At 39.3% G+C, this 250,780-nt stretch overlaps 2 protein-coding genes and 1 pseudogene across 2 annotated transcripts; 2 read left to right on the forward strand and 1 right to left on the reverse strand.

Annotated features, from left to right (window-relative positions):
• The first annotated feature begins 29,445 nt into the window (after nucleotides 1-29,445).
• PLEKHG4B (pleckstrin homology and RhoGEF domain containing G4B) lies at nucleotides 29,446-219,583 on the forward strand. Its single transcript, XM_020985684.2, is given in 26 exon segments — nucleotides 29,446-29,767; nucleotides 94,093-94,290; nucleotides 116,912-118,067; nucleotides 118,070-118,282; nucleotides 136,060-136,134; nucleotides 136,137-136,265; nucleotides 136,536-136,659; nucleotides 142,665-142,758; nucleotides 160,806-160,892; nucleotides 162,769-162,888; nucleotides 164,732-164,830; nucleotides 168,909-169,051; nucleotides 169,812-169,950; nucleotides 171,484-171,600; nucleotides 173,863-174,027; nucleotides 175,520-176,397; nucleotides 183,274-183,526; nucleotides 195,121-195,210; nucleotides 195,340-195,564; nucleotides 198,691-198,861; nucleotides 201,747-201,927; nucleotides 202,879-202,995; nucleotides 203,970-204,239; nucleotides 205,025-205,242; nucleotides 209,159-209,218; nucleotides 216,510-219,583. Coding segments are annotated over 25 exon segments (5,361 nt in total). The 5' UTR covers nucleotides 29,446-29,710; the 3' UTR covers nucleotides 209,201-209,218; nucleotides 216,510-219,583.
• Nucleotides 219,584-222,943: 3,360 nt separating this feature from the next.
• LRRC14B (leucine rich repeat containing 14B) lies at nucleotides 222,944-237,374 on the forward strand. The gene is made up of 2 exons (XM_020985682.2): nucleotides 222,944-224,532; nucleotides 234,977-237,374. The coding sequence occupies exons 1-2, from the start codon at nucleotides 223,628-223,630 to the stop codon at nucleotides 235,620-235,622; spliced, it is 1,551 nt and encodes a 516-aa protein (XP_020841341.1). The 5' UTR covers nucleotides 222,944-223,627; the 3' UTR covers nucleotides 235,623-237,374.
• LOC110207925 (short transmembrane mitochondrial protein 1 pseudogene) lies at nucleotides 224,526-225,205 on the reverse strand (annotated as a pseudogene).
• Nucleotides 237,375-250,780: the final 13,406 nt, after the last annotated feature.

A 250,780-nucleotide genomic window follows, 5' to 3' on the forward strand; every position in this document is an offset into this window, starting at 1 on the left:
ATGGGCATCCAGAGTTGGAAGGGATATTAGAGCTCATCTAGTCCAAACCACTTATTCTTAAAATTGAGGAAACTGAGGCCTGGAGACTTTTCCAGGATCACTCAGATAGCAAATGATAGAGCTGACATTTGAACTGAGGTCATTATTTTCCAGATCTACTGCTTCCTGCTTTAAATCCAGTCATTGCCGGCTCTACCACACTATGCTGCCGATTCACCATAAAAGCTGGTTTCAGGACATTGAACTTGCACCAATTGTACCCGAGTGTAGCAAGTCCTTAATTTTGTTCAGGCCTCAAAGAAACTTCACGACCGGCTTTAAACAAGAAATAAAGAGGAGACTGGTTCTCTCTTAAAGGAAAGCTTAAAGATTCAGATAGCTGACATCTTGACCATGGTCCCTTCCCCTGGTTAGTCCTCATGGTTTCCTGAGGCTGGGAAAATAGGAGCTGCCCAGCCTGTCCCCCACATATGCACACCCAGATGGATCCCACACAGTCAGATGTCGGAGTGGTTGTTTTTTTGATTCAATTCTTGTTTTCTTCATTTTCTCTTTGGCTCCGTGCCTTTCATTTTCATTCCCATTCAGCTGCTTCATATTAAATTCTGCTTTCTGTGCTCAAGACATTTCCCAAGATGGTCTCTGATTAAAACTTAATAAAAGTTAAAACAGAAGCACATTCAGAATAGAATCATGGAGGTGGAAGGGCCTTAGAGATGGTCTAGTTCACTGCCCTCATTTTGCAGATGAGAAAATTGAGGCCCAGTGAAGGGAAATAGCTTGCTAAAGGGATGACACAGACAGCTCGTTAGTGTCAGAGCCTGGATCTCAAACCCAGGCCTCTTGATTTCAAGGTTAGGGCTCTTTCTACTAAAGCAAATGCCCCCATTCTTTAAGGAAGTTAATGCGTTCATCTTTGGAGTTCTGCACCAGGAGCTAGCCTAATTAATTGGTGATTGAGTGAGTTCAAACTAGCCCATTCTACCAGCTGGCCCTAGGTACCAGAACAAGCGCCACCTTACTATCCAATCTATCCAGGCCATTTTGCCATCTGCTTACCACCATGGGCAAACCCTCTTGGTCAGCAGCCTCTGCTCCACCACTCCTTTCTACCATTTGTTCTGGAAATAATAATATCACTTCTGGAAAGGGCACGTCAGCTGATTGTTCTATACACCAAGTCATCTTCTCTGTGACTCTTCAGGCCAAAATTCCCTTCCCTTGTAACAGCTACCCAAAATGTTTTATCTTTCCTTATTAAAATGTAAGCTCCTTGAGGGCAAGGCCTCTCTTTTTAATATTTGTATCTTCAGCACTTTGCAGAATGTATGGCATATGATAAGCACTTAATATGCTTTATTTTTTACTTTCTAATATAAATTTATTTATTTTTAGTTTTCAATATTCACTTCCACAAGTTTTTGAGTTCCAAATTTCTCACCCCTCCCCCCACCCCAAGATGGCATGCATTCTGAATACCCCTTCCCCTGGTCTGCCTTCTCTTCTATCTCTCCCCCTCCCTTCTCTTATCCCCTTCCCCTTCTATTTTCCTGTACAGCAGGATAGACTTCTGTATGCCATTTCCTGTATTTCTTATTTCCCAGTTGCATGTGAAAACATTTTTTTAAAACATGTATTTTTAAAACTTTGAGTTCCAAATTTTCTCCCTTCCTCCCTCCCCACCCACCCTCATTGAAAAGGCAAGCAATCAATATAGGTTGTACATGTGCAGTTATGCAAAACACTTCCTTAGTAGACATGTTGTGAAAAACTAACTCTATTTCCCTTAATCCTATCCTGCCCTCCCATTTTCTATTCTTTCTTTTGACCCTGTCCCTCCTCAGAAGTATTTGCTTCTGATTACCCTTTCCCAATCTGCCCTCCTCTCTATCACCCCCTGCTCTCTTGTCCCCTTCTCCCCCTATTTTCCTGTAGGGTAAGACAGATTTCCATACCCAATTGAATGTGTATGTTATTCCCTCCTTAAGCCAAATCCTATGAGAATAAGATTCCTCATTCCCTCTCACCTTCCCCTGTTTCCCTCCACTGTGAGACTTTTCTTTTCTTTTTTTTTTGTGTGTGTGAGATAATTTACCCCATTCTACCTCTCCCTTTTCTTCTCCGAGTATCATCCTCTCATCTTAATTTTATTCTCCAGATATGACCCCTTAATCTTCAACTCACCCTGTGCCTTCTATCTATCTATCTATCTATCTATCTATCTATCTATCTATCTATCTATATATATATATATACATACATATTTTTTCCTTCAACTACCCTAATACTGACAAAGGTCTCATGAGTTACAAATATCATCTTTCCATGCAGGAATGTAAACAGTTCAATCTTAATAAGTCTCTTATGATTTCTCTTTCCTGTTTACCTCTTCATGTTCCACTGGAGTCCTGTATTTGAAAGTCAAATTTTCTGTTTAGCTCTGGTCTTTTCATCAGGAATGCTTGAAAGTCCTCTATTTCACTGAATGACCATTTTTTCCCCTGAAGGATTATACTCAGTTTTGCTGGGTAGGTGATTCTTGGTTGTAATCCTATCTCCTTTGCCCTCAGGAATATTATATTCCATGCCCTGCGTCCTTTAATGTAGAAGCTGCTAAATCTTGTGTTATCCTGATTGTGTTTCCACAGTACTTGAATTGTTTCCTTCTGGCAGCTTGTAATATTTTCTCCTTGACCTGGGAACTCTGGAATTTGGCTACAATATTCCTAGGAGTTTTCCTTTGGGGATCTCTTTCAGGAGGAGATCTGTGGATTCTTTCAATTTCTATTTTGCCCTCTGGTTCTAATATATCAGGGCAGTTTTCCTTGATAATTTCTTGAAAGATGATGTCTAGGCTCTTTTTTTGATCATGGCTTTCAGATAGTCCAATAATTTTTAAATTCTCTCTCCTGGATCTATTTTCCAGGTCAGTTGTTTTTCCAATGAGATATTTCACATTGTTTTCTAATTTTTCATTCTTTTGGATTTGTTTTACAGTGTCTTGATTTCTCATAAAGTCACTAGCTTCCAATTGCTCTATTCTAATTTTTAAGGAAGTATTTTCTTCAGTAATCTTTTGGACTTCCTTTTCCATTTGGCCAATTTTTCTTTTTAGGGCATTTTCTCCTCATTGGCTTTTTGGACCTCTTTTGCCATTTGGGTTAGGCTATTTTTTAAGGTGTTATTTTCTTCAGTATTTTTTTGGGTCTCCTTTAGCAAGCTGTTGACTTGTTTTTCATGATTTTCTTGCATCACTCTCATTTCTCTTCCCAGTTTTTCCTCTACTTCCCTTACTTGCTTCTCAAAATCCCTTTTGAGCTCTTCCAAGGCCTGGGACTGATTCATATTTTTCTTGGAGGCTTTGGATGTAGGAGCTTTGACTTTGTTGTCTTCTTCTGGTTGTATATTTTGATCTTCTTTTTCACCAAAGTAAGATAATATAGTCTGACTCTTTTTGTGCTGCTTGCTCATGATCCCAGCCAATTACTTGAGTTTTAAACTCTTTGTTAAGGTAAGAGTCTGCTTACAATGTGGAGAGTGTACTGTCCCAAGCTTCAGGGGTTTGTGTAGCTGTTTTCAGAGATACTTGTAGGGACCTGTAAATTTTCAGTTCTTCCAAGGTGGTATGATAAGGGGCGAGGTGTTTACTCCTTTCCTTGCCTGTGAGCGCAAGTATTCCTTTCTGTCCCCTAACTGTGAGGAGGGGTTCCTCTCCACAGCCACTCCAAGCTCCACCACACCGGCGCTCCTCCTCACCCCAGCACCGCCGCCCAGAACTGTGACCCAGATCCACACACGGGCAAAGCAAGAGATTCCTGCCTCAGCACTGGCAAAGAAATCCCTGCCGTCCCACTCTGATCAGCCACTGGATTCCCCCTCAGTCTGTGGGCTGGAAGCTGGGGAAGTAGCTGCCCCCGGCCCCCGGGCCACACTCTTGGGGAATGGAGCTGAAACCCCGCCTTCCTCTCTGAGCACCACAGAAACAGACTTTTCCCACTGACCTTCTAAGTTGTCTTTGGCATTCGTGGATTGAGGAGTCAGGAAACCTCCACAGCTGCCCGCGATTCAGTCCTCTGAGGCCTGCTCCATGTTTGCTGCGGCCTGCGCGCCCATGCTGCGCTGCGCTCCCAGCCCCGGTGCGACACACCTTTCTGATCAATCATCCAGGTTGTCTTGGGCTGGAAATTTGTTTCACTCTGTCTTTTTGTGGGTTCTGCTGCTTCAGAATTTGTTTAGAGCCATTTTTTATGAGTATTTGGAGGGGTTTGGGGGAGAGCTCAAGCAAGTCACTGCTTTCACTCTGCCATCTTGGCTCCGCTTAGTATGCTTTTTAAAATGAATTAATTCATTCAACTAAAGGAATGGCAATTAAATTCAAGATGAATTCCACTGTTATTCATTGGGTACTTGTTATTTACCCAGCATTGTAGAAATGCTAAGTCAGCATATATTGTTTTCTGATATCAAATTTACACTCTTGTTTTGGAGATAAGATTTACACAAAAAAGCAAGTAGTGACAAAGTATAATCAATAACCAAGAGCTGAACAAAAAAATCAAATGCCAAAACAAATTCTATGGGCAACCAGGAGTGGGGGAAGAGGACATTGTTGGCCAGAGTATTCATTGGTCTTTTTTCAAGTTTCATCTTCCTTGGTGTCCCTGTAGTCCTTGAATTGTGACTTTTCTGTCCTCCTGGTTACTCTTTTCTCCTTTGACTTCTACAACACTTCACCATCCTGTCTTTCTTTCCACACCTTTCACCATTACTTTTGTCTCTTTCCCAGTTTCTTCCTACTTCCTAAATATTAGTGTACCACAAGGTACTATCCTTGGCACTCTGTTCTTTCTTGACATTCTCTCCTTTGGAGATCACATCCATTTCCATAACCTCACATCTATGAAATGTCTTCCATATTTACATCTATACGTCCATCTTCTTTCTCAAAGTCTACTTCTGACTACTTGCTAAACATTTTCTTCCATCTACTCCCTCAAAGCCTGGCATTTGATATGACATCAAGCTGACTCTGGATTTTTGAAGGTGATCTGGTAAAATTTAAGCTCTGAGAAATCCCCTCAGGACAGCAAAGCTTCAAATATGTCTCTAGTAATGGATTCTTGTCTGAAGTGCAGTGTAAGAGGTTCATCATGAGAAGTTCCCCACCAGTAGACAGATTTTCTGGGAACAGCGTTCACAAAACCATCCACTAAGATAGAGAAGCTGTGATCTATACTGATGAAAGTATTGAAGCCAACCTTCTACTATCCCAAATTTTTCTGTCACCTTTCTATTTTACCTATACCTGAAAGTACTGATGTAAACCCTCTATCATCCCAAAATCATTATGTCTGAAGCCAGACTCATCCCCCCTCCCTGCCCCAATCTCATCTCTCTCTAATGCCTCCATTTCTGTTAGTGAAACCACAATTATTCCAGGCATCTAAGCTCAAGAACTCAATCATCTCTCAGGCCCCTCCCCCACCTTACTCCTAATATTCCTTCAGTCACTTACTTAGTTCTGTCATTTCTTCTTCTTGTTCTTCTTGTTCTTTCTTGTTCTTCTTCTTCTTCCAATATCTTTAGCCCAGGGGTTCTTAACCTTTTTCATGTGTGTCCTTTGGCAGACTGGTGAAGCCTATGGCTCCTTTCCTGGAATAAAAATTTAAATGCACAAAATAAAATATGTAGTATTACAAAGGAAATCAATTATGTTGCTATTATAGCTATTAAATATATTTTTAAAAACATTAATGGACTTCAGGTTAAAAACACCTGCTTTAGACCCTGTCCCACTATATTCCCACTAATATCACCTCTTATTAAGGCCCTAGTTAATTCACATATAACCTATGACCAAAGCCTCCCTAACTGGTTTTTTTCTCCCTCAATCTACCCTGCAGAACACTGCCAGACTGATTTTAAGTCATTGCTATTATCATCTCACTGTCCTAAAACACAAAAACCCTATCAATACCCCTTTCTCACCGAATACTGTTCTGAGTTCTTAGTCTAGTATTCAAGGTTCTTTACAATCTGACTTCACAACTCATGTTTCCAGCCTTACTACACCTTACAAGGAATTGAGGATCCATTTGACACCATGATCTAACTTAGTAGCATGGAAAAATGAAGAAGGAGCAACTTGCACACTGGGGTAGACTACTCAAACTTTGCTCTAGTCTGAGGAAAGAAAATTAAACAAACTTTTCTCAAAGCCAGTATAAAAACTCCTGACATTCAAAGAAAACATCAATTAATCCATCTTCCTGTACTTCAAGGGACAGTTGCAGGAAAATATAAACTGCAGCATCTGAGGTTGTTCCCACCTCCTTTCCAAGATGCCACATACCTCACCTCATGAGAAATCAAAACACACACACACACACACACACACAGCACTGTATCACTACCAAATTTTGAATCCTGTAAGAGTGTAGAAGTTTCCACAACAGTATCTGAGGTACAAAAATGTGATCCAGGCATAAAATGTGGGATCTCCCTAAATAGATTTTTCTCTTTGCAGAACAGACCTTCTGCTCACTGCCTCGAGGCCTTTGTCAGTCTGGCAGCTTTTATATCTTCCCTCCCTCATAACAACCTTCTTTAAGGGACTAACTTGCATCTTACTTTTTTCCTCTTGACTAGCCCATTCTGAGATCATTGAAGCTTTCCTTCCTACTGAAAGGCCCTCTCCTTCCCATGTGACATATATAGTCTGAAACTCATAATACAATGAATTCTCACTGTTCATTATCTCCAAAACCACATGTGATCTAATCAATTAGAACTCAGCCTAATTTTCTTTTTTAAAGTGCATTTCAAAGTGTTTTGTTCCGTGTTTTCATTTCTATCTTTCTAACCCAGTTTCTGGTGAATGGTGCCTTGAACATAGTAGGAAGTTAATGAATGTTTGTTGAATAGAACTGTATAAAAGAACGTAGCCGCTTTGAGGCAGTTTGTGAATTTAAGATTGCTAAGAGTAAAAAGCTTTATAAAAGTGAACAAGCCTTGTGTGAAGAATGAATTATGTCTCCTCAAGCTAAATAAGGTAGTAACTTATTGGAAGAGGAAAGGACTAAAAAAAGTGACGTGGCAGGTTGTCTATCTTCCGTGCATTCTGAGTGATTAGCGTAGTACCTGGCATATAGTAAATGCTTAGCAAATGTTTATTGATGATGAGGTTGTGACTGGGGAAAACTAGTGAGTTGTTGAGTCATTTCAGTCATGTCTGACTCTTCCTGACCCCATTTGGGGTTTTCTTGGCAAAGATACTGAAGTGGTTTGCTGTTTTCTTCTCCAGCTCATTTTACAGATGAAGAAATGAGGCTAAGGGTACATAACTTGCCCAGAGTCATATGGCTACCAAGTATCTGAGGCAGGATTTGAACTCATGAGGAAGATGAGCCTTCCTGATTCCAAGCTATTGTGATATCAATATCACAGCTAGCAAGTAATTAGCAGAACTGAGATTCGAACCCAGGTCCTTTGGCTCCAGACCTAACATTCTTTCCCCCTTACTGCTCTGTCTCTTTAGCTCTGCATCAGACCTGAAATATCTAATTTTCCATGTTAGATGAGAAAGGAGAGGCTCAGATTGAAGTTATAGCCCAAAGCTATAAAAGAAGCTAGGGACTATTTAAATTCAATTAAAGCCTGGAAACTGTGAGTAAAACGGGAAGTTTTAGTACCAAAGAAAGTAGGTGAGAGGACCAAAATTTGCTGTTTTGTGTCACAAAAGAAATAAAATGGAAATGTCTAGGCATCAAAATTAAGAGACAAGAAAGGAAGCAACGTGACTTTAAAGTTACTAAAAAACTTCAAATACAACATCTGTTAAATGTTGTCTCTGTTTTTCTATTTTAAGTTCTATTTTAAATATGCCATCCAAATTCCACATTGGTTCTTGGATTTCCTTTCAGGGTTGAGGCTCTAAGCAACAAGGTATAAAGCAAGTCGATTTCCCCACAAAACACAACATCAAAGAGACTGAGTGAGAAATGTGTAAGTGGGCCTAGGAAACTGGAACTTCATGAAGGGAACTTATCAGACACAATTCCCCTTTAAAGAATCCATAGTTGATGTGAAATTTGTTTTCCTCTGGAAGACAAAAAGGAATCTATTTTGAAAGCACATATTATATTAGCATATAGATAGTATCCATCAATTAGTAAATATTTATCAAGTGCTTATTATGTGCCAGGCACTGTGCTAAGTGGATGTTTATCCCATTCCTTGGATTTGGAATCTTTTAGACGGTTGCAATTTATTGTGTTCTGCCCAGCCATGAAAACCACCTTGAGCTGCCATGTTATACCAGTCAAATAGTAAGAGATAGCTAACTATATATGATAAAATTCAATACTGGTAGATATGGAGGGAAACAACTATGGCACCATATTGGTAAAGTGCAACCTTTTTGGAAAGTAATCTGCCGGTATGGAATGAATCATCAAACTAATCATGCCTGATAGGTGCATAGCCCCTGATAGGGGCTGCAGTCTACTCCAGTAGAAGGAGCACAGATGCTCCAGATCCATCATCGCATCCAAGAAGCTTTACCCAGGATCACCAAAGCTTAGAGACAAAGAAACTTCAGAAGCTATCTTCTCCATCCCATTCCTGAGCAAGACTGGTATATCCTCCCCACCACCACCACCAACAAGAAGTAGTCACTAGACAAAGAAACTTCAGAAGCTATCATCTTCTCCATCCCATTCCTGAGCAAGACTGGTATATCCTCCCCACCACCACCACCACCAAGAAGTAGTCACTCAGCCTTCTTTTCAAGACCTTTAGTGAGGGAGAAGCCACTATCTTCTGGTACGGCCCATTCCTATTTTGAATAGCTCTGATTATTATGAATCTTTTACTTCTCTTGAGCCTACATTTGCCCCTCTGTAACTTCCACCCATTACTTTGAAAATACCACTGTGAACTTCCTTAAAAATGGGAGGGGAAGACTGTTTTTTTGGTCTTGTGGTCATCCAATTCATATCAATTCAACAAACATTTGTTAAGCACTTGCAATGTGAAAAGTTTTGTACTAAGTACTGGAGGTACAAAGACAGAAGGAGAATAATCTCTGCTTTCCTGGAAATTTATTAGGCTAAATATGAAGTCTAAAAGAATGTAAAAGGGATATTTATTTCTTGAACCATTAGACTATTTTACTATGATGATTGGTTGTTTTTTTGTTTTTGTTTTTATCTGGACCTTTTGTAGGATCATAAATTGACCTTAGAAGCCACCTGTTCTTCCTTATTTTACAGATGAGGAAACTGAGGCCCCAAAAAGTTGTGACTTCCTCAAGGTCATACAGGTAGTGATAAAAGTAAATTTGAACCCAGATCCTCTGACTGCAGAACCAGTGCTCTTTCCACTATTATCTTACCACCTTTCACTGATTTTATTACTTCTGCTGATATAGATTGATGATCATCTATAACTTAGTTTTAAAGAATATCCTGCAGCACAGTGGGATATAAGAGATATATCCCTGGTCTCAGAGCTAGTATGTGTCAGAGGCAGGACTCACATCTGGCTCCCTCTGACACCTGGCTACTACACTACAGGGTGGCATAAAGAAAACATCGCCTCAAATTGACACAATTAAAGCTTTACCAATGAAAATAGAGTGAGCTAACCCCAAATACAGACGTAGAGAAGCTTGGTTAGCTAGTTAACTACTTATGTAACCATTAAATCTTCCTCTTCTTCCAACTCAATATAATTTATGACAAAAATTTCTGATACAACGTGCCAAAATGAAGACATGTATTATGGTCCCTGTGGCTCCATTAAAATCATTGAAGTTAAAATTACAAAAGTAAACAGTACAACTGATTGATGCATTTTTAAAACTTGGTTTTTTTTCATTTTTTTTAGACAATTGGGGTTAAGTGACTTGCCCAGGGTCACACAGCTAGTAAGTGTCAAGTGATTGGTCTGAGACTGGATTTGAACTCAGGTCCTCCTGACTTCAGGGCTGGTGCTCTATCCACTGTGCCACCTAGCTGCCCTGATGCATTTTTTTTTAAAGCTGATTTATGAACATTGGTATTTTGTCTGCTATAGAAAATGTGGGTTGGTGAATATTCTAATTCTGAGTGAAAAATAGCACTTGGAATATTTCTAGCTCATCTTTTCTTATAGAGGTTGGGGCAGAAGCATAAGTTAGGAAGAGAGAAAGAAAGAAAGAAGAGTTTGAATAAGCTAAACTAGGGCTGAAGCCTGGTGAGTCTCATATATGAGTGGCACTGACAGGTTGACATGAATAATATAATTAATGGATGTCTTAAAGTGCAGAAAAATATTTTGTTTTTCCTTCAACTCATCACCTCTCAGCTGGACTATTATAATAGCTTTCTAAATGGTGTTCCTGGCTCAAGTCTTTGACCTCTATAATCCATTTTCCAATCAGCTCCCAAAGTGATTTTCCTGAAGTGAAGGTTTGATTGACCATGTCATCTAACCACCCTTACTCAGGAAACCAGAGCCTCTCTGTTACCTCCAGGATAAAAATCACAAATCCCTCTATTGATGTTTAAAGCTCTTCATGACCTAGCCCCGTCTTATCTTACCAGTCTTCTTATACCCCAGTCCCTGTGCACTCTGCAATCCAGTGACAGCAGTTTACTTGCTGTTTTTCACACATCACACCCCATCTCCTATCTCTATGCATTTCCCCACACCTGAAGTGCTTTCCTTCTTAATAAATGATTATTTATTTATTGTTGCCATTTTTTTTGTTAAGAACTGGTTTAAGTTGTCTACTTTGTCCTTTGTAGTTAATCCTGCCCTGCCCATCTCCAAATGGTTGAATATTACAGGAGGAAAACTGAGAGAAAATTTAGTCTTCAATGAAAACAAAATTTTAAAAAGTTTCATAGAAATCCTAAGCACTAGAAATGAGATGTCTTCCACATGAGAATGGTTCCTACTTCTTTTATATATTCCCATTTTCTTCACCCATCACAAGGTCCCATAATCCTTAGGAAGGAGAGATAACTTCTCTTTTGGTCCAAGAAGTCAGAAGAAACAAGCTCTTGGTAAGGGAAGAGAGAAGGTGTCATGGGAGTCAGCAGGCAGGCACATTCTTTTCGATGTTGAATGTACAGTTATCCCTTCTGCATGATGACCTTCCCCATCATGGTTTTGATGTATCTAGGGTCGGCATAATAAATTAAAGGGGAACTTTGGGGGAGTTTTGTGGAAGCTGCAGGTGACACACGAAGGCCAGCAGATGACTCAGAGCCTATGACCAAATACTTAACCCAAATTTTACAATAAGGTACTGTAAACACTCCATAAAAGAAAAAAGCCAGACCTTCTCTGATACGAAGGGAGGGCCAAAAAATTTTATGTGTATTTTCCAGATCGAGGGGGAATTGTGCCTCTAAGCCTTGTGATGTGGAAGTGATAACTTTACTTCCTAGAGTTGCATCACCTTTCTTTCAGGGTTCATCCTATCTGTCGAGGCCCCCAACCATCCTCTACCATCCATCAGTTCTTAAAGTATGGTCTAAGGACCCCTAGGAGTTCCTAAGACACTTTCAGGGGGCTCAACTGTCAAAACTTTTCATAATAATACTAAGGCATTATTTGTCTATTAAAATATGCCTCCCTTTTCCAGCTATATTTCTGCTTGAGATTGTATTTGCTTTATATACATCAACAAAATCACAATAGTTTGAATGCAGAAGCAGATATGAGAACCCAGCTGTGTTCTATTAAGCCAGACATGAAAGAGATTCGCAAAAATATGTAAAACAAGGACTCTTCTCACTAATTTTTTTGTTTTGGGAAATATAGCTATTTTTCATAAAATATGTTATATTAATATGTAATGGGTTTCTTATTGTTTTTAAATAAACAAATAAATGGATTTTTAAAAATTGTCAGTTTGAATTTCTAATATGGTGAATATTAATAGATATGACCCACATAAACAAAAGCTCTTTGGGGTCCCAGTCATTTTTAAGATGAGACCAAAAACTTGAAGATCCATTGCTGTGCTATCCCAAATTTACCACTCCCCAACTCCTAAGGGACAGAACAATTATATAGTCTTTAGTTCTAGGCAGTATCTGTGCTGGGTCCCTTTCTCCTTCCCTACTCAAATAAACTAGGCTGGACTTGTGTCCTCCTTGTCTTAGTACCCTGAGTCTAGAATAAGCTGAGAACAAACCACCATGAAGTAGCCTGACCCTTCCTTCTTCCTTTCTGAGACCTATTGTGGCTCCTCTGTCTCTTCAGAATCAAATACACCATTGTATCAAAGGCAACCACTAACCCAAAGAATGACAAAAGGCATTCCATCCCTTTATAAATTTTTCTGTCCTTTTTCCAAATGGTTCCTTCACCAGCCTCTACCTTCCAATCATGTAATGCACTTACCTAGAAGGAAGAGGAGAGAAGACGGTTGTTCCTCACACCTACCCCAGGATTCCACTCTCTTTCCTCCCAACCTTTTCCTCTCTTTCAACATCATTCACACTTTTTCTATATCTAAAGGGGCCCCTTACCTCTCCTTTGTACACCTTCCTCCTTTTTAGGATCTTTCATCAGATCTCATGGCATTTATATTCTAACTTATGTTATGTATGTGACTTTTGCTCCCTAAACTAGGTAATAATAGTCCAGAAGGGCATTTATTTTTATATGTTCTCCAATACCTAGCCCAGACCATTACACACATTACACACAAAAGGTATTCAATAAATGTTTCTTATAAAAAGAATGTAGATTTAAAGCTGAAAGGAACCTTAGAGTAGCCTCAAGGAGCCTCATTTTATAGATAAGGAAACTGAGGCACAGAATGGTTAAGTAACTTGACCAGAATCATACAGCTAGTAAGTGTCTGAAGCAGGATTTGAACTCACTTCTTGATTGCAAGTCCAACACTCTATTCACTACACTACAGATCTAGTTGTCTGAACAATATCTGAATACTGAATGAATAAATGACTGAATAAAAATAACTTAAGCTTTTATAGCATTTTAAGATTTGCAGAGTGTTTTCTTCACAACAATCCTATGAGGTATCCTTGATGATTCCTAAGATATCCTCCTGAGAAAACTGAAGATGAATGGATTAGAATAATATCCTCTTAGAGTGGAAAGGAACTGCAGGTGTCATCTACTATTTCCCCTTAAATCTTCTCTACAAAATCCCCAGCAAGTAATTATCCAGCTTCTGCTTCAATGATGGGGAGCTCACTACCTATCAACACAGCCCTTTTTACCTTTGTATAGCTTTAATGATTAGGCAATTTGTCCTGATATTGAACTAAAATCTACCTCACTGTAGCTTTCACCCTCTGGTCCTCATTCTGCCCTCTGAGGTCCATTAGAATATGTCTATATAATATCTCTGTATCTATCTCTCCATCTTATCTACCTACCTACCTATTTTATCTTATCTTGTCTATCAATTATCTATCTACTTATCTATCTATCTTATACAATTTGCCTTCCAGATGATAACCTTGCAGATATTTGAAGACAGCGATCTCCTTTCCTACTTCTTCAGGTTAGACTGTAGGGCCAATGCTCCAGAAGCAGATGGCTCCACACTCACTACCATGAATGAAGAGGCAGGGAGAATACCCAGGACAATAGGTTTCTAGATCTAGAATAAGGAGACATCTTAAAAAGTCTTCTTGTTCAACCCTGTCATTTTACAGATGAGACATTAAGAGGTCCACAGAGGTGAAGGGCTTTACCCAAAGTTACACAAGTGTGAAACCAGATATTCTGATTTATTAGATTGTGAGCTCCTTGAGGGCAGGGGCTAGGTTTGGTTTTGGGGGGTATTTTTTGCCTCTTTTTGCACAGTGCCTGGCACATAGTAAGCACTTAATAAATGTTTATTGACTATTATTGACTAAAGCACTTAGCATAGTACCTGGTAGATAGTTGGCAGTTAATAAATGCTTATTGAATACATGTATGTGTATATATTCACATATTGCTTATTGACTATTATTGACTAAAGCCCTTAGAACAGTGCACATAGTAGACACTTAATAAACATTTATTAATTGACTGATTCCAGACTCCCCTCCACCATGCAGCCCTTTCCAGCACCAGCTCAATGTCCCTTAATATGGTAGACTGGTACAGAAGGAAGCTGTCTTTTCCTTCTGCCTCACAGCTCACTGGCTCTGAACTAGCAGCTGATGTGGTATGACTCACTGCTTCCAGAAGAGGGCAGCATACACAACCATACATCCCTGACTATTGCTGAGGTGAGGTAACATGGCCTGATCTTACTTCTGAAAATTAAAGAAGCTATGAATCCCACACTGATTTTTATACTAAAAATAACAAGCAAATAAGTTAAAGAGAAAGAGTGTTAGGACTTTGGGATTTCTATTCTAAAGATTATAAAACAACACTTGAAGAAACTAAGCTTTCATCATATGAAATCAAAGTTAGTAGATTCATGGAACATTAGGTTTGGAAGGAACCTTAGGGGTGATCTAAGTTCAGCTCCTTTGTTTTAGCAGTGAGAAAACTGAGGTGCTAATACGAACATCACAAAGTGGTATTAATATAAGGTCGTGTCCCTTTTCTATGGGGACATTCTATTTGCCAAAGGAGGCAGAAAAAGGACATTCTTATGAAAAAATAAACAGCTTAGGACAGTTCTGAGGACCTGAGGAAAGACCAGTGCTTTGATAAATAAACTGAGAGGGTCTGTTTGCAAGTAGCTCAAAGTCACAATTAATGACTGAAAGTAGGGATGGCTTCAAGGCCCTATTATCTGTAAGTTCATTTACATATGACTGTTCCAAGATTTTGAAATATATTATTAAGAGACTGTATTTCAAAGAACTTTTGGAGAGCTATGGGGAAATGGTTTTATTGTTTGTATGCCTCATAGGAATGCAGAGTTGAGGGTTTTTGCCCTACGTTAAACATGGTGCCTAGCACATAGTAGGTGTTTTTAATAGATGTTTGTTGACTTATTGGGTCGTGATAGATCACTACTCACAAAGAAGCATTGATTTGAGGATTAGAAGATAATAGACAAAGAGATGAGAAGATAAGGAGATGGAAGGGGAAGACATAGCTGATAGTAGAAACTGCCCCTAACTCCTTGAAAAAAAGTAGAGTCAGAAGATGGGAATAGTTGCTTGAGGAAGAGTTGATTGAGAGAGCTAGTTAGAGTCCCATAGGCTCTGTAGCTGCTGGAGGCTGATTGGAGGAAAGTAGAATCTCAGGCTGGCTTATTGCCCTCTATATTGCCATCTATAGTCTGAAAGAGAAAGAACTCTTAGGGACTCATGTCTTCTACTGCCTTCTGTGTCTCAAAAGGGATAAGAGCAAGTAATGGTGAGAGGGGTGCTGAATGAAGAAGAGACATTATTTTGCTGAGAGCTGATTGGAGAAAACAGAATTCACAGCTATTTAAAAAGATGTTTGGGGAAAGACTAGATGTTGTTCTATTGCAATTTACAGCTTTAGAAAGGGGCAGCCCCTCAGGGGTTTGCCTTAGTCTTTACTGCCCTCTGACTTAATAAGGGAAAATGCATCATAGCCCACAAAGAACAGACCTGATTAGCTTGGCAGCTTCTATGATAGAGGGAACACCAGTTCACCAAAAGAATATGATCTTATAGCACTTACTATATTCTCACTTGTTGTATCTATTTGTGTAGGACACTTGTTCTTTGAACTAGGTAATAAGTTCTTTGAGGGAATGGACTCTTGGTCATTTATTTTCATATATCATCTAATTCCTAGTTCCGGCCATTACACATAATAAGTGTTTACTATGCGTTTGTTGAATACATTATAGGGACACAGATTTAAAGCATCTTTACTAATAGAGCTGAACACTGTTTCAGTGGCCCAAGAGTAACAGAGGAGTACCTCCTTCTTCTAGCAGGAGTTTGGAGGGATTCAGAAGAACGGGTGACACTGTTTAAATTGCTCTCTAAGAGAGATCAGTAACATCTGTTCCAGAGTCATGAGTTACCCTGGGCATATGAGTTGCCTTACTCATGTGCTTCCTAGGTAGGTTTTCAAAAGTGTATACCTGCTATCCCCACATGAACATTATGTGTATCATTGGGCAAATGTGACCCAGGTTTATGGATGACCCTTTATGTTTTGATTATGCCTGCTTTTGCCTTATATTAAGTAAATATTATAATTATTCCTACTTTTGTTCTCTCATTAAGTAAATGTTTTTATGTTTAAGAGCAAATGGTATTATTGTGATTGATTTTGTATACAGGAGAAGCACATCAGTGGGGGATCAGGAGCTATAATATACCAGGGTTACCTCTAGGAGTCTGAGAGAGAAGGTAGTGGCCATATGGCCACCCCTCCAGGGACACAGTATAACCCATCAGCATAGATGCAGGTGCAGGGTGATCAAGTCAACCAAAGCTGAGGGATAGGGAGACACTGGTGAGGGTTAGGGTTGGTGTGATACCTAAACTACACTGTGAGGCTGGTTGCGTCACTAGTATTAACTTTACTTCATTCAGAGAAGACAGGTAGCTTGTTAAAGTGAAAGGTTCCATGTAAGCATAGTTTGTATATGATAACCATAATGTGGGATGAAGAACTATGTTTTAGTGCTATTTTAATGACAGCTTTAGAACAGGCATATAAGCAGTCAGAAGGGCATTAGCTGTAGTGGAAGATTACTTGTAATCCCAGTTTTAAAAACAAGTTATTCATACCAAATGACTAAACTATGAAAACAACCTGGATGACATTTAGTATGGACAAAGGTAAGGTAGTATTCTTAGTGGCCTATATGACCAGTGTTCTGTACTATGTACTCCTTTCTAGGGGTGGAAGTTGGCTGTAAATTCATCTGGTATTAATCAGATAAGCTGTGATAGACTGGGATCTGACCCTAGCTCTGTAGCAATACAAACCACAACTCTAGACTACCAAATACACCTGTGAACATCTGTGGGTGGTGGGGGTGGAGAGGTGGAGACCCAGGTCTGAACAGCGTGAATGTCACAGTTGCCCAAAGCCTTTTGGCCTGAGGCAATCTGTTTTTAGCACACTGACTCTCCTTGAGCCAGCCACTCTGGCCCCTTGTGATTTCTTGAACATGACACTATAGCTCCTGTCTCCCCATCTCTGGGCCTTTGCACCGGCTCAGAATGGGCCTAGTGCCTCCCATGCCTAGAATGCTCTCTCTCCCATCCACCTTAGAATCCTTGGTTTCCTTCAAGATTCTGCTCAAATGTCACCTGCTTCTAGAGACCTTTCCTGCCACCCCAGATGCCAGTCCCTTCCTCTCTCAGGCTACCTTCCATTTATTCTATTTGTGTCTTGCTTATATCTGCTTATTCACATATTTTTGTCCCTCATTAGAATGTGAGTTTCTCAGAGGCCAAGGACTATTTTTGCCTTTCTCGGTATCATCCAGTGCTTAGCACAGTGTTTGCCATATAGTAAACATATACTAGTACTATATCTGATGGATTGATCAGATGTAATAGCCACTTTAGTCCAAGATACACTAGCCCTCCTCCCCTTATCTGCTTCCCATAAATGTGTCTCTTACAGTACTGGTGCAATCGGCTGCCAGTTGGTTCAGCTGTCCTGTTGCTCTGGCACTGCAGGAAGCATCTCAGAAGAATCTCCTGGGTACATTGTGAAATGCTCTGTATGTTCTTTGCGGCTTCTCTGCACTCCCAGTGGCCCTTTCTCACTGACATCTGAGAAGGAAACCCAAATTCACAGATAGGATATGGAAAAAAGACTAGCTGTAGCCCTAGTTACATACTCTCATCGGTAGTGAGCTGGCCAGTAAGATACGAGGTAGAGGGCATAGACAATGTGATTTCACAAGAACTGTGATTTCACTAATGCTCTCCCCTCTTTTCCTAAAGAGGGATGTGGAGATCTTGGGGGTGCGGTGGGGGAACAAATCATGATTACAGACTCAAATGGGGTGAAAATAAGATGAAATTTAAAATTCAAATTTAAATTACTATTAATCTTACTAATCTGAACCTCACTGTTTCAGAAATATTAATTACTCTGGACTAAAGTTTGCCTTTGTTCAGCATATGATTAAAAACTACTTGACAGTGTATGTGCATTTGTAGGAGGCAAGTTTAACCCATATTTAGAAAAAAAATTGATACAAACAGCCATTAGCCTAATTTAAAATAAGTCTTATCTCTTTATTTCATTGGATCTCCAAGGACCTCAACTTGCTGATATTTTCTTAGCTTAATGTACTTTGCAACTAACAAAAGTATACTTCTTTCAAAGAAAAATCATATTCAGACTTTCCACTAATTCTGGGAGTCCGTTCAATTCAATTTAATAAATGTTTATTAAATGCCTAATATGTGCAAGGAGTTGGGGATACAGAGATACAGAACCCTATCTCAAGGGATTTATGGGGTGGGGAAAAAGGAGCAAACATAAGATGAAGGGGAATGGGACAGGCATCAAGAAAAGGTCCAGGCAAAGTCCTGATAAAAGAATGGAGGAGATCGCTTTTGAATGAAGATGAGAGGAGGGAATGTTTCAAGGAAGCCCTCTAAGCAGGAGGTGGCGCCTGAGTTTAGCCTTGAAGGGAGGTATTTAAATAAGATGGCATTAAGGCATCCATTCCAGATTGGGGAATGGAATGAGAATAATCTGGAGAAGAAAAGACTGATAAGAATGGAGAAGAGAACCCAGTCTAAAGCGTCTGTAAGATAACATCTGTAAAGGAAACAAGAAAAGAAGGGAGAAGTAGGTTGGAGGAAGATTACAAAAGGCCTTGAATGCTGGGATCAAGAATTTCTACTTTTTTCAGAACATAAGCAGCCACTGACATTTACTGAGTAAAGCAATGTCATAATCAACGAGCTGCATTAGTAAAGAGCCTACGGGAGGCTGCAGGGTGGGAGCAAGTGATCATAAGACTAAGGTCTAAATTTATCTTAGTCATTAACTATCTGTGGGGCCTTCAACAAGTCTCAGTTTTCTCATCTGTAAAATAGGACAATAATGGCTCCCTCTGCCTGCCAGACAGGGCTGTTGTAAGGATGAAATGAAATACTATTTAAAAAGGTGCTTTGGAAAGGCTAAAGCTATATACAAATGTAAAGTATTGTTATTGATGATTATAATAATTTCTACCAGCCTTCCCCATAATTAGTGCAATTTGACTGCATGGCTACCAGTCCAGGCTATGAAAATGAAGTGCAAGCAGAAAGGGGAGGGTGTCCTGTTTGTTAGCCAGGAGAAAGCATTTATCCGGACTTTCTTCAGAAAAAAAAAAAAGAAAGATGTTTTGAAAGAGATGCCAATTTGTCTTTGTGTCTCCTGAATGTATGCCATGTAATTATCTTTCTGTGGTTTCTGCCTGAGTTTGGCATCATTCTCTTTTTTAATTTTCTTTTTTGTAGTCTTTTATTTATTCTTTTTCTTTTCCCATCCTAAATAAAAGCCTCCAAACCTTGCCCCACCCCCACCCACAATTCATAATAATAAAGTCTACAAGAAGTATTATCAGGCACCAGAAAACCGTGAGGACCCAGAAGTATGACACTAAGGAAGGGCTGAAATCTACCCTCTATCCCCAGTGAGTGGGAGGATACTGTACCATGGATATGGTGCTGGTTGGTGAACACTTGCTAAAGAATCTACTTTGTCTGAAATGTATTCTCCAAGCAAATTCTGCATTCTTCCTTTTCATCTTTGTATTCCCAAATACCTAGCACAAAGTGCCTGGCATGTAGTAGACCCTAAGTAAATGCTTGTTGATCAATTGTATAAAATAACTAATTTATAGAACAACTCTTTTATAATACTGTGAGAGAACATTTGGCATGCCATGCCATGTTATATTGGGCTTTTATTGTACATAGTTGTCCCATGGAGTGGAGGAAGAGGTTGATTGAGGCATAATTTGACCCAGAGAACATCCCAAACTGTGTTATGATGAGGTTTATTTTAATCATGATAAAAATTCAAATTTATGTAGTATTTTTCAGTTACAAAGCATGATGCCTTGGAAAGAATACTGGATTCAAAGAGGAATGTGGGTTTAAGTCCTATCAATGTGACCTTGTCATATAATGTCTCCTGGCTTCAGTTTCCTTACCTGTAAAATGGAGGGAATATAGTAAGTGACTTCTGGGGTCTCTTCTAACTCTCAATCTATGATCTTATCATCATTACAAGAGTACTGTGAGGCAGGTGATACTGCTATCCCTATTTTACAGAGGAAGGAACTGAGGCACAGAGCAGTTACATGATTCGCCTAAAGTCACAGAGCTAACAGTTACAAGTTTTTATTGCCATTAGAAATCGTGCTGCGCAAATACCAGTGATTGAGCTGGGCTGTCTTCCCTTCATCAGGAAACACTTATTTTTCTAAGTGCAGAGGAAAGGGGGCTCTTCTACCCTTCTTGCTAAGATCCACAAGTGTATCTGTCTCCCCCAAGCCTGTTGGGTGCTATCCCCTCTCTGCTCTGTGATCCATTTAAACCATCCAAACCCAGGGTGTGCCAGCATCAAAGGCCCATTGCAGAAACCCCAGAAGAGTACCTTGAGCCCCTGACACATACACTGATTCAAGGAGGCATAACTCTCTGAAGGGCTGCTCTCTTGAGGTTTATACCTGAAGGTTATTTAAATCGTCTATAATGGAAAGAGCCCTGGCTTTGGTGACCCTTGGGTTTGAATCCTGACTTTGCTTCTTACTGCCCCTCTGACCTTGGGCAAATCACTTCCTCTTTCTAAATCTCAGTACAAAAGCAGGGAGTTGGACATGAAGGTTCCTTCCAGCTGAAAATCCCCCAGGACTGATAAATAACCCTTGGACCAGAAAAGTTGGCTCATTATCAGGTCTCTGGATGATTATAAAACTCTCTTTCCCTCATGCTTGGAAGCAACTTATTTATATATTTACTTCCTGGGTTTATAAAAACACTTTTCCTCCTTTATCTCTGGGCTAGAGTTATTATTTGATGTTTTTACTTTGGAATCATGTCCTCCCTCCCTATAATTTGCACTTCTCAGCAGATTGTTCATATGAAGAGAACACCTATAATTAGAAATGTGACAGTGAACTGCTTTGTCAGTGTGGTGGCCCAGCTCTCCTTGGGAGAACAATTTTTTCTGATTCAAGAAGGAAATAACAGAGGCAGAGATAAAAAGATTTTCTTTTTCAAAATTCAGGTGTTTCTGTTATCGGGGTTGTTTCTCATCTCCAAGGACCAATTAGAATTTACAAAGTCCAAAGTTGTTATTTTTAGGGAAATAGTTGTTTCCCTTTTCATTTTGAAAGTTGGTCATTTGAGTTATAGTTATTAAATGGCAAATAAGTTTAAGAAAATTATATGCATGTGATTTCTAAACTGAAAAACCTAGTTATTAATATAATATAGATGACTACCAGCTTCTAAGCCTGTGAACACTGGCTCACCTCCTAGAGAGAAGCTCAGATATAGTCTTCTGGAAGATTTCATGGTGCAGCTATGGTCAGGCCTCAGAGTAGGCTTTAAGATGTGCATCTGGTTCAACATTAAGAAATTAAGTTTGGGAGAAGGTGCTCAGTGCAGAGAAAACTGTACAATGGCTCATAAAAGCCATTCAGTAGAGCCTTCTTATAAATGAAGCCTTTGGAGTGCATTAAGGGCTAAATCCCATTGGATAGTTTAAGATAGACCTGTTTTGTGTTGAACTGTGCCTTCTAGAAAGTAGTGGCAGATAAAAATTGAGGGGATACCCGTCAGTTGGGGAATGGATAAACAAGTTATGGTATATGATTGTGATGGAATACTATTGTGCTATAAGAAATGATGAGCTGGTTGATTTTAGAAAAACGTGGAAAGACTTAAATGAAATAATGAAGAGTGAAATGAGTAGAAACAAGAGAACACTGTTTATAGTAACAGCAATATTGTTTGAAGAATAACTGTGGATGATTAAGTTGTTCTGAGTATTATAAATACTCAAATCAACTACAAAGGACTTATGAAGAAAGATGTTATCCATCTCCAGAGAAAGCTCTGATAAATAGAAGTATGCTTAGTATGGTTTTACATATTATATGTAATGTCTTATATATATACATATATATATACATATATATGAACTATATATATACATATATATGAACTGTATATATATATATATAGTTCATATATATGTATATATATATATACATATATATATACATATATATATACATATATATATACATATATATGAACTATATATATATACATATATATGAACTATATATATACATATATATGAACTATATATATATATATATATATATATACACACACATATGTGTGTGTGTATCTGTGTCAGATGGTGGCCTTCTCTAGTACAGAGTGGGGAGGGAAGGAGGGAAATTGGAATTAAAAATGTAATAAAAATAAATAAATTAAATTAAAAAAAGAAAATACTGTCAGAGCAAGGATTTAATGCAGTACAGTAGCCCATTAAAAAATGCTCTCTGAAGGCTGATGAATTAAAATCCTCTCTTTTTTGTCCCCAAGTAGCTTTCATTTTCATTTTTCTTCAGGACTGAGCCTGGTATCTGCCAACCATAATGAACTTGCATGTATCCTGATTTTTCAATGAGCTCCCCTTTCACCAGCTTCCTTTTCCTGTGACTGATCAGGGCTATGTGTTCCAGGGCCTTTGACTCCACTCTTTTTCTATCCCTTCTTATCTTCTGGAAAGCAGAATTCAACCCACATGTGGGTCATTGATGCCTCCACACTGCAGAATCTTCCTGAGGAGTTTGGATTCTTCCTCTTTTCCTAGTGATCTGTTCACCAGGAGCAGGCCCCACTCACTGCCAAGTTTAGTGCAGGAGATAAAAGTGAGCAAATTCAACAGGCTGACACCACCACTCTCAAAACCTTTACAGGGAAACAAATCCAGTGACATAATATTTCCTGATGCCCAATGCCTACTTAACAGGCTCAGTAAGAGGATCACTAAATCAGTGAAGAAAAAGTACAAGTTTTAGAGATTTTTGACAAGTTGCCGCCAGTGACAAATACTCAGTGGTCCTTAAGCCTCATACTAAGAAAGATTTTTAAAATAATTTTTGTTTATTATTTTCTTTAAGCTTTGAGTCTAGTTCTATCAATAAACTGAGTCTGCTTTAAGAGGGCTGGTCTGTCCAAGCAGGCAGGCCGTTTAGTGATGAATTGTTTGGTGACTGGCAGTATATTTTAAAAAAAAAAAGGAAATTAAAAAGTGACCCTTAGTCCTGTGTAAACCCCTTCCACTTCTGCAGTGATAGAGAAGAGCAGCAGAGAAGGAGGCAGAGGGTGCTAAGAATTGTATAGTTTTTAGCCCATTTAATTTAGCTCTTGGTACTCTAACTATGAGAGCCATCTCAAGTGACCAATGAGTGGATACCCTGGAGAAACTGAACTGTTTCAATCTGGATCAATAAAGTCTCAAAATAAATGATATGAAAGAAGCAAATTGTCACTAACAGTTCAAGGGTTTGCTTTGAAGAGGCAAATAAATAAATTTAGCAGAGTTGGATTTATTGTGTACTAAAAGGCAACAAGAAACACCATTTCATGCATATCCGGTCTTCTTATATTGTGCTCCTGGTAAGTACTGGGGGTGGGGATTGGGGTGGAAAGGAAGACTGCCATGAAAATAATTATAGCTTAAGCACCAATAGCTGTTGCATAGGATTAGGAAGTAGAGAAACTTGATGACCTTGATGAAAAAAAAAACCAAATTAAATCAACATATATTTTGATACTTGGTGACATCAGCACAAAGGTGCAAATATGTCACAAAAGGATGTCATCCATGAAAATATGCATACATGATGTAAAAAAGATGTCATACATGGGAAAATATGAATCAGGAAGAGGTAATTAGAAAGACCGAAGACTTATAGACGAAACAGAAGCCCTGTGGCTCCATATCATGAATGCTTTCTTCTTTGAGGAAAGAACTGGTGAGTGCTGAATAACATGACACACACAAAAAAAGAAATCAATTCTATTTTAACATATAGAGAACAGATTGTTACCAATATAGGTTTATTCCTGAACCAGCTATCTTCACACCACCAACTTGTTAGAGCAAGAGTCAAAATTAGTACAATGACCCTATCTTTCAGGTTGGCTCATTGGGAACAACAGGAATAAAAATATCGGCCCCAAGTTCTTTATTCTTGCCCCATCTCAGACACAGAGAAAGATCTTTATTCCTTAAAGATATCATAAAAGGGAAAATTTTATCAGTTAACTATTCTCCCTTCCTTCAGGGAGAAATCTTCACTCAGAATCATAAATTCAGAGTTGGAAAAGATACCAGATAACATTTAACCCAAATCCTAATCTGTTGAGATCATGAATCACCCTAGCTTCTGACTGAAGATTTCCAATGATGAGGAAGTCACTATGACTTGAGCCTTGCCTTCAACTTTTGGAGAACTCTACATTATAAGGAAGTTTTCCCTTATGTTGAGCCCAAATCTGCTCCCCTAGAACTTTTACCTATTGGTCCTGGTTTTGTCCCGTACGGCCACAAAGGGTAAGTTTGATACCTGTTCCACATCACAATTCTTTAAATAGTTAAAGACTCTTATCATGTTTTCACAAGTCTTCTCTTTTCCATAGGCTAAACTTCCTCAAATCCTTAAACCCATCCTCCTCACATTGCATAGTTTCAAGTTCCCTCACCCCTTGGTAACCCTCCTCTGTTTATAAAATGTAAACATCTAAAGCTGGACATCATATTCCCAATGAGGTTTAACTGGGGCAGAGTAACAACAAAATTAAAATTATTTTCAATAATTAGGACTGAGAATAAATATAGGGAATGGAGTTGATTTTTTTTTCTAGGAGCCCAAATTCTATCTTCGATGAGGAAATTTGAGGTGCTTAGACAACACATAATAAAAGTGACCCACTTTTGGATCTTGTTATAGAGTCCCTTCATCACACAGCTATATGTGACTGTTTGCCACAGTTCCTATGATGATAACCTAGGGAAATTTCCCTCTAAGACTAGGAATGTTTTGAACATTCCTCCTTCCCAAAGGAACTAATTTAATCTTTAGAGTAGAAACCCAGAGCCAACATGACCCAAAGGTTAACAAAGAAATTCCCTTTCTAATCTTGGAGTAGGGCTAGAGTTACTGACCAGTCAGTATTGTGAGAATGACACCTTACTGTCAAGGGTCTATTCTGAGCTGTAAACATCTGTTTTCTACAAAACCCTAAAAACGTGGTTTGCAAGATAACCCGTAATAAACATTGAATACAGTACATCTCTGAAAAAAAATCAAAGGACAATTGTTCATATTTATATCAAACAAGCAAGGAAAGAAATTTTACTCTGCTGCTGTCTTTCTGGGGTATATCTTGAATTCTTTAGAATCCACTAATCTCTTGGGATTTTAAAGAACATCATAAAAGTACATGGAAGGAGCTTTTAAGTGGGCCACATATTTTAAAGAAGTTAACAGACTTACAGAAGATTGAGAGCAATGCAAGAGGCCTGATGCCTTGTTATATATTTGCTGTTAGCTCCTGGAACTGAAGTGCCAGGGCATCTGATATTGAGTAGGAAGACCTGGGTTCAAAACCTGATGTGGATATATACAGTCTGAGTGACCCTTGGCAATTCACTTAATTTCTCAGGGCTTAGGGTCATTCTCTAAGAATCTAAGTTGCAGAGAGGGGCTGGCCTATATTAGTAGACAAAATTCTTCATCAGGAACACCATGTACCAATGAAATCACACAGCCAGTTCCTACCCCCATCTCTAGATAGAAACACCTGGTGACAGTCTGACATAGTAGGTGGTAGTGAGAGTTCCCAAGAAAAGACTTTCTTCTCTCAAAATCTCTCAAAAAAAGTTAAAATCTTTGTTAAGGGAAGAATAGAACTGAGAAATCTATAGATGTTTTACGTCATTTCTATAGCATCTGGCCCCCTATAGTAAAGGCAGACCCCTGCATTGATTGTATAGCTGGAATCATATCGTTTTTAATTCTTTCTTCCAAGGATGCTATCACCAATTACTTAGCTCCCCCATTCTGCTCACTGCTACTAACACTAGAGGTGGGGGTCTATGATCATTGTGTTCCAACAACAGTCTGTGAGCCAAGGCTCATCACAGAGTAGTGACATGCCAGTGGACCACACAAGAACACTCCTCTTCCAGGACCACCCACCCCTGAAAGCAGATGATGGAAACCCAACCTCCTGGGGGTGCGGACAAAACAACCTTGTCCTAAACCAGAGACTACTGTCCCCTGACCTTGGACAGGGCAAACAAAATTCAGTGCGTTAACTCCAGATTTTATGCTTTTTCTTCTCTGGAGTCATATACTAAATCAAGAGAGTTTGATAGAGCAGCTATTACAGATTATGCAGGACACTTAATAGTTCTATTTAACTGAATTCAATAAATATTATTAAGTACCAGTTAGACTCAAGGCACTATGCTAGGCACTAGGCATTAAATGACAAAAAAAAAAAAAACAACAACCAAAACCAAAAAAAAAAAACCCCACCAAACCCCAGAGTCTTCCATGCAGGGAGAGGGGCAGAAAAATGAGACATAGTCTCTGCTGTTGAGGAGCCAAAAGTTTAGTTTAGGAGCAAAACAAATTTACTGACACAAGATTGTATACGCTTTATGACAGATGAGTGACATATAATGTTAAGTGCCACCAGGGTTCAGAGGAGGAGAACACTATGGATAAGGTGGTCCTGGAGAATATTTTATGGAGGAAATGGACTTGAACTGAGGGTAATTATTCAGACTCCAATTACTGTTATGAGGTTAGCCAAACAAACACATGGCAACAACCAGAATTGTGTGTGTTTACTTTTCATTATCCACATCTGATCTGCATTCGTGAGTTTCCAATCCAAATCTGCACCTGCAGGCTACATACATTTATGTTTTCATACTCATATCCATAATATTGAGGGCAGAAACCACAGTGGAGGGAAAGGGGCAGCCACCACCCTGTGTGAGAGGGAGGGCAGCATTGTCATGGAACTGGGAAGTTTTAGAAAGCAAAGAAGGTATGAGGAAGATAGGACAAGGATATACAGGTATACTTAAGCAGGGTTCATGTGTGGATATATGATTTCAGTAGCAGGTAGAGAAAAAGAACTCATCTCTGCCCAATCCCCATATATACGTGATTTTATGCAAAATTTGTGATCTACCACTGTTGTTTTTTAAAAAAAAAATATTATTGATATGTTTTGCTTTTACGTCACCTGTATTTTCCATTACATGCTTCCCCATATTCCCCCTCAGAAAGTTATCCTTTATAGTAAAGTATAAAGAAGGGGACAGAGGGAAGGTCTGAAAAAAAATAAACAAAAAAATCTGAGAATAGTATCCCACCCCCATTCTTCTCATATACATTCTTCTTTTAAATTACCAAGGCTTCAAAATGTGTGTGCTAAATTAATGTTACCCATAATTATGTAGGTTACAGAGAAGGAGGAGCCAAAACTCATGTTTCTTTGATCCAATGAGATGGGTGGCCTACTGGAAACAGCTCTGGGCTGGAAGATAGGACACCTGGATCCTAAACCCAGTTCTGCCATGAATTATGACCTCGGGCAAGCCATTTAACTACTCTGAGCTCTTGTGTCTGTTGCAAGGATGAAATACAACAGCACACATGTGTAGAAAACAGCTTTGTGTTTTTTCAAAGGGAAAAGTTCAATGTAAACTTTATTGCCTAAACCAAGGCAAACTATTTTCTCATGTCTCCACTTCCCAGTGAAGGAAGGGAGATGGTACAAATTTTCTATAATGTACAGAAAGGAGATGTTAGGCATTTCAGAGAGACAAGAAAATGGAATCAGTGAACCCATTTTGACTCAAAACTAGAACAATTATACTGAGTAGGGGCAGCCAGGTGGTGCAATAGATAAGCACCAGGCCTAGAGTCAGGAAGACCTGAGTTCAAATCTGTTCTTTGTCACTCTGGGCAAGTCACTTAATCTTATTTGTCTCAGTGTCCTCATCTCTAAAGTGAGCTGGAGAAGGAAATGGCAAATTGTTGTGAAGAAGAGTCAGGGGGAAGCAAAGTGGCGCAGTGGGGAGGACCTGAGTTCAAATCTGGTCTTGGACACTTGATAAGATACTAGCTATATGACCCTGGACAAGTCATTTAATCTCAATTGCCTTGCAAAAAAAAAAGAAGAAGAAGAAGGAGAAGAGTTGGACATGACTGAAAATCTACTGAACAATAAAAATCAGGCTAATTGCAAACCTTCATGTATTAAGTATAAAGACTATGGTTGAGCTACCTGGAGCTTAATGGGATAAAGAAGAAAAAAAAGCAAATTTCAGTCTTACTTTTCATTTAAAAAAAAATCCCTGCAACTATAGTATCTCTTCCATTCATTCCTCTTTCTCCATTTACACAGCCTAGTTCAGGCCATCAATCAACTCTTACCTGAGAGAAGCATAACAGTTTCCTAGTTGGTCATTCTGCCTCCAGTTTCTTCACTCTAAATCCTTTACCTACTTTCTAGGGTAATATTTATAAAGTGTTGGTCCAATCACAGGCATCCCCTCCCCTCTGAACCTTCAGTTGCTCTCGTTACTGCTTGGTATGCCCATGCCACTCATCTCTTCTGAGCTCAGTACATCTAACCAAGGAGGCTCTTAATGTTTGTTGAAATGAATTTCCATTATTGAGGAAGATTGTTTTGGAAGACTCGGGCTGTCTTGGGAGGCCATGGGTTGTCTCTGATTGGAGGTCATCCAGAAAAAGTTGAGTGATCATTTTGGAGTATGTTGTAGCAAGATCCTAGGGTTATAGTTTTAGAGCTGTCAGGGGCCTCAGAGGGCATCTGATTTAACCCTCTTATTTTACAGTTGAAGAAGAATGAGATTCTTATCCAGGCACGGGATGGTTTGATTAGATGGTCTGTAGGGTCTTTTTTGACTGAAATTATTAAATTCTGATTCTTATGGGGCTTTTCTCCCTTTTTGTGTAAGAGCCCTCTTTCAAATCTAAATAGAGAGGGGGAAATCCTGTTGATGCTCTTCTGCTATACCTTTCACTCTAAATTTCAAATCTCCTTAAACTACAGGTGCTACTCAATTCTAAGAAATCCATATTCAACTGTAGTTGTTCGGTTACCAAAGGCATCATTCCTCTTTGTCTGCTGGATCCCTATAATCAGCATATCAGGGCTATTGCAAATCTACTAATGTGTTAAGCCAACTTTTGGAGTAATTGTCCTTTGATATGGAAACGGGACTGTAATTTTATCTTGGAAAGAACTTTGCTGTATTTTTATTTCCCCCCAATCCAGTGTAAAGAGAGGGATGAAGAACCCTTGGCTCCCTGAGGGGCAGTGAGAATAGCTTTGTTTGGTGGAGGAGCGGGAAGCTCTCAGTTCTGTGCTGATGGAGGAAGTTACATCAGCCTGCATAATTAAGCAGTTTGAGAACCTCCAGCCCGTGAGGCTCTGGAGGTGGGAGCTCGGGTTTTCTCACGGTCTAACAAGTGGCGACTGCCTAAGTGCAGCCTGGGATTCTTTCCCTAAGAAAGGTAGCACGGGACAGACCGCAGGCTAAAGCCGAGAGCTATGAGGGCAGCAGGGAGGTGTCAGATGAAATTTTTCAGGGTACCGGGGACTTCTGCACAGTGTGGGCTCTCTTGACAAAGTGGATTTTATGGAAACATTTTTTACATTGAGATTGGAACAAAGGCAGTACCAACATGAATCCCAGAGCCCCTGCTCCCAAGACCCGAGGTGATAACTATTTGAGCATAAAGGTATGTTGGGATTACAGAAAGTGCCACATTCCTGGGGAAGTTTCCGATGCAGATGGAGAGACAACTCTAGTTACCTTTTCCCTCTGTTGGTTCGTGGGAGGAGGAAGCCTTGGCATTTTGATAACTTTTTTGGTTTGATTCTTTGACATCAAACCGGTTTAGAAAATTCAAGCCCGGCAGCTCATAAATATTTAAAAGAAAAAGAACTCAAAAGCGTTGCCTTTCAAGGGAGATTCAGACCCTCAGGTCTGAGTGGGGTATGGGGGACAAAGGGGGCATTTAAGAACATTTTGCCTGTACTGTATTTCAGGTTTCCCAAGCCGGGGATGGTAGTGAGCCCTACTGAGTCTTTAGCCCAAAGCATGTAAAATGAACCCCGTGAACTGCATCGGGCTGGAGAAGAAAAGGAATTTGTCGCCTTAAAAATACCGGGGTTGGGCTTTGATGTAGGAATGTCTGTTGGCTTAAATAATGGGCATTGCTTAGTAAAACGAGGCGATCTTTCCAGCTTTGGATAAACGTGACAGACGCTGTTTTGTATTTCTTCATATGAATTGCAAAAATGAGTTGATCTGGTCTTTGCCTTTTCCTGTGAAAGCTAAATTAAAGACTGCTTTTCCGGTAGTTAATTACACTTCTGTTGCTCAAAAACAGGTTCACACATAGTTAGTCGGTTGCTTCAGGTGCCTAATTAAGAATTAAAGTGTATAATTAAAAAATTAAATGAAGCATGAGTGAAACTTTGTGCATGGTTTTTTTTTTGGATTTTGAAACATTTGCATTAAATGAGGAGAGTGGGGGGGGAAATGTTGTTTATACTAAATGATGACCCTGCTCAGGGGACATAAATATCCCCTACTTCAAGTAAGATTTTAGGGCATATATAAGGAAGTTGAGGTTTTGGATTACAGTGGGATTTGCTTTAGTATAAGATAAAATAGTAGAATGTCCTTGGAGATCACCTAATCCAACCCCATCATTTTACACATGAGGAAACAGCCCCCCCTGAAAAGGAAGGGACGACTTACCTAAGGGTTACCAAGCTAAGTAGGTACAGAGCTGGACCTAGAACTCAAAGCTCCTCAGTACTGACCTATGGCTCTTTCCAAGAAACTGCTTTGCCTCTCTAGGAAAACATTTTCTTCACAGTGGCATGCATTCAAAATTTTATAAGGCATTTAATAATAACAGATTTCTGTCTGTAATGGGGTTTTTATTCCCTGCATTGGCAGCATGGTTAATGTCCACCCTTACAAAGTTGTGATTTGTTTAAAGGGAACCACCAGGGTTACTAACTTCCTTTGTCTGCTAGGAAAACACCAACATATTTAGAATATGTTGTAGGGTAAATTATCACACCCGTAAAATTGGCATTTGCTTTATATAAGCAAATGCTGAATGGTTAGGACCTAAGCATAGTTATGGAGTGGGAAACAGCAGAGACCAGTGACTTTATCTTCTATCAAGTTTCTTATGAGAAGTATAGCATTTGGTTAGTTTAGTATGCCTCCCTTTCCATCATTTAGCACCTCTTTTGATAACAAATTGAAAGTGGACCTCAAAGACCATCCCAGTCTCCCTTCTGAGTCTCCTCTTTTTCCCTTCTCTCACCCCTCCCAAAGGAGGGATCAGTGAAGTTAAGTGACTTGTCCTAGGTCTCTGTCTCTGTGTCTCCCTCCCTCCCTTTTTCACACACACACACACACACACACACACACACACACACACACTCACACTCACACTCACACATAACACACAGAGTAAGCATCAGAGATAGAACTTAAATAAGGGCCTTCAACTCTAGAGCCTGTGCTCTTTCCCCTGTAACAATCAAACGAGATAAAGTTTGTAAAACTTTTAGTACATTGCCTGGCACATAGTAGGTGCTTAATAAGTGCTTCTTCCCTTACAATGGGTGTAGGGACAACTTCTGATGCTGCAGTGGTTTTAGCCCAATGTTACCTTATGCCATACATGTTAAACTAAATTTGGGACCGGCAGATGAATTAATATTCATATGGTTTTTGGTACTCTGAAATGAATACTTGGTTACTTGAATAGAATACAGAAAAATTAAGGCTGAGGAAATTATTTTTCAGCCCTGAATGCAACTTTAAGCTTAATTAGGAAATGACCACAGGACAAAATAATTAAATGTAATAATAGATTTGATTCTTACCTAGCCCTAAATTCATAGACCTTACAGCATGTTATGTTCATTTTCTTAGTAACCTACACGTGTGTATATAAAAACAAAGTCTTATTACTCCCATTTAAGAAAAAAAAAAAGAATGAGCATAGAGATATGAGCTGCTTCATAAAAACTGCAGCAAATTATTGGTGGCTCTAATTAGTTACTAAGACACTGGCCCACACAAGATGTTTTGCCATTTGCTAATGCTGTCGACAATGAGGTTGATGATGACAAGGATGATGCTAAATTATTCAAGACTTTCATTCTTCTGCTCAGCTCACTCAATCCATAGCCATTCTCTGGAGAAAGGGTAGTTTCCCCTGCCTCAATTAGGTGCAAAGCAGAGAGGAAAAGAAGAGGAAGAGCTTATAGTCTGGTGCAGGGGAGAAGATAGTCATGCAAATAACAATTGGACAAAAAAAAAGCCTTATAAATACTATAATAAAGGCATAAATTAAGTGGAAAGAGAGCTTAAACACTGAGCAAAGGGGATCACAGAAGGCTTCATGAAAGAGGTGATATTTGAACTGAGTCTTGAAGAATGAGTAAAATTTCAACAGGTAGACATATAGGGAGAGGGCGGCTCAAGTGGAGAGAATAGTAAAAACAAAAATGCGAGATTTTGTTGTTTTTACCCTAAAGTTTGATGCACATGTAAAATATACTGAGAGACAATATGCGAACTCATATAGCACTTTTAGAGATTACAAGATGATCTCTGAAAACCCTATCCTTTTGACACCAATATTCTAGCTGTTGTTGTTCAGTCATTTTCAGTTTTGTCCAACTCTTCATGACTCCCTTTTGGGGTTTTCTTGGCAAATATACTGGAGTGGTTTGCCATTTCCTTTCTCCAGCTTATTGTACAGATGAGGAAACTGAGGCAAACAGGTTTAAGTGACTTGTCCAGGGTCACAGAGCTAGCAATTGTCTGAGGTTAGATTTGATCTGAGGTCTTCCTGACTCCAGGGCCTGGTGTTCTATCCACTGAGCCACCTAGCCATCCTAATATTCTTGCTATATTACTTATAAGTTAAGGGACACCAAAATCTCCAAAGTAAAAAATTACAGGTGACCTAGTAAGAATAGAAACATGTGGTCACTGTCAAAATAGGCAACAGCATGTGACCAATAATGACCTTCACCTAAGATGTAGCATAAAATACATTTTCTGAGATATGTATGATCAGAAAAGGAGGTGAAAAGGTCATATGGCAAATTCAAGGGATATTAGATGGATGGCTCAAATATTGCTGGCATCCAGGGAATGTTAAAAGAGAAAAGCAAGACTTTCATTATATTGGGTGGTCCCCATATGGAAGATTTACACGCAACCATGTACAAGAGTCACACAGAATGAAAAGGTGTGGATAAATTGCAATTTGTACTGTTAGAGGGAGTACCCACATTGATAAGATCATAGATTCAGTGAAGAGTTAACTTAGTGTTTGTAGAAGTTTAAAATAAGGCTGGAAAAATAGATTAGAAACATATGCAAAGAGTCTTGGATTCCAGGTTGAGAAGTCTGGGCTTAATGCAATAGAAAATGGGTAGCTAGTAAAGGTTCTTAAGTAGAAGAACATGAATAGAGATATACTACAGGAAGATAATCCGTCAGCAGTATGAAGGATAGGCCAGAGAAGAGAGTGACTGGCTTAGGCTAGGGCACTTTGAGATTCCCAAGCAGAGAATGAGGGCTGCATGGGGGTTGTGGGAAGACAGCCAGGGCATACATTTGAGATCCCAGCGCAATGCCAGAAATGCCAGAAACTCCAGATTGAGCTTGAGTGAGACTACTAGAAAAGAAAGGAGGCATATTCACCAGGAAGAAGGGTGTAACATGCTCTTTTCCCATAACCCCCTCCCTAGTTCCATCCTTAATAGTCAAGACTTGAGATCCAGAACTGGAAAATACACCCCTCCTTAGGACAGGGTGAAGAATATGGTGCACAGTAACATATAGGGAACATGAAAATAGGCCTATGTGAGTAGCCTCAGTGGGAATTTTTCTAGTCGTCCTGAAGCTGGCTGAAATGAGTATGCAGACAATTTGAGCTTAGCATGAAAGGGATTATTTCAATGTCTTCCTATTCTCTGAATTTGCTCCTGAAACATTTGGAGGGAGGGGTTTTATTGGATTTGTGAGCAGGAGATTTAGGCTTTATTTACTCAGTTTCTGGGAGTATCGTTTGCTTTTCGGGCCTGCCTCATGCCCACTGTATTGAGGAATTTCAGCTGGCATTGACTACTGAGGGTCTAGTGGTTGAGAGGACAAGAGGTCCAAACCTTAATCAATCCATATTGATCATAGCATAAAGATTATGCTTGTGAAATGGATAGAGAAATTAGATATAACATCTGAAGTAGGCAGTAGCTTTACAACAGTAAAGATAACTGTAAACTATTTTCTCTTAGTTCTTTAGTTCGGAGCCCGATGCCACATTGGCATCATATGACATGTCCCATTCTCCCAAAGAACACATTGGTCCTCCTGAATCCATTTTCTACCCCTTCATCTACTAGGATATCATTGAACAAAACTCTACCTTATAGTAAAAATGAATGACAACATTTGGCTTATTATTCTTCTGACACTGGCTGTCATCGTAAGATGTAGATTGGTAATTTCAGCCTCAAAGGGCCTCTTGTTTCCTCTTTGGTCTTTAATTAGGATGTCTTGCCATCAGGTGAATGGGGGTGCCTCAGCCTCATAGTCCACAGAGCTGCACTTGTCGCCTATCTGTTTAGTTTCTCCACTGCTTAGGTTGGTTCTTGCCTTAGCACTGTTTCATCTGACATTGAAGTTCTTCCTCCTTGGTTTCTGCTCTTCTATCTAGGGACAAGCTGTGCTCCTCCTGTAGATACTTGTACTGGTTTGTCTCTAATCTTAAACGCCTCCCTCTTAAGGTCCCTCTCAGCAGCAGATGATGGCTGCATCAATTTGAACTCTTTAAACTCTCTCACTATACTAAGTGTCTTTAGTCAACACTTGGATTAGTGAAAGATTGGAACCAAGAGTTGATTGGAGGAACTGAGTTTGAGATAGGAGAGTTGAAACTCAAATAACAAAGGTTTCAATGCCAACACAAAAATCTAGGAATGCAAACAGCAAGTGAACTGCAAGGATGGAGAGAAGCAATGGGAAGACTAGCTGTTCAGATCACAAGGCCATAACCGAGGCTCCAGTGATCATTCTTGGCCTAACTGCATTGAAAGGTCCTGGAAAGAAATGGACTGTCTCTTGAAGGCTGGCCTTGGAAAGCTAAACTTGGGAGGTGAAAGTAATGGCCAAACAATACTGATGCTTGCCACCATAACCAATGACAGCTTTTGACAGTATTTAAAGATTTTCTGCTATAGCTGTGTGGCATAGTGGATAGAGAGCAGGGCTTAGAGTCAGTCAGGAGGACTCATCTGCCTGAGTTCAGATCCAGCCTCAGGCACGTACTAGTGGTGTGACTCCTGGGCAAGTCACTTAACTCTTTTTGCCTCATTTCTTTATCTGTAAAATGGGATGGAGAAGGAAATGACAAACAACTCCAGTGTCTTGGCTAAGAAAATCCCAAAGAGGGTCATAAAGAGTCAAACATGACTGACATCGAGATCAGGATCCTAGATTTAGATCTGGAAGGGACCTTATAGGTTATCCAGTCCAACCCCCTCATTTTACGAATTAGGAAACTGAGACCCTAGAGAAATGAAATGACTTGTCCAAGCTCATACATGTAAAAAGTAGCTGCTTTAATTGTGCTCATTGTGTCTAGAGGTCCATAATCATAGGTATGGTTCAGAATCTCAATAATCATATAGAACATATGACTCCAAATTATTCCAAATGCTCCTGGGCTTTTGATGATCTTCATAATCTCTGAGACTAGAAATTTCCCAAATGGCCAGAGGTAAACTCTGAAACTAGCTTCCAGTTCCCTTACTATGTCATCAGTCACATTTTAAGTGAAATAAGCATGTCTTCATGCTGCTTTGCTCCATTGGCGATGATGGATGACTCAGATATAAGAGTAACAATTCTGATGTGACTGGCCAATCATACTAACTCTACTTCTCTGACCCATTGCTTAGTACAGTGTCCAGAACATACTAAATGCTTAATAAATGTGTCTTGACTGACTAACTACTTTGTATGGCTCTTTTCTTTGCTATTTTCAAAACTGAATGTAATTTGTTACAGGCAGTCAGGGAATTAACTTGGTTCATAGGAGCTACAGGACCTAATAAGAAGGCAACTGAGTGCTGGCTCCCCGGGCAACCTCTTCTGAGCTGAGAAGTGGTGCTGACAGCTGAGGTGCTGCAGAGCTTGGGGGAGCCAAATTAATTTGTATGGATTGATAGAGGAGTGCAGGGAATGCAGGAGAAGCAAAATATCAGGGATGATGGGCAGGTAAACCAGAGTGAATTACCAAAGTTTGAGTCAATGCAATGAATGCCAAGAAGGGAAAAGGAAGTGGGTGTGAGAAAACAGGACAGGTAAAGAAGAAAACTGGGAGCTACCTAGATGGAAACTGTAGGATCCTCTCTACCAAGAGAAGCTGTTGAATGTCAAAATTGAATGACTTTGGAACTCCTTTCGATTGGAGGCGTGGTGGTGGGCAGAGCTGCTCTGTAATCATTGTTGAGTCATTTCAGTCATGTCCAACTCTTTGTGACCCCACTTGGGATTTTCTTGGCAGAGATGCTGGGATGGTTTGCCAGTTCCTTCTCTAGTCCATTTTACAGATGAAGAACTGAGGCAAACAGGCTTGTTATTTGCCTAGCGTCACACAGCTAATAAGTGTCTGAGGCTAGATTTGAACTCCTGAAGATGAGTCTTCCTGATTCTAAACCCAGTGCTCTATCCACTCCACCAACTAGCTGCCCCTCTATAACCACCACAATATATTAAAGGACCCACAACACTTGGAACCTATACGTTGACACCCAACGCTATGTTTAAAGTATTTAGGATATTGTACAAGTGTCCAATACAATTCTAAGAAAAGACCGTTTTCCTGAGGGTATTTCATCCACAGGTCATTAATGTGAGGAAGTGGGCAGAGATGACAAGCCTGGTCTGATAAATGTATGATTTGTAATGTTCTTAGGAAAGAGAGAATTGCTTCCACTACTAAGCTCTAAACTGGAGAATATGTTAATCATTCCCCTTCTACAAATGACTTTGACAGAAAAGGCACCCAGAAATGTAAGCTGGAGGGAAGGCTGAGAGGTGTCAAGTTTGAAACTAGTAAAAGAGTGAGTTATGAGCTCTGGGGGAAAGAGCCACCGGGGAGGCTCGTGGAATTTGTATGATTGCAACTATTGAGGACCACGGGGGGGGGGGGGGGTGTAGGATGGCCTTAATGCCAATTTCAAAGCAAAGTAGAGAAACTAAGTTTCATTTCAAGTAAGGGAAGAGCCTGCCCTGAATATGGTGATTGAAGAGGCTTCTGGTCACAATGACATAGGTTCTTGGCTATACAGTACTCATGTGAACCTGGAATTAGAAATGGGTCTGGAGATTAAACTGAAAATGTGAAATCAGGAGGCTGTCTGTCCTATGTAATCTCTGAGGTTTCTGTCATCACTAAATATACGATCTTGTTGTCTCTATGTGTTTATACAATTGATGATTCTATGTTTTACTTTTCCTCCAAGAAAATCTTTTTAACTACAGTTTTCTCTTGGTTGAATTTAGAGAAGGAAGGTTCTGTGACCATGAGATTCAGGGACAAGTCCATGTTCTAGCACAGGGCAGGCAGTATGCTGGTAGCAATAGGAAAAGAAGGAAGAAACACCCATGGGAAAGGAGTTTGGACTTCCAGTAGGAGCTATTTCATATGTCCTGGGGGCGTTTCATCACAGTATCATACAACTATGCCAAGATTTTAGGATTGCAGTGAACCTCTTGAGCAGCCGTTTAGCTGTTTAGTAGCCATCAGAGTTGAGGTTTTCTGTCTCTCTCTGTCTCTGTCTCTCTCATCAACTCACAAAATACAGTCTACCTGATATGTTCCTGCATTCCTCCTCTGCCTGACAAAGAGCAATGATTCTCTTTCTTTTATCTCCTTCCAGCACTTAGCAAAGAGCCTGGCATATAGTGAGTGGTTAATAAATGTTTATAGCAGATTGACTGCTTAAAGGCCCATTACAATTCATGGAGCATGCTGATTAGGATATATTTTTTGTTGGCTAATCCTGCAGGCAGAGCAGGGCAGCAGATCAAGAGCCAGTCTGAAAGCTGGGAGGGCCTGGGTTCAAGTCCTGTCTCTTGTCACCTACTGTCTGGGTTACCCTGGGCAAGTCACTTCAACTCTCAGTGCCAGTCTCTAAGAACCCAAAGTTGCAGAAAAGATGGCAAGTTTCCTTACCCCGGAGTTATCTATACTTCTTTTATCACAATCCCTACCAGCCTTGCCTTTCATCCTAATGGAACATGACAAAGTTCCTGCCAGCAATTCTACTGCTACTACTACTAATAATAATAATTAGGATTTATATAGCACTTACTATGTGTGAGGCACTTTACAATTATTGTTTCATTTGATCCTCACAGCAACCCTGGGAGCTTGCTGCTACTATTATTATCCCCATTTTACAGATGAGGAAGCTGAGGCAGAGAGAGACAAAGTGACTTGACCAGGGTCACACAGCTGGTAAATATCTAAGGCCTGATTTGAACCCAGGTCTTCCTGACTCCGGGCCTGGTACTCAATCCACTGCACCATCTAGTTGCCTAATGGGGAGTAGGGACATACCATGGCTATTGCTATAATCAGAATTAATAGGATCATATATCTAGAGTGGGAAATCTAGCCTAATAATTTTATAGATGAGGAAACTGAGGACCAGGGAGGTTGAGAAACTTGCCTCAGGTCTCACTGGTAATAAGCATTAGAAGCAGGATATGAATTCAGGTCCCCTGACTTCAAAACCAATGTTCTTTCTACTGGCAATGATAGTGGTAGCGTCTTTGTATTCCTATGTAATTTCTCAAGTTAGGTTTCATGCCTCTCCATATATCAGCATGTATTTTATAGGGTCCAGGAGCTTTATTGATTGCCATTCTGATTACAGTGGTGCCTTTTAAATGACGGTCTTTTCTTCCCATATCAGTGACTTCTTTATTTTTCAATAAATCAATATTTATTGTTTGCTGAGTATATAAATATATTGAATAATGTTTATTGAGTATAGCATTTACTAGGCTTATAAGACTTTATGCCTTGTGGTAGAAAATTTACTTACATGATCATGTATGACTTTTTTCTGAGATTCCTTCTGTATACATAACAAGGGTAGAAATATCTTTTCTTTAGAACAATAATGAAACTATAGGTCTATGTAAGCTCTTCAGTTTATTGTAGGACAATTTAATTTTTTAGCTTTTGAAAATTTTTTTTCTTTGAGACCTTGGGGGTACCCTTGGAATGAAGGAAGGCCTCAGGGATTTATGATCTCTCCCCAAAGTAATCTTTTCTAGGTTCAGGAGAGCCATAAAGGTCTGTGGACTTCAGGGGACATCCAAAAACCTGGAACTGTTCCATTGTGACTAGCTCTTCAGTGAGAAGTAGCTGGAGAGTCTGTGTCCCCCAGGGGTTACAAAAATGTCAACCCACATGCCATCCTTCCATTCTGCTTCTATAGCAAAACAGAAAACAAGATTAAATTGTTTTTATTTGTATTGGCTAAAAGAGACTTCCTTCTGAAAGCATGGCCTTTGGGTCATTATTTTATGTGCTCTTTTAAAGGTATAATAAAATTATTTTACTGTTGAAAAAAAGCATTCTATTGTTTAAGGATTCTGATGAATTCTGACTAGTTTGTTTTCCTTAAGGGATTGCCTGTAGTTCTGGAGTATCTCATAGGATTTATATGACATCTGCTTTGTGCCATGCCTTTTCACAAATACCTACACCACAGAGGACAGCAGTGTCAGGGCTGGGTACAAAGTGTGCCATTTAATAAATCACAATTTGTTAATTGATTGGTAAAATTTAGGGAATGCTTTTTTTTTTTTTGGCAAAGCAATTGGGGTAAAGTGACTTGCCCAGAGTCACATAGCTAATTAGTATTATATGTCTGAAGTTGGATTTGAACTCAGGTCCTTCTGACTCCAGGGCTGGTATTCTATCCACTGCGCCACCTACCCACCCCTTTTTCTTTTTTTCTAGATCTGCTCTGTCTCCCAGATATTCTGAAAAACTTCCTGACACTAATAGGTAGTTCTGAGAACATGTTTATTGACAATAATACCTTAGAATTTACATTTGTCAAATTCTGTGCATTACAATGGGCTTTGTTGCTATCAAAATAGGATAAAATTGAGATAAATAACATGACTTCAGTTTACTGATGGCCAGACATGAAGAAAAGTGCCTTATGAGGTTTTGAGTGTGGATAACTGGGGAGCTATCAGGAAAGAACAGGGAGGGAACTTGCCTTGGGATTTCACTGATATAGGGAATCTTTGCCAGTGCATGTTTGCACCTTCTCTGCAGCTTACAGTCTGAGAGTTGCCTAGCACCCTGAGAAATTCAATGACTCTCCCAGGGTCACACAGCCAGTATCTGTCAGCGGTGGGACATGAGGAAGTAAATAGTAGGAGCAAGATTTAGGGATTGAGGGGCAGCTAGGTGACACAGTGGATAGAGCACCAGCCCTCGGGTCAGGAGGACCTTCAAATCTGACTTCAGACACTTTACCCTTACTAGCTGTGTGACCCTGGGCAAGTCACTTAACTCCAATGCCAAGCCCCCCCAAAAATGGATTTAGGGATTAAGGGGAAAAAGGGTTGGACAAGATTGGTTTTGGATATGTGTTTTATACCCAGATTTCCTGATTAGAATAGGAATTTCCAGGAGGAAACATCATCTTCATGGATTTTGTCTTCCCTAGAGTCTTGCTATTCCTTCCCATGGTGCAGCTGGGTGGCAGAATGGATAGCGCATTGCTCCTTGAGTCACGAAGATTCATGAGTTCAAATTTGTCCTCAGACACTTATTAGCTGGCAAGTGACTTAACCCCATTTGCCTCAGTTTCCTCATCTGTGAAACAAGCTGAAGAAGGAAATGCAAACCCCTCCAGTACCTGTGCCAAGAAAACCCCAAATGGGATCATAAAGAGTCAAACCCAACTTAAAAACAACTAAACAACAACATTCTCACCATAGAGGAAGAAGCAGCAGCCAGATTCCCAGAGGAGCTACTGCATAGGTAGAAAAAGAAGCATCTTTTGGGACTGCAGGAGTTCCTTCATGACTTGGTTAGGTTTCTGATAGAAGTCAGGGCTGTGAGCTTCCGAACCCCAAGCAACCAAAGTAGCCATAGCCCTTCTAACACCAAAACAGCAGCAGCTTGCAGAGGGCTTGCAAAAATCACAGACAGACTAGACCTGGAATCACCTTCCGTGTTTAGAAGCCTTATAGGTGAGCAAAAATCTGGAGTGGAGTTCAGTCTAACTGGGGTTAGAGTAAGGAAGGGACCACCCACAAATCAAGAGTGTCAAACCTTTTTATGTCTGCTGAAAAAACTGCTGTTGCTTTAATGCAGAGGTTCTTGTCTTGCGGTCTATGTACCTTTAAAATCTCATTCCTCTCTCTCTCTCTCTCTCTCTCTCTCTCTCTCTCTCTCTCTCTCTCTCTCTCTCTCTCTCTCTCTCTCTCACTTTCTGTCTTTCTCTTTCTATCTCTGTCTCTCTGTCTCTGTCTCTCTCTATGTGTGTGTGTGTGTATGTGTTTGTGTGTGTAGATAGGTAGATAGGTAGATAACTATTTCAACATAATTAGTTTCCTTTATAACCCCAAATATTTCATTTTATGCATTGAGAAATAGTATTCTAAAAAGATGTCCCTAAGTTTCACTGGACTGCCAAATGGGTCCTTGGTTCAGAACCTTTGCTGTGATATCACAACGTGGTTTCTATTCCAATATTTCTCTACATTTTCATCACCCAAGTTTGAACTTATATCTATTGTTTTGTCTTGGAATAAAGTGATGAATAGTTTGCCACAATTTATTTCCAAACTATCAACTCCCATTATTTATCAGTATACCAGAGTAAAAGAATATGAGATTTCTGTTATAACCACATTGGCTTTTTAAAAAAGTATTTGCAAATTTACAGGGGACAGGGAAGGTTTAGAAAGGTAACAGTAGGCCACTAAAAACAACCTCATCTGTTAAGTATTTAAATTCTTCACTGGGGATGAGGACAGGGGAAATGTATACATACACACACAAACATATATATATGTAATTTACATCATCATGGTTAACCTTTGTATTGTTCATAGCATAATGAAACAGTGCCTAGCATCACCAGGTGTTTCCTTTAAAACTAAAATCTGGCTGAACTGATTTTTTCCCTTGGCACCTTATTCTCATTTGTCCTTCTCTGCCTTTATTCCCAGGATGACATGTTTTACCGTTCCCTACAATTGTACACATTTGCTTTGCTGCTTGGTTTCGAACTGTATCATTAAAATGAGGACAGATGAGTGGATAAAAGAAGCTTCTGGTAAACCTCAAAGGAACTGGGGTTTTAGTTTAGTTAATCAGAGACTATAAAGACTTAATTGAAACTTGAGAAATATTTCTCTTTCCCAAACTTTTCTGCACTCATTAGCAATGTTTTCGCTTCAATGCAGTTTGTTCATGTACATATCTAGAACTCCACATGTGCCTCTTTCTGCCTGTGGTCACATCACTTAACAAGGTGGTATCTGAGAGCCAGTTCAGTGTCCCACTAAGACAATGTTGGCCTTGAAGTCAGGTTCAAATCCTGCCTTAGACACTCGATGGCTATGTGACCCTGGACACATCATTTAATCTCACTGAGCCTCAGTTTCCTCACTTCTAAAATGAAGGGGGTTAGACTTAATGACCATCTCTAATATGTGATCCTGTGACCCTCTGTGTTTGAACCTTTGAAGGGACCGTTTTCTTACAAAGAAGGGGGAAGGCCTTAGTCTAAAACTTCAGCCAAGTAGTGGTATAAATAGGCATTCAGCCCTGATGCCTTCTTCACCCAAATATCTGTAACACTTGCTTCTGTAACACCATAAAAATGACAGCATTTTTCAGACACTTAAAAGGACACATGCACATGTCATACCCACAGAGCAAGCATCCTTTTGAACAGAGGGATGCCACAGTGAGTTACAGAAGACAGAGTCAGGAGGAGCGAACCCAGAACCTTAGAGGACCATTCTAACTATGTTTTGGTTGTTTCACATACACCTTTCAACTCCTTCTCTTACAATTTACTGTACTTCATAAGAGTACCACTAGCCTAGTTAATACCACCAAAGTCAATCCATAAATAGCCCGTAGTTAATTATCACTTTTGTAGTGTGAGATCAATACCTGGCACTTCCTGGAATCCAGGCCTATGTGTTTTAACATCTCAGCATTCTTGGAGTCTAAGGCTTTTCCCCCTGTCTGCTGGTGACGATGAACTTCACAATAATAATAAATAGCATTTCAATACACCTGCTCTTGCCAGGTACTATGCTAGGTGCTTTACAAATATTATCTCATTTGACCCTCACAGCAACCCTGGCAGGAATCATTATGTTCATTTTACATTTGAGGAAACTGAAGCATACAGAGGTTAAGTCTCTTGTACAAGGTGATATAGCTAGCAAGTGTCTGAAGTAGGGTTGAAATTCAGGTCTTCCTGACTGCAGGCCCCATTCTTTATCCATTGCACCGCTTCAGTTTCCCCATCTGTAAAACTAAGTAAAAATCCAATGAGTTAACAACAGAGATAGCTAGTAATCCCTAATCTAACATGCCACCTTCTCCACCACCACACTTTGGCAGCAGGGATGCATAGGCTGACCCAAGGGCTTGCAGCCAAACTTGACTCTATGGCCCTCTCACCCCGAGCTCTGTTCTGTGCTGCAGCAGACTTCATCTAAGACCTGAGAAGCAAAAGGAATTTTGGCAGACGTGTGTGTGTGTGTGTGTGTGTGTGTGTGTGTATGTGTGTGTGTAAATTGTGAATTTTGCCCATCTGGGAAAAAGCTGAGAAAGTTTAGAGATCCAGCCCCCAAGGAAACTACCTCTATAGATGAGGAAGTCAGAAAGTGAGCAATAAGAGGAAATTGAGGGGAAAAGACTCAAATTACCAAAGATGTCAAGAGGGAAAAAAACCTCAAAAACTTTGAACACAGATAAACTAACAGGGAAAATATTAATAAACGAAAGGTAACATAGCTTCCAGATTAGGTACAGGAATTCAGGCATTTATGTATAAATATTGCAAGGATACATGAGTGAGTATTGTTAATACCCAGATGCATGCTTTTTTCTTTTATAAACAAATATGTTTTATCTTTTAAAACATAGGTCATACCCAATATCATTATTGGTTTTGTGAAAACATAATATGAGAAGAAGCAATGTTACACGAGGTATTAAAGATATAATAATGTTTTAAATGATCAGCTAAAAAGGCTACAGCAATGTGTTACAGTAAGGTACTAGGGTTTGTTTACAATATCTAAATAAATTTATTGTGGAATGGTGATGGTCAGTACAACCTTATCAGTGTGATATCCACATGGTGTTTGGGAGTGTTCTATGCTTCAAGTAAGGGTTATACTAGATACTCTCTTTGGTGCCATACAATTTTATAGTTCCAATACTGTCTTAGTTTATTGTACTTAGCTATTTTATTTTATTTGTTTATTTATTTGTTTGTTTGGGTTTTTTTGGCTAGGCAATGGGGTTAAATGACTTGCCCAGGGTCACACAGCTAGTAAGTGTTATCTGTCTGAGGCTGGATTTGAACTCAGGTCCTCCTGAATCCAGGGCCGGTGCTCTATCCACTGCACCACCTAGCTGCCCCTTGTACTTATCTATTTTAAAAGAGATTTAGATTTTTATTTAAAAAAAAAAGAAAAGAAAAATGTGCTCATTTCATTTTTAAATGAAAACGTATGCTTTGTCCAGTGATCATCTTCTACACTGCCACTCTGGGACCCTGGGCTTCTCTCTGGTGAGCATTCACCACATGTAACCTGGGTCAAGATCCACTTTCCCATTCCCCAGACATCTTCATGCCACGTCAGTGAGCATGCATCCCCCTCCCATCTTACCACTGCTTTCCTACTGTACTCTAGCTGAGAACAGAAATCTCCTGCAACATCCCTACCTAGTCACCACTCTCCTGTGGTATGTGTTGTCTTCCCCTCTGTAAGCTTCCTGAGGGCAGAGAATGTCTTGCTTGCTTGCATTTGTATTTGCAGGGCTTAGCACCATGTAGCACATAGTAAAAACAGAATAAGCGCTGTTCCTTTTGGACCACGGACCACATAATTGCTGCCCCCTCACCTGCATTCCCTTTGTGCCAGGTAATCCTAGTTTTGCAGGCAAAGTATTCAAGATGAACTAACCACCTCAAGAGTGATGGATGCCATAACTGAAATATCATAAAGTGACATCACCATTCTTTCCTTGAAGATCTTCCAGAAAAGAAGTTTTATAGTGATTATCATTCTATCAGAAAGTTTTTATTAAGTGCCTACTTTGCATGAAATAGGTCTAAAACCTGTGAATCATAGGCTCTTAGTGTTGGAATGGGGACTTGGGAGCCATCTGGTCTAACCCATATCATTTTTCAAAACTCTTGTGTGAAATAAATATTGGAGGCTTAGAAGTTGAACTGTGCCAAAAATACCTCATGCTGACCCAGCCTTACCCCCTCAAAACAGACTCATTTACCACAGGAAAGGGTTTTCCTTTTGCCTCACATGTCACCTATTCCTACAGTAGATAAAGAATAAAAAAGGAGAAGCCCCACTGCTTAGGATTTATAATGCAGTGTTATCAGGTGACAGAAAGAAAGCAGAAAACCACAATTTCTCTTGGATTTCTGTCTTAGTCAGTGAGGAGACTGGTCTTCTCGCTGGAAGGGCTAAACAGTATAAAGAGGGAATTGCTACCCAGGATAGGTAGGTAAATATTAGGAAAGCCCTCACATACTTAATGCAATTTCAAATCTCCAGGCCAAAATGAGTTACACCTCAGGGCACTGAAGACCATTGCCAACAATTTTTGAATCATGAGAAAAGAATTTCCTGCTTTCAGAAAAATTAGAAGAGGGATCCAGAAGTGAAAGCATGATAAGCTTAACGTTGATCATAAAATTATAGAACAGACTAGTAAGTAGTTTTGGAGAACCATCTACTTCTAAAGAGTAAGAGTATGCTTATTAATGGAAGCCAACATAGACTCATTAAAAATATCAACTCAAACTAATAAGTCCCTTTTTTGTTGTGAGGTTGATGGACTGACAGAAGATCACAGACATACTGCATCTTGATTTTTCAGAATATTTGACAATCTGATATAATATATGTATGTATGCTTTGTGATGCCATCAGTGGGGAAATGCTCTTGCTTTACCTTCTCATGGGATTTTTGTTCTTGACTTTACATAAATTCATCATTAAGAATCCAACTAATGCATTAGAGGTTCTTTCTCTGGTTCTTTTAGTGTAACAAAACAATACCTGGGCTACTCAGATATTGTCTCTCATCTTTGCTACATGACCAGGCCACATGTTTTTGTGGAAATAAATGTCCTTGTTGATCTCTTGTTCTACCTCTCATGAAAACGTCATTGTTGGTAAAGTTACAGCCTATGTATACCCATCATGATTATTTCCATTGTCCTATGGGGCACAAGCAAGTCTATTTCCTCTGAGATCACTTTGTTCCATAATTTGTAGTCATAGAGCATCAATGTGAGTGTGTAGGTATTAGAGGGATGGTGTTTGCAGTGATAAGCAGCTCAGGGTCATCAAAAAACACTGTCCAGTTCCCCAAATGCTATATAATCTGGTCTTTTCTTGTATTCAACATTTGCTCATCATTCTGCTTTAGTGCCTATCTAAGTACATTTTGTTGTCATTCAGCCATATTCAACTCTTTATGACGCTGTGGACCATAGCATGCCAATTCTGTCCATGGAGTTTTCTTGGCAAAAATACTGGAGTGATTTATCATTTCCTTCCCCATTAGATGAAGGCACACAGAGGTTAAGTGACTTGCCCCAGGTTATGTAGCTATTAAGTGTCTGAGGCTGGATTTGAACTCAGGTCTTCCTGACTGCTAGCCCAGTGCTGCTATCCACTGAGCCACTTAGCTGCTTCCAATTTAAATACAAACATATATCTACACACACACACACACACACACACACACACACACACACACCCAAAATTTGAGAAACAAGGGTATCTTATATTCTCCATACCTCTCATCTGAATGACCGGGAGTTTATAATGTACTATTGAAAGTCATTTACAGAGAGCCTGGCTATTTTTTAAAATTGTTTTTCATCAAGAATACACTTGTCTGAGCATAGAATATTATAAAGATTTAATGGTAGGAGTTCTTAACCTTTTTTATGTCATGGACCCTTTTGGTAATCTGATTGACCCTATGAATGCTTCTCAGAATATTTCTTTTAAATTCAAAAAATAAGGTATGTATGATTAAAAAGGAAACCAACTACATTGAAATACAGTTATCAAAACATCAAATGTGTCCACATACCTCAGGTGAAGAGCCCTTGCTTTATATGAGATACTAGACATGGCTTGATATTTGCAGATTCTTTTCACCTTTTTTTATATAATAGCACCATTTATGACTTTTCTATTCTTTTGGAATCTTCTCTTTGAGATTTTGAAAATCAATCCCTTAGCACCTTTAAAATATATTGCCCCAAGTATGGATTATTTTTCTATATGTATTTGTTCATATCTAGGCATTTTCCCAAATTCATCTTACATATCCATTCCTCATCATCTCTTGAACCTGAATCACTAGCTACCTGCTGGACAGCTCCACTGGTGTATCTGACTCAAAATGTCTAAAACAAAACCCAGGAGTTATTTCCCTAAATCCACTCCTCCTTCAGCTTCCCTACTTCTATCCAGCATATTAACATAATTCCAATCTTCCAGATTCTCAACCTAAGAGCCATCCTCGTTTTCTCCCTCTCTCCCACCTCTGTGTTAATTATGCCTCCACATCTCTCACAACTATCTTCTTTCTACTTACACAGTCACCACTTTCATTCAGGCCCTCCTCCTAATTGGTTTCCATGCCTATAGCCTCTTCCTTCTTTAATTCATCCTCCACACAGAGGCTGAAATGCTATTCCCTTAGCCCAGGTTTGACCATATTATTCCCCCATTCAAGAAATTTCAAGAGGTCTCAACTGTCTTTCAGATGAAATGCAAACTTGTCTGTTCAAAAGGTAAGATTTTCACAAGCTGTTCCCTCTTGTCTTTCTAAACTGACTGCATTACTCCCCTACATGTGATATTTCATCTCCTACTACTATCCTTTGTACATATGTCCCCATACCTAGAATGCTCTCCCTCCTCTCCCCTACCTCTTGGAATCAATTCAAAGTTGATAACCCACTATGAAATGCCTTTCCTAACCCTCACATTGTTAGCACAAATCCCTTCCCCCACTTCTCTGAAAAATTTCATTGGACTTATTTCTCTGTGTACATGCTGTATCTCCCCAGTGGAATGTGAACATCTTGAGAGCAGGAACTATATCATTTTTCCCCTTCATATCTCCATCACCTAACCTAGTATTATTATAGGTGGTTAATCAGTGCTTGTTGAATTAAAGTCAATTGCCACTTCCTCATATAGTGCATTGGATTTGATGGTGGTAGAAGTCAACGTGGTAATTTTACTATAGCTGCTGATGAGAAGAGATCACCATAATGATAATGAAAAATCTGTTCTGTTTTTGCATCTGTTTGTTGTCCTGGTATCATCAATATCTTTTTTCAGGATGCTAAACCTTATTTACCAACACAATTTTTTCCATCTTTTCCTGGGCCACCTGGCATTGAAGCCATCAAATTAATCAAGGTGTAATGTTAACTTCATTTGTAGGATCATGTTAAATTCTTCATAGAGTTTCTCTATTCCTTGATTCTTTGGAACAAATATTGGATTAGATAAACTGCAATTATTTTCATAGTCGTCTATTTGCTTTTACTTATGAGCACTAAAAAGTGAAATTACCAACTTCTATGACATGATTTTTCTTACTGTCTTTGGGCACACAATGAAACCAATTCTTCCATTCCCTTTTCTGAGGTGAGCCTATGAGTCATTCTTCTACCTGGCCACAATGTATTTGCTTTTTGGTTTTATTTATAGTGAGAACAAAAACATGGATATGATAGAGTCACTTAATTCAACAAACATTTATTTGGCTCCTACCAGTTTAACTCTGCCAGGCTCTGGGATTACAAAAGCAAAAAAAAAAAAAATGGAACAGTTCCTGCCTTCAGGGCACTTCTATAATCCTAGGAGAATATAATCTGTACAGTGATAAAGACACACAAAGTATATACATAGCAAGTAAAAGACAGTTTCAAGGATGAAGGTAAAACACCAATAACAAGGGAATCAGGGAAATTAAATCAATACTTTTAGGTGGTCTAAAAATAGTTCTTAGGACTGAAGACCATTTTTATTGTCTATTTTATGCACCAAATGGATTAACCCAAAAATCTAATCAGCTAGCCTCTACAGTTCTAATTATGAGCCTGCTCTGAATTTAGCTAGGCTACTTTTAAGGCAGGAGACATTCTGTAGCTAGACTTCTATGAAAAGATTTTCCAGCTTTGTCAGACCTCCAGGAGTTTGTGCCCTTCTAATCAATCTAGCCTTCACAAACTTCCAGGTCATTTTCATACTATAACGAAGCTTCATTTGTACAGGAAGATGAAATTTAAAAGAATTCAACGTAAAGTCTTAGATTTAAGTTTAAAAAATAAATTGGACAAGTTCAACATCACATAGTTCAACATAGTCAGCAGTTTGTAAAAAATGATGTGGTGGTTTTAATGGACCGCAAGCTAATGAGCCAACACTGTGATGCAACTACTAAAAAATAAAAGCCAATGCCATCTTAGGCTGTATTAATAGACTATAACATCTAGATGGTGGGAAGTTATGCTTCCAGTGTACTTGTGCATCGATCTGATCACTTTTGGAGAATTGCATTCAATTCTAGGTGCCCAATTTTTTTAAAGTATATAGATAAACTAGAATTTATTTAGGAGAAGGTGATAAGGATGGCAAAATAGCTAGATAACTGACTCCATATGAACTTCATATGAAGTGTTCTTCCAACATCAGTTAAAAGAACTTGTTGATTTTTGCCTGGGAAGATAGAAAGCTTAGAGGAGCTGTGATAGATGTCTGCAAGTATTTAAAGAATTGTTAAGGAGATCAGAGAATAATTTGTTTGACCAGGATAAAGAATGGTTGGAATTTATAGGGAGGTTTATTCCAGCTCAATATAAGGAAGAACTTTGTAACAGTTCTATTTGTTTTACCGTGGGACAGGCTTCATTATTGAGCTGTGAGCTCCCTCTCATTAGTAGTTTTTAGAGAGAGGCTGGATGAAAATCTGACAGGCATATTGTAGAAATGATTTCTATGTTGGGTGGTAAATTATATAGTATAACCTGTCTGTCAGCTTGGCTAGTGTATCAGAATTTAAAAGAGTTTTAGCATCATCTTTAAGCTTGAAGACTTCCTTATATCCTCCCCTTCCAGAACATTTAAAAAAAAAACATTAAATAAGACTAATCCCAGTATTCATCCCCAGGTGACCTCATTGTTTATACCTTTTCAACCAATGAGAAGTACTCATTTGTCCCTACCTTCTATTTCCTGTCTCTAGGCCAGTTCCTTGTCTGTATAAACTATTACTCCTAATCCCATGGTGATGCAATATTTTAAAAATCGGGCATGGTAGAGTACCTTGTTAATCCTCAAAGTCTAAATAAATGACATACATAGGTTCTATCTTGTTCAAATATTTATCTGTAAACATAAATATTACTAATTATCAACTAAGCACCCAATACAATGGTATTTTCTAATTGTTATCTTTCTTCACCTGTCTGAGCATTTGAGGAAGCTGACTGTTCTGTCTTCTTCTTTTGTTTCTGAGTTTTGGTGACACTGCTCTAACTTGTTTCTTCTCCTAAATGTCTGACCTAACTGTGGTTGTACCTCAAGTCTCTGTCCTAGGCCCTTTTTATCTCTCTCTTTCTATTCTCTCCCTTGGTGACCTCACGAGATAACATGGGTTCAGTCATTACCTGTACACAGATGACATCCAGATTTCTATATCTAGCTCTGGTTGAGCTCTTGAGTTCCAGTGCAGAACCACTAACTGTCTATTTGATTTTTTAAACTGGATGTCCCATAGTCATCTCAAGTTCTACATTTCCTGAACAGAGCTCATTATCTTTCCCTCCCAAACATAGCCATCTTCTAAACTTTCCTATTTCTGTTCAGGGTACAACCATTCTTCTAGTCACCCAGGTTTACAGCCTCAGTGTCATCCTCATCTCCTCATAGTTTCTCACTGCACATAACCAATAATTTGCCATCTTGTCAATTCTACTCTCACAATACTCTCCTGTCAGTCTCCATCTCCTCAATAGCATGGCCATCATCCTAGAAAGTCTAGTTCAGGTCTTCATAATCTATCACTAATAGCTCCTAATTGGTCCCCTTGCCTTGCATCTCTTCTTTCCAAAGCTCCATCCTCATAGCTGCCAAAGTGATAGATCTAAAACACAGATCTGATCGTGCCTCTCCCAAACATAACCTTCAAAGGCTCCCTATTGTCTCTAGGATCAAATGCAAACTCCTTTCTTTGACATTTAAAGGCCTTCATAGCCTGGTTCTAATTTACCTTCCCAGTCTTGTTATGAGTTATTCTGATTCACTCACTCTACAGTCCAGCCAAAATGGCCTTCTTCCAGTTCCTCACCCATGACATTCCATCTCTCACTTCCATGCCCTTACACAACCTGGGTTAAATTGGCAATGTGCCGGTCCTCTGTTGATTTAACCTCATTGGCTCAACTTAGATACGACAGTGCACAAAATAAATCATTGCACCTTTTTTTTCTTGCTTATGACAACAGGCAGAGCTCGAGGTGAATTCTTCTCAAAACATTAGTCCACCCAGGGTGTACTGCTGGAGTCAGCTTGAGCTGGCTCATGAGAGCCGATTGCCAAATTTTCAGTGTGAGCATTTATGCCTCAGCAATTGACAATTGCTACAAATCAGGGCTTGATTAATTGTTTTGTTGGTTATCTAGACTTAGGAAAGTGATGGAGAAAATGTTAACTATGCAATGTTATCAAAACACATTTCTCCATGCAGATGCAACTTGGGAAACACTAACCACATAGCTCCAATTGAACTCCCATTTATGTTTATTGTGGATACAAAATAATTTTGATGTATTTATATATACATTATGTACTATTTTTATGTATTTTATTTCCTTAATATGTTGGAAATTCATTCAACAAATATTTTATTAAGTGACCACTGTATGCAAAGCACTGTTCAAGGTAATGAGGAAAATGCAAAGTTCAGATAAGATAAGGCACCTGCCCTCATGGAGCTTACACTCTGGTAGAGGTTAAGACACAAATACAGATATCATGTAATATAACGTACTAAATGCATGAGAAAGTTATGAACCAAAGTGATGTGTAGTGTCCATGTAGGATGTTCTCTTTAAAACTGAGAGTTAGGAAAATCTTTGTAGAAGAGGTGGCATTTAAATTGGGCTTTTAAAGGATGGGTACAGCATATGAAAAAAGGGAGAAATGACGTTTCAGGCACGTGGACCAAGGTGTTTCCCATGGGTAACGAATAGTCCAATTTAGCAGAAGGATAGAATGCATGGAGGGGTATAATATGAAATAGGACTGAAAATTAGGGTGGCAGCATTTTATAGAAAGTTTTGAATGACAAGCAAAGTAGTTAAACTGTTACTTTCTATACATTAAAGAGGTACCAAATACTTCTGCATAGAGGAGTAACATGACCAGGTCTGTATATAATTGAAATAATTCTAGTAATTCTATGTTGGTTTTCTTTCTTTTTTTCCAACTTAGGGAGATGGGAAGAAAGAGGGATTAAAAATCAGGGAGACAAAAAAAAAGAAATAAAAAGAAAAGAGGGTTATTGAAACATGTTTTAGTGTGTAAAAGAGAACAGAAGTAGGGCCAAAAAGAATCAGACAAGCAGGTCAGCTTTGAGAGTTACATGTTTAACTGATCATATATTTAAAAAGAAAAATCATCTGTACATAAAAGACTCAGTTTCATTTACAACCCTCTTTTTCTATTCTATTATATATATAGAAATTTTGTTTAATATTAAGTTCAAAATTAAAATTATTCTTATTGTCTGATATGTCACATATCAGACAATAAGAATATTACACGCACACACATCAGACAATAGGAAAGTTGTATTGCAAGGGGTAGACAATGGAAATTAGAAGACCTGTTAGGAGGCTATTACAACATTGAAAGAAGGTTGTAATGAAGGTCAGTAATAGGGTGGCACCACTGGGAATAATGATGAGACTGATGATATAAGAGATGTTGCAGAGTGAGAAACATAAGGGAGAATTGAAGATAACTCCAAAGTTTGAAACATGAGACACATAGCGAATGTCATAGGAAGAAATAGTAGAGGCAGAAGGAGAAGATAATGGAATTAGTTTGGGATGTGTTGATGTTGAGGTATAAGTGAAATATCCATATGAAAATGTTATAGACTGAGTTTAAAAGAGACATCAGGCTAGAGATATTGAGTTGGGAATGGTCTGCATAGAGATGCTGGCTGAAGTTGTAGGATTTGATGTGACTGAATAAATAAACCAGAAGAGACAAAGTGAGTTGAATGTCACACAGCAAATTGCAAACAAAGCCAAGACATCAATCTGATTCTCCTTGAATCCTAGTGTAGTGTGTGGCTGTGACATGTTGGAGCCAGCTCTAACCTGCTTGAGAGGCAAGTATTCACTTTCAGTTTGAACAGTATTTGGCAATTTCTAAAAACCAGGGCTTGATTAGTTTTGTTAATTATCTAGACTTTTTGTTGTGGTTGTTGTTGAGTTGTTTCAGTCGTGTCCGACTCTGTGACCCCATTGGGGGTTTTCTTGGGGAAGATACTGGAGTGGTTTGCCATTTCCTTCTCTAGCTCATTTTATACGTTAGGAAACTGAGGCAAACAGGGTTATATGACTTGTCCAGTGTCACATCGCTAGCAAGTTTAAGTGTCTAAGGTTGGATTTGAACTCAGGAAGCTAAATCTTTCTGAGTCCAGGTTGGATACTCTACTGTTCCACTTATCTGCCCTTGTCTAGATCTAAGAAATTGTCAATAATGCAGATTTAACTTGAAGTGTTTATACAGACATTCTCCCCCTGGAGAGCCTGTGGTTAAACATCGACCAGTGCACCCTGTAATGCTCTATCAACATTGCTTGAGCTTAGCAGGAGGGCAATAGAAGGTTCAGTGAATAAAGTCACCCACCAGGTTGGAAGCCTGGTGACTATAAGCTAATTAATAATAATGATAATAACAACAATAATGGGCATTTATAAACACTTTAAGATTTTCAAAGTACTTTATCTCCATTCTATTACAATATCTTGGTTTGTGGTATGGTAGATAGGGCACTGTTTCTACAGAGACCTTGGGTTCAAAACTCTGCCTCTCACGCTTGCTACTTGTGTGACACAGAACAGGTCACTTCATCTCTTTGGCCTCAGTTTCCAAATTGGTAAAATGAGGGGTTGGACTAGATGGTCTATTACAGTCCTTTTGAACTAATCCTATGAACTGCATAGCATTGCTTCTCAAGGAAAAACGACAGTGAGGAAGAAAACTAGGAAACAGGGCAAAGGGGTTTGTGCTCCACAAAACCCAAAACAGGAGAAGGGTACCTGTGTCCCTGTTCTCATTGACAAAGGGGAACATGAAGTTTGAGGAAGCACAGCCAACTTATAAACTCAGAACAGTGTCATTCTATGATAGGCAAAATAATAAGATGAATGGATCTCAAAATCCTGTCTTTGCTCATGTGAGGCTAAGATCCCATGCTAAAATCCCACTTTTAAAAGGGATTTTAAAAATTATGGTAGAAATCATCATTGATATTGAACAGCACTTTCAAGTTTGCAAGGTCCTTTACATTTATTTTCCTGTTTGGATAATTACATATGAGATAACATGCTAGAGTTATTTTTATCCCCAATTTGTAGATGTGGAAACTGAGGCTGAAAGAAATTAAATATTTTGCTTGCGATCACACAGAGTCACATAGTAAGTGTCTAAGGTGTGATTCTGGCCAAAATCCTCCTGGTTCTAAGTCTAGTGCCACATCCACTGAGTAGTGGACATAACTCTCTCTGTCTGTCTGTCAAAAACAAAAGCTGGCATTTAAGTATCACTTTAAGGTTTACAGATGTTTTACATATATCACCATCTAAACATCACAACACTCTGGTGAGGTAGATGTTACTTTTGTCCTCATTTTTTTGAATAAAGAAATTGAAGTTGCGAGAGTTCGTGTGACTTGCCCAGCATAACACAGCTTGTAAATGTCTTAATCAGAATACTAGGAGAACTTTTCCCAGGTTCAAAAGTCTAGCAATTTCTCCACTCTACTGGGCAACTTTTGTTTAGACAGGAAATGAGCTTTCTTGTTTTCTTTAAAGGTTTTATTTATGCCTCTTATTTTTTACATCAATGTCACTTCCTAATACCCTCTCCTGCCACTGTAATTTTCTACAATATAGGAAATAGTCCAGCAAAACAAATCAGCACTGTCTGCAACCAATAGCATAAACAACAATCCCACTCTTCAGTCTATCACCTTTCTACCTTGAGGAGGAAAGTGTATCTTCTCATCATCAATTCTCTAGAATCAAAAGAATCAAAAACTTTTCATCACTAATTGTTGATTGCCAATGGATGATCGGTATTTCTAAAGATCAACTTGGCTTTAAATTTTTTATTAGAAAATAACAGAAAAAAATGTGGATAGGTAAAATTTTACTATATGAATGGAAAATTTAGTGGTAAAAGCAAAAGACTAAACACATGCCAAAAATTCTACCCCAGTGAAAAATGGTGTAAAAGGATGGTTGTCATTACCAATCAAGTGGTTTATAAAAATATATTTCTATACATTAAAGCCAAAGTTGATTGATTTTTTAAATGCTGTTTTGGCAGGAATAAGATGCCCTGGGACTCTCATTCCATTCAATATTCACCAGTAATAGTAATAGGAAAAGGAAAAAAAAATTCCCTTACACAAAAATGCAGTCTGGAAAAGTAATATATTTAAGACATCAGGCATAATATTATATACACAGTGATATCCCTGCTTGGTTTCAGGCTTAACTTCTGCTGATATATCATTTAGTATCCAAAACTTCTTGGGGAAAACAACTCATAATATTAGTCATTAACTGTCTGATTCAACCTGAAAGATTAACTTTGAATTATGTGGTTCTTTAAAAAAAATCTAATATGCCATATGCAGTCTCAAAAAAGTTTTCCTTTGTTTTCTATTAGATAATGTTTTTTTCTCATTATTAACATCAGATCAATAAAGGATTGTTGAGTATCAGCCACATATAAAAGCAGTGTGTGTATACATTAGGCACCATGAAGGTATGACCACTAGTAAATATTTTCCTTGGAATGCTACAATGGTATGCCTATTTCTAAAAAAAGTTAGAGAACATATTTTTCACCAGTAATTCAAAAACATAGTTATGGTTGCACTTAGCTTTTATCAGTTATTGTGCACATAGGGATAAATTCAAAATGAAAACAAAGAAAATTCATTTTAAAATTATATTGAGTGTCTCTGCTCTCATTTATAAATGAGTTACTAGTTAGAGAAATTAAAGCATCCAAAAATACTAGAAAGGAGTAATTGTTATACTATTGGGAAACATCCACTGGGAAGGGAGCTACAAGCCAGGTGTGTCGTTTGAAGACAGGATACCAGACAGACATTGGCAAGGTGGTTTAACTCATACAAAAGACATTTTTGTTCATCTTTAAAGTTAGTTTGTTTTGGCTAGATTTAAGTGAGTGAAATTGGAAAGAGAAAGAGAATGAACGAAAACAAAATACTTTGATGGACCAGAAGGAAACAAGGTTGTTTCCCCACCTTCAACTTAGAATATTAGAAAGGATTATTTTAAAGCCCTGAAGGAGTACTAAAAACATATGCTTAGGGAACATATTTCTTTCCAATCCGAGTACTTTCTAGGCATCATTTTTTAAAAATCACCCATTTGTCCACACTTTTGTTTTATAGATGTGAAATATAGGCCCACAGACATACATGACCTGCTCAAATTAATTCATTCATTAAGGTTGCCTGGAATCTCTTAGATCTCAGTCCTGTGAACCCTCATGCAATTGAGCTAATCCTTAAGACAGAATTTAATTTGAATAGTCAATAATTATCATCCTTGGAGAAGGTTAAAAAAAGTTTTTGTTTGTTTTTTTGATTAAATTGATCCTGGAGAAGCCTGAAGAGACCCTCTTTGGATTGGGAAAATATTGACTACAGTTCTTTATGTAGTATTTGTTAATTCACAAGATAATAGATGTAGACCAAAAAGGTACCTTAAAGGTCTTTCAGTCCAACATTCTTATTTTATAGGTGAAAAAACAGGCCAAGAGAGGCTGAGTGACTTTCTCAGGGTTAGTAGTGTCAGTGGTGAAATTTGAACCTAGGTCTTCTATCCTGCTTACTGATTGATATTCATCACAGTATTAGTTTCACAATCAGCCTTATCTATTTGATGTCCCAAAAGTTTTAGTGCAGTTTTAAGCTTTCATAATGTCAGAAGTATAAAAATGCTACACTTATTCAAAATGATTTAAAAGTTTATTTAAATTTCTTTTATCCTTATTAGTCTTGTAAATTTTGAATAAATTATTTTTGTTTTAAATTTTAACAAATAGGTCACCCCATCATTTTGGATTGTGAGTGCCCAGTTTCTTGATGACATTTTCTCAGGCCATTGATGGGGAGAGGAGGGCCCTCTTGCTTGGCCAACCTGGTCACCTAATCTATTACCATCAGAATTTTTCTTGTTGAGTCATATCCAACCTGTCATGTGTGTATCAAAATCTGAATCTTTGGATAATATTAAGGCTAGTATTACCAATTAATCCTTTCAGTCACTGGGTGGCAACTGAAGAAAGCTTTTATAGAATTTGAAAATCAACTATAGTGATGTATAACACAAGAAGGTGGTTTATGCTGAATTTTAATAAGAAACATCAACATTTTTCATATATAGGTAATTAACCTTTCAAATGTTACTTTTTATAATCTTGTGGCATTTATACTTCTGAAGTTATTGAAGCTTAAAGTTGCACTAAGACTTTTAGGACAGGCTATATAGTGTAAATAACCAAAAAAAAAACTGGTTTGTTTTTTAAGTGACAAAGAATTTTGCAATCTCTGAGACTGTTAATTATTTCTTTTCCTCAAAGAAGGTTCCGTGAGCAAGGTTAGCAGTAATTTTCTCATTTTACAAATGAGGAAACATGCTATAGGAACAGAATAGTAAAGTGAAAAGTAGATTTAGAGTTCAAAGGACCAGAACCTGGCTTGGACACTGACCATTATATTTGTGTGCCTTTGGGCAGTCACTACCATACTCCATGCTTCCATTCCTTCATCTGTAAAGTGAGAAGGTTGGACTGTGATCTCTAAGAATCCTTTCCAGTTCTAAATGCTGGGATCCTATGAAAGTTCAGGGCTCTTGTCCAGTGCCCTAGTTAGTGACAGAGCTGAAGCTGAGGCTACTATTTGCTCGCTCTACCAGGGTTTTCAGTGTTTTACCTTCCAAAGTAAGTAGACCTCCAGGTCAGATGTCCTGTGTAGACTGTGGAATGAGAACCTTCCCCTCCCACCCCCACCCCCCAACCAGGTGGAGGCTTTTAGCAAACAATGGCCCTGGCAATAAATTCCAATTTCCCTTCTTCATGAACAGGCAACCTTTCTTGAGCTCCTATTTCACACCTGTTCATCTCTTCTTAATGCCTTGGTATACTCATTTGTCAGCTTCTGCATGAGGACTGCATGTGCACAGTGAATCAGGAAGAAAGCAGGACAGGTCCTTACACCGTGACTCCAGAGCTGAGTGTCTCTGTTGTACTTCCAAAATCTGTCGTGTCACTATCATCATTGCTGTTGCTTTTCCAGTCATGTCTGATTTGCTGTGACCCCATTTGGGGTTTTCTTGGCAGAGACACTGGAGTGGTTTGCTATTTCCTTCTCCAGCCCATTTTGTCAGATGAGGAAACTGAGGCAAACAGGGTTTAAGTGACTTGCACAGGGTCACACAGCTGGTGTCTGAGGCTAGATTTGAACTCATGAAGGTGAATCTTTCTGGTTCCAAGCCCAGTGTTCTATTCCTACCTAGCTGCCCCTAAAATCTCTCATACATATTTCCGTTTCTCTCCACTTGCAAGGCTGCCTCCCTAGTTCAGGCCCTCATCACCTTTTGTCTGGACTAATGCAAAAGAAGAGTATTGTTCTTTCACTTCTCTAATCCATCCTCCACCAGCTCCCAAAATAATATTTGGGGTTTTTTTTTGCTTAGGCAGTTGGGGTTAAGTGACTTGCCCAGAGTCACACAGCTAGTAAGTGTCAAGTATCTGAGGCCCGATTTGAACTCAGGTCCTCCTGACACCAAGGCTGGAGCTCTATCCACTCCAAAATGATATTCTTAAGGCACAAATCTGACCCAGAAACAAACAGAGTTCAGTGATTTGCCCAAGGTCACACAGCTAGTTAAGTGTCTAAGACCAGATTTAACTCAGGTCTTCCTGACTCCAGGCTTGGCACTCTATCTACTGAGCCACCTAGCTGCCTCTCTCGCACCATAGTAGGAGCTTAAAAAATGATTGTTGAATGAATGAATTGATAGGATACAGGCAGGACCCCTTGTAGCTGTGTGACTTTATTTATATATCTGTAGTATGTGCGTATCTGGTAGTCTTATGCCTTAGGTTGTGCTGTGAGTTGTCCCAGGAATTAGGAAAGGTCTGGGCAAGGATGACAGTATGTAACAAGGACACTGAAAGTTGCATCTTTGATAACATTTTCTGAGCCTTTCTCTCTGGGGAAAAATGTCAGAAGTCTTCAAGAAACCCTTGTGTCAACTATCCCCTTCTAACACCCCCCCAACTAATAATTCCAAATTCATCAGTGCTATAAATGTCCATCTCCTAAGTAACCTCATCATGGGAGCCTAATGGGTGGGAAGAAAAAGACATGCTTCTGACCAGCTAATGTTTAAAAAAATAAAAAACCTGAGGCTGATGACCATCATATAGATTGTGAATCAAGCAGTAAACACCCGCACCAACACCAAGACTAGCAGAATAGCTGTCCCTCCACTGCCCCTGCTGGATCACCTTTTTTAACTCTCTTTCATGACTGCCTCAAAGTATGTGTGGGTGTGGGGGAGGGGAAGGGGGAGAAAAGCAGAAGAGAGGGAAGGTGGATAAGAAGATTGAGAAAAAGAACAGATTCAAAAGGTAGCTACTCTAAATACCCTCAGAACTAAATTCTTTGATAAAATGTTCAGATATTTAGAGGTCACCAGGGATTTTCTTGAAAAGAATTATCCATGATATAACTTTACATACTTCTAATTGCTACTGCCATCTTTTACCTCAATTCTCATCTAGCCTTTAACTACTGAATGGGTGTTGCCTCATACAAACGGGGACCTGGGAAAGACCTTAGCTTGAAAAGGCCACGGTCTCTCACTGCTTTCTGGGCCATTGCCAGTCCTATTGAGCTGTGTTTTGCTGCTGGACTCCGATGACTCTGGAGGAGATAGTGAGGCTGATGATTTTGCACAGCCCTGCCTCACTTAAATCCAATTCCCTTGATAGTTAAGACATCACCCTCCTCATGTCATTGGTCCTCTTTGAGAACGAAGGACAAACAACAACAACAAATTACTACTAGGAAATTAATGAAGAGATAGTGAAGGCAAATGGACAAACTCCCTTGTGTGGTAGTCCTGAAAGTCTGAGTTTTCTGGATTTTGTGTTTCTGGCAATTGCATTTCTGTACCTCTTCTGACCCCCTCTTCTTGTATAATACTCTCAGTCCCTTCTCTGGAGAACTTCCCCTCCCTTGCATGCCTTTGTGCCCATGCACAAACACACAGACACACACACACACACACACACACACACAGACATACACATACATATGTATCAGAAATCATCCATCCTGAAAACTTCCATCTCCCATGTAATCTTTTTGATTGACACCTCCCTGCCTGTGATATCAGGGGTTAGAAATAAATCAAATGTTCCTAAGAAAGACCCCTCCCTCCCTATAAAATATCTGACCCTCTTCCACATTAGTGTTGTGTGGGACAGCCCCGGTGACCTACACCAAAGCATTGGCATGACCAAGAACATGATACACCTAGGAAGCCAAGGTGGGAGTGCTTCTTGTTAGGTCACTCATTGGTCCCCTTCCTCCTCCTGCTCAAGCCGAAGATCCTCACAACAATGCCTCTGCAGCCTGGATGCTTCCCAAGAGTTCTGTTTGTATCCTTGACTCTGTGAGTGACCACCACCCTGGTTCTACTCTTTGCCCACCGTCTTTCCCCTTTCCTTTTCTCGTCCTCACTCTCGATCCCCAGTTTCTAAAATTAGCCATCTTCCCTTGTTTGAAGTCAAATTTGGCTTGAATATAAGGCCGATTGCAATTTGGAAGTTTTGGCTGGCTTTTCTCTCAAAATCTCCCCCAAAGCAGCTATAATGGACTGGGACACCTGCATAACATTTTTTTTATCATCAGCCCAAATTATTTCCAGATTCTCAGAAAAACAAATAACTCTCCAACTTATTCTTAATTAAATGTCTAATATTTATTCTAGAGAGTTGATTCATTTTAGCTAGATCAACTTTAGGAGTGTTTAATACTCTTTCTGAACATTTTGTAATACATTGGGGGACCGCTTGATAATCATTTAATAAGACATTTTAATTTAAGGAAGGCAGGACTCATAAAAGACCACTAGATTGGTCATCAGAAGACCATCAGAAGATCATTGTATGACCTTGGGTAAGTCCCTTAACCTCTCAAGGCTTGTTTGCTTACCTATAAAATGAGGAGGTCGGTCTAGATGATCTCCAAGAGCCTTGTTGGCAGTATAATTCTACCACTATAATTAGAAGCATATACTTACCATCCAAGGTGATTATAGGGGTTTATAGTTGTATCTTTGCTTCTCTGACAGCACTTTGACCATATCTGTGATTTATTTTGTGCTGAGCCCTTGGTTTGGAACACCACCCTCAATTATAACATTGCTCCTATGGGAAAATCCATTCTGTATCATGCCAGTCTACTTTAAAGTGCGGTTTCCAGCAGCGCCCTGAGGCAAAAAAGTTGAGGACTGGTTATATTTGGATGGAAGAACAGTGTGCTTGGGAGACCAAAATGAGCAAGCCGTCCTGAACAAAGAGAAGTTCTCTCATAAAAAGTCATGGCATCAGTCTGATGGTCACCAGGGATATAAATGCTAGAGAATGGTAAGGTGGGAATACCTTTACATTGCATTGCCCCAGACAAACTTGCTTCACAATAAACATGATAAATGCATTTTAACCAAAGTAAGGTCTTTTGCTGTTGATCAGTCATTTCAGTGACATCCGACTTCACAACCCCTTGTGGAGCTTTCTTGGCAGAAATGCTGAAGGGGTTTGCCATTTCCTTCTCCAGCTCATTTTACAGATTAGGAAACTGAGACAAACAGAGTTAAGTGACTTACCCAGCATCACGCAACTAATAAGTATTTGAAGCTGGTTTTGAACTCACAAAGATGAGTTTTCCTGACTTCAGGCCCAGCACTCTATACACTGTACTACCTAGCTTCCCACAACAAAGGTCTAAGCCCCTCTGAAAACATCATTCACATGTAATACATTGTTCATATGGAAGCAACTAGCTTGGGTTGGGATAGACAGTGGAAGAAAGGTTCTCTTTAGCCTTCCATTTTCCAAGAGCTCCTATGTATAGCCAAACTCAGAGCTCTTCTTCCAAGATGTACCAGCTGAACTGTCAAAAGTCTGTTTTTCCTATTCCAACTTTTAATCAGTTCTTCAAAGGTAGTTCATTAAACATCTGCTCATACCACTAAATTAGCCTGTGATAAAGAGTATATGCAGAAAGAACTTAAGTTAATAAAAAAAGAAATTCCAACAGTGGAATGTAAGCCATCTGGAAAGTCCATGCTTCTAGGTGGATTTCAGTCTAATGAAGACTAAATCACAGAAACAATGAATTTGGGGGAGGGAGGGAAGAAAGGTGAAAAAAAAAAGCAATACAAGCTCATTTCTAATTCTTCCCTTCACCCTTATAAAAACTTGAGAAAGAAGCTGGCCTGGCAGTAGTCCAAAGCTGAGCAGCTTCAGTTTAATTATCAAAGTGAAAAGTCCCAGCATGCTGAAATTGGCAGCTGCCCGGGAGTGAGGTTGGAACTGTTCAGATCTGTTAACGGATTTATCATTGGCAAAGTACCCCCAACACTCTCTAATCCACTGTCATCTAAACACTGACTCAAAAGTGAGTGAATGCTGGCGGTTTGAGTGCTTTATGTCTATCTGATAAGCAATGCGTACATTAAGAAAATGCCCCAAAAGAGTTTCAGTTTAAAATACTTTGCTTTTGTCTAACCCTCCTTCACATTGTGGCATTTTACAAACTGCTTTACATACTTTCGCCCATTTAATCCTCACCATAGATATGTGAAATAGGCAGGATAAGCATTATTATCTCCATTTTATAAGGACCCTGGGGCTCAGCAACGTGGTTGTTATTTGATGCTTTGATGGATGGAATAACAACCACCTCTCTTAGCCTCAGGGTTCACATCTGTAAAATGGGGATAGTAATATTTATACTGCCTATCTCACATGGTTATTACAAGGATCAAGCGAGATTATTTTTTTGCTAGCAATTCATACTTGTATCATTCTTCAAGATTAACAAATAATATAATAAGATAATAAGATGATAACCCTTGGAAGGCAAAAGGTCATAGCTAGTAAATGGCAGATCAGGCTAGAAAATCCTAGATCTAGGATTGGAAGGCCCCTTAAACATTATCGAGGCCATTTTACAGATGAGGAAATTGAGGTCCAGTGAGATTAAGTAACTTGTCCATGGGGTCACATGGGTTTTTAGAAAGTAGCAGGAACGGTTTTTGAACTCAAGTCTTGAGACTCCAAATTCCATGTTCTTTTTGTGGGAAGTGGAAAGTGATATCTCACTGAACATGGCATCTCTCTGAGCACAGACTGTTAAAGTTCTCTTATACCGACGTCCACCTAACTTGCCTCTCTGTCTTAAGGTTGGTCGTTGCTGCGCCCCAGCGAGGAAGGCTTTGTGAGTTATGAATAGGTGTGTCACTTTGACTTAGGGTGTTTCAAAGGTATCCTCAGTCTCTTAGGGAGGATTGGCTCCCTTTTGGAGCCATCCTGAGTGGCACCTGGTTTTCCAGAGGCCTCCAAGAGCTCAATGAGTTTAGGGGCCCAAAGGGATCCTTATCAAAGAAGGAAGAGTCACTCCAAATTAAGTCATTCTGAACCCTCCTGGGGTTGTGGCCTCCTCAAGGACCTTCTAAATATCTGCTCCAACCCAGGATAGAACCAGCATTCCTGTAACTCCCTTTAAGGCTTTTGTAAATAACCCAGGCTCTGGGGAATTCCCAGCCAGGCACCTAATGACCAGTTCAATTCCACATTTCTTAAGCACATACCATTGCATGGTGTTGTGCTTGGGTGCTAAAGAAGATGCCAAGTCAAGATGAAATAATCCATTCCTTTATGGAGTTTACAGTCTAGTAGACCAAAATGTTTCCAAGAAACCTGACACTTGAAACATGCCCGAATTCCATGCTGCCCATGATTATCACAGAGAAGTAACTCATTTCTGGATGACACCATAATCTTCCCTCTGGTTCTACTTCCTGCTTTCAAATCGTTTACACGGTTTAATGTGCAAACTGCAACTACTTGTAATCATTCCAGTAACTAATTACTAATTAATCAGTAGCCAGTGATTCTTTCTTTATCTGTAAGGATCACTCATTACTCTTCTTAAAGCATGAAATAAGTCTAGTAATGTGACTGGTGGAGCATGGGGAGTTCAGCAGGGATAGAGCAGGTTCACTGAAGGGTAGGTCAGGGTAGATAAACAGTGTTTGTCCTACATGCCCAAGCACATACATGCTTGCTCCCAAACACAGAGGCAGTCCGAACCAGGTCCCAGTGGCTCACAGGGAACGGTCTCTGTTGATGTCTCCACCCAGAGCTAGGTGAGAAGTGTACGTGTGTTAACTAAACGTTAGTAAATGAAATCTCACTTTAAACTGATGCAGGACAGCTTAACACTAAAAGGAAAGCTGAAGGGAAGCCTCTCATGAGTGAAAGAGCCTTTTGTGAAATGACCTCCAAGGTTCTGTAAGTATGATTTTATATTGTAATATGCATTGTGTATACATTAACTTGGTTTAAAGCAGGCCACACCTATATTTAGGCTGCATAAGCAGAGTTATCCAAACAGTGGAGAACCAAAGCTCCCTTTGATGGTAGAAACCTCATCCTTTAGGAAAAAGGGGGGGGGAAGGGGGGGGAATTAAATGGTGGCATCAATGGGGCAGCTGCTATGCAGTCCTTAAGGTTATCCATTGAGTATCCTTCCAGATCCCCTTGCTTACTAATGGAACCAGTGGGTTTCAATGCTGTTGTGAGTTTGGGTATTTTTTTTTCCTAGCTGCTTACTTGAGCCTCTTATCTTTTATTTATTTATTTTTTTGAGTAAATTCCTTCTGAAAAACCTTCTCCAAGAGGCCCACATCCATTATCCCAATTTCACCTGCACTCAACAACAGCCTTTTGAAATGGTCCCATTGTGTACTTACTCTGATGTGATTAACCTGATTAAAAAGCAGAAAGGAAACTGATCCTCTATCATTTTCCCTGAATGCAAATCATTCATCAGCTTCCTGTCTGGCATTGTTATGTCTGCAGATTTTCTATACATACTCCTGATGCCCTCTTTTTTGTTAGGTCAACTTTAGCAACATTTCCAATCCCATTTATCTACTCATTTATTCAATCATTCAACAAATATTTTTTGGAGTGCCTGCTATGATTAGGTTCAGCGAGGGGTAGCTAGGTGATGCCATAGTGCATGGAGCACCCCATTTGGAGTCAGGAAGACTCATCTTCTAGAGTTCAAATTTGGCCTCAGACACTTACTACCGGTGTGACTCTGGGCAAATCATTTAACCTTGTTGGCCTCTATTTCCTCATCTGTAAAATGAGCTGGAGAAGGAAATAGCAAACCACTCCAGTATCTTTGCCAAGACCCAAATGGGGTCACAAAGAGTCAAACGTGACTGAACAGCAAATAGCTAAGCTTGTCCTAGTTTGCAGCTCTCTTGTTCATCTTAAGTTGTATTCCAGGGTATGAAAAAAAAATGTGATGCATGGAGAGTCTTCTTTCTGAAATAAAAATGAATCTTTCTAGGTCTACTTTCTCTTCTCTGTCAGGAGATTAAAGTCATGCAGGCTGGAGCATGGGAAATGAGCATGGTGCTGCAATTGGCTCACCTTCCAAAGCAGAGTTCACTGCATCAACTCTTCCTTGGAGGAAAGAGGAATAGCTCTTTTCCCATAGTTTCTACTTCTTAACCACTGCAGGTCATGTCCATTTGACAAAGATGGTTTAATCTTACTGTATGCCTGCTAGAAGCTGGCCTTACTATTCCTGTTATAGGACCCACTCTCACCCACTTGGCCAAAATTTTGAGGAATACTTTCCTTAGAGATAAGGGTGAGAAGGTCTTGCTACAATGCTGAGGCCTCTTGACTCCTGATTCTTGATTGGAGACAAGAATTGGATCTTATCAGATCAATTCCTTGGATACAAATTAGACTTTTTCAGAAACTAATTAACTCCTTTTGACTGACAGGGGATTGGAAAGTCTCTGAAGGGACAGCTTGACTTAGAAAGTTAAGGCTTAAAAAAAAAAAATCACACACATAGTGATTTACTATTTACTATTCTCCTAGGAGTAAAACCCCATTAATGAGACATTTAAATGTAACCTTGTTTGTTTGGTTTTTTTAAATCAAATGTCCTTTTTTATGGCGTACCTAATCATCGTCAAACACAAATTTCAATATAGGGAGAACATCAGGAAAGAAAACATGTAAGAAACTGATGAGCTTTAGTTATGTACAGTTTGTTTTTAAGACATATTTATGTAATTGTATATGTACATATGTAATATACATATACATAATTTAACAAGGTAGTAACAAACTATTGTCCTTATTTGGGTCCACTTCCATATTTTTATTTGCTTCTTTGTGTATTTAAAAATTTTTTTGATGCCCTGGGTTTTGGGGGTTTTTTGGGGTTTTTTTGCATTATCAGTACCAATGACCTTACCTCCCCTCCTCCCTGCCAATAAAAGTCCTCCCTAACAAAATCCAGCAAAAAAAAAAATCAACACATTGATTATGTCTGAGAATGCTTATCTCATTCTGCACCTGTAGGCTACTTTTTTTGGAAGAAATTCTTCTATAAGGCAATTTCTGCTTTTGGTTATTTCTCAAAGGATTCCCTAAAACCTTATTTTCTTTATTAAAAAAAACCCTTTGAAAATGTTTACTGATCTTTTGATTTAATACGACCTTTATTTCTGAATATATCCTCTCCCCAGCAAGCCATCCTTTGTAATAAGGAGATATGTATGTGTGTGTGTGTGTGTGTGTGTGTGTGTGTGTACATATATATATGTAAAATATCTCTGTGTGTGTATGCATATATGCATAGAGTTCTAATTCCAGGGAGGGAGGTGCCTTTTCTCATCTCTTCTTCGGGAAAAATTTGGTCATTATAATTACACAACATTCAGTGTTGTGGATTTTGTTGTTTGCTTTTCCATTTTCTTTGTTGCAGTCATTGCAAAAGGATAGTGTTTTCCTAGTTCTGTTTTCTTGACTCCACGTCGCCTCATGTAAGTCTTTCCATGCTTCTCTGAATTCTTTGTTCATTGTTTTTGGCACCATGATAATATTCCATTACATTCATATACCACGATTTGTTTAGGTATTCCCCATTCCTGAGGCATTTACTTTTTGTTTCCAGTTCTTTTGCTACTACAAAAAATACAGAGTCTTCTTTCTGAAATAAAAATGAATCTTTCTAGGTCAACTTTCTCTTTTCTGTCAGGAGATTAAAGTCATGCAGGCTGGAGCATGGGAAATGAGCATTGTGCTGCAATTGGCTCACCTTCCAAAGCAGAGTTCACTGCATCACTCTCCTTGAGATCGCATTAGAATCTCTATATGGATTTTTAGTCACGCCAGGCAGTAGGAAGGCTGCTGGCATGTGATTGATGGTTTGGAATTGGAAAACAAATTTGGTTAGCACTAGAGGGAAGAGTCAGTTCTGAGGAAGCCCCTGAGAGTGTGGAAGTTGAGGGGGGGCAGGGTACAGTGGTCCTATGTTTGGTCTTGAGTTTCCTGCCTTGGAATGGTCAAAGGTGGAAATGGGGAGGAAAGAATTCATATGGGTTTGTGTTTATTGGGAGTACGCCTAGCTTTGCAACTGAGGAAGCAGCATGGTGTAATGGAAAAAATGTTGGATTGGGAATCAAGTGAATCCTGCATTTGAATTTTGCTTCTAGCATTTACTTGCTTTGCGTCTAAAAGAAAGTCTCTTAACCTCATTCATTTCTATAGTGGGAATAATAATACCATAGAACTACCATAGTGTTTCTGTGAGGTCCAAATGAGATAATGTGTGTGTGTGATTCTTAGCAAACCTTCAAATGCTACATAAATGCCAATTTTTTATAATGTAATTATAGCACATACTACCACAGGGAACAAGTGGGAATCAAACCCACTTGGATCTTGTCTAGCCCTACCTGTCCAAATTATACTAGCTGAACTTGCTCCTGGTTTCCCTCACTATGGCAGGATGTCAATAATGGCTAGCATCTGGAGATGCCAAGAATAATTATCTTTGTTGTCGGTTGTTTGGGGGTTTTTTGTATCTTTGAAAGTTTGTTTTTGAATGAGTGAATAGAAAAGCATTTATTTAGTACTTTTTGCCAGGCACTGTGCAAAGCTTTGGAAGTATAAAGACATAAGCAAGATAGCCCCTGCCCTGAAGGAATTTACATTATAATAGGGACCTGAGAGTACAGTACAGAGAAAGAAGTTTTATTCTGAACAGTCATAGGCATGGTGAGTGCAACTGCTGAGCAGTAAGTGATGGGAATTTTTGTTTTAAAAGTAATGGCAGTGTTGATTTGATAAATGTGCCCAAGAGTAGGAGAAGGAAAATGTGTATGGAGGGAGAGGGAGGAGTTTAGTGTGTGGTAGCATGGCAGATGGCAGTACTGCCCTGGGTAGATTGCTGGATGGGATGTGAAGCATGGTCTGGACTGGGGCCAACTAAAGATAGTAGTTCCCACTCAGGTACTAATAAAGACGTCTCATCTCCAAGTCAGGAGTTCCAAAGTTTTACAGACTAACTGCCCAATTATGGGGTCAGGATTTCTAGAGATGCAGTTAGATTGCTTAAGATATATTTTTGTAAGCAAAATTTTTATATATGTGTGTGTGTGTGTGTGTGTGTATATATATTTCATCTTCAATCCATATACCCTTAAGCATCTGTCTTCAATGGTGTACCCATTTCAAGCAAACAATAAAAAGTGAAATGGAAGAAAACAGCCATTATAAAGTCTTTCTTTACCCTTAAGTAGAAAGTTGGGGGTTTTTTTTCCCTCTTCCAGATAGTATCAGGTTAATAATCTGTTGTCAGCAATTCCAGTAGTGTACTTTCAACCTCTTTACTATCTCAGTAGCCTCATTTCTGGTTTGAAAGGAATCTTGAAATTTCTAGTTGTTGTTTATTCCAAAGAAGCTGTTTGGCCGCTTTTGTGTCTTTCTTCCTAGAAACCACCAGTCTGGCAGTAGAAACACATACATTCTTTGAGAAAGTAGAATGAATTTTAGTTTTGCAAAGGGATGAAGAAAGAGAATTCAGCAAGGAAAATCATGAGGAAGAGAAAGAGGGTATCATAAATGATGGAAATATTTCTGCTTTCACTAAATAAGAGATCCCCTATTATGATAAATGTTATTCTTGTTGCCTGCTTCTGGGCATTTTCACAGGCTGTCTCTCACGCTTGGAACTTGTGTCTGTCTCCTGGCTTCCCTGGCTTCTTTCAAATCTCAGCTAAAGTCCCACCTTCTGCATGAAACCTTCCCCAGTCTTTCTTTATCTTAATGCCTTCCTCCTGAGATTATCATAAATTTGTCCTGTATATATTTTGCATATACATAGGTATTTGCTATTATCTCCCCCATTAGACTGTGAGCTCCTTGAGAACAGGGAGTAGGTTTTATTTTGTTTTGTTCGCTTTCTTTTGTGTACCCAGCTCTTAGCACAGTGCCTGGCCCATAACAGGAACATAATAAATGCTTCATGACTTGACTCAATGTGTTTTTGCAAGTTTAATGGGAACTTTTCTGGTAAGTTCAATAAGGAAATACACATTGCCTCATTTTATCTATATATTTATTAAAAATGAGAATCTAATTATGTTGAAATATCACAGGATCATTCATCCAGTCCCATCCTTTCTTCAAATCTAACATCTTCATGAATTTAACAAAAGGAAGGAAGATCTAGGACAACTTCACCTTGGGTAATAAGGTGTTTTTGTTGGAAGAGATTTCTAAAATCTTGGTTTTTACCATTAAATCCTTACAAAACCTGAAGAGGACTTGAGATGCTTTGTTCTACACATTAAAGAATAAAAATTCCATGTTACCCTTCTTCATTTCAGTTGGGAATTTAGGAGTGAATAGAGTGCCAGGCTTAGAGTCAGGAAGACCAATCTTCATGAGTTCACATCTGGCCACAGACGCTTACTAGCTGTGAGACCCTGTTCCCTTAGTTTTCTCATCTGTAAAATGGGCCAGAGAAGGAAATAGCAAACCAATCCATCATCTTTGCCGAGAAAACCCCCAATGGGGTCACAAAGAGCTGAATATGAATGAAAACAACTGAACAACAAAAACAATCTTAGAGGAATATATTGAGGATCTACTAGATATGAGGCACTAGATATGAGAATGTGGAAAGGGAAGATAAAATGGTGAGTAATGCACTTCTGCCTTCTAAGACTTTCTAGTCTAAAAAAGGAGCTTACATTGTTTGTTAGAGCTTGAAGGGATCTTAGGAATCATTTCCTCCAACCTCCCATTTTACAGAGGAGGAAACAGTCTTTGGGTTGAAACTTTATTCGTTGTTTAGATCTTGTTTTTAGTAAAGGCTTTTGCCCAGAAAAGTTTGAGGGAAATTATATGAGGTCTTCACAAAGTCCTTATGAACTTTTAAACTTTAATACTTATAGATGTGTTGTAGGTTGTAGGTGTGACAGCCACAAACTTTAAATAGTACCTTAGTGTCATTTTATTACAGTTTAGGTCAGCTCCATTAAACAATTTTGTATAGTTGATTTTCTTTTCAGATCTTGTGACAAATAACAACAGCTTCTACTTACAGTTTTTTTTTATCAGCCCTGTAATGTAAGATAGTGGAGTTTAGAAATTTAAAAAAAAATTTAAACTTCACCAGGCTTTTTTGAATACCTTTTATTGTGTCCACAATATAGTGTAGTAACCAAGGCACATACTCCATATTATATATGGAGATACAACATTCTAGAAGCATATAGTTGGCTCTAAGACTGAGCAGAAAGTGAAGCTCTGGAGAAAGAGAGAGAAAGGGGGTGGGGCAGACAAGCAGAGACGAACAGAGAAACAGAGTTTGGGGTGGGGGGAGGTACTGAGAAGAGATTTTGTAAACTGCAGCCTTTTCATTGCCATGTGGATGTTTGCATTTGGGAGGGCAGACGACAAAAAGCAAAGTGTCCATTGATATCATCAGTACAGTTGCAAGATGATTTTGCTTCTACCATGGAGCAGAGCAAACAGTGGGCAGTGTACTGGAATGTGTGGATTTTTTCAAGCGTGCCTATTCGGAATGTTTGGCAGGCACCGAACACCTCCTGTGGGTTGTAGGAGTCAGACATAATGGGTTTCATTATCAACAGTCAGCCAGCCACAGTGCAAGATTATGCTCTTGACTTGCTTGTCACTCAAATACAAGTTGTCAGTCCAGGGAGTCATGACCACTGTAAGGCTCATCAATATTAAACTTTCATCATAGCCATTGGGTTTAGGTCAGATTCAGTGCCTCATTGGCAATACTTCAAAAGATCCATGATTTCATTAGTATGTGTACTTCCTCTGCTGGCATAGATTACAGTACTTCCATACCACAATATGAAGAATTTGGACTCCATAAGTTTCTGTGGCCAAAAAGCACCACCCCAACCCCCCCCCCAAAAAAATCTCCTATTGGCTTCTTCTGGTTATGGACCTCCCCAAACTTAGCAACTACTAGACTACGGGTTCTTAACCTGGGGTACATGAATTTATTTTTTAAAAATATTTTAATAACTGTATTTCAGCAAAATTGTTTTCTTTTGTAATGCTATATATTTTATTTTATGTATTTAAGCACATCGTTCTGAGAAGAGGACCACAAATGTCACCAGGCTGCCAAAGAGGTTCATGATACATGTGCATGTGTGCAGACACACTTGGTTAAAAGCTCCTGTACTACTCTGCAAGCTTTTTGAAAGCTTCTGTTTCTTAGCTCAACTTTTAAATTCACCCTCTTCTTTCCCATTCAGAGCATATCAAGGTATTCTGTGTACCCTAGGTATTTAATAAATGTTTGTTGAATTGAATTGAATTGAATTAGCTGGGCTGATCCTTGGATGTTAGACACACAGCATGCTACTGGACCCATGAACCAAGCTTTGTAACTTAAACGGACTTGTCTAGAGTTCTACACCTGTAGACCTTGTAGAGCCCAAAGTCACTTGAAGGTTATTACAAGAAAGAGCAGGGGGGCAGCTAGGTGGCACAGTGGATAGAGCACCGGCCCTGGATTTAGGAGGACCTGAGTTCAGACACATAACACTTACCAGCTGTGTGATCCTGGGCAAGTCACTTAACTCCATTGCCTAACCCCCCCCCAAAAAAAGAAGAAAGAGCAGGACTGTAATAATAGATCATATTTATATAGCACTTTATGGTTTATAAAGTGCTTTCCCCACAACAGCCTTAGAAGGTAAGTCAAGTCAGTATTTTACAGATGAGGAAAATGAGACTTAGAAGGGTAAAGAGATTTGTCTAGGCACAGGTTCCCCACCCCCAAAAGGTCACACAGCTAGTATGTTGCAGAGTAAGGGGTGAACCTGTATCTTCTGACTCCAAGTCCCATATATTTTCAAAAATTACTAACCTGGTGAGTTCTTAGTTTGCATTGCCTGAAAGATTAAAGAGATTTTTTTATTTGTTAAATTTGTTGGCAGTGCAGTTTAAAAACTCAAAGCATTCAAAGAAACTTCAATTTTTAAAATTTGCGTTGATATCTTTTGTTTCCTTTCACCTCCCTTTTCTTCTCCCCCAGCCCCGCTCCCCCCAGCCATCCCTAGTAGCAGATCACCCTCTAATACCTGTCTTTTTTTTCTTTTAAAAAGCATTATTCACCCATAGAGTCAGCTACAGGGTGTAGTGGATAAGAGAGCTGTCCTGGAGTGAGTTCAGCTCTTACTAGCTATACACCACTGGGCAAATCAGTTTACCTCTGTGTGCCTCAGTTTCCTCAACTGTAGACTGAACATTAATAGCACCTACATCATAGGCTTGTTGTGAAGATCAAATGAGGTAATGATAAGATGAGATAATATTTGTAAAGCCCTTAGCTTAGTGTCTGGCACGTAGTAGGTGCCTAATGAATGCTTGATCCCTTCTTGCTTGTCAAAAGGAGGGAAGTGCGTTTCATAGGTAACCTCTGGCATCTAGATAGTCATTGCATTTTATGTGAGTCAAGTTGCCTTTTAGAGGTATTGTTGCTGAAGTCATTGTAGTCATTTTGTGTATTGCCCTAGTTGCACTTTCTCTTCTGGGCATCACTTCATATAAGTCTTCCCATGTTTTTCTGAAATATTTATTTTCAAAGGTTTTTTTTAGGACATGGTAATACTCAATTTCATATATGTATATACACACACATATACATACATACATACATATATACATATATACGTATATATGCATATATACACACACACATACGCATATACACACACGTGTGTGTGTGTGTGTGTGTGTGTATATGTATATGTATATGTATGTATGTATATATATATATGGTTTTTTGCTAGCCAGTGGCTTTCTAAGGGCATAGAATTCCTAAAAGAATTAGAGACAGTGATCCCTAGCCTTTGTTTCTACTATGACATTTAGGAGAATAAAGTGGAGTATCCCAAGGACTTAATGAATTCACACTTTTTTTCTGGGTTATTAATCACAACATGTTTGGTTTCAACTAAGTGAGGCTAACATGTTACTGTTTAAACAGCTGTAGGACAATCAGGAGGAGTAAACCTTAAGCTTGGATATATAAATAATCTTTTAAAAACATTGGGGGGGGGGAATAATTTGCTGTTTAGCTCATTTGAGCTCAGTGTCTGGTTACAGTTCAGACTTTATATTCCTATTCTGACCCCAGGCAGAATTGAAAGAATAATATTAATTTTGGAAATATTGAGTCTGATGAATAAGTCAAGGACTAGATCTGCACCCTTGGAAGAGGCACCTCCACTGATGAGACCTTAGATACATTCGAGTATCAAAGCAAAGTGGTATTGATTGAGGAGTAAATCATATAGGTAATTTTGGTGAGATTTTCTACTTGAAGGATCTTGCTTAGTAATTCTAAGGCAAACCTATTAATTTTGAGTGTTAATTGAGTAATTCATCCTATCATTTTTTTTGTTTGTTTTTGTTATCGGGTTTCTCAGGCAGGTCATCCATCCCCATAAAGGTAAAGAATGAAACCTTGAAAAGACAGCTAGAAACCTCTTTGTGCTCACACTCTGGGCTAACTACCTGAAAAACCTAATTTGCTTACACTGTGGTAGCCAAGAGTCTAAAACACACAAAAGGCTCGCCCATGCTAAGTATAAGGAACTAGTATAGACAAGTAGACAAATAGAGCCCAACTAGGCAGACAGGTTTCTGAACTACTTTAGGGGAGGAAAAAAAGAAAGAGAGAAAGAAGAAAAGTAGATTCTAAGTTCTATGCAAACAGGATGGCAAAGATGGCTATCAGTAAGTGAAAGAATGCCAGTACTGTCTGACATTCAGGGTCCATCAGTGTCCCCCAGGAACAAATACTACTGTTTATAGCACCTGAGAGGATATAGCCTAGTTAATAGCCCTATGATAAACCCCCTGGAGAGAATGGGATTTCACACCCACCCCTTTTGATTGCCTGGCTAAGATGCTTTTAATTGAAAAAGGAACAGCCTTGGGAAAGAAATGAGAAAGGTTTTTCATATCCATTTGCTTGGAGGGTCTGGAATCTGAGGTCTCTAACTAGCAGCCAAGGGACCCCAGAAAGCTCTGGAAAACTGCACAGATGGCTACATCTGCTGCCATTATTAAAGTTTTGATTCTGTGGTAACAGGCCAAAGCAGACATCAGGTGTCTGTTGCTCTGTGACTTCTGCCACTGCTTAGCAGTCTCAACTTGTCACCTTCCAGGTCTTCCAGGTTCAAATGTTCATCTATCCCTGAGGAGGTCTCCTCTACTACTGGACCTCTCCCTTATTGTTTTTTGTCTTGAGTTATCAAAAAAGGAAAAATGACAACTCTAGACCATTTTAAAAATGCTTTCTTAATGTTGCTGGACTTTTTATATCACTGTCACCTCCCAATAAGCTCCCCCTTACAATATAACCTTCCTTCCCCTTATGACAAAGTGTAGTTTAACAGAACAAATCAATATGTTGACCACATTTCACAGTGTCTGCTTCATTGGGCATCTGTAGCCTGCCACCTTTCTATCAAGAGGGAGGAGCTATGCTTCATCTTCAGCCCTCCAAGGGCAAGTAGTCATTGTTGTTATTTAGTCATTTTTTTCTCTTGTATTCAACTCTTTGTGATCCCATTTGGGGTTTTCCTGGCAGAGATACTGGAGTGCTTTGTCATTTCCTTCTCTTACTCATTTTACAGATGAGGAACCTGAAGCAAACAGTGTTAAGTGACTTACCCGGGGTCACACAGCTACTACTGACACTACTAAGTGTCTGAGGTTTGAACTCAGGAAAACGAGTCTTTCTGACTCCAGGATCAACACTCTATCCACTGCGCTACCTAGCTAATTTTTTAGTGATTTTTCCTTTATACCATGGTGGTCAGTGTGTATACTATTCTCTTAGTTCTGATTCACTCTTCTTTGGATTTCGTACAAATCATCATAAGTTTCTCTGAATAATTGTTTCATACGTCACAATTTGTTTGGCCATTTTCCAATTAGTCAATTTGTTTTTACTTTTTCACTCAGTACTGCCGGGTTCAGGGGATGAACAAGTTAGCCACTTTCTTATTTTGGTTGAACTCAAAGGTTTATTGGTCGCCACCTAGACAGTGTCAATCTACTTTTAAAAAATATTCATATCAATTTCCAGTGATTCCACTCACATAGAATCCTCCCTTGTAACAAGGAAGCGTAGTTAAGCAAAACAAATGAATGTGTTGACCTTATCTACTAATGTATGTGTCATTCTGTGTCTTTATCCCATTCCCTCCATGTCACACTGCATCATCAGCCTCCTGAAATCGTGATTGGGTGATGTGTTTATCAAAATTCCAAAGTCTTTCAATATTGCTTTCCTTTACGTTATCAGTTAGTCTCCTTTGTCAAGTGTGTACCTCGACTGTCATTCTTTGACTGAAGTTTATCATACATAACAAAGATATTCTGTCCCTTGGCGTTATACTTCAGCTTAGCTCTCAGAGTAGAAGAGTCAAGAACTCCCTTTGAAGAATCCAACTACTTCCTAGTCCTTGACATCTTATTTTAAACTAATTAGTCAATAAGCATTTATTAATTACTTATCGTGTGCAAAGCACTGTGCAAAGCCCTGGGAATACAAAGACAGAAATGAAACTGTCTTGTCTTTAAAAAGCTTTTGTTCTATCTGGTGAGACAGCAAGCATGTACAAAATACTGTGTATAAAAAGTAATTAGGAGGGAATTTGGTGGGGCAGAGATTAGGGAGTGTGGGAAGCATTCTGGGTGATTTGGTAATGTTAAAGTGTTAGATAATTGTCATAGTGTTTTAGAAAATATGGCTGATATAAGTGACAAATGCAAACAGAAGCTCCATGTTAAGAAATAGATTGATAGAGTAGGAAAAGAACTAGTAGTAGACTTAGAAGTACTGGGTTTGAGTCTCTGCTCTAAATATGTGACTGTGGATAAGTTAATTGATTTATTTGAGCCATCATTTCCTCATCTGTAAAATGGGTTATAATAACATACTATGTATCCTATAGACTTCTTATAAAGAAAGTATAATACAAATGTGATATATCATCATCATCATCATCATTACATCATTCTGGCAGTGCCCCTTTTCCTTTTGTTACTACTTTTATCCCTGGTGCCATGCTTATTACATGGTTATGAAAAAGTATTATGTATTGTATTACATGTATTATATTGTATTATGTAAATATTGTATGTATGTATTGTATTATGTAAACACTTTAGAACTCTTACAACAACACAATCATAGGATTTAGAGCCAAAAGAAACCTTAAAAACCATTAGTCTAACCCTCTAATTTTACAAATAAAGGAACTAAGAGTCAAATTATTTATCTAGAGTCACACAGGTCAGGCAGGATTCAAACTTGAACCCTCTGACTCCAGACCAGGTCCCTCTTGTCCCTACTCATTCAACAGCACTTGTATAACATTACCTTTAACTCTTGCAAGTTCTCCATGTTTGCCCGTCAAGATTCTTTGCCACACGGATAAGTGCCCTCTGAGGATGCTCTTCATTTTGCATGAGAATCACACTGATGTTTCAGCCTGTGCAAGTTTTTGATAAAAGAAAACCATTTAGAGACTACGTTAAAAGATCTTGAGGCATTATGTTGTGGGGGTTTTGACACAACACAGTCTTTTTTTATCTTTCAATGTGGGGAAAACCTCAGTAGAGTAGATTTTAGCTCTGCCTCTGTCACTAATTAGTTAATGAACCATTTGTTAATGCTCTGGGCTCCATTGGGTCATAGAATTTATTTTATTTTTACATTCAATTTTATTTTATTTTCAGTTTCAAATAATTGTCTCCCTCCTCCGTACCCCCCACCCATTGAGAAGGTAAGGTAAGAAAAACAAAATCCAATATAGATAACGCGCAGTCATGTAAAACAAATTCCTGCATGAGCCATGTCAAAAAACAAAGAGAAAGAAAGACAAGAAAATATGCTTCAATATACAGTCTACCTCCATCAACTCTCCGTCTGGAGGTGGATAGCATCATTCATCATGAGTTCTTTGGAATCTTGGTTGGTCACTCTGTTGACCAGAATTCTTAAGTTTTTGAAAGTTGATGATCTTTAAAATATTGTTATTATTATAGAAAGTGTTCTCCTGGTTTTGTTCATTTCACTTTGTATCAGTTCATACAAGTCTTCCCAGGTTTTTCAGAAACCATTTCCTTTAACATTTCTTAGAGCACAATAGTATTCAATCACATTTATATACCATAACTTGTTCAACCACCCCCCAATTGATGTGTTCCTTCAGTTTCCAATTTTTTGCCACCACAGAAAGAGCTGCTATCTATAGTTTTGCACATATGGGTCCTTTTCCTTTTACTTTGGTCTCTTTAAGGTATAGACCTAGTAGCAGTATCACTGGGTCAAAGGGTATGTACAGTTTAATAGCTTTTTGGGTATAGTTCCAAATTGCTTTCCACAATAGTTGGGCCACTTTACAGCTCCACCAACAGTACATTAGTGTACCTGTTTTCCAACAGCCCCTCCAGCATTTGTCATTTTCCTTTTTTGTTAACTTCGCCAATCTGATGGGTATGAGGTGGTAGGGGCATAGAATTAAGAGCTGAAAGTGATCACAGTGTTCAATGGATCCAGCTCCCTGTTTTTTTCTTTTTCTTTTCTCTTCCCTTCTTCTCTCTCTCTCTCTCTCTCTCTCTCTCTCTCTCTCTCTCTCTCTCTCTCTCCGTCTCTTTCTTAGATTGGGTCTCCCTATATCCCTAAGCTGGAAGTGCAGTGGACCTGATCCTGCTACTGATTAATGCAGGACGTTTAGCCAACTCACTTTCTGCCCTCGGCTCATTTGCCCTTCCTTAGGCAACCTGGTAGACTCCCCCTCCACCCACCCTAAGTATCTCACCATATTATGCCAAACTTAGTATGGACATCTGATTGGCTTAAAACGCTGCAAGCAAGAACCCCAAACTAAATGCTCTGCTAGCCTCAACCTCCCTGGTAACAGGGATTGCAAATGTGTTCCACCATATTAGTCAAACCCCTTATTTCACAGATGCAGAAACTAAAGCCCAGAGAGATTAAATGATTTGTCCAATTTCACACAGATAAATTAATAGAAGGACCAGAAATGGAACTCAGGCCATAGGATTCTAAATCCAATTACTTTTCTCCCCCCTGGGTTATATATACTGTTTAACAGTTTATTCAGCTACAAAATGAGGAATTTGGATTAGATCATTTTAAGGTTCTTTCCTACTCTAAAATTCTATGAATTTGTGACTCTCTGATTCTCTCTCCTTGTTATGTTGCTTTTTCAGGATAATGATGGCTCTTAAGGCTCATCAAGGGTTCTACCTGGAGCTCCATACTAAGGCAGTACACTTATCAAAAAGATGTTCTAGGATATAAAGTTAATTTGGCTGTTTAAAACTAAAAAAAAAATCCTTCCCATTTCTGTCCCACAAGACTCAGGCTACGTTATTATGATTTCCTCAACCATGATGAAGTGTGATTGATAATGAGATTGAAAGAACGGTCAAGGATGACTCTGAGTTTGTGTACCCAGGTGATAGGGAAAATGGTCATATCTATAGAAAAACAAAGGTAGGAAAAAGGGTAGGATTTTGGGGAAAGATAATGAATTTTCTTTTAGAAATATTGAGTTAATTGATCAAAGGAAACAGGGATGTTTACCATGGAGAAGAGAACATCATGTTAGATGAAATGATGGTCATGTTCAAGTATCTGAAGGGCTATCAACTGAACAAAGGACTCATTCTACTTAATGCCAGAATGGGGGAGGGGGGAGTGGAAGTTGTGAAGGGACAAATTTAGGCATGGAAAGAGAGAAAAAACAAGCTTTTTTAGATTTAGAGCCATCCCAAAGGGACAGGCTCAAGAAACAGTGAGCTCCTCTCATGGCAAGTCTTGGAACCAAAGCTGAGTAATGACTTGTTCGGGATGTTGACAAGAGGATTCTTGATTCTTGTTCGGGGATGGTTTTACTAGATGGTTCCCTGGGATCCCTTTGAGCTCTAAACTTATGTGATTCTATGAAGGGATTGGAATTTTTCCAGCCTGATTTTTCACTGGTCAGTGCTGCCCATCTGCAAAAGCTATTATCTTTTTTTTTTCTTTTTGGTGAGGCAATCAGGGTTAAGTAACTTCCCCAGGGCTGCAGAGCTAGTAAGTGTCAAGTAAGTATCAGGTGTCTGAGGACAGATTTGAACTCAGTTCCTCCTGACTCCAGGCCAGAGCTCCATCCACTGTGCCATCTAGCTGCCCCCTAAAATCTGATCTTTTTTTTCAAGGCAGTGGGGTGAAGTGACTTGCTCAGGGTCACACAGCTAGTAAGTATCAAGTGTCTGAGGCCAGATCTGAGCTTAGGTCTCCCTGAATCCAGGGCTGGTGTTCTATCTACTGCACCATCCAGCTGCCCCCAAAAGCTGTTATCTTTAGTATTTAGGAAGTCCCTTGCTAGTCTTAGAAACCAGAGGAATACCAGTCAAGTCAACAATATTTCTCCCCACCCTCTCACCCCAATAGAAATAGTTTGAGTGATGCCACACAAGGGAGAGCAAGTGTTTTCTACTTACCTCCTTATATTTAATGCCTTCTGTTATTTTTCCTCAACTAACCTTATGAAACCCCTCAAACCCTGGAAGAGATCTAACATGTCAGCTGCTTTGCGGAGGGCAGGGTTGGGGAGGAACATGTTAAATCAAACAGGAAATTAAGTGAACTACACATCAGGCATGGAATTTATTTAAAAAAAATTCCCTTGTTCAAATTGCATTCCTGAATGTAAGCCAAAAATCAATCCCCTCTTGGTAGAATGGAGTGAGTACCAGATTTGGAGTCCAAAGATCTGTGTTCAAAAGTGCAGCTTTGCTTAGGCACATTCCTCTCTGAGTCAAAGTTTCCTCACTGGTGAAATGAGAAGATGGAGTTAAATAACCTCTAAGGTGACTCAATAGATGCTTTAAAGAATTACTTTTCCAGACTTTTAGCTTTTGTTCCATTTCCATTTTGAAAAGTAACTCAACTTAACAAATTTAATCATGAGGGATTTCTTTTATCTATATATCCAAAGTAATTGCTGCACTGAACTTACACTTTCAGTGGGTGGATTTATGGAGTATAAATGTGATAAGGAACAAGAAGTCATTAAGTTAAGTGTTCTTTAAACCATTTATCAGCCCATTTTTCCAGCTTATGTTTAGTAGATAACTGTACTTGTAGGCAACATTAGCAGTCTGGTAAACACCAAAAAGTTCTGAATTCTCAACCACATGTGTGTGTGTGTGTGTGTGTGTGTGTGTGTGTGCGTGTGTGTGTGTGTGTGCGTGTGTGTGCTTGCGCACTGAAAGAAATATCCTGAGATATATGAGGACTCAGTATTCTTTATGTCAAGAAGACCACTGACATAGTTCTTTGTATTCTACCATTCTTCTTCTCTGATGCGTGCTTTGAGTTGTATGCTAGGAATTGGTAAATAGTGGAATTAAATCATAAATATAGCTGGCATAAATTAGAACACTAGGAAGGGCTTATCACAAGAAACATTTAATCTGTTGCCTTAAATTTATATCTTCTCTGACTCTTTCTTAACCCTAAAATGGGAACGGAAGTAATTAATTTTTAAAAGTTTCTTTATCCAAAAATATCTTTTAGTCCACAATTTTAACTGCTTCCTCAGCTCTTACCATTTTTGCCCATACTACCTTCCTCCCTACTTCCCTCCCTCCTTCCTTTTACCATTGACTTCCTTAGCCTTTAAACTCAGAGGAACAGTCTGTGGGATAGTAGGGTTGTTGCTGTTACCCCACCTGTAGCTGTAGCCATGATTCCCGAAGCTTTTTATTTGAGCACCAACTGTGTGCTTAAACCATCCTCCATGACATGCTCTAATGTCTCATCTATCCAACTTTATCAGGCAATGAATTGTTACTTATAAGTGAATTTTCCAGACAAATGAAGATTACTCCTCAAAGTACTAACGCTTTTTTCTTTGAATGTTAAATTTGCAATGCAATGGTAATTGTTAGCATTTACATAGTGCTTTAAGGTTTACAAATATCATCTCATTTGATCCTCACAACAACTTGGGAAGTAGGTGCTATTATTATCCCCATTTTACAGATAAGGAAACGGAAGCAAGTAGAAATTAAGTGACTTGTCTGGGGTCCCACAGCTAGGAAGTGTCTGAGGCCAGAGTTGAACTCTGACTTTCCTGATTCCAGGTTCAGTGTTCTCTCCACTGAGCCAACTCTTCCTTGTCTTTTTAAATAGATTTTTTTGTTTGTTTATTTCAGCTAGACCTGTGATCTTATCATGGTGGGGAATTTCCAGAATGGAAACTAGAAAGCTGGAAAACTCTTTTATGTTGTGTAATCTTCAAAGAATTGCACTGGATACTAAGAGGATAAGTGATTTGCCCAATTTACAGAGCTTATGTCTGTTAAAAGCAGGACTTGAACCAGGTCTTCCAATCCAGCTTTCCATCCATTCACCATGCTCCCTCTCATTGAATGTTTTATTCTCCATGGGAATGAATCATGAGTGAGAAGTCCCTTTTTGTCCATCCTTCAGCAAGACATCTGTCTGTATCAGGTCCCAGCCCCAACACCCAGAAATCACACTAGAAGTCGGAGATTACCTCCCATTTACATTGCATACATCTCATATGTACATGGTTTGCATTTGAACGGGAGCTCCTTGAAGATCTTACCTAGGCCTTTCTTTGATCTTCAATGCTTAGTACAGTACATATTACATATTAAGCACTTAATAAACATCCATTGACTGCTTCTTAGACTGTGTGATAGGCAGGTTACATGTTAAAATATATTTTATTTCATTCAATTCATTCATTATATATATTTCATTTCTGCAATCATTATCTGCAGTATCTCCCAAATATAGTAGACAACATTGTACAGTACAGAGTACTGCCTCTGGAGTCAAAAGATCTGAATTCAAATCCCATTTCTTATGTTTGCTCCAAGCCACATTACCTCACTAGGACTAAATTTCCACATCTGTAAAATGAGAGGGTAGGTCTAGATGGCTTCTGAGGTCCCTTCTAGATCTCTAATCGTATGATATCTTCCTCTTCCAATTTGTTATTCTTATCATCTATGGGCTGGTAAAACCAAAACACCAAATTTGCTCAAATTATGTGCAAAACAGGAGTGAAAATTTCTAAGTGAGTGCCTGTCTTATAAAGTGCATGAGTATTAGTGTGTAGAGGTTTGGTAAGGCAGTAGGAGAAAGATTATTAAAGGGCCTCAAAAGCTGAGTTAAAGAGTTAGGATTTGATTCGATAGGCAATAGAGAGCCATTACAAATTCTTTAACAAGGGAGTTATATGAGATGTATTGTCCGAAAAAATTAGCTGGTGGGGTGGATCAGTGGTTCTGATGGATTAGATGGGGAGATAGAGAGGAAAATAGAGTCAGGGAGTATAGTGAGATAGTGCCAAGCCAGGTGCGAGGTTATGAGGGCTTAAACAACAAAGTGGGAACATAGAAAAATGGAAGGATATAGGAGATCCCCACTTTCATCTAGTCCTGTCTCTTCGCCCACCTCCACACCATATGAAAGGTACTCTCAGTTTGGAGAAATAGCAAATCAATGAAAGGTGTCAGAGGTTATACACCTAATCACAATAGCAGGAATAATAATACTGAATATTTATTTAGCATTTTAAGGTTTGCAAAACATTTTACATATATACACATACATACACATATTTTAGTTAATCTTCACACAACCAACCCTATGAGTTAGGTACTGTTATTATTCTCATTTGAGAGGATAAGAAAACTGAGGCTCATAGAATTGATAGTGTTAAGAGTCAGGATTCAGACCCAAATTCTTCCAAGTCCAATGCTCTTTCAACTACACCATGATGGTAGGAAGCATCACATTTCTCCATGCCCACTCTTTTCATTGCTGTTAGCAATAACCACCCTATCTTTACCCTCTTGTGGGAGTGTGAAGAGGCATTAGAATCACCAGGCAGTTTTCTGCCATTCTCCCACACCCCAGAATGGCAGCATGGAGCCTTAAGTTCTGGAATAATCTACTGAGTTAGGATAGTAGGATTCATTCCATGGAAACATGCCCACACAGCTGCCTGAAGACACAATGGATGTGACGGTGAAGGTCATGTTAGCAACAACTATTCTAATAGCCCTTTAGAAATCTGTCCCCCAACAAAATCTTACTATTCTAGGCAAATTTTTTTGGTGTAATCTGCTATTCCCATGGTAGCATTGACTCAGAAGTTCCATTACCACAGCTGTATGTAAAAGCAACTTATTTTAATACTGGTCTGATCCATGACAAAAGTCATGGGAGCAGATTCAAATGAAGGTTGTTGGGTATTCAGCATGGCCACCCACAAATACAGGCTGCACTCCTGTAAGGGGAACCCTTTGAAGGGGGAAAAAATAGGACTACATGAAAACACAAATAGAAGAACTCTGTTTTCAAGAAGACTTATAATTTAGATCTAATTAGCTTTGTGACATTGGGTTATTCAATTAATCTGTCTGGGTTTAGTTTCTCCTCTGTAAAATAAGGAGCTTGATATAAATTATATCTCTGAACCCTTCCAGCTCTGAAATTCTATGATAAATCTTTGCCCAAGATGAGTGACCATTTTCTTATCTATCTATTGTCTGTCTATCTGTCTGTCTGTCCGTCCGTCCATCCATCCATCCATCCATCCATCCATCCATCCATCCATCCATCTATCTATCTATCATCTATCTATCTATCTATCTATCTATCTATCTATCTATCTATCTATCTATCTATCTATCTATCATCTATTTACATACACATTTTGCTTAAAGCAAGGTGGATTTGCACTTTGGCCTGTTAAACCTTTGAATCTATTGACAGAACCAGGCATTAAAGAGGTGCCCATGGTTCCTCTGAACAATACTTTGCCTCTGACTACACATGTATAACCTGTATCAAGTTGCTTGCCTTCTCAATGAGGGTGGGTGGGGAGGGAGGAAGGGAGAAAATTTTGAACCCAAAATTTTAAAAACAAATGTTAAAAATTGTTTTCACATGCAACTGGGAAATAAGATATACAAGAAATGGGGTATAGAAATCTATCCTGCCCTACAGGAAAATTGAAGGGGAAGGGGATAAGAGAAGGGGGGCAGAGATAGAAGGGAGGGCAGATTAGGAGAAGGGGTACTCAGAATGCATGCCATCTTGGGGTGGGAGGAGGGACAAGATGGGGAGAAAATTTGGAATTCAAAATCTTGTGGATGTGAATGTTGAAAACTAAAAATAAATAAATTAAAACAGTACTTTGCCTCCATCATAGAGGTTCTCCTTACCCAGAAGCAAGAGATACTTTAAAGGTCAACAGGAGAGGTGGTCCCAGGCAAGGCACTAATGGTACCCTCGTCTATGGACCTAGGATCATGAAGTTAGACATGCAAGGTATAGTAGAGGTTGTCTGCTAAACCCTTGATTTCAAGAGAATAGTAATAGTGCTGGGTTAATAGTGCAGAAGTACAACTGACTTGACCCACTCCTGTGCCCTTGGCACAAGAAGAAGAGGAGAAAGCCAGGTCTTCCTGGAACAATCATAGGATTTAGAGTCTGAAGAGACCTTAGAAAGCATCTAATCCAGGGTAATTAACATGGCCTTCTTGCACTGGTCTTTAAAAAAATTTTTTTGACCACTTTATTTCAAAATAACTGGGTTGAAGGGATTTTTTTGTATTTTGGTACTTTATTTTATGCATTTAAAAACATTATTTTGAGAAGAGGTCCATAAGCTTCTTTAGACTGCTAAAGGGGGTCCATGATACCAAAAAAAAATGTTAATAATCCATGATTCAAGTTCAACCCCCTCATTTTCCAGATAAGGAAACTAAGGTCCCAGGAAATGTGATGGCCCTAAACTTAAGCTGCTGATAAGTAAGTGGAGAAGTGGATAGAGCACCAGGCCTGGAGTCAGGAAGACTCATCTTCCTGAGTTCAAATCCGGCCTCAGATACTTAGTAGCTGTGTGACCCTGGGCAAGTCACTTAACCCTGTTTGCCTCAGTTGGGGCAGCTAGGTGGTGTAGTGGGTAGGGTGCTTGAGCCTGCAGTAAGGAAGACTCACTGTGTGACCTTGGGCAAGATAGTTAACCCTGTTTGCCTCAGATTCCTCATCTGTAAAATGAGCAGGAGAAGGAAATGGCAAACTACTCCAGTTTCTTTGCCAAGAAAACCCCAAATGGGGTCACAAAGAGTCAGACACGACTAAAACAATTGAACAATAACAAAGTAGGAACAGATAGGGCTCAAACCCAGGTCCTCTAACTATAAACTGAATGTTTTTTCCTACACCATACTGCTTTCCTTGTACCATGGTGCTCTGATGTTTTCTGCCAGATTCCTGAGAGGCTTGTTTCCCTCTTCTTTTGCCTTTCTCAGCTTCCCAGTCTTCTCCCTCTGGCTGGTCTGGTTCACCAGTCTTCCTTCAAAGCAGGCTGGCTCAGGGTGGGCACCAGATGTTCTGAGAAGGAAATCAAATCATGGTTCTGTTTTCTACTTCATCTATGACAGACTAAATTGAGATTGAGCCTGTTTAAAAGCAATTATCCTTGTCAGAAGGACAGAGTATTAATTTTCTCTAGGAGACAGCTTCAACAAACATTCCCAGAAACTTCCAGGCAAACAGAGGCATAAACAAGTCACAGCTGCTGGTGGAAGTCAATACGATACAGTCTGCCTAGCTCATTGGAAAGTTCCTCTCCCCTTCACAAAACCCACATGCCCAGGAAAACCAAGTCATAGGAGAAAGTGTGGTGAGAAATCTTGGTCACCTGTGCAGAGGAATATATGTTTTCAGGTCACTTGGAAGACTCAGAATGTCATCCATTCAGAAAACATTGTGTGCAGAGCACTGTGCTAGACACTGGGAGAGATGAAAAGTTTAGATAAAATTCAGTTCTTGTCATCATCATCACCATCATCATCATCATCATCATCATCATCATCATCATCATCATCAACTGACATCAATTGTGCTTCAAAGTTTGTGCAGTGATTTACACACATACCAACCTCTATTCAGCAGCTGAGCTGATTTTTCTAAAGCTCAGACCTGACAGTGCTACCTTCCTACTGGTTTCTTGAGTTGGAGGTTGAGACTTAAGTGATTTTTCCACTGAACACACAGCTAGCAAGTGTTGTGGAATTTAGTGTAGCGAGAGGATTTTTTGTTGTTCAGTCATTTTCAGTCATGTCTGATTCTTTGTGACCCCTTTTGGGGTTTTCTTGGCAAAGATATTAGAGTGGTTTGCCGTTTTCTTCTCTAGCTCATTTTACAGATGAGGAAACTGAGGCAAGCAGAGTTAATTGACTTCCACAAGGTCACACAGCTAGTAAGTATCTGAGGCCAGATTTGAACCCAGGTCTTCCTGATTCCAGGCCTGGCACTCTATCTACTGCGTCACCTTAGCTACCTTGTAATAGGAGGCTAAGCCACAATAAATAAATCCTACTTCTTATTGCCCCTAGAACAAATACAAGCTCCACTATTTAAGCTCATCACAACTTAGATTCAACCCCCTTTTCCAGACTTATTGTTAATTACTCCACTTTATACACGCTGTTATCCATCTAAATTGACTTTCCTGATGTCCCTCCCGCATGATATTCCATCTCTTATCTCTGTGTCTTTGTACAACCTGTCCCCTCCTGCCTGGAATGCTATAATCCCCGCCTCTGGCTCTTCAACTTCCTAGCTTCCTTCAGAGGATCACTTAAACACCACCTTCTATGGGAGGTATTTCCTGATTGCTGTAAAAACTAGAGCTTTCATCGCCTCCCCCCAAAAAAAAGTTTCCTGGTGTTTATTTTGTATTTACATACTCACATGAATATAAATATATATACACATGCATATACATATACATGTACATATACATATACATATACATATACATATACATACACATATATATGAGTGGAGATGTGTTTATATACATAATTATGTACGTGAGTATAGATATCTAGATAGTCTCCCCACAAAAAAGTGTAAGCTCCTTGAGGACAGGGTTTGTTTCATTTTTGTCTTTATATTCTCAACACCTCACACAGTGCCTGGCACATAGTAGGTGCTTCATAAATGCCTTCTGACTAATATGTTGCTTCATTTGACATATTTCCCATTTCTTCAAGCACAACAACAATGTCATCTGATTCTCTCAATAACCCTCTAAGGGAGAAATAGGACATAGCGCTAGCTTGGAATCAGAGGACTTAGTTTCAGATCCCACCTGTGATATTTCATGTGTGACCTTGGGCAAGAAGGGAAATAAAGTGGGTCTCTCAATTTCTTCAGCTGTAAAATAAGGCCATTGAAATTAGATGGCCTCGGAGGTCCCTTCCAGTTCTAATCAATGTTACTATGACCCACGAGTTATTTGTATCTCTATTTTATAGGAGAAGTGCTGAGGTTCAGGAATTAAGTGATGTTTCCCACTGCACACATGACTAGTAAATGTCATGGAACTCAGTGTCATAGAGGGATAAGGCACAAAACCAGATAATTATAATGCATAGTATCATACAAGTGCATTAGAGAATTGCAAAAGAGTGTCCTTCATGAGGTCTGAGAGGAAGGCCCTCATCTAATAATGATGCCTCACATTTATATTGGTGCACGTTTGATGTCTACTATTTCACTTGATCCTCACAATGACCTTGTGAAGTTGGCAGGCAAGCATTACAACAGCTGTTTGATAGAAGCAAAAGTGGAGACATAGATTGATTTATTTAAGTTCTAGTCCCTCTGGAAAGATCACTGGATGAGTCCTAGCATCAGCTCATCATAATAGAATGGTTTATTTTTAAAGCCAGACCCAGGAAAGCCATCTTCTAGAAGCCCAGACCAAGAAGGTCTCTTATTCTAAAAAAGTATATAAGAATAAGTCTGCAACCCAAGATTAAGTTAAGCAATGATTGATAAATATGACTACTACCTTCACACTAATGTGAGGCAGCTAAGTGGCACAGTGAACAGAGTTCAAGGCTTGGAGTCAGGAAGACCTGAGTTCAAATTTGACCTCAGATACTTACTAGCTGTGTGACCTAGGTAAGACACTTAACCTTTGTTTGCCTCAGTTTCCTCACCAGTAAAATGAAGATAAGAGCATTTACCTCACAGGGTGGCTGTAAAAATAAAATGACATAATATTTTAAAGCACTTTGCAAACTTTAAAGCATTATATGTTTTAGATATTATTAGTGTTTACTTAAGTATTCATTTTTAAATCTTGCTTTCAATTTTACCTTTCTGTATGTCTTCTAGATAGCAATCAACTAAATATAACAGCATGGATATATTTTTATAAGCAAATTATATTTTCATGTTCATAAACTTATCCTTTTCGTTCCCGAGATGGTTTAACCATTTGTCCAGTGCCACACAAATTGAAGGAATGATGCTTGGGAAAGAAAGCCAACTTTTAGAAGATACTGCTCACAAAGCTGTCCTTTTAAGTGAAGGAAAAATTTGCATCATCTGTGTCATCCTTCTATCTACTGAGCTAGATCATAGATCGGGGGCAACTAGGTGGCACAGTGGATAGAGTGCCAAGCCTGGAGTCAGGAAGACTTGAGTTCAAATGCGTTCTCAAACACTTATGAGTTGTGTGACCCTGGGCAAGTCACTTAACCCTGCTTGCCTCAGTTTCCTCATCTGTAAAATAAGCTGGAGAAAGAGATGGCAAACAACTCCAGTATCTTCGTCAAGAAAAGCCTGAATGGGGTCATGAAAAGTCAGACGTGATTGAAATGACTAAACAACAACAACAATAAAGATCACTGAGTCCCCCTATAAGGCAACCTAGCTCTAGTTGGACAGACAGAGTGGTTAGTCTAGAAAGGAAGTAAAATCATGGACATTTTCTAATTCGTTCATGGCAGACAAATTTGTGAAGTAATAGGCAGGAGTTCAATGAAGTAGATCAGAATATGGTTGTGTAGACAACTCACCTGCTGTTGCCCCTGCTTAGGAGCTTAAAAAATTTCTTCACCAAGACTTACATGAACTGATGCTGAATGAAGTGAGCAGAACCAGGAAGACATTGTACACAGTAACAGCAACATCGTGTGATGATCAACTATGATTGACTTAGCTCTTCTCAGTAATACAATGTCCAAGACAACTCCAAAAGACTCATGATGGAAAAATGTCCATATCCAGAGAAAGAGCTATGGAATCTGAATGCAGATCAAAGCATACCATTTTCACTTTTGGGGGTTTTTTTGTGGCTTTCCCTTTTTGTTCTGTTTCGTCTTTCACAATATAACTAATGTGGAAATTGTTTACATGATTACACATGTATAACCTATATCAGATAGCTTGCCATCTTGGGGAAAAGGATGAGAGGGGGGAGAAAAATTTGAAACTCAAAATCTTAAAAAAAAAATGAATGTTGAAAACTATCTTTACATGTAATTGGAAAAAACAAAATATTATTTACCAAAAAAAAAAAATCTTCACCTTATCAAGTTTACTATCTCTGCTTTTACCTGAATAACCTTCTCCTATTTTCACTACCCTTACCATTATTCTGTCCTTGATTTCTCAAGTTAGCTTGCTCCCCTCCAAACACTTTCCCCTCCACTTCATATATTTTCTGATGCCTACAAAAGGTATGCCTTACTTTAGGACAAATAGAAATGGGGACCACTAATAATGAGATAAGACTCCTGGCTGTCACATATTGACTTGGTTTTAAAATATAATATTATCTGTGTATGACTGTATTTTTATTTATTGTCTTAAATATTTCCCAATTACAATTTAATTGGTTCAGCCTGCACTCAGGAGTGTTTCATTCAGTGTTTGATACACCTGTTCTTGAAACAATAGATATGCTCTTAAAAGCCTGTGGTTGCATTAAATTTTAGTAGATTGAATTACTTGAATGCACTAGCACTCACTGTTGAAAGGAAATAGGAAGTCTAATGTTTTGCAAAGCCAAGAATACCTTGGAAAATGCATGATAAGTCTTTATTTACATTTTTTCTAAGGCAAGATTTTCATATATTTGGACTTTTAGAAATCTGGCAGCACATGAGCTGTAATTATGCTTGATTTGGACGATTAGATATTTGTGGAAAGGTAATTAATTCACAGAGCCTTCACCTTTGACATTAAGGGAGGCTCTGTGGGTGCAATATAAAACTCTGACTCTAGATTTCACTCAGAGAAATCATGGATGGGACTCTTTGACATACTGAAGTGCAGGCTGGTGGGGTGGGGTGTGGTGTGGTTCTTTTTTGTTCCAAGGCACACAGAGGCATATTCTTATGAATATTGGCAGGAGCATCGCCATATTGCACTGCTCTAGGTCTGGGCCATGGGACGATGTTATTGGCAAAACAATGTTATGATCACATGCATGGCTGGTTGTTCCAATAATAAAGTGCCTTGTTCAATATCCAACACAGGCTTGTCTGACATTGAGTCCCTGATGTTCCAGAATCATGCAAAAACAAGGCTGTAGCAGAGAATGAAAGCCCTAATCTCACAGAAGAGAGCACAAAGGTCTCTGGATTCTTAGAATTCTGTTTTTCTTAACCTTTTGGAAGACTGAATCCAAAGCTAGTAGAGAATTACTCCTTGCCCATTTCATTGAGATTTGATGTTTTCATTTTCTCATACAACTGTGCACTTACCTAGAGACCTTGGGACACTTCATATAAATTGCCTATATCAATTATAATAGCATTCCCCAAATAAAAATGACCACTCTTACCTGCTGTCATCTCTGTTAGGTCAATATTCCTTCATTGCCATACTCCTCTGGGGTTTTTTCCCAATATTTCTTTCTTTCTTTTTCCTTGTTTCCAATTCTTAGTTTTAATACTAAAGCTTAACACTAAAAGTTTGAAAAATGATATTGATGGAAACATTATAAGTGGATAGTTCCTTAGAATTCCGGTTCTTTTGTGTTTATTAAATTGTATTCAAGTAACAAACCTTAATTTTATTTCTTCCTCTCCTTTCCCCCATTGAAAAAAAGAAAAGGAAAAGCAAAATCCTCATGCCAAACATGCATAGTCAAGCTAAATTAATTCTGAACAGATTGCTCAGTCTTTATAGACCTGGTATTACTGGGGTTAATGAGAGAGATGGGAAGATCTGTTTCTTTAGGAACATTCTGTAGTCCAAATGAGCAGCTAGAATGAGTCTGCTCGTGTTTTATGGAGAATAGGGGACCCTGATCTAGTATTTGAAATAAGTATTCATCCATTTTTGAGCTTTTCTGAGATCCTCTTTATTCCCCTGCAATTCTGCTATATCTCTCTTCTAAGGTCATCCTATCTCTGTACTGGTTTCTGTCTGAGCCAAAGGGCTCTTCCTTATATTTCGGGCTGGAAGTTGGGCTAGTCATCTAGTGAGCAGTGAATTTTTATTTCATACACAACCCCTCTTTACTTTTCCTAAAAAAAATTTCTTTACAAAAATTCATATGGGGAACACTTGTTTTTAAATTTTGATTTCTCGTTTTTGATCCTCTGGATTTTTTTAAACAGTGCTTTCTAGTCTTTCATTTCTTTTCCAACAAAAACATATCTTGTGGTATTTCCTCAGGAAATGTCTACTCTAAAAATAGCACTTTTAAAATCATATTGTAATTTTGGGAGAGCAGCATTCCCTCATTACAGGAAAAAAAACCCTACTACAACAAATTGCTATGAAAAGAATTATGTGACCTTAATGAGCTATGCCACCTGTCTACTTCAACAATAATGTTATTTTTGAGAGGGGAAAAAATCAGTCCCCACTACAACTGAAATCTATCTGCTATCCATAAAATTGTTCTCCCTGCTCTACCTAAGAGCTAGGTTACTCTTCTTCAGCAGCATTAAGAAAATGAATCCTTAAATCCTAGGAACTTTCTCCAAAAGACTTTAGAGATTATCTAATCTAACCTAATTTTGGAGAAGAATAAACTGAGAGAAATATAGTAATTTGTGGGTAGAGAGGTGATGCAATGGTTTAGGGCTGAAGTCAGGAAGACTCATCTTCCTGAGTTCAAATCCAGCCTCAGACAACTTACTAGTTGTGTGACCTTGGGCAAGTCACTTAACCCTGTTTGCCTCAGTTTCCTCATTTGTAAAATGAGCTGGATAAGGAAATGGCAAATCACTCCAGTATCTCTGCCAAGAAAATCCCAAAATGGGGTCATGAAGAGCTAGCTCATGACTGAAAAACAACTGAACAACAACAAAATACAGTAACTTACCAGAAATCACACAGCTTGTTAGTAACAGAAGCAGGGCTGAATTCCAGCACTCCTAATTCTGACCCTTTCCACTATGCCACACTGCTTCTCCTATAAGCATTTGAAATTCTCCATCTCAGAGAGTAAGAGTCCTGCTATGATACACTTTGGGTGACTGACAACTTGTTTTGAGTATAACAGACAGAGCAGTGAATCTCAGAAGCATAAAACCCTTGAATGTGGTTCAGTATTGTTAAGATTTGTCTACAGGGTAAAAGCCTAACATTACTCAGGTAGCCTGGAGGGCAGACTCCTCCAATAGCACCATCATTAAGGGGTTCCTTGTGTCTTGTTGAAAGTTATATATTTGAATGTCTCTGACAACTGTATTTTTTTTCCACAGGACTCTGAATCCCTTGACACCTACATTCAGAACACACTCTCTGCACTGTATCCTCCCTTTGAAGCAACAGCTGCCACTGTCCTGTGGCAGCTTTTCACTATTGTTGAAAAACTGTATGGAGGAGATGGTCTGCGTTGCCTGATTGATTTCCTTGTTCCTGCCAAGAGGATCTTACAGTGCATTCAGCAAGAAACCTGCGTAAGTCTACCTCCTTTGGCCAAAATAGAGGCTTTCTATGTTCCTGACTGGGAGAGAAGAGATAAGACAGAATAGAATCTCTTAACTGGAGAATTTTTGAGCCAAGCAAAGCGAGTTTTGGATAAGGGAGTAGTGCAAATGCTAGGCATCCGATCGATGATTGTGACAATGGACGGTTTCTAACCTTTTAAACTGGGCCAGAAATAAGAGTTGACACATAATGCTTAAACATTTGCTGCTTCCTAAATGTTGCTAAGGAAAACCATAGAGGATGTAAAAAAAAGAGAACTGTCTCCAAAGATACATCCCTAGGCAGACAAGAAGAGAACCAGCTCTCAAAGCCATGTCCTACATCTAGGACAGAGTCATTTCTGCACCGGGGTGCTAACCCTGGGGTCATTTGTTTATTGCTGGTAAAGACCTTTAGAAAAAATTTATAGAGTGCAGAATTGATGGACTGTTGAGCAATCTAAGCTTAAGGCATCCCTAGCTCAATTAAGGATGGAAGGCCTATTTTTCTTGAGTAAGTAATCCGATCTCATCAATCCAGGATTTAAATCTGGCTTGGCCTTATGGGCATCTAATATGCTGCTTCAGAAGACCTTGATCTTCCTTCTCTCTTGTTCCATCCCCAGCTTACTTCCTTGTTCCTTTTTTGCATCACAACTCTTTCCTCTGTCAACACATCTCATTGAGTTCAGGGATCAAGTCAACAAGCATTTATTAAGCTTCATGCATATTAGACAGATTAGGCCTGACTGACAGCTGCTAGATCCAGTGACATGTCACATACCAGTCTCAGTCTACCTGCTAGCTCTAATCAATTTCCTAAACCCTGATTAGTGAACTATACCTTATACCCCTCTCCAACACCACCCCTCTCAACCCCATAAGGCAAGTATTTACACAGAGCTCCTGACAAGTCAATTAATCCACATTTATTAAGGGCCTACAATGTGCCAAACACTATGTTAAGTTCTAGGTGTCACAGCACAAAGAACACTGGTTCTAGCATCAGAGAACCTGGGGTCCACTTCTGTCTCTGCCACTTACTAATTGTGTGACATCATTCTCTTTGAGCCTCCATTTCCTCAACTGTAAAATGAGGGGATTAGAAAAGATGGCCTCTGAGGGCCCTATTAGCTGTTGATCTTTGGTCCTGTTTACAATTCCATGAACATGTTACACATACATAGAAAGTTATAATCCCATATAATTTTCACTAATAATAATGGAAGGGTCATTTCATTACAGTATTTTTAATAAAGTATGGTGATGTCCAGAGAGATAGCCACTAAGCAGAGATTAAAAAGGCCCATATAGCAGTCAACAATCTGCTCAGTTCTGTCCTCCAGGTTCAGCAAGCAATAGCATAGTGACTGGAGTCACTGAGGGAGCAGAACTCTCCCTTTGCATGCCTCCAGGTTTTCCAAGGTAACCAAGGTCATATCTATACATGGCCATCCGTGTCATAAACTGGGTGGTGTAAAGCCTAGAGAGTTGTGCAGATGGCACTTCTAAGCCAGGAGCAGTTCTGGACCACCTCAACCCCAAACAGAACTTTGGAGATGGAACCTGAAAGTGGAAGAAGGGAAGGTTCAGGGGAAAAGAGAGGTGATTCCCTCAGTGGAACAAGAGTCCCTGCATTGGCTCTCAGAACCAGAAGAGAACTCAGAGGTTGTCATGGCATCCCTGACAAGTGGTCATGTACTCTCTACTCCATTGATAGGGGAACTCACTACTTCTCCAAGTGGCCCATTTCTTTTGAGGACAGGTGTCATCATTAAGGAATATTTTTTCTTCCCCTTAAGCTTAAATCTGTCTCTTTATAGGTCCACCTTTTGCTCTAATTTCTGTTCTTGGAGTCCTAGAAAACCATCTTCTAATTGGGAGTCTTTCAAACACTTGAAAGCTTCTGTCTTCTTCCCTTTTCTTCCACAGATGAAACATTCCCATTTTCTTCAATAGACCTTTCTTCACTGTGGAGGGGTGTTCAGCCCTTTCACTCTTCTCTAGACACAATCCAAGGTGTTAATGTCCTTTCTAAGAGAAAGCACCTAGACTTCAGCACGGTACTCAGGGCAGAGCAGGGTACAGGGTGGATACTGCTTCTCTTGTTCTGGACACTGCACATGCTCAGACCGCTTTAGGTTTTTGGAGGGGGCTCCCTTCAATCATGCAAGCAATTAACAGCAATCAGTAAGCTTTACAATGTTCCAGGTGCTGCGTTAAGCACTGGGGATACAAAGAAAAAGAAAAAAAATGGTCCCTGCCCTCAAGGAGCTTATTTTTTTAATAAGGAGACAACATATACACAAATAGATACATAGAAGATGTTAAGTGTGTGTGTTAAGTAATTTTTCAGTCATGTCCAACTATTTTTTTTATATTTTGCTAGGCAATGGAGTTAAGTGACTTGCCCAGAGTCACGCAGCTAGTGAGTGTTAAGTGTCTGAGGTCAGATATGAACTCAGGTCCTCCTGACTCCAGGGCTGGTGCTCTATCCACTGCGCCACCTAGCTGTCCCTATGTCCAACTCTTTGTGACCCCATTTGGGGTTTTCTTGACAAAGATACTGGAGTAGTTTGCCATTTCCTTCTCCAGCTCATTTTACAGATGAGGAAACTGAGGCAAACAGGGTTAAGTGATATTTACAAGATCACACAACTACTAAGTATCTGAGGCCAGATTTGAACTCAGGAATATGAGTCTTCCTGACTCCAGGCTGGCACTCTATACACTGTACCACCTAGCTGCCCATACATAGAAGACGGATTCAGAGTAAATGGGAGATAATCTGAAAGGAAAAGGAAGTAGCAGCTGTGGGAAATGGGAAAGGCCTCCTGCAGGATGGGCAGCAGCTGAGACTTGAAGGAAGCCAGGGATTCCAACAGTCAGAAATTAGGAGGGAGAGCATCCCAAGATGGGTAACAGCCACTGCAAAGGCATGAAGGCTGGAGATGGAACATTGTGTGAGAGGAATAACAAGTAGGATTGTATTACTGTACCATTGAGTCTGTGAAGAGGAACAAAGTATAAGATTGGAAAGCTGGAAAGCTGGCAGGTTACGAAGAACTCTAAGTGCCAAACAGAATAGCTTATTTTTTTATCCTATAGGTAAGAAGGAGTCATTAGTTTATTCTGAGGGTGTGGGGTTGACTTGGTCAGCCTTACACTTGAATTGGTAGCTGTATTGAAGATAAATTGGGGTGGAGAGATACTTGAGACGGGTAATCTGATGAGAAGGCTTTTGCAATAATTCAGGCAAGAGACAGTGAAGGCTTGAACTAGTATGGTGCCTGTGGGAGTCTAGAGAAGGGGTCATATGTGATAGATGATGTAGAGAAAGAAATGGCAAGATTTGGCAACTGACTGGATATAGGTGGGGCATGAGTAAGAGTGAAGAACTCAAGATGTCAGTCAGGTTGTGAATCTGAGTGGCTAAGAAAATGGTGGTGCCTTTGACAATAATAGAGAAGTTGAAAAGAGGGAAGATTTGGGAGGAGAGATAATGAGTTTTGTTTTGGACATATTGAGTTTAAGATGCCTATGGGGACATCCAATAAGTAATTCACTTTGCATGACCATAGCTCAGGAGAGAGATTAGGGCTGATGACAAAGATGTAGAAATCATTTTCATAAAAATGATATTTTAACCCAAGGGAGTTGATTGTGTCATCAAGCAAGAAATGATAAGAGGGAAAAGAGAAGAGGGCACAGAACAGAGGCTTGGTGGACCACCACAGTTAATGGACATGATATAGATGTAAGATTTGACAAAGAAAATGGAGAAAGAGCATTCAGAAGAGGAAAACCAAGAGAGGGTGAAGTCATGAAAACCCAAAGAGGAGAAGGAGGTGGAGGAGGAGGGAGTATGCAGTAGAAGGTGGCTGGCAGTGCCCAGTGACCCAGAGAAGTCAAGAAAGATGAGGACTAAGAAAAGAACATTGTATGTGACAATTTTTAAGCAAACATTGGTAAGTTTGATGTGAGGAGTTTCCACAGAGTGATTAGGTTGAAAACTAGATTGCAAAGGGCTTCCACGAATAAGAGAGGAAGTAGAAGTACTGAATGTAGATGGCTAAACAACATTGTTAATTCATATTGAGTTTGCCATCCACTCACAACACCAATTCTTTTACTATCCTAGGATTTGAACTTGTTGAGGGCAGCTAGGGATGATTTCTTACTATTCCCTCACTTTATCTTGGGTTTCATCTCTCTGTTAAGCATCTTTATTATTTCCTTCCCAATCCTAAGTTCTATTTGACTTCGAAAACAAAAAGAAAATAGCTGAATTGTGTCACCAGCCATTCATTGTTCCATTCATGAAGTCAATTTGCTTCTTGTTATACTTTGATTATAGGTTATTTTTGAGATAGTGATAACTGTTCTGGCTTTCTTTGATCTTCTTGTCTCAACCCTTCTCCCTTCTCCCCCTCCCCGGTATAGCTTCAAAAGCCATTTTTGCTATCCTTAACAATCATTGCCAGCCTCAGCTTGTTCTGAGCCTTAGCATTCCTGACACTATTATTACAGCGCAGATCGTGAAAAAGTAGCTACTTATTCCTGTGCTATTCACCTGTGCTCATCTTATCCACTGCCATGGTCACATATCCAATCTCAGCACAGTCAAGGAAAAACAATCACGGAGGCATAGAATATGAGAATGGGATGTAACTGTGGATATCATCTAGTCTGTGAGATTTGTCAAATGAGAAAACCGTAACCCAAAGAAGTACAGTTAGTACATAGAAATGTTGCGTGCCAGGTCAAGAATAGTGAGGTACAGTGCATTTGGAATAATTGTCTTAATTCTGCTACCTCTGTCTCCTTCCTCCTTTTCATGCTCCTTTTCTCTTTCCTGACCCAGACTTTGCTTCTAAACACACTTCCATGGCCTCTTAAATATGAGGCATCTCAGTTGGGTCTGCCCTGGTTAAGAGTCATGATGAGCTCCCTACACAAACTCGGATTCTCCCTGATTCCTCTGGTGGACTCCTTTTTGGAACTAAGGAAGAAGGAAGTGAATCATTCCCTGCCCTAATCATCACATAGCCGGTTTATTGGAGCAAGTCCCGTGTATACAAGTCTTACTTAATAGATTTCTTATGTGTTTAGCTTGCTTCTTGTAACCTTTTTTTTTTTTATTACAGGGTATTTCAAGGTAGAGATAAAGCTGTACAGTAGCTAAGCTATGTGTTTATTGGCATAGAGTAGTGGGAAGGTTATGCATAGTTCTTAAACAATGTTTTTATTACATATCAGCCTGTCTTGTTGCTACATTTGTATTTAATTATGTAGTTTTATTAGCATTGAGCTACTTTTACTTATTAAACTTTTTTCACAATCAGTATTTAATGAGTTAGATAGAAGGAAATCAACTTTGGCCTAGTTTTATCCTTTATAGAAAATTGGTCATCCTACCCAGAGAAATTTTCCTTATTTTTAGGGTTTTTTTTTATATCTAAAAAAATCAATCAGAGGTCAGAGAAGGGACCGAGATAAAGGATAAAGGGAGAGAGAAAGTGAAGAACATATCACATTTTCCCATGAAGGTTTAAAACTATCCTCTTATGGGCTTTGTTTAAAAAGAACTCGTGGATGTAACTTGATGGATATAAAAAGGACTCATGGATATATGCTGTAGGTGAATGAGGGCTGGACTTGGGGACTAAAAAGACCTGATTTTGAATCCTGTCTTTGACACCTATTACTTATATGATATGAGGAAATCACTAAATCTTTGCAGCTCACTTTCCTCACACATAAAATGGGGATGGTAACAATACCTTTAGTATGTAACTCACAGGGTTATTGGGAGAATCAAATGAGATAATATATGCAAAGCATTATGTAAACTAAATCACTATATCAATGTGAGCTGTAATTGTTTTTCATTATTTTATCAGGGAGGGCTTGTTTAAGAGGAGTAGCACCCTAAGGGAGAGGGACTTGGGGATGGTAAAGGAAATGAGCACACTAATCAACGGCTCCTTAATGAAGAAGGGGTTCAGGCTCCATAGGTGAAAGAGCTAGACTTGCTTACTTCAATGGTCTCTTTCAGCTCTTGAATTCTATGATTCTATGAATATTTTCTAGTTTCTTAATTCATACTGAACATTGGACATTAGACAACTACTATTGTTAATATTGAATTAACCCATTGGTTTAATAGTCCATGGATAGACAAGAATTATAATACACATTGTAAACGAAACAAATGTTGTTTTGTAGACTTCTTAGGAGAGCTACTTCAATAAATAGAAAAGATAAATAAACTTAAGGTAAATTTAAATTAAATTTTAAATATGTTTAAATTGCATTTAAATTTTAACAATATATAAATAAAAGAGTGATTTGAAATTAGGTATTGTGTTTGAATAGGTGCTTCCCAAGTATCTAAAGATATTGGAGGTAGAATGTGAAAGCTTTCTTCTCTTAAATATTTAAATATTGCACTTCTTGCCTGGTATTTGCTAATTAATTGCACTTTCTTTCATGAAAGAGCTTGCTAAAGAAAGGTGAACCATGGTTGAGACCTTAGTCAACTGATTACAAATTTTGAATTACAGAAGTTCACATTTGGGAGGTTTTAGTGTTTGTTCCTCAAGCACTATATTATGTAAATTAGTCCATAGCACTGATTTACAGTCTGATTGATATTCAGGCCCAACATAAGTCTTTTTTGTTATCTAAATTCACCTGATCCCCTCTGTGCTGACAGACAAAAATACATGAGACAGAAGAAGGTGACAGGGGGTTATCATGACCTCATGAGAGCTTGGTGAAACCAATGTTTATCTTCAACTTGCTAAATATTATCATTAGTTTAAGGGAGGCTGCTTTGCTGAGCCTGAGATACATGAAAGTACAGTATTGTTTGCTGAGTAATGTCTGGCATCTCTTCCTCCAACCCAGGAATGTATTAATGGCTTCAACTTGAATTTTCCTATTCTAAAAAGCTATGGGCAGACAATGGCTTTCATCTAAATGCTCTAAATGACTGACTTTTTTTTCCTGCCTACTTCTGATTCTCAAAGATGAAATTTCTCTAATATCTACCTAGAGACGTGACTCTTCATTCACAACTCTTGGACTCTCACTGTTGCACTGTTCTATTTTTTTTTAAACTATGTAAAACACTGGATTAGTGATTGTGATGGTAAGTTCCTAAAACTCTACCTGCCCTAAATTTCTCTGGAAAGCCCTTACCACAGTGCCCCACACCTTTCTTGGATGGATAGATGAATAGATGGATGGATGGATGGATGGATGGATGGATGGATGGATGGATGGATGGATGGATGATGAGTAAGACACACCCTCTGAAGGGTCTAGAAATGCTTGACCATTTATAGATGTTGATTGTCCTGGACATATTCTTTAAAATGAAACAAAATGGAACACCAAAAAGTGAGGCATAATATGAATATTTTATTTAGCCACCCTTCTAGCTTTTTTCTCCCTGTACAAATGCACCGATTATGGAGGTAAAAAGCTGCTGTGTGTGTAACCTAATGATTAATGTTATTATTATTAGCTATTATTAGACCTCAGTACAGCTGGACTGTGGTTGTCCCTATGAAATCTATAGCTCTTTTTTAAAGATTAAATCTAAGTTCAGAACCATGTGTTTTTGAGAAGTTAAGAAGATGGCAACATTCCCTGTCTTTTCCTGGGGGTCTCCCAAGTTATGCTTCTTTTTAGAATGTTGACATAGTTGCTGTGATTAATTTATTGTCACTTAAAACAATGTTTCACAACCCTGGGGATGTTTGCATCTGTTTAGCAGTCTTTTGAAATTGAGATTCCTCTTCCCTTGTTAGTCTCCTACTAAATCTGGACATCACATTTTAGAAGAACAGTTGAGTGATGCATTTAAACACCAAAACTCTTCCCAGCTCTTTTGAATAAGACAACTTTTCTTAAAAAAGAAAGAAAAAACCAACATAACCTTCTGTTGAAACCCACTGTGTAAATAAGCTTAGGATAGCATTGGAAAAAACATTCAAAGCCAAGGACAGGAAGAGAAAGAGGAAGATTTACCCACATTTGCACTTTACAAACTGGAATTTTCTCAGGACTGGAACTATTCAGAAAATGACTTAAAGATTTATAGTAGTTGCTCTTTCTAATTTAGAATCCCCCTAGGGGGTGGAGATTGAATGGGGGAGGATAATCAAAGGATGTATTTTCAAGAAGTTTGGGATTTTTTCCCCCTGAAACATAGAATCCTGTTCTAACTAGGAAGGACTGTATTTCTTACCTGTTACTGGCCTTGTATTTCGAAAAATTCTACTTACAAGCTATGTATTGTGAATTAATAATAATAACTCACAATTATATAGTGTTTTAAGGTTTCCAAAGTACTTTACAAATATCTCATTTTATACTCACAACAACCCTGGCTGCTATTATTATCCTCATTTTACAATTCAGGAAACTGAGGCAGACAGAAGGTAAGTGGCTTACCCAGGGTCACACAATAAGTATTTGAGGTTGGATTTGAATTCAAGTCTTCCTGACTCCAGGCCCAGTGCTCTATCTACTGTGCCACTTAGTTCCTTGGTAATGTAAGCAACAAGAATTTCAGTCATCATACCACCCTCCTAGTCTTTCAACTCAAATGTTTATTGAACCCCTACTTTGTGTGTATGTATATATGTATATATGTACATATATATATGTGTGTGTGTGTGCATATATATGTGTGTATATATACATATATATGTGAATATGTATGTGTATTACGTTATACACACCCCCACACTCAGAGAGGTATGGAGTGTAGTGATGGTTCAGAGGAGCAAGAAATCATAAGGGAGATGAGGGTTTCATTGACAGGTAGTGGCATCTGAAACGGGTCCAGAAAGGTAGGAAGGATTTTGAGATAAAGTAAGAGGACATGTTACAGGAAGAGAGAATAGCCTAACCAGAAACAGAGAAGGAGAAAAGTCTGGGTGTGTTCAAGGGAGAAAGTTCAGCTTGACTGGAGCTCTGTGGAAGGCAAGGCCAGAAAGACTGGATAAGGAACCCATAGTGGTTGAAGGCCAAATTGGGCACTTTGTACATCATTCTTTAGGAAATCATTGAAGGCTTCTGAGCCAGAGAGTAACATGGTTAGAGCTCTAGATGAAGCAGAGGGAGCAGAGACCAGAGTCAGGCCACCTATTAGGAGATTAATGCAATCATCAGAGCTCTGGATTTGGGGTCAGAGGATCTGAGATTGAATTCTCTACTGCTTATTATCTACATGACCTTAGGCAACCAACGTCATTCCTCTAGTCTCAGTTTCCTCTTCTATAAAAAGAGAGGGTGGGAATAAGTTCTTTCTCACTCTAAAGCTATGAGAATTTGAGGGCTTTAACAGTGACAGTGGGGACACATCTGAGAAAGGACACATCTGAGTTAGGGAAAGGGACACATCTGAGAAAGATGGCATGGTCAGACTCGACAAGACTTGTCAACCAGTTGAATATCAGAAAAAAGAAAGGGAAGAATCAAAACAAAACAAAACAAAATTTCAAGACTAGGTGACTGGGAGCTTAGCCGTGGTACCAGTAGAACTAGGGTACTTCAGAAGAGCTATTTACTCTTGGGTTGCTGATTTATTTAAATTTATTCATTATAAATTTTTTTTATATTTTATGCATGAATACATATTTATAATAAATTATACATTAAATATTTATTAAATGTATTTAAGTTAGATTAAAGAGGGAGTTAGGCACTTTGAAAAACAAAATTAATGCTTGGAAAATATATCCTTATGATACTTTTGGGAATCTTCACTGCTCAATGTGTTAAACTTTTAGTACTCCTGATTCATTTACCACCACCATAGAAAACAGTCTTGTGGTGTTTTGGGGTAAATAACGATTACCTTGGCTACATGTTCAATAACCTTTTCTAGCGATAATGATAGAAACTAATCTTTACATATTATTTTTAAATTTGCAAAGCACTTTACTTAAATTATCTCATTTGGTCCTAGGAACTATTATTACCACCAATTTACAGATGAGGAAACTGAGGCTGAATGAGTTCAAGTGATTTAGCAAGGGTCACACATCTGAGAACTGTCTGAGGCACGATTCAAACCCCCAGGTCATCCTGACTCCAAGTCTAGCACAATATCTTACCATACTGGTCCGCCTCAAATTTATGCGCATTTATTGTCTCTCGCTCTCACTTTCCCTCCCCCATAGAACAATAACAAATACAAATAAAAGCCTTATGATAAATATGCATATCCAAATTCCCACATTGGCCATATCTAACAATGCATGTCTCATTCTGCATTTTAATACCATCATTTCCCTGGCAGCAGGCAGATGGTACACTTCCTCTTTTCCTCTGGCATTGTGATTTATCATTGTATTTATTGATCAGAGTTCTAAAGTCTTTTAAAGTTATTTTCCTTTATTAAGCTGTTTCCACTGTAAGAATTGTTCTCCTGGTTCTGCTCACTTCACTCTATATCACTCCATGCAGGTCTTCACAGTTATTTCACCAGAAAACAAACACACTTTAAAAAATAAACACGCTGTTTTTCTTGTGACTTGCATTTTATTCTAGCCCAGGAATGATGTGGAATATTTATATGGCTTCCAGTGGGGCACCTCCTCACCCTACCCCCCAGATCCCTTGAAAACCACTGATTCAGAAAGATAATTCAAGTCTTCTAAGTGGGTTTGACTTTTCTCTATCACTCGTAGAGGTTTAGAGGAGTAGGAGTCTCAAGACTTGGGTTTAAATTTTGGCCCTACTGCTTACTAGCTTTGTGAATTTGCTCTTACAAAAAATGGATGACATTTCTTGCTCTCTTTCCCTCCCTTACAGTGTTCTTATGAGGATTTACTGAGAAAATGAGCATGAAATCACTTTGACAGTAGCAAAGCTCTGTACAAATTGTGAGCTCTCATTTTTTATTAGCATCCCTAAATTGTATACTGCTTATTTCCAGCTATTAGAATCAACTCTCTTGGAGCACAATGAGTTACAGACACATCCTTTTGGTGAGCTAAAACTGAACAGTCCGCCCTTAATTTTATCATTGTCACATACGCTGTTTATGTGGCCAGATTCAGAGATAGTATTAAATTTTGGATAGTTTGACATATTTTATATCTGAGAATATGATATTATCATGGACATTTTAGCATGAACGTTTCCATTGTCTGATTACAAATCTGTAATCCAGAGTAGAAAACTGAAGCAGCCCAAAAATCAAGTTATAAAAGTTGTCAGATCCAGGAATTTGATTTGCATTTGCTGGAGTGAGGGTAGGGTAGGAGGAGTCTACTGAAGGCTCTGTGTTCTCTAATTCCTTTCTTGTGAAGACCCAAAAGCTTTGTATTATTTTAAGTCTATTAATTATAACAATGTTTTATCTTCCAAGATGACACTCTTAGTGATTGGACTGTTCTGTCAAGTTGACGCAACTGTCCTCTTCCTTCAAAATGGTTCAGAGAAATAAAAATGTTCATTTCTTTCCCATTTTCTGCCCTCTGGCTTCAGATAAGACCCAAATCTTGTCTCTCTAAATTAACTGTTTGCATTATACGTATGTATTTGAAGAAAAAATAAATCGTCTATTTACCAGATGTGGCTTTCACATCAGTGCCCTTGGCCTGGTTCTGTTCAGCTCTTTTATCAATGACTTGACTGAAGATACAGCTGACATTCATATCTGATTTGTGGGTGACCTCATATTACAGAAGCCTGAGTCTGGGAGAGTCTAACACACTGAATGACAGAATCAAAATAGGAAAATATCTGAATTGGCTAGACTAGTGGGCTAAAGCAATGATTGATTGAACTTAATAGGGATAATGACAAGAGTTTGCATTTGTACAGCTCTCATCATAGAATCAGTGATTTAGAGCTTGAAGGGACCTTAGAGTTCATCTAGTCCCATTTTCATTTTGCAATTAAGGTGAGGTTTTAGCCTGCATTAATAGAAATAAAAGGGCTCCAAATCACTCATAATAAGAGAAATGCACATCAAAACAACCCTGACACCCTGCAAATTGGCAAAAATATAAAAAAAAATGGCAACAGTCAATGTTGGAGAGATTGTGGGAAGATAGGCACACCAATACATTGTTGCTGGAGCTATGAAGTAGCACAACCATTTTGGAAAACAATTTGGAATTATGCAAGTGAAGTGACTAAAATGTCCATAACCTTTGAACCAGAAACTCCATTACTGGGCTTATACCCCATGGAAGCTATGAATAAGAAAAAAAATCCCCACATACGCCAAAATATTTATAGCAGCACTTTTTGTGATAGCCAAGAATTAGAAACAAAGTACCACCTATTCCCACCAATTAGGGAATAGCTAAGCAAATTACATGAAATAATGAAATATTACTGTGACGTAAGAAATTATGTATGTGATGAACACAGAGAATTGTAGAAAGATCTATAGGAACTGATGCAGAGTGAAGTAAGCAGAGGCAAGGAAAAAATACACACAATAATTACAACAACGTAATTGGAAACAACAGCTACGTTACAAAAAGTCACAAGTAGATGAGCAAAATTATAAAAATCAAGTGGGACTCAAATGAAGAGATAGGAGAAAACACCCCCAATCTACTGCTTAGTGAAGGTGGGAGGTCCACAAGTGTTATATACTGCACATGTTGTCAGATTTTTTCAATGCAGTTGCATTGACTTGTTTTTTCCTCTTAAAAATATTATTCGTTCTGTGGGACAGCTCTCTGAGTAGGACAGAGGGAGAGATACATGGGATACTATGGTGATGTAAGAAACAGAAAGTGTCAATAAAAACTTTTAAAAAATGATAATGGAAATAGCACTGGACCTGGAGTCAGGAAGATCTGAGTTCAAATCTAGCCTTAGATACTTACTAGCTATGTCACCTTGGGCAAGTCACTTAACCTGTCTGCCTCAGTTCCCTCGTCTCTGAAATGGAGAGAATAATAGTAGTTAGGTAGTATCATGAGGATAAAATGAGATAATATTTGTAAAGAGTTTGTAAACCCCAAATTGCTATATAAACACTATCTATTATAATAATTATAGTGTCCAGAGTGAAAGAGGTGATAGTCCTGCTTTACTTTGCTGTAGGCCAGGGGTTCCTGACTTTTTTGTGTGCCATGGATTGCTTTGGCAGTCTGGTAAAGCCCATGACTCTCTTCTCAGAATGATGTTTCTAAATATGTGCATCAGAATTTACAAAGAAAGCCAATTATATTGAAATACAGTTACAAAAATATTTAAAAACCAAATTCGTGGCCACTAGATTAAAAACCCCTGTCCTAATCTGCCCATTCCTGTCACACTCTGTTCAGTGCTGGGACATGCATCTTAAAAGACATTGTCAGAGAGGGGGAAGTAGAGGGAGGTAGATACAGAATTTGGAATTCAAAAAAAAATTTAAATGAATGTTAAAAAATTGTCTTTATGTTTATTTGGGGAAAATATATTTTTAAGAGACATTGACAATTTTTAGGGGCATCCAGAGGAGAGTGCCCAGGGTATTGAGAGGACTAGAAACCATTCCAAACAAGGATCAGCTGGAGATAATTAGTCCAGAGAAGAGAGAACTACAGGAAACTTGATCATTGTCAATTATTTGAGTGGCCGAGTAGTTGACATGTCTAACCCTGCTTAGCCCTAGACTCCTCCAAACAATTTTCCACCTCCCTGCCAGTGGACTCTCCACTCTTGGGACTTTCTCCTCCTCCTCTGATGGGTCAGCTGCTCCCAAGAACTTCTATTTGAGAAACCACTCATGCCAGCCAGCCATGTCAACCTCTAACTTGCCTCCACCTCCAACTCTCCGTCTCCATTTTAGCTCCCTTTTATGTCTTGTCTTCACTCATTAGAATGTAAGCTCCTTTAGGGCAGGAACTGTCTTTCTTTTTGCTTGTATTTGTATTCCCAGTGCTTTGTTCTTACGGGGTCTGGCATGTACTAATCCCTTGATAAATTCTTTATCTAGCTCAGGGGTGGGGAACCTGCAGCCTTGAGGACGCATGTGGCTCTCTAGGTCCTCAAGTGTGGCCCTTTGAGTGAATCCTTTGAATCTTTCCCCATCTCTGCTCTATCTGGTTGTCACGTGGAAGAGGGATTAGATTTGTTTTGTGTAGCAGAAGTAGGAACCATAGGTAAGAAAGTTATAGGGAAGCTAATTTCAACTCAGCATAAGGAAAAACCGTTAGAACTGTCTGAAAAAGGAATGACTGTCTCTGGAGGTAATGAGTTCCTTGTCTCTGTACTCCTTCCTCAAGAGGCTTGATGACTACCTGTCATGTCAAAAATATTGTAAAGAGGTTTCTTATATCAGACTTGGTCTACATGAGAGGATCTCTGAAATGTCTTCCAACTCCTTGATGATGAACCATTTCAGTGCTTCAAAATTATTTAAAACACATGGTGATTAAAAGTAATTTGATTTGGTTTTTTTAAATTTATTTGTAAGGGTAGGTATTGTAATGGCAAAAGTACCTTTTTAGGTTTTTTTTCAGTTGTCTTGCTTTTCTGGTTACTACCATTTGAATGAAGAATGAGGGGGCACAATTGGGTAATAAACAAAACCACTTAGGATGCATTTTGTACCTGCCTCCTTGAGGGCAAAAGCTATTTTACTTTTGTTTTTGTGTCTCCTTGGCATGTAGTCGGTACTTTAAAATGGTTGTTGATTGATAGGCAACACATAAACAGTGCTGCTTGCTTGGATCACATCCATTTCTTTGTATGTCTTCTCAATAGTAACAGTGAAAGCTGTCTAGATTATTATTAAATACCTTTCTGTGCAAATATTGGATATGTGAAGATATCTGACAAATCATGGGTTCCATATGGCTCTGCTCACCCAATTTTCCCTTTCTGTCCTCCTGCCCCAAACTTCCATATCTTTACAAAGCCTCATATGACACCAGGAGGAAGATCTCCAAAGCTCTAGCCCATAGTTTCCCACAGCTCTAACAAGGAAACGTAATACTTGGCTGACTAAGAAATCACTGCCTCTCTTCCCAAGAAGCTTAGTTTAGAGCTCTCCAGAACCTGCTTGCACAGTGCTCCAGGACCTCTATGAAGTACAAAAGCTAAATTCCTTTTGCCCTGAAATTCTCTTTGACCAACCTAGTGCTAAAGAAATGGACCATGGCCTTGGCTTCTTGGCCTTATCTGAAAGCTCCATTTTTAAAAGTCCACAAGATTAAAAAAAAAATAGGTTGCCCAAAGGTCTGGAAGAGGAAGAGGGCACAGGTTCAAATCCTGCTTCTTAGGCTTACTACCTAGGTAGCCTTGGGCAAGTCACCTGGGAAAGAGTTTCCACATTTGTAAAATGAGGGGTTTGGACTAGACAGAAAAAGTCCCTTCCAGTGCTAGACCTATGATCTATGATCCTACAAGTTCACAACTAAGCTTGAGTCTAATGATTGGAAAAGGGACTAGCACACTCACATGTAAATGCTTCTTGTAAAGTCTTCCTCGAGACAAGCCAGCTCTAGATGATGTTCATGTTTAAACCTAAATTGTTGTGAATTTTGAAGTAAAATTAAGACTGGGGACCTGTGGTAGGAGGGGACTTCGATGATCATATGATTGTACTCTTCTGTTCTAATTATAGCCTCATTCCCCATCCACCTATGTAAGCTTTGAGGGGGAGGAGAGAGGGAAGCAGCTGGATCCCAAATTTGCAAGAGTGCCACTTGCCTAAGAGGTTAAGAGGGCTCAGATCAAACTGAGACAGAACTTTGGGGAAGCAAACTTTCTTGGTTACCAAGAGGAAGTTTGTAAAAAAGCCATGGAGCTGACCATGATAAAAAGAAGGAATAACTTTGTTTCCCTCTGATGCCCTCAAGTCCTTCTCTGTCTGTCTGCCTACCTGCCTCCATTGCATATATTTGGCTCTTTCAGTGACTTGAAAAAACTGGTCTCTTGACAACTTTTTAATTCAGGCTTGGTTAACTGGCTTTTTTCAGCCTCATTATTCTCATTCTTTGGTTCCCTGATAACACACTATTGTTGGGCTTTTTTTTTTTTAATTAAAAGGAAACCTGGAACCAAAGACCAGAAAGTGGTTTTTCTGGGAGTTAAAATGCCCCCTGCTTAATGGCCCATGGGGAAGAAGTACAGAAGCAAGGTAAAAATTGTTATTTGTCAGCTGTCAAGATACACATCACTTGTGTTTTATAGTAAATCCATGGCAGATTTTATTTTCCTTTTCAGTTTATGTCAGTAAAGCTTAACCAACCACATCTGTTTTCTGGAAAAGGTGTTTCATAGGAGCAAATCATAGGCTAAGGTCCAGTGTGTGGTAATGAAGGCTGGGCTTTAGAGTCTAGAAGAAGTCGCACCTCTGACATGTACTGCCAGGGAGACTCTGGGCAAGTTCCTTGACCTCTGAGTCCCCGAAAAATTTCCCATGACGGTCAGCCATAGTTGAGTTGTCAATAAGTCTACATTGGTAATAGAAGAGTAAAGAGAAAAGGAGAAATAAAAAAGATGCACTATAATTACAAGGTCATAGGTTTGGATAATAACCACCCCTCCTGGACCCCCCCCCCAAATGGTATCTGGAGTTGAAAGAAAACTTTGAGATAATTTGGGGCCAAATTCTTTTACAGATGAGGAGACTGAGGTCCAGAAAGGTTAAGTCTGCCCATGCTCCCACAGCTGGTACATAACATCTGGGATTCTAACCCATGTCTCCCAATCCTAAATTCAGAGCTATTTCCACTATAATATGTATTTATCCTATTTGCACTTTCCAAGCAGTAGAATGCTCTTAATAACACAGAGTCAGAGAAGAAGACCAATTTATGCATTACAGACCAAGTGATTTCATGTTTTTACTGTGTAGCTTTATCTTTCAAGATCCATTGTATATGAAAATCTGTGGGGAAAAAAACACCAGGGATTTACTGTATTTCTCATAAATGTTAAGGAGACATCATTGTTGAGTACATTCATTTTTTGCATAAAGGCATGGCCATAATTTGGATGAAATGGACCATAATTTGCATAATAACATGGTAAAAGAATGTGAAGTCTTTTTGGAATGGAATGCTGGCCACTCCTCCTTAGGAGGCACTTTCCTTTTTAGCTAACAGCAACTCTGTATTGTTGTAATCAATGGACTATGTGGTAGAAATAGGATTGTATTTTGAGAGGGGTTAGTGGGAATGGGAAAGCTGGTATGTCATTTTCAAGGGACAAGAATTCCTACCAATAGGGGCAGCTAGGTGGCGCAGTGGATAGAGCACTGGACCTGAAGTCAGAAGGACTGAGTTCAAATGTGGCCTCAGATAAATAACACTTACTAGCTGTGTGACCCTGGGCAAGTCACTTAATCCCAACTGCCTCACCTAAAAAAAAAAAAAAGAAAAAGAAAAAAAGAATTCCTACAATAGAGGAACACCTGGCCTTATTCTCCTTGTTACCTATAAGTGGATAAAAGTTTGTCACAGAAGAGAATCCAGGGGAATAAATAACCTTCTAGAAAACTTATATTCTAACTGAAACAGAGCAAGGCAAAAGAAAGCATGAAAAAGGAGGAAATTGACCCAGTTTAATGACTATGCTGATTGGCTAAATGTTACCTAATATTAAGCACTCTCTACCCACGTTCTCCACACCTAGCTTAATTTCATTTTGTTTAGTAAGTGCCTTTATTGATAAGGTGACAAGGAAGAAAAAGCAAGTTTTGAGAAATCTCATTTCGAGTCATTTATTTTGATGAACATTTAAATGTTGGCACCTTCCATGCTTGGAAAATTGGTAGGATTACTAAGAAAGGATACAGTCACTGAATAACTTAAGTAAATATAACATATTAAAGACAAGGCAACCATATATCTGCATGGATAAACCCAGGTGAAAAATATATTGAAGAAACAGCCAGGTGGTGCAGGGGATTACAGTGCCACCCTGGAGTCAGGAAGACTCATCTTCCTGAGTTCAAATCTGGCCTCAGATACTTATTAGTTGTGTGATCTTGTAAAAGTCACTTAACCCTGTTTGCCTCAGTTTCGTCATCTGTATAATGAGCTGGAAAAAGAACTGGCAAACCATTCCAGGGTCTTTGCCAAGAAAAACCCAAATGGGGTCACAAAGAGAAGGACACAGCTGAAAAATGACTGAACAACAAAATGCTATCCAGAAAGGGAAACTGCAAGGCTATATTAAAATGGAAACATTGTGGTTGGGGGAACTTGTTTTTATCATATATGGGGAACTTATTTAGAAACAAAAAAGCAAAGGCTACCAGTATCTTCCTACCTGCTAAATCTGATAGCTTTTTTTCTGTATTTTCATTCTCCTTGACCCTTCTACAGCATTCAACATCTCCTTTTAGGTATTTTCTTCTCCCTCAGCTTCTGGAGCAGTTCTCTTCTGGCTCTTCTCTAACCTATATGACAACTCCTCTGTTTCTTTTGCTGGGTCATTCTTATCCTCATCCCCTCCACATGTAGCTGTTCCCTAAGCCTCTGTCCAGAGCCTTCTCTTCTCCCTCAGTACTTTTTCACTTGGTATTCTCACTTGATCTCATGGATCCAGTTATCACTTATACAATGATGATTCAGATCTTTATACTCAACCCTGATCTATTCCCAGAATTCTACTCTTCCGTCACCATCTGATTGTTGGATATTTCTACCTCTATATCTCCATGGGCAAAGAGTCTTTCATTTTTTTGCATTCCAAATTCCAGCAGAGTTGTTTGTATCCTTAGCAAATGTTTTTGTAATTCAATTTTTAAAAAAAATGAGGACTTCCCTAGATAGGATAAAAATACAAATAGATCCTTATGAAAACATTACTAGAACCACTTAATTTTTTTACAGAAACCTTGAAAGGAGAGCTGTGATAAAATCTGTGTTGGTAGAAGATACAGAGTTCTTCCAGGGAGCAAAATAGGGGTAAACTGCAGGAGACTTAGAATAGTGACATTCAGACACCTTCACTGATGCAAAACTTACTATCTTATGAGGAACTCCTTCCGTTGTGGGCAGCTCTAATTGTTAGAAAGGTTTTCCTTATGGGAGCCAAAATTTGCCCTTCTATAATTTCCAACCATCGCTCCTAGGACTTGACTTAGGAGACAAGTAAAACCAGTAGAATCCCTCTTTCATATGATAGCCATTATCAGTTTGAAGACTGCATGTCCCTCTATTGCAGGGCAAACATTCTGCCTACCTTTACCTGACCTTCATATTGCTTGGTTCTCAATAAAACAGATAAATCATTAGCTAGTCTGATTAAAAAATTAACAGAGGAAAACCAAATTATCAGTATCAAAAATAATAATAGTACCACCTCCAAAGTTGTTTTGAGGATTAACTGAAATAACATATATTTATGTTATCGTTATTATGTATATACGTTGTAAATTGCATACTTGCAAACCTTAAAGTGCTATGTAAATGCTAGCTATTAAAAATGAAAAAGAAGTCACAACAAATTAATAAGAAATAAAGAGAAACACTAGCAACTATTTTGCCCAACTATATGCCAACACAATTGACAATATAAATAAAATGGATGAATATCTGCAAAAATATAAAATACCCAGATTAACAGGATAAGAAATTAAAATTTTAATAACCCAATCTCATAATGCTTGATTTTTGAGTGACCTCTTTAACTTTATCTCCTTCCTTTAGACATGCTCTAGCTTGTCAGTTTCTGTTTTGAAGTGTGCCTCTTAGAACTGAATACAGCATTCCAAATATGGTCCAAACTAGGACAAAAATATAGTAGAGTTAGATATACCTTCCTCTTCCTCTGGACGTTGATTTAGCCTAAATTTAATTTAGTTCTTTTGGCAATTGTATTACATTGCTGACTTGCTGAAATCCACTAAAACTCCCATGAGATCAAATCATAGGATTCAGAGCTAGAAGAATACTTGCAGGTCTTTTTCACATGAACTGTTGCTTAGCCACATCTTTCTCATTCTGTCCCCATGCAATAATAATTTTCAAACCTACATAGAAGCACTTAAATTTATTCTCCAAAAGTCCTAATTTTAGATTCAGCCCATCATTCTGCCTATTGATATTTTGGATTCTGGTTGCTATAATTAATGTAGTAATTATACCCTACCTCTGTTGTATCATTTACAAGAGCAGCTAGGTTAGGGTTAGAGCACTGGTCTTGAAATCAGGAAGACCTGAGTTCAAATTCCACTTTGCTTTTTATCCCTGGATGAATCATAGCTGTTTTTGGCCTCAGTTTCCTCATCTATAAAATAGAGATAACAATAGCATCTACCCCAGATGTGTTTGTGAGGATCGAATGAGATAATATACATGCAGTGCTTTGGAAACTTAAAAGTTTGGTAGCTTCCCCAAGTCATTGATAAAAATAGAAGAGGGAAATGATGGATCTTAAGGGTACTCCACTAGAAACCTCTCTTGAGATTCACATTGATCCATTAAAGATCTAATAATTTAACCAATTCAACAACAACCCTGAGAGGTAGACACTATAGCTATTATTATCCCAATTTTACATATGAGGAAACTGAGATGTAATACTTTGTATCTTTTAGATCATAGGATTTACAGCTGGAAGAAACTTTATAGGTAATCTGATCAATTGAAAACCCTTATTTTATAGATGAGGAAACTAAGACACAGAGAAGGCAAAAAGATTTGGCCATGGTCACATAGGGTAGTAAAGTAATGGAAGCAGATTTTGAACTCAGGTTCTCTGATTCCAAATCACTTGCTTTTTCTCCTCATGACCTAGATAATTTCTTAGAACAATTGAGTGTAAAGACAACTTGTACACTATAATAGGGAACGTGAGACAGAAAGTATTTAGTTCCTGGCAGGTAGACCTAGCATTCTAATCAAATTCCTGGCTCTTTCAGAAGGTGTAAAGTAATGCATCTCAGACAAACACATCTTTGTGCACTCTTTCTTCCACATCTCTCTTTTCAGACAAATCTCCAAATGATGTTGTCTTCCTGGGCACTTCACCTCTGTATTCAATACCTTATTCTGGACCCCACTTGACAATGTAGGGAATTCAAAGTGAATAGACTCTGGTCCCAAAGGAATTTGACACTGAAAGAAGAGGCAGCTGGTAACAGGAACTAAGACCGGGCACAACAGTCACGTGTTAGATGTCAAGTATGTGAAAGGAAATCAGAGGAAGGGAGAAATATTATCCTCTCCATTTAAGAAAAAAGTCCCAATTCCTTTTTTGCTGCTTCTTTTCGATCTGCCATTCCAAGTCTTTCCTATGCTCCCTACCCTTGCTAGAGTTTGCTACAAGTTGACTTTGGAGCAAATCTTCCTAGAAAGCAAAACCTTCCAATGGCAGTGGGTGAAAACATATAATTTGTGAAGTTTGTATTGTTTCTTTAAGTGACTGTAATTCTCAATAAATTATCGGGCTTGATTCATCCCCCCTGAATTCGGACAGAACAAACTCATATAGGGTGGTGAGTTTATGCTGAGGAGGAGGAGGAAAGAAAACACCATCCTGCCACTGTACATGGGCAGAATCATATCTAGCAATTTTGGCTCCTGGAGTAAGTGGGAGAGTGGGCAAATACTAATAGTCTGTTTCTGGGAGAATCACTGGGAGGGGGAAGAGAAGTGCCAGACAGTGGAGGAGATCACCTGGTGTGTGCCTGCCAGAAAGAGTGAGAAAGAAGTAGAATTCCATGTCATAGAGGTATTGTGTTTGTTTGTTTTTTGTTTCGTCCTTCTCTAGTTTGAGTATTAGGGCCATCTTTGTCTTATAAAAGGAATTTGGCAGAATGCTCTTTCTCAGTTTTTGTGAAACAATTTATATAGCTTAAGTATTAACTGTTCTATAAAGATTTATGGGATTTCTAACTTATTTTAGATATTAGTAAGGTTGCTATTGAAAGGTTTCAAGTTCTCTTAATTTTGGTACCCTAGAACAAATCCCTTATTGCCACAACCTAGTTGTGGTTATGCATGTGGCCATTTGCCCCATATACATTCAGGGCCCTGTGGTTCACAAAGAGTAGAACACAACTAAATAACAATGAAAAATTTAGTAAGCTGGTTGAAAAACCCAGTTCTTCTGTGCAGCATGACAGAGTGTTTAGAGAACTGGCATTGGAGTCAGGAAGACATGGGTTCAAGTGCTGCCTCTGATACTTAGGATCTTAGATTTAGGGCTCGAAGGGACGTTAGAGGCCATTGAGCTTAATCCCCTCATTTTACTTACAGATAAGGATACTGAAGCACAAAGAAATGAAGTGACTTGCCCATGGTAACACAGCCAATAAGTATCTGAGGTAGGATTCCTACCTTTAAGCCCAGCACTCTATTCCCTTTGCCACACGGTGACACTTGGTACCCCAGTTGCCTGAGACTATAAATAAAGAGCAGTTGCAAGTCTTTGGTGTTAGCAGGAATTTCCTTCCTAGGAATTCCCACTACTCAGGAAATCACAAATCCAAGCAAAAAACTAAACATGCCAGTTCTACAAGGGTACACATGCTCACTAGTTAATATTACTGTCTCTTGGAGGGAAGTAGAATTTCATAAGAATCATACTGACCTCACAAGACAATGGACAGGGTTTCCTGTCTGGAGGGGGGCCTTTGTTTTCACTGATGTTTTTCTCTCTTCTTGGCTTGCAGGCAAGGTACACAGGCCTCATTTTCTACCATGAAGGCTGGCCCCTGTGTATCCATGAGAAGGTGGTGGTACAGCTAGCATCGCTCCACAAAGTACGGCTCAAGCCAGGAGATTTCTATCTGCAAGTTGTTGCAGGGGGGAAGCAATCTGCCAAACTCGTTCTGAAATGCCTCGCCCAACATGGACAAGGAATGGAAGAAGTCACCGTACCTGAAACCATGTATGGATGCATCTTCACGGCAGAATTTTTGGAAAACGTGAACTGCGAGAGGGCCAGCTTCCCCTTGCAAAGCTGCTTGCTGACCACAGGCACAGTGGTCTATCGCACCCCATGGAGCAACATTATGAACCCCATCTTTGTCCCTACATCTGAAACCATCCTTCATAATTATCCTGGCAGCCCAGTGCTAAACCGATTGAGTCGCCATAATCTGGATTCCCGGTCACCCGCACGCACCATGGAGAGCGACCATTCTCGAGGCAGCTCTACTTCCAATGATACTGGCTGCACAGTCATGGAGGCCTCACCGTCCTGCAGCCGGGGAAGCTCAGGGAGTGACCTGTCTAGTCCTCTCCATTCCCCTGAATGTAGAACTGAATTAGAAAGCCCCAGAACCCCTACTGGAGATTGTGAAGGAGAGTACGTCAACCTCGCAGTGTTTGCCCATGAGTGTCCTAGCTTAGAGAGAGGCCTTTCAGAACCCCCCGAGACGTGTGAGGGGACAGACAGAGCACTCCGTGTCGAGGGATTATCCGACACAGTGGAGGAGAAGAAGATTGGCCTGAGAAATATTACTTTCAGCACCGACTCGAGCAGTCCTTGTGCTAGGCGGCGGCAGCTAAGGGATTCTACCTATTTTGAGACCAGACGTCTATTTCGAAAATCATACATGGAAGCCTTACAAAACCCAATGCACCTTGGCTCTAGCTCAGAGGAGTCAATAACAGAGGAGACCTCAGACCAGATCATTCATTCACCCAAAATGAATGATGAGCAAACAGCAGATGTCAGGGCTGCTGCTAAACCAACTCAGAAGGAAAGTTATCTTTCTGAGAGACTTCTCCCTAAGGAAGAATTAAGAGGAAGCATGAGTCCTAAGTCCTGTTCCCAGCCATCAGAAAAGCAGCTTGGACCTATCGGATCTTCTTTAGTATCTGGAAAAGGGCTAGTCCCAGGAGGTCTCAATCCTTGGATCGATCCCACAAAAGTTTCCCAGATAAAGGCCATGATCCCCGTCGGGCCTCAGATGATTCATCAAATGTAAATCCTAAAAAGCTCTTAAATGGACAAGCTTTAAATCCTGAAAAACTGGACCCTAACAACCACTTCTGCATCACTGCTAAAAGTCCCAAATGCACCAAAGAGGATGAAGGTAATGGGGGGGGGGAGATTAATTTACAGTTAACTTTTTTAATCAAAGGTCTTTACATTAGTTGAGCCCAAAGGAATGAGAGGGCCTCAAGCAATATTGTTTGCCAGTAGTCACAGGCACAGAATTTTCTCAAACAATCTGCTATCATGGGTAAAATTAGAGGAATTGGATTTTATTCTTTTCTCCTCCCTCAGGTGACTGTAGAATATGTATTTATTGCTAGGATACTCAAGTTAATTCAGGAAATAGACAATGGATTTAGTCCTTAGTGTCTCCATATAATCACTCACGTCCTGTTTCCTGCCCTCAAGAGTTTTTGGAACCTTGGATGCCTAGGGCACAAATCCCTTAGCATCCAAGTCTGGCCAGTGACTTTATTCTAATATTGGGTGGAATTTACTTCTGAAGCAAAAGCTCTTTTTATAAGGCTTTCCTGCTTCTTGTTTGTTATGAAGAAAGGGCCATCGTGATCACTGAATATCAGAGATTCTTACCCTTTTTTATGTCTTGGACATATAAAGTGCATAGGATTGCAATTATATTTAAATACAGTTAGCAAAATATTTTTTTAAATAAGTTCATAGACTCCATCACGTTAAGAATCCCTGCAATATTCTTTTTAAAAAAATCCCCATAATTCCCCCCATGGACATATCAAGGTAATTTAACTCTTTCTAAATGGAAAATGATCACAGAAGAGCTCTGAGAAGAGAATTTCCAATTCTGCATGATTTTAATATCTGCCAGGCTAGTGATATTCTCCTGTGCCATTATCATTAAGTCAGTGGTAGAAAAGGATAACCGCTATAAATCAGGACTACATATACAAGCCTGTTAGAACCTGTTAAGAGGTAGCTTTGATAAATGAAATTATAGATTTGACTTACTTGCCTTGGGTGTGTAAGGGTTGACCTAAATGGTTGACTATGCCAATAAATCCATTACTTAAGGGTTTAATCCTTTTACCTCAGGCTGCTGTTACTCTTCAAGAAGTTTATTTACAATTGGTAGAACTACAGAACATTGGAGCTGGAAGGATGTCTGATCTCATTTAACCCAGACCTCTTATATTACACCTGAATAGACCCTGAATTCTGTAGAGATAAAGTGGCTTGCCTAGAACCTTAGAGCTAGTTAATGGCCTTTAATACTAGAATCTAGGTCTCCTGGACCCCAGTCCCCAGCTCTTTCAGTCAAACAACACATGCTGCAGTTTGACCAAGACAACTCTCTTGGGAATGGTTCCAGCCTCTTTCTGGTACCCAACATTCAAAATCAGCCCTAGGCAGTGCCATGATGTTGGATGCTTTCATGCTGTGTTTTTATTCTTCCATTAAAAAAAGGAAAAATAAATAGCTGAGTTATTCTGGTGCCCATAAGTTGGTTGAGGTAGACAACTTTTTAGTTACTTTTCCACTCAGGATGATCTAAGTAGGGCTGCTTAGACAGGCATGGCACTGTTCTTTTTTCAGCTTACTTTGACAAATCCCTGCTCTCATCAATGAGAGCACTTCCTCTACTGGTGCAGATCACAGCTCATCCCTAATTTCTCTTTTTGTTCAGTTATTTCCTATGTCTTCCTTTCTATCTAGTGGAACTTCTCATTAACCTGGAAGTCTTTCTTTTGGCCTTTGAGCTTTTCATTTACTAGAGTAGCCCTTGGGCCACCCCCCTCTTTGTTTCGCTTATGCATTTCTTTCGTGATGCCTTTTATGTCCCTTCTTGTTCGCAAATCATCTTGGGTAATATTCTACAATTTTTTTACACCCACCATACAAATATCTGTTGTCTTTTGAGTCATTTACAACATTAATCCTTAGTAGTATTTCATGGTGCATAACCATTTGGCATTGTTAGGGTATAGGGGTAGTGAATATAGGTCTTGAAAATAGGAAAGCCTAGGTTGAAGTCTCACCTTTAACACCTACTAGAGGTGTGATTTTGGCCAAGACACTTGACTTCTCATTACTCCCAGGCAATGTGGCTCAGTGAGTACAGGCCTGGAATTAGGAAGACTGTGTGGTCTTGAGGCTTGATTTAATGTTGTTTCCGAGGGAAACTAGGAAAACCTCAGGCAACTTCCTGGCTTCTTGTGCCATCTTGGCTCCACCCCCCCAGGAATTCTGATTTTCTTATTCCTTCTCTTCTTTAGTTCTGGGACTAGTTCATTGTCCCTTCCATTGCTGAAGATAAATGGAACTCATTGGGTAACTCAATGGCCGACAATCCAATTTCAGGTCAAAATTTGGCAACGTGCTTCCTGCATTCATTTGATTTTTCATGTATGTATTGCTAGACCAATTTCTGTAGAGGTTAAGGGGTTTGCTCAAGACCACACAGTCAGTAGTAATTAGGCTTGGATTAGAAACCAGCTCTCCATATTCCAAGGCCCATACCCTTTCCGCTTTATCATGCTGCCTCTCCAACTAGTCCACTCTTATAATTTGGGATATTCTACCATCAGTATTATATGAATCTCATTTATCCTGTAGTAGAAATAGAGAATGGCATCACAGAAAGAGCATTGGTCTTACAAAAACTGGTATGATTCCTGCCTTCGTCACTGACTCTTCATCCAAATTTGAGGGCAGCTAGGTGGCGCACTGGCCCTGGAGTCAGGAGGACCTGAGTTCAAATCTAGCCTCAGACACTTCACACTTACTAGCTGGGTGACCCTGGGCAAGTCACTTAACTCCGTTGCCTAGCAAAAAACAAACAAACAAACCAAATTTGAACCAGTACCATCACTCCACTGAACCTCAGTTTCCTCACCTGTAAAACAGGGACAAAGACAATATTTGCAATACCTACCTCACCGGGTTTTTTTTTTTAACCAAATGAAAAATTAATTTAAAGCACTTTACAAACTATAGTAATATATATGTATGTATAAATGTGTGTATGTATAAGTGTGTATATGTATAATGGATAGTGAGCAGGACTTGAAGTTAGAAAGCCCTGGGTGCAAGTCTCATCTCTAACTAGAGGTGTAATTTTGATCAAAATGCTTGACTACTCATTGCCCTCAGGCAATGTTTTAAGACTGTCAGTTGCCAAGAATGTAATAGTCTGCATTGGCAAAGGAAGTTCCTCACTGGGAACTCACTATGACCATGTGATTACAAGCTCAGTACAATAAAGAAAAAAAGTATCATCGGAAAATTATTATCATTATCATTATTATTATTGTGGTTATTATCTGTGATGACCAGTTGCACTGAGCTCTTAACCAATAATACCATTGTAAATTGCTTGCCCAGGGCTACATGTAAGTCTATGATGAAAGATAGGGTTTATTTTTGGATTTAGGCATTATACAGATATCCTTATTATTCATTTATATCTATACAAACTATTTCTTGAAATTATTCTTCAGATCTGCTGGTGATGTAAATCAGTAGATCCATTAGCCAACGCATTGAGTGTCACTAGAATGTTCAATGTATGGCAGGATATCTCAGCCATTTCATAAGCTTAATCAATTGACCAGTTCAGAGTTTGACCCATGCTGGCTTGGAATGGTTGTATTGGACAACACTATTATCACGAGAAAAGAACATGAAGCTCAAATGGCTCTTATAGTTGCCTCAACATTTCAAATATGCTGTAGCTCTATTAGAAAAGCTGTCAATTGCTTCATGTATATCATGATGCCAAGAGCACTTAATTAACTGAGTAATATACTTTTATCTGGGTCATCACATAACACAAATTTTTATCAGTAGTTGATGTTGGCAAGCCTATTTTGGTCATCCTGATTTTAAATTTGATGCTTTTCTTGTACCCATGGGAAATATTTAATACTTTTCCTAATGGGGCTCCAGACTATTCTAGCTCATCCTCACTTTCTTTATGTGAAGCAGTGTGGTATAGTGGAAAGCATGCTGACGATGAACTCAAAGCTCATTAATTCCAGATTCATAGCCCCATTTCAGCCACTCACCAGCTGTATGACCTTGGAACAGTCACTTGACCTCCGTAGTTCTCCTCATCTGTAAAATGGGGCTGATAGCTGAACAACCAAACTCACAGGTTGTGCTGGGAATCAAACACGGTAATGGAAACTATAATTGTTGTTCAGTTGTTTCAGTCATGTCCAACTCTTTGTGACCTCATTTGGGGTTTTCTTGGCAGAGGTACTGGAGTGAGTTGCCATTTCCTTCTCCAGCTCATTTTACAGATGAGGAAACTGAGGCAAACAGGGTTAAGTCACTTGCCCAAGGTCACATAGCTAGTAAGTGTCTGAGGCCAGGTTTAAACTCAGGAAGAGGAGTCTTCCTGACTCTAGGCCAAGCACTCTATCCACTGAGCCACCTAGCTGCCCCTAGTTTACATGTAAACTATAAAGTACTGTACAAATATAAGCTGCTATCATCATTTCCTCCATCAAAGTTGTACTCTGATGGTTTATCATGGTGTGGCAGTACTACTGGAGCTCAAGGACTAGGCTAGCAGAGGGCTCTTACCTTCCAAAAATCCTTCCAAGCTAGAATATAGGCCCAAGAATGGCATATATATATATATATATATATATATATATATATATATATATATATATATATATATATATATATATATATGTGTGTGTGTGTGTGTGTGTACAGATACATATATGTACATGTATATATACATATATGTAAAATCTGATACTGGTCTAACCAGATTCAGAGAGACTTATTGACAGAAATTTGACCACTGGTGAGAACAATTTCAGCCATAGCTGAAACCCATGAGATTTGACCACCAGAGTTCTGACTACCAGTGAGGAAAATTTCAGCCTCAGCCATATAGCAACTCATAAAACCTATGGGGTGGGGGAGAGGAGAAGAATGTGTGTGTGTGTGTGTTCTGGAAGGAGGTTGATAATTATAGTGTTGCAAAAAGAAGAAAGTGTACCAATATTCACATAGTTGTGGATCCTAAATGCATTGTTTGTAGACTACAGATAAATAACACATCTCTGTTCCCCTTTCCTCCATTTCTAATCTGAAATACGTAATATTGTGTCCTTTGGATGCTGAATTAGAAGATGTCCCTTTCCTCATAACTTTCCATTTGCAGCATGCAGTTAGACAGGCCAGTAAAGTGATCCCTGATGCTGGATTTCCTCGTTGCATCCAGGTAATAGAATATGTTTGAAAAAATGTGACTTTCTAAAAAACTCAGATCCTAATATGCAAGCCATATCATGCTTAGGGGCATAGGCTGTTATCTGATGGAGTTTTATGGTCAGATGTTATCCCAGAGGTGTGGTTCTAGAGGACCAGGTCAAGAATGTTGTTCAGCCCCTAATTTCATTAATGCTACTAAGTCATGCTCAGATCCGATTCATTTATTCAGAAAACAAGGATCAGGTGACTTGTATATGCAAGGCATAATTGGACTCTGGCTCTGGTTGCTTGCTTTAGATGATGTTGTCATTCCCAACGTTCACATCAGTGCTTTCTTAAGAGAAGAAGCCTTGTTCCAATCTGCCACTATCTATCCCTGTAATTACCATCATCTTTCCATTGCTATGAAAACATAAATCCATTAGCACAGTGCCTGGACCCTGGTAGATGCTTAAGAAATGCTTGTTGACTGGCCAAATTAAGGCATGTTTGGATTGCTAAAAATAAAAAAAGTTGTTTTAAAAATCTTGTTGTGGGGCAGCTAGGTGGTGCAGTAGGTAGAGCTCTGGTGTTGGAGTCAGGAGGACCTGAGTTCAAATCCAGCCTCAGACACATGACACTTACTAGCTGTGTGACCCTAGGCAAGTCACTTAACCCCAATTGCCTCACCAAAAAAAAAGAAAAAATCTTGTTGTTTATAAAAGACCCAGTTTCAAATCCTACCACTGATTCTTAGTTCCCATGTGACCTTCACCAAATCATTTCACTTCCCTGGGCCTCAATTTCCTTGTCTTTAAAATGAAGGGGCAGGCCAGCCCAGAGGGGCTTTGAGCCCCCACCACCACCCTTAGCTCTAGGTCTGTGATCCTGTGCTTCCAGGTGTCACTAAAAAATAGGGGAGCTGGTTCTGTAACAAACATATCAGTGGTAGGATTTGAAACTGGGTCTTTTATAAACAACAAGATTTTTTTTTTTGGTGAGGCAATTGGGGTTAAGTGACTTGCCTAGGGTTACAAAGCTAGTAAGTTCTAAGTTTTTGAGGCTGGATTTGAACTCAGGTCCTCCTGACTCCAACACCAGAACTCTACCTACTGCACCACCTAGCTGCCCCACAACAAGATTTTTAAAACAACTTTTTTTATTTTTAGCAATCCAAACATGCCTTAATTTGGCCAGTCAACAAGTATTTCTTAAGCATCTACCAGGGTCCAGGCACTGTGCTAATGGATTTATGTTTTCATAGCAATGGAAAGATGATGGTGATTACAGGGATAGATAGTGGCAGATTAGAACAAGGCTTCTTCTCTTAAGAAAGCACTGATGTGAACGTTGGGAATGATACTTTGCTTCTCAATATATTAATAATAAGGGGCAGCTAGGTGGTGCAGTAGATAGAGCTCTGGCCTTGGAGTCAGGAGAATCTGAGTTCAAATCCAGTCTCAGACACATGACACTAGCTGTGTGACCCTGGGAAAGTCACTTAACCCCGATTACCTCACCAAAAAGCAGTATATATAAAAAAGCTTTTTACATACCTTGTCTCATTTGAATCTCACAACAACCCTATGAGGTATAACAGTGCAACTTATCCCCCTTTTACAGATAAAGCATTTGATATTCAGGGAGTTTAAGTGACTGTCACAATCCCACAGTAAGTTTCAGAGAGGGGATTTGAACCCTGGTATTCCTGCTTCTAGTCTAGTGCTCTATCCATTATGCCATACTTACCTTTAGCTCTTTTATAACTATCAGATCATGCAGTCAATTCATTGAACTTATAGTCTACTAAAAACCCTGGATCTTCCATCAGAGCCGTTGCCTAGTCATAGGTCCCACCCACCCACTCATGTTGTGCTTGTGAAGATGATTTTTTGAATCCACTTGTTGTATTTGGTATTCATCCCTGTTAAATTTTCTTTTATTTCATCATGCCCGTAGCTCTAGCCCATCAAGTTCTTTTGAGGATCCTAATTCTGTTATCTAACATATCAACTATCCCTTCTAGCTTTGGGTCAGCTGGAAGTTTGGTGACCATTGATTGGACAAATGTGATAATGCATGTGAAAGTATTTTAAAAACCACTACCTAAATGAAAGGTATTGTGGATCAAGCTGGGCAATGATACCATTGTTAGTCAAAAACGAGGAGTGCCTAGACAGAAATGAGATTTTCTTGTATGGCTCAAACTGGCTTTAAACATAATTGCAAAGGAATCTTACTTAGCATGTAAGTATGCTGCAAATGATGTGTGTCTGGTTAAATTCCCTCTTCAACAGAATGTTAGCATAATTTGAAGTGAAAACTGATTTGAAGCATTGTAATGCATTAATGGGCATTAAACAGATCCAGGTACACCTGAAGATATTAGAGAAATCCTAAAGTGCTTTCAAGCTTATAATTGACTACTGTTGAAATCCTGGATATATTTTTTTGTTTTTTAGTTGCAGAATGATCATCAAAAAAAACCAAACAACCTTTCCATATGTATGTGAGTACCAAGTACAGATGTAATGTAAGATTCACACCTCATCCTTTTCTCTTCATACCAGTCAACTCACTTGTGATGAATTGCTTCCCCAAGAAGCTCAGTAAATTCACAATTCTCATGAGAGAAATAAGCAATTGAATGAAATTTATATTCACAAGTCAATTTGATTATGTGTGAGAAGGTGTATCTGTTCAGGTTGTCAACACCAGGTCATGTCTGTTTGCCAAGCAGGACGGGTCAAGACCTGGAGTCTAGATTTGTAGATTTGTACCTACAGAGTCAAAGCCAGGGGTCAGTCAGCAGCGGAGAAGGGCCAGGTACTGAGAGCGGATATGTCCAGCGTCCAAGGATACCAGCAGAGGAAGGGAAGAGAGACAGCAAGCAGAGTTTGAGAAACCAGGCCAAGGGCAATGTCACGAGCTCAAAAACCAAACTAGTGGGCAAACAGGGAACCCAAGTCTGATCTAGGCAGCAGGCAGATTTAGGACAGGCAGAAAGAAGTAGACAAGCAGATGTCCCATGTAAACTAGGAAACCCTCAGTGATGTTGTAAGTGATCCAAAGGCAGTGTTTAGCCTTGTACTGATATTCCCTGATAGGCATGGGTGGATAAAACAGTAAGAGCAGGTATGCACAGGAACCTAGGGGAGGCAGAAACCCAGATGGTCAGAGCAGCTATCCCAGCCAAACAAAACTGCTTAAAGCAGAGAGGCTGATGGCCATGGGGAACTGTTTTGGGGTTTTTTTTTTTGGTCCTTCTTTTGGAGTTGATTGTTATCAACTATGGGGTCATCCATAAAGAGCCTAAACTGAGGCCGGAGGAATACCTGTACTCTCCTGCTGTGGGCATGGACTGACTCAAGAAGGTCCCACAAAAACACAAAATCTCAACGATTTCTCCTGGAACCCTACTGTACGGCAAGAGACAAGGTCAGAAAAGTCCAGACTGAAAACAGTCTGTGGTTCTCAGGAGTGCTTCTCGGGCAAACACAGGGAGGGCCTCACAGCTGGTTTCCTGGGTTGAAAAGCTTTGTTTTCAATCAAGTTGAGTCAGTGTTCATTTGTGGTCTGACTCAGAGACAGCTTTTGAGCTCTTTTGATCCTTAAACCAATAATGCGTTGCTTTGTTTTTGTGTGGTATGAAGAATGCTGTGTGTTTGCTGTCCTCTTGGCACTTTCACGAAAACAAGAGGTCATGAGACTATCCCAGGGAGTCTCTTTTTTATTACTGTAAATAAGGCATTAATTGATGGCTCCGGCCCCTGGCACTGTCTCTCAGAGCCACAATTGTTGATTTCTTCATGTTAAAGGACTATGAACATGAAAAGCCTTACCTGAGTTCCCATGGGCACCAGTCACGGGACAGAGGTGAGCACCATCAATCTAAAACTGGATTGCAGCTCCTGTTTTCTGCGATGCCAGCCAATCATCCAGCCCTTACCCCATCTATACCATCATTGTCAGGGTCTGGGAGGAAGCAGGACTGAACAAAGCAGAGAGGACAGGGCTAGGCATTGGTCTAGCCAAAAGAATTTGGCAGACAGTATAGGTGTAAAAGTCATGGTTTCAGGGCCGGAAAATCAATTAGCAAAGGGAAGGGTACTGAAACCTAGGAAATGGAGCCAAGTCCCAGGTCTAGGGAAACCATATCAGTAAAAAAGAGCAGCACATCCTAAAGTCAACATGTCCAAAGAAAACTCATTTTCTTACACACACACTCCCACTCAACTCCCACTATTATGGAACCACCATCCATTAACTCCAGTTTGCAATCTTGGAGTCATCCTCAACTCTTCACTCTCCTCGTTTCACATAGCCATTTGCCAAACCTTATCAAGCCTACCTCCACAACATGTCTGGCATCTGCTCTCCTCTCACCTGGCTACCTCCCACCTCAATCAAGTCTCTCACCACCTCTCACCTGAGTGATTGGAAGAGCCTCCTAACTGGTCTCTATGCCTGAAATCTCTCCTTTCTCCAGCCAAACCTTCACACAGCTGCCAAGGTGATATTCCTGTATCTGATGAAACCATAAAACCTTGAAATATTGAAATCAAATGTTTTCATTCTAGACTTGATCTTTTGTTCAACAGATAATGGATGCCACTGGCCATTCCAGAGGGAATGATTTCTAGCAGGCAGGTGTAGTGCCCCTCTCATCCAGTTAGCTGCCAAACTTTATCAAGTCTACCTCCCCAATATTTCCTGTATCCTTCCCCTTCTCCCTCCTGACTACCCCCCTAGTTCAGGCCATTATCACTTCTCATCTACACTATTACAATGTCCCCCTACTTGGACCCTTTGCATCCACCATTCTAGACTCATCTCCAGTCCATCCTACACACAGCTGCCAGATTGATATTCCCAAAGCCTAAATCTGAATATATATATCACTACCTTGTTTAGGAACCTCCAGTGGTCGACTCCAGCATCTAAGATCAAATACAAACTCCTTTATTGGCTTTTTAAGCTCTTGACAGACCAGCTCCAGGCTCTCTTTTCTCTCCAGATATACTCTTATAGCCTAAGCAGACTAACCCATTTGTTGTTTCTTTATGTGACCTCTCACCTTCCATCTCTCATCTCCCATCTCCTTTGCACAGAGCATCCCTTATTCCTGGAATGCCCTCACTCCTTCCCTTCACTTCATAGACTCCCTAGCCTCCTTCAAAGCTAAACTCAAGTGCTACCTGCAACAAGATTTCCCCATTGCTAGTGCCCTCTCCCTTAAAATTACTTTGTATATAATTTGCGTTTGATTTTCTATGCATCTATTATTCCCTTCCCCCATTAGAATATAAATTCCTGAAGGGAAGGGACAGTTTGTTTTTCTTCACTTTGTATCCCAAGAAACTTGAATAGCTCCTAACACATGGTAGGCATTTAATAAATGCTATTTGAATGTTGAATGAATTGTGAATTCATGAATCCATGGTAAAGGCCATGGTTCTATTAAACTCTTGAGTTTAAATCCTCAAAATAAATTCTGTGTTTCAATCATCAGTTATAATGAGAATCATGCAAAAGCTGGAGTTTTGATATTATAAGCCAGATTTTCCTCATTGTAGAAGTTCTTTATAGTAGATAGTAGTGGACTGGATCATATGGCCATAGCTCTGGAGCTGCAAAGGACCTCAGAAGCCATGTAGGCCAAACCCTCATTTTATGGATAACCTTTTCTCAATCTTTTTTGTCCTTGACCTCTCTGCAGCCTCTGACGTTATTGTTCACCCTGTCATCCGTGATATTCTCTTCTCTCTAGGTTTTCAGGACACCACTCTCTCCTGGTTCTCCTCCTCCTCCCTATCTCACTACTCCTTCTTAGCTTTCTTTGCTGGATCCTCCTCCAGATTATGCCCTGTAACCATAGGTGTCCCTCAGGGCTCTGTCCTAAGCCTTCTTTTTGTCTCCCTCTATGCCACTTCATTGGTGATCTCATCAGGTCCCTTGGAATTATTTCCATGTCTATCCTGATGATTGTCAGATCTACCTACCCTGTCCTAACCTCTCTTCTGACCTCTACTCTCCCATCTCCAACTGCCTTCCAAACATCTTAAGCTAAATATCCAGTAGACATCTTAAACTCAACATGTCCAAAATCAAACTCATCTTTCCTCCTAAGCACCTTCCCCACCGTCTTCCCGATTACTTCAGGGGGCAACACCATCCTCCTATCAGGCTCTCTCACCTGGGAGTCATCCTGGATTCATCACTATCTCTCACCCGCCATATACAAGCTTTTGCCAAGACGTATAGATTTCACTTTTGAAATAGCTGTCAAATATGCCCCATTCTCTCCTCTAACGCTCCCACCATTCTAGTACAGGACCTCATCACCTTATGCCTGGATTACTGCAATACCCTGTTTGTGGGTCTGCCTGCCTCAAGTCTCTCCCATTCCACCAGTGATGCAGATAGCATTCAACACTTTCAGTCTTAGAGAGGTGCTTGGGGTACTGAGAGGTCATGTAACTTGCCCGAGGATCGTGTGATTAGTGTGCGTCAGAAAAAGGATTTGAATCTAGATCTTCCTGACTTCAAGGTGGGCCTTTTAACCACTCAGACATTTTTAAAAATATATAATATTCCATCATATCATCTTACTCTGCCTTATTTAGTTATTCTTTAACTACTGGAAATATAACAGACCTGCTTTTTCTATAACAATGGCAGTCGATGTTGCGTAGTGGACAGAGAGCTGGCCTTGGAGTCAGGAGGTCTTGGGTGGGGGGGTCGAGCCTCACCTTTTATACAAACTGGCTGTGTGACCAAGAATATGAATGAGGGAGTTAGGAAGAAAGCTAAAGCACTGAAACAATTAGACTGGCGTGAAAAGCAACACAGAATAAATCCTTTTTTGTTTTATGTGTTGTTTCTTTTTTTTCCTTTTTTCCTTTTTAGGCAATTGGGGTTAAGTGACTTGCCCAGGGAATATTTGTTGTTTCTTTTCTGAAGATTGAAGACCTAGGGCTAGAAGGAACCTATAGGAATAGTTTGGGAGGCAGAGGATCTGGGTTTGAATCCTACCTCTGACTTTTAATAACTATGTGACCTTGGGCAAGTCACATAAACCTCTTTGACCTCCACTGGAAGGAGTTTTCACTTCAGGATTGCATGAAATCACAGATATAAAGCAAATATATAGATATAGACAGATAGATGGATGTCTATATCTATATCTAGGTATATGCACAGATACATAAATATATATACACACACATATATATATACAGATAAATACACACACATATATGTATATATATAATCCTATATAACATATCTGATTATATTACCATATCTGATTCTTCAATCACTGGAAATATAACAAAGCTACTATTTCAAGATGATAAAGTGGGTTCTTAAAAGTATTAAAGACACAGTGGATAGAGCTCCAGCCCTGGAGTCAGGAAGACCTGAGTTCAAATCCAGCCTCAAATGCTAGTTACTTACTAGTGGTATCACCCTGGGCAAGTCACTTAACCCCAATTGCCTCACCAAAAAAAGCAAAAAAAAAAAGTATTAAAGACAAGTCTTAAGCAGTAGCTTACTTAGCAATCTAAAATATAATTTAGTCCAACCCTGCTATTATCCTCAGACTTTGATGAGAATTTTCCTTTTTAGGGCAGCTAGGTAGCACAGTGGATAAAGCACCGGCCCTGAAGGCAGGAGGACCTGAGTTCAAATCTGGCCTCAGACCAAACACTTGACACTTACTAGCTGTGTGACCCTAGGCAAGTCACTTGACCCCAATTGCCTAACAACAAACAAACAAACAAACAAGAATTTTCCTTTTTAATTCACCCTTATCTAGGCACAAATCCCACCTGGACCTTGTCAGTCTCCTGGGGTTTCACTTGGCTACTTCCTTCTGTTGTCTAAAAGTTATGCGATTACAGGAGATAGAGTCAGTCTGTTTTAGGCTCTTTGCTGTTGTTTGTTCATGTCCAACTCTTCATGAGCCCATGGAACTTATCGTCCATGGGCTTTCTGTAGTTGTCTGTCATTTCCTTCTATAGTTGATTAAGGCAAATAGAGGTCAATTGACTTGCCCAAGGTTATATGGCTAGTGGTGTCTGAGGCTGGACTTGAACTCAGGTCTTCTTGACTCTAGGTCTAGTGCTGTATCCATTGAGCCACCTAGCTGCCTCTTTTAGGCTATTAGGTCCAATTAAAGATATCCCTTGGCATGGCAGAAGCAAAAAGGAGCCACACAATAAAAATATAAATTCCCTCAAAACAGATCCTCTCCAATCAGAAGAAAGCAGTTTCCATTTTACTTTTGAAGAGTTTAACATCCCCTCTTCTGCTATTTGTTTTTTACCTGGAGCTAGCAACAACAGCAATAACTCATTTAAGAGTTTGAAAAGCATCCAAATGTCCAAATGAGATAATATTTGGAAGGGCTTAGCAAAGTGCCTGACACATACTAGGTACTTAACACATGCTTGTTCCCTTCCCTTTCCCCACTTTCCTTACAATAACCCTTTGGGGAAGATACTACCAATATTTACAGATCATAACTCCTCTACTGCATCTATTCCAAGTCCATTATTTTGCAGATGAAGAAACTGAAACTCAGAAAAGTTAAATGACTTGTCCAAGGTCATCTTGGTAGTAAGTGGATTTAAACTCAGACCTTCTGATTATAGATTCATTATTCTTTCCATTGTACTGCACTGCCCTTCTTCTCACATTTCCCATAATTCCTCACATTCATCATTTCTTATGGAAAAATAATACACTATTCATTCATATACCACAATTTTTTGTTCAACCATTGTCTGATGGATGGGTACTCACTCTGTTTCTATTTTTTTGATACAATAAAAAAGTTCTGGTATGGATATTTTAGTATAAATAGGATCTCTTTCTGTCATTGACTTCCTTGGGGCATACATAGTCCATATGCTATATTCCAAAAGAAAAAACAGTTAACTTTTGAGGGTTCCCCGTCTCTATTAGTTTAGAGCTATAATTTAGAGATGGTGCAGTGGATAGAGTGGCAGGCCTGGAGTCAGGAAGACTTGAGTTCAAATCCAGCCTCAGATATTTACTAGGTATGTGACCCTGGACAAGCCACGTAAGCCTGTTTGCCTCAGTCTCCTCATCTGTAAAATAAGCTGGAGAAGAAAATGGAAAACCGCTCTAGAATCTTTGCCAAGAAAACCTCAAATGGAGTCATGAAGAGTCAGACGGGACTGAAAGGACAGAACAACAACACATTATCTTACTAATCCATTCTGGGAATCTACTATTTACTTATCTCTGACCCAAAGACCTCAATTACCTCAGGCAGGGTAAGGCTGATACATGCATGAATCACTGAAGTCAGAATGCCATTTTCTGGTATCTTGCAGTCTACTTAACATTAACCATTAACTTATGTATATAAGTAAATAACATTGTTCCTGGGAGTGTTAATTAAGTCTTCATGAACTTTTTCACCCCCTGAGTTAGGGACCTTTTGATAAGTCAGTCTACTATTTCTAAAATGTCTTACCCGTGTGATGCAATAGTTGTACAGAACATTGTCTATTAACAAGCGTCTGCCCCCACGCTGAAAGTCTGCTTGCCCAGCATTTAGTCCTGCCAATGTGTGCTTTCTGAGGGGCCAAACCAAAAAGTGATCACACAAAGAGATGGGAGTTAGATGAGGAAAGGCCCAAATGAGGATTAACTATTTTCCTTCTACTTTAATTTCTTTATGAATGAAAAAGTATGTGAGCAATATATTCGCTCACCCATAATCCAAGTCTGAAATAACTCAGAGGCCAAGGATAACTTTTAACAAAAGCAGAAAATCCAACCTACAGCTACTAAATGAAGCTTACTGCTACCATGTAGCACCTCCTCTCAAGGATGCTGGTGATGGGAGGCAGGCTCTTGAGCTAAGCTCTATTGCATGTTGGGATGGTTAACTTTGATCTTCGTCACTCCTTGGTGGAGATCAGTTCCCTACTAGAGTTGGCTCTAGTTAAAAAGTGTTATAGTCACAAGAACTATAGAATGCAGAGATAGTAGGATTTCACAGATTGTAGAGTCTAATTCCCTCATTATACAGATGAGGGAAATGCAGGTGGATAGTAGCAGAGTTTGCCTTTAGTTGGGTTCTTTCATTCCTCTTTCTACTACTGCAACCTGCATCATTCTTCATGTAATGATTTATTTCTCTCCTTGGATCATTGGTAACTCAATTAAGCCAGTAATTTATAAAAATTATTTTCTCTTGCCATGGCACTTCAGAAAAGGAAAAATAAAGGAAAATTGCACCAAATAGGCACTTAGCAAATTTTGTTGAATTGTGGTAGACTGGGAAAAGAGCTTTGGCTCTAGAATCAGAAATTGTTGTTGTTCAATTGTTTTTCAAGTCATATCTGACTTTTTGTGACCCCGTTTGGGGTTTTCTTGGCAGAGATACAGGAGTGGTTTGCCATTTCCTTTTCCAGCTTGTTTTGTAGATGAGGAAACTGAGACAAAAAGGGTTAAGTCAGAAGACTAGGGTTCAAATCCAGCCTTTGAGTACTTATTAGTGGTGTGACCTTTGACAAGTCTTTTAACCTCCCTGGGCTTCACTGTCCACATCTGTAAGAAGAGGAGAGGTGGACTAGATGGCCTTTGAGATCAATTCTATCTCTAGGTCTATGATTCTATAATAACAAAGTCTTTATACAATTTTCTCTATTACATGGGATATTGTGTGTCATTGTTTGGACATAGTTCCATTTCTAGCTAATTTATTCTAATTTTATATAAAAATATGCACATATATTTAATATATTTCCTGATATTTTATCCTAATTTTATATAAATATATGTACATATATACATATTTGTATTTAATATATTTCTTGATATGTTACTTTTCTCTCTCTTCCTACCACCATCACCCTAAGTGATTTATTGCCTAGATCTTTCCAACTCCAGTTTCAGGTTCACTATTCTCCTCCTCCCAACCCCCAATTAATACTATACATTTCCAGACTAATCTTTCTGCACAGATCTGATAATGTCCCTTCTCTATGCAAAACCCTTTAACTGCTTATTGAAGAATGTCCTTTTCTTCATCCTGGAATTCAAGGGCTTCTACAATCTAGCACAAGCATTATCTTACATACCTCCTTCCAACCCCACTTTCTGTCCTTTCAGATTCTACTATCCATTGTGCCTCAAATACGCCCTGTATTTCCCCAGCTCTCAGGCTTCACACATGAATTTACCTATGTCTGTCCCCACCATGTATATCTCTATCTGTTGAAATTCTACCCATCCTTCCCTAACCAAGTCAAAGGCCATCTTCTGCATATGGTATTCAATGATCTTTCCAATCAGACCTTACTTAGGCTATACAAAGCATAAAAGGTCAAAAATGAAATCCTCTCCCAAGGACGTTTATACTCTACTTGGAAAGTTGGCACATGTATAGATAAGCATAACACAAGTTAGAGAATGAAGAGGGGCAAGGGAGAGATCAAATGGTCCTAGGAAAAGTTGTGGAAATATGTGTTTGCTTATTGGTTGAATGTGTTATGCACTTGCTATGTTCATTGTATTACATATATTTGTTTAAAGATTTTATCTCCCTTACAAAATTCTAAGTAATTTGAGAGGAGGGACCATGTCTTAATTCATCCTTGTATCTCTGCCAGCATCTAGGAGAGTGTTCCACGCTTACAATTTATTGAATTTAAATAAAATTTTAATTTAAGAAAACATTAGCTCAAATGTGATAATTTGTAAACTGTAAAGTGCTATATGTTTATAAATGTCAGTTATATAAAAACCTGAAAATAGATTAGAGGGTGATTATTCATATTAAAAAAGAGTCTTTACTTTGCAAAATGTTTTACTGCAGGGTTTGTTTTTTTAAGCAATGCATTTCCTGGTACACTTAAAATAGCCTATGCTTTTAAATTTTTATTTATGCCCAACTTTTTTAGGAACATCTAATTAAGCAAGCTTGATTTGGGCCAGACAGTCATAATGAACAACAAAAAATACATTAATTAAGCATTTACTATGTGCTAAGCAGTGGGGATACAAACATATAAAACAAGACAGCAATCTCTGCCCTCAATGAGTTATGTTCTTTTTTTTGTTTTGTGTTTTTTCATTTGTTTAGGTTGGGCAATGGGGGTTAGGTGACTTGCCCAGGGTCACACAGCTAGTAAGTATTATGTGTCTGAGGCCAGATTTGAACTCAGGTCCTCCTGAATCTAGGGCCAGTGCTCAATCCACTACACCACCTAGCCACCCCAATGAGCTTATGTTCTAATAGGGGAAGACAGCAGGTTCAGGAGAGTGGTTGCAAAGTAAGTATTTTGGTCTAGGAAATGAGATACTGAGTTGAGTCACAGGACAATTGACTGCCAATAGAATTGATTTGATGACTGTTCCCAGAAGTAGAAGAGGAATCAGGGCAGGCAGCTGCAGTGACATGGCATAGCACAGTGGGTCAGGGTCAGGACAGGTAGCATGAATTCTCACTAGTGAGGGATAGAATCTGGACCTGCCCTATGAGAGGTGGTACGTGGAGTGCAGCAGCATGGGTGAAGCTGGCCAGAGAGCCATCTGTAAATCTCTATTTTCTTAAACATGTTTTTTGAACCTGTACCCATTATAAATGTCTGTAAGCAGAAAGAAAAAACTTCCCTTTCAACCACCTCTCTCTCATTTGGCCAGATGTTCTTCAGAGTACAAATATAAGAGATGCAAACGACCGCTTCCAAAGCCATGAGTCCAACACATTTTCAAACGTTTCCCCGAATCGCTGCCCTGTGAGAGTGAACCGTTGTCTACAAACACAGCAGACTTCTATCACAAGCTGCCCAACCAGTTACTTGAAATCAACCAAGAATTACTTCAGTCAGGAATCATTTCCATCCCTGGTAAGTTCCATCCAAATCCCTATCCCTACAAGGACCTTCTAAAGCATGCCAGTCTCTTCAGTTTAAGCCAAGCCACATACATTAGATGTTATCAAAACTATTTTACAAACACTTGTATTTATGTTCCGACTGATTAGTTCCCTGCTGTTGTTGCTCACTACATCTCATGCAAAGCCAAGAACAGTATCCAGGCCAGAATAACACTGTGTCTCTCCATTTCCTTGTCATCTGGTATACAGGTTTCTCAAAGGTGGCTCTTTGTTTTTGCAGGGACCAGAGACCGTAATGGGAGGGCAGTGGTACAGGTGTGCACCAGAAGTGCTTTCTGGTCAAAGGAGCAGTCCTCAAGCAGTGAGCTCACCCGCCTTTTGATGTACCTCTATGGCATCCCCAGGTCAGGCCTCACTTCAGAGCCAGTTTACTTTTCTGCTTTTAGATTAAGTTGTGATGGCACAGTCTGAGAAAGCTTTTTGTTTATTTATGGAGTTTTCCTTCCTTTCCAGGCATAATAAAATGCAAATTTCATTCAAAATCATCAGTAATTGGGTTAATTCAACCTTTTAGTCTTGTCTTCTGATAAAGTCCATGTAATTCCCTGGTTTAAAGACAGAGATGCTGCAGTACACTCGTGTGTCTAGATACATTTGGACCAGGCACAACAGAAAAGGAAGTTACTGTTGGTATTCAAGGCCTTCCATAATCTAGCCTCAACCTTATTTCCTGTTACCTTCTGGCACAAACTAGCTGGGGAAACAAAACTAACACATGAAGCAGTTTAACATGGAATTGGGGAAAAATAAAATATGTTGAATTTCTAGAAAGAATCTGGTCAAATAAATATACTTCTTCTTAAAAGAAGAAAAGAATCATCATCACCATCATCATCCTAGGCAATAATAAGCCAAACATGACATACTCATTCCTGCCATCAGAGATTTGCTCAATTTTCTTCTCTCACTTCCCCCTCTTTTATCTTTCTAAATTCTTCCCATCCTTCAAGGTTCTGCTGCCATGTCACCTCTTCTTAGAAGCCTGCCTTGACTACTCCTGTTCTCCATGATCTCTTTTATCTTAACTCTTAATGTGTTTACTACCACATGATTTTAAATTGATTTTTTAATATGAACTTAGACCTTAACAAACATAAGTATTTCCAAATACAAAGAAAGATACGAATGTTGTTTATAAATCTGTGAATGCACGCATCCTTCTTTCCCATTTCATGTATTAGTTTTGCCTCCCCAACTAGTTTATAAGTTCCTTAAAACAAGGACTTATACCTCATACTTCTGTGTATCTCACAGTGCCCCTGGCACAGTGCCAAGCAGCTAGCTGGTGCTGAATCAGTAATTATTTCCCAATTGAGACAATGGAGCCATCCAAGCATGAGAGAGAGATACTAGAGAGGCCAATTGTTGTGGGAAGCAGTATTAATGTGTGCCTGACCCATTTAATACCTTGTCAATCTTTTTAAAAATGGATTCTACCTGCATAATTAAAACAAAATTCCAGACCCTCTACGATTGCCCACTTGTTTTAGACAATGTTTGGTGCAAGGGGTCTCAGTATAATAAAGTCTGTTATAAGGACTTTAGATTTTAGACCAATAAGAAGCTTTGATCCACCCCTTGAATACCTCAGCTTTGGGTCCAATGACTTTCAAAACAAATCTTGGTGCCCATTGGCCAAAAACCCAAATGATTATTATTAATGATTCTTATCCACGTAATATATACATGGCTGACATGTTTATATATATGTACATATATATATGTGTGTGTGTGTGTGTATATATCTATCTATATTGCATATAGATAGATATATACACACACACTTATGTATATATACATGCATGAAGGTCAGACATATACACTTCCCTAGATAAAGGATCTTGGGTTTCCATTCATATCTCTTTAATACTTGTTGGGGGTTTTTTTTGGCAGAATCCTAACATACTTTTTTTATTTTCCCAACTCACTGGTAGACCATCCAATTTTTGGCTGACTTTCAGGTCCTTTCCATCTCAGTTTGGATGGAAGCCAAATAGTCACGAGTCTTTTCTGCTTGTTCTTAGATATTATGTAGACTTGATATGAGCCAAGATATCATTTTGTCACTCTCTCAAGAGTGTTATGAACCAGGTTAGGGTCAGTGGTCATGTAGACAATTTCTTGTTTTTAGGATCATGGGATTTAGAACTAGAAGGAACATTAGAAAGCACAACTCCCTCATTTTACAGGTAAGGGAAACCAAGGCTGAGAATTTAAGTGATTTGCTCAGGATGACACAAAGAATAAGGATCAAAGCCAGTTGCTGTGACTCTAAATTCCTGCTCAATGTTGTTCTAAACCCTGTCCATTTAGTTTGTTTTACTCTTGAATACCCAGCACCTAGAACAGTATCTGACATGTATTAGATGCCCAATAAATGCTTGTTGATTAACTGATTCATTGTATTGAGACTGCTATCTCAAAATTACTTCACACTGGGATCTCTTTGTTTACGTACTTTTTACCAAGCCTTCTAGTCTTTATGCCAGATTGCACCATGGGTTTCTAGGGCATTCTTCCAGATACCATATTTTCTAAGATGCCAAGTTTTTTTCTTCTTTCTTCCTCTCTTAGGTCCTTTTCAAACACTTTAAATTTATTTTCTTGGGAGTATAAAAAAAGTTTCCTTATAGTTAAAACCAGGATCTTTCTGTCAAGCATTTGATCTATAGTTTGGTTAAAAGCTTTTCTTAATTGAAAGAACATGGCCATGGGAGAGTCTAACATGTTAGAGTATAGAGAAATACAAGAGAAGGTTCTTTTAAGTGCATGCCATTTCTAAAATGGCCTTAGCAAATGATCTCTAGGAGACTTTCCACAAGTACATAAACTACATGTATTTAAATTTTTTAATTAGAAGGAATTTTAATTTTCATTTAGTATAACCTTATAGTTATGACAAGCTGGCCTCCTGACCATCAGCATGGTATTGTGATAGAAAGCTGGCCTCATTCGTTATCAGAAAGAACTGGGTTCAAGGCCCTTCTCCAACAAATACTGCTTTGTGTCCCTGGTCAAGTCATTTAACTTCTCCATATCCCTAGATCAGTTTCTAATGATGTAAGTTGCAGAGCATATGACTGTCTGGATCAGCAAAGGAAACTCTTCACCAGGACCTCCCTATAGAAATGAAATAACAGATCTAGACAAAAACAAACAAACAAAAAAGCCCAAGCTGCTTAAAGATTGCTGAAGTCTGTATGCCTCCCATTTCTACTCATGGGTCCTTGTTCTAGGAACAATGATTTACACACAATGAATGGATTTACACAGAATAACTTTAATATCTCCATCAAAAGACAGTTCTTCAAATAGTCAAAGAGAGCTTCCTGTCTTTTCAAAGTCTTCACTTCTCTAGAAGGAAAAGCTTCCTTCTAGTTTCTTCAAGCAGTCCTCATATGACATGGTTTCCAGATATTTTACCATCCTAGGCATCTTCCTCTAGAAGCATTGCAATAGTTTCATGTAATATCTGAGTTGGAACAGACTTCAGAGGCAACCTAGTACAACCCATACCTGAATAAGAGTCCCCTCTACCAAATAGCAACCAATTAATTGATCATGCTGGAGGACTTCCATTGGTATAAAACCCACTGTCTTGTAAGGGAAGCTGTTCCACTTTGGGATAACTCTAGCTCACAGCTGTGAATATCAGGTAGTATTTTGTGCCCATAGGTACAGACATAGACATGTAGCTATAGACACAGGGCTAAGTAGGTATGGACTATAGTAGTGGCTTTGATGCTTTAGGTTCAACTGCCTCTTTCTTTCAGAAGTGGAATAAAGCATGTGACTTCCAGAACATTGTAACATGGCTATATTTCTGCAAAATTAATTAGTGAATCAAAGCCTGAAGCCTTTATACAATTGATACTTTTATTGAATTCACAATTCTCATTACCAAAATGACATTAAAGAAATGTTTCCATTACTCAGAATAGGCCACCAAACTTCTCTAAAACTAACAAAAGAAATTGTTTATTCCCCAGCTGAAAAGATGCCTATTAGGTAATTGGTGAAGAGATGTCTCCAGTATGAGAAACTATAATCTGAAGACTTAATTTCCATTTTTCCTTTTAAATAAAGAAATGTTCTGATACATTTTCTTTCAAATATCCTTGCTGTCTTTACAATATCACTTCCCGGCTTGTTGATGCAACATAAAATCAGAGAAGTTCCCCAGTCTCTCATCTAAATCAAGAATCCTTTTACAGCATCACAAAAGTATGGCCATCTAATCACTGTTCACAGACTTCAAGTGAAGGCGAGTGTGCTCACTGTGCCACTTCTGTTATTGGACAACTCTAATTATTAGAAGGAGGCTCATTGGATAAAGCACTGGGCCTCAAGTCAAGAAGACCTGAGTTCAAATCCAGCCCCAGACACTTAGTAGCTGCATAACCCTGGGCAAGTCACTTAACTTCTTAAACCACTGGAGAAGGAAACGGTAAACCACTCCAGTATCTTTGCCAAGAAAATTCCAAGGACAGTACTGGAGTGCTACATATAGACATGGTCCACAGGGTCATGAAGACTTGGACAGGACTGAACAACTGAACAACAATAATTGATAAAAAGTTGTTCTACTAGCCATTTCTACCCACATCACAGAACATACTCCCACAATAGGCTCTTAATAAATAATTGTCGAGTGGCATTGTTTTTACAGCCAGAGTTTCACATTTTTGAAAACAATGGTCAGTTTGAACATAACTCTCTGTCTTATCTAATTTGGTTCATTTCCACACATACTTATATGGTGCCTACTATTTTCCAGGCACTGTGTTAGATGCTGAAGATACAAAGACAAAAATAAAATTCTCCCAGCCTACAAGGAACTCACCTTCTACTAAATAATTTCATATCTTTCCACTGTTTCTCCTAACATATTATTTTCTCCACTCTTTACCATACTGACCCTATTTCTTTGGACAAACTCCTATTGGTAAATGTCCGTTTTTAAAATTTAGCAACAAAAATTGAATACAGTATCCAAGATTTGGTTCAACAAGCCCCGAGAGTGGCAAACCTCTACTTTCCATGATCTGGATACTCTGCTTTTATTAATACAACCAAAAAGTATGGCTTGTTTTTAGCAGTTGCATAGAATTTTTGATTCCTATTGATCATTTTATGTGCATTATTAATGCACATAAAATATCATAATTATAAAATTATAGTTTCATCAGTTATACCTAAAGGAGTCTCCCCAGAAAATTAACATTTTATAAATCTAAGTTCCAGCATCTAAAATGTACTAGCTGACTCAAAAAAATCTGACATAAAAATGTAACATTTAAAAAAATACTTATGGAGTAAAATATTGACAAGTTCCAGAGCAGAGGAATCTTATCCAAAGATCTTTATTACATTTTTGTGCCAGATTTTCCCCTGAGTTGTTACAAAGTTCTTTTTGAAAAACTCAAACTCTGTCTCAAATGAACTAAGGGGAAAATAAGGAACATCCATGCAGGATGCATGGCCAGGAAAATCTAGATGAAAGGATAGTTAAGAGATCATTCAAGGAATAGAGGCAGCAATAAAAAAAAAAAGAAAAAGAGAAGAGGGCTGGCCACCCCATCCCCCAAACTCTAGGAACCCATTAGAGAGATAGTTAAGAAACCCTCATAAAGGCTTGTATCAGCTGTGAGAGCTGATCTTTTTCCCCAAAGTCTTATCTCTCAGAGCATTATTTTCTATTATCTTTCATACCTCTGGAAAAATCAGTGAGTAAAGCTTAGGTCTTGCTAAGATCTTCTTTCTCAGCCCTGCCAAGATAAACTTTTTTGTCCAATAATAAATAATAATGCATGGCACATACTAAGCTCTTATAAAATACTTCTTGATTAATGCTGATAATAATAAGAGCTAACATTAAATAGTGTATTAATGTTTGCAAAATGTTTTACATATGTTATCTCAGTTAATGTATTATTTGTTTTGAAAAACCCAAAGACAAGTCTTTGCTTTTTTGTTTCATACTTAATTTATTTGACAGTGCTAAGTATATTTTCAGTGATGGATAAGATTTTTTAAAGAATAACCATAGCAATATTGTTAATAATCATCAGTGTAATACAAGGTCTCAGCTTGCCCTAGAATCAGCTACTTGACAAAATTAACTGATTAAACCTGAATAATAATTCTAATTTGAATATAATTTCATTTCTTGGGAAAGAAAGGGGAGAAAGGAGATTTTGAGTATCTAGAAATCTGTAGAATCACCAAGTTTTAGAGCCACAATGACCTCAGAGATCACTTTAGTCTTATTGAAATGTTAGCAATAACCTTTCTTGCTAAGAAATTTTAAATGTACCGGTTAAAAGTCAACCTGCTTTTCTTTTTACAGGAAGGAGGTGCGGGATCTGGGACTGGTCATCTTAGTGGAGGCACGGAAATGCCAGCCTGTGCCTGCTTTCTTCAGAGCTGTCACAGCATTACAGGTGTGTTTGTTGCCCTCATCCTTTGTTGTTGTTTTAAAAGCCTTCGGAATTAATTAAACTTTACAATTTACCTGGTAAAGCTTATGCTGTGCTCCAAGGGGAATAGTATTAGAGGAATTCTGGAGGAGATGGGTGGAGAGGTTATCACTGACACTTTGAAATGAAATGTAAAGAATTGGAATGAGAGACCAAAAGTATATTGTATTTGTTCCAAAGTCAAGATGTTTTTAAAAGAAGAACAAAACAGAGCCAAAGAACTCTCTTCCTCACATCATGCCAACACTAGCTACTGGAAAGAGAAAAAGAGATCCAGAAGTTATGGCAGATTCCATGGCGTTTGATTTCATCAGTGGCCACTAGGATAACCTCTGGTTTTAGTAGTAACTGAAAGAAAAACAAACAGCAGGTCAGAAAGTTCTCTGGTGATGGAAAATCACGTGGTCTAGTTGGAGCATCAAGAATGCTGCTCGTTTGCTCTGAGAAGCTGAAAGTTCCATCAGGGTCAGGTTGATACAAAAACTAAAAAATTCTGGGAGTCTTGGCCTCGTTTTCTTATTTACTTTAATACTCCAATACCTCAAGGCAACTCACGAAACAGTTTCATTTTGTTTTGTTTTTGCTTCTTCCTTAGAATGTGGAAGGGGTTGAATGGCTGGTAGTCTTGGTTAATGTCAACTTGAAAGGAGGTCTCCAGCAGAGTGCACAGTGGACCTATGCTTGGCCCTGTGCTATTGAACATTTTTTTTTATCAATTGGCGAAAGATATAGATGGCATCTTTATCATACTTGCAAATGACACAAAGCTGGACAGGATAGCTATCACTCTGGGTGACAATCAAGATCCAAAAAGATCTTGAGAGACTATTTGGCCTAATTTAATAAGGTGTAGTTTAATTGGGATAAAAGTAAAGTCTTACATGGGTTAGAAAAATCCAACCTTATAAGTACCCAGTGAGAGAAGTGTGACTAAGCAATAATTCATTTTAAAAAGATGTAGAGGATATGTACAACCTTTATCAAATTGCTTGTCTTCTCAATGAGGGGAGTAGGGAATGGGGGGGAGAGAATCTGGGACCAAAAATTGTAAAAAAAAATGTAAAAATTGTTTTACATGGAATTGGAAAAAATAAAATATTTCAATAAAAATTTTTTTTTAAAACAAAGATTCAGGTTAGTGGGATATATTTGAGGCAACAGAATGCAATTTTACCCTCTATTAAGAGAGGAATGGTACCAAGACCATGGAGTTCTGCCCTGGTTGGGCCACACTGTGCTCCATTCTGAGTTTTGCATTGTAGGAAGGACATTGATAAACTAGAAAGTAGCCAGAGGTGGGCAACCAGGATATTGAAAGGCTAGGAATTAATGTCATATGGGCAATTTTGGAAGTATCTGGAGGTGTTTAGTCTAGAGAAAAAACCTTGAAGGATATAGGATTGCTGTTTTCAAGTCCTTGAAAAGCTACCATGTGGACAAAGAATTCAAGCTTTGCTTCACTCCATAGAGCAGAGCTATGATCAAAAGCTGGAAGTCACAAAGAAATAATTTGGGGTTTGATGTAAGGAAAAACTTACTAAGAACTAGAGCCATTCAAAAGGGCTGCCTCCATAGAGAGCAGGGTCTCTTTACTTGAAATTTTAAAGTAAAGGCACGTCTTGCATGTTATAAAAGGGATCCTTTTTCAGGTATACTTTGGACCATGTGACCATTGAGGTACTTTCCATTGGTGAGATTCTATGATTCCATGTTGTGGTGGTGGTAGTGGTGGTTTCTATGTGGTTCTTTCTTACTTCATCAGGCATTTTCACATTTGTTATATCATTTTATCAATATGACCACCCAGTAAATTAGATGAGTAGGGAAGATATTAAAAATCACAGACCTTTAGAAAGGAACCTAAGAGGTCATATAGTCCAAATTCCTCATTTTACAGGTGAGGAAAGTGAGGCCAAGTGAAAGGATAAGTGACTTCCCCAAGGTCACACAGCTCAGTGAATGGGACAAGATGGGACTATAACCTTAGTCTCCAGACTCCTAGCCATATGTTACCCCATCACTGATTCTTGAACTAGCTCTAGTGTAAAGGAAATTTTTACCAGTCAACAAAAGTCTTAGCACAAAATGTTCTTAGGTTTTGAAACCTATGAATTTAAAAAACTAATCTCTTCCTCTCTTGGCATCCTGATGTTTGAACTATTGGCTTGCTCCCTCTCCCTAGTTCCTGGTTCCTCCTACGGAAGTGTCCCCAGGACTGCAATGCTAAGACTTGTGGGCTAAGCATCCCATGGTGGCGAATTTAGACATTTTACAGATGCACAATGTTTTGGGGAGGTAGGAAACATTACCCTGGGCTGTTCTGCCTCTGGGGCACATGAACATAGCTGCTCTGCTCAGCGATTTCTTTCCAAGGCTACTGGTGGGATAAGGGCCAAGTGTTATTGTTCACATTCAATAGAAAAACTCCAAGTCTGGTTTCTGAGTCACAGTAAATAGACTTGAGAAGAAAGGAGGAAATAAACAGTAGAAAAAGTAGGGGGGAAAATCACATTTTTATCTTTTAAATTACATCTAGTTCTATAAACAGATATCTAAGAGTTTACTATATCACAGTATCTTACAATTTCAGATTCTGAAGGGATTTCACAGGTCATCTATTCTAACCCTTACCTGACTAAAAATCTCCTTTATTATACCTCTGACAAATAGTCACCTAACTTCCATTTGAAAATCACCAGTAATGGAGAAATTACTACTTCCTGAGGCCATCTGTTGTACTTCTGGTCAGCTATAAATACTGGGAAGCTTTTCTTTACAATGAAATGAAATTGGTTTGTATGTAACTTCTACTTTATGGAACCAAGCAAGACAACTCTAAATTCGATAGTGCATGACAGCTCCCCAGATACATGAAGACCACTAACTAATCACATCCCCTCTTAAGTCTACTCTTCCACAAATTCCTTGGGTCAAAAATACCTGAATTCAAATTCTGCCTGAAACACTTACTAACTGTGTGACCCTGGACTAGTCAACTGATGTCTCTCAGCCTCCATTTTCTCATGGGTAAAATGAGGATAATAATAGCACCTATCTCACAGAGGTTTTGTGAGAATCAAAGCACTTTATAAACCTTAAAGTATCATATGTTGTTGTTCTTCAGTCATGTACCACTCTTTGTGACCCCATTTGGGGTATTCTTGGCAAAGATACTAGAGTAGTTTGCTATTTCCTTCTCCAGCTCATTTTGCAAATGAGCAAACTGAGGTAAACGGAGTTAAGTGACTTGCCCAAGGTCACACAGCTAGTACGTGTCTGAGGCCAGATTTGAACTCAGGAAGATGAGTCTTCCTGACTCCAGGCCTGGCACTCTATCCACTGCACCACCTAGCTGTCCAAAGCATGATATAGATGCTAGCTATTATTGTTGTTGTCATTATAATTATTATTTGTATAGCATGATCTCCATTCTTTTCACTGATGGTAACCCTCCTCTGGATATAGTCCACCTTATGACCTATTATAGATGCCAGTGGAGCAAGTCAACTGACCATTGGTTACCTGTCTTTCTTGTTATGTAACTAGTCCACCTCTTTCTCCATTCACCAATTTCTGTCTATATCATGAAATCTCAACTCAGAATCTTCAAATGTGTCTGTGATCTCCTCAATGTAAATATTCTCCCTCCACTGATGAAAATCAAAACCTATCTATACCCTAGAAATTCACCACAGGGAACCTTTTGCCAATCACCCCATCAGGCTCCACTATGCTAAAATACAGAGCATGGGGAATAAAGCATGGTTGGACTTTTCACTTGATAGTCCTATGGTTTTTTCAGCATCATTTGATTCACTTCCTTAGCAAATTCTCCTGCTGGTGGACATTCTCTTTATGTATTATTCAACAGGACCCAACTTCTTTTTTACTGCTTTATTAGCCTTCCATTGTCCTAGACCAGTGTTATAGTCAGTCTTGGGTAAGAAGGGCTTCAACTCCAGACATGAAGAACTTGGGATGGAAAAAAAAAAAGTGAAATTGGTGTCCATCTTAATGAAAATACTGGTCTTACTGAATTTATGAGAACATCTATGAAGGTAACTATAGTGTAATTAGGCAACATGCTATTCCAGGAAACCTCATGTGACTCTCAAAAGACAGATTGCTTAAAGAGTCTTTTTATTCATATTTTATTCATTTATTATGAACATGTAATCCTAGAGAAAAAAGAAACAAAAGAAAAAGGACATAAAAGTGAACCAGAACAGCCCTTGAGAGAAGTCATTTGTCTTGTATTTTTCCCTTGTGGCTTAAAAAAAGATACAAACAACTGTGATCCTGCTTTGTTTTACTAGAATGATATCCCTTCCTTCTCCCGCCCCCCAAGGCCTCTTAAAACAACAATAAAACAAACAAATAAGAAAAAAAACAATTCTAGTTCATTGAAATGTATTATTTCCACAACATTCTCAAAATATGGGGAAAATGTGATTTTTGGTCATTTTCATTACATTATAATTTACTGCTGCAAAACATTGAGAAGGACATTTTGCACATTATAATGTGGATGAAGGGAAATACTTTGCCAGCCCCATCAAGTATAGTACCTAAGGTGCTGATATCTGTAAGGAAAATAGCCTCCTTGAATTATGAGAAAAGAAAGTTCCCTTTACTTGTCCTCTGGCTACATGCAAGGTTCTGCAAAGAAAAAACTCTGTGTGTGTGTGTGTGTGTGTGTGTTGTGTGTGTGTGTGTGTGTGTGTGTGTTTGAGAGTGTTTATGTGCTTCTATGTTTCAACTAAAGAGTTAACATTTGCTAATATTCACAGAATAACAATGAAAAAAAATTATGAATCAAGGTCTTGTTTAGACTTCTGTCAGAGAATAATACAGAGTTCCCCAAAAGCCTTAGTGTGGTCTTAAGCTATTAAACTTTAAACTCATCCTTCTAAGTACAAGGTCCAGAGAATGTGGCTAACACCAATTCATTTTTAAAAGATGGGAGAAAGAATTAGTGGAATATATTATGAGGCAACCGAATGCAATCTTACCTTACATTAAGAAAATAATAGTTCCAGGACTAAGGGATTCTGCCCCAAATGTCTTAGTGTGGTTTTTAAGCTATTAAGGTTTAAAGCCATACTATAAACTTTTGGGCACCCTTTGTCTAATCCCTTGTTAAGTTAAGTAGGCCCTTACAGAAAAGTATGGACTAAGTCTGGATCCTTGTGGAAATCTAAACACATCATCACACCCCTCGAACTATCTGTGTGATCTTGGGCAAGTAATTGAACCCTTAGTGCCTCAATTTCCTCATCTGTAAAATGGAGGAGTTGGATTAGATAGCTTCTGAGATCCCTTCTCCCTCTAGCTCTATGATACTTTGATCATTTATCATTGATTACCAATTGTTTTAAATAAGGCAGAAGACCCTAGTTTAAAGGGCTGGGCATTTAACCTCTCTGCACCTCAATTTTTTAATCTTTTAAAAAAGCGGGAGAAGTAATGGGAGTGGAATGGATGACTGCTTAGGTCTTTCTAGCCATAAATTCATCATATATTAAAATAATCATTTTATTCCAAAAAGCTGTGGCCTGAATTTTGTCCTTAACCATCCCACGTGTACAGAAACACTCTATGTAAACACACATGCACTGTTTCTTTGCTATAAACTATGATTTTGTGACAGTGAATTAAAGGAGAAATAGTATTTTTATTCATATTGTTTAGGACAAAAGTTAGATTCTAGCTAGTATCAGACATAAGAAAATCATGAGATTTTATGGTTTTCCTACACCAAATCATTCCTCCACCTTGCAAGATTTCTTTCCTCCCTTGTACCTTAAACTCTCCTTCCATCTCTTTGTAACTCTCTCAGGCAGGTAGGTGGATCAGGGGATAGGATGCTGGACCTGGAGTCAGAAGACCTGAGTTCAAATGTAGCCTCAGACACTTAGTGGCTGTGTGACCCTGGGAAAGTCATTTGGCCACTTCCAGCCTCAATTTCCTCATCTATAAAATGAGGATAATAATATCATCTACTTCCCATAGTTGTTATGAGAACAAAATGAGCTATTTGGAAATGGCTGTTCCAACTTTAAAGTGCTATGTAAATGCTAGTTGTTGTTGTTACTATCTACTATTATTATTTACCCCTAAGTCCTACACAAGTAATGAGTGCTGGATCTGGAGTCAAAAAGACCTAAATTTAAATCCAGCCTCAGACACTTAATAGCTGTGTGAACCTGGGCCAGTCACTTACCTTCTGTTTACATTAGTTTCCTTATCTATAAAATGGAGATAATAATGACAACTACTTTCTGGGGTTATTGTGAGAACCAAATGAAATAATAATGTGCACAGAGTCTGGCACATGGTACGTGCTCAATAAGTCATTCTGCTTCCCCAACTTCCCTAAGTCTTCCACATAGGATCTACTCACACATCCCTTACAGAGGGTCCACTCATACTGGAACCCCTCCTCAAGACCCCTTGACATTGTATGGAGAATGCCAGTAAAGCACATTGACTGTCCATTGGGTATCGGTCACTCTTGTTACATGACTGGCCCACCTTTTTTTCCATTTATACGTGTCTGGCTATATCAGGAGGGTTCAACTCAAAATATTCAAGTGGTTCTGTGATCTCATCAGAGTGGAAGCCCTTCCCTCCACTGAGGGAAACCAAAACCCAATCATACCTTCCCAACCTGTGGTTCTATCGTCATGCCCTCCCACAAGTTTTCAAGAGATAACCATGGTAACCCCCGCTCCAAGTTCATGTCTCCATCTTGTCTCTCTCCATTCTAGTCCATCCTCCATTTAGCTATCAAAGTTATCTCCCTAAAGTGGAGCTATGACTAAGTTACTCCCCTATTCAGTAAGCTTCAATGGCTCCCCATTACCTCCAGGATCAAATGTAAAATCCTCTGTTTGGCTTTTAAAAATTCCAAAACTTGGCTTTCTTTCTACCTTTCCAGTCATCTTACTTCCCCCTACATACTCTGTTCTAATGACTGGCCATCAGACAGGTTGAGAAGCTTGAGGACTGAGAAAAGACCATCAGTTTGGCAATTAGGAGATATCGTGGGGTGTTAGTCACATAACCAACAAGATTGAAAACTAGACATTTTCTCCAATTCTCATGACTTCTTGGATCTTTCTAAAAGAGGAGTTAAGGGCCACAGATAAAGCAATTTCAACCATCTCCACAATCTAGGGCACCAAAAATACAAATGAGGTTAAAAAAAATTGATGAAATAGCAATAGAGGCCAAAAAGCCTTAAACCCCTAATGCATGCTTGCTCAGCAGCCCCATACTACAACCTACCACATTCCCAGTAGTTGGGCTGCACGAGCTGACCCACTGGCTTACAACAGAACTCAACTTTATACCCCTACCTCTTCTCCGCCAAATCTCTACTAGATCCCAGTGCCGCAGAGATCCAAATAACAGAAAATTTGGTAAGGCTGCAGTTACATGGTAGAGTTCTGTGCTGCTGGGCCAGAGAACTGAGGAACAAAGGAACTCATGAACTGAGGAATAGAGGGAACAGGGACAGGACACATATGTATGGCTTGTGGTGCTCTACTAAGCCTGAGGAAAGTGCCTAGCATCCAGTTGTGACCAGTTCTGTTCCCCCCCCCCCAACCTGAGAAGTCACATGGGACAGAGACTGAAGCTGGTTTACCCAGCATGGGAAGAGACTGAGACTCTTTGATATACATCCCACAGCAAAACCTCTATCAAAGGGAGGGAGTCAGAAAATGAGCAATAAAGGAAAGTAAGAGGGTGGGAGAAGACTGAAATTACCCAAGATCTCAGGAAGAAGCAAACTCAGAAACCTTGAATATAAGCAGGTAAACCAACAGAGAAGATATCAGTAGCAGAAGGAACTGTGGTCTCCAGATCAAGTAAAAGAATAGGACATCTGTGAATAAAATTACAAGACAAAAGGAAATGAATCAACACTGATGAGATAGAGGACCCCATGAATTTCCAGGAGTTCATGAATGTTCCTGAATGATTAAAAAAGAAAGAAGAATTGTGAAAGAAGAATTTATGGCCTGCACTGAAGAAATAATTGGCAGAATAGAAAACCTTGAATCCATAGTGCCAAGTCTCACTAAAGAAACAAAAGAGAGGATAACTGCTTGGGAATGCAAATGCACAGAATTAATGGATAATCTGGAGTAAGAGAAGCAAAGACTGCCTTCGTGCCATTCCTCTAACAAGATGCTCCATCTCCAGACTCTGGATTTTCCCTGGCTGTTCCCCATGCCTAGAAGTCTCTACCTCCTCATCTCCACCTCCTGGCTTCTCTGACTTTCTTCAAGTTTCAGCTAAAATATCACCTTATATAGGAAATCTTTCATGTCCTCATCAATGGTAGTGTCTTCCTTCCATGATTATCTCCAATTTATCCTTTATATGTCTTGTTTGTACATAGTTGTTTAAATGTTGTCTCCTCTATTAGATTGTAAACTCCTTAAGGGTAGAGACTGTTTTTGCCTGTCTTTGTATTCCCTGTGCTTAGCACAGTACCTGGCATGTGATAGGCACTTAACAGATGTTGTTAATTTGACTTTACTATACTAAAATTCAGTTTACATTAAACTTTTCAAAAAATGCATCTATTCCTTAAAGTACTGTTATCCAAACAAATTTGATTAGGATCTTGATATGTATTAATAGAACTCACCAATGCTGATCCAAATGGGGACATGAAGATTTGAACACGAGTGAAAAAGACTGAATTATGTGCCAGGTACTGTGCTAAGTGCTCTACTCACTATCCCATTGACTTCCTAGAAAGACCCAAACACTTTTCCCTGGCTAATACTCCCCTTTAAGTGCTTTTCCCAATGATTAGAATGTTCCTTTTAGGGCAGGGACTATTTGCTTTTATGTTTGTGATCCCCATCACTTAATTCATAATGAATGCTTAATAAATGCTTTTCATCCATTCACATAGGCTCCTGATTTATTCCAAAATTAAAAAATTTTTAAAAAAACTTTTGCCTGAAGTTTCAGACACAAAGTAAGATTGGGACACAGTAAAAGTGAGGAATCTCTTCCACTTAAGTATAAAAAGAAAAAGAGGGGACTAAGAGGGAAAAAAACCTATATTAGTGACAGAATGTGGGCATAATAATAGTACCTTCCTCACATGTTTGTTGTAATAATTGAATGAGGGGAAGACAATACACAAAAGAAAGATGAAAAGGGGAAAGAAGCCACTGGGAGTAACCTGCATGGAGGCACGGTGTTTTATGGAGTCTAAGCCAAGCAGAGCTGCTGATGGAAAAAGGAGTCACCTGCAAAGTTGTGAGCCCTCTTCAAAGGAAGACTTTGGGAGGAGTTTAATGATCCACCCGCCAGCCCTCCAATAAGAAGGAGGAGGCATCTGAGAATAAGTTGAAAAGGTGTTGAGTATCAAAACTTGAGTCCATCTGCATGGTGATGAGAATTCAGGTAATCAGCTTGGGCTGGGGTGGGGGGGAGGGTGGCAAGCTGCTGATGGAAAACGGAGTCATTAAACCCCACAGTCATGAAGTATATATGCTGTATGGAGGCAAAGGGTAAACATGCTCCCCTTCCAAAAGGCATTTCCTAGCAACACACTTCAACAGAATCCAAATTAGCCCATCCAGAAAATAAGGAAGATATAGATGGAAGATTTCTTATTTACAAGATGGAAGCATTATGAACACATCATGGCACTGAGCACTAGAAAACTGTGCTCTACTCACCTAAAACGGTAGAGAAATGGCATAAAAGAACCACCCCTCAGTCAGCACATCATAACAACAACAGCAACAATAATAATAATAATAATAATGATAATTAATATTTATATAGCACTTACTATGTGTTGGGCACTGTGCTAAGTGCTTTGCAATTATTTCATTTGAAGAACTCATTTTTTCTGTTTTCAATTTTTAATTATTGAATTGTTTTTTTACCTCACCTTCATTTCCAAATATATCCTTGTGCCCACACTTCCCCAGGAAACCATTCCCCATAACCAAGAATGAAAAAGAAAGAGGAAATAATACAGTTCATCTTAACCTCAAAGGAGTTTGGCCTTCTTATATGTAGTGTTCCACACCCATGGTCCCCCTCACATCTTTAAAGAGGGGAGGAAGATGCCTTTTCTCACCTATTCTTGGAGGTGAGGTTTGATCGTTATAACACAAAATTCCATTTTATTTGTTCTTTCCATTCATGTTGTTGCAGATATTGGACACAGAGTTTTCTTGGTTCTACTTACTTCACTCTACATCAGTTTCTCTGTTTCTCTGCATTCTTCATTTTCCTTCTTTCTTACAACACAGTGACATCCCATTATGTTTCTGCACCACAATTTGTTTAGTCATCCCCACAGGACCGCAAAGTTTTCTAAATGCTTTCCTCACCACGACTCCGTGAAGCAGGTAGGACACGTAATATTGTACCCATTTGCATGATGAGAAAACTAAGATGTGAAAGACTAAGGACCTTACCCATGTTCACACAGGTAGTATATATCTTGTATTGACCTAGTTTTTGACATGTCTTCTCTTTTCGAATGTGAGCTCCTTGTGTGCAAGAACATTGTTTTCATCTTTGTTTGTATCTCTTTTTCTAACATTTATATATCACTATGTGCCAGGTACTGTACTATTATCTCATTTGATCCTCAAAGCAACCCTGGGAGGTAGGTGGTATGATTTTATTATTTCCATTTTACACATGAGGAAACTGAGCCATATAGAGGTTGTAACTTACCCAGTGTCACACAGCTGGTAAGTGTCTGAGACCAGAGTTGAACTCAGATCTTCCTGACTCCAGGTCTGGCACTTTATCTGTTTTGCCACCCAGATCACAGCACAGCTCACACCTTGGCCCATAGTAAACTATTAACTAATGATTATTGACTGACTGACTAGGAAGTGTCTGATGTTGGAATTATGTTAACAGATGACAGCCTATTCCATTAGATTTGGAGAAGAGAACATCATAGCTTCAGTTAATCCAACTAGCATCAATGACAGCTAAGAATACTCTATATAAATTGTGTCATATGTGAAAAGCAAAGATGTTTGGATGCAAAGGATTGCCTACATCCCCTGTGAAAGGTATATAAAGCTGGAAAATAAACCCACAAAGAATCTATTTGTAAGCTAGTGATCAGTGCAAAGAATTCATAATTTCCCATGACCTCAAGAAGGCAAGATTTTAATAGCTAACAAAGTACATTTAAAGGTAAATCTCCAGAGTATTGGACTTTCCAGTTGGTTTCATGAATATGCAGTACTAATAATGCCACATGGCTCTTTTATAGATACCATGGCTATAGGAATATAGTTTCCCGTGCTTTGTCTTGTCAAGGACGTAAAGTGTTTATTATATGCAGGAGCTAACATGGTTCCTGGGTTCTTTCAGCCTTTTCATTGTGGTGACTAATTTTCCTTGGTATTTGCATTGGTTCAATTTCTCTAAGAAACAGTGATTAAGTTAATGTCTTTCCTTTTACCCATTTCCCCCTCTTTTTGAGTCAGCAGCTAAGCTGGGGTGGGGGGAGAGGTCTGCAGTGATTACACTCAGCACTTTCTTTAATTCTTTTCAATCTCATCTAATTTGATATTTACTGTGAAACTTTGTTCCATCCCTCTAATGATCTGACTGCATGTAGACAGCCGATACTGAAATGATTCCCACATCTATAACCAGTTGTTTCCTCTGTTATAACATGAAAGGCAATATGATACAGTGAATAGAGCGTTGACCTTGAAGCAAAGAAGATCTGGACCTATATTGGCTGGGTAACTCTAGGCAAGTCACTTAACATTTTAGAGTGTTAAGTAACTCTTTAGGACTACATGTGGTAAAGGGGCCATCACCAGTTGCCTTGACTCATACCTTGCCATTGGAGTCTACTAACTCTGAAGAAGAGACTGAGACTGATGACTTTGCACAGATCTGTTTCATTTAAATTCAATTCACTCACAAGTCAAGATATCACTCTCATGATGTCATCGGTCCTCTTTGAGAACAAAGAAGGAGTAACAACAATACATCCTAAAAGAGGTGCTAACCTTTGTGGGTAAAGGGTGTTTCTTCATCTGGGACTTCCCTATGCTAATCAAATCACAAGTCTAGTTCCTATCCCTAAAATATAGCCAATTTCATTTTTTATGGAATCATTGAATATTTACCATATTACCAACTTTCCACCTCTCTTCTTTAAGGAAGCAGTCAAGGCAATCCTTTGTGATAAGGGATTGCTCTCTGGGAAAGAGAGAGGATAGAGAAATCTAGGTGGTATAAATACAAAACATGTCAAGAAAATCAATTTTTTTTAAAAAAAGAAAGTAATTAATGTATATAGGCACAAGGTTCCTAATTAGTATACAAGCTTTCTTCCTCTTTTATTTTTTTGATTCCAAATTGTATCTTCCAATATATTTTTATCATCCTTTCTGGTGTCCACCTTTATATGAAATTACTGAATAGCAAGGTAAAATGTTGGCTTAGTCTGGAAAGCATCCAGAAAAGGACAACCAGGATGGTGAAGGACTTCAGCTTCATGTCATGCAGAGATGGATTGAAGGAAATGGGTATCCTAAAGAAGAAAGGAATTTAATAGGTATCTTCTAGTATCTGAAAGGCTGTAACTGGAAGAAGGATAAGAATTGGTTTTTTTTTTTACCCTGGGAGAGCAGAATTAGAATCATTTCATGAAAGTTAGAAAGAAGCAAGTTCAATCTTGTTATTAGAAGTACTTCCTAGCAATTAAAGCTATCCAGAAGTGGAATGGGCTGCCTCAAGAGCTAGCAGGTTCTCCTTAATTGGAGGGCTTCAACCAAAGGCTACATGAATACTTGTTAGCTATGTCGTAGATCAGGTTCTGTTTCAGGTATGACTTGAACTAAATGCTAATGAGGTTCCTTTTAACTCTGAAATAAAATTCTATGAACAAGTTCTTCATAGAATTTCTTAGCTTCTTAATCTGCTGCAACAGATGTCATCACAATAAGCTACAAGTGTCTTCATGGTGGTCTATCATATGTGCTTATTCTTAGAACTTCAAAGCACGATGGCCAAATGTCTCATACAATGATGTTTTTTGTAGCTCTGGGGCACATGATGATGAAACCAATTCTGCCAATTCCTTCATTCACATTGCCCCCCAAAGGATCTGCTAAACATCTTTCAATTAGCAGCTACTTCCTTTATTTATTTTAATTCAACAAGCATCTATTAAACATCTGCTTTGTTCAAAGAATATTGCTAGGCACCAGAGTTGCAAAAACACAAAAGAAACAATTTCTGTTCCTTATGAATTTGCAAGCAAGATAGATTAAATACATGTGATACTGTCCTGAATACTTAAGTTTTCAAGTAGACCTGTTGATCTCCTCAGTTGGAATGGTTCCCAAAGGAATGTAGATCTCAACCTATCCATACCTACCCATCTGGTGGGACTGTTGTTCATATCCTACCATAAGTTTGCCACTCATCATGGTAGAGCCTTTTTTCAATGCCCTTAATAAACTTTCAAATATTTATTACTAGAAATCTTGGTCCAACTAGAAAGCGATGTGGAGTTATACACAAAAATTTTTAAATTGTGCATACCATCTGACTGTGTGGGATCACTACCTATAACAGAGAGGTCAAAGACCAAGGCAAAGGAACTATTAGTACAAAATTATCTATAGCAGGTCTTTTTGTTGTATCAAAGAACTAGAAACAAAGTGGCTGCCCATCAAATAGAAAATGCCTGAACAAACCTCATACAGGAATTTAATGGAGCATTACATTATAAATAATGAATGACTGATTGAGAGAAACTGGCCTGGGAATACTTTTTGTGATCTGATGCCCAGTTAAGGGAGCAAGACCAATTTACACAATGACCAAAATATTAATGTAACGGAAAACAGCTTTGAAAGTCTTCCAAACCTTGATCACTGCAGTGATCAGTCATGACTTCAGCAGATGGATGATGAAATGTGTCTACCAGCTATCAGCCAGGGAGCTGATGGAATGGAGTTGCAGAATGAGGCACACATTTTCAGACATATCAAGCAGGTTTATTTGATTGTACCTATTTGTTACAAGGGGCATCTTCTTAATTGGTGGGGAGGGGTATGAATAGCAGTAGAAATTTTTTTAAAAGCAAAGAATTTCGATGAAATATTTTAAAATACACAAAAGAAAGAAGAAAGAAACTCAACAGAGGACAGAAAAGTAGGTTAGGTTTTTTTTTTACTTCCTGATTAAATGTAATATATGCTTGAGAAACTACATAGCAAAAGTTCACATTTTCATATATAATCCTCTTTTCTGTTTTTTGTATATTAAAATGTTCGTGTTTGTTAATAAACAAGCATTTATGAAACACTATGTTCCAGGCCCTGTGCTAAGTGCTGAAGATAACAAATATAAGCAAAAATAAAAATAGCCCCTGCCCTCAAGAAGCTTAAATTCTAATTGTGGAAGACAGAACGTTAAAGGGAGCTGAAAAGCAGGGAATGAATAAGGTACTTGGTGCAGAGGCGTAGTGTTGAAGTCTGGAAAGTCAGGAACAGAAAAGCAGGAGGAGAATGAAGGCTGGCTAGTCTGGAACTCTGCTCAAAATGGAGGCCCCAGGAATAACTCACAAATAGGAGAAGGGGGCCTACCTGATGGAGGGATATTCCAGGACATGGTGGCTCCAGGCACTAAAGGAGATATGAGGGTGAAACTATAGCTAAAGCATCATGTTAAAGTCCAGAAAATCAAAAGCAGAGCTGGAAAAACAAGAAAAAAATTCAAATAGCATTCTCTAATCTAGCATTACAAACCTAGACAGATTTTAGTTAATTGGCACATAGCCCCTGATTGCTAGTCTGTGTGTTCTGCAGATAGGGCTAAACTGACACAATGCCACTTGCCTTATCACTTATTGTTTTTCATTTGAGTAGCCAAGTGCCTCCAAAACTACTGCTTTTGCTTAATACCCATTCTGAGTCATGTACAGCTAATTTCCCCCAGCTGGCGACAGTCGCCATATGTGGTCCTTGGAGACGGATAGCCTCCCTTCCTGCATGCACAGCTGCTGCCCTGAGACAAGCATTTTTTAGAAAAGCTAAACTTAAGGAGGTGGGGAGGAGTGAAGGAATTCCACTCACTTCTCAAGTGTTCTATCTTAACTGGATGTTCTAAGGGACTTTGTAATAACTTATTAAAGGACATCCAAATATTATCAAGTTGATGTTGATGTAATTGTTTTTTCTTTTTTTTTTTTTTTAAATCTGGCTTTCAAGCTGCATTCAGTGTTGAATATTTTTCGGTTGTCACAGGTATTGGTCTTAAGAAAAAAACACATCACAATCTCATACCAAAAGAACTCCTAAAAGCAGCAGAATGGATTTTGGCAAAGTGTCCAATGAGATGTTTGTTTCCAATGAAGGAAGTGGAGATAAGGGTGTTAGGGAGACATGATAGTATTGTAGTTGGATTAAATGTGAAGGTCTGAACATGTTTTCACTCTCAATTCCATTTCTGATTTCTAATTCCCGTTCAGCATGTACCCCACACATTTTTCTGACAAGGAAGCGAAGTACATTATTTAAGTTAAATTTGAAACTAAAAAGCCGTTGGAGTTTGAAAATCATTACCATATTGAATAGTGGTGTTTGTAAAACTTAAGGAAGATCCTGGAAGAATTGGGATAATAAAACATAAGACTTTAAAAAATTTTATTGTGTTTTACCTACGCACCATACAGGGTGACTGCCATATACCCTAAAGGATTAGTTTTATCTGTAGCTAACATGTCTTCTGCAATGAATTTTGAATGCAACAGAAACAATCAAAAACATTTATTAAGTATTTACTATGTGTCAGGAATTATGCCACATATTGGGGATAGAAAGACAAAAATGAAATGGTTCCTCCCCTCAAGGAGCTTGCATTCTCTCAATAAGTCCTAGTGATAAAAATTCACCTACAAAGGACTTTTAAAGCACTTTCTAAAAAATATTTGAACAGTTGCTCACAACTTGGTACATGTGATAAGCTCTCAAAATGTTGGTTGAATTGGGTTGTAGGACTAGAATCAAGTTTTAAGAAATCAAAAATGCCTGGTTCATTCTCAAGATGTTGTTGGATAGAACTATGAGCCATAGAAAGAACTTCATAGGAATGAAATACCATCATGTAATTATGCAACTCTTATAAAATATTCTCCAGTAAAAGAGGATGAGGAAGGAACTGCTAAAGAAAAATCAACAAAACTAGGTTTTTCCCCTTAAATATAAGCAAGGGAATATTGTAGAAATAAAGTCTACTCCTCAAGAGATTTTGTATGCTTTTGTATGAGCAGTGGACCCCCTACCTTATAAGTCTCTGCTGGAATGAAGTGAGCACCAGGCACTTTGCCACACAAGAAGAGCCTAATGGTATTGAAAACCTCTTCTTCAGTTGGAAGTTTGGCTAGAGAGGTATTGACTTCAACCTGAAGTGTATAGTCAATGGCTTCTGCACTAGTTGATGACAGTCTATTGAGAACATTAAGGAAGTGTTCAGCCCATCCCTTCAGGATCCATCCTTATCACCAATCAGTGTGGCTTCATCCAAGCTGAAAATTGAACCAATTCAATTTGAATGGTCTTAAGAAGATTCTGAAGATCACCTGGCAAGATAGGGTACCAGCACTGAGGTCTTTTCTCAAGCTGAATTGCCAAGCATTCAAACTCTGGTGGCCACAGTGTTCAAATGCCAAATGTATGTTTGCACAAAAGACTATTTTACAGAGAACTCACATAAGGCAAGCACTCACATGGAGGTCAGAAGAAAGACTACAAGGACACTCTCAGTGTCTCTCTGAAGAACTTGGGAATAGATTGTGAGAGAGGACCACCCAGGATGGTGTGTCCACATCAAAGAAGGCACTGTGCTCTATGAGCAAAGCAGAATTACAGTAACTCAAAAGAAATGTGAGATGTAAATTTAGAGACATCTCCCTCCCAAATGGTCACACAGACTGTTTGTGCCCAGCCTGTGGTAGCCTTCCAAGCTAGTATGGTTCTGATCAGCCATAGTTGGACACATTGTACACTAACTCCAACATCATGATGTCATTTTGGTCCTCTTCAAGTACTAAGGACAACAACAAATGAGTCCTTAGGAGCAAATAATTATCTAATCAGGGTGAATTTAACCATCAACAAAATGTTTGTTGAATGAGGAGACTGTAAATTACAGAATCACAAAAAGTTGAAAACTGGAAGGAATCTTGGAAATCATCTTCCAACCTCTTAATTTATAGGAAAGGAAAGTGAGGTCACAAGAAGTCAATTGACCGACTATGCAAGGTCACACAACTGGTGGTAAGCAAAGCTAGGATTAGAATATCCAACAGTCTTAGATTTGGGTTATCTTCTGACTCTGAGGCTGCTGTTTGTTCCATTTTATACCCCGCTACCTCTCCTTCAATTTGGAAATGTATGACTTAGGCAAATACTTACTTTTTGTACATAGTGCCAATCAAGTGCAACTGTATTTAACCTATTTTTCAGTTTTAAAAAAATTAGAAAATGTTATGACATCAGAAGTATTGATGATGATGAAGTATTCCTCCTGCTTTTTACCGGAGAGGTGATGAGCTAGGGGGTCAGAATGAGACATATATTTTCAAGCATGACTAATATGTTGATTTGAAGTGTTTGACTATACTTATTTATTATAGTGAGGAGTTCTATTGGGTAAAGGAGGGGGCTGAGTTAGTGGAACACGATAAGGATACAAGAAAGAAAGAACAAAGATTAATAAAACAAAAAATACATAGCAGAAATCAAAAAGATGTTCAGAAAGGAACGCAATAATGGCAATTTTTATTGTATGTTAAATTTAATATATGCTTAAAAATATATATATATGTATAATTAAAAGTTGTACACTCAAAATTTAAAATCCTCTTCTTATTTATATATTGGGAATTTTGTGTTGATGATTGTTGAGTTGACAATAAAAAGAAAACTTCAAAATGATTACTTACGTCACTTTTCTCATTCCAGAATTCTGCACCTCAGTCCATTCACAGCATTCTGCTTCTGGTAGATAAAGAATCAGCATTCAGGCCTGACAAGGATATAGCACTGCAGGTAAAACTAAGAAGTGGTTTTAGATTTTTAGCACCATGCATAAACTCAAAATAATATGTAATGTTCAGATGTTTGTGTGTGCTAAGAAAAATAAGGTATAGCAAAAAAAAAAAAGATTCTGAAGACTTAGCTTTTTTGTTTCTTGAAAAAAAAACCCTCTTAATTCTCATGCTTTCTTTCTTTTAATTTTTTTCCTATTTATCCTGTATATAGCTATTTGTACATATTTGTTTACTTCTTGTCTTCCTTCTTGGGTTGTAAGCTCCTTGAGGGCAGCATCTATCTTTTGCCTCTTTTTGTCTCCTCCAACACTTAGCACAGTGCCTGGCACATAGCAGGCACTTAATAAATGTTTATTGACTGAGAAATGGACTCAACTTTTCTCAAAAATAAGTTAATTTATCTTGTCTTTTGAATATAATCTTTCTTTTTCCATTAAGACAAGCTTGAGGTTATTTTCCAGTTGTGATGATAAAAAGTGGGAACTGATATTCATTTAATCTTCACTTTAACATTAGATGTAGTTTTGGGGACAAAAACATAACATATTAAAATACAGATAGGTAGTTTAAACTTGGACAGGGTAAATGACAAGCAGACATAACAGAAGAAAGATATGTCCTACTTGGTTTAATAGACTAAACTCAAATTTCTTCTTGCCCTTCTTGAATTAAAATCCAAGTCAGTTTAGAAAAAAAAGTATAAAATCATTTATGTATCGTGCAAGTCACTCAGTAAAAAAAGAATCTCACTGTTTCTTATTTAAATTGTTGATCATTAGTATAGAAAGGAACAAAATCTTCAAATAGTAGTTTATATTTATTTGGAGGCAAAAGGAGTTGAGAGTATGAGACCTTTTGTTTTATTGAACTTTTTATTTGTTTTTATTGATTTCCTTGAATTATTAAAAATATTAGAGCCTGGTTGTAATATTTTTACAAGTGCTGGAAATTAGTCTAAGGAGCTGTGTGCATGTGATACCAAATAAACTATTTAAAAAGTGGAAATTTCTATCCATCAATAGGTGGCTTTGTCTTACTCTATACCACAACATGCCTTCGCCTGTGGAACTCACAGGTCTCATGAAATTGGCAGCAATGCCAATTTCACATCCACCTGGAAGCTTAGCTCTCCTCTGGCCTCAGAACCTTGCCCCAGGCAGGGACCACAGAAGGAAGTCTCTGTCAGATGTTCATGCCATATGAGACTGAAATGAGAATACCAAATGTTAATCTTGCTGTTTATCGTTGTCTGTCCAGGGGTGGAGAACCTGCAGCTTCGAGGCCAGATGGGGCCCACTAGGTCCTCAAGTGTGGCCCTTTGACTGAATCCAAACTTCACAGAACAAATCCCCTTATTATTTGTTCTGGCCCCCTCTGGCCTCGAGGCCGCAAGTTCCCCACCTCTGTTGTATTCCAATTCATGCATTATGCAAAGGTTTACTCTGACCCTACCGCTAGGAAGACAAAACCTCAGCCAATTATTTTCAGGCTTCTAACTCTCAGTCTCCAAGCATTCAGAATTCCAAAGGCACTCTGCAGAAATCAAATATTAGGAAGCATTGCGTTACGGTGACATTCTCCACTAATTCTCGAATCCCTGAGAGCAAAGCTAGGGCAGGCATTTGGTCAGTCTTGGGCCCTTCAGGAGCATGGAATGATTAATGCTGCACAATAAAACAATACACAACTGAAAGCTGTGCCTGGATCTTCTCAAACCCAGGGCCTCTGCGTGGCAGCAGGCCTCTCAGGTATAACCTATTTACTTTCTAGAGTGGTTGAGAAAGCAGGAAAAAGCCCATTCCTCATAGGATCCCCTTCTCCCCAAAAGCTGGATTCATGGTAATAATAAAAATCTTTAAACTCCTTTTCCTCAGCAGTTCGAGGTTCTGACCTCCCTGAAGGCCCTGCATAAGCTCATTGACAGCACGCAGCTGACGGCAGAGTTTGATGGGACCTTTCCCTACAACCACAGTGACTGGATCCGTTTCCGAAGGGTAAATAAGGCATACTGGCTCAGTGTTCCCTTCCATTGTTTTTCCTTTCCTGAGTATGTACAGAGCTCTATTGTTCTGCCCATTATTTTATAGTCATTCATGCATTCATTCATACAGCAAGCATTTATTAAGTGTCTCCTATGTGCCAAACAACGTGTTAGTCACTAGAGATATAAAAACATGGCCTCCATCAAGGAGCTTATATTGTGAGGAAAACGTTTTGCAAACCTTAGAGTTCTATGTAAATGGGAACTATTCTTCTGGTTATCATGCATTCAAATAAGTATACTACGAGGTAAAAGGGAGATAGCTTCCCACAATGTGAAGAGAGGTGGCCTTTGAGCAAGGAAAATGTGTTCAAGTCAAGTTCTGACACATACACGCATAATAGCTGTGTGACCCTGGGTGAGTCATTTAACCCCTCGATGCTCTCAATATCTCTCTAAAACTATAAATAACACAAGAGGTGCCAACCTTAATTGGTAGTCAGAAAGTCTTCATCTGGGAATTCCCTATATCAATGAAATCATAGGGACTGTTCCTAACCCTAACTCTAACAAGGTGGAATATGATAAGCAAAGGAGATATACAATCAAAGTCCCATAAGAAAATATAAGGAGGGAGAGATCACCCTCACCCAGGGGGAATCAGGCACCAGCCCTCTAGATTCTCTACAACTCGGTCACATCTGACCCTTCCTCTCTAATTATACATCTATCACCCTGGGAGGATGGGGTACAGGGGACATGATTGCTGCCTTCTAGTATTTGCACACAGTCACATAGAAAAGATCTCTGCTTTATGGTGGCAGAGGGGCTTGTGTAGCTCAATTAAACTATGAGCTATGCTGTGTAGGGTTACCCAAGATGGACATGGTGGAGATTCTGATAAAAAGTAATCCAGTGGAGAAGGAAATGGCAAACCACTCCAGTATCTCTGCCAAGAAAACCCCATGGACCTTATTAAGATGCTAAAAGCTATGACATTGGAAGGTGAACCCCTCAGGTCGGAAGAGGGCCAGGTATGCTCTGGTCCACAGGGTCACGAAGGGTCAGACATGACTGAACAACAAACACTCAGAAAAAGGGATCTGATTTGTTCTGTTTGCTCCCAGAGGGCAAGACCAAGGCCGATGAATAAAAGTTACAGAGAGATAGGTTTAGACCTGATGTGAAGAAAATCTTCCTCATAATGTTCAGAGAAGAGTGGACTACCTTGGGAGAGAGTAAGTTTCCCATCATGGGATTTATTGACCATAAGCTGAATGAACACTTGGAGATGATATGGAGGGAATTCTTCATCAGATTTAGCTTAGATTGTCTCTGAAGTCCTGAGATTCTGTGATTTTGTGTGATGTAGCGATGTCCTTGGAGGCAAGAAGGCTTGGTTCAAGCCCTACCTCTGACACATTTTAGCTGTGTGACCCTGGCCAAGTCACTTATCCTCTCAGTACCTCAAGTAGCTCTAAAACCATAAATTGGTGGGAGAGTGCTAATCTATAATGGTAGGGGAAGTTCCCTATTAGGGACATCCTACACTGATAAAATTGTACTGTCCGCTAAAAAAAAGACAAGAAAATAGGTGGCATATCTCTTTCCTATCCTGTAAACTCCATAAAGTTGGTCATGGCACCTTACCTAGCTGTACTCCATGAATGTGTCTTACTTAAACTTCGTATCTCTCTCAGTGCTTAGCACAATGTTCTTGCAGACAAATACCTGATTTGACTTGAATTGATTTCATAACCAATAATGACACTTTAACCCTACAAACAAAGCCCAGACTGTTCATTTGAAATCTCATCTCTTTCTTTCCATCTCTTCCTCCTCACAAAACATGGCAGAAACTGGAACCATTTGCTACAAACTGCAAAGAAGCCATTACTTTTCTACAGAATTCTCTCTGTTCCCTGAACACAAACAGGACTCTAAGTACAGTGCAAGTAAGTGGTTGTTTATTTATTTAGAAACATGATGAGCTTTTGGTTCTAAAAGCAAAGAGACATATTCATTAAAGTATAGGTTGTTGGGTAGCGGGCTAGTTTTGGAAACTAATGTTTATCAGAAATGGGATGTCCAACTTTTAGTTCCCTTGCTTACCTGCAGTAATTATCCTCAAACATTTGTTTGGTTTGTGAATGTCTCAAATGGTAGAACAATTTCCACAAAAAACTTAGTATACATTTTCCAATTCATTACCCCCATGAAAGTAAACCTTCCCAAAAAGAAGGCACTACTTTTGAAGATGTGTCGAGGAAACATATCATTTCTCGGGAGACAGAACACATATTCTCCCTTATCCTGTCATTTATAATGTAACTAGTAACTTCCTCTCCTCACCTGCTTGCTGATGAGAATAGTTACTCCCACAACTCTAAGGCACTGGTTGGGGCTTCTCATACATGAGTCTGGACTCTGTTTTTTGTTTTTTTAATGTAGCTGTAGTAGGGATTTCTCCATTTATAAAATCCCATGTACATTATAAATAAAGGTAATTTTTCCATTTACAAATTCACCAACATTTCCTAGCAAAATACGAATCTCAAGAAAATTGAGTAACCTGAAGCTAAATCCTATTTTCATCTTGCTTTTTCCTTTAATCTTCTACTTATGTATATATTGGGCAGCTGGGTAGCATAGTGGATAGAGTGCCATCAGGAAGACTCATCTTCATGAGGCCTCAAACACTTACTAGCAAGTCATTTAATCCTGATCTACTCAGTTCCTCATCACTAAAATGAGCTGGAGAAGGAAATGGCAAACCACTGCAATATCTTTGCCAAGAAAACTTCAAACGGGGTCATAAAGAGTCAGATGCAATTGAAAACAACTGAATGACAACATATATAGTGGTTTATGTCTTATTCTATAAATGAACCTGACTTTCACTACAGATGTATTCCAGAGAAGTTTCATGTAAAATGAATTTTTTAATAAAATCACTTGAATGCCTCCCCCAAGGAGATCACATTTTTTCCTAATGAGAAGCCTTTGATTTTCTTGTAATCTTAGATTAGTGACTTGGCATGAGATCATATAAGTTACTAACTAGGAGATGCCAATAATGCAAATTCCCTGTGCAGGAGGGTCCAGGAAAAGGGGAACACAGGATTTTGAAAAATGGAACAGGTCAGAAGATAGACTGATAAATTGTCAGAACAATGCCCAACACAGCACCTTTCATCTGGGGACTACCTAATAGTTACACAGCCCTGTGGACTAGGAAAACACACTGGACTGGGGTCAGAAAACCTAGATTCTAGTCAATCCTAGCTGTACTCCTAAGTAGGTAGATGACCTTGGATAAGTCATTTTTCTGGACTTCAGTTTCCTTGTCTGGAAAATGGGGGAAGGGATTGAACTAGTTCCATCTCTCTGATCCCTTCTAATGCTAAAGTTCTCTGCTTCTATGTCCAACAAGGCAAGGATAGAGGGTATTGGGAGCAGGAGTGGGGATGAGGAAGGATGAGGGAACTTGGGGGCATAGTGGGCAGGGCTCCATTCACTTCTTTCTCCTGAACCCACAGGATTTGTTCTGCCTTCTTCTGCTGCTACCACCTATCACCTCTGAACAGGGTTTTTCTCTGAGGAAAAATGTGCCTCATGGAAAGTTTTATAAGGGTTTCTTGGGCTTTTCACCCCCCAAAAAATCTTATTAACAAAGAAGAGAATAAAAAAGGTCTCCTTGCTTTTTTCCTCCTTCTCTTCAGTATTGAAAGAAAAGATGAAGTCTCACAAATGTAGGCTAAAAGTGGGACTGCAAACAATGGATTAAATAAAGATTCATCTGTATTTCAGTGGAAATCTATACACAAGCTACCATAGGCACTAGTCCCTGGAATTCTGATGAGTAAGGACGTGGAACAGGGGTTGACATGAGTAGTGGTAGGGTTGGAAGAGTTTGTGGTAAAGTGAGAAGAGGGTGAGGTGGGCTCAGCCCCTGGTTGCAGCTGAGGGCAGAGAAAAAGGGAAGGACAAGAGAAAAAACGAGACTTCCTGTGGCTACTCCTCAGTCCTAAGTCAATGACTGATCTTAACTTGTCAACCCTATGCAAAGATGAAAATGAGATATTAATCTATGTGCATGGTAGTTTGATACTTTTATTATTAGCTTTCAATTATATAAAATTGTGTTTCTCACTGCACTTTCACATCTTGGGAGGGGGGGGCATATGGAAAGAATATTGGACTTGAAGCCAGGAAGACCTGAGTTCAAATTCTTTCTCAGATACTTACTGGATGCATGTCCCTGGGCATCCTCTCTGCCTCAGTTTCCTCATTTGTAAAATGTGATAATAATAACACTTACCTTCCAGACCTGTGAGAATCAAACAAGATGACATGTGTAAAGTTCTTTACAAATGTTTGACTATTAAATATATATTAACAACTTATTTATTATTTTATCCATGCATAAGTTTTGTCCTGCCTTCTTCAAAGGGTTATTTGTCTCTTTTCTAGATGAGGCATAAAAAATTAATTGTCAAGCCCAATATTAAGGACAGAACCAGAAGGGATTAAAATATTAATTTTCCTTTTTAAAAACTCTTCTTAATTTTAAACTTTTTGTAGGAAGAAAATTTATATAAAGGTAAATTTTAAGTTCAAATATGTTAAGACAACCTTCTTGTTGCTAGTCTGCACTAATAGAAGGAGTCTTCTCACTGGGAGTTCTTTATACACAAAAGAAATCACAGGTTCAGAATTTTTTCAGAACCTCAATTTTATTATTGCAGGATAGAGATCAGAACTTTTATTTTTATGATATTAGACATAGTGATAGGGACTAGATCTATGATTTCATTGATACAGAGAAACTGCTTCTAATAATGTTGTTAGGGACCTTCTTTGCAACTTTTAGACTTAGCTGCCCAGAGCTCTGAAAGGTTAAGTAATTGCCCAAAGCCTGACAGCCATTATGAGTCAGAGGCAGGACTGGTATCTGGGTGTTCTGATTTCAGAGTCAGCCCTCTATCCACTACTTCATTCTGCCTCTCCTTTTATACTATCAAAGACAACATATTAATTTAAACTCTACAGACTTTAGTTGCTCCATCAATAAATGCAGAAGGATGGACCAGATGTTTTGCTTTCTTTTTTCTTTGAGGTCTGTTCTAAAAGCAATGATCCAGTGACTAGTAATGGACTAATTATAGAAATAAAACCATAGATAATGTCATTACCAACAAAAATGCTACAAGAGGGGCAGCTAGATGGTGTGGTAGATAGAGCACCGGCCCTGGATTCAGGAGGACCTGAGTTCAAATCCGGCCTCAGACACATAACATACGAGCTGTGTGACCCTGGGCAAGTCATTTAACCCCACTGCCTAGCCAAAAGGGAAAAAAAATGCTACAAGAAACCAAACATGGAGTGTACTTGGGGACAACAAAGGGTCTGGAGACCAAAAATTAAGTATCACTGTTCAATAGCTTGATTAGCCAATTGACAATTCCCTCTATTCCATTCTTCGTTTTTCTTTTCAAGATCCATAAGGACTTGAAATTTTTTTTTTATTTGTGAATTTAACATTCATCAACTCCCTTTATTATTCATAAGCCTCAATTCCAAGCCATTTCTTCCTGTGGAGTGATACTGGGATTTCTTTACCTGCTCTGTGTCTGCTAAAACTAAAATCAATCAATCAATAAATATTTATTAAGTACTTGCAACATGTCAGACATTGTGCTAAGTGCTAGGGTTACAAAAAGAGAAGAAAAGACAGTCCCTACCCTCAAGGAGCTTACAGCTTAATGGGGGAAACAACATGCAAACAAATACATCCAAATACAGGATAAATAGGAAATAGTTAACAGAGGGAAAGCACTGGAATTAAAAGGGGTTAATCTCCTCCCATGTGATAGTTGCTGTGGCATGGTGTTTGTCACTCATTTTCTTAGACAGGAGGCATCTGAGTCTTAAATATTAGTTCATACTTCAAAGCACTATCCACGAATACATTATGTAAGCTTTCTAAAAATATAAAAAAAATATATATGTCTTTTTTCTCTTTCCCTGTAGGAGGTGGTGGAACTAATCAACAAACATAAGACAATGATGAAGCTTGTTCTGGAAGATGTCCTTCTGGTAACGCTCCGCTTAGAAGGTGGCACAGTCCTGGCCAGGCTCCGGAAAGAAGATTTCTGTGTGACTGAAGATTATAGGTAAGTGGATGCTTTCAAAGCAACATTGGATGGTAGCCAAAATTTCATGTTAATTAAGAATGAGAATTTGCAAGAACAGTACTTATCATACACTGAAACATTTATGGCTGTGTTCCTTAGAAAGGGTTCTCCCAAAAAGTGCAATTGTGAGAGATGCAACCCAAACCTCTCCTCCCCTTGAAGCCACAATCTCCACAAATTGGCATGGCCAGTCCTCACCTGCATCTGTCTATGTAAAACAAAAACAGGCTAATTTTATTTAAATACTCAAGTGGAAGAAAAATGAACACTCATCATATCTGCCATAGAGTCCGAGGCCCTGTTTGATTATGAATGAATTCTCCTTTGTTACCCAATATTCTAACTTGATTTCATCTTGGGAAACTCCATTCCGCCTACCTAAATTCCTTTTGCCATTTCAATTAGACATGGAATTCAGTTTTGCTCCATGCTGCTCAAGGGTCATTGTTTCTTCTCCAAAAAGACTGAATTTCAGGATGGGTGATTTTACTCCATACACATGCACATACATATGAGAGTGAAAGGCTCATTGTTTGGCCATGGCTTTGTGTGGAAGTATCATGTACTAGCTTTCAAGCATGACTTAGTTTACAAAATTAGGACTTCTATTACTCTGAGTCATCATTTCGCTGGCATATTCCAACACCCTTCCCAGAATTATTCAAAGAAGCTGTTTCTGTTCGTGACAGGCCTGTCTGATAGTGCTGTGCATTGACTGCTATTGTCTTCTCTTCATCAGAGATGCTATGGAAGCTATAACCAGACTATATAATCAAGTAGATGAAGAGGTCCATAGGCTAGTCCTCTCATCTAATAAGTGCCTTCAGCAGCTGGAGAACCTGCAGGAATTAAGAAAGCTTGAGGAGGGATGTAACCAGGTCAGTACTCTTCTTGAGACAGAACAAATAAGGGGCATCCAAGCCTCTGGCTTTCAATCTAGCCATCTACATCCTTGTTGGACAACTATAATTTGAAAGAAAAAAAAATAAAAGAATAGCTGATAAACTAATGTTCATTTTTAAAAGATTTTATTCTGTCTGCTTCCTTGCCCCCAGACTTCTAGCCCTGATCACCAAGCGAATCACTCCCGAGATTATCACTTTTCTTCCCTTTTCTCTGAGGATCTAATATAGCTACAAGGTTCCCTTAATCCTTCGTGCTTTTCATCACAATACCATTGTCTCTGATATTGCCCCTCCTTCTTGAAGGCAGCTATTTTCTGAAGACTGGAAAGATTACCTTGCTATTTCTCATAACAGACTAAATAATGTTGGTCCAAAAGGTTTGCTTCTAAAATTTTTTAAAAACCCACAACTTTAGATTCTAATTGCAGATGTATCATAGGCACCAGATGGAGGGGGAGACGAGACAGCCGAGTGTGTTAAACCCAGGACAAGCTGGATGTTTGTCATCCCTTTTAAAGGGAGTTCAGCTCTACTTTTCACAGAGAACAGTAAAGGCTACAGTTATTGAGCAGCTTAATGAATGTTCCTGGGGTTGTGTATAACATCTCTTATCATTTTGGACTTCCAAAGTCTCTGCTAATACAACTAAAGCATCTGCTTAGTAACTTAAATTCTTTTTCTTTTTCTTTTTTTTTTTGTTAGGCAATTTGGGTTAAGTGGCTTGCCCAGGGTCACACAGCTAGTATGTGTTGTGTGCTGGATTTGAATTCAGGCCTTCCTGACTTCAAGGCTGGAGCTCTAACCACTGTACCACCTAGCTGCCCCGGTGACTTAAATTCTTAGGGAATAGCTGAGGTTGCTAAGATGTTAAGTGACTTGCCTGTGTTCATATATGTAGTAAGTGTCAGACACAGGACTTGAACCCAAATTTCTATCCATTGTGTCACACTGCCTCTCATGACATCTATACATTCCAAACCTAAAGATTTTGAATCCACATAACATGCTACTCCAAGGTCCCCTTTCTAAGCAATGGAACTTGTAAACTTGAGCCAAAGATAGTTTCTTGTGCTTTGAGCACTTGTGTAAATTGAAATGAAGAACATGAGCTCATCAGTGTATATTTTGTTTATTTAATAGCTTTTGTTTCTCAGTTGACCCTGTTAGAAAACATACAGTATTCATTTCTTAAAATAACAGGTCTAATTCTTCATACAGTTTGGTTTTGAATGCTGTATATCTAATCAAGACTTAATTAACAGAAATTAAAAGTACTTATTTGCCTGTAAATAATGATCTGATTCCACTATGAAACAAGTAGGACTATTTCCTAAGAGTGAGAGACTGACTCACCCACACGAGGTTACTAGATTCTTCTGAGGCGCCATATACATGACCTCTTTTAGAGTATAAAAATAGGCCTCATTTTATCATACCCTACTATGGTGTTTGGGCCGAGGTCCTACATGCACTTAAAAATTGTTTTAATCTTCTTTTCCTATTTAGATTAAATTATGGTTTGAAAATGAGCGAGAAAAATATCTTGGCCCTTTGGAGCTACTTTCTCTGGAGAATGTGAAGAAAAAGCAAGAAGAATTTCGAGTATTTGGTGACATGGTGATGGTAAGTGTTATGGAATGGGTCACTCCCATTATGGTCTTCACAAGTGCTCTTTTCTACCATTATCATCCTTCTGTTATATTCTGATATCCCCATATAGGTGCTTAATTTGCTTTGTACCTCTAAGAAGTAATTCAATCTTGATTTTTCCTGGAAGACAGGAAGGCACTTATCTCTATTATTAGTAACACAATAATCTGTTAGATACATATATATATTAAATAGTATAAGGATGTTTAAGTGGCATCAGTTTATATTCATCAAATTTTACCTATTATCTATTATAGTACGTAAATGCGTTAAGCACAAAAACTATTCTATTTCTTATAGACAAGGGAAAAAATAGGCATCAGAGGTAAGAATATAAATCACCATAAACAGTATGTCTCTGATTCATTCAATCAGTTAACATTGATTAAGTGCCTACTAAGTGCTGGGCCCTATTACAAAGATATCAGTTAAACAGTCTTTGCCTTCAAAGAATAGGCATCCACATATAATATGCAAAATATATCTGAAATAAATACAAGGTAATTGGAGGGAGCCACTAGAAGCTGGAGGTGGGGAAGGTGGGATCAGGAAAGGCCTCTTTCCTAGAGCTGGATTTAAGCTGAGCTTTGGAGGAAATCAGGTAGACGTAAGGAAGAAACACCAGGCGTAAGGGCCACCTGAGCAAAAGCAGGAAGACCAGAGATACAATGTCATGTGTAAGGAATAGTAAGAAAGGCTAGGTTTTAGCAAAGGTGTTTTGTATACATTGGATGAATGAGAAAGATCAAGGATAATGATGTGAGGAGGATGGTGAGGATTGAAAGAAGGGCTGCTGGATTTGACAAGTAGTCACTGTTTACCTTTGGGATTAGTAGTAGTATAGTAGTAGTAGTAGTAGTAGTAGTAGTAGTAGTAGTAGAAGATCCCAAAACAAGAGTTGGGGAAAACATCCTGTAGTGTCTTGGGCCACAAGAATTCTGTTCATTCATCCTATTGAGAGAAAAGTAATAAATTCCATGATTTGGCATTAGCTGACATCTGCTTCTTAATGATGGTTAGGAGGCTATTGAAATTATTTTTTATGTTGCAATTCTGATTACTTTTGGAGGATTTTGAGCTGGAAGGAATCTCAGTTCCTATAACCCAGCTCCTTCATTTTATAGATGAGAAACTGAGGTCCAAAGAGACTAAGTGACGTCTCCAAGTTAACACAGAAAGCAAGGTGCAGAGCTGAGATTTGAATCCAATGTGTGCAGTGCCAAATATAGCATTGTTTCTGTTGTACAACATTGCTTCTGTACTTCATTAGTGGATACCAATTGTGTTGGACTGGACACAAAGCTGTCCTTGACATAAAGGAAGATCTGGCTTCAAGTCTTGCCTTTAACATATACTGACTATGTGACTTTGGGCAGTTCATTTAAACTCCCAGAACCCCTGGCAACTCTTGAAGATTATAATTTTCGGAGAGGGTGCCGATCTGAATTGGTCAAGGAAATTTCTACCAGTTAGTAGATGATTTCTCTACACTAATAAAATCCAGATCCTGTTTTGTTTTGTTTTTTTAAAGAGATGGTAATAGAGGCTTTAATGAAACCAGTCGTGGTAGGAAAGGAGTGTAAAGGCATTATAGAGGTAGAATTTATGGACTTGGCCACACAACTGAAAGTGGGAGGTGACACAGGGGAAAAGTCAAACAGCAAGATTTCAAAAGTAAGAGTGATACGTTCTGGTGGAAAGACCCATTAGGTGGTGTCTAGGAGAAAAGTTAGGGCTGGAGATAACGATGTGGAAGTCAGGGCCATAAATGAAATAGTTGAAGATGTGAGGATAAATGAAATTGTCCAGGAAGAAAGTGGTCTGAGGAAAGAATCTTAGGGAAACACATCTCCCCCCTTAAAGAACTAGAAAGATAAACAGGATCCAGGAAAGGAGATTGAAAGAAAGGATAAGAGATATAGGAAGAATATCAGTAGAATGTATGGTCATGGAAGCCCATGTATCCAGAAGGAGTGAGTGAGTGGGTGGTTGTTCAACAGTTTTATGAGCTTCTAAGAAGTCAAGGGATAACAAGGACTAAAAAGATGATATTAGTTTTAGCAAGAAGCCACTGATGATCTTGGAGGAAAGTAGTATCTGTCCAGTATGGAGTTGGAGGAAATGCATTGTGGCATCTTAGGTCACAAATATACTTTTCTTGTTTAGCCTATTGAGAACAAAAGTAATAAATTCCACAGTTTGACATTGGCTGATGTTTTGTTCTTGATAATGCAGCAATATTGTAGGGAAGGATTACAATTGGTGAAAGATAATAACTCACCAAACATGGAAGAAAAAATTCAGAACTTCAAAAGGTACCTGAATGACATCATCAGTCAAACAGAAAGAAGGAAAGGGGAGCTGGAGAAGTTGGCCAATCTCTATGAATTTTATGAGACGGTAAGAGAATCAGTTGCCCCTCAAAAAACGTGACACAACATGACCTTTTTTGGCAGCATCTTTTTTTAAACTTGATAAAATATAACTCCTCCCAAAGTCCTGCTCTAGGCTTCATCCTAGTATGGTACTAATACTATACTCTAGAAAGTTATTCCCAGAGTGCCCAAGTTCTGGCTGGCTACACAAAGTTAGAAAAGCTTCACATACAGTCCCATTGGGACCTAGCTGACAATGGAGAGGCATGCCACCAGCATCTTGATCAATGGGTAATCAAATGTTTGGTCACAGCAATCCATGGGGGAAAAAAGAAAGAACAAAATCATCCTCAGCCCTTTGTAGTCTCCCTGTTTCCACAAGTTTTAAACCATCTATAAACACTACTTTAATTGTGTTTCATCTAAATGTGCTATCTTTGTCCAATGACCAAATTTGTATGTTGCTGAGGGAATTAAACCTCATCAGTATTGCCACAAAATGTTGAATGACCTAGAGGAAGACATCTAGCATGTTGAGTAGATGTCTCTCTGGGGGATTGTGAAAGAATAGAGACAATAATCACTCAAGATGAGAAGGCATAAACGGATTATGACTGATACCAAAAGAGGGGGTAGCTGTATCAGCAAGATTAAAAAAGTATTTAAGTATTGATGTAGAGTTAAAATACAACCAGTTCCCTAACTTAAGAGAGATGCTAATTTAACCATAGGTAGAGTTGATTTCTTCTCAGTTCCATGTTGTTAACTTTAGGGAGCAGATTGAACTTTGTGCCAAATTATCCTGAATAAACAAATCTTTTCTTTCTGTTAATGATTGAAGTCCTACAATTTCATTTATTGCCCCAAATCCCTTAGGTAAACTTAACAACCCAACTCATTTGTCATTCTTCTCCTCCCTGGACGGCTAATGCCAAAGTTTGCCTTAAGAAGAGATTCTCTTTAAATGACCGAAACAGAGGAGAAGCAAGAAAGTCCTGGCTTATGAGTCAGGTTCCAGCCCTGGCTCTGATATCAAACCATAACTGTAAGCAAGTTGCTTAACCTTTCTTGGTCTTTGTTTTCTCATTTATATAATAAGATGTTTGGATTAGATGATTAGATGACCACTAAAGTCCCTTTCAGCTATAAAGTTCTACAATTCTGAAACCATCCCCTTATTTTCATGCTATCTGATCAATGCTCTCCATTATCGGCAGCTGTTGGCCAACAGGGGATGAGATAGTAAGTTCTCTATGGGCTATGCGATAGCCAAGACTAGTTCACTGAGGACTTTTCTCAAATGGCTTATATGGAAGCTACTGCTGATAATTAGATGGTGAGTCTGTTTATATTTTTTGCATTGTACAAGTTCCTCATTTGCTTGCCTTGCGAATTCAGAAATGCATAGAAATAGTATTGGCCTACTGGCCCACTTTACTTTGAAGCATCTCAGAAAATAGGGTTATTTCTTACTTGCATGCTCTGATTAATCCATTCCTTCTTTTCTGGTAATGCAGGCAAATGGATGGATGCTCCATTGCAATGAATATCTTGAACATCTCTCTCTGGAGACTAATTATTCTCCATCAGTGATAGAGTATTTAAAAAGCTACCACCAAGAAGCTACTAAAGTATCTGCTGAGAACTTCCACAAAGTGAATGAGATGGTGCTGGGCCTTGGTAGCAAGAAGGAACAGAAACAGTGGAATATTTTATGGCTGAAGTGTCAACAGACCAAGCATCGTTTAGAAGAGGTCCTCTCTGAAGCCATCCGAGGTTCTGGCAGACAGTCTTTCAGCCAGGGTCCCCTGGAGGCTAGTCCAAAAGTGGAACACGAGTTTGTCATTGAAGGTCTGTGGAAACATGGTCAGTCTCCTGGACTTCCTAACCTTGACAGTAGCCTCTGGGAGAATAACAGACTACTGCTCCCCCAGCGAGCCAGCTTCTCTGGAATACAGGCTCTTTCAGAGCAAGAGGGGCCAAGTTCAGGTATATTTTCTCCTCTTAGCACATCACCCTCACCAAGCGTCACTCCACTGTTGGGGGGGCTCCCCAGGACTAGTCCTCTCTTGGAGGATATGGACAACATCTCTACTTGCTACTCTGAACCAATTCAGTCCCCAACCACCCGCCACAGGAAACACCCCTTCAAAAAGATCATGAAGAAGACACAGAGCTTTGAACTTCCTCAGCTCGACAGCAGCCCCAGTGAGCTGCACCGGCATGGATACACTGGCGTTTATATAAAAGGACTGGAGGTGGCCAGCAACGTGGCCACTGAGAAAAAACATGGGCAAAGGCCAAATGTTAAGAGCCCTCTGATCAGTAGGAACCGAAGCTTGTCATCCCCTTCCAGGATTCATCATACTGAGGAGGAAAGAAAGAGAGTAGGAAGGTGAGAAATGACCACCACTAATCCTCTGAATCTAGGGAGGAGAAGATTTTAGAAACACCCAAACTGTAAATGCATCCATGCTTTTCTGCAAAGTAGAAACTGAGATGCTTACCTCCAGGATCCAAAAACATCCTGGCCAGGCTGAAAAAGACATGAGTTTGGTTTGAGTCAACTGAATATGTTCAGAAATATTTTCCTGATTTTTTTAAGATGGGGATCAGTGAAAATATTTCCTCTTTGTTTCCATTTTCCCTCGTGGTGTAGAGTCCCACAAATATTGGCACTGATTGATTGTCAAGCTGGTAATGGTACAGACATTGGACCAGAATCTTTTTTCTCGTCCAGATGGAGAAAATACAGTAAGCAAACCAACACCATGATATAAAAATGAATTACATTTAAAAAAAAAACAAATTTATTTTTCTTTACTTCTAAGTGCCAAGAGGTAAGAATTTTGTGTACAATTTCTCTGTTCGATCATGTCTCCTGAAGGAGTAAATTGTGATTTGTCAAACTTTAAGGTGTTTGTAAAGAAACTGGTTTACTGAAAATAAGGATAAAGATAATTCATTTACCAGTGGCTAAGAAATTTAGACCATAACTCCATATTCAACTTGAATTTCAGCTTTTACATCATAATGTTTTTTTGTCTGAGCCCCTTTATCAGCAGTTTGAATGTGTTTTGGGGTTTCATTTTAAGTTCCAAAGGAAGGGATTTTTCATTAGTGCTTAAAGTGGCACCTTAATCGAAAATGAGGATGATGAGGTCAGAGCAATAATTATAGCAATAGGCTAACATTTTAGGACATCTGAATGGCAAAACAAAAAACAACCATACACACACCAACACTACACATCTAAGATTGCTAAATGCATATATAATTTTTTAAAATAATAAATTGGTCACAAGTATTTATTAAGTACTTACCAGGCTCCATGCATGCAGGCAAAAATACAAGAGTCCTTGCCTCAGGGAACTTACATTCTACAGGGGAAGAAACTTGAACATAGAAGAATATGCAAAATTAATTCAAGGTAACTTTGTAAGGAGCCATTATACATTATACGTTAAAGTATGCAAAGTACTTTCAGCTCAATACATGGAGCCTTTATTGAGCATCTACCATTTGCCAAAACTATGTTTCCCCCCCTAACAACCTTATGAAGAAGGTATTGTAAGTATTGTCCCAACATCATCCCTAATCTCTCTAATCTTCTATCTCTCCCTAACTGCTAATTTCTTCTCTGCTGCTTGCAAACATGCCCAAGGCTACCTGTTTTTAAAAAACTTGACTGCATCCTAATGCCAACTATCATCCTTCATCCCTCCTCCTCTGCTCAGCTAAACCCACTGAAAAAGCTGTATACATTCAGTGCTTCTATGTCCTCTCACTTTCATAACCCTCTCTGCATTCTGGCTTCATCATTCAACCAAAATTGCCATCTCCAAGGTTACCAATGGTCTCTTAATTGTCTTTCCTCAATCCTCATCCTTCTTTATTTATCCTGCCATATTAAATGTCTATCTTTACATAGAACATAAAAGCAAATAAGATTCAAGATGCCTTTGTGAGGTTTTTTTTTAAATATAAATGTAATTATTTCCTGGGCTGTCTTACAGCCCTGATAACCTCTAATCTATTCTGAGTTATCTGTGGTAATGAGGATAATAATGAGGTAATGAGGACCTGTGAATCCTGATTATCAGGATCCACAGATAATCCCAAAACTCCATTCTAGTCAATAGTTGGTGTCTTCTGTTCTCCCACTGCAAAAGAAAAAGACACACACACACACACACACACACACACACACACACCCTACCTTCATATGAATATACCCCCAAAATTCTGAGGAAGTAGCCACACTTGCTGGGAGTCTTCATTTCTCTTCTCTTATTCTTTACCGGAGGTTCCAAGAAGTAATGAAATTGCTGAAAGAGGCCAATATAAGGTGGACAAATAGGACAATCCAGAAGTCTGGTTCATCATGAATTTGATAATTAGCCCCTGAATCAATGTGTTAACTGCACTTAACTTTTTAGGGAGTGGAAGCAGAGCGGGAAAGCTTGAGCTTAGGGTGCCATGGACATGAGCTATGTGTGTGGACCAAGCACGTTTGGTTACCACTCTTTACTCAGGCCCATCTCTGAATTAGTCTGCACTCTGAGAAAGGCATTATTTCTGACATGAATTTACCCTACAGGGAATAAATAGGCTACTTCAAAGAGACATTGTCTTTTTTTTTTTTTGCTGTCTACAAAGCACAAATTGGGGGGAGATAGGTTCAGGAATTTTGCATTGAGTAGAAATATACAGAGTGCAATAGAAATTGTGGAAGGAAGTCACACTGTTGGGGAAACACCCATACTTAGAGGAAATTCAGTCCTTCCCAAAAATCAAAGTTAGGGTAACACTTTTCATTGCAAGAATCAAAAACAAAAAATTAAAAATATTGCTTTCAGATACTGGTATGCAGACCATTGCCTAAACTAAAGTGTTTTTATCCAAAAGCCCTGTGATTTTCAAAAAGAAGATACTTTGCTCAAGTCTCCCTTAATAACAAATTAAGCCTGGTGCCTGGCTTAAGCAAGGCACGCCTTATTTCAGTTTAGTGCTTTATTAACATCTTTGTGGTAATTCAAAATTTCTAAAATGAGGAATTATTTACAGTGAACTGGGGAGAGACAAACTCAGGAATGGTCAGGAATGCAATCATTACATACTCCCCTTCGTTCCTGACTTTTATTCCCTAATCTAATTAAATTATTATTTTGAGCTGAATCATCGGATTAACTGTGATGGAAAAACAAAAGGCATCAACAAAACATTAAAACCAATTAAAATAAATCACCAGACCACTGTCCCCTCAAGAAAAAAAAAAGATCACTATTTTAGCAATCTAGATAAAATGAGGATTGAATTGTAACAAACAGAAAAAGGAGCTTGTTCTCAATATTTCACCCTAATTCCTCTCCCCCCTCACTGCTCCCACAGCAATCCCGTTTTAATTTAAGAGCAAAAATCACTAATTCCATATGAGTGTTTGTTTCCCCCTTACCAGTAGTTGTAGTGGATCAGTACTTCTAAAACTGACCATAAAACCTAAGTCTTGTTCAGCAGAGGAAATCCTCACTGCTAACACAGCAGTTTCCTTCTTTGTTGGGCTGCTGGATAAAGTTAATTTGGTAGCACAGATACCTGCCAGAAATGTGTTTCAGCTGTCCTGGCCAGCTCCTCATAGCCCAGTGGTGCTATTAATAATCTGTCATATCTGAATTTGTTTAAACAATTCACATTATTTAAAAAAAACAAACCACTGTCCAATTAAGTGAGCAAACCAAACCAGTTATCCATCTATGCTATAAATCAAATATCATCAGAATTTCTTATTGTGGATATCATTTCTGTAAGTAGGTAGTTGATACTTTGACACATTGTATAAATGATGACAACTCAACAGCTATCCCCACCACTTCTTACCAATTCACTCCTCTACTGAATTATTGCAGGTATTGCTGAGGATTTCAGAAGGCTTTTAATTTACAGTATCCTAGAAAAGGGTCAAGATATGTGTTTAGTTTTGTTTTATTTTGTTTTTTAAGGATTGTACATGGCTATGAAACAAGCTGTCACTTCATTTAGGTCTCCTCTCGTCTTCACCAAGGTCTCCTCTTGAAAGTATGGTTGAATATTGATTTAAGCCAAAGAGCACAAAAGCTAAATCTGGTAGGGGCATAAATTTAAAGTAATCATACTCTGATTTCTCCACACAACCAGAACACTGAATCTCATATCCCATAGACTTGGCCTCTCAGTTACTCTGCCTTCTATTTGTGTTCCAGGATTTCATGCTGAGTTTTATTATTTGAAGACCCACTTTATCAATCATACAGGGATCTGGTGAAGTGAGTCATACTAACAAACTCATACAAGATTGATTTGTAAACCAGAAGGCCAATATGTTCAATTTTGAGAACTATAATTAGACAATATGGTCTCCTACCAGTAAGGACACCTTCTTGGGAAATGAAATAAAAGGCAGGAGATGATTTCCTGAATACAAATGCACAGCAAAGAGGTTAACAGGATCATGGATTTAGAATTAGAAGAGCCCTTACAAGTCATAGATTCATAGATTCAGAGCCGGAAGAGATCTCAGAGGCCATAGAGTTCAGCATTCTTATTTTACAGATGAGAAAATTGAGGTATAATGGGGTTTAGTGCTTTGCTCAAGTTACACTGGGTAGCAACAGACACAGCTGAGATCATAACTCAAGTACTTGGATTCCAAATCCAGTACCCTTTTATTACAACACTTAAATGGCTTGAGGTACTGTTATCAAGCTATGGGAGACAGTCACACCTTGAATCACAAAGAAGAGATATTCATTTTAGCTATTCAGGCTCCCACTTTCTCACTCTGGAGACATCATGACAAATTCTTAGACTAAACCTCTCCTTTTTATCCACTCCATAATGACCATGACCCTTTTTCTATGTTTAGGATTAGAATATCCCATTTTTTCATTTCAGCAGCCTTTCAAAATATGTGACAATTTCTAATGACACAGCCCATTTTACATTGATCACATTTTAAGGCAGTTGCTTCCTGATAGGAAATACACTTATCTTTGTAGTAAATTATCTCCCAGTCCAATTTTAGGATGGATTATTTCAGCGACAGTTTCCTGTGAACATTTAACTTGCCCATGATATGTATAATCTTGCTGGTTCTCCTTGACCTGGGTGTCTTGAACTTTTCTTGACTATTTCCTGAACTCTCGTCTCAACCATTTCTTTTCCTGTGTCTTTGGAGTCCATTTTATTTTGAGGCCTGTTGACTTCCATTCACAGCTTATATTCTTCATTTTTTATTTGATTGAGTTTGTGACTATAAGACAAAATAGATTTTTCAGAGCACTTTGTCTTTGGGTAGTTAGCTTATGAATCAGAAGCCAGTTTTCTCCAATTTACTTCATCTCATATTTGTTTTATTTTGTTGAATATTTTCAATTCTTCTTTAATTATAGAACTACTTGTGTATTTAAGACTCTAAGAACTAGGCTTATTTCTGAAATGAAAGTCACTTTGATTCTAAATATATGCAAAATTTTTATTAATGGCTTGGATAATGGCATAGATATCACACATATCCAATTTGAAGATGGGATAATTAACATGTTGGAAGACAGCATTAGGATTCAAATAGATTTTGATAGGTTAGAAGATTGAGTTATAAATCTAAAAAGATGAATTGTAATAGGAATAAAGGTAAAATCTTAATTTGGATTTAAAAAATCAACTAAACAAGTACAAAGTGAGGAAAGCATGACCAGACAGCAGATCATCTGAAAAATATCTGGGAGTTTTAATGAATTATAAGCTCAACAAAAGTCAACAGTGTGACTTGGAAGGCAGACAACTAATACAATTTTAGGTTACATTGAAGTACATAAGATCCAGGAAAAATGAGGTGATAGCCCCACTATCTGCTCTTGTCAGACCACATCTGAAGTTTTAGGTGAAGTTTTGGGTGCCATGTTTTAGGCAGAGCATTGATAAACTGAAGAATGGGTAGAGGAGAGTGACCAGGACAGAGAAACCTCAAGTTCGTGCTTCAAGAGGCCTGGCTGGAGGAACTTGGGATGCTTAATGTAAAGAAGACTTAAAGGGAGACAAGATAGCTATCTTAACATATTTTAAGGCTTGATACATTACAGAGAGATTAGACTTTTTCTTTTTGGCCTCAGAGGGCAGAACTGGGAAGAATGGATGTATACTACAAAGAGGCAAGTTTAGACTTGAAAAGCTTCAAGATAATTAAAGCATCCCAAAGTATAATTGGGCTACCTTGCCAGGCGTAAGTTTCCCTTCCTTGAAGTCTTTATGCAAAGGCTGAGTGACAATCTGTCAAGTATATCAGTTAGATATGATCCTGTTTCCAGGATAGTTTGGGATAGGTGGCCTCTTTAATCCCTTCCAAATCTAAAATTCAGTGATGCATGGAGACCGTGGGGAATTCAGCCATATTATACATCATTCTCTTCATTTCCAACAGGTCCTTTACACTTGGGTGGGGAAAGGCCAATACTGCCTTTTATAAGTAATATGGAAAACTTTCCTGTCACAGAAAGATAATTCCAAATCTAGTTAAGGCTTTTTCATTTTTTCTACCATTTCTTACTTCCCTACCTCAAAAAAGCAACTCCAAGGACTAGAGAAGGCAAGGTAGTTAGCATGCAACTAAGGGTGCAACACAAGGAAGGAAGGAAGGAAGGATGCACAGAGGAATGCTTTTTTTATAAATGCGCATATTTTTAATGCCAGAAAACTCCATTATCTGTGGGTTGCGGGGATTTATGTTGTGATGATTTACTTTAAGTAGCATAGAGGAATTGAATTTTTCAAATTGGGGGAGAGGTAGACAGAGATGTCATGCTAATTTTATCCTTGTTTAGAGTACCCACAAACCCTGTCCTGGCTCTATTCTGAGGTTATCTGGGAGGAAGGGAGGGAAACCAAAGTATTAGGCCATCTACTAAGACTATGAATATTTTACTGCTTAGAATTATTCATTGAAAACTAGAAGAACTGAATGGAAAGATTATCTTTTTGACCATGTGACCAATCTATTTATAACCCAGCTTACCTCTTCACTTCAAAAATTGATTTCTTTCTTTTTAAAAACACTAGGGTTCTCTAAGCCTGCTTTTGTTCCTATGTATGACATGTATAACATTAAATAAAATTTCTTTTATAAAACCCAAAGCAAAGCCACTGTGACTGCAGCCAAGGACCCCTCTCCATGTTTGAGTGCTGAGCAGACATTGTCACGACCTGTCCATGTTCAAAACAGCTATTCTGTGTCTTCCAGCAATAAAGTGCAGCATATAATGGATGAAATGATCACCACTGAAAGGGAATATGTTAGATCCTTAGGATATATCATCGACAACTATTTTCCAGAAATGGAAAGAATGGACCTCCCCCAGGATTTGCGAGGGAAGCGCAACATAATCTTTGGGAACCTGGAGAAGCTTTACGATTTCCACTGTCAGTATTTTCTCAAAGAGCTGGAGCACTGCAGAGACTGTCCCTTGCCTGTCAGCCACTGTTTTCTGAGACATGTAAGTTCCCCTTCCAAGGAAGGGTTGGTCCTCCCAAGATTCCAGGTGTCTACAGCTAGCCAGTTGTTAGGACTACCAAGGGAATTGCTGTATTCCTTACTTATTCTGGGTTTCACTGAGGAAATGGCCTCTAGCTAGTGAATCTGTGAATACTTCCCAGTTTTGGGTTTGTTTGTTTTTTGAGGCAATTGGGGTTAAGTGACTTGACCAGGGTCACACAGCTAGTTAAGTGTCAAGCGTCTGGTCTGAGACCAAATTTGAACTCAGGTCCGCCTGACTCCAGGGCCAGTGTTCTATCTACTGTGCCACCTAGCTGCCCCAAATCTTTCCTAGTTTTAAAAATTCCTCCTGGACAGTAAGTACTCCCTATATGCCCACAGCAGTGAATTTGAATTTTTCAGATGCTTGGGATATAGAGTCAGGAAACATATATAGGAGGCAAAGTCCAAGGCTATTTGTGAAATAAAAAGTTTGGCACCAAAACTAATTTATTGTTCTTCCAAAAGACTTGTTTGGGATCCTGTTCTACACTCTTTGGGAAAGCTGAAGTGTTAAATAGCTTGATCATCCTAAAATTAAGAAGGAGGGGAGGGTACCAATGGAAGGAAATAACACTTTACAATGCTTTTCCTCATCATTGGAGAATTAACATTTCACACAAAAGGATAGAATTTTACACACATGGAATGGAAAAAAAAAGACTGTACATGTAAATGAAATCAATTGTACAGTTCATCTCCCAACATTCAAGCAAAAAGGCCCTTTGGTCATAAAGTGCCCAAATTCAATGTCAGAGGGATGAAGTAGGCAGACAATCTTGGATTTTCTTGCTGCTGGCCTCCTGGTGCCTGTCCATGAAAATAAGAAGAGGAATGCTATGGATTTGTATAAGACTTTGTGTTTTCAAAATGCTTTCATAGACATCTATTTGTGGGTTAGCCTACATACTGACACACCACCTACTCCCAATCCAGAATTGTACTCTATGGTCTCTGTGCTTGAATATGGCAGCTATAGTCTTGAAGAGGTCAGGTTAATGATTGAGGAATGGTTGCTTTCAATTCAGTTCACCTTCTGGGCAAGTCACTTAATCTCCCCAGATATCTGTTTTCCCATCACTAAACAGTAGATTGGACTAGATGGCTTCTTGGCCTTTGAGGTCCCTTCCAGCTTTGAATCTGTGACCCTATCTATGATCCTTCAAATTGGAAAGGGGCTTCATTTTCTATCCTAGGACCATTAGAAATTTTTTTGTCTCTTTTGTCCCTTCATCAGAATGTTCATTTTAAGAGCTAGTTTTTATAAAGTCATATTTCCTATTCTTACCCTCCCCCCCACCAACATACACACAACTCATCCACTTCATCTCTAAGTTCTAAAGCAATTCCCTGCTCTCAGTGGTGGTTATTGGGTAAGAGTGAGTAGAGTCAAGTGGATACATTCAGTTCTCCTGTCCCCATAGAGGATAATAAGAAGATTAATGAGCTTATGTTTATTAATGCCCCTCTCTAATATCTTGAATAATGGTAGACAGGCTATAGAATGTGTCAAGAACTCTACGCCTCCCTTCAATTCCCCTCCAGTGATTGCCAAAGAAAACTGGTAACCATTTTTTGAAGCTTGCAGATGTCAGAAAGTGAGGCCACCATGAGTGATGGCTAGAGACCTGCTTTGAGATTTGGGCACCCATTCTATTTAGATGTAGGAGAATAATGGCATGTGCTGCTTGAAACTATTGTTTCTTTGCTCTTTGTACAGCAGAACCATAAAGAAAGTGCTCAAGGAGCAATGCCGAAATCATTCTGAGCTTGAGAACGTCAAAACAGACTTTGAGAGATGGCCATGCCCTGACTGCCCTCCACCCCTGGCAAAAGCTCAATGAGGATGCCAAGAGCCAAAGAAAGAGAAAGGGGAAATTACTAGATGTCTTTTCAAGACCAGGGTCTGCCAAGCAAGAGGAAAACAACCCAAGTCCCATTAATAAATAAAGTACACCAGGTGGCCCAGGGAATATTACCAATATAAGAAAAGCTTCTGGATTGTCAGGGCCCAAATGCATACAATGTCAGAATGGAAGCTTTCATAAGGAAACCAAAAATCTACTATCTCTTCTTCTCCCTTCCCCACCCTCAGTAATCACATCAGCCCTGTGAACAGCTGCTGCTTCAGATGTTAGCATTTTGCTATTTAAAAAAAAATTTAAAAATCTAGGCCACAACAGCACTAAGTCATGACCTCTGAAAACATTTTCTTGATCAGTAGTACAGGGGCAGTTAGGTGGCCCAGTGGATACAGCACTAGGTCTACAGAGAAGAAGTCCGGAATTCAAATCTGGCCTCAGACACTTACTAACTGTGTGATGTTGGGTGACTCTCAAAGTCATTAAGTTGAAGAGAAGGTTCCAACTTACATTTTTAGGAGAAATTTTTCTTACTGGGATGAGCTCAGTACCAGTGAAATCACAGGTCCAGTGCCTATACTTTAAGAAAATAAATCCACTTTTGCTTCTTTGTAACCTTGTTTTCCATTTTTCTTCCTTTTTTTAAAAAACATTTTAACACCTCTCTTTTGTCTAGCCCTCAGGTCTCTTTTCTTTCTATTCCCTCTTTCCTACGGTTGGAGGATAAGGGGCCCCAAGAAACCTATTCAGTAGCTGTTTCTACTGGAGATATTACATTATTACAGGGCACTCCTAGAAATCTTCCAATGTTGATCCTGACTATTGTGGTTTCTGGATTCTAGAGATTCACCTTCAGAGCCTGCCTGTGTTTAGGTTTGGTAATTATTATATAATTGCCAAATTATATGTATTTACAATATAATTATATTATATATAGATACTAATTATAGCCCATGTTTATATCACACTTTCAGATTTGTGAAGCCCATTATATACACTTTCTCTTTCAGCCTTGCAACAGTCATGTAATATAGGTATTATTATTCATCCATTTTACAGATGAGGAAATTGAGGCTCAGATTGGTTAGGCAGCTTGCTTGTGGAACACAGCTAATGAACTTCTGAAGTGGCATTTGAATTGAGGGCATTTCTGATGCCAGGGCCAGCTCTCTATTATCCATCACTCCACACTATCTTCACACTGTCTCTAAGGTAGCTGGAGATGATGAAGTAGGAGACTTCTAGTCTCCCAGGCTTCCCAGAAGGTTAGAGGAAAATAAATGGGTGGAGAGTCTTTCCTAATATAATTGCCTTTCCTAATGTTTTTATTAAGCCTTTGACAGGTAGTAATCATGCTTAGGATTAAGTAAGAATTCACACCTAAGTGTGTATAGGAGGGTATTTGAATAAGGGTGGCTTGGGACAGAGGTATTAGTTCTGATTTTAGGACTGTCCCTTGGTCTCATTGTTCTCTCCCTCAGCAAGACCTCCCCAAAGCCTCAAAAATAGTATCACCCGGCTCTGTGATTATCAACTAGTATTTCCCTCTCCCATTTATAAAAATGCAACGTATGTGTTTTGGCAAAATAGTTTCCATTTCCCAACTCTTCCATTCCCAAGGGACCTCTTTGGAAACTATGTGTAGACTGTTGGACTTGGAATCAGGAAACTTGAGTCTCAGATACTTACTGTGTGATCCTGGGTAAGTCCCTTAAACTCTGTTTGTCCCAGGTCCCTAACTAGTAAAATTGGGATGATAATAATAGCATTTACCTCAGAAGATTATTGTGAAAATCAAATGAGATAATCTATGAAAAGCGCTTTGCAAACCTATAGGAACTAAATGTTGCTATTCTTCTTGTTGTTCAGTCGTTTTCCAATCATGTCTGACTCTTTGTGACCCTATTTGGGGTTTTCTTGGCTGAGATACTGGAGGTTTGCCATTTCCTTCTACAGCTCATTTTACAGATGAGGAAACTGAGGCAAACAGGGTTAAGTGACTTGCCCAGAGTCACACAGCTAGTAAGTGTCTAAGACCAGATTTGAACTCAAGAAGTGAGTCTTCCTGACTCCAGACCCAATGCTCTGTGCACTATGGCATCACCTAGCTGCCCCAAAGAATTAAATAAATGCTAGTTATTATTATTGTTATCAGTGTGGATTAATAAGATAACCATGTGTGACACTTTTCTTTCTGAAACTTCTCTGTGGTTCACTAGAGAGTGTTTTTTAACCTATAGCCAGCTTCCCATCCCACCAACATCTCCAGCCCATCAGCATGGCTAGACCAAACAAAACCTTCGCTTCTCCACCTCATATTTCCTCTTAGCTAAACATCATACTCTTTTAAACTGTCTTAATCTGACTTAAACTGTCACCACATTTGTCACCCTTCTTTATCCTATCCTGGGCCCCTTTGGCAGCTGGACCTTTGGTGACATAGCTGTGTTCCTGGGCAGTCTGGCAAACTTAAGAAAGGCCAAGATCCCCTTAGTTCCCCACAGAGTTTTGTTCTGTAATATCATTAGAGTTGAAAAGTGTTTAGGATTCAGGACTCACATAGGATTCTTAATCAATCAATCAATCAACAGCCATTTATTAAGCATTGACTGTGGGCCAGACGTTGTCCTAGGTGCTAGAGACACAAACTCAAAAACAAAACTGTCCCATCTTCAATGAGTTTACATTCCGTCAGGAGGGACAATTTGTACACATATAAGTTTATGAATGAATAAATGAAAAGGCATTTATTAAACATTAATAATGTGCCAGAAACTGTGGTAAGGGCTAGAGAGAAAAAAAAAATCTCTGCCCTTTAGAATGTTAATTTTGTATGGGTCATAGTCCACTCCATGATGCCAAAATTATTTTAGCAAGATTTTATATTTATTCAAGTACCTAGCAACAGTGTTCTGTACACTGCAAGAGCTTAATAAGTATCTGTTGAAGTGAAAAAAAGGAGAGATTTTCCCCAAGAAGGTTCTTCATCTGTATCTGTCCGTAATTCACATTTCTTCCACAGACCTTATGTGGAATAAGCACAGAAGTCCAGAGTCCTCCATAGCTGTCTTCTCCCAGGGCTCCACCAGTTAGACAGTCAACAAGCATTTATTTAACTCTCACTGTGCACCAGGCACTGTGTTAAGTTCTGGGGATACAAACAAAAGCCAAAACAGTCCCTGCCCTCAAAGAGTTTACAATCTAATGAGGGAAATATGAAAAAAAAGTCATACATGGAAACATAAAAACATAAAAAAGTTGTACATATAAACATTTTTAAAAGTACATATGCAGTGTAAATAGTACATAATCAGAGTAATCTGAGAGGGAAGGCAGTAGTGAGGCACTGGTTCGAAGACAGGGGTAGGGTCTAGGTGGAGGAGGTTGGGTGGAATGGGTACTAAAAAAGGCATCATGCAGAAAGTGGCATTTAAATTGAGTCTTGAAGGAAACCAGGAAAGGCAGGAGACATAGGTGACCACCATATGACTCACCCTGATCTAGTATCCACAGACTCTTTCACATGTGCTGTCCAAGTCCTCGGAAAATCACAATGATTTTCAACCAGCTCAATTTCCCTTCCCCACCCCTTTCAACAGCCCTGATGGATTTCTATACTGGTGGTTGTTAATCCAGGGTTTTTTCCACAAATGGTAATAAATGACTTCTCTCTGCATATATGATAACTAACACAACTGAGTGGTATTATTTGTACCTAACTGCTTTGATCACAGAGAGAGCTGTTGGCTCACTTCGCCATACACCTGGGGGCAAGTTCCCCCTTGGGCCTGAGAATCAGTAATGAAAATCTGTCACAGTGGTGGCAGTGATAATTTCCACATTTCATTATTCCTTCTCCAAGAAATCGAATATGTCCGTTGTGAACCAAACCTCAGAAATACACGCCCTCTACCTAGCCTCAATCACTCAAGTAGATTTCACATTTCCTGAATTACCCAAATAATTAAGAAAACAGTATAATACTGGAGTGAGAATTGTCGAGATATGTGCTCAGTTCTTGACTTCATTACACTGTGTAGACCCAGCTACAGACTCAAATAAAATGAGAATCAGATGTGACCAATAAGTCTCAAACCCCTGCCCTTGAGGGTAGACTTGGTTATAAAAATAGATATAGCGTTATAAGGGCAGGAATACAGGCTTCCTCCCAGGGGCAGAATTTAGACCGTTTAATGTGGAATTTAGAATTCATTTCCCCATCATCAGGTATAAGTGATTTTGGAGGCAGGTCCTAAGTAGTCTTGGCATATACTGGGAATCAAATCAAATCAATAAACGTCTATTGAGAATCTGCTCTATGCAAAGTGTGGCTGAGAACCACTGTGAGTATTAACCAAGCTGAATTTCTGAGTGTTTGGGGAGTGGCAGAGGCAAGAACACTGCATTTGGAATCAGAGGACCTGAGTTGCTAGTATTTCATTTCAGCCAGTCAATAAACATTTATTAAGCACCTGTCACGTGCCAAGCACTGGGGATATACAGAAAAGCCAAAGATAGTTGGAGCTCTCAAGGAGCTGACAATCTAGTGGGGAGACAACATGCAAACAGCTATGTAAAAACAAGCTCTCTGCAAGATAAATTGGAAATAGTCAACAGACGGATGGCCCTAGCATTAAGGAGGACTGGGGAAGGCTTCCTGTAGAAGGTGAGATTCTAGCTGGCATTTGATGAAAACCAAGCTGGAAGGGAGAGCATTCCAAGTATGAGGGTCAGCAAGAGAAAATGCTCAGTCAGGAAGTGTCTTGTGTGGGGAACAGTGAGGTGGTGCTACAGTATGTGGGAGAAAGGTGTGGTAAGAAGACTGGAAAAGTGAGGCAGTCAGGCTTTGAATGCCACAGAATTTCATATTTCATCCTGGAGGCAATAGGGAACCACTGAAGGTCACATAGTCAGACCTGTGCTTTAGGAAAATCACCTTGACAGCTGAGTAGAGGATGAACTGGAGTGAGGGGAGCCTTGTGGCAGGAAGACCAGCTAGCAGCCTATTGCAAAAGTCCAGGTGTGGGCATTAGGGCCTATACCCATGTGATATTGGACAAATTATTCCACTTCTTTGGACCTCAGTTTCCTCATCTGTAAAAATATGTGTTGAGTCGTTTCAGTCATGTCCCTCTCTCCATGACCCTGTTTGGGTTTTTCTTGGCCAAGATACCAGAGTGGTTTGCCATTTCCTTCTCCAGCTCATTTTACAGATGAGGAAACTGAGGCAAAGAAGCGTAAGTGACTTGTCCAGGGTCATACAGCTAGTAAGTGTCTGAGGCTGGATTTAAACTCAAGCCCTCCTGCCTCCAGGCCTAGCGCTCTATCCACTTTGCCACCTAGCTGCAAAATGAGGAGAGTAAATTGGTGTCTTCTGAGGTCTCATCTACTTCTAAATCTGTGACTCTTACTTTAGCTCTACATTGTGGTATAATGGATAGAGCATTGAAGTTGGAGCAAGAAAGACTTGGAGTTGTATCTTGCTTCAGACACTTCCTAGCTGTGTGACTCTAAGCAAAACAGTTAACCCTTCTGTGCCTTGGTTTCCTTATCTGTAAGTTCGTCTCTAACTCCATAATCCTGTGGTTATAGATTTGAATCAATTTGAATGAGTTTAAACAAATAAAATAAATAAATGACAACTTGTTTACCCACAATGTAATTTATACTTCTCTAGATAATAAACCATTTTTCAAAACTGTGCAATACCTTTTCTTAGAAATGCCTCACTTCTATTTGTGACTCTACGATATATACTGAGAATGGGATTTAGGTCCATACTTTGGGAGCTCTAGCAAAGTTTAAGATGTGTTCTAGCCAACAATGAAAGATTCACATACCACAGGGAAAAAAAAAACAATAAGGCACGCTTGTTTATTAAGATTTGGCTTGCAGTCCTGGAGTCAGGAGCACCTGAGTTCAAATCTGGCCTCAGACACTTGACACTTAATAGCTGTGTGACCCTGGGCAAGTCACTTAACCCCAATTGCCTTCTCCTCCCCCCAAAAATTATTTGGTTTGTAATTATCCAAGTTAATCATTTTAATGAACAGACTGAATGACTTCTTTCATGAAATCACAGAGCAGGGGAAAACCTCTCTAAGGCTTTCTCATTTCACAGGCCAAGAAAAGTTTAATGACTTATCTAAGGTCACACCGTGTCTTAGAGGAAGGGTCACAATTATAAGCCAGGTATCCCTAATTGATTTTTTTTTTTAGGCAATTGGGGTTAAGTGACTTGCCCAGGGTCACACAGTATCCCTAATTGATTTTAAGCAAGATAGTCCACTTACAAATCATTGATTCCTTTGAGTAAATGAAAACATGTTTGAATTCACCAACATCTTTTCTTTTGCCACAGAACTCCAGGCTCAGTTACTTATGAGTAGCTGACCTACATAAGCTCTTACAAATGATCGCCTTTCAGAATAAACATAAGCAGAGCACTGGTTCTGGAATTTAATAATGAATATTTTTTGATTATTCTGCTTTTGCAAATATGTTTTTAGCCTCAACAAATAGATACAAGCTGCTGAGATAGTATGCTGTCCCTGAAAACTTAGGAGAAAAAATTGGAATGGTCTCAAGAGTCAGTTTTGAAGGCCCACAAGAAAATCAACCTCTTAATTTTATATCGATGAAGCATTTGTGTTTTGTTTTTAAACCAAAGACAGCACTGGCAAGCTTGATCATCCACTTTAATCAGCAACTTATAGGATCATAGATCTGGTGTTAGAAGGCTCTATATATGGATATAGAAATATATAAATATAGACATAGCTATAATGCAAACCCATCATTTTCTACAGGAGGCATATAGGGCCCAGGGAGGTTGGGATCTGCTCAAGCTCACACACAAGTAATAGGTATCAGTGGCAGGATTTAAACACAGGTCCTCTAAATCCAGAGCCAGCGAACTCTGCACTGGGCCAGGCTGATTTGACCCCATGTAATTTGGAGCCATTTCCAAAAAATCAAATCCCGTTTCACATGTTGTATATTTACCTCCATGGAGTGTATTACAAAGAAGGTGGCACAGCCTCTGAAAGCAACTGCCAAAGACTGAGTCTCAGAGATATTTTGAGCAATAGCAGCATCAGAAGAAAAGGTAGGAAGTTTCCTAAGGACGATGGTTCCCTTTGAAAAGCAACTTTCCTTTGGATGTATGAATTTTAATATATTTGTCTGAAAAGGAAATGGAATAAGACATTTGTGGAACAACTACTACATGCCGGGCACTGTACTATGTGCACTTTACAGATATCTCACTTGAAGCAAGGTACATCACTTCATAGTCGTACCTCACACCCTACCTACCACACTCGAGCACAGCCCTCTTGGCCACACCATCAAATTGGGTGACAAGGGTGATAAGATTTTACACTGTGACTTCTTGGGCCCATTTTCCAAATTGTCAAGGTTTGTGCTGAATAGAGAGAGCAATGATTTTCCCTGTAAAAGATTCAACCGACTCCCCATCTCTCCTGATCTGCAACTGCTGCTCCGAATCAGATATTTTGTTGTTCTTCAGTCCTTTCAGTTGTGTCTGACTCTTCATGACGCTGTTTGGGGTTTTCTTGGCAAAAATAGTGAAGCTGTTTGTCATTTCCTTCTCCGATTCATTTTACAGATAAGGAAACTGAGGCAAAGAGAGTTAAGTGACTTGCCCAGGGTCACATGGCCAGATTTGAATTCAGGAAGAGGAGTCTTCCTGACTCCAGGCCCAGTGCTCTATCCACTGCACCACTTAGCTGCTCCAAATCAACTATAGTACTATGCCTAAGGAGAAGGCTTTTCCAAATCCAGGAAGGGTCCAGAGTCACAGTAAGAATTAGTGAATCTTATTCCCCCACTGAGAGAGAAACAATGCAGTCCTAGGATTCTTCCCTAAGAAGAGGATGGAGCTCAGGTGTATTCTTGTACGTGCTTAAGCCTCGTTTATTTTAATCCTTTGAAAAGTAGTATCATTTTTCTCTGAGGACAAAAAGCTCCAAGGAATACACCCTGCTTTCTAAACAGACTCATCCTATCCTGACATGGGTGCTACAGTGAATTATGTCGTATGAACTTGCTGTGAATCTCCTTTCTATCACCTCGGAATAAGGAAGTTTACTTAATTAACTAGTTGATATGTACTGAATGCCTCTTCTATGCAGAGAATCATATATGTGTGCCCCAATATGAGGTTGCTCCAACATCATTTTGTAATAACAGCATTCATGCATTATAGAAAACCCTACTGCACAGCCTCAGACACTTGACACTTACTAGCTGTGTGACCCTGGGCAAGTCACTTAATCCTGATTGCCTCACTAAAAAACAAACAAAAACCCCCACTGCAAAGTCACAAAACTTCCTGTAATGCCATTCAACTGCTAGCCCATTTATAAGATTGTGGGAGTGCACTCAATTTGCCCCACATAATGTAATTTTGCCCAACATCATGTTTTTCACCAAACTAATGCTACTTTTCAACATAGATCTGTACCAAGTGCTATTTGTTGTTCAGTCATTTTTCAGTCCTGTCCAACTCTCCAGACCCCATTTGGGGTTTTCTTGGCCAAGATACTGGAGTGGTTTGTCATTCCCTTCTCCAGCTCATTTTACAGATGAGGAAACTGAAGCAAATAGAATAGAGTGATTTGCCCAGGGTCACACGGCTAATAAGTGTCTGTCTGAGATTTGAATTCAGGAAAATGAGTATTCCTGACTCCAGGCCTAGCACTCTATCCACTGTAACACCTAGCTGCCCAACTAGGTTCTATAGAAAGATACAAAAGAAATAAGCATTCTCAGGAGGAAAAATAGTAACTATCTCATGGTACCATCTATGCTGATAATGGCTTAAGTAGACAAACTTTTTTTTAATGACTATTATGGGGTTTTGGGGGGGTTTGCGAGGCAATGGAGTTAAGTGACTTGCCCAGAGTCACACAGCTAGTAAGTATCAAGTGTGTGAGGCCGTATTTGAACTCGGGTCCTCTTGAGTCCAGGGCCGGTGCTCTATCCACTGTGCCACCTAGCTGCCCCAGTAGATAAACTCTTGGCTCATCCTATGTTAACCAAAATATAGTATTATCACACACATGAATCCACTAATAATAAGTGTTAGAAAGGTCAATAAGATCCCCTTTGCAAAATCCTTTCAGCCCATCAAAAAATACTATTATTGTCCACAAATTGCAATTTCTGTATTGCATAATAATCACAAATAACAATGTGAATTTTTGTTTTTAGAGGACTTTGTATCCAAGCCATCAGAGTTTTCACCATAAACCACTAGTTTCTCTTCCCTGACTTCCCCACTAAGTCACAAGTACTGCATTTCCCCGTTTTTCTCATGTCCTGTTGTTTAAGAAGAATGCTAGAATTCTTGGAATTGTGTATGCAGTGGTAAGTGGATGGTTTCCAAAGCTCTCCTGCTTAATTTTGGATGCCTGGGGCATTTTTAAATGAAGCATTAAGTTGAACCACTGAGAACAAAAACTTTGCAAAGAGGTTGAAGTTCCACTCTCAAATGCATCTGAAACCAAGACTACCACCTAGAGGATTTCACAGGACAAAGATGATAGTTCTTCCCTCCAGTCCCAGAAAAAATCTAGTCTCTTTCCAGTTCAGAAGCTGATATGTTTTATATGAATGCAAATGTTTATTGATTTCACCTTAAAAAATGTATTTCCTCTTCTTTTTTCAGGAAGAACAGTTTGGGATGTATGCACTATACAGCAAAAACAAACCACAGTCTGATGCTTTGCTTAGCAGCCACGGGAATGCCTTCTTTAAAGTAATTATATTTTCATTACTCCATCCAGTGAAGCCTACACCCAATGTCAGTGGGTGATAGATATTTTTGTGGCCCTGAATTGCCAGCCATGAACTAACTTCTGTCGTCACCCTTTTGACATTCTCTTAGAACAAGCAGCAAGACCTGGGTGATAAGATGGATCTAGCCTCCTACCTGCTTAAACCAATCCAGAGGATGAGCAAATACGCCCTGCTGCTAAAGGACATGATCAAAGAATGCACAAAGACTCAGGAGCAAGAGCTCAGTGACCTCCGAGCTGCCGAGGAGATGGTCAAATTCCAGCTTCGCCACGGAAACGACTTGCTGGCTATGGATGCCATCCGGGGCTGTGATGTAAGCGTTCTTCCTCTCTTTGCTTCCTACTGACAGGCTTTGCATACCATGTGGGAAGTCAGCGGGAAGTCCCTCTCTCCTGCCCTTCATAAAGGGAGTGACCAAAGAAGTGCCATCTGGCTAAGTATTTGTCCCTTTCCAGGCCTTGCAGGGGTGTGGGAAAGTGAGGAAGGAAATTACATTCACATATCTCCAGACCTAATCATCTGCTCCAGTCTGCCACTTTGGGCTTTGACGGGAAAGAAGGATAGGGAGAGTGGGAGAGATGTTCTGGAATTGAAGATTCCTTTTGGGTATCGATGGGATTGGTCCCTTTCAACACTCAGCTTCTGTGATTCTGGCAGCTGTCGATAGCTGCTCTGTAATTGGAGCATAGAATTAAGGCAAATCAGAAGACGGGAACACAATTCTTCCTTGCTCCTCTCTAGTGGTCAGCCCCTCTGCTGTGCAATGGTCAGTCCTACAGAGGACCCATGATATCATTGATATGGACACTGCCCTCTTCCACTGGATGGAGATTTAAAACCGTCCACACCTCCTCATTGTATGTGATTATTGTCCCTGTCCTTCCATCAATCCTCCAGTGTCCTACAGGTATTTGTGCCCTAAACACTTAACCAACTTAGGGACGGGCATGGAGGAGAGTGAGTATCGTATCACTTGGTCATTCAAGCTGCAAAATCCAATCACTCTGAAACTAAGCAAATGAACTAGCTAAGTTCAGTTCACTTAAGTGTTTTAAAATGCACCTCACAGTCACAGCCACACAGGAATAAGAATAATTAGAATACTACTACTTCAATTGCACAGTGCTGTAGAGTTGACCAAGTGCTTTCCTCACTACGACCCTGCAAGGTAAGTGGTGCAGATATCCCCATTTCACAGAAGAGAAAACCAAGGCTCACTGAAACTGAACGTCCAGCGGCAGAGAGCTACATCCATCAATCCATCCATCAGCATTTCTTAGACGCCGACTGTGTGTCAGGCACGGTGCCGAGCCCTGGGGATAAAAGAAAAGTGAAGGACAATCCCTACTTTCAAGGAGCTCTATATCTCCTGACTTTACACTCTAAGCCCTTTTTGCTCAGTAGCAGAGCTGGAAAAGGGATCATAATCAACAGTTTTTCTGAAGGCTCCAGGTCTCAGTTTCCTCATCTGTAACATGAAGGACTTGGACTAAATGTTCTTTCAGGTTCCCTCTAGGTCAGACATTCCGATGTAACTGAACTCTTGTTCGTAGGGATTCCTCAGGGTAGTACAGTATTAAAGTATTCTACAAATTATACAAAACACTTCCTCAGAGTATTATACGAGTTACTAAATGTCGGTCCTTGTAGAATCGTTGGACTTTTGAAATTTTCCAACAAATTTTAGAAACTTTCCCATTCCAATTTGTCTGATACTGGACCAACGTCAAAACCTCTGTGACTCTCTAGGTTTTCTCCTAAAATTAGAGAGCCATCAGCTCGTTCTGTGATATCTGCTGAAAAAGAGAGGACTTGGCCTCACCGGGCTGAGGGCTGAGAGGGTCTGTCACTTACCGGGTTATATTGGGCAGCCAGGTGGTGAATGGATAAAGTGCTGGGCCTGGAGTCAGGGAGACCTGAGTTTAAATCTGGCCTCAGACACTTACTAGCTGTGGGAGTTTGAGCAAGTCATTTAACTGCTATCTGCCTCAGTTTCCCCAAATGTAAAATATGAAGAATAATAATAGCACCTACTTTGCAAGATTGTTGTGAGATCAAAGTGAGAATATTTACAGAGCACTTGTGTCTGGTACATAGTAGGTACTTTAAATTCTAGGTATTACTATTATTATTTGTCTGACATTTAGGGCCCTTCTCAATCTGGCTCCAACAACCCTTACAATCACATTTCCCCCTTTCTCATATCCTGTGTTCCAGCCAAATTGGACTATTAGCTGTTCCTGGACTTTGTTATACCCTTTACCTGCCTCTATGTATTCAGGTAGGTCATCCTCCTACCTGGAAAGCCTTTCATCTGTAGCTGACTATTCAAATTAATCTCTTTTTTCATCTAGGCCTATCAGGTGAACCTTCTTCCTTGAAGCTTTTCTTAATCCTTTCTCCCCAGCCCTCAGCCCTGCATCTTTCCTTCCTTGAATTTCTTTTTTAAAGCATTTGATTTTTATTTTATTTTTAATTGCATGTAAACAAACATTTTTAATGTACTTAAAAATTTTTTTTGAGTTCCATATCTCTCTCCCTCTCTCCTTGAGAAGGCATGTAATTTGATATCTTCCTCAAATTTCTTTTTTTTCTTTTAAATAGTATTTCATTTTTTCCAATTACATGTAAAAACGATTTTTAACATTCTTTTTTTATAAAATTTTGAGTTCCAAATTTCCCTCCCTCCCCTCCCTTCTTCACCTCCCTCCCCCTTAAGATGGTATGTTATTTGATAAAGGTTTTATATATATATATATATATATATATATATATATATATATGCAATCATGTAAAACATTTCCATACTAGTCATGTTATATAAGAAGAAGCAACAAAACCTTCAAATTTCTTAAAATTCTTCAGAACTCTTTTTGTTTACTGTGTCATACATATTTATACACATATCCTATTCTCCCTATTAGATAGTAAACTAACAAAAATAATAGCTAGCATTTATATAGCACCTACTATATGCCAAGCACACTAAACACTTTACAAATATGACCTCATTTGATCCTTGCAACAAAGCTGGGAAGTAAGTGCTGTTATTATCCCCCACTTTACAACTGAGGAAGCAACTGAGGGCAGGGATTGTCATTTTTTATGTTTGCATCCTCAGCGACTAGCACAATTCTTGGTACATAATCAGCGCTTAAAAGTGTATTGTTGAATTTAAAAAATATTGTCCAGATGTACTTTTTTTGTATATATATGTTTTTTAAAGTTTTTCCCCAATTTCATGTTAAAACAATTTTCTAACATTTGTTTTTTAAGCTAGAAGCTTGTACCCATTCCAACATCCTTGAAATTTGCATGGCTAAAGCAATGTTTAAAGATAAAGAATGACACCAATGTAAAAATATCCTCAACCTAATTCAGATCAAACAAGATCTCCATTATCTCTTTAAAATCCTTTTCTTTCTCTTTCTGTCTCTAGGTGAATTTAAAAGAACAAGGGCAGCTGAGATGTCAGGATGAATTTATTGTTTGTTGTGGAAGGAAAAAATATCTGAGACATGTCTTCCTTTTCGAGGATCTTATCTTGTTTAGCAAGACCAAGAAGATTGATGGGGGATATGATATTTACATGTACAAACAGTCATTCAAGGTACAAACAAACAAACCACCCTATCGAAGGCATGGGCACAACGCATGGGGTTTTTGCATGGAATGTACGGTTTTTTGAATGGGGTTGGTTTGTAATTATTTCTGGATTAAAAGGAGCTCATAGCTTTCTTGGTTTTCTAATTCCATAAATTACATGTAAGTGAGGAAAGGAAAAAAAGGACAAAAACTCAACTTCATGGAATGAAATGGAGAGCAACGCGATAGTATTTTTACACCTCACTCTGTAATTCCTTCATGCCCATTACCTGATTTTTCCAAAAACTTCAGACCACTGTGAACTCAGCTTTATTCCCCAGAGGTGTTAGTCATCCCTGTACCACTTGTATTTATTTATATGGTGCATTGAGATGGCTTGCTAAATGGGACTCACTGGAAGCCAGATGTTTCCTGAGCAAATAGTTCTATTTTGCATTTCTATTATGGTGAAGAGGGCTCACTGGGCAGTGAGCAGCTGCCTGAACCACAGCCCTCAGTACACTTGGCAGTACAGGAGCTCTGGCAAGTTGGGCCGAACTGACTGTGAACTTCCAGTCCCCTTTAATTGGGAGCTTCTGACCACCTGCCTTCAATTAGGAACACACGTGAGGACACAGGAGGCAGCGTGGTAGGCTAGATAGAGAGCTAGTCTTGGAATTAGGAAGACCTTGGTTCAACCTGACACATACTGGTTGTGTGATCCTGTACAAGTCACTTAACCTCTCAGTGCTCTAGACCAGGGGTGGGGAACCTTCGGCCTGGAGGCCACTCGTGGCCCCCTAGGTCCTGAAGTGCAGCCCTTTGACTGAATCCAAACCTCACAGAACACATCCCCTTAATAATAGGATTTGTTTTGTAAAACTTGGACTCAGTCAAAAGGTTGCACCCAAGGACCTAGAAGTTCCCCACCCCTGCTGTAGACAATTGTCTAAGACTATAAGTAGTAGAGAAAGTGTGAGACACGATCTAGATTTTAAAAAAATAAAAACATTACATATGTACATATACAGCATCTACTCTCCGAGCTGAAACCCATCCATAACAATTCAGTGCTTCAAAGAGCACCAAGGCAAAACCTCTTCTTTCAGTTTGCACAAACCATTGGGTTTCAGGGATTTTCCATCAGAGGACAGGGTAGTCTCAGGGGGATGGCAATGTTATGGGAGCCAGCACTCCTGGGATCAGAACACCCCCCAGTGTGCATGGCCCTGGGAAAGCGCGTCACAGAAACTCGATTAATTCATGGCGCAGCACTAACCAGGAATTTGTTGTTGCTGTCATTGAGTCATTTCAGTCCTGTCTGACCCTCCATGACCCCATTTTGGGGTTTTCTTGGCAAAGATGCTGGAGTGGTTTGCCATTTCCTCCTCCGGTTCACTTTGCAGATGAGGAAACTGAGGCAAACGGGGTCTGAGGTCAGTCTAAGGTCACATTTGAATTCAGGTCTTTCTGACTCTGGGTCTGGCACTCTATCCACTGCACCACTTAGGAATTTGCCATCTAGTAAATAACAAAGTAATCAGAGTCCTGGCTGATACAAAATGGAAGGGAGAAGGGGAAAGATCAGTCAGTCACATAACAAGTATTCATTAAGAGCCAAGCACTAAACTGGGGTAATTTCATCCCAACATCATGGTCACCTCCGTATGGGTTTCTGCTAACTCACCCTTTGCTCCTGTCTCTGCTCTTCATTGACTTTTGACAAGACATGTTAATCCATAAGAAAGGATTTATTAAGTGCTACTATGTGCCAGGCACTGCGCTAAACACTGAGGATACAAAGAAAAGCAAAAACATAATTCCTGTCCTCAAGGAGCTCACATGCAAAAAATTGTACAAGCAAGATATAAGCAATCCAAATGGAAGGTGATCGCTTAAGGCAGCTAGGTGGTCCAGTGGATAGAGGGCCAGGCCTAGAGTCAGGAGGACCTGAGTTCAAATCCAGCCTCAGATACTTACTAGCTGTGTGACCCTGGGTAAGTCACTTCACCCTGGTTTCTCAGTTTCCCCTTCTGTAAAATGAGCTGGAGAAGGAAATGGCAAGCCACTCTGGTATCTTTGCCAAGGAAACCCCAAATGGGGTCATGGAGAGTCAGACATAACTTGAAAAACAATAACAAAAATACCATAGGGAAAGCAATAGCAGTGGAGTACTTGGGGGTACAGGTGGAGTGGGAATTGGGAAAGGCCTCTTGCAAAAGGTGATATTTGAGCAGATTATTCAAAGAAGCCAGGAGGCAGAGGTGAAGAAGGAGAATATTCCAGGCACCAGGGACAGCCAGTGAAAATGCACGGAGTCAGGAGATGAAGTATCTTCTATAAGGAACATCAAGGAGACCAGTGTGGATTGCAGCTAGTGTCCACTGTATACACGAGGGAGTAAAGTGTGAGAAAACTAGAACAGTAGTAAGGGACCGGTTGTAAAGGGCTTTAAATATCACATAGGATTTTACATTTGCTTCTGAAGACATAGGGGGAACCACTGGAGGGGTGCGTGTGTGTGTGTGTGTGTGCGCGCTAAAGCTCAGAATTAAGCTTCAGGAAAATCACTTAATTATAATTGTAGTTGTCCTATATAAAAAAGGGTTGAGGGTATGGAGAATAATCTCTGCCCCCTCCCTTAACCATGGATTAATGAATAAGGTTGACTGGTGAGATAACATTGATATACACAAGTCATTTGAGAAAAATAACATTTTATAAATGTGTGAAATGGTTGCAGTTCTCAGAAGCGACCATAGAAAATCCAGATTTGCTTTGTACAGTAAATTAATTCCCATGTTGAATTATTTGGACCATCAGATTCTTAGCAGTGAAAACAATTTTACATGGCTGTGGAAAATGCTAAGATGAAATTGAACACACTGATTTTTCTGCATATGGTTTCAGACTGCTGAAATTGGAATGACAGAGAACGTTGGAGACAGTGGTCTGAGGTTTGAGATCTGGTTCCGAAGGAGGCGGAAATCCCAGGATACATACATCCTTCAAGCAAGTTCAGCAGAAGTGAAAATTGCTTGGACAAATATCATAGGGAAAATCCTTTGGAGACAAGCTCTGAGGAACAGAGGTATAGAATATGAGGAAGTTACAAGTCAATAGCAGTAGCTCATGCTGGAGAGGGCTCATTCAAATTTCATTTTACATGATAGTTTAATACGAAGGAGACTGCAAGACAGGTCATATTACATCTTGAGCATAAAGAATTCAGCCATGCGAATCAGAGTAACTATTCTCTGGAGCTATGGAGAATTAGCTACTTGAAAGCTATAAATACTTCACACCTAGAGGGGGGTTTTTTAATAGGTGATTGGGAGAAAGTCCACTTTAATGAAACTGACCTCTCCATAGCTGCCCCCTACTCTTGCCTGTTCAAATGGCCTTTTCCCAGAATTCATTTCCAGAATGAATTCTGGAAGGTGCTGCTTTCTCTACCCCCATGCTCTTGCCATCTCTGCTAGGTGACTCCATTCACATGATCCCCTGCTGCCAGGACCCCAGAGGGCCACAATGGAATTAGTTCCTACAGCTACAAAAACTGAGCCAAAGACAGAGAGCTCCCTCAGTTATCAACATCCTTCTTGTTGCCACAGGGCCGTTTTCTTGTTTCTTCTCTCTTTCGCTCCTACAGATCTCTCAGGTCGTGACAACGTTTTGTTTGTTTGTTTGTTTGTTTTTGATAGCCTGCCTTATTCGACTTTGTACTTCAGTCCTCCTCCTCCTGTTTGTTAGTTCAGTCTCTCTATTGACAGATGCCCTGAAACAGTGGATATTCCCTAGTAAATTGTCAGTTAAGCTCCACTTAAAGAGTGTTGGATTTGGAGTCAAAGGACCTGGCATTGAATCTTGGCTCTGCTTTGTGCAATCCGCGCATCATTGGGCAAGTCACATGACCTTTCTAGAAACAAGGTCCTTTGAGAAAAAAGGGAATGGGCAAGATGACTCCTAACATTCCTTCCAGTTGAAAATCTACAATTCTGTGAAGTTTCTCTCTCAAATATCGCACATTTTTCTATCTTAGAACTCAGGATGCAGGAAATGGTATCTATGGGAATAGGCAACAAACCATTTATGGACATCAAACCCAGCGATGCAGCCATAAGTGACCGGGCAATAGATTACATCATGAAGGGAACAGGTACCACTTGTTACTTTGCTCTTTGTTCTTTCTTCTACTGGAGAAACTGGACTTTAAAAATAGAACACCAGACTCGGAGCTTTGCTAGCTAAGGGTCAAGGATTTTATGTATAACAATCATAGCCTCATGAACAGTAAGGTCTCGTGACCAGTGAATGATCCCCTCATTGAACATGTAGGAGAAGCAAAATAATGAATTGTCTAATATGTGGTAGTTGTATTACCAGACTAATATAATACAAAGTTTGCATCCCACTCAAGCACTCATTTATTTAAGAGGCAATAGAGAGTTATTAAAAATTTATTGAAAGATTTTGACATGATATAAGAGGGAAACTTCATAATTATTGCAGCTATCTCAAAGTGAAGAGTGGGCTGCCTTGGGTGGGAACAGGCTTCTTCTCACTTACAGTATTCATATCCAAGGTGAAAATTACTTATTGGTTACGTCATAGAGGAGTTTCCTAATCAATACCAAGTTGTATTTTGGTCTCTGAACTTCTTCCAGCTTTCAGGTTCTGAGTTTTGAGTAAGAGGGTATTATGAGTGGAGCTTTGCCTTATGAAGGTTAACCTGAGGCTGGCCATGATGGTGCATGGATGTAATCCCTGCTGCCATAGAGCTCAGGTTTTCTGAGCTGTAGTACTCAAATCAGGTGTCCACCTCAAGACCATATGATGTCTTAAGACCTTAAGACTAATACAATGAACCCTGTAGAATAAGAGACCATTAGGCTACCAAAGGGAGATGAACTGGCCCAGCCTGGAAACAAAACATATCAAAGCCTGCTTTGCAAGCAATAATTGGAGTGACCTCTGTACTTCTAGCCTAGAGAAAGAAAAGCAAGAGAAGGGAAGGCAAGAGAAGGGAAAGGAAGAGATGGAATTAGATTAAAAGATCAATCTATCAGTGGCTTGGATGATAACAGGGAAAAGAGGAAAGACTAACATTTTCTTTTATTCTTTTGTTTCTAGAGTCAAGATCTAGGGCATCTATAGCTGTATCTTCATTTGATCACTCAACACCCTTCAAAAGACCCCATTCTACCATCTCCAACAGCAGCACCTCTTCCTCAAGCAGCCAGTCTTCATCTTCAATTTTGGGGTCACTAAACCTTCATGTTTATTCTAGTCCATCTTATTCAGGTCTGCTAAGCCCTCCTTTCTATCCCTGGACTTATGACATTAAAACTTGCATAGAAGAAGATGAGCTAGAACAGGACACAGGAAGCCAGCCATCAATGAGTAAGTGGATTTGTACATGGTACCAAAGAAGGTTAAAATTATGTGAGGTGGGGGAGAGGCATACAATAGTGGGGGTGGGGTGACGTTTACTGATTAGGCCAGTTCAAGTGCTCAGATTCAGTGAGTGAGAGGAAGATAGCTCAACTGGCTAGACCAGTGAGTTTGGATACATCTTGAGTGTTTCTGATTACTGCAAGTGTTGCTATGAAATTCTCAAAGTTAACTCACTTTAACTTAAAAATATAAATATATACCATAGAGTAGTTATAAGAGGGGGAAAAATCAATGAACAGATAGCCCAACTCTTCACTTGAAAAGTGATTTTTAGGGGCAGCTAGGTGGTACAGTGACATAGAGTCAGGAGGACCTGAGTTCAAATTCGGCCTCAGACACTTGACACTTACTAGCTGTGTGACCCTGGGCAAGCCACGTAACCCCAACTGCCTCACCAAAAAGCAAAAAAATTAAAAAGATAAAAATAAGTGATTTTTAAAGTATTTATCAAACATAAAGATCCAAGGAAAACTAAAAAGTTGGCAGTTATTACAATAGCTCCAGGTAAAAGTTAGTAGGTATTACAGTATCTCCTAGTCACCAGCAGGTACTACGTGAATTGATGATGATGAAAAGGAATTAATATGCAGAGAATGTTGTAATTTAGGCTTTCCAATATCAAAAGAAATTAGACTTGAAACACAAGAAGTTGGGGCACTTATGTTCTATAAATTAATAAACTGATTAATGTTTGACTAAACTGTATTATTATTATTCCTCCCGGTCTGTAGTTACCGAGAGTTCTGAGTCATCGCAGTGCACCTCTGGTGAGAGCATCAGCGGCTTTAGCAGTTCAGCCCACCCTGGGCTGTCGCAGCTTCTTCCAGACACATTTTCAGATGAAAGCGCTTCAAATCCTGGCTCCAAACCCCCCTCCCAGTGCACATCACCAGCTCTCCCTGGGAAGAATTCCAGGTTGAAACATGATAGTAATCAGTATATTACAACAGTAAGTATTTGTCTTTTAATAAATTCATGCTATATCCATGTTATCTATTGACTTTGAATTCAATTGGGTTCAATTCAGCAAGCATTTAATAAAGACATCCTATGTGCGAGCCACTGTGATAGGTGCTGAGGATTCAAAGACAAAAGGAAAAACAGTCCTTCCATTCTCCTTTCCCTCAAGAGACTTTCATTCTATTGAGGGATACAATATGTAAATTCAAAATAATCTGGAGGGAGGAGGAGGAAGAGAGAGAGAGAGAGAGAGGGAGAGAGGGAGAGAGGGAGAGAGACAGAGAAAGAGAGAGAGAGAGAGAGAGAGAGAGAGAGAGAGGGAGAGAGGGAGAGAGACAGAGAAAGAGAGAGAGAGGAATCAGAAAAGACTTCCTTTAGAAGGTAGCACATGGATTGAATTTTAATAGAACCTAGAAATGCTAAAAAATGAAGATAAGGTACAGGCACAGGGGACAGCCCATGCAAAAGCAAAGAGGCAATTAGGGAAACTGTAGAGTACATGAAGGGGAATTCAGAATCAGCCTAATCCTTGTGACCTTCAATGGTGGAGCTACTCATGAGCTCATATTCCATTGGTGTAACATACTTCTAGCATTGAAATTGAGTGAGGAAGAGTTCTCTTTTAGGTAGCAAGGCAGCAAAGCAGGTCCCATCCCTAACATCCACATAGAGCACCAGGGAGGTAGATAGAAAATGCATATTTTATGGCATAGTTTTAATTCTCCTAAAACAACTCTAAATGGCCTCCTGTTATAAAACCTTCACTTAATTAAATATGTTGAAAGTGCTAGACTCTGGGAGAGTTACAAAGACAAATGGGACTTAGACCCCTCTACTTATGGAGTTAGTAGGCATTGTAATCTCACTAGTCTCTGTGGACAGTTTCAGGACTGCCCATTCCACTTTTGGACAGTTCTCCTAAGGAAGAAATCGGCTAGCAGAGCAGTGAAGTTCACTGAGCCCCACTGTGTACAAGTCTTTTTGCTTTTCTTACAAGATTTGCACCAACAGGAGAGCAATGGAAGCTAATGATGGTCTTGACAGGATTCTGGCCAACCCCCTGCTTGTCAATCAACAGAAACTGAAGTGCCTGTCTACTTAGCATAACATTCATTTTTGTGGGAACCGCCATGATAAAGAGCCCAAAGTTACACCTATTGGTCTTGATAAGAGAGCTTTAAACAAAGTACAATTTCAAATCGGACGTAAAACCAATACTCCAACTTGGATCCGTGCCTTAAAAGCACTGATAAAACTGTGGTTTAAGTGAGGCAGCTTGCAAACCAGACCTGTTAGAGAATCCCATGGTATTTACAGCCCACGTTGCTAGTGCCTTTTTTTTTTAGTAGTCCTTCCCAACTCAGAAAGTCTAGGTGGATAAGAAACCCCTGCCATTACCTTATTGAGTAAAAGAAGACACTGGCCGAAAATTCTGCTTAGCCAGACTCTCTTCAACAACTGAATTTCACTGAGATGCTACGAGAGCCTATGACTGTCCATCTAGCCATCCCAAGGAAAATCCTGGTCACTAGTATTAGTAATCATTAGAGAATTAATACAAATATACATTCAGAGAAAACATCATTTCAACTCAACTCAATAAGCATTTTTGAGCACTTACATACTATGTATTAGGCACTATTCAAGGCCCTGAGAACACACAAATGAAAATAAAACAATCCTTGTTCTCAAGAAGTCTCCCAGAGGAAACATGTACACAGCTAAGTCCATACAAAAGAATTTCAGAAGAAATTTCATAAAGGGCCTTCCAGGTCAATAACTCAACCTGGTAATTGTCTATTCACAGACTGTGTTAAAGCACTTAAGGGCAATACAAGAGAAACAACAGAACCTTTCCTTCCTCTGTCCTCAAGACTGCAAGGTCGTTAGAGCTTGAGGGTACTTCAGACATCATTTGGTCCAACCCCCTTATTTTACAAATGAGGAAAGTTGAGTCCCAGGAAAGTTAAAGTACTTGTCAACGATCACCTAGTAAAGGGAGAGCAGGGACTAGAATCTGGGTCTCTTAGGTCCCACGACCTAACTTTGACCTTTATACCACCATCCTTCCTTGTTAAGGGTGATAACACTGGTTTGGGAAAGTAGACTTAGTCTCATCTTGGAGTATTTAAAAAGATAAGATGACTTTTGAGCTAGCTAGGGCAACCAGACTTGGATGAAGCAAAGTCACAATGCTAAGAATTAAGAATTAAAATTGATCATGGAAAAAGGGGGATAAAAATATGAAATTGAAAAGTCAAGACAATGAACTAAAGATGAATGCAATGCATCGCCTTTTTTTTTTCCAAGAAAAACTAATTTTACACTCATGGTACAAAAATTTGTTCTGTCTTTAAATACAAAGTTCCAGAATGTTATCAAACCTCCCTAATGTTAATTTAAGAATTAAAGATTTAAATTTTAAAATTAAAAATTTTAAAAATCTGTTTGTTCTCTTCTGAGGGAGGGGAAAGTGGCTTCTACAATTCTGACAGATGGGAGATCAAGAGATAGTACGTGGACTAGCATTGTTGGTCCGTTAGCCAACTACATACTTCATACTACAATGAATCTGTGATCTCTTCAGGGTAGTACTCCCTCCATTGTTACAGATCACAACCCTTCCACTCTTCATTTAATATTTATTTTCCCTAAATCCCCTTTAGTAGATATCCTGGATGTATTAAGAACCACTAACACAGTTAAATAGTTAGGCAGTGAAGAATTGAGGATATTAAAACTAAACTCAACAGCTTAGATGAGGAGGGATGCTCATAGAAAAGATAATTAGCAAATAAACAATCCATTCGTTCACCAAGATTTTGTTAATTACCCTTTCTAGGTAGTACTTGCTGTGAGGAATATAAAAGAAGAAACAGATTTGGCCCTTCAAGTGGAACTTATGGTGTAATTAGGCTAAAAAGAAAAGCATTAGCAATCACAACAGGACATAAAGACTTTAAGATAATCTAAGACAAACAATGTACAAGGGCTTTGAAGTAAGACATTGATCAGAGTATCAGTCAATTAATCAACCATCATTTCATATGGCCAACCATCCAGTCCCTGCATTAGGCACTGGGGATGCAAACACAAAAAAAATAAACAAATAAATAAATAAAATAACAATTTTTTTAAAAAAACCCTGTTCTCCAGGAAGTTGCCTTCTATGGGAGAGAAAATATGTAAATATGGAAAGAATAAATGTAAAATAAGTACCAAGTAGTTAAATATAGGGTATTTTAGGGATAGAGGCCCCTGGAATTGGATCAAGGGCAAAACAGTCTGAAGTATAGAAGCTGAAAAGAAGAAAGACATCCTACGAGGAAAGAAAAGCAAAAATGGAAGCAGAGGAGGATGAAAACGCAAAGATGGCTGCAGAGAAAGTCTGGCTGGAGACATGGGGCTACAATGGGAGCTAATGAGAGAAGAGGATGAGTAGACATGGTGAGGCAGGGAGAAGAAAACCCGTAGTGGCTTTTGAAGGTTAATTTAGACTTAGAATTAAACTGTTGAAGGTTAATTCAGACTTAAGAGCCTTTTCTGAGAATGTTACCAAGGATGCTGGCTCAGTCACCATCCTCTCTAACTCATAATGCATGCCTCTTTTCCATAGTCATGTCCCTCCCAAGATCTAGTAAGACAGTGGCAGGGGGAATGAGTTGACCTACAAGTCAGTCAGCCAGCCAAAAAGCATTTATTAAGCACTTACTATGTGCCATGCACCTAGTAAATATTCTTATATTTTTATATCCAACCATATTTTAGTGATTTTCTGAGTCAAGAGGATGGGTAATAGCTCTTGGAACAGTCCGTTGGTTCAGGGGAAGTTGTATGCCCAAAATTGTCTAGGATAAGCAATGACATTGGTTTTAATTAGTTGATTTCCCTCCCTTTTTTGTCAGAACAAAACCTCTCATGTATTAGGCTTCTCAACAGTGGTTTGACTGGCAGGCAAACATTCAGTAAGTAACTGGTTTTTTCAGCTCAACACTGGGAAGAGGGATGCTCTGAGCTGCCACATCTGTGTCAAAGTTAACAATCAATTAAATTGGAGCATGCAGACATTTCTCCAGGCTGATTTGCATGTCTAACCATATTAAAAGAGCACCGAAAGCTTAATTGCGTTGCCTGATATTAACAATGCTTCCTTCCTAAGGGGGGGTTCTGCCAGAAAGGTAATGTAACCCTGCTCTCTGCTGCTTCTCCTTCCCTGAATTTTCCCCTCTGTGTATCATGTGTCCATCCACTTCTTGTCTTGGGGATGAATTGTACTGTAACAGAAAGGTGACTTTTACAGCAGCCAAACTCTACCCACTAGGAGTGTAGACAATATTTTCACTTAGGAAATGCAATAAAATATGGCAGTTCTAATCCCATCCCATTTATCATCAGCTTTATAAACTGCCTAAGACCAGGATGAATGACCAGAGAACCTGGCAGAGGTTAACCCAACACCATAAGTTTAAAAATAAAAACAAAAAATACCACACCCCATGACTTATTTTGAGAATAAGTCAATAGCATGCCTAGACAAGCTTTCTTTTACCTGTCTGCCAAACACTTTTGACATAGTAGGTACATAAGGAAGGTCTGAAGGAAAGAAATGACTATTAAGTAACTTGCCTGGGATTGAGATTACTAGGAATTAAAGAAGAGGGCAATCGTCCTGTTCTATTCATCTACCTACTGCTTTCTTTCCCCCTTTACGTTTTACCTATTCTCCTGTATTCTCTTTTCCCTTCTCCTCCCTTCCCCTATCCACCTACCTAGACTACCCAGCCTTTTGAAGTAATGAGTTCTCAGTAACTGTTAAAGTACACAGTTCTCACAATAGATGCCCAAATACTGGACAGAGAAGGCCGATAGGGAGGGATTGCCTTGATGGGAAGGGAGAGCCCAGTCTGCTGATCCATTCAGGAATCCCCTAGGAACATCCTACATTCTTCTTCCTCTAGTCATCTGATCCCAGGATATGGAAAGAGTTCCACTTAGGAAGATTTATAGTGGACAGTGCTGCCCACAAGTGAATCAAAGGCAAGACCCCACAAACAATATACTTTGGAATTTTGAAAAGATTCAAACCAAGAGAGCACCAAAGCAGAATTCTTAGCCCCAGCTGGAAGCTTATTCCCAACTTGGCTCCCTGAGGCATTCTTATGCATCTTCATCTCTAAGCTTTGCTGGCTGTCACAGCCTTCAGCTTGAGCCAGGGAATGCCTTAGTTTTAAAAAACCTTTTCATGGGGCAGCTAGGTGGTGCAGTGGATACAGCACCAGCGCTGGACTCAGAAGGATCTGAGTTCAAATTCATCCTCAGATACCTACTAGTTTTGTGACCCTGGGCAAGTCACTTAAATCTGATTGCCGAAAAAAAAAACAAATTTTTTTTTCAGGACATATCTGTATGCTAAGAGGCAGGATGACTTAGTAGCTAGAGAGCTGGAAATCAGGATGACTTAAGTATCATTCTGGTACCCATTATGTGACCCAGTTTAACCTCAAGCAACCTTTCAAGGCTGTAAATTGCAAAACAGGTGCTGACCTGCATTGGGAGAGAGAATTTCCTCAGCTAATTCTTTATACCAATGAAATTGCAGATCTGGCCTCCCCAGAAAAATCTTTGTGGTATAATGAACTAATGGCCTACCTTGCTCTTGGGCTGGGGTGTGCTCCCACTTAAAGAAAGGAGGACCCTCTGCCTCCGGAAGGTCTCTGACAGTTGAATCCCTAGCTGGTCCATGTCCCTAGTTTCATACACACTGCTTTTCTTTATGCTCTGGTGACATGATACCCCCAAAGCACCATCCTAGTGTACCTGATGTGCCACCCATTGGGATCATCATAGTGTCTTTTTTAAATTAATTTCTTCCAACATAAAAAATGCTTCCTATATTTTATATCCAACCATATGAAAGAGCTAGCTTTACCTGCTGGTGCCCACCTGACTAGATGCTGGGAATGTATGAAGTCTAGATGAAATACAGGCTCTGCTTTTGTAGACCTTATACTCTGGTCATAGGACATAACACACAAATAACCATAGGACAACATACTACCTGAGAAGCTCAGGTAAGAAGTGGAAGTCAAATGTGATATATCTCTGTGATAACTGAAGGAGAAAATATCATTACCAAGAAATTAGGCTCCTAGAAAGAAAAGGGAGATTTGTAAAATTTAGAGCTTGAAGACACTATTGGAAATCATCTCCAAATGTCTCGTTTTGCAGATGAGGAGACTGAGGTCCAGAAAGGTGATGTGATGTGCCCAGACTCACACAGGTTTTAAGTAGCAGAGCCTTTTGATTCTGAATCCCATGCTTTTTCCTAAAATGCCATAATTACTACACCATACTTCCCTCCTCAGTAGAAAAGGGGGCTACCCTCCCAAAAAAAGTAGAGTACAAGTAAGTCCCAATTAGTGTAAATAATGGATCTCATGAATGGTTGCATTATTCCAATTTGGATTGCCTATTTCCATCAGGATGGAACAATTACCAGATTTTATATATAACTCTAAATAGTGCGAATTCAAATAATGATACCTCTTCACTCTATTCATTATTCACTGTTCTCACTAATCAGGACCTGGGTATATCTGGCAGCCAGAGTGGCTTGCTTGTCTTAGCCAAGGTCTTCACCAGTGCTACGGTATGTAACCAAAAAAATTCATGAGAAGTTAGAGTGCTTAAACTGTTCTGATGTGGACCAGTCAGTGTCAATAAACTTATTATGTAAAAAAAAATCAGGTTGGACCAACACCCATTCAAAAAACATTTTATATTAAACAAAGACTCACTTCCCACTAATGGGTACACATGAGCAAAGCTTTGTCATAGATGCTTTCCCAGAATTAATTAAGAAATGTATTCACCCACATGTTTAGAAAAAAAAATAAACTCAAGCCCAGTGAATTGAAACATTATAAAAGCAAATGGTTTCATCCATGTTAATGCTTTGGTTCATCCCGCCTCTGACACTTAATACGTGTCTGACATTGGGCAAGTGACTTCATTCTCTGGACATCAGTTTCCTCAACTGTACAAGAAGGGGTCTGGATTAGATGGTCCCTGACATCCCTCTCCACTGTGAATCTAGGATCATAAGAACCATGCGATCTAACCTCATGCCAGGTGAAATCAGATGAGGCCGTCACTGCTGTGCCTGCTGCTGCCAGCCTTGGGGTTACTCCAGGCTGATCTGTGACAATGTCCCTCAGGGAGGCACTTCCTGCAAATGTGCTTATTAATAGAGTTACCTTGTCATTCAAGGGTCGGCATCACAAACCTAGAAACCACATCTTATGCAATGACTCTTTTGCCTGCAGAAATTCCCCTTTGATGTTGGCCTGTCACTTTATGCCTGGGACCTTGAGGCATGCAGACTTCACTGAGAGCCAATAAGGTTGTTATGGGTAAAGTTATACCCAGGGAAAGGGAGGGAACAACATAAAAACTCAAGAGTTCATGGAAGGGACCTCAGAAGTCAATTAATCTGGATAGGACCTGAAGAAGGAATCCTCTCTTCTACAAGTGGTCATCCAACCAATTCTTCAAGGCCCTTCAGTGATGGGGAAATCACTACCTCCTGAGGATACCCATTGCAATTCTGAGCAGCTCTCTTAAGGGATTTCTCTTACACTGAGCCAAAGTCATCCTCCCCATAGTATTCTTTAGTCCTATTCCTATGTGTTAAGGTCAAGATGAACAAGTTAGATTCATCTTCCACATCTAAACCTCCGAATATTTGAAGATTTCAGGAGCAGAGTGGAGTGGAAATAAACACTTTCTCTCTAGTAGAAGGACTTAGGTTCAAATCTCACCTCTGTCACTTTCTACTTGTGTAACTTTGGGAAGTGACTTCACTGAGCCTCAGTTTCCTCATCTGTAAAATGAGTTGGGCTAGATGACTTCTAAAGCCATTTCCAGCTCTAGAGCTTTGATACCATAATCATGTTCTCCATGAGTTTTCTCTTCTCAAGGCTAATTATCTCCCATTCCCACAACTGATTCTTGTGTAGCATTGTGTCCTTCCATTATCCTGATTGCCTTCCTCCAGATGTCCTCCAGCTGATCAGTACTCTTTCCAAATTATGGCCCCTTAAAGTGAAAACCCCATTCCAGGTGTGTGGTTGAATGGACAGTAGGATAATTTGTTGTTGTTCGGTTGTTTCAGTCATGTCTCACTCTTTGAACCCAATTTGGGGTTTTCTTGGCAAAGATACTGGAGTAGTTTACCATTTCCTTCTTCAGCTCATTTTACAGATAAGGAAACTGAAGCAAACAGGGTTTGTCCAGGATCACACAGCTGTCAAGTGTCTGAGGCTAACTTTGAACTCAAGAAGACTCTTCCTAACTCCAGACCCAGCACTCTCTCTACTACGCCACCTAGCTGCCCCATAGGATAATAACTTCCATCATTCTGAACCCGAGTCTCCTATTAGCCTAAGTTCACAGTTGCTTTTTTGTCTGCATGTCACATTATTGACTTATATTGAGTTTCTAGTCCACTCAAACCTACAGATTCTTTTCTTCTAAACTATTGCCTAGCCGTATTTCCCAAATCCTATGCCTACTGGCTGCAAATGTAAAACTTTATATTCAACTTCATCATATTACCTTTGACCCATAGTTATGGCCTACTGAAATCTCTTTGCATCTCAATTTTGCCATTCAATGAGTTAGCTGACACTTCTACCTACCTTCATGTTAACTGTAAAGCTGATAAGGGAGCTGTCTTCATTGAAAGCATTGGTATCAAGTCGAGACACACAAAAAGTCAAGCTACTGGCCTACCATTTTGAAGTATCCATTTTTTTTCATCTTTTGAAAATTTGGTACAACATTTTTGCCTCTCTCCAGTTTCCAGGTACCTTTTGTTTTCTATACTCTTTCTAGATATTGCTGGTGACAGTAGCCCAGCAGCTCTTTCCAAGTTCCCTGGGATAGAGTTGGTCCCGGGCTTTATCGAGTGGTAGATCTTGAGATCCCATCTGTTTTCCAACAACCTAGGGTCCTCATCAGCCTGTGCCCTGTATTCCCTTAGCTAACATTTCTATAGTGCTTTTTCCAGTTTGCAAAGCACTTCATATATGTGTGTGTGTGTGTGTGTGTGTGTGTGTCTGTATAAATATATATATATATATATATATATATATATAGAGAGAGAGAGAGAGAGAGAGAGAGAGAGAGAGAGAGCGAGCGAGAGAGAGTCTCATTTGATCCTTGGCAACAACCCTGCGAGAGAAGTTCTATTACTACCTCCATTTTGTAAAGGGAGAGGCTGAGGCTGACAGAGGTTAAGTGACTTGGTCAGGGCCACATAGCGTGGAAAATGTCTGAGAAAGGAGTTGAACACAGGTCCTCCTGACTCCAAGTCCAGCATTCTATTCACTGTACCACCTAGCTTCCTTATCTACCATGAATTCAAAATGGCACAATCACTACCTTCCAAACATTACTGTCATTTCTGTTTGGGCAGACAGTCTTTGCTTCTAATGGTTTAGAATCAGATCCAGAATAACATTTGCCTTCATTGTTTCTTCTATTAACAAGGCAAGGGGGTAGGAGGAGTGGGATGAAGCGACTAAGCCCCTTGACAGATTTAAGGACCTTACAATGATAAAGGAAGAGTTAATGAAAAACATTCACTCCTATTACTCTCTCTACTTCATTGGCTGACTGCAATACTTCAGAAGATATGCAACTTTATCTGTGTGAATACTCTTTCCGCTAATGCAGATGCAGCCCCCAACCCCAAGTCAAATGTTTTCATAGGTTGCTAAAAGGGGGAAAAAAGTCATATCTTGATGGCCAGCCTTCTGGTGATGAACTTCTTCTATGCTGAACAATACAGTATCATCTGTCACCAGCTTGTCACCAGTCACTCAGGTCTTTCCATCTTGGTATGACCTGCTAGAGCTTGTGCTGCACTGGAATGCTCTGAGAAGCCAGTGTCACTTCCGTGCCACGAGGAGGCAATACGGGAGGATTGTAGTGAAAGACGTTTGGCACCAAATTCATTCATGTACATCTGGGCATACATGCAATCTATATAAAAAACATGCATATATCTACATCTATATATTTGTAGCTATATCTGTATGTGCATGTAAACATATCATCACAATAGTAGCTAACATTTATATAACACTTCAAGGTTGCAAAGCTCTTTACACATATTATCCCATTTGATCCTCATCACAACCCTGCGAGTTAGGTGCCATGATGATCTCCATTTTACCAATGAGGAAACTGAGACAGAGAGATCGAGCGACTTGCCCTGGGTCACACAGCCAGTAAGTGTCTGAGACCAGATCTGAACACAAGTCTTCCTGATTCCAGGTCCAGCACAGCTGGTTAGTATCTAAAGAGGGATTCAAACTCAGGTCTTCCTAACTCCAAGGCTAGCACTCTATCCACTATGGCAGCTAGGTACTGCAAGGAGCTTCCCTTTTGCTTTATGTAGAATGATTAGGTACCAGGGCTGTAGACGGGAATATAAACATTAAATATTTCTCTGTTTATAAGATCAGAGGGTCATTGGATTTCAGAGCTCCTTAATGAGCATCTCTTTGCCATATTTCAGGATAATGGGTAGAAATAGCAATGCTTTTTTTTTAGCAGATGCCATGTTGCAAAGCCATTCATGCACTCCTCTCACTCACCAGCTAGCATTCAGAAAAACCACCTGTTCATTAAGTACATAGACCTTTGCCTGTGCCATCTGACCAGCTTCCCCACAACTTCACACTCTTCTCAACTCTGTCCCCATTGAGTTTCCTTTACTTTTTACTTTGAGCCTCCCTTTTCATCCCTACCCACCTTTTTCCTGTACCCCTGCCCAACTCTAAGACCATGGTTGGGAGAAGAAATTGGTAGGGAGAGGAAGAAGGGGAATGGTGTATGGTCCTGAAAATAGTGATATTGGAGGAAATGCACTCTGACTTCCAGGAAGGGGCTGCTGCAGTCTTGGAAGCCATGGGTAAGGCATGTTTGCACTGCATGGTTGGTGGTCATTTTTCTTTGGCAGCATCATAATATGATGTAAAGACATTGCTCTTTTCTTGCGGCTTTCTCTCTATGTGGCTTTGGATTCTTTTGTCAAAATGATTCAATGTTCTGTCTATTGTCTAGAGGGAACAGGGAAGGGAGGAGAGAGGGTGAAGGGTGTGATCAATCACCAGTGTTTTTCTGCAATATTGAAGTCTCCAAAAGAGCAAATAACCATTATATTAACAACAGTCACTGTTTTGACAGCTGTGATTCATCTGAACTTGGTGACATTTGCCACTCAACAAGCCATCTCAACACTCTTCTGATCCAGACATGGGAATGTATATCTCAAGAAGAAAACAAGGACTGCATGTCTCTACAACATAACATCAGGGAGAAAAGGATAAAGGCAGGGCAACATCTGATGGGCCAACAGTCGCCACATTACAAGGATCAGCAGGGCTGCTTATGCCCGAGAAGTCTCCTTTGATGATGATCACTCCAACTTAGACCTATGCCTTATTTCAACACTCACTTCACCCCAGCTTGGCCACCATTTTGAACCTTTCTAATCCCTGAATTTGCTCCCACATGTCAGGGAGAAGGCTGAAGAGCCTTTAGACTCAATCCCACCTCAGACTGACCAAATATGGGCCTGCCACCAAAGAAAGGCAGCCAGCCCTTCAAGATGGAAGCACAGGGACCTGAGTAGTGCTGACAAGTCACCAGGGAGACAGAAACATTTTTTTTTCTTGAAAAGACACCTCTTTTCCTCCATTATGAAGGACATATAAATTCAGCCTTCAGGATTGTGTGGGACAAAGGTACTATAAATACCAAAATCACAACTAGGTCCCAGCTGGTGATGCTTTTGTCCCTGTGCCACCCATTTACTTGCCCTTCTGCATCTTTCAAATAATGATGGACTTAGGTTTTGGTAACAGACTTTTTCATTTCATTTTTAAAATGTTTTGTTAGTAGTGCACCTAACCTGAAGAGCCAAAACATGGGCTAAATTCTGACTGAAGGTAACTGAGGTGTGCTTGCCATTGAGTTAAGGGAGCAGAGATTGGCCCTAAATATGTATGTTTGAGTATGTCTTTGTGGGTGTTAAGAAATTTAAATCTTCTCTTTCTTTTCCAACAAGCTCTCTGTAAATAGCTTAGGAGATATATTAGAAGTTACAGTCAACTCCTGATTATCCGCACCATGGAAGGGAAGCCAAGTGGTGCAAGTGTTTGAGTGCCACTGAAAGTCCACAAAACCAGGCCAACATTACAACTCCACTTGCCTTGGCCAGTGTTCCTGCTAAGCCAAACTAATAGTGCCATGCTCCCAACAACACATGCTTGGAGAAACTCAAGTTGACTCTACTTGATACTGTGCAATCCTGTCAAGGTAGGCAACCCTAAGGAGTGCGCTAACCTCTGAACAAAAGCGAAAAAGGTGCAAATAGCCAGAAGCTTTTGTAAATAGTACTTTGGGGCCTCACTTTTAAAATTCCTGTAACTAGGACAAGGTCTTGTCTTTTTTAAAGTAGTAGTATCTTCTGCAAGTGTCCACAGAGACAATGTGTATAGAGAAACGTATGGACCATTTTAGAAAATGATAATGATTTTAGTAATGGTTTTTTTAAAAGTATTTTCAACTACCTTTTTGGAGATCAAATATGAAAACATTTCATTACCTTTCAGCTGTTGATAACAGTTTACTTTTGTTACTTTGTTTCAATACAGGCTTGTTTAATACTTAAAAGGAATAAATGGAACATTTTTCTACCATATCACATTTCTTCACTGGTGCAAATGCAAATGACTTTTACTGGGCACCTAGATGTATTAAAGAGTTAGCATGCTTTCTAGTTTCATTTCTACTCATGAATTTATTGCACTTGACTTGTATTTTTCCCACAGAAAGAAGTTTAGCAAAATGAATCTGTGAACTTTAAATAAACCAAGATATGAAGCCCAAGCATTAGGATGACTGAAGGATGACTTCCACTGGGCCATATCCTCTTCACATTCTCTGACTCTGGTTTAGATAATCTACATATGACCTGAGAGCCACAATGTCAGGGCCAGCTTCACATGGTGGGATTAAAAAAAAATAGCATCCCTGGGGCAGTTAGGTGGTGCAGTGGATAGACACCAGCCCTGGATTCAGGAAGACCTGAGTTCAAATCTGGCCTCAGACACTTGACACTTATTAACTGTGTGACTCTGGGCAAGTCACTTCACCCCATTGCCTCACCCCCCCCCAAAAAAAAGTATCCCTGCCTGAAAACATAATCCTATTTACCAGGCCTGATGATACCTCAAGTTATGAGTTCCTTTGACTTGCACCTTCTTATCCCTTGTTATGATACAAATGCCTCTAGAGGAAATAGTGCATTAAGCCTAATGAGTCATTTATTCCTTAAAGCGAAGTTTATCATTCTGAGAATGGGCTTTTATAAGTGGAAATGTGGAATAGAACATGAGGATATTAAATACCTGAGGTGGTGCAGGAACTCCACCGAGCAGGGGAAAAGGCTCAGAAAGTACAGGGGGGTAGGAGGGAAGCTCCCTTTCAATCTTACAGTCTTGCCTAAGGTTCAAAGGTCATAGCTAATGGCATTCTTCCACTCCCTGTCACAGGCACCTTGGTCTTTTGCTCTCTCTGTTTTCTCTCTTCTTCTATTCACTTTCTCTTTTCCTCCTCACTTTCTCTGTAGAAGAGGTGGTAGCTAGGTGGCTCAGTAAAGAGAGTGCTGGGCCTAGAGTCAGGAAGACCTGAGTTCATATCCAGCTTCTGACCCTTACTAACTGTGTGACCCTGGTCAAGTCACTTAACCTCTGTCTGCCTTACAGGAGAAGGCAAAATCTATTTGCTCTGATTTTTGTTTGTTTGTTTGCTCTGTTTTACTCTGTTTGCTCACTAGAGAAAGAAATGGCAAACCACTCCAGTATCTTGGCCAAGAAAACCCCAAATGGTGTCACAAAGAGTCATACATAACTGAAATGACTAAACAACAACACTTGTGAAAAGGATGTGAGACTATTGACAATGTTAATGGTGAAATAGGAGGGGAGACTGATGGAGGTCCAGTGAGACCTGGGTTCAAGTCCCACTTCTGACATATGCTGGTTGGTGATCTAGGGCAAGTCACTTAAACTCCCATTGCTCTAGGCAACTCAGCAAGCCTGTAAAATCCAGCAAAAGTGATGCATCTGCAGAAGGAATTTCCTCCTTTAGAAGTCCTTTATACCAAAGAAATTCAAAGTCTGTTCCCTATCCCCTATCCTACAAAGTTAAAATAGATCTTAAGGAAAACAAAGATTAAAGACGGATCCATTACATCTGTTGGTGGTTCTGTTGAGTTCGGTTTTTTCCTCTTTCTTTTTTAATCTTTGGTACAAAGGAAAGTTTGTTGGGAGGGGAAGGGACGAAAAATGCAGAAATTAGTGTGGTAATCACACTTTAATAAGGCAAAAAGAGGAGAGAGATATAGTGGCAGATGGCCTGGGGACAAGGGACGGGGTGGTAAAGGGAGGCAGGCAGAGTTGGAGAAGAAAACCGGGAGGGGAAGAAGTGGAGAATATCACTGTAGTAACCATGGACTAGAATTGGGAGCACTGGGCAGTACAGACACCAAGGAGATGGAAGAGTTCTCAAGTGACAGGAGTTGAAGGTCTTGTTTTTCTAGGGTTTTCAGGGGAAACAAACCAACTCCTAACTGCACCCCCTCAGGGTTAGTTCATTAAGTTATCCATATCATCTCAAAGTTATCAGTAAAATGTCAAAGTCCTCATCCCAAAGTTGTGAGCACCTTTGTGATGTTCTGCTGATTGGGATTTGTGGAGGTCTGGATTTTGTCTGGAATCTGCGTATCTCAGGACCAGAATCTTGAGGAGTAGCACTGAGATGGTTTCTCCTAATTCAGCACATATTACCAGGATGTGAATTTTAGTTAATATGATACAATTTGTAAATTATGCTCCTGTGATCTTTAGAACAGTTTGTACATGACTTCCAGGTTCCCATTTGCCATCTTCTTTCCTGCTCTGGCTACTTATAATTTTATATATTATACTGACTAAAAGAGGAGGGAGTGCTCAAGGGGACCACAACAAGATAGATTTTTAACAATGAGTATGCATGTGTGTACTTGCACACACACAATATATATATACACATACTCTTCCCCAAAACCTTTCTAGCTTGTTAGGGTCTGAGAAACCACTACATGATGACGGATCAGAGTGGAAATTTATTGCAGGACTGTTATTATTATAATAGATGTTTATTTAATTAAAGGGTATGGAGAGTCCTCATCTATCCTATAGTACTGTCTCCTGATCCTGATGTGAATAATAAGATAAGGGGGATGAAGATGCTGTTTTCCTCAAGCTCAGTCCCCTTGGCTGGTCATGCCCCATGATGGCCAAAGCAAAGTTACTTAAAAAGTCTCCCATTTAAATGTCTCCCTAAAGGGCAGGTAATCCCAATACCACAGCACTTCCCAGACTACCTGCTCTGCTTCCATCCCAGCTCCTACGGCCATCGTAAAGGGAGAAACCCTTGTGGAAAAGGGGCACACCATCCTGACTGACACTGACCGCTGACCAGCACCACTTGCAGGGAAGGGAAGCCAACCTAGCCGTAGCAGACTAGGCCCTCTGACAAAGAGACATAAAGTAACAGGTACCAAGTGGGTCAAACCACCTCAGTCACCACCTCCTCACAGGCCCTCATGGGAGAGAGCCCAGGGCCCTACACCCAAGAGCCCAGATCACCAGCCCTGCTTCCAGCTTGGACCCTGCAGTCATCATCAAGGTGAGCAATCCTTATAGAGGAAGGCTCATCTGTCCCCTTCCCCAATACCAACTGCTGGCCAACCAACCCAAGATTAATCTTGGGAACAGCAGCATGCACAGACCACTGGCCTGATTTCAGTTTGGCCTCCAAGTCACAGTCAACCCTCGTGAAGATGTGGCCCCTAGTGTTGCAGCCCCAGTCTCCTGAGCAACCACAGAATCTGAAGACCCAAAAAAGAAGTTTCTCACCACCAAAATCCTTAGCATTCTCAAATGGTTCAACATTAGAAACAGATATGGTTTTATTAAAGGAAATGACACACAAAAAAGATGAATTACCATCTGCTATGCCAACTGTACCCTGCACTGGGAATTTCCGTCTGAGGCCAAAACCTTCTATAGGGTTAAAGCACACAATGAGAGCAGGGTCTGCCTTGCTTTTCTATTTGTATCACTAGATCTTAGCACAATGCTTCCTACATATTAACTGCTCAATAAATGCCTTTTCTTTCATTCATTCATCCATTTACTCATTCAAAATTAGTGTAATACACAAAGATAACATTGCCCTCCTGAGGAAAAGTCCAGCTATTGCTTCTGATACTAGCCTAGCTCCCTGTCCCTAGATGATTTCTCAGCTTCTCCAGCTCAGACATTTCACTGACCAGGTCTCTACTCATTCTTCTTATCTCCCATCTTTATATTCCTTATATATTATGTGTTATGTATATATATGTGTGTGTATACATATATGTGTGTTATGAATTATATATAAAATTTACATCTGCCCATTTGATTTACCCCCCTTCACTTAAAAGTCACAGCCCCTATCTTCCCGGGTCCAGACCTCTAACCTTGGCCTTGCCTTACTTCCCTTTGGATCAAATCCCCCTGCCATCTAACTCCAGCTGATCTGACCACTGACCCAAGTCTTGCATTAGCACATCAACTCTAACTCCTGCCTCCAGCCTTAACCCAGTATCACCATCAGTCAATCCTCCCAGCCCACACTTGGGCCCATCAGGCTAGTCCCAGAGCTTACCTGAAGACTACCCAGACCCATCCCAAGAAAAGCCTGTCATGATTCCTTGGTTTTTCCAGGATTTGGCGTGAAGAGTTTTGTTTGCCATCGTGCAAAGTCTGACACTGGCTCCCTCGTGTGGTAGGCACTAAGATCATCTACTTTTTATTCCAGATGCTAAAGATGTAGTTATGGATGGTGGAGAGAGACCAACCTAACAGTATTAGATAGAACTGTGTATCAGTATGTAAGGACATGTTTTCCCACTCGATCAGTTGCTGCCTTTTCTGAATGAGTTCCAACCAACAGGAGGCACTTGACCCTCTTATCTGACATGACCTCCTTCCATTCATGTTTTTCAGGCTCTATCCTTGTACAGACACTTTCTTTGGCTGGTTATATTCTCCAAATTCCTAAATATTGATAACCTGTCCTTATTTTTAAGATCTAAATTGTCTTTAATATTTATTTAGCATTTTATTTTTTCTCCAATTACTAGTAAAAATAATTTTTAACATTTGTTTTTAAAATTTTTTAGCTCCAAATTCTCCCTTTCCCTTCTTCCCCTCTCTCCTTCTTGAAAAGGCAAGCAATTTGATATAGGTTATACATGTGCAGTTATGTAAAACATATTTCCACATTAGTCATGTTGTGAAAGAAAAAAAAATAAGAAAAAGTAAAAAATAAAATAAAATAAAAAGGATGTTTCAATCTGCATTCAGACTCCATCAGTTCTTTCTCTGGAGGTAGATAACATTTTTTATCATAAGTCCAGGGCACAGCCAAGATGGTGGAGTCAAAGCAGTGACTTGCTTGAGCTCTCCCCCAAACCCCTCCAAATACCTGTAAAAAATGGCTCTAAACAGATTCTAAAGCAGCATAAGTCCTTCAGAGTTATCTTGGATCATTGTATTGCTGGTAATAGCTAAATCATTCACAGCTGATCATTGTACAATATTGCTGTTATTGTGGACAATGTTCCCCTGCTTATGCTCATTTCACTTTGCATCAGTTCATGTAAATCCAGGTTTTTAAGATCTAAATCTAATGGTCTTGTGTCCTTTCACAGGAATGAATTTAAGCATTCCTTCTATGGCATGGTTTCAGGGAATATTTTTCCTGATATTGTTCCTTGTTAAATCCCTTATCTTCCTTGAAGTCCAGCTTAGGTGACCTTGCCTCTGAAAGTTCCAAGGTGCCCCTTGATACCACAGCCCCACAAATGGTTGCCAAGTAGCCTCTGCTTAAAGGCCTTTAAACCCCAAAAGTAAACTAGCCTTGCTTTCACACTGCAATAGCCTGCCTGAATACAACAGTAAACCAAAAATAAAGAGATACTTGGGACAAACAAATCCAAGTATTAGCCTGGACAGAATCTGAAGCCGGGACCAAAATAGAACTCAGAGGGCAGCATGTGATTGCTCACTCCCCTGTCCCGGAGACCCAGCCCTGTCAGGAGCCGGTAGCAGCTGCTACTAAAAATAGAAGGGAAGAAGAAGCAGCCCCACAGTCTGAGCCACACCACGGAGCAATCCCCTCCGTACTGGTGGGCACCCAGAGGTGTCATGAAGTCCCTGAGGTTTGCAAGTGCAGAAGCCCTGGTGTCCAATGCCCAGGTGACCAGGGAGAGTCTGCAAAATGTGGCGTATAACCTCTACCCCCTCCTCTTTAAAGCCAGCTATTTGCTGGAACAAGGAGAAGTGATTCACAACCTGTTGGAAAACTGGCCACTAGCAGAATTCAACCTTGGAAACCTGTTGGGGCCAACAGCAGATTACCCAGAAGACCTCAGCACCAGGGCCTGCAAGATCTGCCTGGAAGCCTGTCTGGTGGGGCTCAAAGACTATGTGCTGAATGACTCCCCAACTTACACCAAGAGGCTGAGAGCAGCCAATCTCATGGGCATCCAAGATGTGGAAGTTCAGCTGTGCAAATGCCAGACGTCTCTGGGGAGGTGGGGCCGGACCGGCCTCCTAGCCAGACTCTGCTTTGATCTGCTGGTAGAGCTGCAGAGGAGACCATTCAACCCAAGCATCTTGGACATCAGCATCGATGTTTTCATCAACTTCTTTGTCACAGAGGGCAACTATGAATGTGCGTTGCAGGCCCTGATGGTGAGATGCCACTGCCCTCTCAAGGTGCGCTGCGTGGCCTTCCGGGCTGACAGCCTCGGCCTGAAGAAGCTCTTCTACATGCTGCGCCTGGTGGAGCCTGATTCTCTGGAGAAGCTGGAGATCGTCCATAACGTGCACATGGAGATGGAGCACCTGCAGGTGTTACTCAACCACTTGGACTTCCCCCGGCTGGTCTCACTCACACTGCCCGCGAGAGCCTTCAACGTGCGCCGGCTCCAGGGAGAAGATGAGTCGATCCTCACCACCATTGGGGAGAAGCTGAGCCGCATGTCCCAGCTCAGGGAGCTCAGCCTGGCCTTTTCCATACTGACAGGGAGAACTCGGAAGCTACTCAGGTGAGATACTGATCCTGGCAGGTTCTATAACCTATGGTCAGGTTATAGGAAAATTACTAGAAATTGGCAATTTAAAAGGTAATGAATGGGAGAGACCACTAATCAACATGAGCATTTCCTAGTCAAGCAGCTTGATTCAAGTATCAGAATGTCCCATGCAGATATAAGGCAGGGGAGATGGGGTAGAAATAAAGGGTAGTTTGGGTATTGTGGTACATTTTAGCTCAAAGGCAAATCAGTGTATCCCAGCATGAAGAAAGCCATCTAGTCCTGGAGAATAGGAGCTTTTGTTTCTATCAGGAAATTGTCCAGATAATATTACTGGATGTGGGTATTAAGGCCTAGGTGGTTTCTCTTTGGCATCTATATCTTTTTTTTTTTTAATATCTTCAAGCTTTTGGGTCGAGTTCATATTTTCATAGTTTTGAGTCAGATACATTCCAACCACATTGCCAAGTATAAATCTAAGCAAAAACTGGATCATGGTAATGAAGGCAGAGGCAATAACAGCTGAAGCAACAGGTTGGAGGAATAAGCTCCCTCCCTCTGAGGGAAGGGATGGCAAAAGTGGTTAAGAGGTCACCCAGGGTAAACAGAGGCCATGGTGGAGATGCAGTGATTTCCTTTGGAATCCTTGGCCAAGTGACATCACTGGGCACTCATTAGTCTGCTGTTCAGGCAGTCACACTCATAGCCTCTCAGACCCCGAGCAAGTGGAAAATGTCCCATTTTCCAACATAGCAGAAAATGGGCTGAGAAAAGTATTGTGGTAGGCTGGCAAATCTCAGGTGAGCTTGTAAATGAACAATTCTGGGCTACTTCCACCCCTTGAGCTAGTGAGTTATGACCTGCTGCTCTAATCCATTATATGATAATTTTTGAGGTGCATTCTTTGCTAGGTATTACAAATCCTTGCTAAGAGTTTTGCCTCAATCAGTGAATCAATCAATACAATCAATTAAGTACAATCAATCCTCAACATCTGCCTGAACTTGTGTGATTTTACCAGTAACCTCATTTTCACTTTGAGCAACCCATGCACATTCTTGGCTATATGCAATAAAGGAAAAAATGAGAGGTCAATAGCCGCAAGTTTGTGGAGCAGCTGATGTCCTACTAGGTGCTTCACTGGTCTTGCTCACCCTACCATTGTAAAGAGCTCCTTATATATTTGTTGCATGTTTCCATCGTTTGCCTTAAAAACTCAGTTTTGTGTTGCAATTATGCCCTCCAAAGTGTAGCGCAAGTCCTTTGGACTCTAAGCTAAGTGTGGTGTTAATGAATCAAGAATTCTTACAGTTCTCACATTGCCATCTGATACAGTGGAAGGTAATATTCAGGTTTAAAAATGTTATAGTTTGAAGAATCAAGATCTTTAATTGAGATGTTAGCACAAAAGGTCACAGAATTCTAAGGAATTGGTAGTGGGAAAAAATGTTTGATATGTTACCAATTTTATTTTGTGCAAAAAATGGTTTTTTTTTTTGAATGGACCAGCAGGGGCAGCTAGGTGGCGCAGTGGATAGAGCACCAGCCCTGAAGTCAGGAGGACCTGAGTTCAAATCCGGCCTCAGACCAAACACTTGACACTTACTAGCTATGTGACCCTGGGCAAGTCACTTAACCTCAATTGCCCAAAAAATAAATAAACAAACAAACAAACAAATAAATAGATGAATGAATGAATAAATAAATAAATGAGTGAATGAATGAATGAATGAATGAATGAATAAGCAAGCAAATAGACAAATAAATAAAGTGGACCATCAAATAGTGTTAAAGTTGTATGTTGCATTTTATGGGTTATTTCATAGTTATTGCACTGGGGAAATTATGCATTATTAGGATTGATTTGTTATAAAGAATTGTATGCAAGAAAGTGTATTTTCAGCAATCTCCAATGAAAGATTGTAGCTTTTGGTGGTCAAGGGAAAATAACACCTTATTATCTATAGGTTCAATGTATCAACATTTGTGTTTTTTACTTTTGTGTCATTTTCTAGGAACATTACCCCTGTGACAGATGAGAATTGACTATATGCGTTATGCGCCAGGCACTGTTATCCACTAGTTATACAAACGCAATGAATAAAACAAAGTTAGTTAAATACAAGATGGTTTTGGAAGGACTGCAATATCAGTTGGGAGGATCAGGAAAGACTTCATGCAACAGGTGATGTCTTAACTGCATCTTAAAACCAGAGAGGGATTCTGTGAGGTCCAGATGAAGAGTGTATGCATTCCAGGCAAGGGGGAGGACCCGTCCTAAGGCAGGGAGACAAAAATGGAGAGTTTTATTATGTGACTAACAAAGAGAAGACTGGCTTGGCTCAGTTAAGGAGTGAGGGGGAATGAGTACTGTCCAATAAAATGAAGATGACAGGTTGGAGCTTTAAAATATGAAAAGAGAAGCTTATGTTTTATCCTAAAGGCAGTAGGGAGCCAATGGAGTTTATTTAGTGGAAGAGAATGACATGTTCAGATGTATACCTTAGAAAAATCACTTTCACAGAGCTGGAGAAGGAAATGGCAAACCATTCCAGCATCTCTACCAAGAAAACCCCAATTGGGGTCACGAGGAGCCAGACAGGACTGAAAATACAGAACAACAACAAAAGCAGCATGTAGGAGGGACTGGAGTAGTGAATGAGATGCTTGAGTCAGGTCAACCAATTAAGAGACTCTTACAATTACCTAGGAAAGAGGTGATGAGGCCCTGAACTAAATTTGCAGCCATATGAATAGAAACAGCAAAATTTAGCAATTAATTGGATAAAGGGAGCAAGATAGTTAAGATTTCAGGATAATGCCGAGGTTATGAACCTGGGAGAATGAAAGGTGGCACCTTCAACAGAAATCAAAAGTTTGAAAGGGAGAAGGGTGTGGGGAGAAAGATCATAAGTTCAGTTTTGGACATATTCAAGTTGAGATGTCTCCAGCAAACCCTCAGGTTTCTGCTATCAGTTGAAATATGGTGTCAGATATTCAGTAGCAATGGCTGAATAATCTAGAACCTGAGGCTTATGTACACTGGATGTTTGGACATTAACATGAGATAGATAATAAACATATGAATTATTGTTGTTCAGTCACTCAGTCCTGTCCAACTCTTCATGACCCTGTAGAACGTGGCACACCAATAATGTCCTTTGGGTTTTCTTGGCAAAGATACTGGACTGGTTTGCCATTTCCTTCTCCAGTGGATTAAGGCCAACAGAGGTTAAGTGACTTGCACAGGGTCACACAGTAAGTGTCTGAGGCCATATTTGAACTTAGGTCTTTCTGACTCCAGACCCAATGCTATATCCACTGAGCCACCTAGCTGCCTCGAAACATATGAACACAAGATGATTATTTTTTTAAATTACCAAAATCAACAGGAGTTAGCACATAGAGTAAATTTTTTAAAATATTGATAAACAGAAGAACATTGAACTTGTAATCAGAACACCTAGCTCTTCTACCCATGAGACACTGGAAAAATCACTTCTCTCCTGACTCCAGTTTCATTATGTATAAAATGAAACAGTTTAACTAGACAACCCCCACACCATCCCCTCCAAGATCCCTTCTAGCTTCAACATACTGTGTCTCTATAAACTGAACTCTATTTTCAATCTCTGAAGCTAATGAGTTTGAAAATATATTTTCTCTTTTTTTATACATTTTATTTATTGTTAAATATTTCCCAATTACATGTAAACAAATGTTAACATTCACTTTTTAAAAATTTTGAGTTCCAAATTCTCTCCCACCCTCTCACCCCTTTCCCCTCATTGAGAAGGCAAGCAATTCTATATCAATTATACATGAGAAATCATGCAAAACAAATCTCTGTATTAGCCATGTTGCAAAAGAAAACAGACCAAAAAAAAGTAAAAAAGTATGCTTCAATCTGCATTTAAATTTCATCAGTTTTCTCTCTGGAGGTAAGTAGCATTTTTCATCATAAGAATTTGGAGTTGTCCTGGACCACTGCCTTTTTTGGGATAGCTAAGTCTTTCACAGTTGATCATCCTCACAATATTGCTGTTACTGTGTACAATGTTCTCCTGTTTCTGCTCATGTCACTTTATATCAGTTCATGTAATACACATTCAATTTGGTATGGAAATCTGTCTTACTCTACAGGAAAATAGGGAGAGAAGGGGATAAGAGAGCAGGGGGATGATAGAGAGGAGGGCAGATTGGGAAAGGGGGTAATCAGAAGCAAATACTTCTGAGGAGGGTCAGGGTCAAAAGAAAGAATAGAATAAATGGGAGGGCAGGATAGGATTAAGAGAAATAGTTAGTTTTTCACAACATGTCTACTATGGAAGTGTTTTGCATAACTGCACATGTATAACCTATATTGAGTTGCTTGCCTTTTCAATGAGGGTAGGTGGGGAGAGAGGAAGGGAGAAAATTTGGAACCCAAAGTTTTAAAAACACATGTTTAAAAAAAAGTTTTCACATGCAACTGGGAAATAAGAAATATAGGAAATTGGGTACAGAAGTCTATCCTGCTCTACAGGAAAATAGAAGGGGAAGGGGATAAGAGAAAAGGGGAGAGAGATAGAAGAGAGGGCAGACTAGAGGAAGGGGTATTCAGAATGCATGCCATCTTGGGGTGGGGGGAGTGGAGATATGGGGTGAAAATTTGGAACTCAAAATCTTGTGGAAGTAAATGTTGAAAACTAAAAATAAATGAATTTATGTATCAGTTCCTGTAAGCCTTCCCAGGTGAAGATGTATAGTCTCAAAGATGTATTCAACCTGATTGAGTCATTGATAGTCATGGCATGATTCTCTTTCACAAATTCTATCATTCTCCTGACAGAATTCGGACAGACTTCACAGTGTTAGCAATGCTCACAAACACTTTCAAAATAAATAATAATAACTATGGTAAGACCTGATAGCTGACTAGATGGTTTTTTTTCCTCATCAAATAAGCCTATTGGGCAGTTATCCTCGTTATTCCTTTTCCTTGACAAGTCACAGTTTGTATTAGACTACCTTTCATGGTGTGTTCTCATACTCTAAACTGACATTTTTTCAATGACCATGCACATATTTCTCTTACATATTTTAGACATTACACACTGCTCCCAGCAATGCATTCGGCTTGGTTTCCTAATCTGAAAAACACCATTTTTAGGCAAAAGAGAGTCTTTAAAGCACTCATCAATCCAGAGCTAAAAGGAGTCTTGGAAACCACCTGGTTTGACCCCTTTAATTTTTCAGATGAGAAAACTGAAGTCCAAAGAGATTGACTAACTGACCAATGCCTATGATTACTATATAGGAGTATACACATTCTGCACCAGTGATCCCTTCTCCCTCCCACACAACCCCCCTAAATGCTAAGTGTTATCAACAGACTATCCCTTTCCTTAATCGTACAGATCCAGACACCGAAAGGAAGGCCGGATATGGTCAGGGAAATTATTTGAAAAGGATAATACAGTGAAAGGAAATAAAATGTCATATGATCTTAGCACATTTCTGGTGGTTTGTATAGTGAAAAGAATGAAAATATACCTCTCCGTCTCTTGGCATTATGAATTTTTTTCTTTCTTTTCCCTTTTAGGGCAAAATTTGGAATCACTAGAATATGTAACTCACATAGAGAGTTCCTCTGCCTGAGAAACCAGATATTTCTCTGACTCCTCTGCTAAGGCCATGGATTTCTCTCTTTCATTTAACATGTGTTGGGTTTTAAATGATGTGTCATTCTGACACAATGGGCCAAAGGCTAACAGCTCAAACGTTCCTTCTCAGAATTGCTCCAAAAGATGTCATCCTCACCCAACACTCCTCTGCATATAGATAAATCCTGATTGCCAAAGGCATGGTCTAAAATTAACCAACAAAGAGATATATTGAGCACTGTGTACATTCTTGACCTCTGTGCTCATTTCAAACCAGCCCCCTTACGGTTAACATTACTAGACATTATTAAAAAAAAAAAAAGGTTTTCTCCACTCAGGTGGACTCTGTTGTGGTATGGAGGTAATTCTGGGTCCTCAAAGGCTGTTGCAGGTCCCACCCAGCTAAAAAGGCTTCAAGTTTGGGTCTTGGGACAGAATATGTGTCTGATGTGTGCACATTAGTCTAATTCATAGAGAACACAAGCTCCTGACCAGAAAATTGGCCACTGGGTGATGAATATTTGACCATAATTCATAAAACTGCCTCCTGAGATATGGAAGGACTGCAGTAAGAAGCTCCCACAGTGATGAAATCCCAAATCAAAGTAATGAAAACAAATAAACTTTTAAAACAACAACTGCAACTTGGTTTTGGAATTAAATGCCAGCCTAGGATTTGGTTACATCTAAATCCAGCTTACAGACAAAAGAGAGGACAAGGCGTGAGGGTCACCCTAGGCCAAGTTTAACTTGTTTACTGATGTCCACTGAGGGCTCTGAAACTTCCTAGTCACACATACCATTTACATTATCATTAATAAATTTATATTCCTTCCTCCCAGGGCACTGTCCCCCAATCTTTAGCTAGACTATAAGCTCATTTTGAAGAGAGATCATTTCATTCTTTGTACCAATATCCCCATCACCTAGCTCAATATCTGGCTCATAGCCAATAGTGCTTAATAAATGCTTACTGTTGTTCTGGGGACCCTCTGGCTCTTCTACCCAGTTTTATAATGTTAGAATGCATCTATAGGGGTATGTGTGTGTGTGTATCACCATCATGTTGATGACCTAATTGAGATCCATGAAATGTTCTTTAGCTCCTCTCTCCAAACTAACTATCCCAGCTTGGGTGGCCAGATGCAGCCATGCTCATTGTTACCTGTCAGGTATATAACTCTCACCAGGGTTCAGAGCTCCGGAAAGGAGTGAGGAAGTAAGCAGCAAAGATATACTTAAAAATGCACCAGACTGAACCACTGAGTCAGTGACGTCCATGAAGTAAGAGGCAAGAATGCTTTCTGGAGGCCACAATAACTCACAGTCCTTGTCCTGCTGGCACAGAAGGAGTCATAACTGAGAACAGTCATTGTCACATATCAGGCATGGTAGACAAGGAGAAACTCTGGACATTGATATGCTCTTTTTAAGTATTAACCTTCTGTCGTCTCTTTGCTCTTGACCTTGCCAGTCAATAAACATTTATTAAGCACCTCCTATGTGCCAGGCACTGTGCTAAGTGCTGAATGAACCTTGGTGACTGTTGTCATTTATAGTGACCCCACTTCCTGTGGGAGATTCTCTAAATTCTTCATTTGCATACTATAATAATGAAAATTGAGCCAAAATTCTACATTTCAAAGCAGATATTTCCTTAATCACTATTAGGAGCTTCAGGTACCATATTCTGCCCTTTTATTTCCCCACCTCCCTTTCTAGTGAAGCACAATTCTTTTTTTTTAACCATATAAAACCAGAGTCTCAGAGTAGGAAGGGATCTCTGGTCATCTGGTCCAACTCCTGCCTCAAACATCAATCCTCTCTACAACATTCCCAACTAGAGGTCACCTAGCCTCCAAGTGAAGATTTCCAGGGATAGGGAAATCACTGTCTATTTGAACCATCTTCAGGGATCAGTCAGAAAACTACAACCTGTGGGCCAAAACCTACCTGCCTCCTGTTTTTTCTATTGCCCAAGACCTAAAAATTGTTCTTACATTTTTAAATACCATAAAACTTTATTTTAAAATGTAAAAAAACATTGTTAGCTCACATAAAAATAGGAGGCATGCCAGATTTGGCCCATGGACTATAGTTTGCTAACCCTTCTAGTCTTATTTTTGAATAGCTCTAATTTTCAGAAAGTTTTTCAAAATAGTGAACTAAAATCTGCTTTTCTTTGTGTGTGTGTGTGTGTTTTAGGCAATTGGGGTTAAGTGACTTGCCCAGGGTCACATAGCTAATAAGTGTCAAGTGTTCGGTGTAAGGTTGGATTTGAACTCAGGTCTTCCTGACTTCAGGGCCAGTGCTCTATCCACTGCAGCACCTAGCTGCCCCTTAAAAGCTGCTTTTCTATAACTTCTTCCCACTGCTCCTAGTTCTTGCCTCTGGAGTTAAGAAGAACAAATTTAATCTTTCTGCCAAGAATGCATCCTTTGCTTTTTTCTAATCCATTTTTCTTTTCTTCTCCATGGTGGCCAGGATCAGGAAAATGTGCCAGGTGTAACATAGCTGGATTTTGTCGAGGCTTTTTTGAGAAAGTCTCTCATGATATCCTTGTGGACAGAATGAAAAGATAAGGACCTATTGATAAGGACCTACTAAAGCTAAGTAGATTTTCAATGAGTTGAGTGAATAGATAAAAAGAGTAATGATTAAACAGATCAATGTCAGCCTGGGGGAAAGCTTCAGTGATGGCATAGAGCTGTCTTGAGCCCTAGCCTCTTAAGCATTTTCATCAATGACTTGGATGAAGGAAGAGAATACATTGCTTATCAAATTCATAGAGAATGCAACACTAAGAGGGATAGCTAATATACTAGATGACAAAACTGGCACCCAAAAAGATGACAGCCTAGGATGTTGGGGCTGAAATGAGTAAGATGAAATGTAACAGGAATAAATGCAAAATCCTGTCTTTGGGCTAAAAAAAAAAAAACCCAACCAACTGCACCAATATCAATAGGGGAAACAATGTTCACATGAATAAAAGATCTGAGGCTTTTTGCAGACTGCAAGCCTACTGGAATTAACCAAATGGGCTAAGTTGTGAAAAAGACAAGTATGATCTTGGGATGTATCAGAAGAAAGATGTGCCTAGAATAAGGGAGATAATAGTTCTGTTGGTACTCTGCTCTGGTTAGAACACATCAGGAATGTTGTATAGTGATCTGAGCACCATATTTTAGGAAGTATATTGATATCCAGAGGGTAACCAGGATAGTGAAGGAAAGTGAAACTGCCAGATGGGAAATGGTTAGAGGCCTACAGAAGACTTAAGGACATTATTGATGTCCTGAAGCATTTAAAGAGCTGTCACATACAAGAGAGATTAATCTTGTTTTTCTTGGTGCTAGGGGATAGTGCTAAGAGGAGTGAGGAAAAACTACAGAGAGAGATAAATTACAACATTACACTGGGAAGAACCTACTACCAATTAGAACAACCCAAGAACAGAATGACTCCCCTGGGAATTAGTGGGATCCCATCACAGGAGGTTTTCTAGGAGAGGTTAGATGATCAAGTATAGGGGCTGTTGTAGAGGGAATACATGGTTTAGCTTAGGGCTTCAATTAGATGACCTCAGAGGGTTTTTCCAGCTTTGAGACTGTCTAAACATTTTATGTTCTTTTCCATGCCCTAAAGAGGTAGAGCCACACAATCAGTAGAGACCTGGCCACATGACTAGGAAGAGGGGTGGCTAGGCAGCACAGTGAATAGAGCATCAGCCCCAGAGTCAAGAGGACCTGAGTTCAAATCTGACCTTAAACACTTACTAGCTGTGTGACCCTGGACAAGTCACTTAACCCCAATTGCCTCCAAAAAAAAAAAAGACTAGGAATACTAGGAGTTAAAATCCTGCCTCTGATACATATTGACCTTAGAGTAGTCACTGAACCTCTCAGTGAAACATGTACCTCACAGCACTCTCATGTGTAGCCCAAACTAGATTAAAATGTGGGTCCTATCCAATTTTAGTGTGTTGATGTATTAATAAAAAAGATACATAAACCATTATGGTTTCCTGAGTCCATATGCAGCTCAAGGGATTCTTATGTAGAGTTTAGTGGCTTCTGTTTCTATCTGAAAATGAAACTCCTGTTGTAGGCGACTCTCTGAGACTGTACATTGCAGAGAAGGGACTGCCCTGCATGGGGAGGGGGAGGGCACCCTCACAAGTCCAGCCTCTCTCACTCACCTTTCACTCCCCACTCATGATGCATGCATTTTGTCTTTTATTCAACGGAGGTGTTTATTAGTGAACTCAGAAAGTTTGATTTCTCTTATAGAGACAAAGACCTTTCCAAAACCAACCCCTCTTAATGCATCCCTTCCCCCACCTCTTTTTTACTGGGTTTGGAACTCACCCATTTTCATGCCCAGAATTGTAGCACTCAGTAAGATACTTTGAAACTCCTAATATACATATTACAAGCCATAATGTCCCTCTATGGTTCTTTCTTTCATATCTGTCCAAATCAACCCAAGAGATGGAATATGGAGAAGGTAGACAGACTCTGAGAATTCCTCTCTCCAGCTTCTCCAGGCCTAGACTGCTTTGGCTTTTATTCCAAAGGGAAAGAGTTTTCCCTCTCTCCCAAGTTGAACTTTTCTTCCACCAGAGATGTTGCATGATAACAAGTATAGAGTTCTTAAGGTTCCTTATATAGGAGGAAAGGCTTCCATTGGTAGGAACTATTCCAAATGGAGGTCATCAGTTGACCAGGTTTTACCCTGAAACTTTTAGAAGTAGATTACTATTTTTATTTATTTCTCTCAACCACTTTCCTTTGCATTTTTCATTACAGTCCCTTGAAAACTCCCCTGAGAACTCTGGACCTGTCTAACTGCTCCCTGAACTATGCAGATATGGCCTACTTAGCAAATTGCCTCCATGCCCCCCATCTGGAGGTGCTCGACCTCAGTGGACACAACGTGGTTAACCTCTACCCATCAACCTTCTTCAAACTGCTCAGCCAAGCCTCCTGTACCCTGAAGGTCCTGATCTTGGAAGAATGCAACATTGAGGACAGAAACCTTAACATGATGGTTGTGGGTTTAACCCCCTGCCGGAAACTGCAAGTCTTCAAATTTCTTGGGAACCCACTTTCCTCACAAGCACTGAAATGCCTGTTCAATGTTTTTTGTCAACTCCCCAAGATGAAATACATTGAATTCCCAGTGCCGAGGGACTGCTATCCAGAAGGTGTCAACTATCCATTGGATGATGCCACCCTCTCCAAATTTGATCACCAGAAATATGAGAAGATTACAGAAGAACTTCATACAATCCTACTTCAGGCCAATCGGGAAGACATCAAGGCTTCCACACCTCTCTTTGGAAGCTATGACCCAGACATTCAAGAAACAAGCAATGAACTTGGAGCCTTCTTGCTTCAATCTTTCAGAGATGCCCTAGAAAACTTTACCACAGCACTAAAAAAAATGAATTAAGTGCCTTAAAAGAAGTCCATGAAATTACATCACAGTGAGATGCTTTTGCATCAACTTTCCTTGTCCCTCTGGAGATCAGTTCTGCGTTGGGAATGGAACCAAGATGAAGCATCATCATCATCATCTGACCACCAGCATCATCACCACTACCACCATCATCAAGCATTCATTAAATGCCTGTTTATGCATGGCACTGGGTGAGGCACCATATAAAGCTGAATACCTAGTACTATTCCTGCCCTCTTGGAGTTCACACTGGAAATACAACTGAATGCTACTTTTTTACTCTTCACAGTCAGTTCTGAGAGTCTGGGTTGAAGTTAACAGGAAGAAGGGAAAATCCCTGAGATCTTCAGAGAAGTTGCATCGCAGTCCAGCACATTCTGAAGAAAACATGTTATAGTCAGGCAACCTGCTCTAGAGGACTGCTACAGACAAAGCAAACTTCCTTGGTGCTGGGTGTGGGAGAAGACCATGCCGAAGAAATAAGTAAAGGCGGTAGGCAACTGGAGGGGGGTGGCAATTGTAGCAGACACCAAGCCAACAGGGGTGTAATGAGATAGAGTGAGAAGGAAATCAGTGATAAAAAATTAGGAAGACAGAGATAGAAGAAAATAAAAGGAGTAAGTGAATTGGTCACTAAGTTAATGTACTTTTAACTAAGGAATAGGAAGAGGAAAGATGAGAAAAGCCAAACCAGACTTTCATTCTTATCAACAAATTCTGTATGGAACTGGTTCTCAAGATATGATCTATACATGGTTTGCAAGTTCTCCAAATGGTTCACAACTATCTTTTTTGCAGTACTCATGCAGTACACGCAGTACAATATGACAGTGTTTATACTTCTATTTCTAAACTGAATTAATAATCTACCAATGCTGTCCCAGTATTGATGTTGTTCTCTGAAAATGCAGTGGTGGGGTTTTCTTTGTTTGCTTGGTTTGGTTTTGCAGTGATTAGAAGCAGAAATGGAGTCAGTAGTCCTAAGAGAAGCCATAATAAGGCAAAATTCAACTCAATTTAAGGAAAAACTGCTCTACAATTAGAATCATCTAATACTGGAACAGGCAACCTTGTTTGAGGGGGATGGGGTGATAGCAGATTCCCCCTCATGGAAAGTCCTCAAGCATAGATGACCATTTCTCAGGGATGTTATGGAGGGGATTCATGGTCAAGAACATGTTGGACTAGATGGCCTCTGAGATCCCTTTCACCACTGAGATTCTGTAATTCTGACTGATACTTCTACGTTCCAACACTTGTAATTAGCTGAGGGATCCAAAACAGATGTTTAAGAGCCACGCCTTAAATATTGAGACCTTCCCTGAGTTTTAGAGCTTCAGAAAATCTCTTTCATCTGAGCACTTCTAGGATTCATCTGAGAAGCCCTAAACTCTAGAGCAGTTGGTTCCAATCAAGGGGACTACATCAGTTTCAAATACACCCAACCCATTCACCACTACCATGCATCACCACCACCACCACTTCCTAGTTCAATTATTTGTTACAGGTGCTTAGATTTTTCAGTATTCTCTGCATATAAAGAACAGTCTTCTGAGGACAAGTGAAGTGTGTCCATGGTATATTATTTAGATCATGTGAACTTAACAGGGAAAGTATATGGTCGTCACATGTAACAAAAAAACAGGACTACTCCCATGAACTCATATCACAAAGATTCAGTTTGTATCAAGGTCTAATGAGTGATAAAAATAACCTTCCTGGAAATAAACCATAAGTGTGCTCTGATATCATGTGTTTTTTTTCTTTATTTTAGTATAATTCAGAATGAAAGACCTCTGAGATCCTGAAATCTTATTTGTTTGTGTATTTATTTTTGTATGACCAAAAAGGCATTCATGTTTCAGGTAAGGGTTAGGCCAGATCATCTGTAAGGTCTTATCCAACTCTGAGATTTTAGGATCCTATTATTTGCCATAGCAATTGCCTATTGTCTCAATGATTAATTCCCAAAGTCATAAGTATCAATTTGGGGGCCCCATGCAAAAAAAGAACTGGGGCAAGCAGCTCAAAATGGGTCCTCAAATCAACTTTGTGATTCACAATATGAGACTAGAACAAGAAGTAATTAAGACAGAATCAGTTGAGTGGGATGGGGAACTGGTTACTATTAGTGTGTCACAAGTAGGTGTTACTAGCAATAATAGCTTCCTATTTTTACTAAACATTCTTGCAAGTGTATGCATTAACCTGTCACCCTCTAAATGTCAGTGCCGTGGGGTACAGCCCTGGTCCCCCTTTCCAGTAAATGTTTTTGTCCTAACTTTCTAGATTCACATCACTTCAGTTCAATTTTTTTTCAAACACTTTCTCTCCAATATGTTTGCTTTCCAAATGTGTTGATACTATTATCCTTTCAGGTCAAAGCTGCAGAAAGTCTTCCCCCATGAAAGTGGAGAGTGGAGCAGATAGTTGAAGAAGGTTATGGAGTCTCCTCTCGCCCTCACTCTGACTCCCCACATCCAATCGGTTTCCAGGACCTCCAACTTAACCTCATAAATATCTCTTGCAAATGTCCCTTTCTTTCCAGGACAGTGGCTATCTCTACTGGAATTACTCTAATTCATTAAAGCCCACTTTAATGATTGCAAGCTCAATGTGAATCAACAGTTTGCTATCACAACCAAAAAAAACCAAATGTAAGTTCAGATGGCATTAAGAAAGGAATGTCGATGTTGTTCTGTCATGTCCAACTCTTCTTGACCTCATTTGGGGTTTTCTTGGCAAAGATACTGAAATGGTTTGCCATTTCCTTCTCCAGCTCATTTTACAGATGAGGAAACTGAGGCAAACAGGGATAAGTGACTCGCCTAGGGTCACACAGCTAGTAAGTGAGACCAGATTTGAACTTAGGAAGATTAGTCTTCCTATCTTCAGGCCAGGCACTCTATTCTCTGCACCACCTAGCTTCCCAAGAAAGGAAAGTATAGTAAGATCACATTTGTGAAATATCATGTTCAGTTCGAAATGCCACATCTTAGGAAGGATACTGACAAGCTGAAGAGTATCCAAAAGAGCTTAATCAGGATGTGAAGGCAGATAGATAGTGCAGTGGATAGACGACCAAGCCTGTGGTCAAGAAGATCTGTATTCAAATCGGGTTAAATTAAGTTCACTCCAGGGCATCCCAGAAGTGAAAATCCTTTTAATAAGAAGAAAAATCTCCTAATATTCCAGTTTTTCATTCTGGCCCCAAATTTCTATATTGCTGATCAGATTTTCTTAAGGTGGGATCTCCCTATACATCGACTGTGAAAATATAATCTTTTTAAAACTTATTGTCAATTTTCAGCTGCTTCAGCATGTCTTAGAGTGGAAGGCAAAAGGCCACAGAAGAGCATTCTATTACTAGAAAAGAAAAAAAATGTAAGACAGGGATAGGAAGAAAGAATATAATTCTTTCTATAATTCTATAGACCTTTTAATATTAATGATTAATATATCAATCAATAAGCATTTATCAAGCACCTCCTATGTGCCAGGCACTGTACTAAACTGATTATTATTTAAAGCAGTAGAATAAGTAAATATATGAATACTAGATTCATGTAAGTATGTATGAGTATGCACACACGTGTTAGAGTAAACTCTTGATTGTCTGGGTTGCTAATGAGACCAATCCAGAAGAACAGATATAACAATCTAAAAGGCATTCGTATTTAGCTTTGGACTTAAGGATGGGTAAGCAGGTAAGTAGATGCATACAGAGAGAGAAAGAGAGAGAGAGCACAAAATTATCTTCTTAGTCACGTCTTGCCTCAGGGCTTCAAAACACTTGTGATTTTATAATAAGCCCTCCACTGCATATATTACAAGCTCCTCCAAGCTTCAGTGCAGTTTTCATAATAATAAATATTCATCACTTGGCACCCAACTCTCTGACAAAGAGCCTATTTACACTTAGCTAGGCTGTTCACAAATGACAGACACAAAGTCCATTGCCCAGCTCACACCTGAAGCCTTGCCACCCTCTAAACTATATGATCATAAATGTAGAGTTGGCAGGGATCCCCAGAGAGGTCCTTGAGTACAACCACTTCAGTTTACAGATGAAAATAAGGCCAAAAGAGGTTAAGTGGCTTGCTGAGGGCCAACAGCTAACAAGTATTGGAGGTAGCATTTGAACTAGGGTCCCCCTCACCCCAACCCCAGTGCTCTGCATGCTATACTATGCTGCCTTTTAACCTCTGCACTGCATTACCAGTCACAAGAGAACCCAAGATTACCTCCACGTCAGGGTACAGGGTCAGAGGAGGATTTTAGTGGAGGAATTACATTTTATTTAAGTTAATCTAAAAACTGGTTTTCAATCCCTGGATATGAAGCAGCTAAGCAATAGGAGAAAATGGTTCCAAGTACTCTTAATAGTGAGGTAAAGCTAGCCAGAGGTTAATTTCATCCCAGATTTTATATATACACTATATAATCCACACAATAATTCATTAGAGTTGACTACCTTGTGTTTTGGATGTGACTGAACTTTTTGATTTGTTATTTGTTTCTGGGCAAATTTGTAAACGAAAGAATAAAAAATGTCTGAGATGACTGAATTTCATGACCATTTCAGCTTATCCTTAGAAGCCATATTGAAGTTGGGTCTTTAGGGTGCTTAGCATACCAGCAAACCTGTCAATAATGGCACCTGTTTTTTAAAATAATTTTTGTTGATATCTTTTGATTATACATAACTAGAATTTCCCCCAGTTTCTCTCATCCTCCCCTTCCCAGACAGCCATATAACAAGTATTTTTAAACGGCAAAAAATGAAAAAGAGGAAGAGGAAAAAATCAGCAAAACAAGTCAGTACATTGAGAAAGTCTGAAGATACAGGAAATATTCCACACCTATGGACCTCCTACCAAAGAAGGGAGGAAGGAATGTCTTTTCATATCTTTTCTTTGGGGCCATACTTACTGTAATTTTGCAACATTCGCTTTTGTGATTGTTTTTTCTATTTACATTGTTGTAGTCATTGTTTATATAGTTTTCCTGGCTTTGCTTATTTCGCTCTGCATCATATTATGCAAGTCTTTTCCATGCTTCTCTGTAATCATTACATAAGTTATTTCTTACAGCATAATAATATTAGATTAGATTCACATACCACAATTCCTTTAGTCATTTCTCAGTTGATGGGCATGAGCTCTGCTTTCACTTCTTAGCTAACACAAAGAGTGCTGTATATGAGGTCTTTCTTCTCATCAATGACCTCCTTGGGGTATATTCCAACCAATGGAATCTCTGGGTCAAAAGGTGAGTGTCACTTTGTGTACATAATTTCAAACTACTTTCCAAAATGGTTGTACAATAATGATATTTCATTATGGATTTCAAAGGCTCTTCCAAATTTAAACCTTTAGTAATATAGAATCAGAAAAGTTGAGCAAACTCAACTTTTAGAAGAGGGTTTTTTAAATGAGCAAACATACATCAAGAAAAGGCAAACTAATTTTGTTTAAAAATTGAGAAACAAGATACAAGCAACATACTTCAGTTTTTATATATGTAAACTACCAGTGAAAGGATCGTGTGAAGTTTTTGTGTGAAAACCTCAGCCAACTAGAAAAATAATTATTTTGACCACCAGGTGGCGATCAGAGCCAAATAATTAGTCTGCTAACAAATTTCTAACTTTGGAAGGGACTGCACCACATATGACCCTGCTCCTTCGTTTTTACAGATGAGGAACTGAGTTTCAGAAAGGCTAAGTGAGGCACATAGGGCATGTAGGGCACAGGATTTGAACCCACGTCCTCTGACTCCAGAGTCAATACTTTTCCATTGAACCACATTCTATCAAAATAGCAAAGATACGAAAATGCACTGGAGTGGCTAAAGCAAAATTAAAAAAAAAAAAAGAGTAAGCAAAGGAGAAAGAGCCCAACCATAGACAGTTGCTATGTGGATAAAGAAGGACTGGGTTCACAGTCAGAGGAAGATAATGGAGCTAAAAAAGCCACTCCTGTTTCAATGAGAAATGTCAAATAGGTCCGAAGCACAAAAAGAGTTCTTGGCAGAACTTAAAAGGGACTTTAAAAATCAAATAAGAGAGATCAAGGAAAAATTAGAAAAAAAATAAGAGCAACCCATAAACATCAAGAAAATTATGAAAAAGTCAACCAACTGGAAATAGAGAATCAAAAACTTGAAGAAAATAACTCCTTGAAAACTAGAATTGGGCAAGGGGAAGCTAATGATGTTCTAAGACACCAAGAAATGATAAAACAAAATCAAAAGAATGAAAAAATAAAAAAGAAAGTAAAACACCTCATCAGAAAAACAACCAATCTGGAGAACAGATGGAGGAGAAATAATACAAGAATTGTCGGACTACCTGAAAACTATGATTAAAAAAAAAGAATTTTGATAAAATATTACAAAAAATTATCAAGGAAAATTGCCCTAAAGTTCTTAAACAAGAACGCAAAATAGAAATAGAAAAAATCCACCAATCACCACCTGAAATAGACTCCAGGAGGAAAACTTATAGGAATATTATAGCCAAGTTTCAAAGCTCCCAGGTAAATGAGAAAATATTAGAAGCAACAACAACAAACAAACACACAAAACAATTTAAATATCATGGAACTACAATAAGGATTACACAAGACCTAGCAGTAATTATGTTGAAGGACTGTAGGTCTTAGAATCCTATATTCCATAGAGCAAAAGAGTTACAACCAACGGTGACTTACCCAGCAAAGTAAAGTGTCATCCTAAATGGGGGGGGGGGGAATGGACATTTAATGAACTCAAAGACTTTTGGGTTTTTGTGACAAAACTCCCAGAACTTAAGGGAAAATTCAGCATATAACATCCAGGAGAAATATAAGGTAAACACTAATGACCAATTGTATATACTTCATGTACTTTATGCATATTTATATTGTATATGCTTTATGTACACTTTAAAATACCTGGGTGTCTACCTGCCAAAATAGATGCAGGAACTATATGAACATAAACATTAAACACTTTTTATACAAATAAACTCAGATCTGAAGTATGAAGTATATGTATTTCATATACGTAAAAATATTAGCAGTACTCTTATGATTGTCATCATTATTTGGGTAGTTTGAAAGAAAGGTATGGGCTGAGCTGAGTAAGATGGGATGATTCTAAAAAAAATGTATAGGGAGAAATAAAAAGGAGTAATTATCTCATACAAATGAAGTATAAAAGGAAAAATTGATAAGAAGTTAACAGTTGCGGGGGGAAGGGTAATACTGGAACTTTACTCTCATTGGGAATGGGTTAAATAGGTAACAACATACATATCTAGAAGGTATAAAAGTCTTCATTCAGAAAGAAATAAGAGGCAAGGGGATAGAATGGGGAGAATGGATAAGGGAGGGACTCTTAGAGGGGTGAGTAGGTTAAGGAATAGGAGGGCAAGGTAGCAAGTAGAAGTAAAGCACAGGAGCAAGGAGAGATAGGGTAAATAGGATGAGAAGGATAGTGAGGAAAAATAGGAAGAAGGTAAATACACAAGTAATTGTAGCTTAGAATGTGAATGGGACAAATTTACTCACAAAATGGAAATGGATAGTAGATTAAAAATTCGAATTCAACAATATGGTGCTTTTGGCTTAGATTCTTATAATCTAGCCAATAGCTCACTAACATTCAGACTCCTTAAGACTCTGCCCAATATGACAGATGTTCTAACAAACCTTTTCTTTGGCTGAAAGAAGGCTTAGGTTGAATTCTTTTGGACAGGACCTGTGCATTGTGATTTTGGGGTCCCAGCACCCCAAACCTCAACATTTTGGTGGCCCATATGGAGAAACTGCCTAACCCCAAGTTCTTCTCTCGCCAAGACTGTAAGGTACGTAAGCCTCCCCCTGCCCCTCCTCCTTTCTTGCTCTGCAGTTGGGGTCACTCTCCAAGCACCAAGGCTTGGAAGTGCTTTTTGGGCAGGCAGTTACGAGGCTGTCTCTCACTTGGCCTGATGCTCTCAGGCTCTCAATCCACTGGGTTGGTTTGAGGCCATGGACCTGGGTACACCTTCCACAGCACAGAGAACAAGGATGGACCCCCTATCTGGAAGTGTATGCCTAATTCTGTCAGTTCTCTCAGCGCTAGGGAATTGGGAAAAACTGCAATTGCTTTTCGGTTCCCTGAGGTTTACTTACTCCCCTCTACACTCCTGAATCCTCCTTCATGGAGATTACAGAGAAAAGTTAGAACAGCTAAAAATATCTTGGCAAATTCTGGAGGTTTTGTGATTGATCATTAAGGAGTTTTGAAACACCTCTATACAACCTGGTCACTCCCTTCCCTTGAGTCAAGAGGGTAGCTGTCAAACCCTCTCATAGGAGAAGAGAGTTTCATCCTTTACCCCTCACCTTCGATTTTGCCCTCCCCAACCTGGGAAAGTAAGGAGGAGGGGAGAGGCAGCAGCTACTTCGTGGGTCCCACTGGCAATGGCCTAGGGCCCTAGGGCAACCTTTAGCTAGAAGGATCACCCAGGTTCAGCATATCCTGCTCAAGGTAAAGAAGGTAGCCACTGAACTTGGGTAAGCACACTCTTTTAAATTTGCAGTTTTAACTGTTAATGATTAGATGTTGATTTTCTGTGTAAAGTAATTTGGAAGTGAATTTAACAAAACTGAAGTCACCTGATTGGTAATGGGTTTGTTTCAAGTTGCAAATTGGTAAACTTTTTGGCCACTTTCTAATGGTTTATACTGATTTTGGCCTTTTTAAACTGGTTTGAACTGGTTTGGGATGGTTTAAACTGGTTTGAACTGATTTTCAGCTGGTCCAAACTGGTCTGAACCATTTTCAACTGCTTTTTGCTTTTCTGAACTGTTTTAAACTTCTTTTGGCCCATTTGATTTGGTCAAATCAAACTAGTTTTAGTTGGTTACAACTAGTTTAAATTGGTTTTGGCCAGCTTAATTTTGTTGAATCAGTTTAAATTGGTTTTTGCCTGTATGAACTGGTTTAAACTTCTTTTGGCTGATTTGAACTTGTCTGAACTGGTTTTAGCTGGTTATACCAGGTTCAAACTGCTTTTATCTAGTCTGAACTGGCTCACACTGGTTGTAGCCAGTCTGAACTCATCTGAACCTGCTTAAATTGGTCTTAACAAGTTTGAACCTGTTTAAACTGGTCAGAGAAAAGTCCTCCAGTAGAGTTAACGGAAATTTCATCAGATTTACACCACAAGTTCCTTGCCTACAGTAGTCCCAGCTAGTGTTTTGGGAAAGTGGGAAGGGTGAAGGAGGGGAAGTGGTAGCTAATGCCTTTCAAGTTCTACAAATATCCTGGCCTATGGCAAACAAGTACAGTTATACTGGCTTCTAAAAGTAATGTAAACATTTTATGACATATATTTCTTCCTTGGCTTTCATTTTTTCCCTATAATTTTACTTGAATTTGATCCTTAAAAAGAACAAATGGTAATAAAGGGATTTTTTTTTTGCTTAATAAAGATGAAGAAAAATTATATCTTTCACCTAGAAAAATGGCAATTAGAATTCGGAGAGATTACTATAAAGGAAATAATTACATTCCCAGATTGTGTTTTTGTTTTCCAAAACAGTCTCCAATTACTCTTTAATTTACAGTACCACATTTTCATGCTCAATTATTAATCCAACTAGATCCATGTAAGCTTTCCTCAGGGTGCTAGACTGGGAGCCAAGAAGACCTGGGTAGAAATTCTGAGATGTATGACCAACAGGATTTCTATCCAAGTCTGAGGGGAATGAGGCCCCACAGTGACTACAACAGATTCTCTTAAAAGATGCAACGAACTAGAGCATGTGTTTTCAGAATGTTCCAAAACCAACTTCAAGAAAAGCAATATCAGCAAGCTGGTGCAAGAGGGGCCTATCATTTTATGTTTGGGAGTTGAGATAGACACTTTAGGTCACAGAAAGAAAATGTGAGCAAAGCAATGCAAGGACATCATTCATTACCACAAACTGACCGTGTTTTGCACACCAGATGGATTGGCTCACATAACAACTCATTTACATAGCCTCAAAGTCAGTTTTTCCATATATTGCTGGACTTCAAGTCATTAACATTCAACTACACTGAGAAGATGGGCTTGAAAAATGGGTCTGAGAAGGGTCATTTGAGATTATGTCAATTTTCTCTGGCACAGTATAGTTATTTATCATTTTATTTGTAAAATGCATTGTCCTGTCGTTGCTGAACAAGTTAAACAAATAAAGAATAATTCTATAACATTTATCCATATGGAAAACGCCAAGGCAGGCTCAAGGCTCAAGCTGTGCTTTGGCACTTTGAAATTAGCAGGGGAGCTCAAAATAACATACGATTACCACCTTCTCTCCTGCCTTGTCCCCAAAGTGCTCCCATTTTTCATTTCAGGCAGTTGAAGCAAACCAAGTCAAAATAAAGAAATACTCCCATATTCCCAGTTTCCTACAATGACATTCTCTCACATTACTTGACCTCAGGCTGTTTCAAGATGGAGGAAACTTATTATTTGCCAAAGCTTCCAAGCACATTCTCTAGTGTGATAGATAGCAACTGGGCATTTGTGCATCTCTGATATGTTATCGGACAAAGTCAAAGGACTGTCAGTTGACATTCACTTGGGGTCATTGGTTCTACTGTGATGCCCTTATGTGGTCCTCCAAAAACCTCAGTTAGATCCTCCACTCATCTCTCTGGGTTCTCAGACAGTTAACAAACATTGACTAAACTCTTACTATGCGTCAGGCGTTGTGCTAAGTCCTGGGGGGTACAAAGAAAGGCAAAGCACCACACCTATCTTCAAGCAGCTCATAGTCTAAGGGAGGGAGACAATGTGCAAACAACTATAGGCATACAAGATATATCCAGGACAAATGCAGAGCACAGGAGCAATGTGTGTGCATTGGGGAGTGGGGGAGGAAAGATCTCTTGCAGGTGAGACATGGGCTTAGTTCTGAAGGAAGTCGGGGAATCTAAGAGACTGATTCCTAGCTGACTTCTCTATTGTAATGGCTCCTCTCCCAGTTCATGCCACAGCTAGAACTAGGTGTCTCTGCAACCAATTTCCCCCCTTTCCCTAACTCATGCTCAGCAACTGAAGCAGCTCAGCCCTTTCCTTGCTCTGTTTTCTCAACTTCTTCCTCCACAGACAGTGAATTGATCTTTGTTTTCTGTGATACTGAAAACATTGGTTATCAGAGAAGTATATCACCCAAGCTGGGGCCAAGGCATTTGTGTGCCTCAGGCAAGATCTAGAAACTGAGTCTCTTCTCTCCACTTTTACTACCCACTAGAGTCTTTGGGCTAAGTGCACCAAATATGTCTCTCTCAAAGCCGTTGTAATGATGTAAAGAATGAAGGTGCATGGCATGATATTATAGTAACAGGATAAAGAGGGCTAGAGCCCAGAACGATCTGGGAAACACATGAAAAAAATTTAATGAAGAGAAGTGGCTTTACAGGTCTACTGGGGAAAAGAAGACACTCAAAGACATCCTAGGGCTGCTGCTTCCATTGAGGAACTTATCCATTTGATCATTTCTATTGACTTTCAAACATCCCATTCCTCCTCCTTCAGATGACTGTAGGATCATAGCTTTAGAAGGGAATTTAGAACTTATCCACTCCAAACCCTTCATTTATAGATGAGGGAACAAACTCAGAAGGATGAGGTGACTTTCCCAAAGTTGTTGTTGAGTTGTGTCTGACTCTGCATGACCCCATTTGGGGTTTTCTTGGCAAAGATACTGGAGTGGTTTGCCATTTCCCTTTCCAGATCATTTTACAGGTGAGGAAACAGGGTTGAGTGACTTGCCCAGGGCCACAAAGCTAGAAAGTGTCTAAGACCAGATTGGAACTCAGGTCTTCCTGATGGCACTCTCTATCCAATGTGCCTCATTACACAAGCCCTAAGTAATAGAACTAGCACTTAACTGGGATCTCTGACTCCAAATTCAACACTTTTTACATGAGAAAAAGTCCAAAGTCTGAAAGGAGTCAGATTTTATAAGGTTGTTGTAAAGAAAAAGTATTTTCATCCCCTTACCAGTGCCTTTTGCATAGTAAGCATTTAGTAAGTGCTTGTAGGGACAGCCAGGGTGGTACAGTGGAAAGAGCACTGGCCCTGAATTCAGAAGGACCTGAGTTCAAACCCAGCCTCAGACACATAACACTTACTAGCTGTGTGACCCTCGGCAAGTCACTTAACCCCACTGCCTAGCCAAAAAAAAAAAAAACCAGTAAGTGCTTGTTGAATTGACTTGAATTAAATTGTACCTTAAAGTGGTATATAAATGTATAATACCAATGTGTTTGCTATGGGGAAAAAAGGAAACTGTTATACAAAATTATATTGATATGTGTAGCATTAAAAGACTGAAACTGTCAATAGCTTGTTTATTTTTATTTGGGATGAACATCTGAAAGTCTTTCTTTTATTTTTTTAATTTTTTTTTGGGGGGGGCTAGGCATAGGTTTAAGTGACTTGCCCAGGGTCACACAGCTAGTAAGTGTCAAGTGTCTGAGGCCAGATTTGAACTCAGGTCCTCCTGACTCCAGGGACAGTGCTATATCCACTGCACCACCTAGCTACAATTTCTTTTATTTTTCTAAGTTATAATAATTATCCTCCACAGAGAATTGATAGCTATTGCTACTGCATTGGGCTAGGTCTCTCTCTCTCTCCCCCCCCCTACACACACACACACACACACACTCCATTTTCCTATAAAAGCAGCATGATAGGTGAGTGGCAAGTTAGAAGCTGTGTAACATTTCTTCCTATTGATTTCTCAGTCAATAAATCCCAGTAGAATTCACTTTCTGTTACTGTAGGTCAAAATATTGGGAGTCAAGGTGATGGAAACAAAAGCTTACCACTAGAAATTTTTGAGTTGGTTGCTGAGAATAGCTTCTTCATTCCAGGGGTCCATATACCCCTCAAACATGGGTCAACAGGTTTCTTGTCATTTCTAGTCACATGATGACAATCCTGATTTTTTTAAACTGATGTCATGGAGAGATCATTGGACTGGGACTCACAGAATCCAAGTTCTGGTCCCAGCTTTGCTACCTACCACCTGTTCAACTTTGGACAAAGAAGTCACTTAGCTTCTCTGTATTTTGGCTTCCTAATCTTCAATATGAGGGAACTGGATAATCAACCTTTAAGCTTTCTTTCAACTTAGATATAAATCCCACAGTCCTATAACCTGTCATGTCTACTTCAAAGGGTTGATACAAGAATCAAATGAGATCTTATGAAAAGTATTTTGTAAAGGATAAAGTGCTTTGTTCAACTTAATTAAATGTAATTCACTAAACATTAAGCACCTACTATGTACATTGTGCTAGGTAATGGAAGCATAAAGATGGAAATAATATAGACTCTGACCTCAAGTAGCTTATAGTCTAGTGGGGGAATGTAACCTGTCTATTAAAGAGCATGACTGAAGGTGGAATGTGGTAATACGGCATAGGAATAACACAGAAAAAAATATTAGGAGGATTTAAGGAGGAAGTTAGGGAGATGAAGAAAAGCTTTCTAGTGAATTATTTGGGGAGCTGATATTCATTATCATTATTATATAAAGATATTATTATATCAAAGTAAGCAATGTGGCACAGTACATACAAAGCCGCCCATGAAGCCAGGAAGAGCTAGGTTCAAGTTCAGACTATGACACATCCTCTTATGTCACTGCGGGTAAGGCATTTAACTTCTCAGTGCTCAAGTGAGGCTGGCGACTTTGTGTGACTGCCTCACTTAAATCCAGTTCAAGCACAAGTCTAGACATCACCTGTGATGTCTTTGATCCTCTTGAATAAATGAATGAATGAATGAAAGAATGAATGAATGAATGAATGAAGAACAACAACAGCTGTAGGCAACTCTAGAAATTATAGATAAGAGTTCCCTTTGGTGGCAATGAAATCACAGGTTCAGTAGCTATCCTTCTCCTCCTCAATAAAGGCAATAACAAGTGTAATAAAACTTCCTTTTTCTAGATCTTTGCACTTTTCAAAATTTGGCCACACACACAGCTACCAAATTGATATTACTAAACCACAGAGCTGATCATGCCACTCACCTGCTCAAGAATATTGAGGGTCTCCCTATTTGCCACCATGATAAAATAACAACTCTAGCATTTAAAGCCCTTTCTAATCTGGTTCCAGACAGCCCTTCCAGGCTCATTGCACATTGCTACCTTTCATGAATTCTGTGTTCCCGCCAAACCAATCTATATGCTGGTACCCTATAAAGTGATAATGTATCTCCCACTTCTGAGTCTTTGCACAGACTCCACTCCCCTGCCTCCCAATCCTATACCTAGAATTCACTCTTTGACAATAAAGAGAGCTCAAGTGTCAAGTATCCTATGTGAGGCCTTTCCTGATCTTCCAGACCAGTTCAAGGAGCTCTGCTCATATCAACTTATATTACTTTATATATTTATTGTATTTGCTCATCTGTGCATTAATCATTTCATCCAATAGCATGGAAATTCCTTGAGGATAAAGGCTGTTTTTTGTTCTTTACCCTGTTATCTCACACCTAGACTTCATTTCTCTGCCAGCCATTCCTGACTCTCCATACTTTACCACCATGTCTTAGCTGCCTTTTATCCCATAAGATCCCCCTGTCCCTGCAGCCCCATGATGAATTCCTCCTGAAACCTCCATTTTGAGGAAGGGCCCAAACCTTCCACTTTTTACTCCTTTTTTGGCTCTACTTCTGACTCTCTGGACTTTACCACAAGGCCTTTTGGACTCCTATAGATGGAAAGAGTTTCCACACCAGAAGTTCTCCATATCCATGCAGTCACAAGTCCACACAATGTTATGGAGAAGGAAGAGTCAAAGATCCTGGATTCAAATTCCCCCCTTGATGCTTACTACCTGTATGACATTAGGCATGTCCTTTGTCATCTTGGACCACAGTGTCTTCAATTTTAAGATGAAAGAGATGGATGGACTAGATGGTTTCTTAAGTCCTTTCTGTCTCTACTGCTATAGGTAGCTAAGTGGCATAGTACCAAGTCTGGAGTGAGGAAGAACTGAGTTCAAATCCAGTCTCGGTCACATAGTAGCTGTGTGACCCTGGATCAGTCACTTGACTTGTTTGCCTCAGTTTCCCTGTCTGAATGAGGAAAGCACCTATCTCATAGGGT

The sequence above is a fragment of the Phascolarctos cinereus genome, unplaced genomic scaffold (genome assembly GCF_003287225.1).
Source record: "Phascolarctos cinereus isolate Bilbo 61053 unplaced genomic scaffold, phaCin_HiC Scaffold_4;HRSCAF=312, whole genome shotgun sequence".
Lineage (NCBI taxonomy): Eukaryota > Metazoa > Chordata > Mammalia > Diprotodontia > Phascolarctidae > Phascolarctos > Phascolarctos cinereus.

What these genes read in the sequence shown, in the direction of transcription:
- LRRC14B (XM_020985682.2), top strand. Translation starts at nt 223,628, where the DNA reads ATGAAGTCCCTGAGGTTTGCAAGTGCAGAAGCCCTGGTGTCCAATGCC. An exon ending in AGAACTCGGAAGCTACTCAG is followed by an intron (nt 224,533 to 234,976) that starts GTGAGATACTGA and finishes TTTTCATTACAG; the next exon opens with TCCCTTGAAAACTCCCCTGA.